This window comes from Hyla sarda, chromosome 10, assembly GCF_029499605.1.
Source record: "Hyla sarda isolate aHylSar1 chromosome 10, aHylSar1.hap1, whole genome shotgun sequence".
NCBI lineage: Eukaryota > Metazoa > Chordata > Amphibia > Anura > Hylidae > Hyla > Hyla sarda.
Window position 1 is genome coordinate 42,960,180 of NC_079198.1, and position 288,358 is coordinate 43,248,537.

At 43.3% G+C, this 288,358-nt stretch overlaps 2 protein-coding genes across 14 annotated transcripts in view; both read left to right on the top strand.

The window, feature by feature from the left end:
* Positions 1–34,063: 34,063 nt before the first annotated feature.
* On the top strand, positions 34,064–221,176 carry HINFP (histone H4 transcription factor). Of its 3 annotated transcripts, XM_056544845.1 has the most exons (9): positions 34,070–34,434; positions 34,951–35,177; positions 40,756–40,867; positions 40,970–41,122; positions 85,847–85,924; positions 140,641–140,761; positions 174,990–175,128; positions 213,408–213,532; positions 220,511–221,176. In XM_056544845.1, exons 1-9 carry the CDS (start codon positions 34,257–34,259, stop codon positions 220,728–220,730), a joined length of 1,353 nt encoding a protein of 450 aa, XP_056400820.1. In that variant the 5' UTR covers positions 34,070–34,256; the 3' UTR covers positions 220,731–221,176. The 3 variants fall into 3 exon arrangements, with proteins under 3 accessions (XP_056400822.1, XP_056400821.1, XP_056400820.1); XM_056544846.1 differs by lacking the exon at positions 85,847–85,924 and having other exon boundaries at positions 34,069–34,434; XM_056544847.1 differs by lacking the exons at positions 140,641–140,761; positions 174,990–175,128; positions 213,408–213,532; positions 220,511–221,176 and adding exons at positions 95,675–95,945; positions 98,048–98,132 and having other exon boundaries at positions 34,064–34,434.
* Positions 221,177–245,034: 23,858 nt separating this feature from the next.
* Positions 245,035–288,358, top strand: part of ABCG4 (ATP binding cassette subfamily G member 4) — a 522,357-nt gene continuing 479,033 nt past the window's right edge. For 8 of the 11 annotated variants that reach the window (XM_056543428.1, XM_056543421.1, XM_056543422.1 and 5 more), the window contains exons 1-2: positions 245,035–245,306; positions 282,526–282,795. In XM_056543428.1, the coding sequence (XP_056399403.1) occupies positions 282,570–282,795 (226 nt within the window). In that variant the 5' untranslated portion in view covers positions 245,035–245,306; positions 282,526–282,569. The remainder of the gene's footprint in view (positions 245,307–282,525; positions 282,796–288,358) is intronic. The other 3 variants (XM_056543418.1, XM_056543419.1, XM_056543425.1) reach the window with 3 other exon arrangements.

The following is a 288,358-nucleotide window of genomic DNA, read 5'->3' on the forward strand; positions in this document are numbered from 1 at the left end:
TCACAAGGGGTAATAGGAAAAAGCCCCCCAAAATTTGTAACCTTATTTCTTCTGAGTATATAAATACCCCATATGTGGATGTAAAGTGCTCTGCGGGCGAACTACAATGCTCAGAAGAGAAGGGGCGCCATTGGGCTGGAATTGAATCAATGTGTGTTTACAAAGCCCCCATGGTGCCAGAACATTGGACCCCCTCCACATGTGATCCCATTTTAGAAACTACACCCCTCACAGAATGTAACAAGGGGTGCAGTGAGCATTTATGCCCCACAGGTGTCTGACAGATTTTTTGAACAGTCGTCCGTAAAAATGAAAAATGTAATTTTTCATTTGCACAGCCCACTGTTCCAAAGATCTGCCAAATGCCAGTGGGGTGTAAATGCTCATGCACCCCTTATTAAATTCTGTGAGGGGTGTAGTTTCCAAAATAGTATGACATGTGGGTTGTTTTTTTTTTTTTTTACTGTTCTGGCATCATGGGGGCTTCCTAAATGCGACATGCCCCCAAAAACCATTTCAGCAAAATTCGCTCTCCAAAAGCCCATTGTCGCTCCTTCCCTTCTGAGCCATCTAGTGCACCCGCAGATCACTCTACATGCACATATGAGGTATTTCCCACAAAATTTGTAACCCCATTTCTCTCATTACTCCTTGTGAAAATGAAAAGTTTGGGGTAACACCCGCATTTTAGTGTTAAAAATCTAATTTTTCATTTTCACGTCCCACTTTAACGAAAGTTCGTCAATCACCTGTGGGGTGTTAAGGCTCACTGTACCCCTTGTTACGTTCCTTGAGGGGTGTAGTTTCCAAAATAGTAGGCCATGTGGTTTTTTTGTGCTGTTCTGGCACCATAGGGGCTTCCTAAATGCGACATGCCTCCCAAAAACCATTTCAGCAAAATTTCCCAAAGCCAAATGTGACTCCTTCTCTTCTGAGCATTGTAGTTCGCCTGCAGAGCATTTTACGCCTTAACATGGGGTATTTCCATACTCGGAATAGATGGGGTTACAATTTTTGGGGGGCATTTTCTCCCATTACTCTTTGTAAAAATGGTAAATTTGGGGGGAAAAACTGCACTTTAGTGAAAAATGTTTTTTTTTCCATTTACATGTCCTATTTTAATGAAAGGTCGTCAAACACCTGTGGGGTGTTTATGCTCACTGGATCCCTTGTTACGTGCCTTGAGGGGTGTAGTTTCCAAAATAGTATGCCACGTGTTTTTTTTTTTTTTTTTTTTTTTTTTTTGCTGTTCTGGCACCATAGGGGCTTCCTAAATGTAATATGCCCCTCAAAAACCATTTCAGAAAAAATCACTATCCAAAATCCCATTGTTGCTCCTTCCCTTCTCAGCCCTCTACTGCGCCTGCTGAGAGAAATTGGGTTACAAATTTTGGGGGGCTTTTTCTCCTATTACCCCTTGTAAAAAATGAAGATTTTCTCCTTCACTTTGCTGTTATTCCTAACACCTAAAGGGTTAACAAACTTTCTAAATGTCATTTTGAATACTTTGAGGGGCGCAGTTTTTATAAAGGTGTCATTTATGGGGTATTTCTAATATGAAGGTCCTTCAAATCCACTTCAAAACTGAACTGGTCCCTGAAAAATTCCGATTTTGAAAATTTTGTGAAAAATTGGAAAATAGCTGCTGAACTTTTAACCCCTCTGATGTTTTCCAAAAGTAAAAACATGTCAACTTTATGATGAAAATATAAAGTAGACATATTGTATTTGTGAATCAATATATAATTTATTTGGAATGTCTGTTTTCCTTACAAGCAGAGAGCTTCAAAGTTAGAAAAATGCAACATTTTAAATTTTTTCATCAAATTTTGGAATTTGTCACCAAGAAATGATGCAAGTATCGTATTGTATTTTTTCCTACTCTGGACACTTCTTAAAATGGACAGAGATGTCAACAGAGAGCACTGTGCTCGTGATGTCAGCAGAGAGCTCTGTGCTCCAAAAAGAAAACAATTTCCTCTGAAGTATTCAGCAGCTAATAAGTACTGTAAGGATAAAGATTTGTTTATAGAAGTAATTTACAAATCAGTTTAACTTTCTAGCACGTTGATTTAAAAAAAAAAAAAAAAAAAAATGTTTTCCACCGGAGTACCCCTTTAACCCCTTTGGGACTATTTTCACCTTAACCCCTTAAGGACGCAGGACGTACTCAAATGGCCCCTTTTCCGAGACCTTAAGGACTCAGGACGTTTGAGTACGTTCTGTCAAATCCCGGCTCCCCGCCGCTAGCTGGAGGGGAGCCGATGCCCGATGCCTGCTGAAATTGTTCAGCAGGCATTGCGGCATATAGCCAGGGGGGTCATGATGACCCCCCATGTCAACGATCGCAGCGCATCGCTCTTCAATTCAGACGAGCGATGGGCTGCGATTCCGTTCCCCGCCGCTCGCCGAGCGGGGATCGGAGCCGGATGTCAGCTGATTTCATTCAGCAGACATCCCGGCAGTGTGCGGGAGGAGGTCCGGAGGACCTCCTATACCGGCGATTGCTGCAGGGCGCCGGTAACTACTTACTGGCGTTCTGCAGCGGTTCCGGGTCATCAGGGTCACGTGTGACCCTGTGACCCGGATATAGATGATGAATGGTGGTGTAATATACACCACCAATCATCATCAGTGCTGTACTGGGGGCTGGCATTGTTGCCATCGCCCCCACTACAGTGTGATTGGGTGTCCAAAGTGGCCACACCAATCACAGTGTAATGGGAGGGGATGGTGGGGGCTAGGAGCATGTTGCTCCGTTCTGCCCGCCATTTCACAGTGATCTGGTGAGCAGGACGGAGCCCTGTGCTGCCCACCATCCCCTCAGTAAAAAAAAAGTGCCCCTTGCCCATTTTCTGTGGCCCCTTGGCACAGAAATCCCCAGGAATAGCTTTTGATTAGGTAGGGACAGGTTAGGGTTAAAAAATAAAGTGTTTTTTTTTTTCCCCCAGCATACCTCAGTCGGTGTCCGTGGGTCCGTAGCACCTTTAGCTGCGTGACCCCGACCCTGCTGGGTCGCTGCGGTCTGCCGCCAGCGTTTTTTTTTATTTGGGGCAGATCTTTTTTTTTCCCCCTAAGCGCGTGTGCGGGCCCTCTCAGTTATAAAATAGCGGTCCGCCACCGTTTGTTAAAGCCCACCCGCCACTGATCAGTCCCGTAGAACTGATCAGCATTTTTTTTTGTGGTACCGGCGCTTTTTTCGGGGTTTTCTAGCGCTTTTTTGCACCCATAGGCGGTCCGTGCCACCAGTAGCAGGCGTGTACTGTGTGGACGGACTGTACCTGTGTGTGCAGCGTGCCTCACCGCTGTCAGTGATTTATCACTGATCAGCGTTTTTTTTTTTTTGTGGTAAAGGAACTTTTTAGGTTAACGCGTTCTTTTTTTGCACCCATAGGCGGTCCATGCCACCAGTAGCAGGTGTGTACTGTGTGGATGGACCGTACCTGTGTGTGCAGCCTGTCCCACCGCTGTCAGTGATTTATCACTGATCAGCGTTTTTTTGGGTTTAGGTGGGTGCATTTTTTCGCGGTTAAGCGTTTTTTTATTTTATTTTTCGGGTTTTTTGTGTCTGGGTCTGTGTACAAGCCACCAGCCACTGTTCTGGGCTGAGTGTCCAGACCCCCCACTGACTTCTGCAACCCCTGCCGCCACAAGCACTAATCAGTGCGCACATCACTGATTAGATAAACACTTTTTTTGGGCGCAGGGCTTTTTTTGCGCTAGAAGTCCCCCTTTTTTTTTTTTAAAGTCCCCTTTTTATATATATATATTTTTTTTCTGTTAGGGCGGGTTAGTTTAGTTTAGTTAGGTTAGGTTAGGGCGGGTTAGGGAGGTAGTATTGCACCACACCACACGCAGCACATACACAAATAAAGTTTCCCGCCCCCCCCCACACACACACCCCCGTATCCACATTAGAATAGGGAAATGGCCCACAGAGAGTTTTCGGCGGGGGAGGCATATGCCATACTTGCCTCCAACTCTGAAAGCATCTCAAAGGACGATGAAGACCCCACCTTCCTTATTTCATCGTCCTCCTCATCATCTAGTTCAGATGATGAGCCACCAAGGCGGCAGAAACGGTGCCGCAAAACTCCTCTGCCCATGACCCTGTGCCCCATGCTAGTATGAGTCCCCCTGGCGCTCATACTAGTGAACCCCCCCCCCAGCCAAGTTCACTGGTACATCGTACTGGAGAACTTGTCTGGACTCAGCCAGCGGACCACAAGCCCGGGATTCCTGAGTTTGTTGGCAACTCAGGAATCAAAATTAACATTGTCGGGTTCACTGAAATTGACTTTTTCGGTCATTTTTTCAGTGACGACTTTGTTAATTTGATGGTTAAACAGACGAATCTGTATGCCAGACAGTTCGTCGCCACTAACCCGGGCTCATTTTTAGCTAGACCCCGCGGCTGGACTCCAGTCGATGCAGCCGAAATGAGGACCTTTTGGGGCCTCGTGCTGCATATGGGTCTAGTTAAAAAACCCAGTGTCAGGCAATATTGGAGTGGGGACCTCCTTTACCAGACACCCCTCTACAGTATGGCCATGACACGTCCCCGGTTCGAGGCCATTCGGAGATGTTTGCATTATGCTGATAATGCAGCATGTCCCCCCCGAACTGATCCTGCGTATCACCGCCTGTATAAAATCAGGCCGGTCATCAATCACTTCGGGGCCAGATTTTGGGAGGCCTATGTCCCTGGAAGGGAGGTCGCTATTGCTGAGTCTCTCATCAGCTTCAAGGGGAGACTCAGTTTCCGGCAATACATCCCTACCAAGCGAGCGCGGTATGGCGTGAAGATGTATAAACTTTGCGAGAGTACCTCCGGGTACACTTGCAAGTTTATAGTGTATGTGGGACGAGATTCCCGTTTTGAACCCCCAGAATGTCCCCCCATTCTGGGTGTTAGCGGGAAAATCGTTTGGGGCCTTTTGCACCCATTGCTAGATAAAGGTTACCACGTTTACGTGGATAACTTTTATACTAGTATCCCTCTCTTCACATCCCTCGCCGTCAGATCCACGGTCGCTTGTGGGACAGTCCGGAAGAATCTAAGAGGCCTTCCGCCCCATCTCCTACATGCTCCTATCCCCTGGGGTGAGTCCCGTGCCTTTTCCCATGAGAACCTGTTGTTGGTCCGGTATAAGGACAAGAGGGATGTCCTTATGCTCACCACTATTCATGGGAACGGCAGCACCCCTGTCCCTGGGCTGTCAAGCCCGATTGTATTCTGGACTACAATCGGTATATGGGGGGAGTTGATCTTTCTGATCAAGTCCTCAAGCCATATAATGCCATGCGGAAAACACGTGTATGGTATAAAAAGGTTGCGGTCTACATGGTACAGGTTGCCATGTAAAACTCTTTTATACTGGACAAGTACGCTGGCAACACAGGGACATACCTGCAGTTCCAAGAGGTAGTTCTAAGGGCCCTCGTCTTTGGTGACCGCCAAGGAGCGGGTCAGAGCACCTCTGGAACTTTAGGTCCCCGGATCGTCCCGGGCCAACACCTTCCTGGTGTGATCCCCAACACTAGAAGGTCGGGACGAACCCAGAAGAAATGCAGAGTGTGTCACAGGAAGGGGAGACGGAGGGACACCACCATTCAGTGTGACACTTGCCCAGATAATCCGGGACTCTGCATAGGCTGCTTCAGGGAGTATCCCACTTCCATGGAGTACTACATTTTCCATCCTTTGCCCTAATTTTCATTCTCCAGAATTCGGCTCCAATGTACCAGTCCAGGGTACATTGGGGGAGATTTATCAAAGGATTTAGACAGGTTTTTCCTGTCTAAATTTGTGGCACAGAAAGTCACAGTCTAAATATGTGCGACTTTTCTGTGACTTTTGCTGTAGAGGATTTTTAGAACATGATGCATGCTAGTCTATTTTAGAAGGAAATGCATTTGAAAATGCATTGGTGCTGAATTTATCAAGTGCGACTTTTGTGGGACAAGTCGCATCTGCCAAAAATACGCTGAAATGTCAGACCATGTTGGAGCAGGTCTAAATGCAGTTTAAGCTGTAGACCCTGAAGTCTGAGCACAGAATTTATCAAGGGCTGTGAGACCTTTGATAAATTAGGAGCACAATAGACAGGAGACTACCACATACGCTGGTCTATAAGCATACCCAGAATAGACTAGATTAGTAAATGTCCCCCATTGACTTCCAAATTTTATACCAAAATACCCTACCCCCCCCCCCCCCCCCCAAAATGATGATCCCAGAATGATGATTCAGAGTATAGGGTTTAGGGCGGGCATCATTTTTACTTTTGGCTGTACTCTGGGTCGTCATTCTGGGAAAATAGTTGGCATATCAGTAAAATTGCAATTTTCTTCCCCCCATAGTACACTTCATCCATTCCTGGAAAATAAATGAAGGGAACGGCCGTTGGTTCCAAATCTCCACTTCACCCTATACACCTTCCCTAGGGGGTGTACTGTTTGTAGTATTCTCACATGTGGGTGTTCCTCTCTTGTATTTTCCTCTGAATGTATGTAACTGTTAGGTCCATAACAAACATCCGCCTCAAATGCAAAGAGTTCTCGCTGAGCTCTGTCGTATTTCCAGGCAACAATTCGGAGTCACAAGTTAGTTGTTCCCAGAAAGATGAAGCAGAGCATAGGTTGAAAATTGCAATTTTCAAAAGCTACCCTTCATCCATTCCTGGAAAATAAATTTAGGAAACACCTGTGCGTTCAAAATGTCCTCTTTACCCCTATACCCATTCCTCAGGGTGGGTACTTTCTGTAATGGTGTCACATGTGGGTGTTTCATTTTTATATTTTCCTCGGAATGTATGTAACCGTCAGCTACTGATATGCCATAGGCCACAAATACAAACTGACCTCTATGACTTCTGAGCCTTGTTGTGCGCCCGCACAGCATGTTACCCCATATGTGGATGTATTTTTATAGTCAGGGGGAAAAGCCCTCAACATTTTGTAACCCAATATCTCATATTACCCCTTCTGAAAATGTAAAAAATTTGGGTAAACCCAGCATTTTAGTGTAAAAACATTTAATTTTTCAATTTATGGCCCATTTTTCAAAAAACCTGTGAGGTGTTATTTCCCACTGTACCCCTTGTTACGTTCATTGAGGGGTGTAGTTTCTAAAATGGTGTCACATGTGGTTTTTTTTTGGCTGTTATTGCACAATGGGGGCTTTATAAATGCACATGACCCCCGACTTCAATTTCAACAAAATTTCACTCCTTCTATTCTGAGCATTGTAGTACGTCCACAGAGCAATTTACAACCACATATGGGGTATTTTTTTTTCTCAGACGAAGTTGTTCTACAAATTTTGGGGGCCTTTTGCCCTATTACCCAATGTGAAAATGAAACATTTGGGGTAACACTATCAATATAGTGCAAAAAAATCTAATTTTTCACTTTTACGGCCCACTGTTCAAAAAACCTGTGAGGTGTAAGTACTCACTGTAACACTGTTACGTTCCTCGAGGGGTCTAGTTTCCAAAATGTAATGCCATGTGTTTTTTTTTTTTTTGCTGTCCTGGCACCATAGGGGCTTCCTAAATGCGGCATGCCCCCAGAGCAAAATTTGCTTCCAAAAAGCCAAATGTGACTACTCCTCTTCTGAGACCTTTAGTGTGCCAGCAGAGCACTTTTCCCCCCATATGGGGTGTTTTCTGAATCAGAAGAAATTGGGCTTCAAATTTTGGGGGGTATTTTCTGCTTTAACCCTTTGTAAAAATGTGAAATTTTGGGGAAACCAAGCATTTTAGGTAAAAATTATCATTATTTTTTTTACATATGCCAAAGTCGTGAAACCCCTGTCGGGTATTAAGGTTCACTTTACCCCTTGTTACGTTCCCCAAGGGGTCTAGTTTCCAAAATGGTATACCATGTTTTTTTTTTTTGCTGTCCTGGTACCATAAGGGCTTCCTAGATGCGGCATGCCCCCAGAGCAAAATTTGCTTCCAAAAAGCCAAATGTGACTCCTTCCCTTCTGAGACCTGTAGCGCGCCAGCAGAGCACTTTTCACCCCCATATGGGGTGCTTTCTGAATCGGGAGAAATTGGGCTTCATATTTTTGGGGGTATTTTCTGCTTTGACCCTTTGTAAAAATGTAAAATTTTTGGTAACATTTTTATTTATTTTTTTTGTTACATTTGCAAAAGTCATGAAACACCTGTGGGGTATTAAGGCTCACTTTATCCCATGTTACATTCCCCGAGGGGTCTAGTTTCCAAAATGGTATGCCATGTGTTTTTTTGCTGTTTTGACACCCTAGGGGCTTCCTAAAGGTGACATGCCCCCCAAAAACCATTTCAGAAAAATGTTCTCTCCACAATCCCCTTGTCGCTCCTTCCCTTCTGAGCCCTCTACTGCGCCCGCCGAACACTTTACATAGACATATGAGATATGTGCTTACTCAAGAGAAATTGTGCTACAAATACAAGTAACAATTTTCTCCTTTTACCACTTGCAAAAATTCTAAAATTGGGTCTACAAGAACATGCGAGTGTAAAAAATGAAGATTTGGAATTTTCTCTTTCACTTTGCTGCTATTCCAGTGAAACACCTAAAGGGTTAAAACACTGACTGAATGTCATTTTGAAGACTTTGGAGGGTTCAGTTTTTATAATGGGGTCATTTGTGGGGTATTTCTAATATGAAGACCCTTCAAATCCACTTCAAAACTGAACTGGTCCCTGAAAAATATTGAGTTTGAAAATTTGGAAAATTGCTGCTGAACTTTGAAGCCCTCTGGTGTCTTCCAAAAATAAAAACGTATACATTTTATGATGCAAACATAAAGTAGACATATTGTTTATGTGAACCAAAAAAAAATTATTTTGAATATCCATTTTCCTTACAAGCAGAGAGATTCAAAGTTAGAAAAATGCAAAATTTTTATTTTTTTCATCAAATTTTGGGATTTTTCACCAAGAAAGGATGCAAGTTAACATAACATTTTACCACTATTGTTACGCCGAGCGCTCCGGGTCCCCGTTCCTCCCCGGAGCGCTCACAGCGTTCTCCTATTCGCAGCGCCCCGGTAAGACCTGCCGACCGGGTGCGCTGCGATAATGTTCCCAGCCGGGATGCGATTCGCGATGTGTTACGCGCCTGCTCGCGATGCGCATCCCGACTCGCTTACCAGACCCGTTCCCCATCTGTCCTGTCCCGGCGCGTGCGCGCCGGGTCTTTGCGATTTAAAGGGCCGGTGCGCCACTGATTGACGCATGAGGTTTTAGTCAGTACCTTCACCTGTGCACTTCCCTACTTATACCTCACTTCCCCTGCACTCCCTTGCCGGATCTTGTTGCCATTGTGCCAGTGAAAGCGTTTCCTTGTGTGTTCCTAGCCTGTGTTCCAGACCTCCTGCCGTTGCCCCTGACTACGATCCTTGCTGCCTGCACTGACCTTCTGCTACGTCCGACCTTGCTCTTGTCTACTCCCTTGTACCGCGCTTATCTCAGCAGTCAGAGAGGTTGAGCCGCTGCCGGTGGATACGACCTGGTTGCTACCGCCGCTGCAAGACCATCCCGCTTTGCGGCGGGCTCTGGTGAATACCAGTAGCAACTTAGAACCGGTCCACCGACACGGTCCACGCCAATCCCTCTCTGGCACAGAGGATCCACCTCCAGCCAGCCGAATCGTGACAGTAGATCCGGCCATGGATCCCGCTGAGGTCCCGCTGCCAGTTGTCCCTGACCTCACCACGGTGGTCGCCCAGCAGTCGCAACAGATAGCGCAACAAGGCCACCAGCTGTCTCAACTGACCGTGATGCTACAGTAGCTACTACCACAGCTTCAACAATCATCTCCTTCGCCAGCTCCTGCACCTCCTCCGCAGCGAGTGGCCGCATCCAGCCTCCGTTTATCTTTGCCAGACAAATTTGATGGGGACTCTAAATTTTGCCGTGGTTTTCTTTCACAATGTTCCCTGCATTTGGAGATGATGTCGGACCAGTTTCCAACTGAAAGGTCAAAGGTGGCTTTTGTAGTCAGCCTTCTGTCTGGGAAAGCCCTGTCATGTGCCACACCGCTCTGGGACCGCAATGATCCTGTCACTGCCTCTGTACACTCTTTCTTCACGGAGATTCGAAGTGTCTTCGAGGAACCTGCCCGAGCCTCTTCTGCCGAGACTGCCCTGCTGAACCTGGTCCAGGGTAATTCTTCTGTTGGCAAGTACGCCATCCAATTCCGTACTCTCGCCTCCGAATTGTCCTGGAATAACGAGGCCCTCTGCGCGACCTTTAAAAAAGGCCTATCCAGTAACATCAAAGATGTGCTGGCCGCACGAGAAATCCCTGCTAACCTGCATGAACTTATTCATCTTGCCACCCGCATTGACATGCGTTTTTCCGAAAGGCGTCAGGAGCTCCGCCAGGATATGGACTTTGTTCGGACGAGGCGGTTTCTCTCCCCGGCTCCTCTCTCCTCTGGTCCACTGCAATCCGTTCCTTTGCCTTCCGCCGTGGAGGCTATGCAAGTTGACCGGTCTCGCTTGACATCTCAAGAGAGGACACGACGCCGCATGGAGAACTTTTGCCTGTACTGTGCCAGTACCGAACATTTCTTGAAGGATTGTCCTATCCGACCTCCATGTCAGGAAAGACGCACGCTGACTCCGCACAAAGGTGAGACAGCTCTTGATGTGAACTCTGCTTCTCCACGTCTTACTGTGCCTGTGCGGATTTCTTCTTCTACCTTCTCCTTCTCAGCTATGGCCTTCTTGGATTCCGGATCTGCAGGAAATTTTATTTTGGCCTCTTTCATCAACAGGTTCAACATCCCGGTGACCAGTCTCGCCAGACCCCTCTACATTGCCTCTGTTAATAATGAAAGATTGGACTGTACTATGCGTTACCGCACGGAACCGCTCTTAATGTGCATCGGACCCCATCACGAAAAAATTTAATTTCTGGTCCTCTCTAACTGCACTTCGGAAATTCTTCTTGGACTACCGTGGCTTCAACGCCATTCCCCAACCCTCGATTGGACCACCGGGGAAATCAAGAACTGGGGTACTTCTTGCCACAAGGACTGTCTTAAGCCTGCTCCCTGTACTGTCAGTCAAGACCCTGTGGTTCCTCCGATATCTGGTCTCCCCAAGGCCTATCTGGATTATGCTGATGTTTTTTGCAAAAAACAAGCAGAGACTTTGCCTCCTCACAGGCCTTATGACTGTCCTATTGACCTCCTCCCTGGTACTACTCCACCCCGGGGCAGAGTCTATCCTCTGTCTGCTCCGGAAACACAAGCCATGTCGGAGTACATCCAAGAGAATTTAAAAAAGGGGTTTATCCGCAAGTCTTCCTCCCCTGCCGGAGCTGGATTTTTTTTCGTTTCCAAAAAAGACGGCTCCTTACGCCCTTGCATTGATTACCGCGGACTTAATAAAATCACTGTATAAAAACGCTATCCCCTACCTCTTATCTCGGAACTCTTTGATCGCCTACGAGGCGCCCACATCTTTACCAAGCTGGACTTAAGAGGTGCATATAATCTCATCCGCATCAGGGAGGGGGACGAGTGGAAGACCGCATTTAACACCAGAGATGGACACTTTGAATATCTGGTTATGCCCTTTGGGCTCTGCAACGCCCCTGCCGTCTTCCAAGACTTTGTAAATGAAATTTTTCGTGATCTTTTATATACCTGTGTTGTGGTTTACCTAGACGATATTTAGATTTTTTCTGCTAATCTAGAAGAACACCGCCAGCATGTCCGCATGATTCTTCAGAGACTTCGGGACAATCAATTATATGCCAAAATTGAAAAATGTCTCTTTGAATGTCAATCTCTTCCCTTCCTAGGATACTTAGTTTCTGGCCAGGGACTATAAATGGACCCAGATAAACTATCAGCCATATTGGATTGGCCACGCCCCTCCGGACTCCGTGCTATCCAAAGTTTTTTGGGGTTTGCCAATTATTACAGTCAATTTAATCCGCACTTTTCCACTATTATGGCTCCTATCGTGGCCCTAACCAAGAAAAACGCCAACCCTAAGTCCTGGCCTCCTCAAGCGGAAGACGCGTTCAATCATCTCAAGACTGCCTTTTCTTCTGCTCCCGTACTCTCCAGACCTGATCCATCTAAGCCCTTCTCGCTGGAGGTAGACGCCTCTTCGGTGGGAGCTGGAGCAGTACTCCTATAAAAAAATTCTTCCGGACATGCTGTTACTTGTGGTTTCTTTTCTAGGACCTTCTCTCTGGCAGAGAAAAACTACTCCATTGGTGATCGAGAACTACTGGCCATAAAATTGTCGCTTGAGGAATGGAGGCACCTGCTGGAGGGATCCAAATATCCAGTTATTATATACACTGATCACAAGAATCTCTCTTATCTTCAGTCTGCCCAACGGCTGAACCCTCGCCATGCTAGGTGGTCGTTGTTCCTTGCCCGTTTTAACTTTGAAATTCATTTTCGCCCTGCTGACAAGAACATTAGGGCTGATGCCCTCTCTCGTTCATCGGATGCCTCTGAAGTGGAAGCTTCCCCGCAACACATTATTCCTCCGGACTGTCTGATCTCCACTTCTCCAGCTTCCATCAGACAAACTCCTCCAGGGAAGACCTTTGTCTCTCCACGCCAGCGCCTCAGGATTCTCAAGTGGGGACACTCCTCACACCTCGCAGGCCATGCTGGCATCAAAAAATCCATCCAGCTCATCTCTCGATTTTATTGGTGGCCTACCCTGGAAGCTGATGTTGTTGATTTCGTGCGGGCTTGTACAGTCTGTGCCCGGGACAAGACCCCTCGCCAGAAGCCTGCTGGTCTCCTCCATCCTCTGCCTGTTCCTGAACGACCATGGTCTCAGATTGGTATGGACTTTATTACTGACTTACCTTTATCCCATGGCAACACAGTTATTTGGGTGGTCGTTGATCGATTCTCCAAGATGGCACATTTTATCCCTCTTCCAGGTCTTCCTTCTGCGCCTCAGTTGGCGAAACAATTTTTTATACACATTTTTTGCCTTCACGGGCTGCCTACGCATATCGTCTCGGATAGAGGCGTTCAATTTGTGTCTAAATTCTGGAGGGCCCTCTGTAATCAGCTCAAAATCAAATTAAACTTCTCGTCTTCTTATCATCCCCAATCCAATGGGCAAGTAGAAAGAATTAATCAGGTTCTGGGTGACTATTTGCGACATTTTGTTTCCTCCCGCCAGGATGACTGGGCAGATCTTCTACCATGGGCCGAATTCTCGTTCAATTTCAGAGTCTCTGAATCTTCCGCTAAATCCCTATTTTATTTTATTTTTTTACTGAAACTTTTTATTGAGCATCGTTAATTACAACACAACGTGATCCACGTGCAGGTGGAATGGAGTAAATGCTCATCTTTTGTTTTGTAAACAGAGTAAAGATTTGTAATAAGAATTCAACATTACGACAGTGGGTCAGAATGTAATCAAAACAGTGAAACTCGGGGCGCCCCACTAGTCCATCACGAATCCATGTCCCTAAATGATGGGGGGGGAGGGGGAGATGGAAGGGCAGACTGCTGTAGGCGGATGTCTAGAACAAAGAGGAATAGGGAGTAGAGCTGAGGGGGGAGAAAGAAAATACCCCTCAAGCGGTGAATCAGAGAGAGTGATAGGGGGAAAGGGAGAATGGGAGAAGGAAGGATCCAGGAGAAGCAGGGAACTTGAGAGGGGGGGGGGGGGGGGCGCTAAATCCCTATTCTTCGTGGTGTACGGCCATCACCCTCTTCCCCCCCTTCCCACTCCCATGCCCTCTGGTTTGCCCGCTGTTGATGAGGTGACTCGGGACTTCTCCACCATATGGAAAGAGACTCAAAATTCTCTCTTACAGGCCTCATCCCGGATGAAAAAACATGCCGATAGGAAAAGAAGAATTCCCCCCATTTTTTCTCCCAGAGACAAAGTATGGCTCTCCGCCAAGTATGTCCGCTTTCGTGTCCCCAGTTATAAACTGGGACCACGTTATCTTGGTCCTTTCAAAATCAAGTGCCAAATCAACCCTGTCTCTTACAAACTCCTTCTTCCTCCTTCTCTCCGTATTCCCAATGCTTTCCATGTCTCTCTCCTTAAACCACTCATCCTTAACCGCTTCTTTCCCAAAGTTGTTTCTCCCACTCCAGTTTCCGGGTCCTCTGACGTTTTTTCGGTGAGGTAAAACATTTTTTGGGGTTGATTGGGAGAATTGCAGCCCAGAGGAGAGGTCATGGGAACCTGAGGACAACATCCTGGACAAGAATCTTATCCTCAAATTCTCAGGTTCCAAAAAGAGGGGGAGACCCAACGGGTGGGTACTGTTACGCCGAGCGCTCACAGCGTTCTTCTATTCGACCGGGTGCGCTGCGATAATGTTCCCAGCCGGGATGCGATTCGCGATGCGGGACGCGCCCGCTCGAAATGCGCATCCCGACTCGCTTACCAGACCCGTTCCCCGTCTGCGCTGTCCCGGCGCGCGCGGCCCTGCTCCTTAGGGCGCACGCGCGCCGGGTCTTTGCGATTTAAAGGGCCGGTGCGCCACTGATTGGCGCATGAGGTTTTAATCAGTACCTTCACCTGTGCACTTCCCTACTTATACCTCACTTCCCCTGCCCTCCCTTGCCGGATGTTGTTGCCATTGTGCCAGTGAAAGCGTTTCCTTGTGTTCCTAGCCTGTGTTCCAGACCTCCTGCCGTTGCCCCTGACTACGATCCTTGCTGCCTGCCCTGACCTTCTGCCTCTGGCCTCCTCCCGCATGAAATCCCAGGCAGACAAGAAAAGAAGATCTCCTCCATCCTTCTCTCCTCGTGATAAAATGTGGTTATCTTCTAAATATATTCGTTTCAAAATCCCAAGTTACAAAATTAGGTCCTCGTTTCATGGGTCGTTCGAGGTCTTACAAAAAATTAATCCTGTTTCATTCAAACTCCATTTACCCCCTTCTCTATGCATTCCTAACTCCTTTCATCTATCTCTCCTCATGCCTCTAGTTATCAATCGTTACTCTAAAAGAAGAAACACCTCTCCCACTTCTGTCTCCGGTTCCTCTGATATTTTTCAAGTTAAAGAGATCTTGGCCTAGAAAACGGAAATTTTTTTTGGGTCGATTGGCGAGTTCTTGGGAGCCTGAGGAAAACATCCTAGATCGTGGTCTCCTCAAATGTTTTCTCAGCCCCAAAAGGAGGGGGAGACCAAGGGGGGGGGGGGGGGGAACTGTGACATCGTGCGCTCAGGCCACACATCCTGGCCATGAGCGCACTGTTCCCTCTCCTTCTCTGGCCGGCGGGGCTGGGAATCACACTGCGGGACGCGCCCGCATGCGAATCCCAGCCCGTCACTCACCTCTGTTCCCTGCTGTTTCCTCACAGCTCCGGCGTGCGTGTCCCCGCCTCTTAGGGCGCACACGCGCCAGGGCTCTAAGTTTTAAAGGGCCAGTGCACCCGTAATTATGTTTGCACCTGCACATTCATTATACGTTTCTGCACCTCCCCCCACTCTCTGCCGGATCTTAGTTTGCCTTTGCACCTGAGAGAAAGCTGTATTCTGTGATTCCTTGCCGTGTACCAGACCTTGCATTCCGTGACCTGACCGTATTCGTAGCCACCTGCCTATTGACCTTCTGCTACCCTACTGACTACGCTACTGTGCCGCCTGACTTTGTCTTGTCTCATCCCTCCTGTTCCACGCTTCACCTCAGCCGCCTGTGAGGTCGAGTCGTGCCTGGGGTAGTGACCTGGGTGCCGCCTGCCGCATCAAGCCAATCCCGCTTTGCGGCGGACTCTGGTGAAAACCAGCGGCACCTTAGACTCCGCTCCCTGGTACGGCCCGAATCATCTGCCACACAGGTCCAGCGGATCCACTACGTCTCCAGCTCAAGACCACCTTGGTATGGCGGATCTACTACCTACTGAGTTCCAGTCGACTGCGGTGAGTCTAACAATAGTATAGAAAAGAGAATGTATGATGCAGACCATACAGCGAAAGAGATGGAGAGAATAGACATAATAAGAAGCTAATTTTGACTGTCAGACAAGCATACATAATGATGATCGAATTCTGCATGCCTCCGCGGCAGATCACATGGTCTGAAAAAGACAGTTATGAAATATCACAGCAACTATAATAGATGAATAATCTCATATTCCCTATTAAGTTCCCCGGAGTACTATGGTTTGAAGAGTGTGAATCCATTAAGCGCCTTTTTTTTTCTTTTTTTTTTTTTTTTTTTTTAGCTGTTTTCTACTATTCCTGCCCCTTCTGTATCTAGGGATGTGTTCCAATACATGAAAGCACAATTGTGATATACTATGATCGGCTTGTAGAAAGTAATGTGGAATCGGAAGTAAATTGTTCTTTCTTCTGAGTCACATGTAAAAAACTTTTAATGGGGTATGGTATGCTTCGGATTAATGGATGGTGTACTTAGTCTCCTTTGATAATGCTACTACATTGTATGCAATGTAAACAAGGATTTGTGCCTTTTTTCGGCGATACTGATTGTTAGGAACTTCCAATGTCTGCTTTGACTAATTTATCTCTGAGTTTTTGTGGTCTCTAGAAGCAGGGTAAGAATGTAAATTCTTTGACTTTTGGGTGGGCTTGTTGGAGTGGAGGCCAGTGTTTCACAATAATCCCATGGATTCTATAGGCCTACAGATGGAAAATTTGAACAAAAGGTATTCTATTCTGATAGGACCGTCTTGGTTTGGTGTTATCAGGTCTACTGCAATTAGAAAGAACATATTCAGGGTATCCCCTCTGTCTAAATTTGTCAGCCATCTCATTAAGGCATTGTTCCTAGTGTGAGTGATCCGTAACAATGTGTTTGACCCTATTGAACTGGATAATGAGTAGTGATCTCATTGTGGATTTTGGGTGATAACTGGAAAAATTGAGTAAATTGTTTTTGTCAGTGGGTTTGGTAAATAGCTCCGTAGTTAATGTGCTGTCTTTGTGAACTACAGTATCCAGGAAGCTAACAGAATCAGTGCTATAATGGATGGTATATTGCAATTCCGGCCAGATGATATAGATGTACAACTCAAGAAGGGAGTCCAAGATCCCCCCCCCCCCAAATGTGAAACAATTCATTAATATATCTTTTACAAATTTTTGTGTGACGGGAGAAGTTATTATTAGAATAGATGAAGCAGTCCTCAAATTCGGACATATGTGATCGCATATTGGAGGGAGGGGGGGGGGGGGAGGGCACATTGGACCCCTTGGCAGTACCCTATACTTGTAAGAAGAAGGTATCTTGAAACAGAAAATAATTACTGTATAGGACTACTTCAAGCAATGAACTACAGAATTCTATGCATGACTTCTCTAGACCAGATTTGTCAAGCAAACGTGTAACTGCATATATTCCCTTATCATGTTTAATGGATGTGTACAGGCTGTTTACATCAAATGTAAACAAGGAATGTATCAGAAGGAACTTCGTGTAGGGTCTTAATTCGGTCCAAAAAGGTACTGGTGTCAAGTAAAAAGGAAGTCGTATCTCTTATGAGGAGGGTGAGTTTTTTTCTCTGATGGGACAGATGGGACTTCATTTGGTCTCTACAATAGAATCTGGCAAGAATTACAATTTACCATCCATTATAGCACTGATTCTGTTTGCTTCCAGGACACCGTAGTTAACATAGAGAAAGGTGACACATTAACTATGGACCTATATGCCAAATCCACTGACCGAAACAATTTACTCCATTTTTCAAATGAGCACCCAAAATCCACAATGAGATCACCAATTCAATATGATTAAACGCATTGTTAAAGATCACGTACAACAGGAACAAGGCTTCAATGAGATGGCTGACAAATTAAGACAGAGGGGATACCTGATAATACCAAACTAAGAAGGTACGATCAGAATAGGATAACTTTTTTGTTCACACTTTCCATCCGTACGCCTATAGAATCCATAGGATTCTTAGGAAACACTGGCCTCTTCTTCAACAAGCCACCCTAATGTCAGAGAATTTTAAGAGCCATTCTTACCCTGCTTCAAAAGACCACAAAACCTCAGAGATAAATTAGTCAAAGCAGACATTGGAAGTTCCCAGCAGACACGCCAGATCTCATTCAGTACCCCTAAAAAGTTTTTAAAAAATCCTTGTATGCATTGCATACAATGTAATAGCATTATCAAAGGAGACAAAGTACACCATGCACTAAATGGAAGATCGTACCCCATTAAAAGCTTATTTTTTATTTATTTTTTTTTTTTACATGTGACTCCTCCTACATAGGTGCCCATGTAGCCTGGGATATCAGAAGGAAGAAAGATTTACTTCCGATTCCACATGACTTTCTACAAGCCGATCACAGCATATCACAATCATGCTTTCAGGTATTGGAACACATTCCTAGATACAGAAGGAGCAGAGCTGGAAGAAAACTGCTCAAAAAGAAAGAAGCTTACTGGATTCACACTCTTCAAACCCTAGAACCCCGGGGACTAAATAGAGAATATGAGATTATTCATCTATCATAGTTGCTGTGATATTTCATGACAATTTTTTAGTTTTTTTAGGCCATGTGATCTGCTGCAGAGGCAAGCAGAATTTGATCATCATTATGTATGTTTGTTTGACAGTCATTAGCTTATTTTGATGTCTTTTCTCTCAGTCTTTCTCTGTATGGTCTGCATATCCAGGGCCGTTTGAAGGAATTTCGGGGCCCCAAGTACAATGGACATGGAAGCCCCCCCCCCCCTTTATGTTCACGCATGTCACGCTCTAGGGCAGGCATCAGGACCTAGTAACGCCGGCCCTTGAATTCTGGGAGCACTTTAGGTGCAGCACAGTTCCCTCCATGTTAGGTGCAGCCAGTGGCGGATCCAGGGGGAGGCAACGGGGCAATTGCCCCCCCCCCCGAGATTGCTGCCCCCTAGAATGGTGGAGCCAAAGCTGTAAGCTTCCGCTCCACCATTCACTGTCACACGCTGTGAGCATTGGCGTTGTTAGGGGGGTGCTTGCAGCAAGGGAGCGATGTGTCCCTGCCCGGCGCTTCTCCTATCAGGCAGCACGATTAGCTGCCTGCATCATCTGCTCTGGCCAGGCCTGACTAGAAGAGGCCAGAGCAGCGGAGCAGTGCGGGACCTGGGACGGCGAGCCTAAGCTCTCAGGTAAAAATTTGTGTTCCCCCATCTGTGACTCTCCAGTTATTGCAGAACTACAGCTACCATCATGACCTTTTGTCTGTGCATGATGGGAGTTGTAGTTTTACAACAGATGGAGAGTTACAGTGGCAAAGTTCATATGGGGGCACAGTAGAATCATTAATTCTGGGGCACAGTGGCATCATTAATTCTGTGGGTACAGTTGCATCATTAATTATGTGGAACACAGTGGCATCCTTAATTCTGTGGGCACAGTGGCATCCTTAATTCTGTGGGCACAGTGGCATCCTTAATTATGTGGGCACAGTGGCATCCTTAATTCTGTGGGCACAGTGGCATCCTTAATTATGTGGTCACAGTGGCATCCTTAATTATGTTGATATAGTGGCATCCTTAATTATGTGGGCACAGTGGCATCATAAATTCTGTGGTCACAGTGGCATCCTTAATTCTGTAGGCACAGTGGCATCATTACTTCTGGAGGCACAGTGGCATCATCATTTCTGTGGGTACTATGGCATAATTAATTATGTGGTCACAGTGGCATCATTACTTCTGGAGGTACAGTGGCATCAATACTTCTGTGGGCACAATGGCATCATAAATTCTGTAGGCACAGTGGCATCATTAATTCTGGGGATACAGTTGTGTCATTAATTCTGTGGGTACAGTGGCATCATTAATTCTGTGGGTACAGTGGCATCATTAATTATATGGGTACAGTGGCATTACTTATTTGGTGGTCACAGTGGCATCACTTATTCTGTGGTCCCAGTGGCATCATTAATTCTGTGGTCACAGAGGCATCATTAATTCTATGGGCACAGTGGAATCCTTAATTATGTGGTCACAGTGGCATAATAAATTCTGTGGTCACAGTGGCATCCTTAATTATGTGGGCACAGTGGCATCATAAATTCTGTGGGCACAGTGGCATCATAAATTCTGTGGTCACAGTGGCATCCTTAATTTTGTGGGACACAGTGGCATCCTTAATTCTGTAGGCACAGTGGCATCATTACTTCAGTAGGCACAGTGGCATCATTACTTCTGGAGGTACAGTGGCATCAATACTTCTGTGGGCACAATGGCATCATAAATTCTGTGGGTACAGTGGCATCATTAATTCTGTGGGTACAGTGGCATCATTAATTATATGGGTACAGTGGCATTACTTATTCGGTGGTCCCAGTGGCATCATTAATTCTGTGGTCACAGAGGCATCATTAATTCTGTGGGCACAGTGGAATCCTTAATTATGTGGTCACAGTGGCATCATAAACTCTTTGGTCACAGTGGCATCATTAATTCTGTAGGCACAGTGGCATCATTAATTCTGGGGATACAGTTGTGTCATTATTTCTGTGGGACACAGTGGCATCATAAATTATGTGGTCACAGTGGCATCATTAATTCTGTGGGTACAGTGGCATAATTAATTCTGTGGTCACAGTGGCATCATTAATTCTGTGGGTACAGGGGCATCATTAATTCTGTGGGTACAGTGGCATCATTAATTCTGTGGTCACAGTGGCATCATTAATTCTGTGGTCACAGTGGCATCATTAATTCTGTGGTCACAGTGGCATCATTAATTCTGGGGTCACAGTGGCGTCATTCATTGTATAGGCACAGTGGCTTCATTTTATTGTTTTAAGAGACACAGAGGTGCAATTAGTCAGCGTTAGAGCATAGCATCTGCAAGTAATGTTGCAGGGGAATAGTGTGTGGCAGTAATATAACAGGGGCCCAGTGTGTGGCAGAATTATTTTCAGGGGCACAGTGAATGGCAGTATTATTTTAAGGGGCACAGTGGGTAGCAGTAATATACCAGGGGCACAGTGGGTGGCAGGTTTATATTCAGGGCAAAGTATGTGGTAGTATTATATTCAGGGATACAGTGTGTGGCAGTAGTATATTCAGGGGTACAGTGTGTGCCAGTATTATATTCGGGGGTACAGTGTGTGGCAGTATTATATTCAGGGGCCCAGTGTGTGGCAGTATTATATTCAGGGGCCCAGTGTGTGGCAGTATTATATTCAGGGGTACAGTGTGTGGCAGTATTATATTCAGGGGTACAGTGTGTGGCAGTAATATACCAGAGGCACAGTGTGTGGCAGTATTATATTCAGTGGCCCAGTGTGTGGCAGTATTATATTCAGGGGGTACAGTGTGTGGCAATATTATATTCAGGGGCACAGTGTGTGGCAGTATTATATTCAGGGGTACAGTGTGTAGCAGTATTATATTCAGGGGCCCAGTATGTGGCAGTAATATATTCAGGGGGTACAGTGTGTTGCAGTATTATATTCAGGGGGTGCAGTGTGTGGCAGTATTATATTCAGTGGGTACAGTGTGTGGCAGTAATATATCCAGTGGTTACAGTGTGCAGCAGTATTCAGGTTATACATCCTCCACACTTCAGTTGTTAGTTTGCTATTGCCTTCATGGCGCTGAGGCCGCTAGGTGTGCACCAAGCATTAGCATACAGCTTGGACCTTTACTGGATGGCAGACCTGGATAAGCGGACCCTCACTAAAAATACAGATAAGATGAAAACCAGCTCACCCCGCCTCGGACAGCAGAGTACGGATCCAGGTCTTGGACGGCACCAGCTAATCAGGAGAACAAAGAGAGATGGATCCAGCTCGTGCAGATAAAAAGATTTTAATCCATAAGACAAGTAGGATACAAGTAACGCGTTTCAAGCGCTGAATGAGCTCTTAGTCATACAATTTTTGCATAGTACATGCGGGTTTATATAGGTGGGGAGCAATTCCGGTCGATCACAGATCATGTGACCGGCAGGGATTAACCCCTTACACATAGATATAATATGGTATAGGCAAATAGGAAAAAATGCATAAATAAATGAAGCACAAAGTATAGCATATGATCCAGATGAGGAAAACATAGGAAAGAAGAACTTGAAATTACAATGGGAAAATAATAAGAAAACAAATGAGCAAAATTGCAAACATGTTCAGGAACCGGGGATGTCACAGGAGTAAACGGAAGATGTATCACATATGAATTAATACTTATATATGTAATCTACTATTCATAATCAATAAAAAAAAGAGAAAAAATTATGAAATATAAAGTGAACATATAAGAATAAATATGTCACTATTAATAGTTGTATGAAAAAAAGATTGAATATGAAGTAAATATACAAAAATTTGTTCAATAATGTAAGATAACATCTTGACGTTTATTCATGCCTAAAGGGACTCGAGTACATCATTTAAGAATCCAAAAAACTTCTCGATTGAGTAGCTTTTGTTTTAGATCGCCTCCTCTTTTAGGTAAATTGACACGTTCAATTGCGACACATTGTAGGGAGGAGTAGCTGCCATGATGTAATTCGGCACAATGCTTCGATACTGCTGAGGTGTTTCTAGAGTTAAAATGGGGGATGTCTGATAAATGTTTCCTCAGTCGAACTTTAAGAGGATTAGTTGTGCATCTGATGTATTGAACTCGACAAGTCATGCACGACACCAGATACACCACATGTGTGGTGTTACAATTGATGTACTGTTTAATAGTGTAGGTAGCATTGGTGACAAATGATGTAAAAGATCTGGTGACGTGCATGACAGAGCAACAGACACATCGGCTGTGTCCGCACCTGTAAGAACCAGGGTAGGACAACCAGGTAGGTGGAGTGGGTCTAAAGCTGGAAAAAAGACTGGAGGAAACAATTTAACCTATAGTAGGGGCTTTTTTAGGAATACATCGGTAACCTACATCTTTAATGCACCCATATAGTGGATCTGTTAGAATCATGGGCATATATGTATGAATAATTTTACAGATAGCGGGGAAATCAGTACTGTAGGACGTAGTAAAGGCAACCGGGGATGGACTGTTATTTTTCATTTTAGGTTTGCGGGAACTGGTCAAAAGTTCCTGTCTTTTGCGGTCAAAAGCAATTTTGATAGCTCTCTTAAGTGACCAATCTGGGTATCCACGTGCCTTTAAACGTGTTCGGATAGATTCAGCCTCTGCCAAAAACTCATCATCTGTAGTACAATTCCTGCGTGCCCAAATCATCTCACCCACCGGCAAGTTTTTAGTAACATGCGGTGGGTGACACGAGCGGGCACACAGGATGGAATTGACTGCTGTGCTTTTGCGGTAAGTGGTGGAGTGAATGTTGCTAGAAATGTGATCCCCCCCTTAAATTAACATCAAGAAATGGAATGGTGTGAGTGTGTTGTGTGACAGTGAAAGAGTTAAGGTATTGTGAAAATTCCGGCACGGTCGCCACTCCGGGACCCATATAAATATGAGATCGTCGATGTAGCGACCGTACCAGATGAGATGATCAGAGAAGGAATTAGTCGAAGAGAAAAGATAGATAGATTCCCACCAACACATAAAGATATTAGCAATAGAAGGGGAGAATTTAGCCCCCATAGAAGCACCAGTGATTTGAAGGAAGAAGCAGCCATCGAACATGAAAAAATTGTGTTCCAGAAAAAAAGACACAGCAAGACCCAGAAATTCCCGAAGATCAGCAGGAAAGGTTGAATAGGTGGCTAAGAACCAGTGAAGTGCAGTGAGGGCTAGGTGATGAGGTATGACTGAGTATAGGGATGTGACATCCGCTGATACCCATGAATATTGTGACAACCAGAATATGTGATCAAGGTTGAGGAGCAAGTGTTTAGTGTCCTGGATGTAAGCTATCCAAGCGCAAAGGTTCTCATTGAGAGAGCCTATGCCCGCAACAATAGGCCTACAAGGTGGAGGAAAACAGTGCTTCTGAATCTTAGGATGGGAGTGAAAAATAGGGATCACTGGGTGATCGGGGATAAGAAAATCTGCTTCACGGGAATTGAAGAAGCCCTTCTCTATCCCAAGACTCACAAGCTCTGTTAGCTGTTGTTTGAAGACACTGGTAGGGTCGGACCTAAGGACACGGTATGTGTGGGGGTCCGATAGCATGTCTGGGTTAATTTTCCGATAAAGACCCTTGTCTAAGATGACAACAGCACCCCCCTTGTCAGCCTGCCGGACGACCAAATCGTCGGCCTTGGACAGGCTGTCAAGGGCTTCCCTTTCCTGGCGAGTAAGATTGGAAACAGATTGTCTGCTAGTCTGTGCCAGGGTTGTGAGATCACGTTCGACTGCGTCCTGAAACAGGTCCAGAACAGATGTTCTGGACATGACAGGATAAAAATTGGGATTATGAATAACAATCCTAGGGACAGTGTCCAAAGCAGTAGAATTGTGATCACATAACTGGTCTAGGGCAGAGATAGACATCATGTCCTGGAAAGAAAAGTTAGTGGTTAACCTGCATACTGGATTAACTGGATTTGGTGAGAGCGATAATGCAAAATCGTGATTTTTAATGTCATCACAATCCGATACCATTGAATCATCTGTAACAGTGGTTGTAGAAAAATGTCTACGAATAGTAATACCCCTCACAAATCTATTGATATCAATCAATGTACGAAACAAGTCAAATCCAGTGGTTGGGGAAAAAGACAAACCCCGTGATAAAACAGAAACCTGAGAAGTAGTTAAAGTCTTAGCTGAAATGTTGTAAATGGGGACAGTCATTTCTTCTTGTCCTTGCGATTGCGAGGACTGCTAATATCTTTATGTGTTGGTGGGAATCTATCTATCTTTTCTCTTCGACTAATTCCTTCTCTGATCATCTCATCTGGTACGGTCACTACATCGACGATCTCATATTTATATGGGGTCCCGGTGTGGCGACCGTTCCGGAATTTTCACAATACCTTAACTCCAACACTGCAAACTTACATTTCACTGTCCCACAACACACTCACACCATTCCATTTCTTGATGTTAATTTAAGGGGGGGGATCACATTTCTGGCAACATTCACTCCACCACTTACCGCAAAAGCACAGCAGTCAATTCCATCCTGTGTGCCCGCTCGTGTCACCCACCGCATGTTACTAAAAACTTGCCGGTGGGTGAGATGATTTGGGCACGCAGGAATTGTACTACAGATGATGAGTTTTTGGCGGAGGCTGAATCTATCCGAACACGTTTAAAGGCACGTGGATATCCAGATTGGTCATTTAAGAGAGCTATCAAAATTGCTTTTGACCGCAACAGACAGGAATTTTGACCAGTTCCCGCAAACCTAAAATGAAAAATAACAGTCCATCCCCGGTTGCCTTTACTACGTCCTACAGTACTGATTTCCCCGCTATCTGTAAAATTATTCATACATATATGCCCATGATTCTAACAGATCCACTATATGGGTGCATTAAAGATGTAGGTTACCGATGTATTCCTAAAAAAGCCCCTACTATAGGCCAAATTGTTTCCCCCAGTCTTTTTTCCAGCTTTAGACCCACTCCACCTACCTGGTTGTCCTACCCTGGTTCTTACAGGTGCGGACACAGCCGATGTGTCTGTTGCTCTGTCATGCACGTCACCAGATCTTTTACATCATTTGTCACTAATGCTACCTACACTATTAAACAGTACATCAATTGTATCACCACACATGTGGTGTATCTGGTGTCGTGCATGACTTGTCGAGTTCAATACTTCAGATGAACAACTAATCCTCTTAAAGTTCGACTGAGGAAACATTTATCAGACATCTCCCATTTTAACTCTAGAAACACCTCAGCAGTATCGAAGCATTGTGCCGAATTACATCATGGCAGCTACTCCTCCCTACAATGTGTCGCAATTGAACGTGTCAATTTACCTAAAAGAGGAGGCGATCTAAAACAAAAGCTACTCAATCGAGAAGTTTTTTGGATTCTTAAATGATGTACTCGAGTCCCTTTAGGCATGAATAAACGTCAAGATGTTATCTTACATTATTGAACAAATTTTAGTATATTTACTTCATATTCAATCATCTTTTTTATACAACTATTAATAGTGACATATTTATTCTTATATGTTCACTTTATATTTCATCATTTTTTCCCTTTTTTTTTTATTGATTATGAATAGTAGATTACATATATAAGTATTAATTCATATGTGATACATCTTCCGTTTACTCCTGTGACATCCCCGGTTCCTGAACATGTTTGCAATTTTGCTCATTTGTTTTCTTATTATTTTCCCATTGTAATTTCAAGCTCTTCTTTCCTATGTTTTTCTCATCTGGATCATATGCTATACTTTGTGCTTCATTTATTTATGCATTTTTTCCTATTTGCCTATACCATATTATATCTATGTGTAAGGGGTTAATCCCTGCCGGTCACATGATCTGTGATCGACCGGAATTGCTCCCCACCTATATAAACCCGCATGTACTATGCAAAAATTGTATGACTAAGAGCGCATTCAGCTCTTGAAACGCGTTACTTGTATCCTCCTTGTCTTATGGATTAAAATCTTTTTATCTGCACGAGCTGGATCCATCTCTCTTTGTTCTCCTCACTAAAAATAGGTGAGAACCCCTGGTCTATATATATTCCCTATCTATCTATGTCAGTGTTTCCCAACCAGGGTGCCTCCAGCTGTTACAAAACTACAACTCCCAGCATGTTGGAGTGACACCATTTTCTACCGCAACGGGTGACACAAACCCTAGCACACAGCGTGTGAGCTGCGGGGTCGCGATCCACTGCAGGCCGGCGCGATGACGTCACATCATCGCGCCGGCGGCCGGAAATCCTGTCCCCGCGGCCAGCATACAGTAAGTACTAAGAGTATGCTCAGGGCCCAGGGGATTTGGGGGACAGAATATGTGCCACTGTTAAGGGCACTATATCGTACAGGAGGAGGGGGATTTAAAAACTTAGGGGAATTTTTAATGTGAGGGGCTGCAAGGCAAAGCGCTGGGGGCACTATATGTGAAGAGCACATGACAGGGAGGCCGCCTGTGCTGTGCCCCTCACATATAATGCCCCCTGTGCTGTTCCCACACATATAAATTATGTGTGTGGGGGGCACAGCACAGGTGGTATTATATGTGAGGGGCACAGCACAGGGGGCATTATATGTATGGGACACAGCACAGGGGGCATTATATGATATAAATCCCCCTGTGCTGTGCCCCACACATATAATGCCCCCTGTGCTGTGCCCCACACATATAATGCCCCCATCATGCGCCCCTCATATATAATGCCCCCATCCTGTGCCCTTCGTATATAATGTGCCATCATGCGCCCCTCAGATATAATGCCCCCTGTGCTGTGCCCCTCACATATAATGCTTCTGTCATGTGCCCCAAACATATAATGCCCCCTGTGCTGTGCCCCTCACATATAATGCCCCCTGAGGGGACAGGACAGGGGGCATTATATGTGAGGGGGTGCATGATGGGGGCATTATATGTGAGGGGCAAAGAACGGGGGCATTATATGTGAAGGGCACAGCACGGGGCATTATATGTGAGGGGCGCATGATGGGGGCATTATATGTGAGGGGTGCATGATGGGGGCATTATATGTGAGGGGTGCATGATGGGGGCATTATATATGAGGGGCACATGATAGGGGCATTATATGTAAGGGGCAAAGAACGGGGGCATTATATGTGAGGGGCAAAGAACGGGGGGCATTATATGTGTGGGGCATATAACAGGAGCATTATTTGTGAGGGGCACAGCACGGGGGGGCATTATATGTGAGGGGAACAGCAAAGGGGACATTATATGTGAGGGGCACAGCACGGGGGGCATTATATGTGAGGGGCATATGATGGGGGCATTATATGTGAGGGACGCATGATGGGGGCATTATATGTGAGGGGCAAAGAACGGGGGAATTATATGTGAAGGGCACAGCACAGGGGGCAATATATGTTAGGCGCACAGGACAGAGGGCATTATTATTATGTGGGGGGAACAGGACGAGTCATAATTATTATATGTAGGGGCACAAGATGGGGCATTATTACTATATGTGAAGGCACAGAGTGTTCTGCATTTCAGAAGTATATTGTAGATTATGAGGAATTTCTGGGGTGGTACGTTTTTTTATGGGCAACCATACATTTGGGTATTTTATTCAGAGGGTGCACTGCACATCAAGTTATATTCAGAGAGTGCAGTTTGTGGTAGTATTATATTCAGAGAGTGCAGTGTGTGGTAGTATTATATTCAGAGAGTGCAGTGTGTGATAGTATTATATTCAGAGAGTGCAGTGTTTGGTAGTATTAAATTCAGAGGGCACAGTGTGGTAGTATTATATTCAGAGGGCACAGTGTGGTAGTATTATATTCAGAGGGCACAGTGTGTGGTAGTATTATATTCAGAGGGCACAGTGTGTGGTAGTATTATATTCAGAGGGTGCAGTGTATGATAGTATTATATTCAGAGGGTACGGTGTGTCGCGGTTTATATTCAGAGGGTACAGTGTGTTGTTTATTCAGGGGATACAGTGTGTCAGAATTATATTCAGAAGGTATGTGCCAGTATTATTTTCGAAGAATACAGTATCTGGCAGGTTTATAATAATTATTGTTTTAATATAGAGGATCAGAATCGTAGTGAGGAGCTATCTGGGCGTCAAGTTCTGCAGAGAGAAGATTTAGCTGGAACAAGTCCCGGTGGTATGTACCATCTGAATTAGATAAGGAAAGACTATAGAGAAGACGTCACCTGTAGTCACTGATATCATTCTGTATCCTCCTGTGGGTGTCCCATCAGAGCTGGAGTCACTTGTTCTGCAGTAATGATGGGTAAAACAACAACTCACACCCCTACCCCTTAATTCCCTGGTTGAACTTGATGGACATATGTCTTTTTTCAACCGTACTAACTATGTATCTATGTAACTCCCAGCATCCCCTTACCACTACTTAGGTCATACTGGAAGCTGTAGTTTTAAATGGTAAAAACCTCTTTAGAACTTTCCCATTCTGTGGCAATTGGTGTATTTGATTATTATTCTGACATGTGAGCATGGCCAAAAAGTCTTAAACAAGGTTAGGACTGTATGATACATTTAATAATATTGTAAGTTCCGTAAGCAACATCTTATTTTCTGTCCGCCAACACAAAATACTCTAATAGTGCCCCTCCCGAGACTCGACTCTGGATCCGCCCCTGGGTGCAGCATAGCTCCCCCACATTAGGTGCAGTATAGTTCCCCCACATTAGGTGCAGTATATAGCTCCCCCACATTAGGTGCAGTATAGTTTCCCCACATTAGGTGCAGTATATATAGGTTCCCCACATTAGGTGCCGTATATATAGTTTCCCTACATTAGGTGCAGTATATAGTTTCCCCACATTAGGTGCAGTATATAGTCCCCCACATTATGTGCAGTATAGTTCCCCCACGTTAGGTGGAGTATAGTTCCCCACATTAGGTGCAGTATAGTTCCCCCACATTAGGTGCAGTACATAGTCCCCCACATTAGGTGAAGTACATAGTCTGCGGCTTTTGACACTGTGGATCACCAACTCCTCCTCAGTAGTCTCCGCTCCATCGGTCTCAAGGACTCTGCTTTCGCCTGGTTTTCCTCCTATCTCTCTGGCCGCTTCTTTAGCGTCTCGTTTTCTGGCTCTACTTCTTCTCCGCTTCCCCTTGCTGTCGGGGTTCCCCAGGGATCGGTCCTGGGTCCTCTACTCTTTTCACTCTACACATCCCCCATTGGAAAAACAATCAGTAGATTTGGTTTCCAGTACCACCTCTATGCTGATGACACCCAACTCTATACCTCTTCCTCCAACATCACCCCTGCACTCCTACAGAATACCAGTGACTGTCTCTCTGCTGTCTCAGACATCATGTCCTCTTTATATCTGAAACTAAATCTTTCTAAAACAGAACTTCTTGTCTTTTCTCCATCAACTGATACTGTACCTAACCCTGACATTTCCATCTCGGTATGTGGTACTACCATAACTCCCAGGCAGCAGGCTCGCTGTCTTGGAGTTATACTTGACTCTGATCAGTCTTTCACTCCCCATATTCAGTCTCTTTCATGTTCTTGTCACCTGCATCTCAAAAACATTTCAAGAATCCGCCCGTTTCTCACTACTGAATCTGCTAAAACTCTCATTATTGCTTTGATTCACTCCTGCCTCGACTACTGTAACTCTTTACAATAAGGCCTTCCTTTCTCCAAATTCTCTCCTCTCCAGTCCATCCTTAATGCCGCTGCCAGACTCATCTTCCTCTCCAGCCGCTACACCGATGCCTCCTCCCTGTGCCAGTCACTACACTGGTTACCAATTCAGTCCAGAATACAGTACAAAATCCTCAGTCTCACACACAAAGCTCTCCACAATGCTGCACCTCCCTACATCTCCTTTTTCATCTCCGTCTACCATCCTACACGTTCTTTCCGATCTGCTAATGATCTCACTAACATCTTCTATAATCCGAACTTCTCACTCCCGTCTCCAAGACTTCACTCGTGCTGCACCGGTTCTCTGGAATGCTTTCCCTCAATCCCTCAGACTCAACAACAGCATCCATAGTTTCAAACGTGGCCTAAAAACACATCTCTTCAGACAGGCCTACAACAGTCTCTAATTGGCCTCAACGTATCCCCAACGTATCCCCAACGTATCCCCAACGTATCCCCAACGTATCCCCAACGTATCCCCAACGTATCCCCAACGTGTCCCCAACATGTCCCCAACATGTCCCCAACATATCCTCAATATATCCCCACACCTCTTGTTTGAATAGTTATTGTGTAATTTTATGTCTGATACTTGTCTTTGTTTGTACCCCATAATTGTAAGCGCTGCGGAATCTGTAGGCGCTATATAAATAAATAAATAGTCCCCCACATTAAGTGAAGTATATAGTCCCCCACATTAGGGGCAGTATATAGTTTCCCCACATTAGGTGCAGTATATAGTTTCCCCACATTAGGTGCAGTATATAGTTTACCCACATTAGGTGCAGTATATAGTTTACCCACATTAGGTGCAGTATATAGTCCCCCACATTAGACGCAGTACATACTCCCCCACATTAGGTGAAGTACATAGTCCCCCACATTAGGTGAAGTATATAGTCCCCCACATTAGGTGCAGTATATAGTCCCCCACATTAGGTGCAGTATATAGTTCCCCCACATTAGGTCCACATTAGGTGCAGTACAGTTCCCCCACATTAGTTGCAGTATAGCTCCCCCACATTAGGTGCAGTATGTTCCCCCACATACAGCCTTCAGCCATATACAGTGTATGACTGGAGGCTGTATGCCTGTTTTACTGCCCCACTTCAGTATTCCGACCACCGCTCCGGGGTCACGATCTACTGCTATGGCCCATAGCCTATGTTCGTGACCCCGGAGCGGTGGTCGGAATACTGAAGATGACGTGCCACTGCCCGCTGGTCACTTACCTACCATGCGCGTGCGCGTCCTCCTCACTGCTCCGCTCTGTTGCCATGGGCGCACACACGGGACGTCCCTGCGTGCGCTACTTCCCGTCGGCCCCTGCATTTTTAAAGTTAACGCAGGGGCTGGCGGCTGCACAGAGGTAACCGGGGCATCCTTGTGTCCCGAAAAGATTTTTCCAGACACAGGGATGTCCTTAATAGTGATGGGGGGAAGTGCCCCGTCGCTACAGGACGGGCAATCACCGGCTCTGCTCGGGGCCCCCAATTGCCAAGCAATTGCTTGGTTTGCCTGTCCTGTAGCAACGGGCCTGTGCATATCTCCCTATTCTCTACTATCCTGTCCCCATCCAACTGTTCCTTTGGTTGTTCATTCCAATCTATAATTCTAATTTTTTATCTGGGCATTTCCTGAGATGCCAAACTTCTGAAGTGTAGCAAACATGAAGGGCCCCCCCCAGCCTATCGAAGGTCTTTTCAGCATCTAAGCTGAGCACCAGGGCCTGGTCCGACTGGAGATATCTATCGGGTCTATAACCCTTCTAGTGTTACCACCCCCTTGGCGACAGGGGATAAAATCCACTGTAACCCTGACACCCTACACCAACTTATTGCACCCACAGCAAACCAAAAATCTAGTTATGATTCTGCAGTGTATAGCAACCCTTTTAGTAAAACGTGGTAGCTTTTAAAGAACTGCCCTTAACCTTTTGGGGACAGAGGGCATACAGGTACGCTCTTTCGTCCAGGTACTTAAAGGGGTACTCCGGCCCTTAGACATCTTATCATGGGGGTCCCGCCACTGTGGACCCCACAATCTCTCATGCAGCACCCACCTGTCTCAGCTTCACGAAGCGATGATCACTTCTTGTCTGAAGCCTCACAACCACAGGGCCAGAGTATTGTGACGTCACGACTCCGCCAACTTGCGACATCACGCCCTTTCAATGCAAGCCTATGGGAGGACTTGCATTGAGGTCATATGTGGTACCAACACATGTGTAAATGTCTGAACTATTAAAATATAAGAGTAGTTTAACCACACGATCGATGGCATAAAAAAATATACAAAAGTCCAAAATTGTGCATTTTTGGTCATTTAATATAACATTAACCCCTTAAGGATGCAGGGTTTTTCCGTTTTTGCATTTTCATTTTTTCCTCATCACCTTCTAAAAATCATAACGCTTTCAATTTTGCACATAAAATTCCATATGATGGCTTATTTTTTGGGCCACCAATTCTACTTTGCAGTGACATTAGTCATTTTACAAAAAAATCCACGGCGAAACGTAAAAAAAATTAATTGTGCTACAAAATAGAAAAAAAATGTAATTTTGTAATTTTTGGGGGCTTCCATTTCTATGCAGTGCATTTTTCGGTAAAAATAACACCTTATCTTTATTCTGTAGATCCATACGGTTAAAATGATACCCTACTTATATAGGTTGGATATTGTCGTACTTCGTAAAAAAAATCATAACTACATGCAGGAAAATTCATAGGTTAAAAATTCTCATGTTCTAATTCCTATAACTTTTAAATTTTTCCGCGTACGGGCCTTTATGAGGACTCATTTTTTGCGCCGTGTTCTGATGTTTTTATTGGTACCATTTTTGTATTGATCAGACTTTTTGATTGCTGTTTATTCATTTTTTCATGATATAAAAAGTGACCAAAAATACACTATTTTGGACTTTAAATTTTTTTGGCGCATACGCCATCGACCATGCGGTTTGATTAACAATATATTTTATAGTTCGGACATTTCCGCACACGGCGATACCACATATATTTATTTTTATTTACACTTTTTTTTATAGGAAAAAGGGGTGATTCAAACTTTTATTAGGGAAGGGGTTAAATTACCTTTGTTAACTTTTCTTTTTCACTTTTTTTTTGCAGTGTTATAGCTCCCATAGGGGGCTATAACACTGCACACGCTGATCTTTTACCCTGATCCCCATAGCTTTGCATGGATCAGCGAGATAGGGGCTTGATTGCTCATGTAGGTGCAAAACTGAAAGAGTTATGATTATTAGGAGAGGAGAAAAAAAAACGAAAGTGTAAAAAACGAAAATTGGCCTCCTCCTTAGGCTGTTTCCACTTGGTATTTTTTTCTGGCAGTTTTTTTTCTGGCAGTTTTTGGAAAACTGCCACTATAGTTTTTGAGCCAAAGCCAGAAGTGGATTCAAAAGGAATAGGACATATAAAGTAAGGACATATAAAGTAAGGACATTTCCGCCGCTGAAAGTATTCCGTGCAAAGAAAGAACATGTTTATTCTTTGCGCGGATTCCGCGAGCACTGCATAGTCGTCAATGGTGACGGCTCAGTGCCCCGCAGCCCTAGCGCCGAACTAGCTTCGGCGGCGGCCGCCAGGCGGAGGCTCCGCTCGCAGAATTCATCCGCGAGAATTCCGACGTGTGAACGCACCCTTAGGCTCAAAAACTGCAGTGGCAGTTTTCCAAAAACTGCCAGAAAAAAAACCAAGTGAAAACTTAAGATTTTAAGGTCAAAATGGGCTTCATCCCCAATGGGTTAAAGACAACGCTCCAGAACAGCAGCCAGTTTTTGTATCCTGCTCTGTATTGAATATGAGACCATATTTTAGTATTCTTTACAGTTTAGACCCTGTTTCCGGGGGACTCTATATGAAGACACACCGCCTCCTTAGAGAAGGCGCGATACTTCCGTGTTGTGCTTGTTAAGGGTTCTCAGATTGGTTGAGCCCGTGTTGTGTCACGTGTCGTGCTGTTTTGACGGGTGCCGTGATTGGACATATTTGTGTAAATGCAAGTGTCCTATTGCTTTAGTGTTGTTATAAAAGCGGTGGTGGTATAAAGAGACGGTTCTTCGCCCTTCGGTGTCTTGTGTTGTCAGGAGTCATGGCTGACAGTATAATGACAGGCAGGGGAGTAAAACGCATCGTGAACGTCCTGCTGCAGTGTGAATGGGGCTCCTGCACCTATGTGTCTTCGAAGATGGAAGAATTCTGCGCTCATTTGTCTGATCATCTAGGAGCACAGCAGCTGCGGGCTGGAGAGGAGAACATGGACTGTGAGGGTGAGATCCTGCCCCATGATGCTGATTTCCATGATATTGTGCAGCATAAGTGACCTGAATTCTTTATATTAAAAACGTTTTGACCTCAAAGAAATAGAAGAAAATCTTAAATTGATATAGGACCTATGGTTGCTCTTTCCTTCTATTGGTGTTAAAAACAACTGTGCAGCTATTTTCTACCTGTCCAACCAATATGGCTGCCATTACAGCCCTTCCAGCCTTGTTGCATAACCAGCTAGGCTAAATCTGGAGAAACTGGTTGCTAATCCCTGTAAAGTATGGTAGGGTGGCCATGGTGTTTTTCATTCAGCTTATAACCTGTGAGCACTGTGAGGGGAGTGAGCCTAAAAGTTGGTCCCCTGCTATGTCTAAATAGGGGCGTCTGTTACCAGGCTCATCTCTTGGAGCAGGGTTGTGCATTGTAGCATCAGACATGAAATGTGATGGGAATTTTTTGTATTAAAGGTACTATATTTTTCTTTCATTCCGTGATAATCTCTCCACCTTCTCTTTCAGATGAGTTTTGTTGCTTGTGGCAAGACTGCGGCTTCTTCTCCCTGGATAGCCAAGTAGAACTGTTTCGCCATGTTTATTTCCACTGCTACCACACAAAACTTAAGCAACTGGGACTCCAGGCTTTACAGATTCAGACAGATCTCATTCCCTGCCAGCTAGACACGCAGAGCCGAAACATGATCCCAGAACTCCAGGAAAGCTTCATATGTATGTGGGAGCATTGTGAGGTGAGGTAGTAAACTTGCTGCAGTTAAGCTGTTCACCGTCCAGTCAAACTGACATGTTATCTTCATTCTTCAGGTCAGCAAAGTTACAACAATGCCCAACTTAGTTTCTGTTATGTTTTATGGTTAAAATTGCCCTGTTCTTACCACCTATAACTTTTTTAAATGTTTTTTTTTTATCCATATAGGTCTCTTTTTTGGGCTAATTTCTTGTGCCATGATCTGTAGTATATATCGGTACTAATTTTCAGTCACTTATATTCTATTTGTTACTCGGATGTGATATGGGCAAATTACCACAATTCTGGCATTTGATGATTTTCTTTTTCTGTTTAGGCCATTTACTGCGCAGCTTTAGTATTCTATTTGAATAGTTCAGACAATTCTGCACGTGGCAATTCCAAATATGTTTATTTTTATTTAGTTGGGTGATACAAACTTTTAGTATAGAAGGGGGCTAATTTATTAGGGGATAACTGTATATATTTTTTCTGTTTACACTATATTAGTCATCCTAGGGCAGCATTTTCCAAACAGTGTGTTTCCAGCTGTTGCCAAACTACAACTCCCAGCATGCCCAGACAGCAGAAGGTGACTTTTCTGATAGATGGCTCAAACACATCAATGCACAGCACCACACAAGACCAAGTAAGGTCTGTGGCTGCTGTAAGAATGGATCAGCCACCACACCCCCCCCTCCCCCCCTGCAATCGCTCTGTGGGGGTTATGATCCAAGCCACTGCACCACCAATGTTCATTTAAATGTCCCTTTAGACACTGCTGTCGGCTTTGACAGCGTCAATCTAAAGAGTTAATGGCCGCATGCCAACACTTGGCGGCAGCCTCTGGCTTCTGAAATCAGCTAGGAGCCACTACCTTCAGAGCAGGATCAAAACATGGATCGTCCCTATATGTCCTGGATGGGGACATGTTTTAATGGTTGTGTCATGATCAGAGTGAAATTAACCAATTATAAATTGTGATGTGGTGGCTGGTGACCCAAGGACAGGGTCATTAAGGTATGTGGGGAAAGAAGCACAAATAGCTGAAAAACTTCTGCTGGCTAAGATAGAAAAAGGTCAGAATACTCTGACTGCTGTGCATTGTAGCTTACTGTGTATTGAGTAGCTGTAGATTAGTCAAAATGCCAATGCTGACCCCTGTCTACTGACATAGGTACTTAACTCTTCCTGCCTTATGACTTGTATTTATGTCGCAGGCAGGAATATGTTACCTTTAATTGACGTAAATTAGGGCTGCACGATATGGAAAAAAACGTGTGATTGCAAATATAGACGTATATATTGTGATTTCAAAATGCGATTGTGATATAATTAACTATTGGTTAAATCACCCCATTTTATGTCAAATACCCTTATTTCATATAGCCTCCCCCCAAAAAAATTTCTTGTTTGACTGAACATAAAATAGAGGGGGCTGGATATGAATTGGGGAGAAATTAGCATAATTTCTCCTCCGCGTTTCATGTGCTTGGCCTGGCCTAGTATAGTCTCCACATTCACTGGCATTGTTGCGTTGCTCTTTGGTGCAGAGCAGCCGCATGGGATGGAGCATTGGGAGTAAGTGACTTCCCTTAAAGGGGTACTCCGGCGCTAAGACATCTTATCCCCTATCCAAAGGACATGTGTTTTGGGCATTTTTGGTTAGGCTTTAGTCAGCATGAAGTGAGCTCAGCTTCTAAGCTTGCTTCATACACCCACCGTACGGCTGCGCCATATATAAATGGTGGCCAACAGTGGTGGGGTTAAGTCACCACCTCTTAGCACTAGGCACTGCTGGGAGAAAAAACTGTGAGATTCACACCAGAGGGGCTAGGCCGTACTGCACAGAGGCTGAGCATACAGCCGCCGTTAGGATTGGAGCCAGGATCAGCGGATTCAGTGTTTCACCTGAAAGTCTGTTCCTGTGCTGCGCGTTTTTGCCCCTCCAGCGTGCGTCTCACTGTTTGCTATATCACAATCTGCAATTATCATGATTCGATTGCGATATATTCTGCAGCCCTAACGTAATTGTACGCCATACTGATCCTGTGAGCTCAGAAGCAGAGGGAACAGGATCTTTGGCAGGAGCCGGCTTCCAGACATGGCCACATCACAGCCTTCGGTTATGCCATATACCTATGAGGTCCAGCAGAGTTACTGCTGTAAACCTAACCATTGATTAGGCAATGGCAGCTTCAAGTCCTCTATGGGGACAAAAAAGTAAAAAAATTATAAAATGTTTTAGGAAAAAAAAAATATTGAAAATAAATTAAATCCAGATGATCCTGCACTCACCGCAATCCACTGCTCACTATAGAGGAAGCCGTCATGGAGGTATGGGACTAGCTCAGCCCCTGTGCAAGTCCCATACCACCATGACGGCTTCCTCTATAGTGAGCAGTGGATTGCGGTGAGTGCAGGAAAATCTGTTTTTTACATTTATTCTGTGTTCTATGCGTTTCTTATTCCTAGCACCACCTTACCACTCCAGTATACACATGGGAATGTGATCTCTATAGGACTGTTACATGATGAACAATATAAAAAATGAATGAATAAAAAAAAAAAAAACTAACTCACGCTGATTATATAGCAGGGAGTAAGCCGAGAATATTAGCGGTGCACAGCTAGATGTGGAGCCACAGTAGTAGTTTCAATTTGCCAAGCACCAACCAAAGGAATTAAAGCTAGCAGCACTAACTGATAGTAACACTTGTCCAATCTTTATTGCTTATTCATTAAAGCATGCCTGGGGATAGAGGGATGTGGTAAGCGGGAGGTTGACTGAGCAGGTTGTCCTTCTTTCTCATAGGAAAAAATGAATAAAAGGCAATCCGTGTCACATGTACCCCAAAATGGTACCAATGAAAACATCAATTTGTCTTGCGAAAATATTTTTTGGACCCAAAGGCCTCTGTATCTTTATATAATGCCTACAAAATATACCAAATAAAAGGAAGATCTACTACAAAAGTAGATGAAAATCTACCAGGGGTTCTTACATACAGGCTCTGCAAATCCATTTCAGAACTGAACTGGTCCCTAAAAATTTCTGATTTAAAAAATAAATAATAAATAAATAGCATTTTCATGTGTACCTGTCTTTAATGCTTTCTCTGCAGCTATTGCATGTGTTTCTTTGTGAGAAGACCAAATACAGGAAGTGAGGGCAGGACAAGCAGGGCTCTGAAGTCTCCTGACTTGTCAGCTGACTGTGTAAGCTGGGAGCATGTCACAGAGCCTCACTCCACAGAGCCCTGCTTGTCCTCGGTGCACAGAGCCCTGCTTGTCCACCCACACTTCCTCCTCAGAGACATGCATGTAATAGCTGCAGGGACAAAAATATAAAAACATTTTTAACCAATGTATATTACAAATATACATAACTTATTTTCTACATTATATAATTTTTTGCTAATGACAGGTACACTTTACATATTCCGTCAACAAAAAGTAGGCATATTGTAAATGTGAATTAATAACTAATTAATGTGGCATGATTATGATTTTTTTTATTATTTTTTTTTAACAATTAGTTAATCTGGAATTAAGAAAAATGCTAACATTTCAATTTTTTTTCAGAGGATTTTTTAGTTTTTCATACAAAAATACAGAATGTATGGACAGCCACTAACATTAGAGGGGTACTCCAGTGCAATTCAATTTTATTCAAATCAACTGGTGTCAGAAAGTTAAACAGATTTGTAATTGACTTTTATTTAAAAATCTTAATCCTTCCAGTACTTATTAGCTTCTGTATGCTACACAGGAAGTTCTTTTCTTTTTTTTTTTACTTTTCAGTATGACCACAGTGCGCTCTGCTGACACCTCTGTCCATGTCAGGTACTGTACACAGCAGGATAAATTTGCTATGGGGATTTTCTCCTGCGCTGGACAGTTCCTGACACGGACAGAGGTGTCAGCAGAGAGCACTATGGTCAGACAGAAAGGAAATTCAAAAAGAAAATAACTTCCTGTGGAGCATACAGCAGCTAAGTACTGGAAGGAGTAAGTGTTTTATATAGAAGTAATTTACAAATTTGTTTAACTTTCTGGCACCAGTTGATTTAAAAAAAAAAAAAAAATGTTTTCCACTGTAGTACCTCTTTTAAGTACAATATGTCATGAAAAAATAAGCTAAGACTCACTTGGATAGGTTAGAGGGTCCCAAATGGAAATTCAGAGTTCAAAAGTCAATCCACAGGCATCAGAGGACTCAGAGTGTGCAGAGAAAACATTCTCTTTAACATTACACCACCTCCTCCAGCCAGAACTGTTCTCACAAGCCAAATGCTGAGCATCCCATCAGAACTGAGGAACACAAATCCAGATTTATCTGATCATTGCTCAGTGATCTATTGTTCTGCTTTTTTGGCCATGGAAGTCTTCCTATTTTGTTTTTCTTATACATCAAACTGGTCATCTGCTGTTATAGTCTGTCTCTACTAAGCAGAGACTAGTTATGCATTCACACGTGATATTTTGAGCGCCCACGTTGTATTTAGCTGCAGTTTGCTTTACTGCATCGCCTGTTTGTCAGAATGATTCCTAACACTTTCATTGCTTTTATGTGCACATGAAACCCCCATTAAGAATAAATGCAGTACTGGCCTTGCATATGTTTTGCGTTACGTTCATTCTGGGGACATTTCTCCTCCATTCACATAATCTGTGAGGGTCCTAGAGGATCCCAAGCAGCTAGTTATCTAGCTATCTTGTAGATGGAGAATAACCGGCTGAAGTAGGAATACCACTGTAAATCACTACAAATCAAAAAAAGGAAAAAAATATTTAGGGAGCCCTGCAATCTGAATGACTAACAAAAAAATAAATTATTTTTAAAAATAATAAGGACTCACCCGGTGTGAGCAGTGAACCCTGTAAGGTTTAGGATTCACCGCAAACACCCCCAGGCCACGTTGGCTTAAAGGTAAGATAAGAGATGTTCCTCTAACTTGGTAGGTATCCAATCACGATTGGAGAGCGTCAGGGTGTAGATCCGCATGGACTTCAAGTGCATCCGTATAGTAGACAATGGTAAAAGAGAAATAACAAAACCAGCGCTCAGCGGAATATCAGTTAAATTTCAAGGTGCATTTATAAGCATGACTAGGACTTACTCCACATCGGGGAGATGTAAGTAAATTTTACATACCCCCCCTCCCCCCTCCAGGTTAGCGAGTATCCACTGGTTTTCGATAATCATGCAAAATCAGGGGGATGGATCTGTGGCATATCTTCATATACTTTTATTGTGACGCATTTCTGAGGCTATGTAAGGCTTCCGCCACCTCCTCCATCAGGCATAACAATTATAAAAATGTCTACAGTTTAAATACATAATAGATAATCACTTACCGGATATCGCGCTCCAACCGGCGTTCCCACATGTTTCCGGTGTGGTCACATGGTCCTTGCCCTTCTGACCATGTGATTTCGGGTAGGAGTCCGATCACCTGACTGTAAATCACTAAGAACCCCTGCAGGAAAACTGTTCTCCATGCTAGGCAAACTAGTTGGTCACCTTTTTGTGGCTGTGAAGCAATTAATGTAACACATTTTCTTTCCACCTACTATAGAGCTCATTTGACAATGCTGAATGGTACTACAGACATGTTGACTCTCATGGTCTCAGCGCAGAATATGAAGCAGCTGGTAAAGAGAACCGGGTCCTGCTTTGTGGCTGGAAAGGTAAGCTTAAAATTACTTCTCTTTTGACCTTTTCGTTGTGATTTTATGTCAATATATCTGGACCCTTTCAGTTTTTTTTTTTTTTCTCCCCTGACTTTACAGACTGTGACTGTTCTTGTAAAAGTCGATGCAAGCTACGTGAGCACCTACGAAGTCACACACAAGAGAAGGTTATATCCTGTCCAAACTGTGGTGGCATGTTTTCCAATAATACAAAATTCTACGATCACCTTAGACGGCAAACCTCTTTAGATCGTAAGTCTGTAATTTTATTTGCTAATAAACTGAGAAACAATTCTGTATCCTTCCAGAGAAAATCTCTACAGAACTGCTATCTTAACATTGGTAGTTTGTACAACTCACTGAAAAACTAGATTATCAAAAAATCCACTAGCCATATTAAAACCCTATCACTGACAATATCTCCTGACTAAAATATATACTTTTATTTAATTCATTAAAACCCAAGATCCTATATCATAATCTCAGATAAAGTGCTGACATATAACAAATAACCACACATCTAATAAAAGAGATATCATATAGGGCTACTGATTTTAAATTAACTTGCATATCTCACAGATGCATTCTTTTGCCGATCCACCAAGATGCTGTCTTGTGTATTTAACTTGTGACCCAATCTGTTCTTCTTGGATTGAAGTTCTTAAGAAAATTGAATAATCCCTAGTACCCTATCTCTTCGTAAGGGCGCGCTTCTTTCTAATCAAAAAGACTGTGTAAAAATGTCTTAGTATACAAGTAACCATCATGTGATTTGTCTGTGCAATGGGTCTAAATATATCTCCCGTTCCTAATTGTCAATAGTCTTGTTTACACAAACATTTGTAACAGGGTTGATGTTCCCGGAGGGATACGCCAAATGGGAAAAAATGTCGGTAACCTAGAAGAATGGTCAGAACCGAAAGCCAGTCCTAACCTCAGTATCTGAGGAAAAGGATTTAGGAGTCTATTTTTAGAAGATTTAAAGGTAGGCAGATAATGTCATAGAGCAGTGGGAAATGCTAGCAGAATGATTGGGTGTATAGGAAGAGGTAATAGCAGTAGCAAGAGGTAAGTGCTCATGTTGCTGTACAGAGCACTTGTGAGTACTCACATGGAGTATTGCAGTACTGGAGACTTTGTATAGCTAGTGGGAAAGAACCAACACTGTGTTCAGGACTCTTGGTCCAAGTGGGTGCTCAGCAACTGAGGGCAGGACTCAATACCCCATATTCAACAAATCCACTGGATAAAGAAGTGGCACTCCAAAGCAAGCGTGAAAGCAGCGTGGTTTTATTCACCCATCCAAGTTACAGTGCTATGTTTCGGTCTACACAATGAGACCTTTCTCAAGCCAATAAAACATATTACATCACTTCATTTCATCTGGTGCTAATCAGTGACATCAACAACATCAATTTACATAATATATTTATAAAACATTCACTATCTGTTTATATAATACACAGTGCAATCAATTTACTATATAACAAACATCAGTGACAAGTGATATGTTCCAACATACATGTACATGATCCCTGATCATCACCTACAGTTGCGCATCATATTATATTTACTAGGGATGCACCGAAAAGAAAATTTGGGGCCGCGCCGAAAATTTAAGCTGTACTTGGCCGAAAAATAAAACCGAAAATGCATTGCCCTGCCCACTTTTTTTTCGTATACGGGGATGTTTGAGGGCTTTATTGCGCCGTGATCTGTAGTTTTTATTGGTACCCTTATTTTTTGGTTTACGCCATTCACCGTGCAGGATCATCAATCCCTTAACGACCACAGATGTTTTCACAGATTGGCTGGGTCCCAATCTGTGAAACGCGCTCAGAAGCTGAGCCTGCTTTGTATCTGTGGGGTGATACCGGACATCACCGATCGGGCTGATGTCCGGTATTAACCCTTTAGACGCCATGCTCATAGTTGATTGCGGCATCTAAAACTGAAGAATATGCTGCTGGTTAGCTCAGCGGAGCTGTTCGGGACCGCTGCAACGTCCCGGACAGCGGGAGGCTCCCTGCCTGGCTCCAAGCTGTCCGATCGGCGTTTGATTGCTCCAAGCCTGAGATCCAGGCTTGAGCAATCAAGCGCAGATAACACTGTTCAATGCTATGCTATGGGGACTATAACATTGCAAAAAAATAAATAATTAAATGTGATTTAACCCCTTCCGTAGTAAAAGTTTGAATCACCCCCTTTTCCCATAAAAAAAACTGTAAAAAAATAAACATGTGGTATCGCCACGTGCGTAAATGTCTGAACTATAAAAATATATCGTTAATTAAACCGCACTGTCAATAGCATACGTGCAAAGAAATTCCAAAGTGCAAAATAGCATATTTTTGGTCACTTTTTATAACCTAAAAAATTCCGTTCAAACACGATGGTCAAAATGGTACCAATAAAAACTTCAGATCACGGCGCACAATATGGGCCCTCATACCGCCCGTATGTGGAAAAATAAATAAGTTATAGGGGTCAGAAAAAGACAATTTTAAAGGGTACCTCTCATCAAAAAAACTTTTGATATATTATAGATTAATGTATGCAGAATAACTTTACAATTGCATGTTATTAAAAAACATGCTTCTTTCTATTTAATTTTCCACTTTGAAGAAATGACCACTAGGGGTCTCCCTACCAGTCCTGGCAGCAAGCATTTCAGACTGCTGGAGTCCTAAACACTACGAGCTGCCAGTCTGCTTTGTTCACAAAGGAGAACACTCAGGCTGCCAGCCTGCTTTGTTCACAGCCTGTTTGGCTGTGAACAAAGCAGGCTGGAAGCACTGAGTGCTTAGGACTCCAGCATGAGTCAGAAATGCTTGCTGACGGTACTGATCGGGAAAAATACAATAGAAAGAAGCATATTTTTCATTAACCTGCTATTGGAAAGTTATTCAACATTCATTAATCTAAAATATATTAAAAGTTTATTTGATGAGAGGGGTACCCTTTAAACATATACATTTTTGTGCATGTAGTTATGATTTTTTCCAGAAGTACAACAAAATCAAACCTACATAAGTAGGATATCATTTTAATTGTATGGACCTGCAGAATAAAGATAAGGTGTCATTTTTACCGAAAAATGTACTGCGTAGAAATGGAAGCCCCCAAAAGCTACAAAATTGCGTTTTTTCTTAAATTTTATCGCACATTGATTTTTTATTTTTGTTTTGCCTTAGATTTTTGGGTAAAATGACTGATGTCATTACAAAGTAGAAATTGTGGTGCAAAAAAAGCCATCAAAAAAGCCATTATGATTTTTAAAAGGTAAGGAGGAAAAAAACTAAAGTGAAAAAACGCTTGGTCCTTTAACCCCTTAACGACGAAGGACGTAAATGTAAGTCCTGGTGAGGTGGTACTTAACGCACCGGGACATACATTTACGTCCTAAGCATAACCACGGGCATCGGAGCGATGCCCGGATCATGCGAGGCAGGTCCCGGCTGTTGATCGCAGCCAGCTACCCGCCGGTAATGGCGGACACCCGCGATCCCGCGGATGTCCGCCATTAAACCCTCAGATGCCGTGATCAATACAGATCACGGCATCTGCAGCATCGAGGTCACTTAAATGGATGATCGGATCGCCCGCGGCGCTGCCACAGCGATCCGATTATCCAGCACGGCAGTTGGAGGTCCCCTCACCTGCCTCCGCTGCCTTCCGGGAGTCTTCTGCTCTGATCTGCCTTCCTGCAGACCAGAGCAGAAGATGACCGATAACCCTGATCAGTGCTATGTCCTATACATAGCACTGAACAGGATTAGCAATCGAATGATTGCTATAAATAGTCCCCTATGGGGACTATTAACCCCTTAATGACGCAGGACGTATATTTACGTCCTGCGCCGCCTCCCGCGATATGAAGCGGGATCGCGCCGCGATCCTGCATCATATCGCGTCGGTCCCGGCGCTCATCAACTGCCGGGACCCGCGGCTAATACCACAAATCGCCGATCGCGGCGATGTGCGGTATTAACCCTTTAGAAGAGGCGGTCAAAGCTGGCCGCCGCTTCGAAAGTGAAAGTGACCCGGCTGCTCAGTCGGGCTGTGCGGGACCGCCGCGGTGTAATCGCGGCGTCCTGAACAGCTGACCGAACACCGGGAGGGCCCTTACCTGCCTCCTCGGTGTCCGATCGACGAATGACTGCTCCGTGCCTGAGATCCAGGCAGGAGCAGTCAAGCGCCGATAACACTGATCACAGGCGTGTTAATACACGCCTGTGATCAGGATGAGAGATCAGTGTGTGCAATGTTATAGGTCCCTATGGGACCTATAACACTGCAAAAAAAAATGTAAAAAAAAAGTGTTAATAAAGGTCATTTAACCCCTTCCCTGATATAAGTTTGAATCACCCCCCTTTTCCCATAAAAAAAAGAAAACCGTGTAAAAAAAAATAAAATAAATAAACATATGAGGTATCGCCACGTGCGTAAAGGTCCGAATTATAAAAATATATCATTAATTAAACCGCACGGTCAATGGCGTACGCGCAAAAAAATTCCAAAGTCCAAAAAAACGTATTTTGGTCACTTTTTATACCATTAAAAAATGAATAAAAAGTGATCAAAAAGTCCGATCAAAACAAAAATCATACCGATAAAAACTTCAGATCACGGCGCAAAAAATTAGTCATCATACCGCCCTGTACGTGGAAAAATAAAAAAGTTATAGGGGTTAGAAGATGACATTTTTAAACGTATAAATTTTCCTGCATGTAGTTGATTTTTTCCAGAAGTGTGACAAAATCAAACCTGGATCTACAGAATAATGTGTAATTTTTACCGAAATATGCAATAGAAACGGAAGCCCCCAAAAGTTACAAAATGGCGTTTTTTTTTCGATTATGTCGCACAATGATTTTTTTTTTCTGTTTCGCCGTGCATTTTGGGATAAAATGACTAATGTCACTGCAAAGTAGAATTGGCGACGCAAAAAATAAGCCATAATATGTAAAGTAAAAAAAATAAAGTTAAACAAATGTGAAAAATTGTCCCATTTTCCCGATTTCACCCCCAAAAAGTGGTAATAGCTGTTTTTTTTTATAACATTTTATTCCCAAAAAATTTATAAAAAATGTATTAAAAGTTTTATATAAGCAAATATGGTATCAATAAAAAGTACAGATCACGGCGCAAAAAATGAGCCCTCGTAACGCCGCTTATACGGAAAAATAAAAAAGTTTTATGGGTCTTCAAAATAGGGGGATTTTAAACGTACTAATTTGGTTAAAAAGTTTGTGATTTTTTTTTTTTTTTAAGCGCAACAGTAATAGAAAAGTATGCTTTCATGGGTATCATTTTAATCGTATTAACCCAGAGAATAAATAACACATGTCATTTTTACCGTAAATTGTACGGCGTGAAAACGAAACCTTCCAAAATTTGCAAAATTGCGGTTTTCTTTTTAATTTCCCCACACAAATAGTATTTTTTTGGTTGTGCCATACATTTTATGGTAGAGTGATGGCATTACAACGGACAACTGGTCGCGCAAAAAACAAGCCCTCATACTAGTCTGTGGATGAAAATAGAAGAGTTATGATTTTTTGAAGGCGAGGATGAAAAATCGAAAACGTAAGAATAAAATTGTCTGCGTCCTTAAGGCCCAAATGGGCTGCGTCCATAAGGGGTTAAGAGGTTAACATGATTTTTTTTATGAACAAAAAAATTAACGCACCCAGTGAAACCAAATATGATTTATTAAACATTTGTTAAACTTTTTTTTAACCCCTTAAGGATAAGGTTTTTGCATTTTAGTTTTTTCCTCCTTACCTTTAAAAAATCATAACTCTTTCAATTTTTCACCTAAAAATCCATATCATGGCTTATTTTTTGCGCCACCAATCCTACTTTGTAATGACGTCAGTCATTTTACCCAAAATTCTACGGCAAAATGAAATAAAAAATCCTTGTGAGACAAAATTGAATAAAAAAAAACGCAGTTTTGTAACTTTTGGGGGCTTCACTTCCTATACAGTACATTTAAGGGTGCATGTGTGTGCATGTGTATACCCCGATACACTTTCTGACCCCGCATAAGCCCCCAGGAAAGGCAGGGAGAGAGAGGCCGTCGCTGCCCGCTTCTCTCCCCCTGCCTTTCCTGGGGTCTAGAGCCCTGCTGCTGCCCCATTGCCTCCCCCTGGCTGTCGGCGCCGCTGCCCCATTGCCTCCCCCATCCCCGCTTTTATGATAACCTGTTGCCGGGCTCGGGTCCGCGCTGCGTCTGGCTCGGGTCCGCGCTGCGTCTGGCTCGGGTCCACGCTGCTTCTGGCTCGCCAGAAGCAGCGCGGACCAGACACTGGCAACAGGTTATCATAAAACCGGGGATGGGGGAGGCAATGGGGCAGTGGGGAGAGAAGCGGCGGCAGCAGGGCTCTAGGCCCCAGGAAAGGCAGGGGGAGAGAAGCGGGCAGTGACTGCCTCTCTCCCCCTGCCTTTCCTGGGGGCTTCTGCAGGGTCAGAAAAACAGGGGGGGATGGAGGAGGTAATGGGGCAGCGGCGCCGGCAGTCTCTGGACCCCAGGATAGGCAGGGGCAAAGAAACCGTCAGTGACGGCAGGTCTCTGGACCTGCAAAAGCCGCTGCAGTTCATTGATTTAAAGCGCCCGCTTTAAATCATTGAACTGCAGCGGCATATCGGCGTATAACACACAGATAGACTTTAGGCTAAAAATTTTAGGACTAATAATAAAGGACTAATGTAAAGTATATAAATGCAAATCCTCCAATATTGAAAACCTCCACACATACTTTGTTCAGATCACGTCAGGGAAGTATCTATAATATATCACAGCCCGTGATAAGCGTCCTGGTAGACATCAGAGGAGACACGCATTATGTGTAACTACAATGATGGACAATGTGTTGCAAGCACACAATTAGGTGTACTCTGGCCATACTGCCTCTCCTGTGTATACCATTACCAGCACTCTCCCATTTACCACATGTCTATGGAATGTTTATAACATCCCAGAGCCTGTGACACAAACTATATGCACACCTATTATTGGGGGACTTTAATGTATAAACACCTTATAGCACAATAATTGCAACTAAGGGGATATATTGGTCCATGATCCTCACGTTTTCCAACACCAATATCATATCAGGTGAACAGATAAATATACATGTAATACATTTTATTTAAGGAATGCACATATATATACCGTATATTTCAAATGAGTGTCCCCATTACAGTGTGAAAAAAATAAGAATATATACTAGGGATTGACCGATTTTGTTTTTATTTATTTATTTTTTTTAATTTTTTGTTAGATCCGATAACCTATGAACTTTCAGGCCGATAACTTATACCGATATTCCGTGCATTTTATTTTAATTACCCCCCCCCACCCAAATATCCTTGGTAAAATGAGGGGGGGGGGGTGTGCGCGGGTATACCTTGATAAACTGTTTCTGCGGGCGCTTTAAATCAATGAACTGCAGCGGCTTTTGCAGGGCCAAATACCGCTGCCGCCACCTGCTTCTCTCCCCCTGCCTGTCCTGGGGTCCTGAGTCCAACCACCGCCTCTGCTAGAGACCGCCGTCGGTGCCCCATTGCCTCCCCCATCCCCGGTTTTATAATTACATGTTCCCGGAGTCCGTGCTACTTCCGGCTCCTGCGCCGTCCTGCGCTGTTGCTGTGCGATGTGCAATGACGTGTGACATCCTCAATGCGACGTAACCGTCAGTGGCCTTGTGCAAAGTGACAGCTCAGGACACCGTCGGAGCCAGAATTAGCGCGGACCCCGGAAACAGGTAATTCTAAACCGGGGATGGGGGAGGCAACGTGGCACCAGCGGCAGTCTCTGGCAGCAGCGGTGGTGGGACTCAGGACCCCAGGACAGGCAGAGGGAAGAGAAGTGGGCGGCGGCGGCGGTCTCTGGCCCCGCAAAAGCCGCTGCAATTCATTGATTTAAAGCAACCGCATTATCGGCAAGGTAATTGATGATACCGATAACTTCGAGAATCGATAATATTGGCCAAACCGATAATCGATTGATCCCTAATATATACAATCTACATACAGATGAATCAATGTTGCCATGATTCAAAAGGGACCTTATCATAGGGCTTGGCAATTAATAAATATATATATATATATATATATATATATATATATATATATATATATACACATATACACACACACAGTGGGGATCAAAAGTTTGGGCACCCCAGGTAATGATTTGTATTAATGTGCATAAAGAAGCCAAGGAAAGATGGAAAAATCTCCAAAAGGCATCAAATTACAGATTTGACATTCTTATAATATGTCAACAAAAGTTAGGTTTTATTTCCATCATTTACACTTTCAAAATAACAGAAAACAAATAAATGGCGTCTGCAAAAGTTTGGGCACCCTGCAGAGTTAATATCTTGTACTGCCCCATTTGGCAAGTATCACAGTTGGTAAATGGTTTTTGTAGCCAGCCAAGAGCCTTTCAATTCTTGTTTGAGGTATCTTTGCCCATTCATCCTTACAAAAGTCTTCCAGTTCTTTGAGATTTTTGGGCTGTCTGTCACGGACTGCTATTTTAAGGTCTATCCATAGATTTTCAATTATGTTGTGGCCAGGAGATTGTGAAGGCCATGGCAAAACCTTCAGTTTACGCCTCTTTATGTAATCCTCCATGGATCCTCATCCATTTGTAGAAGCCATCCTCTCTTTAACTTCAGCTTTTTCACAGATGGCATCAAGTTAGCATCCAAAATTTGCTGAAATGTTATTCAATCCATTTTCCTTCTACTCCTGAGATGTTCCCTGTGCCACTGGCTGCAATACAATCCCAAAGCATGATTGATCCCCCCCCCCCATGCTTAACAGTTGGACAGAGGTTATTTTCATTAAACATTAGACAACTGCTTAGAAGAACTCATGGTGCTGATTGTTGGGGCAAGGTCAGATGAGTCTGGGCATTTAAAACCTTTGGGATTGACATCACCTGGTCTCCCAGATGATGATTGAGAACAATCCATGACACTGGCAGGTCTCAGCTTTGCAAAGCTTTGCAAATGTCTAATCTTTAATTTGATGCCTTTTGGAGATTTTTCCATCTTTCTTTGGCTTCTTTATGCACATCAATACAAATTTTTACCTGGTGTGACCAAACTTTTGATCCCCACTGTGTGTGTGTATGTATGTATAATATAAAATATATATATATATATATACAAACAATTTATTTATTTATTTTTTCTATGAAAAATCAATGTTCAGATGATCAGCCCCTCTGGTTGTAGGGACCGCAACTAATCTATCCAGATAAATTCACGTTTTTTCCAAAGTCTTCTCTATCGCCGTCCCTTTTAGGTCGAGGTATGTTATCAATAATCATAAATCTTAACTGGTCCAATCTATGTTTAGACTCAGGTAAAAATGCACTTCTGGTCCCCAGACATTTTATTGTCTGAATCAAAGACTTATGATTTATTGAGTCTGATCCTACATTCAGTAGTTGTCTCTCCCACGTAAATCATTGGGCATGGAGAGATCAATACATGTATAACATGGTCTGCTTTACAAGTTTTTGTATCCAATGTCGGTTGTTCTGCCCCATGTCCCTCAGTCTTTCTTCCATTTTAACCTGGTCCTCAACAATCCTCTTTATCCTTAAAAACTGACTGTACGGTAGCAACTTTACCTTCCCCCTAGGATGAGCACTGTCAAAACGTAACAGATTGTTTCTGTTCATCGGTTTGGTGAACAAAATCAGTTATAAGTTTACCATCTTCTACATAAACCAAGGTATCCAAAAATTGTATTCCTGTCCTGGATGACACCAATTTCATTCAATTTTCCAAAGAAGCTCGTTAACCCGTCATCTGTACCCATCCAGATCACGAAGATGTCACCTATATAATGCCACTACTTTATATACACGCCACACCACTTTGGTAGAGTACAAAGGCGACTCCTCCATGTCAGCCATAATAATATTGGCTTAAGTGGGCGCCATATTTGACCCCATTTCCGAACCCTTTAATTGTATGTAATAGCTGTTTTCAAAAAGAAAATAATTACACGTCAATATGATTTCAACTAGACCCAATATAAATTCGTTACATTCAACATAATGTGTGCTCTTCCGTAGCACCTTTTGGTGATGCTCTGTATTCCTCTTTCATGATTGATAGAGATATGCAGGCTCACCACGTCAAAGTAACAAAGGATTAAAATCATCTGGAAGTACCACCTCCTTAAGTTTTACTAAAAAATCGGTATCCCTAATATAACATTTTGTGTTTACTGCATATTACCAGAGAAATGTATCTACATAAATGGCAGCTGGACTAAGTATCGAGTCTCTGCCCGACACTATAGTTTTTACCGGCTGATTTTGTAAACTTTTATGGATTTTCGGCAACATGTATATCATAGGGGTCTTAGGGTACTTTGGTAACAGAAAGCTATGTAGATCTTCATCTATCACATCAATGGCTAGTGAATGATCAGTATAAACATACATTGGACCGGTTGAGATTTATGATTATTGATTACCTACCTCGACCCAGAAGGGGGGGTGGTAGATAGAATACTGAAAAAAACGTGAACTTATCTCGATAGATAGTTACGGTCCCTACAATCGAAGGGGCGAACATTTATTTTTCATTGAAACTAATATATATGTTTTGTAAGTGTCATGCCCTATGAAAAGATCCTTATTGAATAATGCCAACGTTGATTTATCTGTATATAGATTGTATATACTCTTTATTTTTTTTAATTTTTCACAGTGTGATGGGGGGGCACATATGGACGGCATACGTGTTATGTGGTGTTTTCTGTACTGTTGAGGCCCGTCCTATTTTATAAAAGCTCAACCAAAAATATGTGCATTTATTTATTTTTACAAATTTAATTTTATGGTTCCTTTTCACATCAACTACAATAAGTTTTACATCATCATATAATTACAACCCATATCTCACATATAATTAACCCCCCCCCCACTTTACACTCCTCAAATTTAGGCCTAGTGCCCTGTCCGACCCTGTATCACCCACAACCCTACATTGTGTATATATAATCCCCCTTTCTTTAACTTACAGCTTTACACTTTATTTCTAATTCCCCCCCCAAAAAAATGTATTAAATATAAACGGAAGAATTTTTTTTTTTTTTTATCTGTTCACCTGATAATGTCTGGTGGTGGGACACGTGAGCATCATGGACCAATATATACCCTTAGTTGTAATTATTGTTCCATAAGGTATTAATACATTTGAGTACCCCAATATTAGGTGTGCGTATAGTTTGTGTCACAGGCTCTGGGATGTTATAAACATTCCATAGACGTGTGGTAATGGTATACACAGATGATGCAGTATGGCCGGAGTACACCTAATTGTGTGCTTGCGACACATTGTCCATCATTGTAGTTAAACATAATGCACGTCTCCTCTGTTGTCCACCAGGAAGCTTACCACGGGTTGTGCTATATTATAGATGCTTCACTGACGTGATTTGAACAAAGTGTGTGGATGTTTTCAATATTGGAGGATTCCCATTTATATACTTTTTTAGTCCTTTTTATATATACATATTACCTTGGTGAATCTCATGGGGGTATTAACTGTATTGTACAATGATGCCCTGTTACTGCACTATTGAATTTTTTTAATTTTTCAGGTGCACAGGTTTATGTTTGCCATGAAGAACACACTTAGGCTTTGACCTTAATGTGCTTTTTCTATATGTGGCCTTTGATATATAGTAGAGATGAGCGAACTTACAGTAAATTCGATTCATCACGAACTTCTCGGCTCGGCGGTTGCTGACTTTTCCTGCATAAGTTAGTTCAGCTTTCCGGTGCTCCAGTGGGCTGGAAAAGGTGGATACAGTCCTAGGAGACTCTTTCCTAGGACTGTATCCACCTTTTCCAGCCCACGGGAGCACCTGAAAGCCGAACTAATTTATGCAGGAAAAGTCATCAACTGCCGAGCCGAGAAGTTTGTGACGAATCAAATTTACTGTTAGTTCGCTCATCTCTAATATATAGTATATTGACAATTCCCTTATCCAAAATGGCCGCCCAAGCAGGGAGATGCATACAGCGCATGCGCTGAAGATGGACATTAATATGTGAACTCCGGAGGCCAGTCCTTTGAATTTGGGAATGCAGTGGTGCACATGCACGAGCTTTCTGACGTCGGCTGGTCCCCTGCACTTCAGAATAACATTGTGAGAGTCCGGTATATTCAGCTGTAGTTCCGGTCCTGCGCTTTCCTGTTGTTTACAAGCGGTGGCAGTGTGATGTGGGGAAGATGGGGGTCTGTTTAACTGTCAGATGTCAGGTGAGGTTACAGCCCACTTACATAGTAACATAGGGGGACATGTATCATTATTTGTGTATGGTAGAAGCATTTTACCCCTTTTCCCGAATTCTAAATTATGTGCAGAAGAGATAAATTTATCAATCAAGTGCAATGAGCTTCATAAATTGCGGGTAAATATAGTAATCTCCTAAATCCACTCTTTGGAAAATAGAATCAATGATTTAGAGCATCTTGCTACGTTAAGTCCAAGATGGCTTATATTTGCGCAAAAAAAAACAGCTCTTGCGGCAAAATTTTTGGTGTAAAAAAAAAAAAAAAAAAAAAAGTACGCAGTTAATAAATCCATGTGTACTATAGATGTCACTCCAAGGTACCCTGATTCAGCCACATCTGGAGGACATGCTCTACCAAAACGTGCGCAAAAAAAGGGCTTGCGCAAAATTTTGCGCAAAAAAATGCACACAAAACAGGGGTAAAATCTTTGATACATGTCCCCCATAGTTCATAAGGTTGAAATAAGACTAGAGTCCACCAAGTTTAACCTATATCTCTAATGAGTCCCTACTGAGTTGATCAAGAGGAAGGCAAAAAACCCTGATACTAGAGGTAAAAATTCCTTCCCGAATAAATCCCTGGATCAACTTTCTGTCCCTATAAATCTAGTATGCATAACCAGCAATGTTAGTACACTTCAAAAATGCATCCAGGCCCCTTTTTAACTCTTTTACAGAGTTCACCATGACCACCTCCTCAGGCAGAGAATTCCACAGTCTCACTGCTCCTACAGTAAAGAACCCCCCCCCCCGTCTGTGCTGGTGTAGAAACCTTCTTTCCTCAAGACGTAGAGGATGCCCCCTTGTTATTGATACAGTCCTGGATATAAATAGATCACGGGAGAGATCTCTGTACAGTCTCCTGATATATTTCTGCATAGTTATTAGGTCGCCCTAAGCCTTCTTTTTTCTAAACTAAATAACCCCAATTCTGATAATCTGGGTACTGTAGTTCTCCCATTCCCCGTATTACCCTAGTTGCCTATCTTTGAACCCTCTCCAGCTCCACTATATCTTTCTTGTACACTGGTGCCCAGTACTGTACACAGTATTCGATGTGTGGTCTGACTAGTGATTTGTACAGCGGTAGAATTATTTCCTTGTCGTGGTCATCTATGCACCTATTGATGCACCCCATGATTTTATTTGCCTTGGCAGCAGCTGCCCGACACTGGTCACTACAGCAAAATTTACTGTTAACTAAGACTCCTAAGTCCTTTTCCATGTCAGTCGTCCCATGTGTTCTCCCATTTAATACATAATCCCAACCCGGATTTTTACTCCCTATGTGCATTACCTTACATTTATCAGTGTTGAACCTCATCTGCAACTTCCCAGCCCAGACCTCCAACCTATCCAGATCCATTTTGTAACAGTTCACTGTCTTCTATTGTGTTGACCACTTTACGGAGTTTAGTATCCTCTGCAAAGATTGCTACTTAAAGGGGTATTCCAGACCCAAACTTTTTTTTATATATCAACTGGCTCCGGAAAGTTAATAGAAATTCCACATCCCTGTTAAACAGATTTGTAAATTACTTCTATCGCCCGACGCCCGGGACTAGCAGTTTTGGGCGCCGGGCAGGTGAATTTGTCCGGCCCTTAGCCCTGCTTCGGGCAAGCAGGGCCGAACCTGACAAGTGCGGCGGATCTGCAGTCTGTATGGAGCGGGCTCCTGACTCCTGCCCGCTCCATACTCTGCAGCCTGTGTCCTCCGAAGCAGAGCAGGGGAGATGAGAAGCTGTGTATTTGTCTTCTCTCCCCTGCTCTGCAGACGTGCGGGGGGAGATGAGGGGGCGTGGTTTATTTCTCCCCGTGCAGACCTGCGTCCTCTGCCTTAGCTCCCCGCACGTCTGCACGGGGAGACTGTATGCGGCGCTCACAGGGGAGTATGGAGCGGGCTCGGGACTCCTGCCCGCTCCATACTCTGCAGCCCCCGGCTGTCCTCAGTAGCCCGGGGGCGCCGCTAATAGCCAGCATGCGGCGATCGCCGCGGCTGGCTATTAACCCTTTAGATCGCCGCTGTCAAAGCTGACAGCGGCGTCTAAAGGGAGATGTGAACGCTCCCTGGTGGGCTAGTGGGGTGGATCGTCCCCCTGCAGCGTGCTCGCAGGGGGGCGATCCATTATGGAGGTAGCCGGAGGACTTACCTCTGCTTCCTCCTGTCCCGGCTCTGTCATTGATAGAGCCAGGCTGGACCAGGCTCTATCAATGGATTACAGAGCACACAGATTAATAGAGTTCAATAGAACTCTATTCATCTGTCTGAGGAATCGAATGATTCCTCATAAGTCTAATAAAGTGTAAAAAAAAAAAGTAATAATAAATAAAAGTTTTAATAAAAGTTTGAAAGACACACATTAACCCAGTGGTCTTCAAACTGTGCCCCTCCAGATGTTACAAAACTACAATTCCCAGCATGCCAGGACAGCCGTTGGCTGTCCGGGCATGCTGGGAGTTGTAGTTTTGCAACATCTGCATTAACCCCTTCCATGTTAAAAATTCAAATCACCCCCTTTTCCTATATAAAAACATGCAAAAATAATAAAAAAGAAACCTATTTGGTATTGCTTCGTGCGTAATTGTACAACCTATTAAAATATAACATTATGTATCCTGTATGGTAAATGTAAAAAAAATACCAAACCACAGATTTGAAATTTTTATAATATCCCAGAAAAAAAAAAAGTTAAAAAGCGATTAAAAAGTCAGATCAATACCAAAATGGTACCAATACAAAAAACAGATTATGGCGCAAAAAATGAGCCCTCATACAGCCCTGTATGCGGAAAAAAAATAAAGCTACAGGGGTAGCAATTAAAAAAAATTAGAAAAAGTCCAGAATTAGTAAAACATGACGTAAACGATATAAATCTGGTATTACTGTAATTAAGCGCCTAAAGTATAAAACTAACATGTTATCTCAACCACAAGGTAAATGGCGCAGAAAAGAAAAACCACCAAATCTGCAAAATTATCTTTTACTATTTCAATTTCACTTCCCTTTAATATATATTTATATATTTTTTTGGTTCAGAGAATATGTTATTGAAAAATTAAAAGGTATCCTTATAGTAGGTAGTTATGGCTATTATAGGGCGAGGAGGAAAAAACGAGAGTGTAAAAGCGAAAATTGGCCCGGACAAGTGGATCGTCATGAGGGACAAGTAAATTTTGCTCCATTTTAGTCCCGTGGACAAGTAGTTTTTTATAAAATTTCCACACCCCTGATTAAAAAATCTTAATCCTTCCAATAGTTATTAGCTTCTGAAGTTGAGTTGTTGTTTTCTGTCTAACTGCTCTCTGATGACTCGCGTCCCGGGAGCTGTGCAGTTCCTATGGGGATATTTTCCCATCATGCACAGCTCCCGGGACGTGACCTCATCATTGAGCAGTTAGACAGAAAACTTCAGAAGCCAATAACTATTGGAAGGATTAAGATTTTTTAATAGAAGTAATTTACAAATCATATATAAAGATAAAAAGGGGGGGGGGGGGGGGGGTACCAAATGCCTCTAGACTAATACCATAAAATGGTACATGATGATGAAATTACAGAAAAAATAAAATAAATCGGACTGTGCTTCACTTTAAATGATGTACAAATTTAATATAAATTAATATAAAATATTAAAAATTAGACATAAAATAAATAATGCAAATCTAATGCATAAATGCCTCCTACCACAGGGCCCTTGTGGGGAGGTATGATATTTGAATACAAAGCATATATTAAAAGATGTTAAAAAATAGAATGTAAACTATATTCTACCGCTATCCCAATATAATGCAAACCGACATAGTGTACTTTTGTACGGTACACTCCATTCTCATGTGATTTAGAACAGTTCACAAAGTGATATAGTTACCAACTCCTAAAGGTAGTTTTGGCTGGATGTCCGAGAGATGGATGTGTAGAGGCTGTGTCCAGCGCTAGCATGTGCTTACGGTGACTGGCCCGGATGTCACAGGCCAAAGAAAAGATCACCGGTCACGGAATAAATGCAGGCTCGATGACAGATGTAGTGGAGGCTGTGTCCAGCGCTGGCATGCGCTTGCGGTGACGGGCGCATGCCAGCGCTGGACACAGCCTCCACTACATCTGTCATCGAGCCTGCATTTATTCCGTGACCGGTGATCTATTCTTTGGCCTGTGGCATCCGGGCCCGTCACCGTAAGCGCATGCCGTAAGCGCATCCGAGCCTCTACACATCCATCTCTCGGACGTCCAGCCAAAACTACCTTTAGGAGTTGGTAACTATATCACTTTGTGAACTGTTCTAAATCACATGAGAACGGAGTGTACCGTACAAAAGTACACTGTCGGTTTGCATTATATTGGGATAGCGGTAGAATATAATTTACATGCTATTTTTTAACATCTTTTAATATATGCTTCGTATTCAAATATCGTACCTCCCCACAAGGGCCCTGTGGTAGGAGGCATTTATGTATTAGATTTGCATTATTTATTTTATGTCTCATTTGTAATATTTTATATTAATTTATATTAAATTTGTACATCATTTAAAGTGAAGCACAGTCCGATTTATTTTATTTTTTCTGTAATTTCATCATCATGTACCATTTTATGGTATTAGTCTAGAGGCATTTGGTACCCCCCCTTTTTATCTTTATATATTATTTTGTACTAGTATTTTTTTGGTGTAAATACTTTCCATTTAGCCTCGACTAATTTATATTGTGAGCTGCACATACCTCAATTTCTTTCTAATTTACAAATCTGTTTAACTTTCCGGAGCCAGTTGATATATATTAAAAAAGGTTTTGCCTGGATAACCCCTTTAACTATTCAACCCCTCTACAAGGTCATTAATGAATATATTAAATAGAATAGGACCCAAGACTGACCTCTTGGTGACTATTAACAGTCACCAAATCAGAATAAGTACCATAAATAACCACCCTCTGTTTCCTATCACTGAGCCAGTTACTTACCCACTTGCACACATTCTCCCCCAGCCTAATCCTTCTCATTTTATGCACCAACCTTTTATGTGGCACCGTATCAAATGCTTTGGAAAAATCCAGATATGACATGCAGCGATTCCCCCTGGTCCAGTTTGGAGCTCACCTCATAAAAGCTGATCAGGTTAGTTTGACAGGACCAATCCCTCATAAACGCATGCTTATATGGGGTCATACATATATTTTTATCAAGATACTCCAAAATAGCATCTCTTAGAAAATCCTCAAACAATTTACATACAACGGAGGTTAAACTAACAGGCCTATAATTCCCAGGGTCACCTTTTGACCCCTTTTTATATTTTGGCACCACAGTTGCCATGCGCCAGACCTAGGGAACCTTCTTTGAATATTAAAAATAGGGGTCTGTCTATTAAATTACTTAATTCCTTTAGAACACGTGGGTGAATTCCATCTTGACCTGGAGATTTGTCTATTTAGATTTTTTGTATGCAGATCTGTACTTCTTCCTGGGTTAGACAGGGGGCCTGTACTGGGGAGTTTACCTTTATATCGCTATATTTCACCTGGCATTTAATTTTCCTCGGTGAATACAGCGGAGAAGAATTTATTTAATATATTTGCTTTTTCCTGATCCCCCGTCTATAATTTGTTCCTTTATAATTTTTTAAAGGACCTACACTTTTTTGTCTTTTTGCTATTTAAATAGTTAAAGGGGTTCTTCACTGCCCTGTCTTCCGGAGCTCCGCTTGACCGCTGTCACGCCCCTTCCCATAGACTTTCGTTGAGGGAGCGGGCGTGACGTCACGATGGGGCGGCCTTGAACACGGAAGCCCGCACACAGCGTCCGGAGTAATAAACTTCCGGACACTGCGAGCGGAGCTCCAGAACACAGGGCAGTGGAGAACCCCTTTAAAGAACATTTTGGGGCTAGTTTTACTCTTTTTGGCATCGAGTCTTTCTGTCTCTATTTTTGCTGCTTTTTATCTTTTTTTTTTTTTTTTACATAATTAAAACTTTTCTCTATAGCTTTTTAATGCTTAACATTTTTATTCATCCACATTGGTTTCCTTTTATTCCCATAAGGTATATACCTCTTACAGTGAGAATTTAAAATATTCTTAAGTCTCCCATTTAGTGTCAATATTCTTGTTTTTGAGGACATTATCCCATTTTATATTGTTAAGGGCTTCTCTGAGTTGATCAAACTTTGCCTTCCTAAAGTTCATTGTTTTTGTGGCCCCTTGCGAGATTCCCTCATTGCAGAACAAGTTATAATTTATTATATTATGATCACTTTTCCCTAGGTATCCTTCCACCTGCACATTAGTTACCCTATCAGAATTTTTTTATTTTCATCTCCATATATTTCTACCCATAATGCTTCCACATTATCATTTCCCTCCAGCAGTGCGGCCTTCAGGCTGGACTTTACATAAACTCCTCCCCCTTTCCCTTTTGTCCGATCCTTCCTGAATAGACTATAACCCTTATGTTGACCGCCCATTCATAGCTATCGTCCAACCAAGTCTCTGTTATACCCACTATGGCATAATTCAGACATTATCAACTCCAGTTCCTCTTTTTTGTTGGTCAGACTTCTGGCATTAGTCAACATGCAATTCAATGGTGTATGTTTTATTTTATTTTTTTTCCTGTGAAGCCAACCCCTATTAACTATTCTAACCCCTCCCTTGGTTGGTATGTAAATACAATATGATGCGCAACTGTAGGTGGTGATCGGTGATCATGTACGTGTATTTTGGAACATATCACTTGCCAATGATGTTTGTCGTATAGAAAATTGATTGCACTGTGTATTATATAAACAGATATTGTGAATGTTTATATGAATATATTATGTAAATTGATGTTGCTGATGCCACTAATTAGCACCAGATAAAAGGAAGTGATGTAATATGTGTAACTGGCTTGAGAAAGGTCTCATTGTGTAGACTGAAATGTAGCACTGTAACTTGTATGCGTGAATAAAGCCATGCTGGTTTCATGCTTACTTTGGAGTGCCACTTCTTTATCCAGTGGCTACGCAGTACTGGAGACTGTGGGGGAGATTTATCAAAACCTGTCCAGAGGAAAAGTTGCTGAGTTGCCCATAGCAACCAATCAGATTGCTTGTTTCATTTTGCAGAGGCCTTGTTAAAAATGAAAGAAGCGATCTGATTGGTTGCAATGGGCAACTCAGCAAATTTTCCTCTGGATGGGTTTTGATCTCCCTCTGTATCTCCAGAAGGATATAAATACCTTTTGTTTAGAGTTCATAAAAGAGCTACTAAACTAGTACATGGATAGCGGGATAAGACTAACAAGGAAAGCTTAAAGGATCTCAAGGGATTATCCAGGAATAGAAAACACAGCTACTTTCTTTCAAAAACAGCCATCTTTCTCCAGTTTGGGTGTGGTTCTGCAGCTCAGTTCCATTGAAGTGAATGGAGCCAAGTTGTAAAACCACACCCAGCCTGGAGATGGACAAGGTGCTGTTTTTAAAAGAAAATGGCTGTGTTTTTCTATTCCTGTATAACCCCTTTAACATGTATAGCTTAGAAGAACGATGAGAGAGGGAATATGATAGATTTCCTTTATGTATTTAAAAGTTTCTATCTATCTATATATATATATAATATATATATATATATAATTTTTATTTTATTTTAATGAGGAGAGTATATTTAGAAGGAAAAACTACCACAAGGGGACATAGTTTTTAATTTAGAGGGGCAAAGGCTTAAAAGGAATATCAGCAAGTATTACTTTACTGAGGCAGTACTCGATGCATGGAATAGCCTTCCAGCAGGGTAGCTGCAGATACAGTGAAGGAAGTTAAACATGCATGGAATATGCTTAAATCTATACTTTACATAATACAGGGCCTGAGACTATTGATAGTATTCAGAAAATTTGGCAGACTAGATTGGCCAAAGGGTTGTTATCTGCCGATATATTCTATGTTTCTATGTTGTTGTCTCAACGCATTTCCCCCGTAAATGCCAAGGGTTCATCAAGAGACAAATACACTTATAAAAAGATAAGGAGTGGACATTGGACATGTCACCCTATACCCCCACAGTAGCTTGATACAGTTCCTAAGATGAGTAGCTTGATACAGGTCCGAAGATGAGAAACGCAGCTAACAGTTACAGGCTCAATACTACTCCTACAATAACAAAGTAACAAGAAAAAAGCAAAGTTGGGCCGTTGGTGGTGCTGGTCCTGATGTAAAGCAGCTCTGTAGACCCTTCTCAGTGTCTAAACGTGGTTTTATTAGCACAGAAAGCAATGCGTTTCTGGTCCGAACTGGACCCTTCGTCTGGCAATGTGCACACAACATAGTGAACAGATGCGGTTAAAATACATTCCTTACGCAACCTTAAAGGTTACGTTCATTTGGCAATTCACAAACATGGTTTACGCAAGTAGCGTGGGTAAGTAGAACATCTGTAGCTGGAACCCGATGCCGTACGAGTGCATTCCTGTATCTGCACTAGACGGCCGGGAAGTCAGCAGCTTGCAAGGGAATGTGAGGTAAGGGCAATCTGATGCAGGTATGTGCAGGGATTGCCTTACTGGGAAACAATATCGGCCGGAGAGTGATATCCTCTTTGTTACTGCAGCCGAGGGAAAACAAGGCTGATTGGGTAAGTGGAGCTGGAGATGCTCCTGATAGGTCAGGGGGCGGAGACCTATATTCCGTGCGTATCACTCTGACTACGGAGCTATCAGATCCCTTAGCGCTATGGAGCGGTGGCAGAGTTGAGAAGGGGCGGACCTACAAAGGTATTGTACCAATGCGGGTGGGTCTGCTATCGCACAGCGGGGCGATATGCAGCAGTGGCAAAGTTGAAAGGGGGCGGACCTCTGTTGGAAGCGGGCGATATGCAGCGGGCCGATATGCAGCTGTATTAGAAGCGGGGCGATATGCGGCGGTGGCAGAGTTGAAAAGGGCGGACCTATATTAGAAGAACTGACACAGAAAAAGGGGGCGGACCTGTATTAGAAGAACTGACACAGATTTGGGTAGGAGGGTAGTGTGACCGGCTAGATGTGCTGTGAGGCACCTTGCTAGGTGGACAAGGGGTAAAGTAACATATAAGGAGCTATAACCGAATATACTGTGTAGGGTATACAGCAGCCGTATGAAGTGTGTGGTGTGGTAGAGATGGGGACAATTTGTTCCTATTGGGAAGAAATCTAATTGTCCCCATCTCTACCACACCACACACTTCATACGGCTGCTGTATACCCTACACAGTATATTCGGTTATAGCTCCTTATATGTTACTTTACCCCTTGTCCACCTAGCAAGGTGCCTCACAGCACATCTAGCCGGTCACACTACCCTCCTACCCAAATCTGTGTCAGTTCTTCTAATACAGGTCCGCCCCCTTTTTCTGTGTCAGTTCTTCTAATATAGGTCCGCCCTTTTCAACTCTGCCACCGCCGCATATCGCCCCGCTTCTAATACAGCTGCATATCGGCACCGCTGCATATCGCCCGCTTCCAACACAGGTCCGCACCCTTTCAACTTTGCCACTGCTGCATATCGCCCCGCTGTGCGATAGCAGACCCACCCGCATTGGTACAATACCTTTGTAGGTCCGCCCCTTCTCAACTCTGCCACCGCTCCATAGCGCTAAGGGATCTGACAGCTCCGTAGTCAGTGATACGCACGGAACATAGGTCTCCGCCCCCTGACCTATCAGGAGCATCTCCAGCTCCACTTACCCAATCAGCCTTGTTTTCCCTCGGCTGCAGTAACAAAGAGGATATCACTCTCCGGCCGATATTGTTTCCCAGTAAGGCAATCCCTGCACATACCTGCATCAGATTGCCCTTACCTCACATTCCCTTGCAAGCTGCTGACTTCCCGGCCGTCTAGTGCAGATACAGGAATGCACTCGTACGGCATCGGGTTCCAGCTACAGATGTTCTACTTACCCACGCTACTTGCGTAAACAGGTTTGTGAATTGCCAAATGAACGTAACCTTTAAGGTTGCGTAAGGAATGTATTTTAACCGCATCTGTTCACTATGTTGTATGCACACTGCCAGACGAAGGGTCCAGTTCGGACCAGAAACGCGTTGCTTTCTGTGCTAATAAAACCACGTTTAGACACTGAGAAGGGTCTACAGAGCTTTCTTTACATCAGGACCAGCGCCACCAACGGCCCAACTTTGCTTTTTTCTTGTTACTTACACTGCTGGGACATCACCTTTGCTCCAGAGGACCGTGGCTGCAGACCTGAGATATCACCTAAGGCTATCACAGATGTTGTGCTCTCAGCACAACGAAAATAGGTGAGTGTTACAACTTAACCTGCTTTCATCTCACCTATAAACATCCTTCACTAGGGGTGCATATCCCTGTTTTTTTCTTCTATCTTTCCTACAATAACAAAAACATGGGAAGAAGAAACCTATAATAGGTCCCTATTCCTAATTCATGTAGTCCAATGTGACTGAACAGAATGCAAATATAACACCTTACTTATACGGGACATCAATCATGTTGCGTTTGTAGACCAGAGTCTGCTCACATTCACTGACACTTTATCATATCATCTGTGCTCTTGCACTGCTGGCTAGTCTGCAGATGTAATTTCCACTTACTGCGTCACATCCTGTTTGCCTCTCCGATGCTATCGGTGGTTTGTTTATGTATGGTCTTTTTACCAGACCCCTCAGGTCTTATCAAACTGCTTCTGTTTCTTTTTAGACTTCCCAATTTTGTATCTTATATTGTTTGTAATTTTCATTAACCCTTTCCACCAAGTGCACCTATTTTCCAAAACTTTGACCAATTTGTTCAAACCATTCTCTCAGAATCACTTGCTTTGCTTGCAAAAATGGCTGGATTAATAACAGATTGAAGTCTCCGAATTTCGTCACGTCCACAGTACGGCTATTCTGGCCGACCAATTCAACTTAATCCAAAGTTTCCCTTCAATGGTAACAACAAGCTTTGACCAAATTTTTCCCAATTTCCCACATCCCCGTATAATATGTGTTTAAATTTGCATCTATCTGCCGACATTTTGGGCACATTGAGTCCTCCCTACAGTTCACTTTCCATAGAAACTTTGGAGAGTAATATAAATGGTAAATTACTTTCAATTGTAAATTTTTTTTTTTTTTTTTTTTTTTTTATTATTGCTAGAGGATAGAAGGTCCTTTTTAATTATAGTTCCAAAAAACACCCGTCAATCACGCCCATGTCCCTTTCCCATTTCTGCCGACTTTATGGTTGAATTCAAAAAAGGTTTTATTTGACACAGAAACAAACATGAGTATAAAAGATACAGGCAATCAGATGGGCCCAATGACCAGGTAAGGCCAGGAGAACAACGGGGCCAACAAGAAATTTAAAAAAGCTGTTTAAGACATGAAAAACCTATGAAACAGTACCGCTTTATGTACAAAGAGAATAGTGAGGAGTGGTGCTCAACAAAAAAGTAATCACACATTAGGATCACCACAGGAGGCTTCCTGCAATAGCACCGCACCACTATCAGGAGAGCAGGAATGAACCATATGTGAAAATCGAGGATAAGTAGGGAGGGAAAGAGAAGCAACAAGATAGGAGAAGCAAGGGAGAGGAGGGGAGGGAAAATGAAGGGAACCCAAAGATAGTACAGATACCGGAAGAGAACTGTTGAGGCGAAGAACTAGTGGACCACCGGCCTCTGCAGAGAAAGAAACTTGCAGGAATGCGAAGGGACAACACACTGCAACCAAGCACCGCCCGACCCTAGAGAGTGGTATCTCTGAGAGGAGCAAAACTTCGACCAGGGAAGCCAGGTGTCACCGCATGGAGCCACATCCACAGGGAGAACAGACTTGAGTTTCTCCATGTGTTGAATGTTTGCAATGTCTGTAAACCAGAAGGTGGGGGGAGTCTGGTGATCATACATAGATGGCCATACATAGACGTTCAGACTGTGTCAAACTGCGGTGTAAATTAAGCTGACCCAAGAGAGAAGAATAAAATTGTGGAAATATGCAAAAGGGGCATGCCGAGTTGATGGCCGGTCCGTTAGCTGGTGGTGTGCTTAAGCCCCTGGATGTTTTGCTAAGGCTTAAAATGGCTTGGATAGCGAGGATCTGAAGAATCTACCACCCGAGGAGGAACCCGGTTCAAATAGCGGATGGTGCGTGATTGGGAGGAGGGGGCCCCGTATGGTCAATCAAGCAACTGACTGTATGTAAAGGAGCTAGTGTATGACGTGTACAATTGGAGGTGGGGAGCTGTCTTGCGTGGCCGGGGACAAGGTCCACGGGAGAGTGGAAAGGGCCTTGGGGCAAATGTCTTGCACCAAGCTGACCCACAACTTGGTCTCAGCATTGTGAAACAAATCCAGGATGCGGGCATGAACGCAGGCCAAATGGTGGAACGATTACATTGGGAGCAGGCCGAGGAGGGGAAATTCAAGGACAACAGCAGAGAAAGGTCAAATGGTAATGTGATCCCCCAAAAGGGACAGGTAAACGAAAAGGCAGAGAGCAGAGTACACACAGTATGTCCAGGCAAAGAAGCATTAAGGGTCTTCGACCTGGATAGGTTTATCTTAAAATTTTAACACTCGCTAAAGTCAGCCAGACGTGCCATTAGACATGGCTGAGAGACTACAGTGTTGGTGAGAGAGACCAATAGATCGTTTGCAAAAGCGGAAAATTTGTATTCCCAGTCTCCGACAACCAAGCCATGGATGTCAGTGTCCACTCTAAAGCTAAGTTTTTACTTGTGTTTTTTTTTTGTCCTGCGTTTTTTGGTTTGAAGAAAAAAACGAAAGAAAAAACGGCAGTGCAATTTCCTGCGTCTGCCGATTTTTCATTTGTGGGGAAACTGCATTTTTGGCACCTTTTTTGCGTGTGTTTTTTTTTTTTTGGTACCCAAAATTTGTTGGGTACCAAAAAAAAAAGATGCAGTAGTGATAGAAAAAAGTTTTACAAAATTTACATCTTTTATAACTAAATTTTCATTAATTTTTAATAGTGTGTGTTTCACTTTTTTTTTTCTCTATTATTTTACGGACTGTTCCATGATGGGAGTTGTAGTACGTGTACTAATGGACATATCGCCCCGGGTGTCAGTCAGGACACCCGATTCGATCGTCCATAATATAGCAGAGATCAAGACTCTGTACTCCGGCCAGTGATGCGAATAGAACATCACTCATTCATATTTCCCTCAGAGAGCTGTGATTCATATTTTCCGCCCAGAGTGGGGATTGGCCGGATGGTTGCAGCCAATCACAGCTCTCTGAGGGAAATATGAATGAGCGATGTTCTATTCACATCACTGGCCGGAGTATAGTGCAGAGAAATGAGCGCTGTATAGAGCCGCTCTTCATCTCTGCTATGGACAGGACGATCACAGCGGATGTCAGGAGTGATACCCGCTGTGATCTGTCCTTAATTGCAGGTACTACTTCTCCCAACATGGAGCACACTCTGCTCCATGCTGGGAGCTGTAATGCCTGCATTAATAGACAGATCGCAGCAAGTTTAATTTCTGACACCTGTTGCGATCTGTCTATTAATGCAGTTACTACAGCTCCCAGCATGGAGCAGAGTGTGCTCCATGTTGGGAGTAGTAGTACCTGCAGTTAAGGAAAGATCACAGTGGATGTCACTCCTGACACCCGCTGTGATCCTCCTGTATAATGTATAGATGTGGCTGGCCGCTCTTCTATGGTCCCCTGCACTGACGTGTGTGTGTGTGTGTGTGTGTGTGTGTATATATAAACACATATTCCTATTTCCCACAGAGAGCTGTGATTGGCTGGAACCATCTGGCCAATCACAGCTCTCTGCGGGAAATATGAATAGGTGTATATACGTCAGTGCAGGGGACCATAGAAGAGTGGCTGGCCGCATCTATACATTATACAGGAGGATCGCAACGCATCTGTCATTTACTACAGGTACTACTACTCCCATCATGGAACAGTCTGTTCCATGCTGGGAGTAGTAGTATTACCTAAAAAAAAAAAATGTAAAAAGTAAGGAAAAAAGTGAAAAACATACACACACTACCTTTTTATTATTGTCCGCTACGTTTTTAGGTCCCCGCCCGCCCACATAAATTGATCCCGGTTTAAAAAATTAATAAAAATGTTGTTATAAAAAAGATACATTTCATTAGATACAATATTTTTCCTTCACTACTGTATCTTTTTCATTAATTTTTTTTAATAGTACCCTACGAAATTTTATTAAAAAAAGGTATCTCCATCACTTTTTTGGATCGCTAAAGTCCAAAAGAGGAATAAAAAACGCCTGAAAAACGCCAAAAACCCACATATCGTTTTACTTAGCATTTTTTCACTCCCATGGACTTCTATATGACAAAAAAAACACTATTTTGACAAAAAATCGCCAGTGACTCAACATGCTGCGTTTTTGGAAAACCGCTAAGGAGCTGAAAAACGCCAAAAAAGAGTGAAAAAAACAGCTAAAGGATAAAAAAAAAAAAAAAAAAAAACAAAGTGAAAAACGCCAAGTGGAATAAGAATTTAGTGATTTCTCATTGATTTACAGCTAACATCTGTCCTCAGCGTTTTTTGGCCGAAAAAGCGCCATGCGGCAGAATTGGCGTTTTTCTTGGTGTTTTACCCCAAAAAAAAAAAAATTAATAGTAGAAACTTAACCTTATGGTAGCCAGAAGATGTTCCATCACAAAAACAAACATACAGGAGCCGGGAAGTGGTAAAGTGCAAGTATTTTGACAATAAAAACGGGACCAGGAGATACGATCAAAAGCCTTCTCGGCATCAAGAGAAAATAATCAAGGGTACCTTACGGGACTGAGCATAATGTCCAACATTTTAAGAGTGTTATCCCTAGCTTCCCTCTCCGGCACAAACCCCGCCTGGTCCAGGAGAACCAGGGTAGGAAGGATGGTATTCAGGCAATTGGCCAGTAATTTGGAGTAGATTTTAAGATAAACATTCAACAGGGAAATGGGGCGATAGCTGCCACAGGAACTTGGATCCTTCTTAGGTTTGGGGAGAACGACTACGTGTGCCATGGTGGAAATGGAGGGTATAGGCTTGGAGAGGGAGCTCAAGGCCCTTAACATGAGTGGAGACAAGGGGGGAGATTTATCAAAACCTCTGCAGAGGAAAAGTTGCCCATAGCAACCAATCAGCTTGCTGCTTTCATTTTTATGAAGGCCTGTGAAAAATGAAAGAAGCAGTCTGATTGGTTGCTATGGGCAACTGGGCAAGTTTTCCTCTGCACAGGTTTTGATAAATCTCCCCCAAGGAGTCTAGAAGGGATTTGTAGAATCTTGCTTTATAGCCATCAGGGCCAGGGCTCTTTCCACCAGGGAGCCTCTTGATGACAATGGGGAAAAAGTCAAAAAGAAAGAAGGGAAGGTTGACATGATAGCCTTTGTAGTGTCGACCATGGACCCTGACTTCGAGCGGATGCTAGGAATGTGTGTGTTTGGGCTAGACTGCTTTTTCTGGAAAGCATACGGCCGCTCTTGTTGCTGTACTCATAGAATTTACTTTAGCCCAATTGAAGCCCTCTGATGTCTTGCAAAAGTAAAAACATGTCAATTTTATGATGCAAACGTTTTCATCAAATAAAGAAATTTTTGTAAAAATTTTGGAATTTTTCACCAAGAAATGATGCAAGTATCGACAAAAATTTACAACTGACACACAAAGTAGAATATGTAACGGAAAAACAGTCTCTGAAACAGAATGAAAAGTAAAAGCATTCCAGAATTTTTCTAATCCCCCTCCCATCTGTCCATGACACGAACTACCTCTATCTCTGTATTTATTTTTCATCTGAAGCCTGGCCAGCCGTCTTCCGCCCGTCTTCCTGCGCTGAGAAAAAGGAGATGCAGGAGCGGGGATATTTAAATTACACGTGCCGTGAGCACACGAGCACTGTGCACGCTCTGTCTGTTTTATATACAGCAGAGAGTGAGCGGAGGATGCACATTTCATACCATGCTGCCCGGCCAGCAGTGGTCCGATCGTGCCCGACGTGAGAGGGGGGGGGGGGGGGGAGGAGAGTGATTCCTGGACACCTAGTGGTGAGGATTTCAAATGTAAAATAAAGTGTGAAAGAGATTTTTTTTTTTTCTTTTATGACATATTTTAGAAAGATTTTTATTTAGGCATAATTTGTTGAATTAAAAAAATTATTTTTAATGAGAGTACCCATTTAAGGTGTAAATGGGCTGGGTCTTTAAGGGTTAAAAGGAGTAGTCTCATAGAATAAAACTTATCCCCTATCCGCAGGGTCATAAATTGTTTTTCGTCACACTACCCCTTTTAAAGGTATTTTTCCACAAAAGACTCATCAACACAAAAAAATGGAATAGAGCTACAGCGCACAGATCAAACAGCAGCTAACTTCAACTAGGAACACACAGGATCCCTTTATTAGTGGCAGTCCTAGCAGTTTGATCCCAACCAATCAGATTCTTATCACTTATCCTTCATATAGGTAATGAGTTTTGTTTGTTGGTACATTTGAATGGGTGTATTTCTTTTCAAACTCGCTGCTGATAAATAAATATAAAGTGCTGCACTATATGTCATGCTGACCTGATTGTCATGCAAAAGATAAATGCACACAATGTACTACCATAAATAAATATATTTAACCATATCCTAATGCCTGATTAACTAGGTACACCATATACTGATACAAAGCACCAGAAGTTTGCTTATGTAAACACTTTTACGAATGACAGACTAAATACATACCCATTAACTAAGAATACAACTGGGACCCTGGGATGACACCACCCCTACGCACGTTTTGGTGCGCAACAAATAAGCTTTCTCTTACAGTTCAGATGATTTCTTTGGTTTATTTATTTTTTACATTGTAGAATACAACATTTTTGTACATGACATTGCTGCAGCTAAAGGTGCAACAAACCCATCTCATTCTCAGTCTGGACGCAATGTTTCGGTGGGGAACCTCCCCCTTACTCATGCATACTAGACTGTGTAGATAGAAAACTTAAAGGGGTTATCCACCAAAAGGTGATTTTAGTACGTACCTGCCAGACATTAATGGACATGCTTAGGAAGGGTCTGTGCTTGTCTTGGGGCTAAATGGCTTTGTTGATTTACCATAACGCTTTGGCTATCTTTTTGTGAACTTAGTATTTCCTGTTGGATTTGTTCTGTCCAACTACACATCCCATAGTTACTTGTTCATACGTATGAGGTCATTTTCCTCCGTCACACACATCAGTCACTCCACCCATTGAAACACAAATGAGTTGCATTCCATTCACAAGACCAGTGTTTTTTAACCATGGTGCCTACAGCAAAATTATTTCTCTCCCACCCAGCGGTCACTCCACCCATTGAAGCAGGACAGACTTCCTTTGCACACCTGATTAGTGATGTCTCGTCTCGGCCGCACTGCAACCTGGGAAAATCGGAGTTATGAGTAATTTTGTATGCTGTTAAAAATAAATATTGGGACAAAAATCACAGAATTGCAAGACCACTGTCACACACAGGTGGAGGCACTTTATGATCAACTACTCTAACTTTAGAGCCACTGTAGTCAATAAAAAAAAATATATATAAATTATGGAATACCCTTTTAAGTACACTGCGGTATAGTTACCTTTTATAGTTAGTTACCTTATATTTAAATAGCAGACCAGATCAAGCTCTGGCCAAGATGACTTGTTTGGTTTAAAATATTGAGCACACATCTATTTACAAGTTGAAATGATCTATAGTGTGCTGTAGTGAAAGATGTCTTTTAGTGATCTAGGTCACTTGACTGAAAACAAACCAGAAGTGTTTTTTTATTCATGGACAATGATAGTTCAAGTATGTTTACCCAAGCTACAATAGTTGGCCTCTAAAGATCAAATGGATCATATTGAAATTTGAAGTACTGACATAAAAAAAGATCAGTTTATCGTTTTTATTCCTTTACATTAATGGAATATCTTAACCCCTTGTCGCAAATGGACGTTCATTAATGTCCATCTGCGGCTCCCGAGGTATGATGCGCACTCAGCAGGTGAGCGCGCATCATACCCGGTGGGTCCTGGTTGCTATAGGCAACCAGGACCCTCGGCTAATGCCACACATCGCCGATCGGGCTGATGTCCGGCATTAACCCTTTAGAATCGGCAATCAAACTTGATCGCCACGTCTAAAATGAAAGTAAACGTTGCCAGTTAGTTCAGTGGTGCTGTTCGAACAGGCAGGTAGGCTGCTCCATGCCTGAGATCCAGGCAGGAGCAGTCGAGCGGCGACATCGCTGATCAATGCCATGCTATTGCATGGCAGTGATCAGTGTAGGAAATCAGTGTGTGCAATATTATAGTCTTCTATGGGGTGTTAATAAATGTGATTTAACCCCTTCCCTAATAAAAGTTTGAATCACCCCCCTTTTCCCATAAAAAAAAAATTAACTGTATAAATACAAATAAACCTATGTGGTATCGACGTGTGTGTGTAAATGTCCGAACTATAAAAATATATCATTAATTAAACTGCACGGTCAATGGCGAACATCCAAAAAAATTCCAACGTCCAAATCAACGTATTTTTGGTCACTTTTTATACCATAAGAAAATGAATAAAAAGCTATCAAAATGTCAGATCAAAACAAAGATGGTACCAATAAAAACTTGAGATCACGGCGCAAAAAATTAGCCCTCACACCACCCCTTATACGTAAAAATAAAAAAGTTATAGGGGTCAGAAGAGGACTTTTTTCAATGTATTAATTTTGGTGCATGTAGTTATAATTTTTGTAGTAAAATAAAATCAAGCCTATATAATTTGGGTATCCTTGCGATCGTATGGACCTACAGAATAAATATAAGGTACAATTTTTACCGAAAAGTGCACTGCGTAGAAACGAAAGCTGCTAAAAATTACAAAATGGCTTTTTAAAAAAAAAAAAAATTCAATTTGCCCCACAAATAAAAATGTTTTCTGGTTTCGCCGTAGATTTTGTAGTGAAATTATTAATGGTATTACAAAGTAAAATTGTTGGCGCAAAGAACAAGCCCAGATATGAAAATTTAGGTGGAAAATTGAAAGTGTTATAATTTTTAGAAGGTGAGGAGGAAAAAAACAAGTACAAAAATGAAAAATCACCAAAGAGGGAAGGGGTTAAACTCCAGAGAATACTGAGAGGGTTAAGATGCAAGCTAGCACCCACCCTGCAACTGGACAACTGCCTAAACCACCAGTGCTGATATGCTATAAAAGATACTAGGGCTGCAACGATTATTCGATTTTATCTATAATATTCGATGTCGTCGTCGGTGAATCCTGTTATCGAATAATCGGCCGAATGTGTGGGGGCGCCGGCAGTCATGAGGCTGCTGCAGGCGGATGTGGGCGGTCAGGCGCTGTGTCTGCAGGTCCTGCAAATCCCACACCGCCGCAGCCTCTCTAAATTAACAGTACCTGACCTCTGACCCCCAGTCCCACCCTCTAAGCTCACCAATCAGGAGCGCTGTAGACTTCTCCCTCCACCACTTTGCTCACTGCTGTACAAATGAGGGTATGTGCAGAGCATTTCACCCTAGAGTGCTCTGCAGACACTAGGGTGCAATGTCTTCAGACATGGAGGGGTAGGTGCAGAGCATTGCACACTAGTGTCTTCTGCAGACACTAGGCTGCAATGCTCTGCTCATATTCTCATGTGTATAGCAGTGTGTGTGTGTGTGTGTGTGTGTGTGTGTGTGTGTGTGTGCTACTACACAAAAAAAGCAAAACAAATTTAGTCCCCCTTTGCTTATTGAATACAAAAAGGCAAAAAAACAACAACAAAAAAACATTAAAAGAAATTACAAAATTGCCTAGAAACTGTTTTAATGTGGCCATTGTACATCATTTTTCAAGTTAAATCCCTTTAACCCTTTGGGGACGGAGGGTTTTTCCATTTTTGCAATTTTTAATTTTTCCTCATAATTGAAAGGATCATAACCCTTTTCAATTTTGCACCTAAAAATCCATATGATGGCTTATTTTTTTGCGACACCAATTCTACTTTGTGATGAAATCAGTCATTTTACCCAAAAATCTACAGTGAAACGAAAAAACGTTTAAAATTGTCATCTTCTGACCCCTATATCTTTTTTTTATTTTTCCACGTACGGGGCTCATTTTTTGCACCGTGATCTGAAGTTTTTGGCGGTATCATTTATGTATTGATAGGAGTTTATTCATTTTTTAATTATATAAAAAGTGACCAAAAAATATGCTGTTTTTATGATTCGGACATTTCCGCATGCGGCGATATCACGTTTGTTTTCATTTACACTGTTTGTGTTTTTTTTTTTTTTTTTTTTTTTTTTTTATGGGAAAAGGGGGGGTGATTCAAACTTTTATTAGTGAAGGATTTAATGATCTTTATTCAAATTTTTTTTTTTCATTTTTATTTTGTAGTGTTATAGCTCCCATAGGGGGCTATAACACTGCACACACTGATCTTTTACATTGATCAATAGTTTCCTATGAGAAACCATGGATCAATGATTCTGCCGCTTGACTGCTCATGCCTGGATCTCAGGCACTGAGCAGTCATTTGGAGATTGGACAGCGAGGAGGAAGGTAGGGGACCTACCTGTTGTCCTACAGCTGTTTGGGATGCCGCGATTTTGCTGCGGTGATCCCGAACAGCCTACTGAATTAACCAGGAGCAGTTTACTTTCATTTTAGATGCAGCGTTCAACTTTGAACACCGTGTCTAAAGGGTTAATAGCGCACCGCAGTTAGTGCCGCTGGCTACTAGCCACGGGTCCCGGTTGTAGCTAGAGGCCGGGCCCGACCCGACATGCTGTGGCCCTGCGTTATAGAAAGGGAGTGGGTGGAGGGCGTCCAGGTACGCCCTCCGTCCCCAACAGGTTCAACCCTTTTTGGGGGCATTTTAGCCTTTTTTTTTTTTTTTTTTTTTTTTTTTACGATCGATGAAATAGACAACAAATCGATTATTAAATTAATCGTTAGCTGCAGCCCTAATAAAGACTCATTGGACTGAATTCTCACTGTTCAACATTTAAAAATTGCTTTGGAACCTGTTCACAAAGGGAGAAAAAAATCTGACAGACCTAATAAAACCATTGAGAAAACTCCTGAGAATAAATTTGATAGAGATATTGGTGATTACCTGCATACCCTTGTATATACCGTATAAACTCGAGTATAAGCCGAGTTTTTCAGCACGATTTTTCGGCTGTCCAGGCTTGCTGGGAGTTGTAGTTTTGAAACCTCTGGAGGTCCGCAGGTTGAAGACCACTGCGGCCTTCGACATCATCCAGCCCCCTCTCACCCCCTTTAGTTCTGTACTCAACTCCGCTCGGCGCTGGTCCGGTGCTGCAGGACTGTCCGGTGGGGAGGTCGTCCGGTGGGATAGTGGTTCCGGGCTGCTATCTTCACCGGGGCGCCTCTTCTCTGCGCTTCGGGCCCGGCCCCAGAATAGTCACGTTGCCTTGACGACGACGCAGAGGTATGTTCATTACCAACGTCCTTCTGCGTCATCGTCAAGGCAACACCTTTATTCCGGGCCCGACGTGCGGAGAAGAGGCGCCCCCGGTGAAGATGGCGGCCCGGAACTACTATCCCACCGGACGACCTCCCCACCGGACAGTCCTGCAGCACTGGACCAGCGCCGAGCGGAGGTGAGTACAGAACTAAAGGGGGTGATAGGGGGCTCAAAACTATAACCGATGGCTGCCCGGGCTTGCTGGGAGTTGTAGTTTTGAAACCTCTGGAGGTCCGCAGGTTGAAGACCACTGAGGGCGGAGAGTTCACTCGAGTATAAGCCGAGGGGGGTGTTTTCAGCACGAAAAATCGTGCTGAAAAACTCGGCTTATACTCGAGTATATACAGTATATACACGGGTATGCAGGTAATCACCAATATCTCTATCAAATTTATTCTCAGTAGTTTTCCAGTAGGACCAGTGCCGAGCGGAGGTGAGTACAGAACTAAAGTGGGTGAGAGGGGGCTGGATGATGTCGAAGGCCGCAGTGGTCTTCAACCTGCGGACCTCCAGAGGTTTCAAAACTACAACTCCCAGCAAGCCCGGGCAGCCATCGGCTGGGAGTTGTAGTTTTGAAACATCTGGAGGTCCGCAGGTTGAAGACCACTGAGGGCGGATAGTTCACAAGAGGATGATGACAAGGGGATGATGAAGGGGGGTGTGGGATGATGACAGGCGGTGATGATGAAGGGGGGGATGATGACAGGGTGATGATGATGAGGGTCTGGATGATGACAGGGGGGGATGATGTATTTCCCACCCTAGGCTTATACTTGAGTTAATAACTTTTCCTGGGATTTTGGGGTGAAATTAAGGGTCTCGGCTTATATTCTGGTCGGCTTATACTCGAGTATATACGGTAAGTGGGCTGAGGAAAGCAAACAAGACCACATTAGACAGGTTCAGACGCAGGAAATTCAAATCATGAAATAACTATGGGCTTTGAGAAAAAAAGAATAGATGCATCCTATAAAAGGTCACATGACCTGAAACGCGTCATGCCGAGAGTTTTATCTCTCTACCGATGTTCCTGAGACCATTTCATGTCGATGTTTTAATTTGGATGAAATAAAGAGTGAATGGATGCATATTGAACTACCTCACAGAAGCCTGCGCCTCGGTTGATGTCCCATTTTCAAGGTTGTTGACCTGCTTCTCTCTATCCATTCCACACCGGATTTCCCAGAAATTTCGGAGGGGCCAGGAGGCTGCAACTTTATGCTATATGCAATCACAGATGTTATGCTCTCAGCATAACTCTTCCAGGTCAGGTCCATCTTGTTGGCCCGTGATCATCGTTCATATTGCTTTTCCTATAATCCTGGGTTTACTTGCACGAGGTGGGCACCAGTCTTTTTCTTTTTTCATTTTCTACTTGAGAAAAAAGAAGGAAATATAGCAAACATAAAAAGGCATCATATACAGTGGAGACTGATAATGCAACATCTTCACAAAAGGAAAGAGAAGAGGAAACTAAAGAAAAACAAGGACAAACAAATACCCCAACTAGATAGTTTAGAGGCCAGTTTTATTTTAGCATTTTTGTTTTTTCCTCCTCGCCTTTTAAAAATCACAATGCTTTCATATTTTCATCCACAGACCCATAGGAAGGCTTCTTTTTTGCGTGACCAATTGTCCTTCATAATTACATCAATCATTTTACCTTAAAATGTATGGCGCAACCAAAAAAAAAAATATTTGTGTGGGGAAATTGAAAAGAAAACTGCAATTTTGCAAGTATTGGAAGGTTTTGTTTTTACTCTGTACACTTTTTGGTATAAAAAAACAAACACATTTTCTTTATTTGTGGGTCAATGAGATTAAAATGATACCCAATTATTACATACTTTTCTATTATTGTACGGCTTTAAAAAAGCTCTCCAAACTTTTTAAATAAAATTAGTATGTCTAAAATCACTCTATTTTGACCACCTATATTTTTTTTAATTTTCTGTATACGGAGCTGTATTAGGGCAAATTTTTTGTGCCGTGGTCTGTACATTTTTATCGTTAACACTTTTGTATATACCTAACTTTTTTATTGCTTTTTATGAAGTTTTTTTTGGAATGCGATGTCGCAAAAATGCAGCACTTTTTTTTTTCTTTCTTCTAATGTTTTATGTTGTTCACCGTACAGGATAATTAACATTATATTTTCAAGAGTATATCCAGCTCGCCCCTAGTGAGTTGCCACTCACGCGCTACCGACACAGCCCAGACTAGGCTGTACAATAAGTAGCAAAGAAAAGGATGTCCAGCGCAGCGAAAGCTCAAATGCTAATTTTCTTTATTCTGACACGGCAGCACAGGTAAAATGTACAGCAGTGACTCGTTTCGACCGCCTAGGCGATCTTAGTCATACTGGCACAGGATTCATATTGTTGGATATCCTATATAGGGGTGGTGCTCAAGACCACAGGTGTTATTCATCTCACCTTGATGGAGAACACCTCCCTCTGCACAGGAGACTCCATTACAACTACAAGTAAAACATCAGAGTAAAAATGTTCCATTTACATATATCTGATTAGACCTAAAGAAAGAAGAAAAACAATACATACACCATATGTGAAATACATAAAAACTTGTAGGAGAAAACGGAGGAATAGCCTGACTCAGTGTGCAACAACTGTATAAATAAATTTTAATAATCTGCTACATCACTGTGTCATATCCATCTATATCATGGTACTATATATCATGCACAGTTGCACTGTGCGAAAGGCACCCACTCCCAATCATAACTCTTATGAGGGCAAACAATAATAACAGTGTGAAAGAAAAAACATACATTTACGATGGGGGAACCAAAAGTGTTACAAATTATTGATCCATTCTGCATGTATTCAGTAGTGCAGTATCACGTCTTGTCTTTTGTTTAACCCCTTCGGGTATCTACTATCCAAGCACGTGATCCAATAAACTTCTCTATCAAGAAGCTTTTGCCTATGGTTCCCACCTCTTGTAGGTGTGGCCACTCTCTCTATGTCTTGAAGAGAAAGTGTATCAAAGTTACCATTTTGTTTTTCAGCACAATGCTGGCTTATCATGGACTCATTCTAGGAGTTGAAGTGCTTGATATCAGAAAGATGTTTCCTAATCCTTGTCTTAAGGGGGCAGGTAGTGCACCCCACATACTGTAAACTGCACTCCTGACATGTGACCAGATAGTACATAAATTTCAACACAAGCTATGTTGTCTGATGGTATGGACCTCATTCCTACTGGTAGAGCGAAATTCTTTTGATGGACACCTAATATTGCAGCACAAGCACCTCTGATGACCACATTTGTAGGATCCAAAGTTAGTTAGCCATGTAGGTGATCTCGTGGTTTCAGTTTTAAAGAGACTAGGGGAGACCAATTGTCCTATTGTTGGTGCTCACCTCGGTACCCATCTGTATCCCATTTGCAGTTCGGATCTATAGGTCGGATCACCCATAATAATTGGCATATATTTATTTATGATTTTTGTGATAGACCCATAGTCCGCACTATATTGGGTAACAAATGTGACCGGTTGTTGGATGGCATCTTATATTTTCTGTTGTAGTTTTCCCCAAATATTAAGTCTGACCTGTTTTTGGTTCTTGCTATGTAGGCCACTTGGTTTATTAACCCTTTTTGGTATCCTCTATTTGATAGACTCTCCCCAATTTTTGTCACCTCCTCTTCAAAATCACTGTCCTGCGAACAATTTCGACGTGCGCGTATCATCTCCCCCACAGGTAAATTTGAGCTTGGCTTGCGGAAAGAGCGTGTAACGATTTTGTTCGTAACTGGACAACCACAAAGGGTTAAGTCTAAAAATGTAACCTCATCCGCAGCCAAGGTCACAGTAAAATTGAGATTGGCCGCATTGTCATTCAAATACGTGGAGAAAGTATTTACGGCCGCTACTTCGGACCCCCAAATAAACAGGAGGTCATCGATGTAGCGGCCGGGGATGCAAAGGGGTTATGGGGAGAAAATTGTCCCACCAACACATATAAATGATGGCGAAAGAGGGGGAGAACTTAGCCCCCATCGATGCTTCGGTGGTCTGCAAGAGAAAATCGCCGTCAAACATAAAGAAATTATGAGTGAGCAAAAAATCCACCACCTCAGTGATAAATTCGCGCAGACCACTGAAGTACCCCGAATATGTCTCTAAGAACAAAGACAATGCGACCAAGGCCTGGTTGTGGGGTATCACCGCATAAAGTGATGTGACATCGGCGGTAACCCACGTCCAGCCCTGTTGCCAGTTCATCTGATCAAAGATAGAAAGAAGGTGACCGGTATCCTTAATGTGGCCCGGCATCTCCGCTATAAATGGTTTAAGCATGGCATCAACCCACGCACAAAGACGTTCATTGAAAGAGGAGATGCCAGCGACAATCGGGCGCATAGTTGGGGGAAAGACATTCTTGTGGACTTTTGGGAGTGAGGGAAAAATAGGTGTCACTGGGTGTTGAATAAATATAAATTCTGCCTCGTGGACTTGGGAGTTGAGGGTGGCTTTTTCTCTATGAAGGAGGCAGAATTTAAATACTAAATACTTTCTCCACGTATTTGAATGACAATGCGGCCAATCTCAATTTTACTGTGACCTTGGCTGCGGATGAGGTTACATTTTTGGACTTAACCCTTTGTGGTTGTCCGGTTATGAACAAAATCATTACACGCTCTTTCCGCAAGCCAATCTCAGCTAATACCATCCTCCACGCTGCTTCCTGCCACCCCCCCCCCCCATGTTGCAAAAAATTACCCGTGGGGGAGATGATACGCGCACGTTGCAATTGTTCGCAGGACAGTGATTTTGAAGAAGAGGTGACAAAAATTGGGGAGCGTCTATCAAATAGAGGATACCAAAAAGGGCTAATAAATCAAGCAGCCTACATAGCAAGAACCAAAAGCAGGTCAGACTTAATATTTGGGAAAAAAACAACAGAAAAAACAAGATGCCATCCAACAACCGGTCACATATGTTACCCAATATAGTGCGGACTATGGGTCCATCACGAAAATCATAAATAAATATATGCCAATTATTATGGGTGATCCGCACTGCAAATGGGATACAGATGTGTATCGAGGAGAGCACCAACAATAGGACAATTGGTCTCCCCTAGTCTCTTTAAAACTGAAACCACGAGACCACCTCTTGCTTGTGCTGCAATATTGTGCTGCAATATTATGTGTCAATCAAAAGAATTTCGCTCTACCAGTAGAAATGACATCCATACCATCAGACAGACAGCATAGCTTGTGTTGCAATTTATGTACTATCTGGTCACATGTCGGGAGTGCAGTTTACAGTATGTGGGGTGCACTACCTGCGCCCTTAAGACAAGGATTAGGAAACATTTTTCTGATATCAAGCACTTCAACTCCCGGCATGTGTCCATGATAAGCCAGCATTGTGCTGAAAAACAAAATGGTAACTTTGATACACTTATTCTTCAAGGCATAGAGAGAGTGGCCACACTTACGAGAGGTGGGAACCATAGGAAAAAGCTTCTTGATAGAGAAGTTTATTGGATCACGTGCTTGGATAGTAGATACCCGAAGGGGTTAAACAAAAGACAAGACTTGATACTGCACTACTGAATACATGCAGTATGGATCAATAATTTGTAACACTTTTGGTTCCCCCATCGTAAATGTATGTTTTTTCTTTCACACTGTTATTATTGTTTGCCCTCATAAGAGTTATGATTGGGAGTGGGTGCCTTTCGCACTGTGCAACTGCATGATATATAGTACCATGATATAAATGGATATGACACAGTGATGTAACAGATTATTAACATTTATTTATACAGTTGTTGCACAATGCGTCAGGCTAATCCTCCTGTTTTCTCCTACAAGTTTTTATGTATTTCACATATGGTGTATGTATTATGTTTTTCTTCTTTGTTTATGTCTAATCAGATATATGTAAATTAAAATTTTTACTCTGAGGTTTTACTTGTAGTTGTAATGGAGTCTCCTGTGCAGAGGGAGGTGCTCTCCATCAAGGTGAGATGAATAACACCTGTGGTCTTGAGCGCCTTCCCTATATAGGATATCCAACAATATGAATCCTGTGCCAGTATGACTAAGACCGAAACGCGTCACTGCTGTTCAGTTTACCTGTGCTTTCGTGTCAGAATAAAGAAAATTTGCATTTGAGCTTTCGCTGCGCTGGACATTATTTTCTTTGCTAATTATATTTTGATAGTTCGGACATTTATGCATGTGGCGATGCCAAATATGTTTATTTTTATTTTACACTTTTTGGGATAAAATGTGTAAATTTTTAATTTTACATTTTTAAACATTTTTAAATCTTTATTCTGTAGGTCTATACGGTTAAAATGATACCCTATGGAAAAAAAAATCATAACTACATGCAAGAAAATGTATACATTTAAAATTGTCATCTTCTGACCCCTATAACTTTTTTTTTCTGCATATGGCCCGTTATGAGGGCTAATTTTTTGCGCCGTGAAATGAAGTTTTTATCAGTACCATTTTTATATTGATCTGACTTTTTGATCGCTTTTTTATTCATTTTTTCATGATATAAAAAGTGACCAAAAATATGCTATTTTGGACTTTGGAATTTTTTTGCGCATATGCCATTGACCTATCGGTTTAATTAATGATATATTTTTTATAGCTCAGACATTTCTGCACGTGGCGATACCACGTATGTTTATTTTTATTTTTTTTTTAAATGGGAAAAGGGGGGTGATTCTTACTTTTTATTATGGAAGGGGTTAATGATCTTTAACTTTTTTTTTTTTTACACTTTTTTTTTTTTTTTTTGCATTGTTATAGCCCATCCCCCCCTAGTGGCTATTGCACTGCACATACCGATCTCAAACACAGATCATTGCCGTGCATTGACAAGGCAAAGATCAGTGTTATTAGGGGTTGATTGCTCAAGCCTGGATTTCAGGCTTGGAGCAATCAATCGCTCACGTTCTAGCTGATCGGGACATCGCGATTTCACCACAATGGTCCCAATCAGCCCGACTGAGCTCCCGTGAAGAGTTTACTTTCATTTTCGACGCAGCGATCAACTTTGAACGCCGCATCTAAAGGGTTAATAGCGCGCGGCACAGCGATCTGTGCTGCACGCTATTAGTCCAGGGTCCCGGCTGTCATTAGCCGCCGGGACCGACCTGATATGATGCTGGGTCACAGCGCGACCCCGTGTTATATACAGGGCGTACAGGTACAGGTCATTAAGAGGTTACATTTTTATTGGGGGGAGGAGCTTTTTAACTTTTTTATTTTTTTGTGTGTCCCCATAGGGGACTATTCATAGCAATCAATAGATTGCAAATACTGAACAGTGCTATGCATAGGCATAGCACTGATCAGTATTATCAGCGATCTTCTTCTCTGGTCTGCTCGATGTCAGACCAGAGGAGAAAACTCCGGAATGACGGTCTGAGCAGGTAAAGGCTCAGACCAGATATACTCTCATCCACGCAGACCATTTGTGTGTGTGTGAGTTCACACAACCGCCTTCGGTAAGGGTTTTTTACCTCTTTAAATTGGACCCTGGAGTGGCGGTTTTACGCTATGAAGCGCTCTTCTTTCTTGTTTTAGTTCAGCAGGTAAAGGGACCACCGGCCGCCATGTTGGATGATTGGATCCGATCATCCATTGAAATGACTGCATTGCCACAGATGCCGTGATCTGTATTGATCACAGCATCTGAGGGGATAATGGCGAACATCAGATATAGCTGATATCTGTCATTACCGGCAGGTCACTGGCTGCTGATGACCTGCCATGCATGATGCGAGCAGCGGTCAGTTACAGGGTGTAAATGTACAGGACTTAAATGTACATTCTGGTGCGTTAAGTACCAGGACGTACATTTATGTCCTGTCATTAAGGGGTTAATATTTCAGATCATCAACTTTGTACCCGTGTTTGCCTTTAAAGTAGAATTTTATAAATTTTGTAGATCTATTGGAATGAAAATGTTTCTGATCGATATTAAGCGTACAAGAAATGAGGAAAGGATATGATGACAAGAAATCCCTGACACACTGAAACAAAGTTCCACATTTGATCCGGACATTAATACTAATAATTTGGAGACATTTATGCACGTGGATATGCATGAAGTAGAGGATAATTGGACTTATGTTTCTAAATTTTAAATCTAATTTTTCAAGAAGCGTGAATGCTGCATTGAAAACACTGACCAATGACTCCTCCCTTGTGCTCAAAAGGGCCGACAAGGGAGGAACCATCGTACTTTAGAGTCTTAAATGGGCACTGCCAGTTTCAAAAACTTTTTATATCCTGTACATCTTGGCAAAACATTAACCTTTCTAATATACTTCCTAAGAAAATGTTATTCCTTTTTTTATAGAAATCACTGCTTATAAAATCATGACTTTGTCCAAGCTGAAGCACAGGCATGGACAAAGTCCAGAAAGTGAGGATGGGCTAGCACTCCTCCGTGCTCTTTTCTTTCTGAGGAGTGCCTCTGGATCAACACAGTATGGTTTTAGGTTGAACTCTATGGACTACCTCTATGTTACTAGAATATAAAATTATTCATTTTCTGCGTGTAAGAACAACTTAAAATTAATACCACCATCACCACTCTTTTTACAAAGCCTACAGGATGAAATAATGTTACATTGGAGCAGTTTTCATTCCCCTACTGTCTTTAAAGGGGTATTCCAGGATTTTTTTTTTACTATGCTACAGGGGCTGTAAAGTTAGTGTAGCTCATAATATTGTGTCTGTACCTATGTGTGACGGTTTACTCACAATTCTTCTGTGATCATCGCCCCAATATTTATTTTTAACAGCATACAAAATTACTCATGTTTCGGGATTTCCCAGGTGATCACGTCAGGTAATCAGGAGTCTGTCCTGCTTCAATGGGTGTTCTTTTTTTTTTTTTTTTTTTTTTTTTCAATGGGAGTTCATTTTGCAACAGCTTTAGGCACACTGGTGTATAGTATTGAAGGGATCACCGGTGTGTTTCAATGGGTTGGGTGGCTGACATGTGGGAGATAGGAAAGTGACCTCATACTTACAAGCATGGAACTATGGGATGTGTAGTTTAGAGAACGAAATTTAAAGGAAATATCCAGTTCTGGCAGGCATGTACTACTAAAATCACCTTATGGTGGATAAACCCTTTTAATGGTCTTCCTAAATGTTAATTCATACGGTCTCATAGATTTGCAGGTAATAATAATGAATGTGAAATTAACAAAAATAATAAAATAAATTAACAGAGGAAATTCAAGATAAAATATGGAAGAAATAGGATATCAAGTAGGAGAATTAGAACGTACTGCAATAAGACATATTAAACAAAAGAAACTAAAAGATAATAGTGATTTTTTTCCAGTGTCTTAGATAGATCTACACCACTAATTTAAATGCATTGTGAATATATTTTGGAATCTAATTAAAACTGTCCCTAAATATAGTAATGCATTTAGGGACTCTTATAGGTTTGTCCAGAAAAGAGGCAACACAATAGGTGATATATTAATTAGATGTTATGGCTAAGAGAAGAAAAAAGCTCTGCCAAACTTTTTTTGCTGCACGTGTAATGTTCACATTGCTGTGGAATTATAAAAGGTGATATTATAAGACATCCAAAAAAGGGTGTAAAATCCCCATTAGTTTTTTTTGACTGTGCAGAAAGTACACAGCAAATTAAGGCACGTGTGACCCTTTTCTAAATATTTATAACTATCTATGTTTGGTCACTATTAATATTTAGCGTGTGAACATGTGGGAACTGAGTTCCTTCACTTTTTTTCACAGCAGGAACACTTCCCATTAATAGGACCAGCCCTTGCGTTGAAATCTTGGGTGAGTTCCCTCACTTTTTTCCCCAGGACTTGACTTCTGGGTACTCCGCTGAAAACATGTTATACCCTATCCAAAGGACACCCGCGGTTAGACATCTTGTTCTCTATCCTTTGGATAGGGGATAAGATTTTTTTCAGCGGAGTACCCCTTAAGTTTTCTATCCACATAGTCTAGTACTCATGAGTAAGGGGAGGATCCCCTGAAACGTCTCATTGGCCTTGTCTGTTACACCTTCAGCTGCGACAATGTCATTTTATAAAAAAAAAAATTGTATTCTGCAATGTAAAGTCATGTAAGCCACTTTATTGGCACACATTTTGTTGTAAAATATTTGTAATAGCAATTGTCTGCCAGTATTGGGGTGGAAACAATATTTGGGGTTTTGCATTTTAACATGCCTAGTTTTTTGTTGAAACAGGAGAAAGTACTGCCAGAGAGAGATGCTATATCTGCCTCTCCTTATGTCAGCAGAAAAGTGGAGCTCCAACACTTAGGCAGTGTTCATATGCTGCCGTCGAACTGCATTAATATAAACAGATTTTTGTATAAATAATTACCGTAATAGCAATTACCTATTTATTCTCTTCAAATCTTTCCATCTTAATCAGGTGGCAAGATCCAAGACTTGATACAGACAGGTGCTCCCACAATTATGATTTCACAGAACCTCTGCATACTGCTGGATATACAGCAGGTGATAAAAGTATTGAACAGGCTACTATTTTTCTCACTAAATATATTTCCAGACCCTTGTCAGTGCAAAATAATATCAGCTAGTTCAGTCCCAACTGTTTTCCTACAAAAAGGTCTGATTGCAAGGTGTCACACAAGACACATCTCATGATGGGTGAAAGCAAAATGTTGTTTGAAGACCTTTACAATCTAATTGTTGCAAAACATAATAATGAAGGGTTACAGGTGTATTTCTAAGCTTCTGAATGTCATTTCAATATAAATTTGCCTCAGCCATACGCTCCTTGCAAGATTTCTGAGGTGTGAAAAGAATAATCAGATGAGTTGTGCAGCAGCCATGGACCACTTGTGGAGAGCTTCAAAAAGACCTGGAACTAGCAGGTATTGTTGTCTCAAGGAAACCGTATTTAGTGAGAAAAATGGTGACGTCTTCAATACTTATTTCACCCGCTGTATACAGTTAGGGAAAGCTGTGCACATGTATATGTAATATGAAGACCGCAATTATTGTCCCTTTTTAGTTGCAGGCAATTATGTAGTTAGCTTTTTATTATATCATTGCATTCACAACTGCTGCCGATGTATGATATACTTTTTGTTTTCATGTAAACTTTTTGTACCTGTAGAACATAGGTTCCAGTGCACACATTGCTCCAAGAGGTTTGCAACAGAACGCCTGCTGCGAGACCACATGCGAAACCATGGTAAATTATAGAATATATTTTGATGTATTAGCAATACTTGTAGATTTTAAAAATGCAGAACTGTGATATTACAGGGGTTATTTAGCAATTTTTTTTTAAAGGAACCAAGCATTAGATTTTACAATATAGAACGCATGATAACATGTTATCTATGGTAAAATCTTCATCCTCACCATCCCTGAGGGACGTTCACTGCCCACAGTGTTGATGACGATCTGAAGATTTAATGTCTCTACCGCTGCCTCAGTAAGTACAGTGGTCCCTCAACATACGATGGTAATCTGTTCCAAACGGACCATCGTTTGTTGAAACCATCGTACGTTGAGGGATCCGTGCAATGTAAAGTATAGGACAGTGGTCTACAACCTGCGGACCTCCAGATGTTGCAAAACTACAACACCCAGCATGCCCGGACACCCATTGGCTGTCCGGGCATGCTGGGAGTTGTAGTTTTGCAACATCTGGAGGTCCGCAGGTTGAAGACCACTGGTATAGGAAGTTGGACTCGAGTGTCCCCGCCGCTCCGGACGGTCATCGCTCGTCACCGCTGCGCTGGATGTCGCCGCGTCCCGGGGTGTCCCCGACGCTCCGGCAAGGCCTCTGCTTCCCCGGCATCCTCGCTCTCCGGCACCGCCATCACGCCGCTACGCACGCCGCTCCTATTGGATGACGTGACAGCGTGCGCAGCGACGTGATGACGACGATGGAGAGCGCCGACGATGGAGGGGATCCCGAAGAGGACGCACCGGAGCCCCGAGGACAGGTAAGTGATCGTCAGCGGACCACACGGGGCACCGTAAACAGCTATCCGATGGCAGCTGAAGCAGTCTGCGCTGCTGGATAGCTGTTTATGCGATGGCCCCGACATACAAAAGCATCGTATGTTGATGCTGCCTTCAACATACGATGGCCTCTGAGAGGCCATTGCATGTTGAAATTATAGTATGTCGGGGCCATTGTAGGTCGGGGGGGTCACTGTAGTTCTTTGGGCAGGGTCAATACTTATCTAATCCTGTCGGCTGCGCTGAAATCACTCCCTCTCCGCATGATTGACAGTCCGCTTCATTGCTCTTTAAGCAGACTGAGCAGAGCAGTGATGAGGGCATGATTACAGCACTGCTGCATGGACTAGGTTAGTATAGCTATACCCCCAGGGGATTACTTACTTGGGTAGGCCGGTGAGGGAGACTTTGAAACTTCAGATTCTCACCATCCCTGAAGGTAGTAACATTCCCTGCGATGGGGAGGATGAAGATTTCACCATATATAACGCATATCATTATATATGATAAATTATGATCCTTTTAACTAATGTGCCCAGGATGGTTTTTAAATAAAAATAAATGCCTCAACTTGCCTACCTTGAACCCCTATTGCCCCCCCCCCTTCCCCCTTAGCCTCTGGTATCGCTGCGCTGCCACTGAATGCCACTTTGCCACTCAGCCAATCACTGACGTCTGTAGGTCTGTCTGTTGCTCATCAAAGCTAAGTGCGTCGGGAGGGGGTGGGCATCGCTAATAACCACTTTACTTTAACAATCACATTCAGGGAAGGAGTAGAAACATCAAAGATCAAGATACACTACCAATGTTGTAATGGTGTGTAGGGATGATGCTACCCTAATTCACGTTTCAACTAATCCTTTGTCTTGATATTGGCATCCTCCCAACAGATTAAGGCTGCATTCACATCACGTTTTTGCTATAATGTTTGCTATCCGTTTTTTTTTTTTGTAAAAACATATTCCTCCAAACTGGATCAAACCGTATGCAACCGTGTGTTCAAAAACAAAACTGTATACTGTTTTAAACCGTATGCGGTTTGAAAATAGATTAATTTTCAATATGGTTGCATACATTTTTTGATAAACAAAAAAAAAACATACGGTTGTAACTTTGTCTTCACATTTTAATAACGTTCCACTTGTTCCATTGAAATTCCAAGGAAAAGTGAGAGAGCTTGCATTGCGCATGTTCAAAGTCCAAAAACCCGCATAGCGCAAACCATATTAAACCATAGAGACTTACGGTTCTAATTGATTCCCATGTTATAATAACCATATAAGTTTTTTCACCCTTACTCAACACCGTGGTAAACTCTGGACACAACCGTATAGTCAGTCGGGCATACAGTTTTCAATTGATTGTCAATGAATACGGTTTGACATACGGTTTTCTAACTGAAACTGGATACGGGAACCGTACATCAAAAACATGATGCGAACTAATTAGCAGGGGGAACAGAGGTTAACTGCCTAATATGTATTAGAACAGATAAGGAAAATCAAAGGGTTCAGATTCTCTCTGATTGGGATATCTGCTAACTGTAGGTATAAGTGGGAAGGGTAGCCAGAAAATTAAGTTATATATAGATATAGAAAGGGAAAAAGGGATGGGTGAAGTAACAGAAAAACAGTGAGTATAAAGTAGTAGAGGTCAGTGAGCGTGTCAAGAGATCGAATAAGATTAGACCATTAGATTACAGTGAAATGTGTATTCATCAGAAAATAACTAGCACCAGGAAAGGTGTTTCACAGGGCCCTTGCGACCACCTTCCTTTCAGAAGGTTTGTAATAAAATAGTAAAATATTATAATAAATAACAATAAAAAGTCACAATATATGATTCCCCTTAAAAATGCAGTTATATTATATTAAATTAGGAATATATGGCCAAAGCTTTCAGTAAAATAACACATTGGTGGAGATTTATAAAAATCTGTGTAGAGGGAAAACTGACCAGTTGCCCATAGCAACCAATCAGATTGGTTGTTTCATTTTTCAGAGGCCTTTTAAAAATTAAAAACACAATCTGGTTGCTATGGACAACTTTACCACTTTTCCTCTACACAGGTCTTGATGAATTTCCCCCAACAGTCTTAACCTCTTGGGGACGAAGGGCTTACAGGTACGCCCTTGTTCCCTGGTACTTAAGGACCAAGAGCGTACCTGTACGCCCGTGGGAATTTCGGTCCGCAAATGCCTGGGGGGGCCCTGAGACCCCCCATGTGGGCAATCCCCGCAAATCGCCGATCAATTCAGATGGGCAACTTGCGGCTATTGCGGGCTGATCGGGTCTCTGATGACCCGATAGCCTGGAAAATAGGGATGATCGGAGCTGTCGGAGACAGCCCCGATCATCCTAGAGGATAGGAGCGAGGTGGCAGTGTGCCACCTCCTCCTATCCCCTGCGATTAGCCGATCGGCAGACTGATCGGCAAATCGAAGGGCAGGGGCGGGGTGGAACGTTAATTTCCCCTGCTCTGCCCTCCCCTGGATGTTGGGGCAGAGCGGGGAAAGATGGCAGCGAGGTGCAGGGGCCGTGGATGTGACGGGGACCAGTGGCCGTTACCTGAGGACCGGCGGCAGTCACGCGGGGACCAGGACCAGCGGAAGGCAAGTGGTGCGGCGGCGGTGTCAGATGCTGCATTGAAGATCACTTTGATCTTCACTGCAGCTTCTAGGAGTTTCAGAACTACAACTCCCAGCATGCACAGACAGCCTTTGGCTGTCCGGGCATGCTGGGAGTTGTAGTTTTGCAACATCTGGAGGCCCACACTTTGGAGACCACTGTGCAGTGGTCTCCAAACTGTGTCCTTCCAGATGTTGCAAAACTGCAACTCTCAGCATGCCCCGACAGTCCAGGCATGCTGGGAGTTGTAGTTCTGTAACATCTGGCCCTTAAGATGTTGCAAAACTACAACTCCCAGCATACCTGGACAGTCTCAGCATGCTGGGAGTTGTAGTTTTGCAACATCAGGAAGGGCACAGTTTGGAGACCACTATAGAGTGGTGTCCAAACTGTAGCGCTTCAGATGTCAATTCAAAGCATGCCGAGACTGTCCAGGCATGCTGGGATTTGTAGTTCAACAACATCTGGCCCTTCAGATGTTGCCGAACTACAGCTTCCAGCATGCCTGGGCAGTCTGGGCATGCTTGGAGTTGAAGTTTTGCAACATCTGGAGGGCTACAGTCTGGAGACCACTACACAGTGGTCTATAAACTGGTCTCCTCCAGTTGTTACATAACTACAACTCCCAACATGTCCTTCGGCTGTCTGGGCGTGCTGGGAGTTGTGGTATTGCAACAACTGGAGGCACACTGGTTGGGAAACATTGTATTTTTCTTAACTCAGTGTTTCCCAACCTGTGTGCCTCCTGCTGTTACAAAAGTACAACTCCCAGCATGCACTGACAGACCATGCACGCTGGGAGATGTAGTTTACAACAGCTGGAGGCACACTGGTTGGGAAACATTGTATTTTTCTTAACTCAGTGTTTCCCAACCTGTGTGCCTCCTGCTGTTACAAAAGTACAACTCCCAGCATGCACTGACAGACCATGCACGCTGGGAGATGTAGTTTACAACAGCTGGAGGCACACTGGTTGGGAAACACTGAGTTAGGAAACAGACAGTGATGCGGAAACACTGCGGTAGTCTGTTATCTAACTGTGTTTCCAAATCCCAACCAGTGTGCCTCCAGTTGTTGCATAACAACAACTCCCAGCATGCACGGTCTGTCAGTGAATGCTGCGAGTTGTAGTTTTCCCCTCACCACCTCCCCCACGTGAATGTACAGAGTATATTCACACGTGCGGGGGTTTACAGCAAGTTTCCCGCTTCAAGTTTGAGATGCGGCAAATTTTCCGCTGCAGCGGGAAACACACTGTAAACCTCCGCCCATGTGAATGTACCCTAAAAACACTACACTAACCCTAAATAAAGAGTAAAACGCTACATATACACTACACCACCCTTACACTGTGGGCCCCCCCAATAAATATAAAAAACGTCTTGTACGTCAGTTTTTCCAAAACGGAGCCTCCAGCTGTTGCAAAATAACAATTCCCAGTATTGCAGGACAGCCATTAACTGTCCAGGCATATTTTTGCAGCAGCGGGAGGCACCCTGTTTGGGGAAAACTGACACACAGTATTTTTGGTGGCGGAGGTAAGTGTAACTCTTGCATCCGGGTCCACCCCTATGAAAATCCCTATTTTAGGCCTCAAATACGCATGGTGCTCTCACTTCAGAGCCCTGTCGTATTTCAAGGCAACAGTTTAGGGCGACATACGGGGTATCTCCGTACTCGGGAGAAATTGCGCTACAAATTTTGGGTGGCTTTTTTCCCCTTTTACCCCTTATGAAAATGTAAAGTTGGGGTATACACCAGCATGTTAGTTAAAAAAAAAAATTTTATACCAACATGCTGGTGTTGCCCCATACTTTTCATTTTTATAAGAGGTAAATGGGGAAAAAAAGACCCCAAAATTTATAACACACTTTCTCCCAAGTACGGCCTAAACTGGTGATTTGCACAGGGGTGGCTGCTGGTTAAAGCGGTTCTGACATAAAAGTAATAAAATAAAGACACACATGTGACCCCATTTTGGAAACTACACCCCTCATGGAATGTAATAAGGGGTGCAGTGAGCATTTACACCACACAGGTGTCTGACAGATTTTTGAAACAGTGGTCTGTGAAAATGACGAATGTAATTTTTCATTTGGACAGCCCACTGTTACAAAGATCTGTCAAACGCCAGTTGGGTGTGAATTCTCACTGTACTCCTTATGTTCCTTGAGGGGTGTAGTTTCCCAAATAGTGTGCCATGTGGGGTGTTTTTTGCTGTTCTGGCACCATAGGGGCTTCCTAAATGACATGCCCCGCGAAAACCATTTCAGCAAAATTCGCTTTCCAAAAACCCAATGTCGCTTCTTCACTTCTGAGCCCTCTAGTCCACCTGCAGATCACTTTATATCCACATATGAGGTATTTCCTTACTCGAGAGAAACGGGGTTTCACATTTTGGGGGGACATTTTCACCTATTACCCCTTGTAAAAATGAAAAATTTGGGGTAAAATTTTAGGGAAAAAAAACATTTTCATTTTCATGTCCAACTTTATTGAAAATTTGTCAAACACCTGTGTGGTGTTAAGGCTCACTGTACCCCTTGTTACTTTCCTAGAGGGGTGTAGTTTCCAAAATAGTCTGCCATGTGGTGTGTGTTTTGCTGTTCTGGCACCATGGGGGCTTCCTAAATGCGACCTGCCCCCCAAAAACCATTTCAGCATAATTCACTCTTTTTAAAATCCCATTGTCGCTCTTTCCCTTCTGAGCCCTCTAGTGCACCCACATATGAGGTATTTCCTTGCTCGAGAGAAATTGAGTTACAAATTTCGAGGGGCTTTTTCTCCTTTTACCCCTTGTAAAAATAAAAAATATGGTTCTACAAGAACATGTTAGTGAAAAAAAATTCATATTTAGATTTTTCTCCTCCAATTTGCTGCTATTCTTGTTAAACACCTAAAGGGTTGACAAACTTTCTGAATGTCATTTTGAATACTTTGAGGGGTGTAGTTTCTATAATGGGGTCATTTATGGGGTATTTCTCACAGAAAGGCCCCTCAAATCCACTTCAAACTTAACTGGTCTCTGAAAAAATGTGATTTTGAAATTTTCGTGAAAATGACGTACTTTTGGCGTACTTTCAGCCGATGCGACTTGTCGCTGAAAAGTCGCTTTTGATAAATTCAGCACCAATGCATTTTCCAATGCATTTCCATCTAAAATAGACTAGCATGCATCATGTTCTAAAAATCCTCTAGAGCAAAAGTCGCAGAAAAGTCACACCTATTTAGACTGTGACTTTCTGTGCGACAAATTTAGACAGGAAAAAAAACTGTCTAAATCCTTTGATAAATATCCCCCATTGTATTTGTGAATCAATATATAATTTATTTGGAATATCCATTTTCCTTACAAGCAGAGAGTTTCAAAATTAGAAAAATGCTACATAAATGCTACATCAAAATTTTCATGAAATTTAGGGATCTTTCACCAAAAAAGGATGTAAATAATGACGGAATTTTACCACTATGTTAAAGTAGAATATGTCACGAAAAAACAATCTTGGAATAAGAATGATAGGTTAAAGAATCCCAGAGTTATTAATGCTTAAAGTGACAGTGGTCAGTATTACAAAAAATGCTCTGGTCCTTAGGGTCAACATGGGCTTGGTCCCCAAGGGGTTAAAGGGATATTCCAGGAAAAAACTTTTTTTTTTTTTTTTTTTATCAACCGGCTCCAGGAAGTTAAACGGGTTTGTAAATTAAAAGAAAACTGATGTGTGCAGCTCACAACCCATGTCCGAGGTATATGTGGTTAAAAAGATGAGTCCCCACTGATCAACAATAATAAAATAGTAATAATGTATTAACCACACCTCAAGGACGATACACAGTGAACAAAAATTAGACAGTTTAATTGATAGAAATGCAAAACAATTTATTATACAATGTTGTTCACAATATAAAATCAGTTTAAAAATTAAATTAATAAAACATCACTAGACTGATAGTGTATATGATATTTTACCATTGGGCCCTAATGGTATATATAGGTAAGAATGGCACTGCTGTTGTTAAGTTGTTGATAGGTTATCGGCCGGTTATCCGGCATAAACTGTTAGTCCGGCAATAATGTGAAACAGTCTTTGGTTAACAGACTAAGCTGTTCAAGAGTATGAAGGGATTAGTTGTCTCTCACCCTGTCTGCTGGTCTCCGTACTTCGATGGGCCAAAGATGGTAAAGTTGATGTGGTAGACGTTGATTGAAATTCGTCTAGCCGCGGGGCTCTGGCAAGGAGCTCCCACGACGGAGGTCCGTAGCGGCGGCGGCGTGCGGCTGTGTTGGTATCGGACCTCTGTTTGATCAGCCAGATCAGGATCCTTGTGCAGATAGTAGCGTGTGAGGCAAGTCTGTGTGGCAGGTAGGTGAGACTCCCAGCTGATGCAGTCGATGGATAAGTAGCTTGTTTCAATAGGTGTGCCGGCTTCTGGAGAAGCAGTGCGTGTTTCTAATGCTCTAGTTCAGACAGTGTCTAAACCTAGGTTTGTAAATTTCTTCCTTCCAATAATTATCAGCTGCTGAAGTTGAGTTGTTCTTTTCTGTCTAGCAACAGTGCTCTCTTCTGACATCTCTGCTTGTCTCGGGAACTGCACAGAGTAGAAGTGGTTTTCTATCTGGATTTGCTTCTACTCTGGACAGTTCCAGAGACACGTGTCATCAGAGAGCACTTAGGCAGAAAAGAACAACTCAACTTCAGCAGCTCATAAGTACTGAAAGGGTTGAGATTTTTTAATAGAAGTAATTTACAAATCCGTTTAACTTTCTGGAGCCAGTTGAGAGAGAGAGAGAGAGAGAGAGAGATATATATCTCTAAGTTTTTTTCCTGGATAACCCCTTTAAGCTACTGTGTAGCTGAAATCAATACAATAATGGACCTCACTAAGGCTGGGTTCACACCACGTTATGTTAAATACGGCTCCCGTATACGGTTGGGAGGAGGGGGGGCGGGGCTTAATGGTGGTGCCCGCACTCAGCCGTATTCGGGAACCGTATTTAATGTATGTCTATGAGCCGACCGGAGTGAACCGCAGCCTCCGGTCGGCTTCGTTTTCGGCCGTATGTGGTTTCCCGACCGCAGGCAAGAACGTGGTCGACCACGTTTTTGCCTGCGGTCGGGAAACCGCATACGGCCGAAAACGAAGCCGACCGGAGGCTGCGGTTCACTCCGGTCGGCTCATAGACATACATTAAATACGGTTCCCGAATACGGCTGCCGCGATTAAGCCCCGCCCCCCCTCCTCCCAACCGTATACGGGAGCCGTATTTTACAAAACGTGGTGTGAACCCAGCCTTAAGGCTTTTCCGAGTAGATTTTGTAGGGTTTTTGTATTGCATGTTTCAAACGCTAGAATTTGTGACCAAAAAAATAAATCCAAAAGACCCTACGAACTCTCCACTTTTCTCAGAAAACCTGAAAAAGTGGTGCAGCTTCCGATAAAATGGGAGTGTCTCTGGAAAAGAGGCATGGTCCTGACATTTGTGGAAAAAAAATTACAAATTTACTTATGTTTTCACATAAAATGTGGTGGTTTGAGCACTGAAAAAACACAGCTTGTATGAATGTGTGAAAAAAGCAAAAACAAAGAAATCTACACTCCATTCTTAGTAAATGAGGCCCATGTAGCTATGGTTGTCTCCTGTGGAAAGAATAACATAGTCTAGTGCTGCTATGTAGCTTATGGTAAGTACTAGCGATCTCCTATGAAAGTCTAATGCTACTATGTGCCCTTCCATGGTGTCCTGTAAAACAGTCAGTACTGCAATGCAGTTTGAGGCAATTTCCAGCACTGTAGTGGTATCCTTTTAAAAGAAGTCGCTACTGCTGTGCAGTTTATCACAACCTAAAGAAAATGCAGAGCTGTGCACAAAAATGCAGGCTATGCCCTTTCTAGTCCAATGCAAATGATTGTTCCTGTAGAAAGAAAGTACAAGTGTCTAATTTGATCCCTTGTGCTGTTCTCCTGCTCTATCTTCTACAGCACAACAAGTTGTGCCCAGTCGGCCGTCGGGATGACGGGCCGTCTATCACAGCAAGCCATGCACGGGCTCTTTGTTGCTGGACGGGCCTGCGTGCCAGTAATATATGTTTGTGGCAAAGATGTTATTTTTTTAATAGTTGTTGCATACAATAAATCCTGGGGAAATTAAAGGGGTTATCTACCATAAGGTGATTTTAGCACTTACCTGCTAGACAGTAATGGACATGTTTAGAAATAATCCGCGCTTATCTTTGGGTTAAATGTTGTGAGATTACCATAAAGCTGCGGCTTTCTTTTTGTTAACTGAGTATTTCCTGTTATATCTTTTACTTCAAATCCCATAATTCCACTTTTCTCCTAGCCACCCTACCCATTGAACCACAAACGAGCTTAAATCCATGCAAAAGACCAGTGCTTTTCAATCAGGGTGCCTCCAGCTGTTGCCAATTTCCAGTGTTCTCTACACCCATTGAAACAGAAAAGGCTCCCTTTCATCACCTGACTAGTGAGGTAGTGTCTCGGCCATACTGCATCCTGGGAATACTGGAGACAGGAGTCATTTCCTATGCAGTTAAAAATGAACATCCAGAGCAAAGATCACATAAGAATGCGAGACCAGCCATCAGAGACAGGTACAGACACAAAAAAAAAATCTGGAATACCCCTTTTAAGGGTACCTTCCCACGTACAGGATCCTGTGCAGATTTGATGCGCAGGATTTGTAACTGCAGATTAGAACCTGTGCTCAGTCATTTAGTTTACATTTGAAATGTGCAGCAGAAAATCCTGCACGTCAAATCTGCGTACGTGTGAACGTACCCTAAGACAAATGCATTTCTGGAAGCTTCTGCTTTATTCCCGCTTTCCAACCCCGTGTGTGGTAAAGATGTTCTTAATAACTGTTGCATACAATCAATCCTGGGGCTGATATCTGGAGGAATCAAGCCAGACGTGTTTCAGAAGGCTCCTACTTTCTTCAGATGTTGTTTTTTAAAAGTCTGAAACGCATCTGGCTTGTTTCCCCCATGTATAAGCCCCAGGATTGATTGTATGCAACAGCTATTTAAGGAAAACTGTCACATGTTCACTCCCGCCCTAACCACAGGTACTGACTGATAGTGCGGGGGACGCTGATTCATATGATCCCTACCTTGCCCGGATCCGTCCAGCTGTTTGCCCTCCATCTTAGTTTTTCTATATATGCAAATGTGGCTGTAACTGGCACGGCGGGGTTTTCAGGAGCCTAGTGGCACTGTGATGTCTGTGCCGCCCACTTAAGAATATTCATCTCTCCTCCCTCTGGCTCTGCCTCTCTCGCCACTCCTAACTGGTCTTCACTGCGCATTTGCTGCTTCCTGACATGTGCAGTGAAGACCAGTTAGGAGCGGTGGGGAGAGCTGGAGGGAGGGGTGGATGAATATTCATAAGTGGGCGGCGCTGCAGATGGGCATTGCTGATGTCGCAGTATCACTAGGCTTCTGAAAACCCCGCCCGTGCCTTTTACAGCCACATTTGCATATATAGAAAAACTAAGATTGAGGGCGAATAGCTGGACAGATCCGGGCAAGGTAGGGATCATATGAATCAGTGTCCCCCGCACTATACGTCCGTACCTGTGGTTAGTGCGGGAGTGAACATGTTACAGTTTTCCTTTAAGAAATAACTATCTTTGCCATTACAATCACATGGGCATTACTGGCTGGAATTCAAACTGAGCGCCTTTTCTCCAGAAGCATACTTTCCCCAGCATGTGATCCTGTGGGGTGAGCAGGACACAGTCCCTTGTTATTTCTTCCAACAGGAACAATCATTTGCATCGGGCTAGAGGGGGCATAGCCTGGATTTTTTTTCTTTAGGATACCACTACAGCGCTGAGGATTGTGATAGACTATAGAGCAGTAGTGACTAGGTTTTACAGGATACTGCTACAGCGCTAAGAATTGCCCCTCTCTGCATGGTAGTACTGACTTTATTTTTACAGGACACTATGAAAGCTCACAGTTCCCATCAATAGCAACATAGTAGCATCAGACTTGAACATGAGCTTTCCATAGCAAATTGGCATTTATCAAAATTTGTATCCAAGAAAAGCAACCACTGAATAAATAACGCACACCACCAATATGCAATTAATACACATGATTTTTATTAGAGAACAATAACATAGATCTCACACATTTAAAAACATTTAAAATGCTCACCAAGAGCCACAACACAACCTCAGGGTAGGGCCATAAAGCCCCACTCCTGAGAAAGACCCTGTCCTGCAATAAATTTAACCATTTATCAAAACCTGTGCAGAGGAAGAGTAGTGCTTCTTTCATTTTTAAGGAAGCATGTAAAAATGAAAGAATCAATCTGGTTGCTATGGGCAACTTCACCACTATTCATGTACACAAGTTTTAATTAATTTTCCCCATAGTGCTTACCATTCTTTACATATTAGCAGTAGACTTTTATTCTTTACACAGGAGATCACAATAGCTACATAGTAGCAACAAACAATCTTATCATATTGATTTCAGCTATGTAGTAGCTAAAGACTGTTGATACCTTTTTTAGACTTTTTATTTTTTTCTGCAGTATGTGTGGTCTTCTTATTGCAGAGACTATGGCCCTGATTTATCAAAGTTTGTAGAGCTTATTTTCCCGTATATTTGGAGTAACTCAGCTTATTTGCGACTTTTTTTTTTGTTTACTTCCCTCCGCTCATTTTGACATCTTGCTCAAGAAGAAGTTTTTTAACTTTCCAGTGCACCCTGATCTATCAACTGCGACTGTCGCAGATCTGCGCATCTGATTAAAAAGCTCCAGGAATCTACACCAGCTTGAACCTTGCTTATGTTTCTGCTTTTCTGACTACCTGATCCCGGATCACACTGATTTACATCCCCACCTTGTTTCACACCAGCCTGTGCTGCACCTTTCCCATCTGTCTGCTACCTGTTGCAAGACTACAACTCCCAGCATGCCCTTACAGTGAGAGCATGCTGGGAGTTGTAGTCTGGTAGCGGGCGAGAGATGTGCGGGCGGGTAGGAGACAAGGGGGGGGGGGGGGGGCGATGTAAATCAGTGCCCGCATCATTAAGTGAGAGTACCGGGGATAGAATCAGATGGAGCCCTGGCGACTGAAGAGTGATGCCAGCCCGGGCTCCTTTTTACATACATCGGCGCCGCAGGGTTTTTGGAGTCCCTAATGTAATTTCACATTCCCTGCTGGGTCCCGTGATTGGCCAGGACCAACCAGCCAATCACGGGACCCGCGGGAAATTTGATCTTACAGTAGGGACTAAAACTCCGTTATATGTTAAAAGGAGCCCGGGCTTGCATCACTCTGGAGCCGCCCGGGACTCCTGCAGACGGGCTGGAAGATGTGCAGGAGCCGTCCCTGCCATCCCTCAGTGCTGCGGTACACGCTGAAGGATGGCAGAGACTGCTGCGGGAGTCCCGGGTGGCTGCAGTGTTATGACAACCCGGGCTCCCTTTTCTATGGCGCAGCGGAGTTTACTGTCATTTCAAATTTCTCGCCAGGTCCCGGCGGAAAATATGAAATTACAGTGATTTTCTGATCACTGGTGGTCAGTAAGCGGAGCACATTACCGCCCACTTCCCTGGCTTGCACGATTACAACTCCCAGCGTGTCCTTACAGTAAGGACAAGCTGGGAGTTGTAGTTGTGGGGCGGGTGGCAAGCTTGTCACCTGCCCTCTGCTGCACAAATACAATTCCCAGCATGCCCTTACTGTAAGTGTAAAGGCATGTTGGGAGTTGTAGTTGTGGGGCGGGCGAGTTGCAGCGGAAGGGGGGTAGGTGACAAGCTTGTCACTCCACGGCACATCTACCGCACCACATGACTACAACTCCCAGCATGTCCTTACTGTAAGGGCATGCTGGGAGTTGTAGTAGTGCGGCACTGGAGATGCGGGTGACAAATGTATTAACCTATTTATTTTTATTTTTTCTCACTTCAGAGCCGTGTATCCTGTAGACTACTTCGGATTCGGTGGACTGCGTCGATCAGCGTTTTTTTTTTTTCTTTTTGTTTAATGTTAATAAAATGGTTAACGTGGGCTTGTGGGGGAGTGTTTTTTGGAATACATTTTTTTTTAAACGTGTTGTTTTTTTAAAATTTATTTACTTGACAGGCTTAGTAGTGGAAGCTGTCTTATAGACGGAGTCCCCAATTACAGCAAGCGCTAACCCCCAATTATTACCCCGGTACAAACAGGCCCGGAGCGTCAAAAATGGTGCTCCTGGGCCTAGGTGGTAACAGGCTGGCCTTATTTAGGCTTGGGAGGGCTAGTAACAATGGTCCTCGCCCACCCTGGTAACGTCAGGCTGTTGCTGCTTGGTTGGTATTTGGCAGAAAATAAAAATATGGTGGACCCTATGCATTTTTTTTCTTTTATATTGTTTATGCAAAAGAAAAAGCATAAGGGTCCCCCTATTTTTATTCTCACAAATGCCAACGAAGCAGTAACAGCTTGAAGTTACCAGGGTGGGCAAGGACCATTGTTACTGGCCCTCCACAGCCTAAATAACACCAGCCTGTTACCGCCAAGCCCAGGAGCGCCATTTTTGACGCTCCGGGCCTGTTGGTACTAGCTTTTCCCGGCACTCCTGTGGCTGTGGTTACCGGGGTAATAATTGGGGTTAGCGCTAGCTGTTTCTGTGGCTAACACTAAGCCCGGCTTAGTAATGGACTCACTCTATAAGACTGCTTCCACTACTAAGCCTGTAAAGTAAGTAAAAATAAAAAATAAACTTTTATTCCAAAAAACCACTCCCTCAAAAGCCCTCATTAACCATTTTATTAACATTAAACAAAAAAAAACAAAAAAACACTGGTCACCGTGGTCCTCCGAATCTAAAGTAATCCACAGGATACACAGATCTGAAATGAGGAAAAAAAAAGTTAGTGCATTTAGGGGAAAAAAGTGGTAAAAAAATGTAATAAACAAACATATATATATATATATATATATATATATATATAAAATTCAAAGCTGCAAATTGGTGTTCGGAAGTCATTTATTGGTTTTTGCTTATGTGTGCTAAAATAATGGTATTCAAAAGTGATTTATTGGTTTTTGCTTATGTAAGCCAAATTTATCAACCCCCCTGTGATAGTATGATGAATGTGCCATACATAAGCAAAACAAAATGCCTACAGAACTTGCTTACCAAAGCAACGAAGATAAATATCCCTCTATATTCCTAATTTAATATAACTGCATTTTTTAAGTGGGAATCATTTATATTTTATTATGATCTAATTATCTAATTCGATCTCTTGACGCTCTTACTGTCCTCTACCACTTATACTCTCACAGTTGTTTTTTTTTTTTTTAACAGTGGTGTCTGTACTCGGAGGGTGGGGCCGTGGTCGGGAGCCCCGCGGGATCCCAATCCCGATGCAGGGCTCTACTCCACACAGCATGTAGAAGTGACCCACTATTCACAGCTAAAACAGCTATCAGATGGAGAGACCCCAATACAATGCAGTTTAACAGGAGTATAGTAGAGGCATAGAATGAGATGAGACTGAATAAGCATATCCCAAGCACTAATCACTGACTAGTAATGGGTCAGTTCAACCTCTCTCCACCGAAAGATTCTGCACATCCTCTACACATTTCAAATAAGCCAAAGAGAAGGGATTAGGTCCCACAGACTGAAGTAATGCATAGGCTTGGGTAAGCTGGAGATACCGGAAATGGGAACTCCGAGGGACATTAAAGCGGGTCTGCATATAAGAAAATTTGTGAAATGAAGCTTTCTCTCCGAACAAGTGCATGACAAATTTGACTCCATGGAAGCTCCAAAAGCCAGCCTCCAACTCCTGAAGGTGCATAAATGTGGATTGCCCCACAGGGGTGCTCTAGGAGAAACACTGACCAAACCACTGCCACCATTTTAATGGCACCCAATAAAGAAGAAGGTAAAGAGTACCCGTATAGCGCATTAGTCAAGGACTAATACGAACTGATGAGGGAGCCCGCCAGAGCCGTTGTCACATAAGAGAGATCCAGGTCGATCTACCATTCCGCGGATGCTAGCTGAGAAGCAAGGAAATAATCATGCATATTCAGAGCTGCTAGGCCTCCATGCTGCTTTGGTGCCTGAAGAGGCCTACCCTGCCGGTAAAAGGCTCTCAGAATGCCATTCAATTGTTTGAAAAACCGTTTTGGAGGGATAACTGGTGAAAGAGATACAGAAACTTAGGAAGATAAATGATCTTCTGTCCGCGTAAAGAGGGCCATGCCTGTAACCTAGCTGCAGTGCTAGACAAGAGAGGCATAAGATTACCTCTACCCCCAAATAATAAAACCTATCCACCACCTGGAGGATATTGGGAAGAGAAGGCGGAAGAACCACACTCCCAGAGAGTGGCATCAAGGATGATCTGGCCCAATTGATACGCAGGCCCGAAAAAGAGCCAAAGAGGTCAAGGAGGTCTAACAAAGCCAGTAAGGAGACTTCCACATCCGCCAGGTAAACCAGAGTATCATCGGCTTATATAGAAACCTTTTCCTCCAAGGGCCCCCTACGCAACCCATGAATAGACTGGGCGGTGCGTATCGCCGCCAATGGTTCCACCGCTAAGCCAAACAAAAAGGAACAAAGGGCAGCCCTGCCTTGTACCCCTGCCCAGAAGAAACGAGTCAGACACCTCAAGATTCATACGAATGCGAGCCCTAGACCTGTCATAAAGCAACCGAACCCAGGTCCGAAATTGAGGTCCAAATTGGAGGGTACGCAACCATCACCAAAGATTGTGCCACTCTATCCTGTCAAAAGTCTTGTAAACATCCAAACTGGCGACAAAGCCTGCAGAAGCAGCACCCTCTGATGCGGAAATATTAAGCTGGAGCCTCTCAACATCAGTGGATCTACCCGGCATAAAGCCGTTTAGTCAGGGTGAACGAGGGAAGTGATGACCCCCTAAACCCCCTTAAGGAAACAATCGTGCTGATGTCCACCAGTAACCCCTCAGATGCTGTGATCAGTACAGATCACAGCATCTGCGGAAGTGCAGCACTTTTAATTGCTGATCTGATCGCCCGCGGCACTGCCGTGGGGATCAGATCAGCCAAGATGGCGGACGGAGGTCCCCTCACCTGCCTCTGCCTCTTTCCCAGGGTCTCCTGCTCTGATCTGCCTTCCAGCAGACCAGAGCAGAAGATCAGCCATAATACTGATCATTGCTATGCCTATGCATAGCACTGCTGAACAGTATTAGCAATCTGATGATTGCTATAAATAGTCCTCCATGGGGACTTAAAAAAAGTATAAAATAAATGTAAAAAAAAGTGAAAAAGATTTTAAATCACCCCCATTTTAATAAAGTGTTATAAATAATAAACATATTTGGTATTGCTGCATGCATAAATGTCTGAACTATAAAAATATAAAGTTAATCCCCGACTTAAAGGGGTACTCCGCTGGAAAACATATTTTTTAAAGGACAAGTATCACGAACAAAAACTTATCCCCTAGCCGAAGGGGACCGAGCACTGGGGCCCCCCGTGATCTCCTGTTTGGGGCCCTGGGTCTCCACTACAGGAGCACGTCATGACCCCTGCCTGAAGCGGAGGCTGCCATGCCCCTCCATATAGCTCTATGGGAGAGCAGAAGATTGCCAAACAGCTCTCCCATATAGCTTTATGGAGGGGGCATGGCGGCCCCCTTAAAGGGGTACTCCGGTGGAAAAACAATTTTTTTTTTCTTTTTAAAATCAACTGGTGCCAGAAAGTTAAACATTAAAACAAAGTTAAATTACTTCGATTAAAAAATCTTAATCCTTCCTGTACTTATGAGCTGCTGAATGCTACAGAGGAAATTCCTTTCTTTTTGGAACACTGATGACATCACGACCACAGTGCTCTCTGCTGACATCTCTGTCCATTTTAGCAACCGTGCATAGCAGATGTATGCTAAGGGCAGCATGGTGGCTTAGTGGTTAGCACTGCTGCCTTGCAGTGCTGGGTCCTTGGGTTCAAATCCCACTAAGGACAACAATAAATAAAGACTTATTATTATTATAATAAAGTCAGCAGAGAGCAGTGTGTTCGTGATGTCATCAGAGAGCATTCCATAAAGAAAATAATTTCCTCTGTAGTATTCAGCAGCTAATAAATACAGGAAGGATTAAGATTTTTTTAATAGAAGTAATTTACAAATATGTTTAACTTTCTGGCACCAGTTGATTTAAAAAAAGAAAAAAAAATCGTTTTTCCACTGGAGTACCCCTTTAAGGACCGAGCATATTTTAACCTTAAGGACCAGGCCAATTTTATTTCCATCTTCAGACCCATATAAGGGCTTGTTTTTTTGCGTGACCAATTCTATTTTGTAATGAAACCTCTAATTTTACCATAAAATGTACGGTGAATTCCCCCCCCCAAAAAAAAAAAAATATTTTAGGGAGGAAATTTAAACGAAAACCACAATTTTGCACATTTTGGAGGGTTTTGTTTTCACACTGTACACTTTACGGTAAAAATGACGTCTTCTTCATTTTGTGGGTCAATACGATTAAAATGATACCCATGGCTAGATACTTTATTTATTACATGGCTAGATAGATTTTTGTACCGCTTAAAAAAAAAATCTATAAAACTTTTTGTACAAAATCAGTAATCTAAAATTGCCCTATTTTGACCACCTATAACTTTTTCATTTTTCCGTATATAGGGGGGATGAGGGCTAATTTTTTGCGCCGTCATCTGTACTTTTTTTATCGATACCACATTTGCATGTATAAAATTTAATTAATTTTATAAAAATTTTTTTGAATAAAATGTCACAAAAAAGCTGCATTTTTTTACTTTTTATTTAAATTTTTTACGTTTACGCCATTCACCATACAGGATCATTAACATTATATTTTGATAGTTCGGACATTTACACAAGCGGCAATAACAAATATGGTTATAAAAAAAAATTAAGCTTTTTTGGGGTAAAATGGGAAAAACGGACCATTTTTATTGGGGAAGGGGATTTTCACTTTTTTTTTTTTTTTTTTTTACTTTTTATTTTACATTTTTTCAAATTTTTTTTTACACTTTTTATGTCCCCATAGGGGACTATCTATAGCAATCATTTGATTGCTAATACTGTTCAGTACTATGCATAGGACATTGCAGCGATCACTATTATTGGTGATCTTCTGCTCTGGTCTTCTCGATCTCAGACCAGAGCAGAAGACCCCAGGAGACGGCCGGAGCCAGGTGAGGGGACCTCCGGCCGCCGTGCTGGATGATTGGATCGCCGTGGCAGCGCTGCGGGCGTTCCGATCATCCATTCAAAGTACCGCACTGCCGCAGATGCCGTGATCTGTAGTGATCACGGCATCTGAGGGGTTAATGGGGGCCCTTACGGCGGGTCCCCCGGAACCTGCCGTGTATGACTCGAGCACCGATGCTTGCGGTCATACACAGGACGTAAATGTACGTCCTGGTGCGCGAAGTCCCGCCAAACCAGGACGTACATTTACGTCCTTGGTCGTTAAGGGGTTGAAGAGAACCACAATTAAAGCCTCCCTCATGGAATCCGGGAGCACCCCCAACTCAGAGGCCCACTATAGAGATTCATTAAAATAGGGACCAGCTTTTTCTTGTTCAGCCCATACCAAGCACCCACAGTGACATCCAAGCCTGGAATTTTCCCCTGGGGCAGATCCTGAATGGCAGAGGCACCTCTGCCGTAAAGGGAGCCTCTAGGGCTGAGGATTGAGAGGGAGTAAGAGGGGTAAGGGGCAGAGTTGCCAAAAAAAGAAAAAAGTCATCCGGAACACCCGAGGAATGTGAAGAATATAAATCGCTATTGAAGTCCATAAATATCCTGTTAATAGCCACTGGGCCATGGACCAGGTCCCCATTGAAATCCAGGATGCAGGGGATAGAAGCCACCGGACGACTTTCCTTTGCTAAGTAAGCCAACAACCTCCCATTTTTATCCCTGAACACAAACAGGGCTGCCTCCCGATCCACCAATTTCAACTGGACCCGGTTCTTCTGCAAAATTAACAGAGCCTACTGTGCTTTGGCCCAAGCTTGTTCTTCCATGGGAGAAGGATCCCTAATCACAGCCCCCTTCAAACCCCTTAATCTCCGTCTGCAGCGGTGAACTATGCTTTTTAAATATCATTAGGTACCTCATCAGGCCCAGGGAATTTGGAGAGCTTAAGCACTTGAATGGCTGCGAGCACCTTGTCACTAGTAATACCCTGCGACAGAGAATCTTGTTGGTCAGTAGTAAGGGTAGGGAGATTTATAGGAGTTAAAGAATAGGAAATGGAAGCAATGGTGGGTTGAGGGGTATCTTCATCGTCCCTGAAATTGTAAAGTTGACTATAGTACCAGGCAAAACAGTTGGCTATGCCTGCAGGATCAAAGACCTTGCAACTATCTTGGGTGGGCAAGTAAGGAAGCAGGATTTAGCTTGTATTTTTTTTTTTAAGATGTTTGGCAAATAAGGATCCCGCTCTATTACCCTGCCTGTAACATGTCATTTTAAAGCATCTTAGAGCAAGGTCATGTTTCCGAAAATCTAGTTTGTGCAGCTGCTCTGTTATTTTGGAGATTTCAACACCTAATGAAGGTAAATATATGCCTCCTTATTTCTCCTGTGTAGGTCAATCAGAGTCTGTTGTAAGGTAAGATAGGTGTGGGGCCTAGTTTTCCTGTCATGAGCTGTTTGGCTAATAAAATGGCCACGAAGAATGGCCTTAAAGGCATACTCCGGTGCAAACATTTTTCAAATCAACTGGTTCCAGAAAGTTAAACAGATTTTGTAAATTTCTTCAATTTAAATCTTAATCCTTCCCGTTCTTATCAGCTGCTGTATGCTCCACAGGAAGTTCTTTTCTTTTTTTTTATTTATTTTCTGTCTGACCACAGTGCTCTTCTGCCACCTTTGTCTATGTCAGGAACTGTCCAGAGCAGGAGCAAATCCCCATAGAAAACCTATCCTGCTCTTGACAGTTCCTGACATGGATAGAGGTGTCAGCAGAGAGCACTGTGGTTAGACAGAAAATAAATTAAAACATTGGTTTAAAAATAAGTAAATTACAGATCTGTTTAACTTTGTGGCACCAGTTGATTTTAAATCTAGGGGAGTACCCCTTTAAAGGCGCAACACAACGTGGGGTCTGAAAATGCGCCATTGTCATTTTCTTAGAAAAAGTTTTTCATTCTAAGGGCCATGGCATCAGAGTAAAGTGGGTTCTGGAGAACCATAGTATTGAGACGCCAAACTGAAACCAGATGCTGTGGGTAAGTTTCTCGGAGAGTGAGACTAATTGGTGCATAGTCTTAAAAAAAAAAAAAAAAAAATGTTTTAAAGTATTTATTCATAACTTTAATGATTTAGCAACACAATATGAAAAATATTACAAAAAGAAAACAACATACAGCCAGAGAGAGACCCGACCACCTTCAAAAAACAGGAGTAAATTAGTAGCATATCGCCACCCTCTAAGCAGACAATGAGATCTACCCCCGGCTGACACCAAGACACTTAACAAAGACACAGACAGCACACACACACACACACACACACTCCTTCCCGGAGTATCCCTCCCTTCCTTGCCCGAGATAGGAACAACTAACCTACCTAGGGGAACCAACTCTTTCCGGAGGGACAATCGACTCTCCTATAAGGAGCCAGGGCATCCAAATTTTATCACATTTCTTGGGGCACTTGCGACTAATGAACAGCATCCTGTACAACAGAACATATTTGTTAAACAAGTTGAACCATCGTGCAATCGGGGGAGGGGAAGTATCCTTCCAGGCCATAATCAAAACCTTCCTAGCACAAAACAATAGGAATTGGATAAGTAGGCGCCTATAGGAGCCTGTGGCCAAGTCATCAATAACACCCAACAGACACATAACAGGGGAAAATACATAAGGAAACTCCAAGTGGTCCCCCAAGAACTGTCGCGCCTCCCTCCAGAAGGGTTCCACACCAGGACAACTCCACATAGCATGCAGAAGAGAGCCTACATCCTCCTGACACTTAAAACAGACATTGGATGGGTCTGGACCAGCCTACTGCAATAATTCATAAGCCTGAATCAAAGGTTTAGTGAGGTCGGCAGTACCCAGAAGCAATTCTACATCCGAAAAGGGCAGGGTCACATCAAGGGAGCCAAACTGCGCCACCACCGCGTGTACCAACTGGAAGTACCTAAACTGGGAACTCCGAGGAAGATGGAAGCCGTCACACATCTCTTGGAATTAAGGGAAAGCAGGAAACTCCCCAAACAAGTGCATGGCGAATTTGACTCCGTGAGTGCTCAGGAACCCGGCAGCCTCCAACTCCTGCAGGTGCTCAAAATGAGGATTTCCCCACAGTGGTGCCCTGGGAGACACTACCGGTAATGGAAAGCGCCTAGATCCCACCGACCACACCTCGGTCACAGTCCTAATAGGGGGCAATAACCTAGAAGCAGAGGTATACCTGTATTAGTCACTGATTCATACGAACCCATTAGAGCTCCCGCCAGAGCAGTGGAAGCGTTCGCCACGTCCAAGTCGATCCAGCATACACCAGTTGAGATGCTAGAAAATAATTGTGCATATTAGGAGCAGATAGGCCACCTCTCAGCTTGGGCGCCTGAAGCAGCGCCTCACCCAGCCTCTGATGTTTGTCCTGCCACTAAAAGGATCTCAAAGCGCCACTCGGCCCCATAAAAATATTTTAGGTGGGATCACTGGGGAAAGATGAAACAAATATAAAAACTTAGGCAGGAAAATCATTTTAAATATGTTGATCCGGCCAGCCAGAGATAGGGGTAGAGGGGACCAGACCTGTAATTTAGCTTTCACAGATGACAACACAGGATCTATATTTAACTTTACATAGTCCTTCACAGATGCAGAAACCTCCACTCCCAAATATTTAAAGTGACTACCTGCAACCCATGGGGAAACGAGGTAACATGTCCGTCCGCCACAAACAACGGCATCAAGGAAGACTTTGCTCAGTTAACTCTGAGACCGGACAAGGAACCAAAGTCCTCAAGTAGAGCGAATAATGGCCCTAGAGAATCATTGACATCTGCTAGGTAAACCAAAGTATCATCAGCATACATGGACACTTTTTCCTCCAAGGAACCCCTACACACCCCACGAATGCAAGGAGATGCATAGAGTCAGGGAGTCTCCTAGTCTCCAGGGCCACACTGAAAAGATTCTGTAGAGTAGGGATAAGCCGCTCCTCATTCACCCTGTACCAGTCACTGATCATACCATCCAGCCCGGGGGTCTTCCCGGATGGAAGAGAAGCAATAGCCATCGAGAGTTCATCACCAGAGAAGGGGGCATCCAGGGCCACAGCCTGAGCTGCATTTAAAGGCGTCAGAGGCAAACCTTACAAAAAAAGACACCAAACCAGACGGAACAGTTGGAGAGTGAGAAGTATAGAGACCACTATAGAATTCCCGAAATACCTCATTAATACCAATAGGGTCAGTTACAAGCATCCCAGTACCCCCTAATACAAGGTATAGCCGCGACAGGTCTACTTTCCCTAGCCAAGTAGTCAGTCTACCATTTTTATCCCCGAATTCAAATAAAGTAGCCTCTCTATCCACCATTGTCTTTTGAATCTTCTCCTTCTGAAGGATCAACAGAGCCCTTTTGAGCATTCAACCATTTACTTTCATTAGCAGGGGAAGGGTTCCTCACTACCTCCGCTTCCAAAGCCCCAATCTCCACCTGTAACGCTCTCTAGCGGAGTACTACCTTCTCTGCCCTGCGACCCCTGCCATAAAGGCCCCCCCCCCCCTGCCTTATAAGCATCCCTTTGAACTAGTTTATCAGGGTGAGAGCTATTGTGCTCCCAGAAACAATTATGGGCTTCCAGCAATGATGCCATCACCACCTCCTCCTGTAGCCAGCCAGGATGCATCCGCCAGACCTTGGAGGATTGACGAGGGCCCAAACCCAAGGACAATACGAGAGCTGAGTGGTCAGAGACCCCCTAGTGGTGTAACAAACATCGCTTACCAGAGGAAGAGGATCAGAGGAGGCATAAGCCAGATCTATCCTGGAGAATGATTTATGCACCGCTGAGTAATAAGAGAAGAGCTGGTCAGAGGGCCACTTCCAGCACCAAACTTCAGTAAGTGACATCGCCATACTCCAGTTGTTGAGACTATGAGAACCAGAGTCTGCTGCACCAGTGTGATCGACCCTAGGATCCGGGACCGCATTAAAGTCACCTATAATAAGAACAGGCAGAGAAGGAAATGTTAATAGTTTGGACGTGATACAATCTAGGACCTCGACATGGAACGGAGGAGGGACATACACAGACACCAACAGGAAACAATAGTAACATAGTTCATAAGGTTGAAAAAAGACCAGAGTCCATCAAGTTCAACCTATAACCCTAATAAGTCCCTATTGAGTTGAGTTGATCCAGAGGAAGGCAAAAAACCCTCATACTAGAGGTAAAAATTCCTTCCCGACTCCAAATATGGCAGTCAGAATAAATCCCTGGACCAACCTTCTGTCCCTCTAAATCTAGTATACATAACCAGCAATGTTATTACTCTCCAAAAATGCATCCAGCCCCTTTTTGAACTCTTTTACAGAGTTCACCATGACCACCTCCTCCGGGAGAGCATTCCACAGTCTCCCTGCTCTTACAATAAAGAACCCCCGTCTGTGCTGGTGTAGAAACCTTCTTTCCTCTAGATGTAGAGGATGCCCCCTTGTTATTGATACAGTCCTGGGTATAAATAGATCATGGGAGAGATCTCTGTTCTGTCCCCTGATATATTTATACATAGTTATTAGGTCTCCCCTAAGCCTCCTTTTTTCTAAACTAAATAACCCTAATTCTGATAATCTTTCTGGGTACTGTAGTCCTCCCATTCCCCGTATTACTCTGGTTGCCCGTCTTTGAACCCTCTCCAGCTCCACTATATCTTTCTTGTACACTGGTGCCCAGTACTGTACACAGTATTCTATGTGTGGTCTAACTAGTGATTTGTACAGCTGTAGAATAATTTCCTTGTCGTGGGCCTCTATGCCCCTATTGATGCACCCCATGATTTTATTAGCCTTGGCAGCAGCTGCCCGACACTGGTCACTACAGCTAAATTTACTGTTAACGAAGACTCCTAAGTCCTTTTCCTTGTCAGTCATCCCAAGTGTTCTCCCATTTAATACATAATCCCAGCCTGGATTTTTCTTCCCCAGTGGAGTGAAGGGAACACTGGACAATCACAAACCTACCGAAATGATCGCAATCCACTTGATCAATAACTAGGGGAAGGGATTTAGTTACTAAAACAGAGACCCCCCTAGCAGAAGACGAATAAGTGGAATGATAACCCCTCGCTATCCAGGCCCTCTTTAGGGCAAGAATTTTCTGCCCCGTTTATATATTTTTCTTGTAAGCAAATCAGGTCAGGGGACTGCTTTTTAACAGTCCAAACAGAGCGCCTGCTTGAACTTGGAATTAAGGCCCCTGACATTCCAGCTCAAGATTCTAAGTGACCCCATTTTTCACAGCTAAAAGGGCTATTCGCAGTAAAGAATACAACTGACTGGGAACCCCCGCCCCCCCCTACGGAAGGGAAACTGAGGCAAGGACTTACCTGAGATATAACACCGCTGCTCGAGTGACTTCGGGAACCCACACCTCACATACCAGAAAATGGACAACACTGACGGACAAACCATGAAACACACAAAAACAAATGCGAAATGCAACCAATACATGCCAACAATACCCTGTCTGACACTAGACCTAGACCCTGTAACTCTAGCCTAACGGAGGTAGCAAAAGTCCTAGAGACCTAAACAGTTCCGCAGACTTCCACCCACCCGACCCCAGCGAACAACATAAAAATAACTAGGGCCAACTCACTAAGGGACCCCCATGAAAGCTGGAAAGTCCAGGGGGAAGTCCAAAATCAAAACTCAAGTATGGGAATGGAAGAGAACAACCTAATTCCATACGCTCACTAACTAGCACAGTAAGGTAAGACCAAGGAGTTGCTGAACAGGTCAGTCCGGAGGAGCCACAGCAGGAGCCGCATCCACCCACTGCAAAGCCTCGGCCGGGGATGTGAAGAATCTAGTAGTTGACCCATCCACCACACGAAGACGGGCCGGAAACAACATAGCATAACGGTATCCCCTGGCTAGCGTCTCTGTCCCTATAATGCAGCAGCTTTGCCAGGAATGGCCAAGGAGGAGCCCCCGGAGGGAGAGGCCGAGCAGGAACCCGATGAGCCCTCTCCACAGTAAAGTAAGGTGAGTTGTTTTCAGACTGCAGCAATTGTTTAAGCCAGGATTCCAGAAAGTTCACAGGATCCGAACCTTCAGCTTTTTCGGGGAGGCCCACCAGGCGTATATTATTGCGCCTCAGTCTATTCTCCATTTCATCCGCCCGGTCCAGAACAGACTTAATCTGTTGCTGCATGGTCATCAGTTGTGCTGGGATAGGTGACAGAGTGTCCTCAATGGTGGAAACCCTCTGCTCGACCTCGCCAGTGCGTTCATGGAGCTTTTGAGTCTCGTGTCGAAGGATCACAAAGTCTTGACGGAGTTCATCCACCTTGGAAACCATCAGTGTTTAGCAGGATGTGAAGGCTGCTAAAAGTTGTGTAAATTTCTGATCCACCGAATCAGCAGGACAGGCAGAGTGGAGAGAGGAGCAGCACACCCGGAGTCAGGGGAACCAGGGAACACAGGGGGAGAGGGAGCAGGAGACAAGCCCCCCGCCATCACCGCAGGCCTTGTAAACTGCAGAGAGCTCTTGCAGCGTTAGCAGAAACCGTAGAGACCAGAGGAGAAGGAGCACAAGAGTCATGTCCGGCATGCTCACCGGTGGGCGGAGGACCCTCATCAGAGGAGATTTAATCTCCAGAAGACTGTCTGGCTGCCTCAGCCGCTTGTTTGTTCCTTTTTAGGCCGGCTCCTCGGACCCCCCATGTCCACCACAAACAAGAGCACCACAAAGTCCCAAGAAAAGTCACAACCGTAGATGGAGTTAGTCGTTTTTTTCAATTCTGGTGCAAATTCTGGCGCAGACAGTATTTCTGGCGCAATGCGACAGAATCTGGCGCACATCCCGACAAATCATATCAGGATTGCAATAGTAAATGAGGGCCTCTGTCTGTGATGACGGTGAAACCTTCTTTCCTCTAGACGGAGAGGATACCCCCCTTGTCATAATTACCGGCCTAGGTATGAAAAGATCACTAGAAACAAATTGCCAACAAAGATAAGGTGACCTTAAGCATTTCATTTGACTTTAGACAACAAATATTTTACATACTGGTTTTGACAATGGTGGGGGGCATAAAGCGTAGTAAGGGTACACATATGGTTGTTCATAGAACACACCATGTTAATATAATGGCCTCCAGCATCCACCTCCAGATGTGTCTAGGAGAAGGCAACCACATCTTTTATGGCAATAGCTACCCCACCTTTCTTATGTGGTGCTGGTGCATGGACTATAATAGGGTAACGCTTCTCAGACAAGCGGAAAGTATCCAGGTCTTAGTTTCTTTCCACCCCAGAGATCTCCTAAATAGGGAGTTAAACTGGCTAAGAGCAGCTGCAGCTTTAGCAGAAAAATACATGTTAGTCGTAGAAGGCAATCCAACCATACTTATAACCCAAATCCGTAACTTTGCGGCTGTGACCGCTGACAGCCTGAAAGAACCCCCTAATTGCTTGGGACTAACCCTATCAGAACCTAAATGCTACCTAACATGTGCCACACCTGAGGAAGTAATTAACATTCTGCCCCCGTGGTAGTCCCCTGAACCAATACTTATCAGTACCCTCAACCAACAGTGATTATTAGCTTGTAGAAGAGTCTCAGTAGTGCAATACTACTGATACATGAATTATAGAACTGCTACCCCACAGTAAGAATCATACTGCTAATACCTATGAATTGTGGCTAAAGGGCTGCATTGTGTACCTCACATGAATCGTGCCAGACATCATAGTATACAACAAGATGACTTGGTTGAAAGGAGTGTCCAGAACATTGACTGCCCCAAATTCTAGCTGAGGGTTCAACAGACTTGCAGATATGCAATCCTGATAAAACGATGATTCTCTGAATACATGACAGGAGGGAGGGGCTGAAATACATTGGCACCAAGGGCAAAGTAAGAGGTTGGTGGAGTGTCCTTAAAAAGAATTTCAGTGACTTAGGCAGCAAGCTTAAGTCAGGGAATTCCAAGGCAGCGGGAGATTAGGGAGCAAAACAAGTGACTTAGAAACTGGTGTAGGAAGGAGTTTCGGGTTTATGAAGAGCTGGACCTACTTCTCTGTGGGATACAGGCTATATTATAGGGACAGGCTGCACCTCAATGGAGAAGGTGCAGCTGTGCTCGGGGAGAAGATGGCCAGTGTTTAACCTATTAAGGAATCAGTGTTTTTTCATTTCTGAATGTTTTTCCTCCTCACTTTATCTAATCATAACGCTTTCAACTTTCTATAGACCCATATGAGGGCTAGTTTTTTTGCACCACTAATTGCACTTTAATTACCTCAATCACTTCACCCCAAAATCTACAGCAAAATTTAAAAAAATATTATTTGTGTGGCTAATATATATATATATATATATATATATATATATATATATATATATATATATATATATATGAAAAAGCTGAGTTGGAGGCACTCAATCTGCTTAGTATGTATTGTCCGAGATCTCTATCCTGGTGGAATCCTCAGACCACCTTGAAATTAAAGGAAAAGTAGTGATGATAGTGGATGAGATCTCAAGGACTAGGGAATAAAGGGTGTGAAGTGGCTGGAATAAAAGATGATACAGGGAGTTGAATGAATGAGTGGATACAAAGTGATGGATGCGAATATAGATAGTGCGGATTAGAGAATGACTCAGAGGATGTGTGATGCTTATTCGATGCAAGGCTGGTGATTAAGTATGGAACGATAGAGAGGTATATGTATAGTGTATATGCAAATGAATAGTGACTGTTGTGTGTATGTCTACTATGTTGCAAAATGTATCAGGTGTTGCTGAACTAACTACTGCAATAGTAGTGGATAAAATTGATGTACTAAATGTCCAGGGTACAACACATTTATTAATCAAATAAAAACCAAATAATTGTTAAGTCAATTTAAACAGTTAGGTAGAAATGTGGAGTAAGAGTGCAGGGCCCTTGCACTCTTTCCCACCTGTTATAATTAAAAGGTACAGATGAATATATAAAAAGATGTGAAATAAAACACACAGTATATGTGATTAGATGACAACACACTCTCAGTTTGAAAGTTCAGTGGTGGTTAGAGGCAGATCCACTTATGTGTACTTGCAACCTCTGGAGACCCCCAGTCTGGGGCCCACCGTTGCAGGAAAAGCAGAGGTACGGCTCGGCCGTTTTTAAATAAAGTACAGTGGTGGGGATAAATAACAAGTCACTTAATCCGTAGGTTCAGGGGTATAGATAACAATGTCTCTACTGAAGGTATAGTTAGATGGTTCCTGCATTCACAGCGCGGCGGCCATGCAATAGTGCAAATTAATTGGCGGCTCGGCGGCCATAAAAATAAAGTCTTTGGTACTGTGTACCGCTTACCCGTCCTGTGGGTAGGTGGAGCGAGGCTCTGCGAGATGGGGTCCCGATGTCCGTGGCGCTGGGATGTCCTGGCGGTGCAGTCTGTCTGCCGATAGGCCGGTCGCCCAGTCCGTGCGCTGGATTTGTCAGTCTCTGTCTCTGAGGGGGTCTCAGTCTTTGTGATAATGCTGGTAATGCTCGGTGCTTCTTGGTGATAGCCGTGGAGCACTCTGCGATAGCTGTAGGTGGTGACTTGAGATTGTGAACGTGGGGTATCTGGTGGTAGTCTCTAGAGAGGTGTGTCAGGCAGTGTGAGAGTAATCAGACGCATTTCAGACTATCGCAGTCCTTCCTCAGTGATCCTCATTGTTTTTATTTTTTTTATACGAAAATTTGTATATTGACATTTTTTATGATATATGAAATGACCAAAAAAACGCAATTCTAGATTTTGGTATTCTTTTACTAATATGCCATTGACCATGCGCTTTAATAAACAGATTTTATTAGTTTGAAAATGTACACACACGTTGATGCCGCTTGTTTATATTTGTTATTATATACATAATTTTTAAAAATGGGAAAAGAGGGGTGATTCAAACTTTTATTGGGGAAGGGGGTTAACATTTATTTTAACCATCTTTTTCCCTTTTTTTTTTTAAATCTAAAGATTGCATACACTGATCAATGCTATTCTATGAAGCAGCATTGAACAGTGTCATGGGTGCTCCATTGCTCCAGGCTGTTGAGGGTTCCTGGAGCATTGGAGGCGTAGAGGCAGGTAAGGGCCCTTCCGCTGTCCTCTCAGATGATCCAGGACCTTGGGAATTCACCCCGTGTATCCCAATCAGCCCAACTGAGCTGCCAGGATAAGTTTTTATATACATATTTTTTTTTTACATTTTTAATGCTGCAAACAAATTTGATCGCAGAGTTAATGCCGGGCATTACCCTGATTGGTTATGTCCAGCATTAGCCCACTCCAGGATGCGCGCTTAGTTCCTGAGCGCACGTCATGGAGTGGGCACAAGGTGTACAGTTACACCCTGCATCCTAAAGGGGTTAAAGATGGGACCGGGGGGTACTACTATATGCAAGCAGAAGACAGTGTAGATAGAGAGCTTGGGGATAGGTTTTATATCCGGGGGTGGAGCAGGGTGAGAGGTTAAATCAGACATTACTGAAAAGGGAAATGGAAATGCCAGAAGCCTCAATAATAAGATTGAGGAACTGAACTATTATTGTTGGAAAAAGACTATGACATAGTGGGGATAAGTGTGACATGGCTGCATGTGAGCTATGACTGGGCTCTTAATTTGCAGGGTTATAGTCTGTTTAAAAATTACCGTAAAAAGGAGTAGGGGTTTGCTTATAAGTAAAATGCTGCCCTAGGCCCATTCTGCATGAAGACATAGGTGAGGAAAATAATAATTTGGAATAATGGAAGCAGCAGAAAACCTATTAAGACAAATAGTTGGGGCAACAAAGAAGGGTGAAGTTATCATTATGGGGGGACTTTAACTACCCTAATATAGACTGGGAAGCTGAAACCAGCAAAGGAAACAGGTTTTTGGCAATAATGAAGAACAATTACTTTTCCCTACTAGTGCAGGACCCATCAAGAAAGCGGGGGGGTCACTTCTTGATTTTATGCTTAACAATAAACCAGACATAGTATCTGAAGTAGAAGTAGGGGATCATCTTGGTAATCATGACCACGACATAAGTTTTTATCTATCGTGTAAGAGGATGTCTACTAGTGGGGCTACAAAAACATTAAAGAGTACCTATTATCAACTAAACTTTCCCTAATCCCCCCCCCCCCCCTCCCCATCTGTCCCTGTCTCTAACTCTATCCTAGCGTTTATTTTAATTCTAAACTACATAAAAATAAATTTTTATGTTCATCTTCGGTAGCTCAGATAGGAGTGTCTGACAAGGGAGGAAGTGGGCGGGGCCTGGCAGGTGCAACATCATCTGAAGCCTTGCCCTTCTTCCGCTTCTTCGCTTCCGCTCTTCTTCCTGTATGCCAGACCCAGAGTCAAATACAATGAAAATATCTTCTCTCTTGGAGAGCTGCGCTCAACTTACTCTGGGCCAGCACGCACCGGCTCTCCTGGTCAGCGGGAGGCCTGAGACTCCACTGGCCGGCAGAGTCAGGAGCGTGCCTGGCAGGGATGCGCTCACGGTGCCTGATTGACAGGCGGGAGCTGCGCTGGGTATCAGATTTTGGACTCAGCCGCCAGGCAGGCGTGAGTCCGAAATCACCAAAAAAGGGAATCCTAGGGAGACCCTTAGTGGCCGAAAGTTTAAACACCAAAAACACATAGAAGAATACATTTTTTTTAATAGAACCCTATTAAAGTGTTCTATATATTATAAACTATGAAATATAAAAAAAATTTTGACAGGTACTCTTTAAGAAAGACCAATTTGCACCATTCACTAACTAATAAAGGACCTCATTGTCATAGCGTGGGACTTTGTCCTAAGTAATAAAATTAAACAAGCTAAATGGGACATTTTTATGAACACCCCAAAGAGATCTTGTGAATGACATATACCCTACTGGAATAAACATGTTAAAAATAGGCCAATTGGGTAAAAGGGGTATTCCAGGATTTTTTTTTATTTGACTATGCTACAGGGGCTGTAAAGTTAGTGTAGTTCATAATATAGTGTCTGTACCTGTGTGTGACGGTTTTCTCACAATTCTGTGAATTTTCACCCCAATGTTTATTTTTAACAGCATACAAAATGACTTGTCTCAGATTTTTCCCAACTTGCAATGCAGCCAAGACCTGACTCACTAGTCAGCTGATGACAGGGAGCCTGTCTGCTTCAATGGGTGGAGCGATCGCCTGGTGGGAGAGAGATGAATCTGCAACTAATGCAACAGCTGTAGGCACCCTGATTGAACACCATACATCTTTTGAATGGATGCAGCTATTTATGTTTCAGTGGGTAGGGTGGCTGATATGTGGGAGGGAGGAAAATAGAATTATGGGATTTGTAGTAAAAAAAAGAAAAATCAAACCAGAAATACAAGTTCACAAAAAGCTAGCCACAGTGTTATGGTGGACTCAGAACATTGCCATTGAGCCCCAAGACAAGTTCAGATCCTTCCTAAGCATGTCCATTACTACCTGCCAGGTATGTACTAAAATTGCCTTAAAAATCACTTTAAAGAGTACCTGTCATCAACTAAACTTTCCCTAATCCCCCCTCCATCTGTCCCTGACACTCACTCACACTATCCCTGTCCTTATTTCTACTTAAAAATTATAATAAATACCTTTTTCACCCTCACTATGGCTGCTCAGACCTTCTGCTGTGTGCAAGGGAGGATAGGGGAGTGGCCCCGTAGGCACAACTTCATCTGAAGCCTGGCCGGGCTCACTTCCACCCTTCTTCCTCTATATATACAGTATTGGCCGTAAATGTTGACACCCCTCAAGAAAATGAAGTATTTATCACAGAAAAGGATTGCAGTAACACTTGTTTTGCTATACAGTGGTCCCTCAAGTTACAATATTAATTGGTTCCAGGACAACCATTGTATGTTGAAACCATTGTATGTTGAGACCATAACTCTATGGAAACCTGGTTATTGGTTCTGAAACCACCAAAATGTTATCCAAAAATAGGAAAAAGTGAGGATTAAAGATAAATAAGTAAATAACTAATACAGATAAAGCAAATCCTTACACATAAAAGTAAGAAAGATCTGCTGGGAGCTGTAAATCACTGTCTATTTCAGTGTTTCCCAACCAAGGTGCCTCCAGTCAAAGGCTGTCCGGGCATAATGGGAGTTGTAGTTTTGCAACAGCTGGAGGCAACCTCTTTGGGAAACACTGGTCTGTGCAAAGGACAGAAGCTTCTTCAGGGTCCTGTACAGAACACGCAGTGTCCTAAAAAAAGGAAAATGGAGCCACCCTCACCTGATGCACAAAGGAGCAGCTAACCCTGGCACAGGTAAAGAGTACAGAACATGTAATACTTCCCTGTACTGTAGGGGGCGCTACCAGACACCAGTCAGTGCATGCACTTTAGGAATACACAGGTTTTACCATTGCAATATCCATTCTGATTGGTGAGTTCTTCCAGCCATTGACACGTTTCGCAGATTCCATAGCATTGTATGTTGAGTCTGGTTTCAAGTTACAATTGGCCAGAAAAGACCATTGTATGTTGAGGCCATTGTAAGTTGAGGGATCACTGTACACATGTTTATTCCCTTTGTCTGTATTGGAACTAAACCAAAAAAGGGAGGAAAAAAAGCTAATTGGGCATAATGTCACACCAAACTCCAAAAATGGTCTGGACAAAATTATTGGCACCCTTAACTTAATATTTGGTTGCACACCCTTTGGAAAAAATAACTGAAATCAGTCGCTTCCTATAAGCATCAATAAGCTTCTTACACCTCTCAGCTGGAATGTTGGACAACTCTTCCTTTGCAAACTTCTCCAGGTCTCTCTTATTGGAAGGGTGAAGATAGGCAATATGAAAAGGAAGCAGAGATACAAGGCGCAGCAATGTGCCGTTACCCTTGGCAACAACAACTAGTAGATAAATATATGGCGATTCTGCTCACCTTGTAGTGTTGCACTGTGAGTACAACACCATGAAGCACTTTCCGCCAAGGCAGTAGGCAAATATCCACGTGTGGGGACCCAGGAGTGCTGCTGGCACCACTCCATCCCAGGGAGACTCCTGGACGGTTCGGGCAGTAGAAAGCAAAATACAGCAGCCTGCGGTTTCAAAATGCGGTGTAGCCGGCGCTCTTTCTCGGTCACTTGGTTATTCCACTTAGTCACAGAGGAAGGGAGTCCAAAGTGTATTTGAAAAAACACTTATTTATTCCGTAAAACAGCACAGACAGATGACAGGTACCAGAGGATGATGCGTTTCGAGGGGCGGACCCCCTCTTCTTCAGATCAGATGATTGGTTTACAGGTAAATTGCATTTATACACAGAAAAAAGCCGCAAACGGCAGACACTTAAGGTGTCAATCAAACAACAAAAATGCTTAAAATGTAAATATACAAATACGTTTTCAATAGTTTAAACGGTTAAAATAGTATCATATAATTCTGAATAGAAAAGACAGTATTGACACTTTGATGGTATGAATCCTATTGTAACTTAGCCTGGTGCTGGCTGAATGGAACTGACGAAAGTCTATCAGGTAACTTGACTGTCCAAAGAAAGGTCGGGCCAATATGATCGGGTAAACAAGCTTTAATCCGGCACCTGGCTATATGGGAGACCATCTATTTTGAATCCGTGCGGTCCGTGATAGGGCCGCACATTCGGAGCCCCAGAGATAGGTAAATTATTTTCCCCCTTTTTTGGGAATTGTTTGCTAATAGCAAGATAAAGCTACGTGGTCCAGAGCGTAGATAAGTATAATATAAAATATATACAGGTGTATAGTACCTTCAGATGCCGTAGGATACATGGAGTACAAATACATAAAATCATGGCGGGCATCACATAACATCGTAGTTTTACATCCTAGTTTCAGATCCTAGTTGCAGAGGATCTGAAACAGATTCCTGACAGAATCCCTACACGATCAAAAGAAGGGCAACTGAATAAAAATGAATAACAAGCACTCAAATCTTTAAGAAATAACAAAAATATAGACATCAGCTCTGAGGATAAGGGAGGTGGAATTGTGATCCAAGATTATGAGGATTACAACGAAGAAGCATGGAAAATCCTCGGAGATTCCACCTACTACCGTCAAGTAACAGTTGATCCTTTCCCAGCACTGAAACGTGAAATCTTCGCCACAATAAACGAGGGTTTGGCACAAAATATAATTATAAAAAAAGAAAAGTCCTTTTTGTGTATTCCAAACCCGTCTATTCCTTTTTATTATCACCTCCCCAAGGTCCACAAAGACACAAAATGTCCCCCTTCAGACCAATTATGTCAGGGATCAACCGCGCAACAAGCAATATCTCTCAATAATTGGATCTAATCTTGCAAAAATATGTCCAGAATTTACCCAGTTTAAAAAAAAACTCTGACCAATTAATACAAATATTAAAAGAATATAAATGGGAAGATGACATGATGTTTCTAACTATGGACGTGTCAGCATTGTACACTAATATTAAACATAATCTTGGTCTGGCAAGCACCTTATCTTTTTTTAGAAACCGACCCAGAAGTTCCATCACAACAAACGGCATTTTTAATCAATTTTCTTAAACTAATTTTAGAAAACAATTTTTTTACCTACAATGAGGTGACCTTCCAACAAATAAGGGGAACGGCCAAGGGGACAAGAGTGGCACCCTCTTACACTAAGTTATTTATGGGGTGTTTTGAAAACAAATTTATTAATAAAAACCACATCTTCCAAAAAAATGCAATCGTCTATAAGAGATATATAGACAACTTGTTTGTCCTCTGGAAAGGAAACTCAAACGAAATCCAAAAGGTGGTAAACAAAATTAACTCTAATGATTGGGGGATAACTTTGATCCCCAATATATCAAAAAATAAAATCGAGTTTCTGGATCTACAAATTTCCCACAATGAGGATGAAATCGCCACTTCTACTTTTTTGTAAACGGTAGATTCAAACAGTTATATACTGTTCCTGAGTGGCCACTTCCACAAATGGAGGGAGAATATACCCTATGGCCAGTTCAGGAGAATAAGGAAAAATTGTACGGATTCGAATATGTTCTCCCAGCAAGCTAAAATTCTCAAAAATTTATTTATATCTAAAGGATACCCTAAAACATTGATTAAAAATGCATATGAAAAGGTTAAAAAACTCACCCAGGAAGACTGTCTTGCATCGGGTTCAAATACACCGCTGGAGCTCACTACCGGGGAAACAGGAACATCTACTGAGGATAAAGAATTAAAAGAGTTAAACATCTTTTCACATTTTAACACTAATTTCATCACTACCTACTCTACAGAGCACCAGCTGATAAAAGCAAATTTAAATAAACACTGGGGTCTTTTGAAATGTGATCCATATCTGAAAGATATGGTTCCCATGAAACCCCAAATGACATTCAGGAGGGCACCTACGATTAAAAATATGATTGCACCGAGCAGAATAAGAAGGCAAACTTTGGAGAACAGTAAAACAGTGGAAACCTCCAAAATCAAAGGTGTTTCCAAATGCAATAAAAAAACGGTGCCTTTGCTGCACAATAATAGAAGCTGACAATCTCATTTTCGAGCACTTATACAGGAGAAACGTTTCCGATTAAATTTCATATGGATTGCCAGTCCGAATTCATAATCTACCTCATCACCTGTACTTGCAAAAAACAGTATGTCGGCCGTACCACGCAAAAACTACATCAAAGGCTAAATCAACATAGATGCAATATTAAGAAAGGATACATGTGCCATAGCCTGTCACGACACACTGCTATACAACATAAGGGTGAAGATAATCCAATATCTATCATACCCATTGATTTTATCCCAGAGCACTTACTGAAGCGGTTTGAAACATTAGCCAAGAGGGAAATGTTCTGGATATACCGTTTACATTTTACCGTTTACGCTCCAGCCATATGGTTTAAATGAGGCAACCGAAGTCATCAGCTAACACATGTAACATAGACCAACCCTTGTTCATCAAAATAACTAACAAGAAATTAAATTCCCCAAATTATTATCAAAAAGAAAAAACAAACAAAAGAGCAATAGATAACTAATAGGACCATGTCGGGGTCTGCCTCTATGAAATTTGTGTCATTTGTTGCTATAACAAGGTCTTTGTTAATCTATGTTTGTACAAGGAAAAATGTATATTTTTGAAGAAAAAATCTATACTGCACTTAGTATGCAATGTAACATTGGGAAAAAAATTTGGTCATTCATGAAGGATTTATATCTGCGCAGTTTTTAGTTGGTCTCAGCGAGGTATTAGCTTTTTATATATAAATTTTACATGTTTCTTACATACAATGTTTTTATATTTTTAAAAAATGTGTATTTTAATGCCATTTCTATATACACTTATATATCTATCAAAATACGATGTTCTGTGTTGCCCGCCATGATTTTATGTATTTGTACTCCATGTATCCTACGGCATCTGACGGTACCATACACCTGTATATATTTTATATTATACGTATCTACGCTCTGGACCACGTAGCTTTATCTTGCTGTTAGCAAACGATTCCCAAAAAAGGGGGAAAATAATTTACCTATCTTTGGGGCTCCGAATGTGCAACCCTATCACGGACCGCACGGATTCAAAATAGATGGTCTCCCATATAGTCAGGTGCCGGATTAAAGCTTGTTGACCCGATCATATTGGCCCGACCTTTCTTTGGACAGTCAAGTTACCTGATAAACTTTCGTCAGTTCCATTCAGCCAGCACCAGGCTAAGTTACAATAGGATTCATACCATCAAAGTGTCAATACTGTCTTTTCTATTCAGAATTATATGATACTATATTAACCGTTTAAACTATTGGAAACTTGTTTGTATATTTACATTTTAAGCATTTTTTTTTTGACACCTTAAGTGTCTGCCGTTCGCAGCTTTTTTCTGTATATAAATGCAATTTACCTGTAAACCAATCATCTGATCTGACTAAGAGGGGGCCCGCCCCTCGAAACGCGTCACCCTCTGGTACCTGTCATTATCTGTCTGTGCTGTTTTACGGAATAAATACATGTTTTTTCAAATACACTTTGGACTCCTTTCCTCTGTGACTAAGAGGAATAACCAAGTGACCGAGAAAGAGCGCCGGCTACACCGCATTTTGAAACTGCAGGCTGTGGTATTTTGTTTTTTATTGGAAAGGTGCCTCTTCCCAACAGCAATTTTAAGATCTCTCCACAGGTGTTCAATGGGATTTAGATCTGCACTCATTGTGGCCACTTCAGAACTCTCCAGCACTTTGTTGCCATCCATTTCTGGGTGGTTTTTGACGTATGTTTGGGGTCCTGCTGGAAGACCCAAGATCTTCGGCGCAAACCCAGCTTTCTGACACTGGGCTGTACAGTGCGACCCAAAATCCATTCGTAATACTCAGATTTCATGATGCCTTGCACATTTAAGGCACCCAGTGCCAGAGGCAGAAAAACAACCCCAAAACATAATTGAACCTACACCATATTTCACTGTAGGTACTGTGTTCTTTTCTTTGTAGGCTGTTTAGGCCGTTTTCGGTAAACAGTAGAATGATATGCTTTACCAAAAAGCTCTATCTTGGTCTCATCTGTCCACAAGATATTTTCCCAGAAGGATTTTGGCTTACTCAAGCTGCTTTTTTCTGTCTCTGTTTCAGCAATGGGGTCTTCCTGGGTCTCCTGCCATAGCGTTTCATTTCATTTAAATGTCGATGGATAGTTTGCGCTGACACTGATGCTCCTTTAGCCTGCAGGACAGCTTGAATATCTTTGGAACTTGTTTGGGGCTGCTTATCCACCATTCGGACTATCCTGCGGTGACTCCTTTCATCAATTTTTCTCTTCCGTCCACACCCAGGGAGATTAGCTACAGTGCCATGGGTTGAAGACTTCTTGATAATGTTGCACACTGTGGATATAGGCAGATGTAGATCTTTGAAGCTGGACTTGTAACCTTGAGATTGTTGATAAATTTCCACAATTAGGGTTCCCAAGTCCTCAGACAGTTCTCTTCTCCTCCTCAGACACACAATGCATAGACTAAGTAAACTTTCTCTGCTTTCAGATGGGATTTTTATATAGCCCACACCTGTTACTTGCCCCAGGTGAGTTTAAAGGAGCACCACATGCTCGAAACAATCTTATTGATCCACAATTTTGAAAGGGTGCCAATAATTTTGTCCAGCCCATTTTTGGAGTTTGGTGTGACATTATGTCCAATTTACTTTTTTTCCTCCCTTTTTTAGTTTAGTTCCAATACACACAAGGGAATAAACATGTGTATAGCAAAACGTGTTGCTGCAATCCGTTTCTGTGAGAAATACTTAATTTCTTGAAAAATGTCAGGGGTGCCAACATTTACGGCCATGACTGTGTATGTGTGTGTGTGTGTGTGTGCGTATATATATATATATATATATATATATATATATATATTTCAGTGTTTCACAACCATGGTGCCTCCAGCTGTTGCAAAACTACTACTAGCAGCTGGAGGTACCCTATTTGTTAAACCCTAATGTCCAAACTTATATGCCCATGGGAACATTAGCTCTCACTTACTGTAATTGTTTCCACAAATACAACTACATTGTTCTGTGTGACTAAAAACAACAAAACACGCGTTTGACAGGGTGGAGTGGGAGTTCCTATGGGGAGTACTGGAAAAATATGGGTTTCAGAAGTATCATATAGAAATGATCAAGATGCTATATAATGGAGCGGAAGCTAGAATAAATAGAGAAGGGAAAAGATCAGAGAGTTTCTCAGGTACAAGGCAGGGATGCCCCTTATCTCCTCTACTTTTTGCGCTAGTGGTTGAACCTTTGGCGGTTAAAATCAGAGAAGATCAGCAAATAAAAGGATTTGGAGTGGAGGGGGATGGGGATAAAATATCACTATACGCAGACGACATATTATTATATTTGGAAAAGCCAGAAAACTCCATAGAGAAGGTTATTGAAGTGATTGGGGAATATGGGAACTATGCAGGTTTGTTACAAACTGGGAGAATCTTATGAGAGCAGAGAGGATAGTCTTAATTAAAACAGTGATTCTACCAAAACCATTATACATCTTTGGAGCGGCCCCTATCTGGTGCGAGAAAGGAATTTTTAGAAGGATAATAGCTATGCTACACACCCTAGTATGGGGAAGGAAAAGAATGAGGATAAAAATAGAATACTTTAGTAAAGGAAGAGAGAAGGGAGGACTGAAACTTCTTGATATACAGGGATATTTTTTTAGCAAGTCAGATGTACTATGTGGTGGAGTGGAGGAGATTTGGAATCTTTAAATATATCATGGAAAAAACAAAAGGGAAATACGAAAATATTTATCAGGTTCTTGAGTCAGGCCAGTTAAAAGAAGGGAGATGGAAGGAAAATGCTATAATAGTAGGGGTTTGTAAAACCTGGGAAAACTTTAAAAAAGAAATGAAAATAACGGGAATATTAGAGAGAGCGCCAATTTGGCACAATGTAAACTTGAAAGAGGTAGCTAAGATGGAAACTAACAACTTGCAAAGTAGTAGATGTAAAATTTTGAGAGACGTGTGGAGAAAAGGAGAGTTAAGAAAGTGGAGAGAGGTGCAGGAAGAATTTAAATTAGGAAAAGTTATGTGGTTGGAATTTCAGGGTTTAAAAAGTGCCATATACGGTCACTAAAAGACAGTGGTAATCGGATAGTGGAAGTAACTGAAACTATAAGAAAAATGGAGGAGGGAAAAATAGTAAAGAAAGTTATGGCAGTAATTTATACCGAAATAATGAAAAATAAAGAAAATAACTTAAAACATAAATGCTTCCAGCAATGGGACGAAGAGTTAGGTGAGGGAAACAAATGCGGTTGGATGAATGTATTCAAGAATATAAAAAGAATTTCCCCAAGTTTAGACCATCAACTGATACAATGGAACATAGTATATAGAATTTATTATACACCAAAATTCCTCTTCAGGATTGGCAGGAGGGAAAATGGCAACTGTCCAAGATGTAAAATGGAAAATGCGGGATTCCTGCATATTATATGGGAATGTGAAAAAATACAAGAATATTGGGTGTCAATTATTGATATCGAGAGAAAAATAAAATATGAGATAAAAGATGATATAGCTTTGATTATCTTGGGTGATGATAGAAAAGTAAATAAAACAACAAAAGAAAGAGAGGAACTACTGATGATGCTCTTTTATGCTAGATTATTAAACATCAGGAGATAGCTGGCCCCAACTAAACCAGAGGTATGGGAGTGAAGGGAGGTGACAGGAAGGTTATTTGGTTAAAAGAACGAAATTAGGTCCTTTTTTTTTGTGTTTAAAAAAAAAATGTTTTTTCATTATTATTATCTGAGGGGGACGGAAATCAGGGGGACACAAGAATAAAGGTGGGTAGAAATTATTGGGAAGATACCAAAGATCTAAAATGGGGGGGGGGGAGGAAAGAAAAGAGAGAGAGAGAGAGAAAGGGAAGGGAAATGAAAGAGAAAAGAAAATGAATTGATATAGTATAATGGGAATAGTAATAGAATGGGAAGGTGTTGTCCCTCCTGCCCACCCAGTAAGGGGAGATATGTCATGGGGGAGAAAGGTGAGGGCAGGGGAGGGGGGTGGTAAAAAAGATAAAATGTTGAAATTCAATGTATAAAATTTTATTTATTCAAATGTAAATGATACTTTTTTTCAATAAAGAAATGTTGATAATTAAAAAAAACAACAAAACACATGAAGCAAATGCAAAAGAAAGAGAAAAAGAAAAAAAAGGTTAAACTTTCATTAATAATGTAATATATTAAATTAGTCCTGTTATTGAGACCATATGGCTGTATGCTGTTTAAAAGATATGTCCACATTGTCTCCTTACTCTGGAGATATTGCACAAGATCACCACCCCTTTTATATAGTGTTATTCTCTCAATCCCTCAAAATTTCAAAGAGATGTTTCCCTGTTGTTGAACAAAAAAATGTTTAGAGACATTAGACATACTGCTGGTAAGTGAACCAGCAGCATGTCTAATGTGTTCTTGTATGCGCTTCTTTAGTTTCCTTTTGGCACTTCCTATGTAATTCATACGACATATAGTACAGGTGATTTTGTACACTACGGGGGAGATTTATCAAAACCTGTGCAAAGGAAAAGTTGCCTAGTTACCCATAGCAACCAATCAGATCGCTTCTTTCATTTTTAACAAGGCCTCTGCAAAATGAAGAAGCCAGATGATTAGTTGCTATGGGCAACTGGGCAACTTTTCCTCTGGACAGGTTTTGATAAATCTCCCCCTACATGTTCACTGTTATAATTAATAAACGTTTTAACTGGATGTTTAGTGTTGTCCACTTTACCTTCCACACTTAAAAAATTTTCAGCAAATTTGCAAACGACACACCTCAACATTTATGGAAACCTTTTGGTGGATAACCAGGATTCCCTTGGTTTCACTTCATTAACTAGACAGGGTAAAAGCATGGAAGATGGGGGGCGCATGCGCGCAGCTCACGCGAGAGGACGCATGTAGTGTGAGCTCCGTGCTGACCGCGACTATACAGCCTCTCTAAGCGCCCATATCGGGCTCCTCTGAGTTAGAACTTACCCTGCCGGTGGGGGAATATGCCGCGATCCCAGAAGGGCACAAAAAGGCAGAATTTGCAACGGCTCTCGCAGTCTATACCTGATATCTTCAGAACAAGCCGGCGCTCCAAGATGGCGGAGCCACGCTGCAGCTCTCCAGCGGAGCATTCAGAGGAGGAGTCGCAAGGCCCTACAGACTTGTCGCCTAACTCGATGTTCCGGAACATAAAGCTCCTCAAACTGAACTGTCTAAGGCGGTGGCAGACCTATCCTCCCAGCTGAAAGACTTGGGGCAGAGAGTGGCTGACTCTGAAGCGCGGATTGACGACCTGGCTGACGCCATTGAAACTGATCGCCATGACCTGGAGGATCACACTGCGCAACTACAGGCCCTCAAGCTGAAACTTGAGGACTTGGAGAACCGTTCAGGCCGCGCTAACTTACGGATCCGTGGTCTCCCGGAGGAGGTGACTGACTTTACTCAGGCGATCTCTTCCCTCTTTTACGCATTGGCCCCGCAGCTGGAACCAGAACTATTGCGCTTTGACCGCATTCAGAGAGCCCTGACCAGGCCCAAGAGCCCCGACTATCCGAGGGACATAATACTTAAACTGCATTATCCTGAGGTGAGAGACACCATCCTGCAGGCGGCCAGGAACATCCCAGCGTTACCTGGGGTCCCTCCATCTGTGCGCATTTTTTCGGATCTGGCCCCCTCCACCCAAGCTAGGCGCAGGGAATTCCGCACCATTACCCTTAAATTGCAAAAAGAAGGCATACGCTACCGGTGGGCGTTCCCTTTTTCCTTAATATTCCAGGCTAGTGGTCGCACGCACAATGTCCATACTGTGCTGGAAGCCAAAGAAATTCTTTCAAATGCCCGCATAACTTTGGTGGATAGTCTACCTCTACCTCAAAGGCCTGGACGGGTGAACCGAGTATGGTCTACTGTGGGGAGAGAGAAGCGTAGACCCCCTGACCCTTTGCGAGAGGACCCTGCTACTTGATTGTCATGGATTCTCCATTTTTTATACAGTTGTTTGCTTAATGGACGCTAAGCTGTTGCCTCTCTACACTTTGTGAGCCGGGACTTTTGTTCTCCTTCTACACCCTCCTTCCCCGCTGTTATTGATTTCTACAATTTCTCTATGGCGAGGCTAGATCGTGGTTCAGACTACTGCACCCCATCATCCCTTCGTGGGACATAGGAAGAATGCTGGGCGACTTGATAAGGCCTCCCGCCTTTCCTGTGATATGGGCGTTTTTTTGTTTTCCTTTCTATTTTTTTTTCTTTTATGTTTGTTTATTTTTTGTTTTCTGTTCCTATAGGTACGATGCACTTCTGTTTTTTGACGGCAAGCAGCCGCAATTGGTGCTGATGGCTGGTCTCCCTATCCATCTCTGGGTACTGATTATTGGGTTTGGTATGTATGATGGCATGTCTCCTCTGGATTGGTGTTATGGCTAAGGTACTCTCACATAACGTGCGGGGCTTCAACGCCCCAGGTAAACGTAGTAAGGCCTTTATAGATTACGTAAAATTACACCATGACATATTGTGTATCCAGGAAACCCATTTTACGCTCGCCTCTAAACCGTCACACCTACACAGATTGTATTCTAGACATCATTGTTCGTCTTTCACGACTAAATGCAGAGGAGTCATGACCTTGTTTCATAACTCTTTCCCCTTCACGGTACGGAGGGAGTTGGTGGATGGTGAGGAAAGATACCTAATACTGTTGGGTACATTGTATGACAAATCCTTATGTATTGTTAACTCTTACGCTCCAACGGACTCCCCTCTTATGTTTTTTTCCCGTTTATGTTCACTTCTTGAGACACTGTCCTACGGTAGGCTGATTTGGGCCGGAGATTTTAACATGATAGTTAATGGTAAACTGGATATATCAAATTCAGCCCCTTTTCGTAGGTCGGGGTCTCAACATCGCCTTCTGCAGCAATTGTTTGTATCCCATGACTTAGCAGATAGTTGGAGAGAACATAACGGGGTATCTAGGGGTTACTCATATTACTCGCCTGCACATGGTCACTATACCAGGATAGACTGGATATTGGTCCTTACCCGCATGTTACCTCAGATGTTGTATGCACGTCATGTTCCCTCGGTGTGGTCAGATCATGATATGGTGTTAGCTGTTTTTAACTTGATGCCCTCCTTTACATACCCGTTTAGATGGCGCCTGAATGAAGCGTTGCTGACCATGCCAGGGTACACCAACAACTAGATACTGACCTGAAACATTTTTTTGATACCAACACAATCCCCGAGTCTTCCCCAGTATGGGTGTGGTTAACCCATAAATCTTATATGAGAGGCCGTATCATATCCCTAGCTAGTGGACTGAAACGAGACCGTACTGCTTCCCAAATAGCTTTGGAATGTAGTTTACAGAGACTGACGTATGCTCATCAACAGGACCCATCTCTTTACCTTTATCATACCATTAAGGAGACCTGCTTGCAGCTGGATGCACTTCTATCTACCAAGGTTGAGAAAGCTGTCCGTTGGACAAAAGCGACCTATTACAGGTTAGCTAACAAACCCGACAAATTACTGGCGGCAATGCTCAAAAAAACCTCCTCTTTTAATAGAGTACATAGCTTGCAGCTCCGACCGTGTCTCCAAACTTCTCACCCCGATAAGATTTACACAGCCTTCCATACCTATTACTCTACTCTATATGCAGCGCCTTCTTCTTCCCCTGCTCTTTCCTCCTCCCTTACTGACTTCTTCTCTTTAATTACTTTACCGTCCTTGACACCAGACGCCAGGGAGTCTTTAAAAGCTCCTTTTACAGTAGAGGAAACCGCGGACGCCATTTCCTGATTGAAGTCTGGTAAGGCCCCTGGGCCTGATGGCCTGACGGCAGCATACTTTAAAAAATTTGCACCATTGCTACTCCCTCATCTACTCACATTTTTCAATTCGCTTCGCATACAGACTACTATTCCATCTGAATTTCTAGATGCACTCATTACAGTTATCCCTAAACCGAACCGAGATAATTTAAGTACTGCCAATTATCGCTCAATATCGTTGTTAAATGTTGATGCAAAGGTCCTGACATCTTTGTTAGCAAAAAGATTAAATGCCCATCTTCCTACCCTGGTACATCAAGACCAGGTAGGATTTATCCCTGGCCGCCAAGCACCAGATAATGTTCGGAAAGTCATTGACCAAATACAGTGGGCGGGGACTACCACAACCCCTCTCATTGTAGTCGCCTTGGATATAGAGAAGGCTTTTGATTGCGTATCGTGGCCTTTTTTGTTTGCCACTTTACACAAGTTTGGCTTTGCTGGCCCATTTGTTTCTCTTCTACACCTTCTGAACTCCACCCCGACTGCATATCTAAAGTTGCCATCTACCTCTCCCTGTCCGATTTCTATAGGTCGGGGTACTCGTCAGGAAGGGCTGCCCCCTGTCCCCAGCCCTTTTTGCATTAATTATGGAATCACTGGCACAAATGATTAGAGATCATCCTGATATTTCAGGTACCACTATCGTATCTTCAGAATATAAAGTGAACTTGTTCGCTGACGATTTATTGCTAACCCTTACAAACCCCCTCATTTCCCTCCCCAACCTTTTTAAGGTGCTGGACTCCTTTGCTCTGCAGTCGGGGTTGAGGGTCAACGTTACTAAATCTGAAATTATGTATTGTAATATATCGGAATCCTTGCAACACACCATTGAACGTACATTTCACTTTAAAAACGCTAATGCGGGTTTGCCCTATGTGGGCGTGAAACTTACCCCATCCATTTCATCATTGTATAGCACTAACTTTGTTCCTCTTTATAAATCTATTAGATCTGATCTGGCCAAGTGGAATTATATTTACATTTCTTGGTTGGGTAGGGTGAACGTGATAAAAATGGTAGTTTTACCTAAGTTGTTGTATTTGTTTAGAACACTACCTATACCTGTAGCAAAGCGTGATTTGCTTGCTTTGCAAAGAGACTCTTTAATTATATCTGGTCGAACAAACGACTGCGTATTTACAGGCGAATCATGCATTATAATAGGAAGTCGGGTGGCTTGTCGGTGCCTGATTTTCTTAAGTACTATTATGCTGCACGATTGGCTCAACTGGCACTGGTGAATGCTCTGGATAGAGCACCTCGCTGGACGAGACTGGAGGACTCCTTGTTGTCCCCTTATTCCTATGCATCCTTGATGTGGACCTCGAGCCCTATAGCTACGCTGGTCCCTACGTCGGCACAGATTGCCCTTTACACAGTCTCTCTGGCGTCTGGTTCGCTTCAAATTTTGCTTGCAATCCTTCACTTCTCCTCTGACTCCTTTTCTTTGCAACCCTCTCTTTTTACCTGGTCTTACTCCCTCCCTTTTCCACTGGTGGATTGATAATAAACTGCTACGACTCTATGACTTTTTTGACCATTGTTTGATGTACACATTAATGTCTCTCAAACGAAGATATGACATGCCTGATGGGGAATCCTTTAGAGCCCACCAGATATTTTCCTATTATCGCACTGTTATGGGTAACACGAGTACACTACATCCTACTATGTATGAAGCTTTCATTCTCTATAGACCCATGGATGTCGGGCTCCTCTCCCTAGTGTATGCTCATCTTAATGATCCCTCTCCTGATCAGAAACTGCCCTTCATGTTAGCGTGGGAAGCGGACCTGCACCACACCTTGTCTTTGCCCCAATGGAGGGAGGGTTGTGTGGTTTTGGGGAAGGGGAGTTGGCAAGTGACATTGATGGAGACAGCGTTGAAGGTTCTGCACCGTGTATACATGGTTCCCTCGCGACTTCACTCGATTTACCCCGATGTTTCCCCATTATGTTTCCGTGGGTGTGGTCAAAGGGGAACCATGTATCATATACGGTGGGGTTGTCCGGTGGTGGTGGGCCTTTGGACGACTGTATTAGATCTTTTAGGCTCTCTTTTGGGTACTTATGTGTCTCGTACCCCGGCTTTTTGCTTGCTTGGTACTAAGCCACAGAGAATGACCTTTGGTCACTTTCGTCTAGCTCAATTTATCTTGATGGCTACTAGAATTTATATAGCAATGCAATGGAAAAAAACCCTCCTTAGATTTTGAGAAGGTAGTGGATAGAGTTAACCTCATTATGCTTAATGAAAAGTTATCTGCTATTAGAGATGATGCTGTGTCCTCCTTTGATCGTTTGTGGGAACCGTGGTTATCTTCAGCCCATTGTCCTAATGTCCGCTGCAGTTTTTCGCTTTATTGATCTCCGTGTTGAGGGGTGGAAGGGACTCTATTGTTCATTGTCGGGGATGACCAGCCGTCAAACACCTTATACCTTTTTTCTACCACTATGATTTTGTGCTGCTTATCATTGTGTTGTTAATGTCTAATGCATCACTTGTACCCATTGTTACTTTGTTCAAGGCCTAACTGGGCCGTTGGTTCCTTTTCATTATTTCCATGCTTGTCCTTACATGTTATCTGTAAGCCTGTCAATAAAGCATCTTTGTTTGACTCTTAAAAGCATGGAAGATAAAGTAGGTGCCCTGCGACTTGAAAAATGCACCCCCTTCGTGTAACACTCTAGATCAGGATCACATGATAACATGGGTGAATAGCGTCTAATAATATTTCTAATCTGAATTCACAACTGTAAGTGGTTACAAATGTCATAGATCTATCTTGCTTTTGTTCCTTTCGTACCTTATCAAGTAGTTTGTAGCGATCCATAGGATCCACTCTTCTCCGTGCTTTCTTCAATATCCACCACGGATAACCTCTGAGTTTGAGTCTATTGCACACTTTATCTGCTTCCCCCAGGTACAAATCATTATTGGAGCTGTTCCGCTTAGTACCTATAAGTTCCCTCCACAGGTATGCTTTCAATGGTATGCCTGGGATGGCAGGAATCGGCTCTTAATGTGGTGTTGCCTGAGATCAGTTTGCGGTAAGGGTTAAATTCTACTGTATTATTTCTCGCCTTCAAAATGACATTCAAAAATGGAACAGAACTTTTATGCCAGGAATAAGTAAATCTAAGATTACAAGAATTGTTATTTATATAGTCCATGAATTTTTGGGCATTGTCCTCATCTGATCTCCAGGCAACAACCACCTCATCTATGTATGAGACAAACAGGTTCGCTAGGGCTGGGGATTTAGCCCCCATAGACGCTCCCATCTTTTGGAGGTAAAAAAACATTGTTAAACATAAAGTAGTTGTGTTTTTACACATAGGTTAGTACATCCAATATGTAGCTTTTAAATTCACAACTGTAATTGTTGTACATTTCCATAATTTCTTGTACGGCCCTAATCGCTAAATGGTGGGGGATAGAGGAATGTAAAGATTCAATATAGCATGTGAGCCATGAAAAAGAATCGCACCATGTGAACTTGTGCATGATCTTTAAAAGATGTTTAGAATCCTTAATGTGGCTTGGACATTTATAAACCAGGGGCTGAGTCCAACCATTTACATAACCTTTCATTAAGCCACAGTGGGACGCATCGGTGGCGGGAATCGGCTCTTATGTATTTTCAGTAGCGTGTGGAAAATAGACCACAGGTTGTACTACATACATGTATTCCATTTCCTGTTTGGAAATAATGGACAATCGTACAACTTCCATAAGCAGATCTTTACGTTTCTCCTGGAAACCACGTGTAGGATCTGTATTTATTCACAAGTATGTGTCCCGATCTGATAACATATCTTCACTTAATTTTAAATATAAACCCGTATTCATGTAGACAACCGAACCGCCCTTGTCAGCGGCTCGAATAGTTAAATCCCTGTTTTCTCTTGAAGAATCTAATGCCTCTATTTCCTTTTTAGTTAAATTGTCCCTTCTATTTTTAGTTTGTTTTTTAAGGGCAATCAGATCCTTCATAATGAGATCTTGAAATCGATCTAAAATAGAAGGTCTTTTATTTATGGGGTAACAATCCAATCAGAATTTGTATCCCATAAATAGCAGACCTTCTATTTTAGATCGATTTCAAGATCTCATTATGAAGGATCTGATTGCCCTTAAATTGTCTCTTCTATTTTTACTTTGTTTTTATAAGTGTGGAAGGTACAGTGGACAACACTAACATCCAGTGAAAATGTTGATTAATTGTAACAGTGAATACGTAGTGTATAAAATCACCTATACTGAATGTCGTATGAATTACATAGAAACTACCAAAAGGAAACTAAAGAAGCACATACAAGAATAACACATTAGACATGCTGCTGGTCCACTTACCAGCAGTATGTCTAATGTCTCTAAAAATGTTTTGTTCACCATCAGGGAAACGTCTCTTTTCAGGGATTGAAAGGATAACCCATCTAAAAGGGGTGGTGATCTAGTGCAATATCTCCGGAATAAGGAGAAAATGGGAATATATCTTTTAAACAGCATACAGCCATGTGGTCTCAATAACAGGACTGATTTAATATTACATTATTAATGAAAGTTTTACTTTTTTCTTTTAATCTTTCTTCATTTGCCTTTGCTTCATGTGTTTTGTTGTTTTTAGTCACACCGAACAATGTAGTTGTATCTGTGGATTGTGCATCTGGGGGCCCCCTCCGCCCCCCCGCTCCCTGTGTGGGCAGGGTGGAGTTGCAGGTACTCTGGTTAGTACAAATAGCGAGACTAATGTGCAAGCACTCATGCCATGACTAAAGGCCATCGAGCCTGAAATATGTCTGTTATGAAGTAATTCTTCAAGTTATTGTCTGGACTTCATTGTTCCTTGTTCCCTCACTGCTGTCCATATGGATTTTTAAAGATTACAATAAATCTCAAGTTTTAATAGTTGCTGGCTGTTGTTCTACTTGTATGGTACCTATTAGAAAGTTGTTCTATATACAATCAGCTATAACATATCAAAAATAATTTTGATGAAAGGTACTCTTTAATCAAAATCAGTTGGGTATGCAATAAATAAGGAAAGCACTTTAGACTACTTAAAGAAAAAGGTAGTGGAGATGTGTAAAAAAATTAAGATGAACAAATTCTGTAAAAAAAATAAATAAAATAAGCAAAAATTGCAGCAGGGAGAACGATTGCCATAGAAAATAAAAAGAACCCAAATTATTCTTCACTTAATTAAATAATAAGAAACTTAAAACTGAAAATGTTGGCCCCCTAAGAAATGATCTGTGTGTAATGGTGGAGGAGGATAAGGAAAGACCAATCTACTAAATGCCTTCTTCTCTACTGTATTTACACAGAAAAAAAAGAGTAGGGATCAGTAGGGATTCTCCAGCAAATCGGAACTGTTTAACCTAGCAATAATTGTGATGCTGCTGTATTAACATTAAATCACAGGTCCCAGGTGCCATTTATTCCAGAATTTGGCAAAAATAAAGTACAATGGTAGACAGATCTTTTTCCTTAGATTTAAAGACTTTATAATGACAGGGATTGTTCTACAGGACAAGCGCTTAGCAAATTGGATCAAAATGGGATCTTGAAAACTATAGGCCTGTAAATTTAACATCTGTTATTGGTAAGATTTTGAGGGTTTTCTGAGAAATGCTATTCTTAATGAAAATAACCTTCTAACACAGCACCAACATGGGTTTATGCAGGCTCTGTCCTGTATAAATCCACGGGACATTACGACTAATCTGATCCGCTTATATGAGGAGGTCCGTAATAGATTGGAGTGGGGTGAAGCTGTGAATGTTGCATACCTGGACTTTTCAAAGACCTTTAATACTGTGCCATGTAAAAGGTTAGTACATAAAATGATGTTGGGACTAGGGAAAGATATATGTAAATGGGTTAGCAACTGGCTCAGTGATAGTAAGTAGAGGGTGTGAATTAGTGGAACTAGTGGAATTAGTTACAAGTGGGGTACCGCAGGGGTCAGTACATTGTTTATTAATGACCTTGTAGAGAGATTACATAGTAGAATTTCAATATTTGCAGATTACACTAAACTGGGTAAGGTAATCCCCACAGAGGAGGATAATATAATATCACAAGGATCTGGGGAAGTTTGAGGCTTGGGCACACACGGCAAATTAAGTTTAATGTGGAGAAATGTAAGGTTATGCACTTGGGCAGTAAAAACTTGTACAATTCTGTGCTAAGTAATAAAACATTAGATAAATATTCTGCCAGAAAAGGACTTGGAGGTACTGGTGGACAGTAAATGTTATCAGTACCAGGCAGCTGCTGCCAAGGCTAAGAAAGTAATGGGATATATTAAGAGAGGCAAAGAGGCTAGTGAGAGATGCATAGTTTTGTGTTTGTACATCATTAGTCAGACCAGATATGAAGCATTGTGTCCAATTTTGGGCACCTGTATAGATGAAGGACATGGCTAAACTGTAGAGGGTGCAGAGGATGACGACAAATTTAATTAATGGTATGGGGGGGATTACAGTACCAAGACAAGTATCAAAGCCTCCCTCAGAACAGTAGGGTTCTAGGTTGAACTTGACAGACTTGAACTTACAAACTATGTAACTATATGAAGACATGTCAGGAACAATAACGGATAGTAGCATTTCCCAACTGAAGACATTTCAGATATCTCTGGTATACAGCACCTATGTGTTGTGATATTAATGCTCTGAAAGTGTCAGAAACTATAAACGTGAGTAGTGTATCTCACCTGAAGGCAGTGGCGTCGCTAGGGGGGGGATGCAGACCGTACCGCTTGACACATCCAGTGAGGTGACACCGCCTGGTCACTATGACGCCCTTACATCCATCACCACAGGAAAAAATGATAACCACTGGGCTCAGGAGGGCTGAGGATTAACATATCGGCCACATTGAATGTCACTGGTTCATGAGATTGGTTGGCGGAGTTGTGCTGAGGCTGGCATCCATCTCTACAAGTAAGACACAGCAGTGCCAGCACCAGCAAGGCCTCAAGGAGAACCTTGCTGAGTAAGGTGTTGCATCCCATTCAGAGGTGGGTGGGGGTGTCGCTGGACAGGCATGAGGCAGAGTAATTGAAGGATGTATAAGCTAGCAGCAATGTTTCCGTTACCAGAGAACATGCAACGCAACAAACGCCAGCTTCGAGGTACTGAGGGCGTTATATATTCCCACGCTTAACCCGCAAATAGAGCCATCCGGCCTTATACTAATTATGGATAAATTCAGTATCCCCCACACTCCAATACAACATTGGTGCTGTATCTTAATCTTGGATGTTTCTACGCCATCCCTAAATGTGATTGTTAGCCTGTGAGGCCTTATGTGGCAGTTCTAAGGGGAGTGGAGGGAGTGTGCTACTATATTTCTCTATCATTAGTTTTAATGTTGACCTATGGGGTGTCTTTCTTTTCCCCCCTTAGTGGGGTTCCCACTTTTGTTTATGTATTTTAATGTGATTAATGCAAATCATATAATACAGAAATTTGTTGTTGTTTAATAATGGCAAATCATAGAATGTTGTTGACTCTTGTTATACCTCTTTTATTGGACTAACAGTATTTTGTAGAGACAAGCTTTTGGGAATTCTCCTTTTATCAAGTCAAAAACATTTGTAACCTCATAAGCAGATGACACACAGGTATTGTTTCATAAATATGCAGGGGTTAAAACAACAGATGTGGAGAATTCACACTAAGTTGTGCCATAAATTTTCCAGCTATAAGACCATAGACTATATAGATAAGGATGACAAATGGGCTTAATAAAACATAATTTTAAATATTTTTAAATAATTATTTTTCTCGTGTGTACTATCAGCAGAATAGTGTTTCCCAACCTGTGGCTCTTCAGTAAAGTTAAAATTCCAAGCATGCCCTGACAGCCAAAGACAGGGTATGCTGGGAATTGTAGTTTTGCAATAGCTGGAGAGCCACAGGTTAGCCTATGATTACATGCTGTTAATGGATGTAATATTGCTTAAATGGGGTATTCCCGGATTTTTATTATTTTTTTTATTTTTTTTATACTATGTTACAGGGGCTGTAACGTTCGTGTGGTACATAATATAGTGTCTGTACCTGTGTTTGATAGCTGGTGTCGCAATGCTTATGTGATCTTTGCCCCAAAGTTTGTTTAGCAGAATACAATGTGTTGTCTGGCTTTTCCCAGGTTGGAGTGTGGCCTGAGACATTTCATCAATAGTCAGGTGTTGAAAGGGAGCTTGTTTATGCTTCAATGCGCAGAGCGACTGTTGGGTGGGAGGGAGGTTATTCTCCACAGAGCTGCAGGGAATTGTAGTTTCAAGCACAGCATGCTTGGAAGGAAGCTCAGCTGTGCTAGAATGGGTGGAGTGACTAATGTGTGGGAGGGAGAAAAGTGACCTCACACTTACAAACAAGGGATCCTTGGAATTGTAGTTGGAGGAAGGAAACTCCACCCCAAAAAGCCATTTCACAAATGAAAGCAGCAGTGTTATTGTGGACTCACGACACAGCCATTTAGCTCCAGGACAAGCACAGATCCTTCCTAAGCATGTACATTACTGTCTGGCAGGTAAGTACTAAAGTCACCTTATGGTGGCTAACCCCTGAAAATAGAATACCCGCAGGGGCTGTTGCTTTTATCCAATGGCATAATGCTACATTGGGAAAACTTTTTTTTTTCTTAGAATTGGCAGTCATGTGATAGCACCAGCAAGGAAGATGAGGGAAAATTTAAATGTATTATCAGAATTGCATATCTGATAATCACCTATGAATTGCTAGAAATGCAGTCATTAGTAAAATCCCTGAACATGACTGAGATGCAACTGGCAGGCTTAAAGGCCATCTGCGGCTGAAAACAACTTATCCCCTATCCGCAGGATAGGGGATAAGTGTTTGATCGCGGGGGGTCCAAATGCTGCCCCCCCCATCTCCTGCACGGGGCTGTGGCTCTCCCATGCAGGTGGCATGCTGGCCGCAGTATGACATTGCGGCCGACACTCCTCCTCCATGTAGTTCTATGAGAGAGGCGGGGAGGCAGCGTTCGTGCCTCCCCACCTCTCCCATAGAACTGTATGGGGAGGGGGCGTGACCGTCGACCTCTCTATGTCGATGGTACGCACATTAGCGCTCACACTGATCGCTAATGCGGGCGCTCCATGCAGGAGATTGCGGGGGGGGGGGGGGGTCCCAGCGGTTAGGGGATAGGTTTTATTTCCGCTGCGGTTGTCCATTAATACTAATGTATTGTGGCCCGCACTGTCTGACTTGATCTTCTTGACGTGGCATTAAACCAAGGCTCTTTTTAAGTGGCTGAGAGTAACTTCTTTTACATTCATCACAACCTTGTCATTGAAGGGGTTCTACACAAAGCATTTTTGTTGGAAAACTGCCACTGCACTGATACAAATTTGAGCCGAGGCCATAAGCATTTCTAACATTTATAGAGAATAGAAAGTATAAAAGAAGGAATTATACTTCTGCTTCATACTGGATCCCCTTCTGGTTTTGGTTGAAAAAACGGCATCAAAAACTACAGTGGCATCCTAGCAAAAAAAAAAAAAAAAATGTGTATTTGAAGCTGACTCTTGATGTCAGTGCTGTAAACTGAAACATGAAACATTTGTTAGTACATGTCATAACATTAACTCAACCCTGTTTTGCAGTGAATCATTATAAGTGCCCCTTGTGTGATATGACCTGTCCTCTTCCTTCTACTTTACGGACCCACATTCGATTCAGACACAGCGATGAGCGGCCATATAAATGTCAGCATTGTGATTACAGGTGAGCTATCCATTGCAGTAATAATTATTACATATCTGACTTAGGGTAACATGCCTTCATGCAGTTGCATTATGAAGAATGAGTATCTTCCTTTATTAGCAGTATGCTGTATGAGTGTATGGTGCACAGGAGAAAAGATTGGAGGAGACACAGTTTCCAGCAGTCTGTGAATCTGAAAGGCTGCCTGGACCACGATCAGGGCGCACCCTGACTCCACTGCCCAGAATTGATGGATTTCTCTCTGTTTGGCTATAAAGATATCAGGGAGGGAGAAGCCACTGGGGTCGGCCCTGATAACTGGTGGTTCAGGCAGCATAAAAGTGATGACAGGTTTCCTTAAATGTTATGTTATAAGAGAGCCAATATTTTTCAGGGTGCTGCATCATAAACTCTATGAGCTTTAGGGTTCATTCTCACAGTGAAATGTACTGGGTAAAAATCCGGTGCCACAGCCTCCCATTGTTTTTTAATGTGTTTCTGCGGAACTGTGAACATGGCAGAATTTCCGCAGTGTCAAATTCTGTAGCGGTAATTCACATTCTGGACTCCGCTAAAAGAATGAACATGTCACTACTTTCAGCAAGTTCTGCTTAAACATTCATTGTAGTCAATGAAAACTGTCCTAGCAGTTTTAGCACGTATAGAATGTCTTTCTGGGCGGATAATCCACTGTCTGCATGGACCCTTAGATGGACAGTGTAAGAACCTATTGAAAAAGGCAGCAATTGGTCAAACAGGAGATGAGTGAGAGAAGGGAACATTATTAGTGTAGCTTTTTACATTTTTCCCCATAAATAAGTAGTACACTTCAGTTATGAGGACCCCTTTCTTCTTCACTGATCACAAATTCAGTAATTTACTGATAAATTCAGTTTTTGCAGGGGCAGACACTGATACTAGTTATGTTTCACTGAGAGATCAGTTAAAGCTGCTGCCCCAAAGAAGGGAATTGGATGGGGTATGGAAAAGCTGCTATGATAGAGAAAGAGGAAGAGATGCTTTTGCTAGTGTGCTACTGTTTTACCCCAATGATGGATTTATAGCTACATTGTTCATTACTACAGTATAATGTACCACATGTTACTGCCTTTGGTGTGTGCTACCAAAAGATAGGTAAGCAGGATCTCATATTTTGTCTTTTTGTGCTTTGTATGAAAGACATTCTAGCAGCTAGTCTTCACCTGTTCCAGCCAAGATGAGTACATATTGACAATGAGAGATGAAGCCTGCAGAGGGAAAAATCGTAAAAATACATTACATGGTCAGAAAAAAACCCAATAGATAACTAAATGTATCTAACAACGCTAAGGGGATGTGCCTAAAATGTAACTTTTTTTATTTTGGTTGAAAAAAAAAATCACTTCAAATAATATGTTGTAATCCAAAGATCCAAACTCAAATATAGCTAAATAGTAACACAAAGTTCAAGATAGATTATTACAACTAGGTCAAGCTGAGATAAATAGAGTAATCATACAGTTAATCAACTGAAGGCTCCATGTGCTACTTAGAGCATAATTCCAATAATTAGTATGAAATGATGATCTTAAAATCCAATAAGGACCACAGCTCTCTAAACCTAGTAATACCTCAACCTGAAAGGAAAAAAGTACAGTCCCCTATCAGAGCTGTATCCCGGGTCCTTGGTGTAAAACATATAGGAGGAAAGAGCTGGTGCTGTGTCAGCAAATCCCAGCACTCTTAATGTCCCAATAGATCAGGGTTAAATTCATATATACTGTACAGTGATCCCTCAACTTACAATGGCCAATAGTTTCAACATACAATGGTCTTTTCTGGACCATTGTAACCATTGAAACCAGACTCAACATACAATGCTACGGACTGTCCAGATCTACGAAACATGTCAATGGCTGGAAGAACTGACCAACCAGAATTGGCATTCACTGGTAAAACCCCTGTATTCCTAAAGTGCATGAACTGACTGGCTGTCTGGTAGTGTCCCCTACAGTAACAGGGAGGTATTACATGTTCTTTACTACTTTTTACCCATGCAAGGGATAGCTGCTCCAGGTGGGGGCAGCTCCATTTTACTTTTTTTTGGGACACTGTGTGTGCTCTAAAGGACCCTGAAGAAGTTCCCGTCCTCGACATAGACAGTGATTTACAGCTTCTAGCAGCTCTTTCTTACTTTTATGTAAGGATTTGCTTTATCTGTATTAGTTATCTACTTATTTTTCTTCAATCCTCACTTTTCCCTATTTTTGGATGACATTTTTGTGGCTTCAGAACCAATTACCAGGTTTCCATAGCGTTAAGGTCTCAACATACAATGGTCATCCTGGAACCAATTCATATTGTAACTTCAGGGACCACTGTATATACATTTTAAGATCAGCTGATTTAAAAAAATACAGAAGTAACCGATCAGCAGATGTATACTGCCTGTTTCAAACACAGTTGATTCTAAAGCATGCTGTATATTTGTCACATTATAGGTAATATTCAAACCACTGGTACACATCAAGGTGTCAATGATATACTAGTAACCAGTGTGTAAACCAGATACTCAATTTCTATGCCATCAAATTGTGAATAAGAGGTGATGCTCATAGTAGGGCTAATCACAGATGAACTAACACGTGGTCAGTGTAAGGTTGAGATGATTAAAACTAGGTCATGCTTTATGGGCTTGATGTCCTTGAGTATATGATACAATGAACTGAGACAAAAAGTATAAAAACACTGGTACTGCAACCAACACTAATGGATATAAAAAAGGAGAAGGGAACACATAAGGGATGTCTAGTTGGATCATGGGTCATGATATTGGGTACCTATCATGATTGTGACAAGGAGATATCATGTATCTAAGGATATGATCTTGCCTCATCCATCTATCCATCTATCAAGTGGTCCTATTGCTAGGCAGAGTGTAACTCCCTAAAACAAGTGGCGCTGGTCTGTAACCTCCTATTGTACCCTGTTTGTCCCTCTACCTAATGTGGTGACCCCTAACTCCAGAGTACCTACTAAGGTCTCCACTAAATACCCGCTGCCTTTTTTTTTTTTTTTTTTTTATACATATAGAATATGCAAGTTACATTTCAAAATGCAGTTCTTATATAATATACAAATATGTTCTTTAAACAAAATATATCACATTTAATTTTCCCCCTTTTGCTGCTACCCCCAACCCCAGTGCAACAATTGTAAGGTTTGTATCTGTCTAACCAATGAGACCATATCAATCTATATCTATCTATAGTCCGACCTAAGTAAATAGTTTTTGCCATTATAACAATATATTAGTTCTGTTAATAAATTGTGCAGTGTAAGTGGTTTAAATTTTTTCCATTCTCAAGCTATTACCTTACTTGCAGTGTATAATAAACAAGATACCACTATTTTAAGATTCTTATCCGAAAAGAGATCTTTAGTATATCCTAATATACAGATTTTGGGATCATAGGGGATATCTACTTTAACAGCCTGTTCAATAGCTAAAATAACATAAGTTCCAACATGTATATTAATATTACGGTGGTTCCAAAGCATATGTAAGAGATTGGCCTCCTCATTTACACATCTGGGACAAGCAGAATATGATCTCTTGTCCTATTCTATGTATTAGAGCGGGGGGGGGGGGGGGGGGGTTGATGAGTTCTTTACAAAATATAGAGTTGAGATAGTCTCCCACTCTCTCTCACATAGACTGCTCAGGTATGGCCTTCAGGATATGCTCTAATTGATCTTCTTCATTTATGTCTACTTCCCTCTGCCATCTAATGAAGGCAGGAAATGTATGTCTTTTTTTTTAATTTAATCAACATTTTATACAATTGAAAACAAATTAACATATAACAATTAAATCCAAAGCAATATTACTTCCTATCTGTAATGTTAAGGATTTAAATTCAGCTCCTACAGCATGCCTCAATTGTAAGTACTGATAAAAATACTGTGTCTGCATATTATATTCCTCTTGAAGTTCATTAAATGACTTCAAGGCCCCTTATAAATAAGGTCTTTCAAGCCATCGAATCCCCACTCTTTCCCAACATCCAAAATTGGATAGTTTCTCAATCTCTTTCAGTGCAGGATTATCCCAAAGAGGATTGTAAACAGTAAATCTATCCACCTCCCTAATCTGTTTGACTTTATTCCACACTTTATACATCAATTCATAGGCGTGCGCACAGGGTGTGCCGGGTGTGCCCAGGCACACCCTAATCACCGCGGCCGTGGAGCAAAAGGGGCAGCTGCCCCGGGCCCTGTAATTCCTGGGGGCCCAAAAGCAGTTCGCCGCTTTTGCCCCATGGGCCCGTATTGCGCCGCACGCTACCTTTTTATGTTCGCCGCCGTTGTCGTCACTCATCCCCAGGCAGCCAGCACCGCAATGGCTGTCTGGGAGATGGTCACGTGACGTGACGTACGACGTCACGGGCGGCATCATAGAGAGGAGCGGAGCAGAGAGAGTCTCCCGCTCCTCTCAGTCCCCACACGGCTGCTTCCAGGATCCAGGTCGCATTAGGGGACCCACCGCCGGATATGTGAGTATGTATAATATGTGTGTGTGGGGGGTATTTATTATATAGTGTGTGTGTGTGTGTGTGGGGTGGGTGGGGGGGATTTATTATATAATGTGAGGGGGGATTTATTATATAGTGTGGGATGGGGGGGGATTTATTATATAATGTGAGGGGGGATTTATTATATAATGTGAGGGGGGATTTATTATATAATGTGAGGGGGGATTTATTATATAATGTGAGGAGGGGTTTATTATATAATGTGAGGAGGGATTTATTATATAGTGTGGGGTGGGGGGGATTTATTATATAATGTGAGGATGGATTTATTATATAATGTGAGGAGGGATTTATTATATAGTGTGGGGTGGGGGGGATTTATTATATAATGTGAGGGGGGATTTATTATATAATGTGGGGTGGGGGGATTTATTATACAATGTGAGGGGGGATTTAATATATAGTGTGGGGGGGATTTATTATATAATGTGAGGGGGGATTTAATATATAATGTGGGGTGGGGGGGATTTAATATATAATGTGGGGTGGGGGGATTTATTATATAATGTGGGGGGGGATTTATTATATAATGTGAGGAGGGATTTATTATATAGTGTGGGGTGGGGGGGATTTATTATATAATGTGAGGGGGGATTTATTATATAGTGTGGGGTGGGGGGGATTTATTATATAATGTGAGGGGGGATTTAATATATAGTGTGGGGGGGGATTTATTATATAATTTGAGGGGGGATTTAATATATAATGTGGGGTGGGGGGGATTTATTATATAATGTGAGGGGGGGTTTATTATATAGTGTGGGGTGGGGGGATTTATTATATAATGTGAGGGGGGATTTAATATATAGTGTGGAGGGGGGATTTATTATATAATGTGAGGGGGGATTTAATATATAATGTGGGGTGGGGGGGATTTATTATATAATGTGAGGGGGGATTTATTATATAATATGGGGGGGATTTATTATATAATGTGGGGGGATTTATTATATAGTGTGGGGTGGGGGGGATTTATTATATAATGTGAGGGGGGATTTATTATATAGTGTGGGGTGGGGGCGATTTATTATATAATGTGAGGGGGGATTTAATATATAGTGTGGGGGGGGGATTTATTATATAATGTGAGGAGGGATTTATTATATAATGTGAGGGGGGATTTAATATATAATGTGGGGTGGGGGGGATTTATTATATAATGTGAGGGGGGATTCATTATATAATGTGAGGAGGGATTTATTATATAGTGTGGGGTGGGGGGGATTTATTATATAATGTGAGGGGGAATTTATTATATAGTGTGGTGTGGGGGGATTTATTATATAATGTGAGGGGGGATTTAATATATAGTTTGGGGGGGATTTATTATATAATGTGAGGGGGGATTTAATATATAATGTGGGGTGGGGGGGATTTATTATATAATGTGAGGGGGGATTTATTATATAGTGTGGGGGTGGGGGGATTTATTATATAATGTGAGGGGGGATTTATTATATAGTGTGGGATGGGGGGGGGATTTATTATATAATGTGAGGGGGGATTTATTATATAGTGTGGGGTGGGGGGGATTTATTATATAATGTGAGGGGGGATTTAATATATAGTGTGGGAGGGGATTTATTATATAATGTGAGGAGGGATTTATTATATAATGTGAGGGGGGATTTAATATATAATGTGGGGTGGGGGGGATTTATTATATAATGTGAGGGGGGATTTATTATATAGTGTGGGGGGGATTTATTATATAGTGTGGGGGTGGGGGGATTTATTATATAGTGTGAGGGGGGATTTATTATATAATGTGAGGGAGGATTTATTATATAGTGTGGGGTGGGGGGGATTTATCATATAATGTGAGGGGGATTTAATATATAGTGTGGGGGGGATTTATTATATAGTGTGGGGTGGGGGGGATTTATTATATAATGTGAGGGGGGATTTAATATATAATTTGAGGGGGGATTTAATATATAATGTGGGGTGGGGGGGATTTATTATATAATGTGAGGGGGGATTTATTATATAATGTGAGGGGGGATTTATTATATAGTGTGGGGGGGATTTATTATATAATGTGAGGGGGGATTTATTATATAGTGTGGGGGGGGATTTATTATATAGTGTGGGGGGGGATTTATTATATAGTGTGGGGGTGGGGGGATTTATTATATAATGTGAGGGGGGATTTATTATATAGTGTGGGGGTGGGGGGGATTTATTATATAATGTGAGGGGGAATTTATTATATAGTGTGGCGGGGATTTATTATATAATGTGAGGGGGGATTTATTATATAGTGTTTGGGGGATTTATTATATAATGTGAGGGGGGATTTATTATATAATGTGAGAAGGGAGGAAATTATACATGTGAGGGGTAGGATAATAATGATTATTATAATCCTCCCCTCACATATATGTAACATCTCCCCCTCACATGTATAATCTGATAATCCCCTCCTCACATTGATTATCCCTTCACATATAATCTAATTATGATATTATATGTGAGGGGATTATCAATGTGAGGAGGGGGTTATCAGATTATACATGTGAGGGGGAGATGTTACATATATGTGAGGGGAGGATTATAATAATCATTTTTATCCTCCCCTCACATGCATAATCTGATAATCCCCTTCCCCGTACGTATCCTGTACTGATCCTGAGTTATATCCTGTATTATACTCCAGAGCTGCACTCACTATTCTGCTGATGAGGTCACTGTGTACATATATTACATTACTTATCCTGTACTGATCTTGAGTTATATTCTGTATTATACTCCAGAGCTGTGCTCACTATGCTGCTGGTGAGGTCACTGTGTACATACATTACTTGTCCTGTAGTGATCCTGAGATATATCCTGTAGATCTTTTATTAAAAAATATAAAACATTACAAAAAGAACGAACATCACCATAACAATAATACAAACAACATACACCTGTATAATATATACAATAATGAGTCCATATTAGTCCAAAAATGTCCAACCAAGTATCTTCTGGTCCAGCCTCATTCTCACCAAACACACCGCTATAATAACAACCACTACTAAACACTCTACAATAATAATAATACTTACAGTAATAATAATAACAACAATAATAACTAAAAACTGGTCCGGTTGCATTTCACCACCCAAAATAATAAATATGTGTCAAACCACCAACAAACACCGCAAACAGAAAAACAGAATATACAAATTTTTTATTTTTTTTTTGGCCCTGAGCTGGTCCCGCATCCCATGCCCCCAGTACATGATAACAGACGTCCATGAACCAGTCCAGGATTTTACTTTATTTATTTTTTTAAATAAAAAGTCCCACACAGAATCCCCCCTCCCCCCATCTACCCACCACCCAACCTAACACTAAACCCCAACACAACACAACCCCTAGAAAAAAAAATACAATATATATACATATATACACATATACATAAATGTACAAACAAAACAAATATATACAAAATAATACAAACTATATCACACAAACCCCTAAAGCTCAAGTTCAGTGCCTGCAAGCCCTATATCACCATATATCTACAGCACAAAACAAAAAGACTCATGTGCCAGCATCAGCCCACCACCAGGGGGAGACGACAGGCTAAGGCACTTTAAAGGCAGAGCCCCTCCACAGACGAGAGGCCCTGCCAGCACCCAGCCTCTCGTACTCCAGAGAACGCACCTTCACCAGGTCACCAAGAATGTTCCTAACCACCTCACCCACAGGGAGGATTTTACGCTGCGTCGACACTAAACACCGTGCGTTCCACGTGTAATACCTGACCACTGAGCTGACTAGGAATAAAGTGCACCGGTCCCAGCCTCCAAGGTTTCTGAATGCCCCATAGGCCCATTCCGCATAGGAGAGACTGGTCAGCCGAGGCCAACCAATGGAAGCTCCCACCCTGTTATAAACCTCTGTGTTAAAGGGACAATGAAGCAGAAAATGCTCCATGCTTTCCAGCATGCCTCCACACTCCTCGCGGGGACATCCCCGGTCATCAGAGCTCCTGCACTTCAGATTGTCCCTCACACACAGTTTCCCATGGAAGCAGCGCCAAGTCAAGTCCCAAAACTTCAAGGGGATCCTGATAGAATTCAAAAGCTCTAAACCCACCTCCAGATCCCGACTTGGGCAGTCCTTGAGCGCCAATGGCCTCTGGAAATGAGAAGACAGGACCCTCTTGTCAAGGAATTTCCTCGACAGAGTCCTAATCTCCCACATCCCCAGACCCCACCGACGAATAACCTTCAGAACCGGGGTAGCGTAAGCCGGGAGATGCCCGTGTGGTGTGCGAAGATCCTTCACTTGCCCTCCTGTCTCCCATTCCTGGAAGAAAGGCCGAAACCATCCCCTACAGGAGGATACCCACGGAGGAGCCCTCTCTGACCAGAGGTTTGCTATATTGGCCTTAAGAAAGGTATTCACTAGGAATACCACGGGGTTGACCATACACAACCCCCCTAGTCTCCTTGTACGGTAAGTAACCTCCCTCTTCACTAGGTTCAGTCTATTCCCCCATAACATTTGGAAGAACACACTGTAGACCCGGGTCCAAAGAGGTTCTGGCAACATGCATACACTGCCCAGATATATCAGCAAAGGGAGCAGGAAAGTTTTCATCAGGTTAACCCTTTCCCGGAGGGTCAAAGACCAACCCTTCCACTGATCCACCTTCTGAGCGGCGATCTTAAGCCTGCTGTCCCAGTTTTGTTTGGGGTAATCCCCGTGACCAAATTCGATGCCGAGGACTTTTGCGGATTCCTGGGGCTCTGGAAGGGTGTCCGGGAGGTTAAAATCAGGATCTCCCCCTCCCAGCCAGAGACTCTCACACTTATCCTGATTGATCTTGGACCCGGATACCTCCGAGTAGCGGTCCACCTCTGACATCACCCATCTGCCCTCCTCTTGTGAGGAGACAAACACGGTGATATCATCAGCGTACGCTACCGTCCTCAGAGCCGAATCCGGCACCGCCAGGTCCATTCTCACCCCCGCCAACGGTCCACAATCAATCCTTCTAAGGAAAGGATCGATTGCAAACACGTACAGCAAAGGGCTCAAAGGACAACCCTGACGGACACCAGACCCAACCTCAAAAGAGCGGCCAATCCAACCATTCACAAGCGGGAAACTCTCTGCCCCTACATACAAGGTCTTAAGCCAATCAACAAAACCCCCTGGCAGGCCATATCTCAGAAGGACAGACCAGAGGTACTCATGGTTAACCCGATCAAACGCTTTTGCCTGATCCAAGGACAGCAAGTACCCCTTCCAGTGGCCAGCCCTACCCTGCTCCACAGCCTCTCGGACACTGAGCACAGCACTAAATGTACTGCGGCCCGGAACAGAGCAATGCTGAGCCCCCGAAAGGAGCCGGGGTGCAAACTCCACCAGCCGGTTAAACAGCACTTTTGCCAGAATCTTTCTGTCCGCATTGAGAAGAGCTATGGGACGCCAATTCTCAATGTGGGACGGGTCTTTACCCTTTGACAGGATGATCAGCGCTGACCTCCTCATTGACTTTGGCAAAGTGCCCGAGGATAGACACTCATTAAAAACCGCAGTCAAGAGGGGAACCAAAGGGTCCTTAAAGGTCTTATAGAACTCAGATGTTAAGCCATCCGGACCGGGTGACTTCTTGAGGGCAAGCCCATCAATAGCCATCCTGACTTCCTCTTCCCGGATCATCTCTGTCAAAACGTCAAGAGAGGGGTCTACTCCTGGTTCAGGGATGGTTTCAGCCAAGAAAGCTGATACCTTATCTCGATCTAGATCCTTCCTTCCCAAGAGGTGCGAGTAGAAGGATCTGACGACCTCCAGGATCCCTGATCTGGACCTCTTCAAGGATCCCGTACTATCAATCAGTCCTGAGACCACTTTACTACTCACTGACATCTTGCAGTTTCTGTAAGGGTCGGGCGAGCGGTACTTCCCGTAATCCCTCTCAAAAACCAAAGATGCGTGCCTATCGTACTGGCACTTCATCAACAAGGACTTCACTCTGGAGATATCCTCTCGGCTACCTCCAGTTGAGAAAAGGTTCTCAAGTTTCTTCCTCAGGCCCTGGTACAAGCGGTACCTGTTTAGGCTTCTGAGGCCCGAGAGCTGGCGGAAGAATCTCGCAACCCTTTCCTTGAAGATCTCCCACCACTCTGACTTACTGTTACAAAGGCCCAGCAATGGTACCTGGCTCTGAAGAAAATCCTCAAAGGACTGTCTTATCTCCGCTTCTTCCAAGAGAGACGAATTCAGCTTCCAATAGCCTCTGCCCATCCGGGGGGTCTCTGTGACATTCAGAGAAAACAAAATTAAACAGTGATCGGAGAACTCCACCTCAACAACAGACACTGCTGAAGAGATGGCTTCCTCCTTTAAATAAAACCTGTCTATCCTAGACCTACAACTACCCCTATGATAGGTGAATCCCGCGTGGCCTGGGGTGTGCCGGATGTGGACATCCACCAGGCGAGCCTCACTCGCTATGCTATTAAGGGCGACGCTATCATAAGTCAACTTGTCTCTGGAACCTCCCCTATCTTGGGGCCTCGTGACAGCATTGAAGTCCCCTCCAAAGACCACCTGCCGACTTGTAAAAAGATAGGGCTTGATCCTCATAAAGAGGCACTTCCGGTCCCACTTAGACTGTGGGCCGTAGATGTTAATAAGGCGAAGTTCTTGTCCCCTCATGAGGACATCTAAGATCAGGCACCTCCCCATTTCTAACTCGATAACCCGTCGGCATTCTACCGCTGCGGTAAAAAGGACCGCCACTCCGCTATACGGCTCGGCCCCAAGAGACCAGTAGGAGGGCCCATTCCTCCACTCTCTTTTAGCCTTGTAGATAGATGACATATCTGTAAGCCTGGTCTCCTGCAAAAATAAAATATCAGCATTAATATGGGCAAAAAAATCATAGGCAGCAAAACGAGCTGTATCTGACTTAATGCTGGCGACATTAATGGACGCCAGCGTCAACGGAGAGGGTGCCGCCATCAAGGGTGATTGAGTTAAACAGCTTTCTTTTTCCCACTCCCCTTCTCACCCTCCACATCAGAAGAACTCTTCACCCTCTTTAGAGAAATGGAAGTGTCCATCTCACCAGACGTCGTTTTACTTTCCTCGTCTCCGGATTCTAGGCCAGTCCCTTCCCCCGAGGACATAACCTCCCCAGGGGAAGAGGACTCAGCGCCCCCTGGAAGCCCCTCTGCCACCTCCCCCTCATCCTCCCCTTCCGAAGAAGAGGAGGAGATGTCCCTGAGGGGTCGGAATCGATTGGAAAGGCCAACCAGAGGGGAGTCAGTTTTGCCTTCCTTTGGCACCTGGACCAGGGTGGGAGAAGATCTTAAATCTACCTTTTTTTTTTTACTTGTACCCCGCTTTCGTGTGTCCTTCTGCCATCCCTCATCATCCTCCTCCACGCTATCTGAGGAGATGGCACCTTCCTCATTCTGGATCCTCCTGACCTCCTCATTCAGCTCGCCATCCCTCAGGGTCTCAGCAGCAAGGTTGGCCTCTGGGACAGAATGAGAGGTCGTCCCAGTAACCCGGGCTTTCCCCATCACCCTATCCCTTTGGCGTTTATCAAGACGTCTTAGTTGGGCTGGTGTCTTTCTCTTGCTGTTCCTCACTGACCCCTCAGTTCCTCCACCCCTGCTAGTCCCCTCCCCAGCAGATTCCGGCTCGTGATCTTCACCCGCTGGGGACAAGACTGCATTAGCGAAAGAACGAGGACAACGACTGAATGGGTGACCTAAGTCACCACACAGGTGACACCTAATCTCCGCACAAGATGCGGCAAGATGGCCTACACCCCCACACAAGGCACATTTCTGCACCGTACAGTTTGCACTGAAGTGTGTGGGGTCACCACATCTGTGACAGAGCTTCGGCTGACCCCGGTAGAAAATCTGGATACGATCCCTGCCGAGAAAGGCAGAGGATGGAATATGGGTAACTGTATTTCCTGAACGTTTAAGTTTTACCAGAAACGTCCAGGCTCCTGACCAGATGCCAAACTCGTCCCTGTTCTTCTGCGGGACCCCCATTACCTCGCCATACCGTCCTAACCAGGTGATGATGTCAACACAATAGAGTGATTCGTTACGGGTCAAAACGGTCACTCTCTTGATTTCGTTTTGACGAGACAATGCCTGTACGGCAAAGTCTCGCCAGCCGGGCTCATTCTTTACCAATTCATAATTCGACCAGAAAAGCTCAAGCCCCTCTGGCTGAACAAAACTGATATCGAATTCAGGAGCACCGTAGGGATGTATCAAGGCAAAGATATCAACTGCCTTGAAGCCCATCTTTAGCAAGAGCTCAACCACTTTGGTCCTTGAAGGACACATATCTTCGCCCTGCCACCGAAGACGGACCACATTCCTATGGTTACTACCTGCCCCGGCTGTTGGGAGGGACCACACAGTATCACCCCCTCTTTCCTCTCGGAAGGCAGAGAGACCGTGTCTCTCTATCCAGAAGGACAGATCAACTGCTCTACCCTCTACATTAATCGACCTTTCCCCCTTTTTCAGAGCCTCCAGGAGACGTCGCTGCAATAAACCGTCCCTAGAGTCAGGAGACGAGGAAAGTATTCTACTTCCCCCAGCAGTGACATTGGCATAACTCCTATGATCTGTCACCACTGGGGGGGGCAACCGGACCAGACTCTACACCTACACCACTTCTAATGACAACATCCCCACCACCCCCAATAACAACATTAGCACTTCCCCCAACAACATTGTTTCCAATAACATCATCTGTAGTCCCATCACCACCCCTAATTTCAGCAACAGCAAAATCACCTTCTCCAATAATATTAACCTCCATCCGCTCCCCAGTCATACACCCCGTACCCCCATTTACCTTCTCATTCACACTGGCTGGACCAGAAACAGATAATCCGGCCTCAGCATCACGGGGCACTAGGGCTGGGACAACCTCCGCTGGCCCTTTAAGGGACCGGGCAGCATGCTTGCCCGATCTAGAGGAGGCCCCAGCCCTGTTCTTATTAGTGCCCTCCGCCTCATCAGCATCATCTCCAGTCTTTTCATGGCGCCGCTGATCAATGGGATCAGCGGCACCAATACAAAACAAACGTTTTTCTTCACTTTTGGGAGTGTCCGTTATGCCCTTTGCTACCTCCGGCACTGAGTCACCCCCCTCTCCCACAGGGGAGCGAACTACAGCACCGGAGTCTGCCTCTCTGCCCACCGCTGGGCCGCCCTCACTGTACGGCCAATGCCTTCTCTGCTCCATCCCTGCTACTGCAAACAGGCATGGAGCTCTGCGCCCTTTTAGTATCTGTACTCTCCCCGCACCTTTGCACCGAGTCCACCACAGAACACGGGCTGGGCTGGGTAACGGGGCTTGCACAATGAGCTGACCCTGCGGCCGACTCAGGGTATACAGGGAGGGGGGTGTAGATGTAACTCACCACTTCTTGCTGCTTTGGCTTGGTCTTCTTTTTCTTCTTACCCCCAGGTGCCTCATTTGGGAGCTCATCTCCAAACATCAGGTTCTGAGGACACACTGGGGATTCCAGCATGCGGATCTGGGCCATTAGCGCCCCTCCCTGGTAGCTGCTGTCACTGTCCTCCCCTGAGTCGGCAGGTGATACTGCTGGTTGCTGTGCAGGGGGCCCACTGTACGGGGCCTGCTGCTGTTGCCGCAGGCCACCAGGTGGATCTGGCTGTTGTTCTTCCTCCATCTCCTCCACATCATCCACCTGGCTCTCAGGTTGCAGCCCCATCAACCTTTTATTTTTATCTTCTTCTTTCACCCTGAAGCGCTCCTCATTTTCCAGTTTCTCTTTAAATGGACCACTCTTCTCCAATAATTCGGCTCTCCTCTCCTCCAAAACTTGTATTTCAGACATTAGTGTCTTTATCTGCCCCTGGATCTCTGTCTTTTTCCTTTTTGGAGTAATCTTGGCCTTGGCCCGGGCACAGCGCAGTTCCTCTCGGAGCCTCCTGATGGCCTTACAGGCGTCTTCATACTCACGGAGGTGACTTTTTACCTGGGAGGTATAGGTGGAAATAGACTCCCGGGTCCTCAGCACTCCCCAGCCTTCCTCACTGAGGTCGGCTTCACCTCCGTGAGCACTCTGCCTTCTTCCTGATGAACCCAGCTTTCCGCTGGAAGCACCCAGCTTTCCCGAGGTGGATCCAGCCTTGGAGCTTCTCGCCTCTGTGGGGGGAGTTGGAGCAGCATTGCTGCGACTCCTGGTGGAACGCCTCACCCCCAAATCCTCCGATGTTCCGGCCGCTTGCTGGCTTCTACTGCTCCCCTGCGGCCTATTCCGAGGAGCAGAAGCCTGGGCCTCGCCTCCCTCACTCATGCCTGGAAACCCACTCCCTCCCTGGGGAGGAGGAAGCAGGCCCCAGGTGGAACAGATGGTAATTCCCTGGAGCTCAGGAGACACAGCAGACACACACAGCACAGCTGAAGCACGACCACACCCGCAACTAATTGGTCAGCACTCCAGAGCTGTACTCACTATTCTGCTGGTGGGGTCACTGTTTACATACATTACATTACTTATCCTGTACTGATCCTGAGTTATATCCTGTATTATACTCCAGAGCTGCACTCACTATTCTGCTGGTGAGGTCACTGTGTACATACATTACTTATCCTGTACTGATCCTGAGTTATATCCTGTAGATCTTTTATTAAAATTTCAAACATAACAATAAAAAATTACGAAACAAAAACATACCATATCCGACAGAACATATCAATATAGCGAATCATAAAACCAAACACCATAGCATAAAATACAACACCGGTCCACCCCACACTCATTCCTGCACACAAACAAATATATACAATATTTACAAAAGACAGATTCCTATAATACCCATAATACCCATACCATACTAATAAACTATATACACTAATACTAAATGTGAATTTCCTGGCCCAGTTGCAATACCAAAAACCCAATACCAATAATATACCAAAAAGAATAACAACAACAACAATAATAATATATACAAAATAATAAAAAAAAACAACACAAACAAAATAACACCACTTTTTTTTTTTTTTTTTTGGCCCTGAGCTGGTCCCGCATCCCATGCCCCCAGTACATGTTACCAGACGTCCATGAACCAGTCCAGGATTTTCTGTATATATAAAAGTCCCATACAAACCCCCTCCCCCCTTTTAACCCACCACCCAACCTAAACTAAACCCAAACCCCAGGTGGCATCACACAATATATACAATATATACATTACATAAAATATACACAGACTAACAATATATACAATACATAAGTATACAAATAGACTACAACAATAAATACAATAACAAATACATATAACACTATAAGCCAAACAACAAACCCCTAAAGCTCAAGTTCAGCGCCTGCAAGCCCTATATTACCATAAACCGACTTCTCAAAACAAAAAGACTAATGTGCCGGCATCAGCCCACCACCTCGGGGAGACAACGGGCTAAGGCACTTTAAAGGCAGAGCCCCTCCACAGACGAGAGGCCCTGCCAGCACCCAGCCTCTCGTACTCCAGAGAACGCACCTTCACCAGGTCACCGAGAATGTTCCTAACCACCACATCCACAGGGAGGATTTTACGCTGCGTCGACACTAAACACCGTGCATTCCACGTGTAGTACCTGATCACTGAGCTGACTAGGAATAAAATGCACCGGTCCCAGCCTCCAAGGTTTCTGAATGCCCCATAGGCCCATTCCGCATAGGAGAGACTGGCCAGCCGAGGCCAACACATGGAAGCGCCCACCCTGGTGTAAACCTCTGTGTTAAAGGGACAATGAAGCAGAAAATGCTCCATGCTTTCCAGCATGCCTCCACACTTTTCGCGGGGACATCCCCGGTCATCAGAGCTCCTGCACTTCAGATTGTCCCTCACACACAGTTTCCCATGGAAGCAGCGCCAAGTCAAGTCCCAAAACTTCAAGGGGATCCTGATAGAATTCAAAAGCTCTAAACCCACCTCCAGATCCCAACTTGGGCAGTCCTTGAGCGCCAATGGCCTCTGGAAATGAGAAGACAGGACCCCCTTGTCAAGGAATTTCCTCGACAGAGTCCTAATCTCCCCCATCCCCAGACCCCACCGACGAATAACCTTCAGAACCGGGGTAGCATAAGCCGGGAGATGCCCGTGTGGTGTGCGAAGATCCTTCACTTGCCCTCCTGTCTCCCATTCCTGGAAGAAAGGCCGAAACCATCCCCTACAGGAGGATACCCACGGAGGAGCCCTCTCTGACCAGAGGTTTGTACGGTAAGTAACCTCCCTCTTCACTAGGTTCAGTCTATTCCCCCATAACATTTGGAAGAACACACTGTAGACCCGGGTCCAGAGAGGTTCTGGCAACATACTGTGACGATCCGTCTTGGGGATTAGCTCTGGGATCGTCCTGGACCACGCTACAGGATGCGTTTCTTCTCAATAAACCAGCAAACAAACACTTATAATGCAAATCTGGCACCTTGCCAGTTTTATTAGACAGGTTGCAGGGAAAGAAATAAACAAAAAACAGGAACAAAACAAAATCCTAGACCGTCTGGTCACTGACTAAACAGATCAGCTTGTCCTGACTAACAACCGCTGAGCTTCCCTCAGCCGGTTAAACATATGTCCCCTGCAACCTTCTACTCACAATGTCACTCTCTTTGAGCCCCTCATAGCTCGGGCTGTGTACTCCTCAGCAGGCTCTGTCTCTTCCCTACAGCCCACATGCTGTCTCCTAGGAAGAGCCCCCATTACACTGAGTCTCCATCTCATATACACCTCCCTTCCCTCCTGCCTCATTACTTAAGAAGCAGGTGAGAGCTTCTGCAGGGTGAGCCAAGGAAATACACCCTTTCCTTGCCACACTGCCACAATACATACACTGCCCAGATATATCAACAAAGGGAGCAGGAATGTTTTGATCAGGTTAACCCTTTCCCGGAGGGTCAAAGACCAACCCTTCCACTGATCCACCTTCTGAGCGGCGATCTTAAGCCTGCTGTCCCAGTTTTGTTTGGGGTAATCCCCTTGGCCAAATTCAATGCCGAGAACTTTTGCAGATTCCTGGGGCTCTGGAAGGGCGTCCGGGAGATCAAAACTAGGATCTCCCCCTCCCAGCCAGAGACTCTCACACTTATCCTGGTTGATCTTGGACCCGGATGCCTCCGAGTAGCGGTCCACCTCTGACATCACCCATCTGACCTCCTCTTGTGAGGAGACAAACACAGTGACATCATCAGCATGTGCTACCGCCCTCAGAGCCGAATCCGGCACCGCCAGGTCCATTCTCACCCCCGCCAACGGTCCACAATCAATCCTCCTAAAGAAAGGATCAATTGCAAACACGTACAGCAAAGGGCTTAAAGGACAACCCTGACGGACACCAGACCCAACCTCAAAGGAGCGACCAATCCAACCATTCACAAGGGGGAAACTCTCTGCCCCTGCATACAAGGTCTTAAGCCAATCAACAAACCCCCCCGGCAGGCCATATCTCAGAAGAACAGACCAGAGGTACTCATGTTTAACCCAATCAAACGCTTTTGCCTGATCCAAGGACAGCAAGTACCCCTTCCAGTGGGCAGCCCTACCCTGCTCCACAGCCTCCCGGACACTGAGCACAGCACTAAATGTACTGCGGCCCGGAACAGAGCAATGCTGAGCCCCCGAAAGGAGCCGGGGTGCAAACTCCACCAGCCGGTTAAACAGTACTTTTGCCAGAATCTTTCTGTCCGCATTGAGAAGAGCTATGGGACGCCAATTCTCAATGTGGGACGGGTCTTTACCCTTTGACAAGATGATCAGCGCTGACCTCCTCATTGTCTTTGGCAGAGTGCCCGAGGATAGACACTCATTAAAAACCGCAGTCAAGAGGGGAACCAAAGTGTCCTTAAAGGTCTTGTAGAACTCAGATGTTAAGCCATCCGGACCGGGAGACTTCTTGAGGGCAAGCCCATCAATCGCCATCCTGACTTCCTCTTCCCGGATCATATCTGTCAAAACGTCGAGAGAGGGGTCTACTCCTGGTTCAGGGATGGATTCAGCCAAGAAAGCTGATACCTTATCTCGATCTAGATCCTTCCTTCCCAAGAGGTGCGAGTAGAAGGATCTGACGACCTCCAGGATCCCTGATCTGGACCTTTTCAAGGATCCCGTACTATCAATCAGTCCTGAGACTATTTTACTATTCACTGACATCTTGCAGTTTCTGTAAGGGTCGGGCGAGCGGTACTTCCCGTAATCCCTCTCAAAAACCAAAGATGCGTGTCTGTCGTACTGGCACTTCATCAGCAAGGACTTCACTCTGGAGATATCATCACGACTACCTCCAGTCGAGACAAGGTGCTCAAGTTTCTTCCTCAGGCCCTGGTACAAACGGTACTTGTTTAGGCTTCTGAGGCCCCAGAGCTGGCGGAAGAATCTCGCAACCCTTTTCTTGAAGATCTCCCACCACTCTGACTTACTGCTACAAAGGCCCAGCAATGGTACCTGGCTCTGAAGAAAATCCTCAAAGGACTGTCTTATCTCCGCTTCTTCCAAGAGAGACGAATTCAGCTTCCAATAGCCTCTGCCCAGGCACCTCCCCATTTCTAACTCGATAACCCGTCGGCATTCTACCGCTGCGGTAAAAAGGACCGCCACTCCGCTATACGGCTCGGCCCCAAGAGACCAGTAGGAGGGCCCATTCCTCCACTTTCTTTTAGCCTTGTAGATAGATGACATATCTGTTAGCCTGGTCTCCTGCAAAAATAAAATATCAGCATTAATATGGGCAAAAAAATCATAGGCCGCAAATCGAGCTGTATCTGACTTAATGCTGGCAACATTAATGGATGCCAGAGTCAACGGAGAGGGTGCCGCCATCGAGGGTGATTGAGTTAGACAGCTTTCTTTTTCCCACCATCCTTCCCATCCACCCCACCACCCTCCTCATCAGATGATGGTTTACCCCTTTTTAGTGAGATGGATGTGTCCATTTTCCCATTATATACATTTTCCTCGTCCCCTGACTCTGGGCCAGTCTCCCCCCCTGAAGACATAGATTCCCCAGGGAGAGAGGACTCAGCGTCTCCTGTGAGCCCCCCCCCCCGCAACATCCGGAACCTCACCCCCCGCCTCCTCCCCCTCCGAAGAGGAAATGTCGCAGAGGGCTCGGAACCGGTTGGAGAGACCAATCAGAGGGAGGTCAGTTGTACCTTCCTTTGGCATCTGGCGGGTGGGAGAAGATATTACATCTCCCCTTTTTTTTTTTATTCCTCCGAGTACCCCGCTTTGTTTCTGCCCACCCCCCACTGTCCTCATCCGCGTTCTCACCATGGGAGGACAGTGAGGAGACAGCATCCCCCTCTTTGTGGATCCTCCCAATCTCCTCATCCAGTTCACTATCCCCCAGGGCCTCAGCAGTAAGACTGGCCGCAGGGACAGGATCAGGAGTCACCCCAGTTGGTTGATGCTCCTGTGAGTCCTGAATCTCCCTATCCCTTTGGCGCTTCTTGAGACGCCTCAGTTGGGCAGGCGTCTTCTGCTTACTTTTCTTCCCTGGCCCCTGCACCCCTTCATCCCCGACGGCCATCGCCCCAGCAGAATCCACCTCAAGGCTTACTCCCACTGGGGCAACAACCGCGTTGACAAAGGAACGAGGGCAGCGACTGAATGGGTGACCTAAGTCACCACACAGGTGACACCTAATCTCCGCACAAGATGCAGCGAGATGACCTATTTCCCCACACAGAGTGCACTTCTGCACAGTCCAATTGGCACTAAAATGTGTGGGGTCACCACATCTGTGACAGAGCTTCGGCTGACCCTGGTAGAAGATCTGGATACGATCTCTTCCGAGGAAGGTCGCAGATGGTATATGGGTAACTGTGTTTCCTGAACGCCTCAGTTTCCCCATAAACGTCCAGGCCCCTGACCAGATGCCATATTCATCCCTGTTCTTTTTTGGGACCTCCACCACTTCTCCATACCGACCTAACCACGTCATGATGTCAATACAAGAGAGTGATTCGTTACGGGTTAAAACGGTCACTTTCTTGACATTATTTTGGCGAGACACCGCCTGAATGGCAAAGTCTCGCCAACCGGGTTCGTTCTTTACCAGCTCATAATTCGACCAGAAGAGCTCAAGCCCCTCCGGCCGAACAAAGCTGATATCAAACTCAGGGGTACCATAAGGATGTATTAAGGCGTAGATGTCAGCTGCCTTAAAGCCCAACTTCAGCAGATGCTCAACAACTTTAGATCTTGGAGGACATGTATCACTGCCTCTCCACCTCAGCCGGACCACATTCCTATGGAGACCACCTGGCCCGGCTGTAGGGAGGGACCACACATTATCCCCCCCTCTTTCCTCTCGGAAGGCTGAAAGACCATGTCTCTCTATCCAGAAGGATAGATCAACCTCCCTACCCTCTACATTGATCGATCTCTCCCCTCTCCTTAAGGCCCCCAGGAGACGCTGCTGCAAACTGCTCTCCCCAGAGCCAGAGGACGAGGAAGGTGCCCCTATCCCCCCAGCGGTGACATTTGCGTAGCTGCGTACCGGTGCTGCCACCGCTGGGGGTGCAACTGGACCAGGCCCTACATCCCCACCACTAATCTGCGCCCCTTCACCACCCTCCTCCACATAATCCATACCCAAACCATTGTCACATGTTTTAGCTAATGTGCCCCCCATACCTCCACCCGTGCTACAGCCCAAACCACCATTCAAAGCCCCAGACAGATTATTAACAGATACATTCACTCCTTCATTCACTCTTACATTAACTTTCTCACTCATACTGGTTGGACCGGTGCGTTCTGGTGCAGATTTTGTACCATCAGCATCACTGGGTACCAGAGCTGGAGCCACCACCACAGGAGAGGTCACCGGTCCCTTATACAAGGACCGGGAAGCCTGCCTAGCCTGCTTATTAGCGGCCCCAGCCCTGTTTTTATTGGTACCCTCCGCCTCATCAGTACTGGAGTTTCCTGCTCCTGGGCGCCGCTGATCTGGATCAGCGGCGCCAATACAAAATAGGGGTTTAAGTCCAGTCTTTCTGGGAGGCGAAGACATCTTAGCCCCGGCAGCTCCTCCACGACGACACCGCTGCTCCAAAGGAACAGCAGTGCCAATGCTCAGAGCCACCGGAGCTCCTGCAGCCGACTCTGGCACAAAATCGCCCCCCCCTCCCGTTAGGGAGCAACCAATGTGCCAGAGCCTTTACTGCCCATCGCTGGGCACTGTCTGCTCCACCACTGTTACTGCAAACAGCTATGGAGCTCACCGCCACACTAGACTCCATACTCTCCCCACTCTCCTGCACTGAGTCCACTGCAGAATTCAGGCTGGGCTGAGAAATGGGGTTCACACAGTGAGCTGACCCTGCGGCCAGTCCGGGGGGCTCAGGGAGGGGGGTATATACAAATGTTACCTGCTCCTGGAGCTTGGTCTTCTTTGACTTCTTCTTTTTCCTTCCCCCAGGTGCCTCCTCTGGTAACTCATGTCCAAACGTGAAGTCCTGGAGGCGACCTGGGGACTCCAGGAGCTGGACCTGGGCCATCAGCGCCCCTCCCTGGTGACTGGTGCTACTCTCATCCCCCGAACCGCCAGGGCCGCAGCCAGATGACATTGCCACTTGCCCTGCAGGGAGCCCACTGTATGGGGTGAGATGTTGCAGACCCCCGGGTGGATTTGGCTCAACATTATCGGCCTCCGCAACGTCTCCTTCCTCCTCCACCCGTGGCTGAAGCCCCCTCAGCTTTCTTTGCTTCTCCCTCTCCTTTTCTGCAAAGCAATCTTCATTCTGAAGCTTTTCTTTAAATGGCCCGCTGTTCTCCAAAATAAAAGTTTTCCTTTTCTTTAGATTGCTGATGCTGGTTTTAAGCTGTTTAATGCTTGCTGACAGCTCAGCCTTCTGGCGTTTTGACGCAGTTTCCATTAAGGCTTTTGCCTCCTGTACCTCCTCCTGGAGCCTATACAAGCTGCTCCTTGCTTCTTTATATCCCTGAAGTATCTCTGCAACACGGGATCCATAGGTGGTTCCAGGCTCCTGGGCCCTGGGCATTGCCCAATCCTCCTCCACACCTCCATGGGTATTTGGCTTTGCTCCAGGAGGAGTATCACAGTCCATAGTACCTGTAGTACCTTTTGTTGGAGCAGCCTTGCGGCTACTCTTCGTCTCCATGGGCTCAGGAGGTGCTGGAGATACATCGCTGCATCTCCTGGCAGAGCGCCTTAACCCAGAGACATCTGGTGCAGTTCCTGATGCTGGTCCCTCTGCAACTGGTCGCTGGCTCCCCCTGCCCCCCACGGACCTACTTCGGGGGGCAGGTGTTGGGGTTCTCCGCTCCTCGCTCATACCAGGAAACGAACCCTCCTTCTGGGGAAAGGAAGGTTGCTCCTGGGAGAGAGGTGGATCACTCTCAAGGTCGAGCACACCAAACGCTCACAGGAAGCCCAAACAGGAAGATGCTCCCTCTAGTGGCCAGACTCCAGAGCTGTGCTCACTATTCTGCTGGTGAGGTCACTGTTTACATACATTACATTACTGATCCTGTACTGATCCCGAGTGTGTGTGGGATGGGGGTGGGGGACCAAAAAAAATAGATTGCCCAGGGTCCAATCAAAATTAAAGAAGGCCCTGTCCATTATACATGCACTGTACAGCAATCATACATCCATTATACATACACTGTACAGCAATCATACCTCCATTATACATACACTGTACAGCAATCATACATCCATTATACATACACTGTACAGAAATCATACATCCATTATACATACACTGTACAGCAATCATACATCCATTATACATACACTGTACAGCAATCATACCACCATTATACATACACTGTACAGCAAGCATACCACCATTATACATACACTGTACAGCAAGCATACCACCATTATACATACACTGTACAGCAATCATACCTGCATTATACATACACTGTACAGCAATCATACCGCCATTATACATACACTGTACAGCAATCATACATCCATTATACATACACTGTACAGCAATCATACCTCCATTATACATACACTGTACAGCAATCATACCTCCATTATACATACACTGTACAGCAATCATACCTCCATTATACATACACTGTACAGCAATCATACCTCCATTATACATACACTGTACAGCAATCATACCTCCATTATACATACACTGTACAGCAATCATACCGCCATTATACATACACTGTACAGCAATCATACATCCATTATACATACACTGTACAGAAATCATACCGCCATTATACATACACTGTACAGCAATCATACCGCCATTATACATACACTGTACAGCAATCATACCTCCATTATACATACACTGTACAGCAATCATACCGCCATTATACATACACTGTACAGCAAGCATACATCCATTATACATACACTGTACAGCAATCATACCTCCATTATACATACACTGTACAGCAATCATACCTCCATTATACATACACTGTACAGCAAGCATACCACCATTATACATACACTGTACAGCAATCATACCTGCATTATACATACACTGTACAGCAATCATACCGCCATTATACATACACTGTACAGCAATCATACATCCATTATACATACACTGTACAGCAATCATACCTCCATTATACATACACTGTACAGCAATCATACCTCCATTATACATACACTGTACAGCAATCATACCTCCATTATACATACACTGTACAGCAATCATACCTCCATTATACATACACTGTACAGCAATCATACCTCCATTATACATACACTGTACAGCAATCATACCGCCATTATACATACACTGTACAGCAATCATACATCCATTATACATACACTGTACAGAAATCATACCGCCATTATACATACACTGTACAGCAATCATACCGCCATTATACATACACTGTACAGCAATCATACCTCCATTATACATACACTGTACAGCAATCATACCGCCATTATACATACACTGTACAGCAAGCATACATCCATTATACATACACTGTACAGCAATCATACCTCCATTATACATACACTGTACAGCAATCATACCTCCATTATACATACACTGTACAGCAATCATACCTCCATTATACATACACTGTCTGTGACTGTACAGCAATCATACATCCAATCCATTATTAATGGATTGGATGTATGATTGCTGTACAGTCATGGTGTATGTATAATGGAGGTATGATTGCTGTACAGTGTATGTATAATGGAGCCTCCAATCCCAAAAAAAGTTTTAATAAAGTTTTTCATTTTGTTTGTATTGATATTTATGAGTGTAGGTATGTTTATGTATGTGTGCATGCAAGCAAGAGTGTGTATGTGTGTATATATATCACACACACGCATGCGCTGCGTGAGTTTGTGCTTTAGGGTGCACACCCTAATGCAATAGGCTGCGCACGCCTATGCATCAATTTCATAGTTGGAAAGTATGGCTTCCTTACAAAGTGTACACTTTACCGCGGTATGATGTCTTTGACAAGATAAATTATTCTGAATAGTTTTGTCTGCTGTAGTATTCAGTTTACACCCCCTCCCAATTTAACAGGTGTTGTGATTGGGATGCCAGGAAATATAACCAGAAATTGGCTAATGCCAGTCCACCCTTATTTTTTCGCAGGGTAGAGAAAATCAAATTTTGGCTTTGGTTTTCGTCCATTCAATATGAAAGCTCTAAATTTAGCGTTAATTCTTTTGAGGCATATAAATAATTTTTAATGAGGTAAAAGGGGTACGCCGGTGGAAAACTTTTATTTTTAAATCAACTGGTGCCAGAAAGTTAAACAGTTAAAGGTAAGTTAGTTAAAATCTTAATCCTTCCAGTACTTATTAGCTGCTGAATACTACATCATGACCACGGTGCTCTCTGCTCTGTCCATTTTAGGAACTGTCCAGAGCAGGATATGTTTGCTATGGGGATTTTCTCCTACTCTGGACAGCTCTTAAAATGGACAGAGATGTCAGCTGAGAGCACTGTGGTCATGATGTAAGCAGAGAGCTCTGTGTTCCAAAAAGAAAACCATTTCCTCTGTAGTATTCAGCAGCTAGGAAGGATAAAGATTTTTTAATAGAAGTAATTTACAAATCTGGAAAAGAAAGAGTTATGTGTGCGTGCAGCTCACAACCAAAAAGTCTGAGGTAAATGTGGTTAAAAGGGTCGATCCCCACTGACCAAGTATAGGAAAAATAAAATAAATTGTAATAACCACACCTCAAGGACCTCACCATACCATGTGGTACACAATGACGATAGTTGGATACAGTTTATATGAGACAAATGAATAAAATTTATTATACAATCATAAAACAATTGATCATAAAATAAAACATTTAATATGGAATAAAAATGGTTAGAATGTTGCACTACTTGACTAATGTTTTACCATTGGGCCCTAATGGTAAAAATAAAACCCTGCTAATGATGGTTAAATCACTTTTGCAATGGTGGTGTTATCTGTTAATCCGGCAATTCTGATTAACCGGCACTTTGGAATACTCCGGCAAAAATAAATAGTTCAGCATATATTGTTGAACGATGGATATGTATTAGATACTGGTCAGTCTCTCAGATGACTATAATTAGCCAGCTAAAGTGTATTATGTTGTTATATCTCACCGGATCTCCGGCCGCTGGTCCCGTGCTGCGACGGACCGAGAATGAAGTCCTGCGGCTGTTGGAATGGTACAGATGCTGAAGTCCTCTAGGTGTCTGCGGTAGCAGGCTCTGTATGGAATGGTAACTCACGAGCTGTCTCCGGGTTTGAGCTCCGGCAGGAGACTCCAGAAGGTGGAACTCGTGGCCTGATGTTTCAGTACTCCCAAATACAGACAAACAGTTGATGTACAAGGATCTCGTGGCTCAAACAGACCAGCAGTTAGCGCGTCTAATACATGGAACGGAGACCCAGGTGTGGTAGGCGGATGACTTCAGTTGATTTAAGCCGGCTTTATTGTAGATTGTGATCAAATATCAGTGCATCTTTTTTGGTGCTATATTCAGATTACCCAAGACACGTTTCAGGGTACTTAATCCGACCCCTTCCTCAGTAGACAATCCGACCCCTTCCTCAGCAGACAACTTGTCTACTGAAGAAGGGGTCAGATTAAGTACCCTGAAATGCGTCTAGAGCCTTGTGTAATCTGAAAGGGTAGCTCCAACCATCATGGTTTTTTTTCTGTCCCTGCCTATTGCCCTTCTATCCCTAGCACCCTCCCTGCCTTTATTTATTTTTTTACTATTTTAAAAATGGCATTTAGTCTGCCTGGCAGTGTGCTCACTACCAGGCAGACTTCCCCAGCAGGCACCACGTCACTGATGCCTGCTGGGGCCGACACTTCCGCCCTTAGTTCTCCTAACAGGGTGCCTCCAGCTGTTTCACCACTACAACTCCCAGCATGCCCTGACATACCTTGCAGCAGTGCCCCCCATCCCCCCCCCCCAGCACCTTGCAGCAGCGCCCCCCATCCCCCCCGTACCTTGCAGCAGCACCCCCCCCCCCCGCGCCCCCCATACCTTGCGGGAGCAGCCAACCCCCTGCGCTCCCCATACCTTGCAGGAGCAGCACCCCCGCACCTTGCAGCAGGGCTGTTGGCGAGTGCGGGAAGCCGATGCGCAGCCCTGGCTGTTACTTTGCCTGCGCAAAATTTCGACTGATGCCCTGCCGGAATCAGTCGGAATTTTGCAGTGACATCACACCGCACTGCATTCGGCCACTAGGAGGGCGCCCCCTAGTGGCCGAATTTCAAATTGCTTTTAAAATGTTTTAAAAGCATTTTTTTAAATAAAAGTATATTAGAGATATGTTGTAGTACTTAAGTACTACAACATATAAAAAAAAACATTTCATGACAGTGCCCAATGAATATAGCACCAAAAAAGACGCACTGCTATTTGATCGCAATCTACATTAACCCCTCAAAGTAAATGTACGGCACTGCTAAGAAGTACTTAGCGCACAGCGCCGTACATTTACGGTGCAGCTTTCCTTGCAAAATAACTCCCGGTATTGCCGGATAGCCATTGACTGTTCAGGCATGCTGGGAGTTTTGCAACAGCTGGAGGCACCCTGTTTGGGGAAGAATATTTCAAGGAGCAATCCACCACTAAAGAAAAAAATCAACAAAAATGATCTTACCATTCAACAATCAACATAACAAAGTGGAACAGATTATTAAAGGGATACTCCGTTGGAAAACTTTTTTTTTTTTTTAATGAACTGGTGCCAGAAAGTTAAACAGATTTGTAAATTAAAGGAATATGGATACCGCTCTCACCAGCGCCGGACACCTCTCACTCTGACTTCTTCCTTCAGACCAGGGGAGCCTCAATGGGGGCGAAATATTCGCCCTCATTTGCTAATATATATATGTTCTTTTGGGAGCAGAAATTTATATTCAATCCCGATAGCCCCTTTTTTGGAGAAATCCACTGGATAGGAAGATTTATCGACGACTTGCTGATTATTTGGAAGGGCACTGAAGAACGGTTTTGCGAATTTGTGCAGTACATTAGTGATAACAATTTAAATCTCAGATTTACCTCCCATTTCAGCAAGTCATCGGTGAATTTTTTAGATATAACACTAACCAGCAAGGAGGGTAAAATAGAAGTATACCCCTTTAGAAAGGATACCGCAACAAATTCGGTATTGTTGGAATCTTCATGCCATCCAAGGCATGTGATCAACAATATTCCTTTGGGGAACTTTGTCGGACCAAAAGGAACTGTTCGGACAAGATGAGGTTCGAACAGGTGAAAAAGGAAACAGTGGATAGATTCAAGGAGAGGGGTTATAATGATAAAGTGCTCCTAGACTCAATGGAAAGAATTGATAAGTTGGACCGAGAGGTGTTAACAACATATTCAAATAGAGAAGATAGAAGAATTTTATCTAAAAACAGAGATGATGGTACAAGAAAACCTTATTGTGTTACGCCCTATAGTGTACAATTCAATCAAATAAGAAGCATAATTAATAAATATGTCCCGGTACTAGAAATAGATCCCATTTTGAAAAATATAGTACAAGATGGTATTACATCAGTATCCCGTAGAGGCCCCACTTTGGGATCTTTATTGTCACCTAGTTTGTTTACAAGCCAATCTAACCCCAAGAAAAATAGGGGAACTTGGCTGGAAACAACAGGGTGTTGGAGGTGTGGACACACTAGATGCATTACCTGTAACTTTATACAACAAACAAACAAAATAATATCATGTTGTACAGGGAAAGAATATAAAATTAAAGATTACATTAATTGTAATTCAAAATCGATTGTATATGTGGCCACATGTACTGCCTGTAAGATTCAATATACAGGCTGTACAGGCAACACTTTAAAAACAAGATTCCGCAAACATATGGCCGACATTAAAAACAATGTATCTAGTGTGTCCATGCTTTCCAAACACTTTAGAGAAGTGCACGCAGGGGACGACAGCTTTCTGAGGGTTACAGGAGTGGAAAAAATACAATTAGGAGTCAGGGGAGGAGACCTAAGGAGACTGCTATATAATCGGGAAACATTTTGGATGTTTCTATTAGCAACCAGGCATCCGCAAGGTCTGAATAAGAGACTAGATTTGATAATCACTTGTCCGTGAAACTTACTGCTCCATCTATCAAATTGGCTATATATGTAAAAAATTGGTTTGCATTTGTTTTAGTATTGCCGTTTATAATAAAATGAAATAAAATAATAATACGTAACTAAGCAAAACTTATGAACAATGCTATCTATTAAGTAATATAAAAGGAAGAATATTGTTATAATAATTATATAAAAAAAGGAAAAAACTGTAACAATAGAAGTAAAATAAAATAGTATAGATAATTGGCAACAAAAGATAATTATTATAGCAGATGATAAATAGTGATATACTAAAAATAAGAATGAAATAATATTAAATAATAATTAAAATAAAAACAAAAATACTAATAGAGAAAGTAATATATATAATAAGAAATTTAGGAAATATATTAGTAACTATAGAATTATAAACATATATTGTCATAGCCAATATTATGATAAAAATCTAGTATCCCCCGATTGATAAACACTCACATATAAGAAATAATAAAATAAAATAATATGTGCTGAGCACTACTTATATTTATCCATATTATTATTATGTATGATGAATATATGCAGAACCTATTACTATTAATAAAATCACTATAGGTTCTAATATCTAGAATAATAGAAAATAAGAGTAAATGTGGCACTATCTCAAACATACCTTATAGCCGTTAAATTAGATCTCAAATAAGATAGTATTAGTTATTTTGGTGTTTCTAATATTTTATAATTAATATGGATTTATACATGGCCCTTCCGTTTCATACTAGTTTGTATTTAATATTAGGGATTATCAAATGAATTAGGTTTACAGCTAAATCCGCATAACTTTAGGATAAAATTTGAACACAGAAATAACGGCTAAATAGGAAGGTGTGAACTAGCGTGTAGACAATCAACTCAGGCTTTTCCAATAGAGTGTGATCCATGTGTTATCCAGGTATCCAGTTCTTCCATGTAATTTTAATGTGATGATGCGGTAGGTCATGTGACCGGACCGCTCAGTATTTTAATCGTGTTTGTTATGAGATGTATTAGTCTTCGATTAAGCCCTGTAAAGGGCGAAACGCGTCAGACATCTTTATCTGTATGTATCCTGCAGTGGAATAAATAAAGACAAGCGGTTTTTTACCCCATACCTTGGTGCCGGACGGAGTTCTTTCTAGATTTGTAAATTACTTCTATTTAAAAATCTCAATCCTTTCAGTACATATTAACAGCTGGATGCTACAGAGGAAATTATTTTCTTTTTGAATTTCTTTTTTGTCTTGTCCACAGTGCTCTCTGCTGACACCTGATGCCCGTATCAGGAACTGTCCAGAGCAGCATATGTTTGCTATGGGGATTTTGCTCCTGCTCTGGACAGTTCCTGATACGGGCATCAGGTGTCAGCAGAGAGCACTGTGGACAAGACAAAAAAGAAATTAAAAAAGAAAATTATTTCTTCTGTAGCATACAGCCGCTAATAATACTGAAAGGGTAAAGATTTTTAAAATAGAATTAATTTACAAATCTGTTTTTAACTTTCTGGCACCAGTTGATTTAAACAAAAATGTTTTCCACCGGAGTACCCCTTTAATAAATATTGGCCGATATTACAGCAAGATAAGACACTAGCCCCAGTCCTTACTAACAAAGAATGAATTGTATATACCAAGCTACCTAACGTTGGATTAAAACTGTCACAAACTACAAAACAACCTATGCTGGAAAATCAGGTAAAACAGGAAACATGGTTATCCTTGAAAGGTTTCTACAAATGCGGAAAGTGCAATAATTGCAAAGTGACAAACTTCCCAAAAAAAGACCTTTACCATTTTTCCTAATAACAATACCTACCGACACAATATCACAGAGTTCCTAATATGCACTAGCACATCTGTAATCTACATGATTACATGCCATTGTAAGAAGCAGTATATTGGAAGAACAAAAAGAAGTTTGAAAAAAGGAGTAAGCGAACATATGTATAACATAAAAACAGGCTTTGAAAAACACTCTCTATCCATGCACTTTAAAGATTCTCACGACTGTGTCCATCTGGAATGTCATTTGTAGCCCTAAAAACAGTAACAAAAGGCTGGAGAGGAGGCAAACATGTTCCCAAGATGTCTAGAGAAGAAAGCAAAATGATATATAAATTCAATACTTTGGCACCTTCTAGACTTAAAGGGGCGGAAAACTTTTATATGTATTTTTTTTAATCAACTGGTGCCAGAAAGTTAAAAAGATTTGTAAATGACCTCTATAAAAATATAAAAAAAATCTTAATCCTTCCAGTACTTATTAGTGGCTGTATAATAATAATAAAAATTATTATTATTATTTTTTTTCCCTCTTACGAACACAGTGCTCTCTGCTGACACCTCTGTCCATTTAAGGAACTGTCCAGAGCAGCATATGTTTGCTATGGGGATTTTCTCCTGCTCTGGACAGTTCCTGACATGGCAGAGGTGGCAGCAGAGAGCACTGTGGTCGTGACAGAAAATACATCCAAAATAATTTGGAGTATACAGCTGCTAATAGGTATTGGAAGGATTAAAAAATTTTAATAGAAGTAATTTACAAATCTGTTTTTAACTTTCTGGCATCAGTTGATTTAAAAAGAAATAGTTTCCACTTTAATGCAGATTTGGAAATATTTGGCTTCTTAACTTAATACAAATCACACTATTTTTTAATAATTCCATAACCAATTGTAACATGTAAAATGTAAAATGTAACACATTTTTAACCAAAAAATAAATAAAATTATTTTAATTTTTATGCATGTTATTAGTAACATGAACATATTGAGAACCTCTATCCCCAATATTGATTTAATTTGTGATGCTAAATAGCTATTCTTCTGCTTTCATTTTTTTCCCCATTCTTTTTTTTTTTTTCTCCTTTCCTATTCACTCCCATTCCAATCATCCAATCTAATTGTTTTCATACAACCACCAAAAGTGTGCGCATGCAGTGATCCATTACGGGTTTCTCTAAATACTTAAATTGAGAGCCCTATAAATAATATCCAGGTTCACTCAAGTTCTTACATCACTGAAGAATAAAATGTTCTTACATCACTGAAGAATAAAATGATAGTTTTTATTGCATTTTTGAAGTGGTTCCATTTTCTCAGTTGGCAGATATAATAGGTTCTAATAAACTGATCACTCACCCAACCTCAAGGAATTGTCTAGGGAGGGGGAAGTCATCCAAAGCTCCAGGGTCCGTGTTGATTTTGATGGCACTTGAGCTTGTGTGGTGATGTCTGCCTTGTAACAGACAAGCCACACTAGCAACCGTGTCTGCTGTACAGGATATCAGATGCTGTAGGTCCTTGTGGAGGGGCGTGCGCTCCGATGATGTGGTGTGGAACTTTTGCTGACTTTCTAAAGCAACTTGTTAAGATGATAGATGTCCTTATGATCTTTATGATAGTGGCTTAACTGGTCATCAGACGCGTTTCAAGCTAGCTTAGCCCTTCTTCAGTGATGTAAGAACTTGAGTGAACCTGGATATTATTTATATGCTCTCAATTTAAGTATTTAGAGAAACCCGTAATGGATCACTGCATGCGCACACTTTTGGTGGCTGTATGAAAAAAATGAGACTGGATGATTGCAACGGGAGTGAATAGGAAAGGAGAAGAAAAATGAATGGGGAAATAAAATGAAAGAGCAGAGGAATAGCTATTTAGCATCACGAATGAAATCAATATTGGGGATAGAGGTTCTCAATATGTTAATGTTAATAATAACATCCATAAAATTTGGGATAAAAATGTGTTACAATAAATATATAATAAATGCTATAAAAGTACTAAAAAGTGGTTATGGAATTATTAAATAATAGTGTGATTTATATTAAGTTAAGAAGCCAAATATTTCCAAATCTGCATTAAAGGGGTACTCCAGTGGAAAACTTTTTTTTAAATCAACTGATGCCAGAAAGTTAAACAGATTTGTAAATTGCTTCTATTAAATTTTTTTAATCCTTCCAGTACTTTTTTTTTATTTTTTTCTGTCACGACCACAGTGCTCTCTGCTGACACCTCTGTCCATGTCAGGAACTGTCATGGAGAAAATCCCCATAATAAACATATGCTGCTCTGGAAAGTTCCTAAAATGGACAGAGGTGTCAGTAGAGAACACTGTGTTCGTAACAGAAAAATCCAAAAAGAAAAGAAATTAGTAGCTGTATAATACAGAGGAAAAAGTACTGGAAGGATTAAGAATTTTTTTTATAGAAGTAATTTACAAATCTGTTTAACTTTCTGGCACCAGTTGATTTAAAAACAAAAAAGTTTTCCATCGGAGTACCCCTTTAATTAGCATTTTCTCTGCTTAAGCCTCCAGCTTCCCTGGATCTCTCTGTAGTGTGATATCATCCCCCTCTGTGGTGATTGTGAGGGATAAAAGGGGCACCGGAAGTACATTAGTGTATATTCTGGGGTAATAGTTGATCTGGAGCATTGCACCTCTCGTAGAAAAACATTTCCAAAGCCTCTGTCTAAGGCTGCATTTACATCACGTTTTCAGCCTATGGCTGCTGGATCCGGCTGGGGAATGAGAAAACCGGGCACTCCCGTATCCCAGCCCAGGACTGGCGCTGAAACCCATCAACTTTAATGAGCCTCATTTTTGCTCCATATCTGGTTTTGTGTCTGGACCTAAAACCGTAGTGTGTGTGTGTGTGTGTGTATATATATATATATATATATATATGTGTGTGCGTGTGTATGTCTGACTCCGGTCAGCTCATTAAAGTGAATGCGTCTTTGCGCCGGTCCGGCTTGGGTATGGGAGCATCTGTTTTTCTCATCCCCCAGCCGGATCGAGCAGCCGTAGGCTGCAAACGAGATGTGAATGCAGCGTAAGGGAGTTGTTTGTAAACTAACACAAGATCAAATCAAATACTTTCTCAGCATTGATGCTCTAAATCATTGTGGGGTTTTTGCCCCTGGAGAGGCAAAAAGTTTTGTAGTCTATTATGGACGATCCTTCCTGTTGTTATTGGTGTCTTGGGTTATTAAAGTACACACTTTTCATTCTTATTTTTTGATCAGTGCCATGTATCTTTTTTCAACCTTATATCTAAAATTTGCTTTTTTTTCACAGCTGCAAGAATTTGGTTGATCTTAGAAAGCATTTAGATACACATAGCAAGTTGCCTGCATATTGTTGTGAATATGGAGACTGCAGCTTCAGTGCCCGTTCCTTATGCTCAGTCAAAGCGCATTACAGAAAAGTCCATGAGGTAACGTTTTATCATTGTATAGATAAAATCAATTACATAGCACAGAACATGTTCCTTCCTGTTTGTAATATTTATTTGTAAATTAACTTTATTGACAGAAGCATACAGAGGTGTACATACAGTGCATTACATAATAACTGTTACGATTCGGCAGGCTTGATGTGGATCCTCTGTGTCAGCGAGGGATTGGCATGGACCGTGTCGGTGGACCGGTTCTAAGTTGCTACTGGTTTTCACCAGAGCCCGCCGCAAAGCGGGATGGTCTTGCTGCGGCAGTAGAAACCAGGTCGTATCCACCGGCAACGGCTCAACCTCGCTGACTGCTGAGAAGGCGTGGGACAGAAGGACTAGACAGAGGCAAGGTCAGACGTAGCAGAAGGTCGGGGCAGGCGGCAAGGTTCGTAGTCAATGTGGATAGCAGAAGGTCTGGAACACAGGCTTTGGACAACACTAAACGCTTTCACTGGCACAAGGCAACAAGATCCGGCAAGGAAGTGCAGGGGAAGTGAGGTAATATAGAGAGGGAGCAGGTGGAAGCTAATTAGGCTGATTGGGCCAGGCACCAATCATTGGTGCACTGGCCCTTTAAATCTTAGAGAGCTGGCGCGTGCGCGCCCTAGAGAGCGGAGCCGCGCGCGCCAGAACATGACAGCCGGGGACCGGGACGGGTAAGTGACTTGGGATGCGATTCGCGAGCGGGCGCGTCCCGCTATGCGAATCGCATCCCCGCCGGCAATGTCAGTGCAGCGCTCCCGGTCAGCGGGTCTGACCGGGGCGCTGCAGAGAGAGAGACAGACGCCGCGAGCGCTCCGGGGAGGAGCAGGGACCCGGAGCGCTCGGCGTAACAATAACACTAGAACAATTACATTGTGATGACAGTGTTAAATACAGTACACACTAAATACCATCAGACAGACACACCCTCCTGAAATTTGAAAATACTGGGTGGGGATCAAGAGTCTATTGGTCGACTGATGGTCAAACGTTTGCCGTGAGGAGGCCCAGTCCATACACACATGACCTCTCCAGTTTCATTAAAGTAAAAGAAACAAAATAGATTAAAAGCATAACCAAAGTAACCAAAATACTTTAATGGGAAATCCATTTTACATTTCAGTTTAAGGACATCATAAAATCATGGGGCCTATAAGGAGGTCATGTGGACCCTCGTAGCAGAAGCTATAAGCTACAGACTATAAACTTAGGAGGTGCATTGGAAGGAGAAAGGACTGTTTTGTGGCCAGGGGAGTACAGAGTTGATTAGGGTATCTCAGCCATTAGGGAAGGGCTTGAGAAAGGGCACATTTCTATGAGTTCCATGCATATGTAGCAATTTTAGGGGGGGGGGGGGTTGGGATTATGTAGACTCTAAGAATGTATTAGGAAGCTGTGTTTGTCATGCTCATTTACTTTTTGTATCACTTTGTGGGATATTTCAATTTCTAAAGATGACCTACTGCTTTACCAAACATACAACATATTTCTCCTTGGTCATAGGGCTCTTAAGTGGTCATTGTCATTTCATCAAACTATGCATAAATTTACAAGCAAATTTGAAATTCTTTGTAATATATGTTAACAGATTAACATGCCTCTTTCTCCGATTTTCAGTTTCTCTCCTACACTCCCCTTCTCTATCCTTTCCAAGCTCTTTATTCAGTGTAAAGAAACAGCTCATTTTTGTTTTGGAAGAAGAGATTGACTTTCAGCTCACTGAGGGTTGCATGCTATGGAAAGAGGATTGGTAAAGAGTAAGAGGAAAAATTTGTGGCTGAAGCAGTCAGAGAGACTGCAGAGAGTCTACACAAACTTATGAATTAGTATTAGATTTCACCCCAGTACTTAATTCACAGCTTAGATTTAGTACAGCACTATCCACCCTGTTCCACATTATGCAAATTCTATTTAAGTGTCACAAAGATTAAATATTTCGTTTTTCAATTTAACTCCTGGATGGCATTATGTCTCAATGCTATTTTGACCACTGAAAACAATCTCGGACCCCTGTGATAATTAGATTGCCAGGTGAGCCCAATTTAAGGAAAAACTACTAATGGTGGGTGTTTCACATTATTAATCAGAGCACCATTTTCAAGCAATATGGGGAAGAAAAAGGATCTCCCTGCTGCCGAAAAGAGTGAAATAGTTCAATGCCTTGGATGAGGTATGAAAACATAAGATATTTCACAAAAACTTAATAGTGCGATTATCACGCTTAAGAGATTTGTGGCTGATTCAGAGCACAGACGGGTTTGTGCAGATAAGGGCCCATTGAGGAAGATTTCTGCCAGATCCATGCATCGGATCAAAAGAGCAGCTGCTAAAATACCATTGCATAGCAGCAAACAGATATTTGAAGCTGCTGGTGCCTCTTGAGTCCTACGGACATCAAGGTGTAGAGTCCTCCAGAGTCTAGCAACTGTGCATAAACCTTCTATTCAGCCACCACTAACCAATGCTCACAAGCAGAAACAGCTGCATTGGGCAGAAAAATACATGAAAACTAATTTTCAAACAGTCATGTTAACTGATGAGTGCCGTGCAACCAAAGATGATCCAGATGGATGGAGTAGTGGATGTTTGGTGAACGGCCACCCTTTTCCAACAAGGCTGTGACGTCAGCAAGGCAGTGGAGGAGTCATGTTTGGGGCCGGAATCATGAAAAGAGAGCTGGTCAGCCCCTTTAGGGTCCTCGACGGTGTGACGATGACCTCTGCTTTGTCAGAAACTCCACATACTTTGCACTTTCCGTAATAAAATCATCTTCATGCATGACAATGCACCATCTCATGCTGCAAAGAATACCACTGCATCAATGGCTGCTATGGGGATAAAAGGAGAGAAAGTCATGGTGTGGCCTCCATCCTCCCCTGACTTCAGTCCTATTGATTTCCTAATAGCTTTTTATTTTATTTTTTTTATTTTTATTTTTTAGTAAATATGCTGCAAACACAACAAATGACAATTTTCTGTTTTTTACAACCTGTAAAGTGTTTTGAAACTTACTGTGTGTAATAATTTAAAACAGTGCCTTGTAAGTTTAGGGTTAAAAAAATACTGTTATCATTAGGAGGTTTGTTCAATAAAATTTGAATTGAACTCTTAATAGTTGATAACATGAATTATGCTGACTGTAATTTACATAAATTATTTAGGTAAATGAGAAAAATATAATTTGCATAATAATTAGAGATAGGGTATAATGTCCTACTGCTGCATCTGGTGTTATACATAAGCAGTTACCCTTTTTTGTGTTTAGTGTATGGTAGCGTCAAGGATGGCTCGAGGAGAGGCTCTCAAGTGTGATTGACTGTGCTGTTGGTATAAACTCTTTCTCAGCATACTCGCAGCTGCCCCAAAGGAGTTCTATTTAATCCAAGAAGTACATTTATTTTTTTTACATTTGACAAAGAAGGAGGTTTAGTTATTACGTCAAAATCAGCATGCTACATTTTGATTGGTTGTTTGATTATTGCGTCCGTATACATTAGCATCTCTAGTGTCCATTCATTTCTTGGAAGTTCCTCTACAGGGAAATTCCAGAGTTCTCTGTCTGTCAGATATTTTGTCTTTCACTTCTTATCTCGGCTGTGCCAGCGTCATGGCAAGGCCTCCATCGTAGTCACGAGCAGATTGCAAGCTGGTTAAGGGGTAGGTAACAAATATATTTTTCCATCAGCAATGACATATTAGTATTAAAGGGGTTATCCAGGAAAAAAAACTTTTTTTTATATATCAACTGGCTGCAGAAAGTTAAACAGATTTGTAAATTACTTCTACTAAAAAATCTTAATCCTTTCAGTACTTATGGGCTTCTGAAGTTTAGGTTGTTCTTTTCTGTCTAAGTAATCTCTGATGACACGTGTCTCGGGAACTGCCCAGTTTAGAAGAGGTTTGCTATGGGAATTTGCTTCTAAACTGGGCGTTTCCCGAGACACGTGTCATCAGAAATTACTTAGACAGATAAGAACAACCTTAACTTCAGAAGCTCATAAGTACTGAAAGGATTAAGATTTTTTAATAGAAGTAATTTACAAATCTGTTTAACTTTCTGGAACCAGTTGATATATAAAAAAAAAATTTTTTCCCTGGAATACCCCTTTAATATATTGATCAGTCGTCAGAAACATAAGGGTCATCCCTATCAATTCCCCGCTAAAAGATATTTATTAACGTACACATCTTTCCCTAGATTATATTGTGCCTAATAGTCTCAGGTTCAGGTGTGAAAAAGAAAAAAACGGGTATGGTATGCTTCACTGGTTTGAGACGAGCGGCTCATTGTGAACCACCCCCCTTTGTACCCAGACTGATCCTTCACCTGAGACTCCTATATTAGCCATACTCTGTTGGGTTTGCATTTGCACCATTGGCTTACAAGATGGTTGTTCTCATGGGGGAATTCTCTCAGTCATGCTTGGGTCTGATGTACCAATTAGGTTCAGATAAGCTGAAATAGTAGGTTCAATATCCACATACATTGCCCCCGTTGGAATTGCGGCCTCTATGGTGGAGTCGGATTGAGTTGCTTTGTTTGCACCCCACTTATACGAAAAAAGATATGTATCAGGAGCATGGTGTAGGAACCCTCTTGCAGTGTGAGGCGTGTATCCATGTTGATTTTGGCTTCCAGTTTCACCGAATTCAGAGTTGTCAGTAGAACCTGATAAGGACCTTCAAATCTAGGTTCCAGCGGCCCCCTCACGTGTCTTTTCATGAGGACAAACTTTCCTGGCTGCAGATTGTGACTTTCTGGTTCAGCGTCTGGATCTGGAATGGAAGAGTAAACTGCAACATGTGTTACTCTCAGGTCATTACACAGTGATAACAAACTTTACCAAACTATCATTTCCTGTACTGAGGGTAGTAACATCCTAGCTTAGGGAACCCCCCGGTCCAAGAATTGTCTCATATGGGGTCAGGCCTGTTGGCTGTCGGGGTGTGTTTCTTACAGAGTTCAAAGCTATAGGCAGCACTTCTGGCCATGGAAGGGACAGTTCTTTACTGGCTTTTAGGATTTTGTTCTTTAGGGTGCTATTTAGTCTTTCAACTTTCCCACTGCTCTGGGATGATATGGGGTATGGAGTCCGAGGTCTGCTCCACCATTTTTCAAAGTTCTCTTGTAATATCCGCAATGAAAGACGGTCCTTGGTCGTTTTCAATTTCTTCAGGGACTCCAAATCTGCATACCAGCTCTGTTAGCAGTTTCTTTACAGTAGTCTTTGCTGTAATGTTAGTGACTGGGTAGGCTTCTAGCCATCCTGAGAACATGTCCACTGCTACTAGCACGTACTTAAACTTTCCACTTTTGGGCAATTGCATGTGGTCAATCTGGATCCTCTGAAATGGATAGCAAAGTTTGCCCAAGTGTTTCTTCGGAGTAACTTCTGTTCTTCCAGGGTTGCAGGTGTTGCAAATGTCACATCCCTTGACATATTGTTCAACTGGTGTTGTTATTCCTAGTGCAAGGTAGATTTTATTGATTGAAGTGATCATTTGGTTTTTTCCTCTGTGGGTGACTCCATGAGCCCATGGAGTCACCCCTGGGTAAAGAGCTTGGTGAAGACAAATCTTGTTTGCTTTTCTCCATTTTCTCCCATATACTCTTTTCCTTGTCCAAGGCTTGAGTCTGGAACTGTTTCAGTGTCTCGAGGGGTTTTCCTTTTCCTCTTCTGGTTCTTCTGATCCTTTCTTCTGCCTTCTTATCACCATGTATACCCCTGCCTCCTCTCGAGTGAAGGGCTGTATTGTAGCTTCTTTAGCTGTCTGGTCTGCCAAGAAATTTCGTTTTGCTTCTTCAGAGTCCAATCTTCCGTGCGCTTTGACTTTGATGATTGACACTTGGTCAGGCAATTTTAAGGCTTCAATCGGGGTCCTGACAGCTTCAAAGTTCTTTATAGGGGTTTCACCTGCAGTCATGTACCCACTCAAGGCCCATTTCAATCCAAAGTCCAGCACCACTCCATGCCCATAAGCAGATGTGCTCAGGATCACCAAGGTCTCCATCATTTTTTTCAATTTGTTTTTCTTCCTCATCCCCCCCCCCCCCCCTCAAGAGAGGAAGCAGGGTAGCTGGATTGAGGATTGTGCATCTCTGAAAGGTGAAATTATCCGGGAGTAAGCGAGAGTATTGAAGTCTCACTTGTATCTGTAGAGAAAGTGGATTTCTTTGGCATTGAGATAGAATAGCTTTCAGATCATGCAGAGCGAGGAGAACAATGGAATGTCCAAGAATGATGTCTGAGGTCTTGTCCAAGAGGTTCTTAGCAGCTAACACAGCTCGAAGGCAGGTTGGTGCAGTTTGTGCAACAGGATCTAGTCTGCAAGAGTAGTATCCCAAAAGTCTCAATTTCTCTCTGTTTTTTGTGCAAGGACTCCAGAGGCATAAGGCATGGGAAAAGTGATTAGGGGAGTTCTGAGCTCCTTGTGGCAAGCAGGTCCAGGTGTACTGCCCACCTTGGTGAGTAAAGGCAAAAAGATATTGGCAGTCTGGATGCAATGGAACACTGAAGAAAGCATTGGCCGAGTCCAGAACAGTAAAGAACTTGGCCTCTGGTTGTATAGAGCTAAGCAGAGTATGCGGATTGGGAGCAATGGGAGTATCTAGAATTGTGGCAGCATTAATGGCATGAAGATCATGTACCATGCAGAACTTCTCGGGTTTTCCTTTTGTGGGTCTTTTTCTTTACTGGAAACAAAGGGGCGTTTGCTGGTGAAACACATTTAATTAACGCTCCATTTTTGAGAAGACTTGTAATTTGTTCAGATGGAGAAGCTTCTTGATTGGCTCTTAGAGAATATTGGGGTACTTTTGTAATCTTGGCACCAGGTTTCAAAAAGACCTTAACATGTAAAACAGGCAAGTGTCCACTATCATCTGGGCCTTTGGACCAGACATGGTAAGGAATTTGTTGCAGGTAGACATCGGGTATAGTCTATGTTGGGATGTTCATGACCATCAGTGGAGAGGCTTGCAGGACACAAAGTTCTTCAGGTGTGAGTGGTTGGGCTAATTCAAGGTGCATCCCATCATCCTCATATTTATTGGTGGCTTTGAGTTTTAGGAGTAAATCTCAGATCCAGATTTTCGATAATTTCTATATGAGACATGATTAGCTGGATTCTCTTGAGTCATTCTGTTGTCGGGTCTTCATTGTTGATTCATCCTGGAGTGGTTTGGGTGTCCAGAGAGAGGTCCAGATTGTTGTTAGTCCATATTATGGCTGTTTTATAACATCATTTTCCTTGCAGTGGCCAAATCCATTCGGTAGTTGGAAGGAGGAAGTCTGGTTCTGCAGTTTCGCGTGACATGTCCGTCAGGCAGATCATCGTTCTGACAGGTGGTCTTCGAGGGGCATAATTGAGAGCATGGTACCGAGCAGGAATGGTTCGGAACTGAGGGACATAATTCTCCATCGGGTATTGTGCTGTAGCATTAAGTATCCTCAGTGCATCTTGACAGATTGACACATCTGAGCTCTTCTAGTAGGTGCCACTCCAGTTTGTTTTTTAATAGCTTTGACAATGAGTAAAAGCTGTTTTGGTTCAAGTGCCACATATTCAGGCCTAGTGTCCGTAAGCCTTTTCTTGGTAGCATCATGGAGGCCAGTAACAAAGGTGCTAATGAAAAGTGTCTTATGGAATTTGCTTCCTAGGTCATAACCTTGATCCTGGAACAGATTAAGTAGTAAACTTTTCAGCTGATTCCGTAGGTTCCTGAGAGGCATCAAAGAAATTGGTGGAGGTTAAAGCTAGTCTGTCTCTGGCCCAGGCTTGTATTTGTCGGCAGAATTCTATTCCAGAAGAGTATGTCTCCTCATCCTCAATAGGAGAACTATCAAGACTGGTGGAAATGATAGGCCAGAAGGCGTCTCCAGTTTTGATAGACTAGATTATATAAATCCTTCCATACTGATGAATAGGTTTGTTGAATTTGCTTGATTCTTCTGTCAAAAGGCATTGGCTGTTTCTCTGGGTCAGGGAGTTGGGTTACAAGATTATTTATTTGCATCAGGCTAAGCGGATAAGAGTTTCTGAAAGAGGTTTTTCAGACCCTTTATTTCCACCACTATGAGTAAGTGGTATTGGCATAGTTTGCAGTGGACTGGATTCACCGAAACTATGCAGGATATCTCTGGAATCATCAGGCTGTGATTGTGATTGGTTGCTAGGGGCAACTGATTGACTTTTTCTCAGCACAGGTCTTAAAGAATCTCCTCATTTTTGCTAATGACACGTACAATTTAATATGTATGGATTTGGTTAGCAGGCAAGAGAAACACTTATGTAATGGTCTTGCAACTATGATTACTCACATTTAATCATCTTGATACAAGTCAAGGGTCCTTATACAAGTCAGATGAAATCAGCTAATGAGTAGGGAGGAAAAATAATACATCTTATTTATAATAATATAACCTCTATAATAACTGTATGCCTTCTGCTGCACTAAACTATATACATACAAAACTTCATCCTTTTATTTCTAGAATGTTACCACCTAGTTGTACTTGAAAAAAAAGTCTGAGTATTATTCTAGTATCTCAAACAAACACTGCCTGCTTAGGCATCATTATCAGACCTAATTCATCCAGATTGTTATGTCGCCACAAAAGATTTATTAAAGCAGTATATTCCAGCTCACTCCTGCAGGTGCGCCCGAACTGGACTTGGACACATCTACATAACATGCAAAGGTAGAGAATGTCCAGCGCTGACTCGTGAACGGAACTTCTTTATTGAAACATTATAGTTGCCATAGGAAACGACAGGGATTCAAGTAAAGTGACGCGTTTCGGCATGTATGGCCTTAATCATAAAAATTTTACAAGTACTTGGATCATTTATATATGCAGAGGGAGAGTGACAGAAACAAGAAGTGATGTCACTAAACCACCTGCACACATAATTACATGGCCTCGTTGAAACATCATATGTTAAATAGTGCAAATAAAATTCAAAGGCACAAACAAAAAACTAAATACCATGTAAAACCTTTCCTTGTTCGATTGATGTTCAAAAATATCATGATAATATGTATAGATTTTAGCATATAACGTATGTACATAAAAATATAGAACATCGGGGGAAAAAGAGAGGGGGTACAGAATAGGAGAAACTAGAGAAATATACTGACGGTTTGCTTAAATTGGACCACACATGAAGCCGCAATATAAAGAGGAATAAATTATATGCACAATAGAAAAAAGCAGAAAAAACAGAGCACATGGTAAATAAAATAATAATAATAATAATATATATATTCAGTAAATGCATAAAGATATTAGTAACAGATCAATAATGTAAAATGGTATCAAGTCTCCTGTTCAGACCTTGCAGTCAAACCCCCCTTTGAGCTTGCAGGACTTACGGAATTTCTAATGATTTAATTAACACCACCCTTTAGTATATAAGGGCCTTCCTCCCTACACTTATTGAGTATTTTTCATCCTGAAAGCAGGAGTTTGTATTACCTTCCTCCCTTAAGTGTTTGACATGCAGAGTGGGATGTAGGTGTTCGGCAGAGTGGCGTTTATTTTCCACCCCGCTTGTCTTACCAGCCAAAGCAGCACTGCAAGACAGATGCAGGGTAGAACTCCTGTGTAGCCGACGTACAAGACTGCCGAATGGAACATCTGTGCAACAGTAGCACTGCTATTAGAAGTGTGGGCCTGCATCTCTGTGAGATATAGAGCCGGGCGCCACAAATCATGTGGACGTCCGCGGGGGTGGGGGGAGGACATGGCCTAGCTGTTCAGAAGCTTCCTGCTACATTTACCTATGGAGTATCCTTTTGAATATTTAGCTCTGCTGCTGGTTGGTAACACTACAGTAGCAGGAGCAGAAACTGTATAATCTATTTTATATATTAAGATTTGGTATGTAATGGAGTGGGGTGACTAGCTTTAGTTGGCACCACATACCGCATTTAATCCTACAGCTAGGAGTAGGTCTCTTTGAGACTGCTCCAATCGGTTTCTGGTTGTTGCATAATAGTTATTGTGCGTATTGCTGTCCTTCTACCTGCTCCAAGAGGTAAGGCTTTTATCCCTCACCCCTCCCTCTCTCTCTCTTTTGGTGGGCAATAATTAAAATCAGACACATATTAAAGGGGTACTCCACGCCCCCTCCCATAGACTTGCATTGAGGGGGTGGGTGTGACGTCACTCGGGGGCGGAGTAAGGATGTCACAATCTTACATCCCCGTGGTCGGGATGGTATTAGCCTGAGGGCCTCCAGCGGTTCCGGAAGCCGTTACAGGTGGGTGCCGCATGGTAGAATGCGAGTGTCCCCAGCGGCGGGACCCCCGCGATCAGACATCTTTGGATAAGGGATAAGATATCTAGGGGTGGAGTACCCCTTTAAGAATGTTTATAGATGTTGTCAGGGGTTCTGGGGTAAAGACTCTGTGGGAAAGTCTACACAAAAAAGGAGACACCTGACATGTAGAGAATGTCAAACTCCTCTACCTAAAGGCTATCCTTATAGGACAGGCATAGGCAACCTTCGGCACTGCAGATGTTTTGGACTACATCTCCCATGATGCTTTGGCAGCATTTTGGCTGAAAGAGCATCAGGGGAGATGAAGTCCAAAACATCTGCAGTGCTGAAGGTTGCCTATGCCTGTTATAGAACATGTGAATCATGTTGTCCACTCCTTCCGGAGTCTTAGGAGTCCACTATCCAGGATGTGTAAACAAAGTTAAATCTTCTCCACAGTAGTTGCCTTTTTCTGAGAACAGTTTTGTGGGCTACGCGAAGCTTGATGTGAACTTATTTATAACCTTCCAGAGAAGCAACAGAGAGAAGTCTGATTCCAAGGTGACAATTTCTAGATGGATCTCTGACTGCATTAGAATAATCTATTTAACACAGGATCTGGAGCCACCTGATTTGACAAATACTCATGCAACCAGGGCTATGGCAACGTCATGGGCAGAGAGAAGTGCTGTCCCTTTAGAACGTTTCTAACATAAAGGGAGAAGAAAAAAAGAAAGAGGGAAATTGCACCCCTAGTGAAGAACGTTTAAAAATTTAGTTTACACGTATTCAAGGTTAAACTCACCGGAGGGCGTTGCGCTCAGGGCACAACACCTAAAGAGCGTGGTATGGTAACAATTCCCAGGTCCGCAGCCTCAGTCCTCTGGTAGCAGGCACGCTGTCCCAGTGTAACCTAATAGCAGGTATTGGAAGAAAATGTGGACATATTTTGGCGCTGGAACTCTGGATATTAAGAAAATCAGGAACACATCCGCATTCCTTTCAGAGGCTTTATTGTGAATACATAAGCTACGCGTTTCTGGTCTGAACCGGACCCTTCGTCAGGCAAGGTATATGTGACAGGATAGCACAGTGCAGTTTAAATACACTCAGTACTTGGTTGTAAAGGTCACATTAATTAAGACATTCTGCAATACTCAACGTGACCACCGTAATCAGACCGGCTCTCCAGCTGTTTCACCTGAACCAGTATTGATAGGTCAAAAAATAAAAAACACGCTTATTTACATTCAAATAGAAGAGAAATATAAGAGGACAACTATGAACTAGAAAATTAGATAAAAACAAATTGAAATGAAAACTTCCTATTTATGCGCACTGTGTTAGATACAGAGTATTATGTGCACTGTTGTAAATGCAATGTAGACACTGTTTCCAGTATAGCCAGAACCCTAGTCTGCAACATTGTATCAAAGATTAACGTGATGTAAGCTATTTTTTACATAGCTAATCGCACCCCTATGGACTGCTACACAGAGCACTATACAGGGTAACAATGTCAGAATGGAGCAGAGCTGTATCACAGACTCAGTTCTTTTTTGTAGCTGAGGGCTGTTGGAATCGCTATACAGTGGTAGCGGTGTTTAGTTGGGGCGGAGCTTGTTCAGAGAACGCAGTCCCTCTTTATCGGAGCTTCTCACTGTGTCAGATTGGAGGTTTTGCTTGGAGCGCTACATAGCCGTAGCGGTGTTTGATGTGAGCTAGCAGTGTTAGCCCACAATCTGACAGTAGCGTCGTATGAAGTCAGCAGAATGACGTACTCAATGGATATCACAGTGACGATATTCGAAGTGGTCGGGGCTAATATCTAAGCCCGTTCCCTATGAGGTGCTCTTTTGACAGTAGTGGTGTTTGAGGTGCGCAAAAAAAAACACATGCTGACTGCAACTAAGTCGCTACATCACAGCTGCGATGTTGAAAATGGGCTGGACTAGTAGCTGAGATCACTCCCTTCGAAGTGCTCATTTACTACGATGGGGTTTGGGATTTTTTGCTAGATCCTTTGCTTCAAAGGCGCTACACAATAGTAGCAATGCTTAGAGTAGGCAGAGCTGATCTTTAGGTCCTCTGCATCAGGGGCGCTACATAACAGAGTGGGCGGAGCTAATTCTTAAGCTCTCTGCATCTGGGGTGCTACATGATAGTAGCGGTGTTTAAACTAGGCGGAGCTATTTTGTTGCCCCACAGGTGTTCCTGCCCCAAGGTCCGTGGGAAATTTTGAAGTTGAGGAGATATAAAGGTAAGGCATCCATACCATAGGCTAAAGAGGGGTTGAGGCCCAGTGGTTAGAGAACAATACGCTACCCACCTAGTAGCGGAATTTGCATGAGGCAGATCTTTGTTCTGCACATGGATCCTGTTCCAAGGGAACAAAGAGGTAGACAAAGAAACAGAAGGAGATCATATATATATACACACACACTATGGTGATATGTATAGTGAGTTGTCACTCTTGACTAGTGACATTATAGGAGAGGGAAGTATTCATTTATAGTGGATTGTGACATTTTTTATCTTTTATTTTGGTTGCTGTTTACACCAAAATGGTTTCTGAGACCTCGTTAAGTCCTGAGGGCTGGAGTGAGTTGCATTTGAATATCCAGAACACCTCCAGTCTTTTCAAGATTTCAAATCTGTTAGATCTATGTTTAGGAACATGATCTATTGGTAGTACCTTAAATGGTTTTTCTACCCCTTTATGGGTGATGGCACAATGCTTGGATAGGCCATGTAGCAAAAAAAATGGTTTTAATGTTGAATCTATGTTTATTAATCCTGTTGCGGAGTTTTTGAGTGGTCCTCCCAATATATTGCATACCACTGCAACATTGGATGAGGTAGATCACATGGTCTGTCTCGCAGGTGAGGTGATATTTAATCTGAAATGTTTCTCCTGTAACTTTAGATTGAAATGTTTGACATTTATGCATGATTTCTGTGCAGCATAAACACCGTTTTTTTCCACAACGGAAACTTCCAGTGGGGCCATGTTTCAGATTTTTCTCTTGTTGTTGTTTTAGTTGACTTGGGGCAAGTAGATTTTTGGCTCTTCCCGGAACCCCTGTGGTGGTGGGTACCGGGGTAATAATTGAGCATTAGCGCTAGATTTTTGGGGGGCTAACTCTAAGCCCCAGTTTAGTAATGGACTCAATAAGACCGGCTTACACTACTAAGTCTGAAAATTCAATTATAAAAAACATAACACATTGGAAAAAATTTTATTTAAAAAAACACTCCCCCACAGCCCTAATTAACCCTTTTATAGACATTTCTTTAAAAAAACGCTGTTCATCGTCGCAATTCACCAAATCTGACACAGTCCTCCGCTTTCACGTATCTAAATTTCGAAGAAAAAAAACAACAAAAAGTTTAGTACATTTTTTCCACAAAGCAGCAAAAACGCAAGAAAAAAACGCAAAAAAAAAAAAAACGGAGAAAACGCAGGAAAAAGCTGGGACAGTTTTTCTGTTGTTTTTGTTGATGGACAAAAAACCTCAATGTAATCCTGGCCTCAAAGCAATAGAACAAAATCCCTGTTTGGGGTCAAATTTTAGAAAGCGGTTATGGAAGACTGAGTATAAATCAGAAATTGACCATCTCTGGGGTTCACTACCGATAAGGTCATCCAAGATGTGGGTCGGGTCTTCCTTCGTCAGATCCCACAATCTAGAGGAGCAAAAGGCATGAACCTGATTGGCATATAGTGCGGGACAGGGGAAGGTCAAATGTACGGAGCATCTCTCCCGGTGTGAGCCACCTACGGTCATCACTATGAATCAGTCGCCCCACCGTCCGAACCCCTTTAAAAAGCCACAAACGCAACCATGGAGAAGATCTACCCTGCGGGAATTTTGGATGGTCATGCAAGGGCATCCTTTTAGATAGAAGAAACGGGAGGCCAAAGACCTTCCGCACTTCCTTCCAAGCCACTATGGTATCACGCAGTAGCGCTGAGCCCTTAATCCCTGCCGGGAGTTTAGCATTAGAGATGTGGAGTAGTGCTGGCAAAGACCATGGGGCAGCAAGCCCTGCTTCCACTGCTAGATTGGAGAAGTAATTGGAGGCATGCACCCAATCAAGCGCATGGCGAAACAAGCAAGCTAAATTATAGCCCCTGACATTTGGGAAATTACCCCCCTGCCTTGCAAAGCATGAGTTTCTGCAGAGCTATGCGTGGGCGCTTGCCCTACCATAGGAAGCGTAGAAAGGCATCTAACATCGGCACTCCTAAGTAGGAGCGGGAGCGTTTGTAGGGGATACAATAAGCGAGGGAAGCTAATCATTTTAACGAGATGGCATCTACCCAGGAAGGACAGAGGCAAGGTCTCTCCAGCCAATATACGCTGGAAGAGCAGTGCTTAGTTGAGTGATTAAAGCGTATCAGGAGACTTCCCAATTCAAATGCCCAAATACATTATGAAAGAAGGGGCCATTGTTAGGCCCAACAAATTTGCATCAGTATGTCATCTGGGAGGAGTCACACCTAAAGGCAATAGCATACTCTTGGCAGCATTGACTCTGTAGCTGGTAAATCTCCCCATATACAGTCATGGCCGTAAATGCTGACACCCCTGAAATTTTTCTAGAAAATTAACTATTTCTCACAGAAAAGCATTGCAGTAACACAGGTTTTGCTATACACATGTTTATTCCCTTTGTGTGTATTGGAACCAAACCAAAAAACGGAGGAAAAAAAGCTAATTGGGCATAATGTCACACCAAACTTCAAAAATGGGCTGGACAAAATTATTGCCACCCTTTCAAAATTATGGAAAAATAAGATTGTTTCAAGCATGTGATGCTCCTTTAAACTCACCTGGGGCAAGTAACAGGGCAATATAAAAATCACACCTGAAAGCAGATAAAAAGGAGAGGTTTACTTAGTCTTTACATTGTGTGTCTGTGTGTGCCACACTAAGCATGGACAACAGAAAGAGGAGAAGAGAACTGTCTGGTGACTTGAGAACTAACATTGTGGAAAAATATCAACAATCTCAAGGTTACAAGTCCATCTCCAGAGATCTAGATTTGCCTTTGTCCACAGTGCGCAACATTATCAAAAAGTTTGCAACCCACGGCACTGTAGCGAATCTCCCAGGGTGTGGACGGAAGAGAAAACTTCATTAAAAGGTGTCAACGCAGGATAGTCCGGATGGTTGATAAGCAGCCCCAAACAAGTTCCAAAGATATTCAAGCTGTCCTGCAGGCTCAGGGATCATCAGTGTCAGCGCAAACTATCCGTCGACATTTAAATGAAATGAAACACTATGGCAGGAGACCCAGGAGGACCCCACTTCTGACCCAGACATAAAAAAGCAAGACTACATTTTGCCAAAATGAAATTGAGTAAGCCAAAATCCTTCTGGGAAAATGTCTTGTGGACAGATGAGACCAAGATAGAGCTTTTTGGTAAAGTACATCATTCTACTGTTTGCCAAAAACTGAATGAGGCCTTAAAAGTACACAGTACCTACAGTGAAATATGGTGGAGGTTCAATGATGATTTGGGTTTGTTTTGCAACCTCTGGCACTGGGTGCCTTGAATGTGTGCAAGGCATCATGAAATCTGAGGATTACCAACAGATTTTGGGTCACACTGTACAGCCCAGTGCCAGAAATCTGGGTTTGCATCCGAGATCTTGGGTCTTCCAGCAGGACAATGACCCCAAACATACGTCAAAGAGCACCCAGAAATGGATGGAAACAAAGCGCTGGAGAGTTCTGAAATGGCCAGCAATGAGTCCAGATCTAAATCCCAATGAACACCTGTGGAGAGATCTTAAAATTGCTGTTGAGAAAAGGTGCCCTTCTAGTAAGAGAGACCTGGAGCAGTTAGCAAAGGAAGAGTGGTCCAACATTCTGGCTGAGAGGTGTAAGAAGCTTATTGATGGTTATAGGAAGCGACTGATTTCAGTAATTTTTTTCAAAGGGTGTGCAACCAAATATTAAGTTAAGGATGACAATAATTTTGTCCAACCCATTTTTGGAGTTTGGTGTGACATTATGTCCAATTTGCTTTTTTTCCCCCTCCCTTTTTTATGATTTAGTTCCAATACACACAAAGGGAATAAACATGTGTATAGCAAAACATGTGTTACTGCAATCCTTTTCTGTGAGAAATACTTCATTTTCTTGAAAAATTTCAGGGGTGCCAACATTTACGGCCATGACTGTAGGAATGAAAATTGAGAATTTTAGGGACCACCTCTCTGGGATTGTTAAGGTAAAGAAGTACTTCGTCGGCAAACATGGACAATTTGATCTCCTGGGTGCCCACTCCTATACCCCTGTAGACCTCAGAAGAGATCAAATAGCAGGCCAGAGGCTCAATCGCCAGATCGAACAACAAAGGCGACAAGGGGCAACCCTGGTGTGTGCCTTTCGCTAACATAAGAGGGGTGGATAAGATATCCTGCGTATGCACCTAGCCGTAAGACAATTATAGAGGCCGTCTATAAACGAGCTAAAGCGATCTACAATCCCAAACTTGACAGGACCATTCCCAAGGTACATTATGAAAAGCTTTCTCAGCATCCAAGGTGAATAACGCAGGTTGGGTTGCTGCTCGGGACTGGCTCCAAACACTATCAATTACCGCCAATACCTTCCTAATGTTCGTGACCACTAAGCGGGTCTTCTCGAACCCCACCTGGTGGTCACCAACAGGGGAGGGCAAAAACGTGGCCAGACTATCAGCCAGGATCTTAGATAACAATTTCACATCCTGGTTGATCAGGGAGATGGAGTGATAGGAACCAGTCTCTAAGGGGTCCTTGCCAGGTTTGGGGAATACTGTAATATAAGCTAGAGTATGCCGATGCGTAATATGTTGTTAAAATATGCCGTCAAGGGGGGTACTTTCCCATTTGTCAGGGTGCGGATACCAGCCGATATCTCCTCTGTTGTAACATTTGCATTGAGCTCCTGGCGCTGCTTATCAGATGGTAGGGTCAGTCCCTCCAGAAATCGCGCTCCCTCATCAGTTGGAGCAGATGGAGAAGAATATAGAGCAGCATAGTAGGAGCCCAAGACATCATTAATTGAGTGTGGTTCGTGCGTTATGTGCCCCGTCGAGTCACGCAACGCTAGAACATGCACAGGCGCATAGGATCCCTTCGCTATACGTGCAAGTAAGCGTCCCGCCTTATTGCCCTGCCTAAAGAAATCTGCCTCAAAGTGAGAACTGTAGATCCTCTTTCCTATCTAACCACAGTTCATATGTGGATTTTGCTTCCTGCCATTGGAGTTTATGATCTGTGGTGGGGGACTCCAGGAAGTCTCCACCAAGGCTGCACTTGCCGTTGCATGACCCTCCTGGGTTTTACGTTTCACCATGTTACTATAAGACCTAATCTTACCCCAAAGCACTACTTTTGCAGTTTCCCAATAAGGGGCGGGGGGGGGGGGGGGGTTAAATTGAGATACGTTGTCCGTCTGGAGTTCTAGCCACCACCTCTTGAGAAGATTCAGAAAGGATTCATCTTTCATTAGATAAGTTGGAAACAGCCACAAGAAATCAGAACCCTCTGGGCATGATGGCAGGAGCTCCAGAACCACTGGTGCAGGGTCCGAAATGACCAGGTCCTGTATGTCTACTGCCCCCAAGCAGGAGCACAGTAACGGACTGACCAGGAAATGGTAAATGCGAGACCATGAACTGTGTACGTGTGAGAAGTGAGTGTATTCACGACCGTCCAGGTATAGATGTCAACAAGAATCTAGCAGTTCCGTTTGCATCAAGAAACAGGGGAGAACCCTGTCACTCTGACGTGGGGCAGTAGATGTAAGGACTGAGCATCTACATTCCATTAGCAGATGGACCACCGTATTCAAGTCCCCTCCCAGGATGGTCAGCAGTCCAGTAGAACCATTAACCGTATCTGCTAGAGATTTAAAGAAGGAAGAGTTATCACCATTAGGAGCATAAACATTATAAATATGATAAGTAGTGCCATTATGGACTAGTTGTAAATTAGAGAAGCGCCCCTCATCATCCCTGTCATGTGAGAGGATGTGGTGCAAAAAAGACTTATTAACCCCTTAAGGACTAAGCCCATTTTCACCTTAAGGACCTGAGCATTTTTTGCACATCTGACCACTGTCAAGTTAAGCATTAATATCTCTGGAATGCTTTTACTTATTAATTTAATTCCGAGAGAGTTTTTTTTGTGAAAAATTCCAACATTCTATGAAAACTTTTTTTCTAACTTTGAAGCTCTCTGCTTGTAAGGAAAATAGACATACCAAATAAATTATATACTGATTCACATATTCAATGGGAGAGATTTATAACTGAATATAGACTTTTTTTTTCGTCTATCCTTGGCGCTGTTAAGGCGCAGTACTTTCAATGGGGGAGATTTATAATTGAATATAGACTTTTTTTCCGTCTCTCCTTGGCGCTGTTAAGGCGCAGTACTAGTTTATTAGCAACTTTTGTGTGACTTTTAAAGTAGACATTTGTTAAGTTTTTGACTTGCAGTGCCACATTTCACATTTAGACATGCAGTGCACCCTTATTTATCATATGCGAAAAGTCGCAAAAAAATGCGCTATCGTCCATTTCTAGACGTGAACGTACACCACCCTGAAGTACGTTTACAAATTTCCTCTACCCTACCCTAAAGCAGCGTTAAATAGAAAAAATGGCAATACCAACTCTCAATTGGTCCTGCCACCCTTTTCTGCATGAGGGGTGTTTCTTTTCGACCTCCATACGTTGATGGCCATTGTGAAGAAACTGGCATGTCGGACCCGGTAAAGTTAAAAACTAACAATAGCCGAATGTGAACTGAGCTCCTGAGGTCAGGGCTTTCAGACCCTTTCTATTGCTGGCCACTGTTATGGGTTATAATTATGTTTGGGATGTTATGATTATGGATTTCTGTAAGAGGTTAGGCTAACTGTTCTTGATACAGCTAGTGGTTAATGACATTGGTAAGGGCTTGGGAATAGGGATATTAGGATCCCACCCACAGAGCGTACTGCATGGTAAATGAAACAGAGAGCCACACACCCAGGCTCTCTCTCCCACCTCCACAGAAGGATGCAAAGGAAGCCATGGAAAGAGAGGGTGGGTAGACTTCTATATGACACTACTTGGCTGCACCCCAGGAGCTGACACTCATTCGTGTGTCCCCATTTTCGTTGGGCCGGGAGGCTGACAGATGCTTCACTAGTCATATAGTAACATAGTTCATAAGGTTGAAAAAAGATCAAAATTTATCAATTTCAACCTATATCCCTAATGAGTCCCTACAGAGTAGAGATGAGCGAACTTACAGTAAATTCGATTCGTCACGAACTTCTCGGCTCGGCAGTTGATGCCTTATCCTGCGTAAATTAGTTCAGCCTTCAGGTGCTCCGGTGGGCTGGAAAAGGTGGCTACATTCCTAGGAAAGAGTCTCCTAGGACTGTATCCACCTTTTCCAGCCCACCGGAGCACCTGAAGGCTGAACTAATTTATGCAGGAAAAGTCATCAACTGCCGAGCCGAGAAGTTCGTGATGAATCGCATTTACTATAAGTTCGCTCATCTCTACTACAGAGTTTATCCAGAGGAAGGCAAAAAATCCTCATACTACAGGTTCCTTCCCAACTCCAAATATGGCAGTCAGAATAAATCCCTGGATCAACGTTCTGTCCCTATAAATCTAATATAAATAACCAGCAATGTTCTTACTCTCCAAAAATACATCCAGACCCCTTTAAAATTCTTTTACTGAGTTCACCATGACCACCTCCTCCGGGAGAGAATTCCACAGTCTCACTGCTCTTACAGTAAAGAACCCCCGTCTGTGCTGGTGTAGAAACCTTCTTTCTTCTACATGTAGAGGATGCCCCCTTGTTATAGATGCAGTCCTGAGTATAAATAGATCATGGGAAAGATCTCTGTACTGTCCCCTGATATATTTATACATAGTTATTAGGTCTCCCCTAAGCCTTCTTTTTTCTAAACTAAATAACCCTAATTCTGATAATCTTTCTGGGTACTGTAGTCCTCCCAGTCTTTGAACCCTCTCCAGCTCCACTATATCTTTCTTGTACACTGGTGCCCAGTACTGTACACAGTATTCTATGTGTGGTCTGACTAGTGATTTGTACAGCAGTATAATTATTTCCTTATCGTAGGCATCTATGCCCCTATTGATGCACCCCATGATTTTATTTGCCTTGGCAGCAGCTGCCTGACCCTGGTCACTACAGCTAAATTTACTGTTAACTAAACTAAAACTCCCAAGTACTTTTTCACATCAGTCGTCCCAAGTGTGCTCCCATTTAATACATAATCCCAGCCCAGATTTTTCCTCCCCATGTGCATTACCTTACATTTATCAGTGTTGAACCTTATCTGCCACTTCCCAGCCCAAGCCTCCAACCTATCCAGATCCATTTGTACATTTCCCTGTCCTCTATTGTGTTTATTTATTGTGTCTCCTCATTCACTTCAGGGTCCGTGATAACCTCTTGGGTTAACCTGCTTAGGTGGAGGGTCAGGCCTTTTTTCTTAACCTGCCAGAGTCTGTCATGTCTCCTGCACACCACCAGACAGGAGGACTGAAGGATTTCCAGAATATGCTAACGTAATGAGGTAAACAGTGCGAGAAGATTTCAAGCTGCAGGACCGTCTACAATCTTTGTAACCTACACCTTTTCCTGCCCATGCAAATCTCCGGCGAATTGATGAATTTGACGCTGCCACGTAAAAACTTACATGTAAATTAAGGTGTAAAATAGGGTGTGCGGTACACTTTCAATAATAAATGTCCCCCAATATGTCTACTTTATTTTTGCATAATAAAGTTGACATTTTTTTTCTTTTGGAAGACATCAGGGGGCTTCAAAGTTCAGCAGCAATTTTCCAGTTTTTCACAATTTTCAAAATCAGAATTTTTCAGGGACCAGTTCAGTTTTGAAGTGGATTTGACGGGCCTTCATATTAGAAATACCCCATAAATGACCCCATTATAAAACTGCACGTCTCAAAGTATACAAAATGACATTCAGAAAGTTTAACCCTTTTAGGTGTTTCACAGGAATAGCAGCAAAGTGAAGGAGAAAATTCAAAATCTCCATTTTTTTACACTAACATTTTCTTTAGACCCACTTTTTGAATTTTTACAAGGGGTAAATGGAGAAAAAGCCCCCTAAAATGTGTAACCCAATTTTTCTTGAGTAAGGAAATACCTCATATGTGAATGTAAAGTGCTCCTTACAGCGTACAGTGACCCTTTACTCACAGGTGTTTGACAAATTTCTGCTAAAGTTGGACATGAAAATGAAAAATTCTATTTTTTTCACTAAAATGCTGGTGTTACCGCAAATTTTTTATTTTCAAAAGGGGTAAAAGGAGAAAAAGAATCCCAACATTTTTAACCCCATGGAAATACCCCGTATGTGTATGTAAAGTGCTCTGCGGGTGAACTACAATGCTCAGAAGAGGAGCACCATTGGGCTTTTGGAGAGAGAAATTTGTTTTGAATGGAAGTCGGGGACCATGTGCGTTTACAAAGCCCCCATGCCACCAGAACAGTGGACCCCCCACATGTGACCCCATTTCGGAAACTACACCCATCATGGAATGTAATAAGGGTTGCAGTGAGCATTTACACCCCACTGGTGTTTGACAGATCTTTGGAACAGTGGGCTGTGCAAATGAAAAATTCTGAGCCCTGTTTTTTGCCCACAGAGCACTTTATGTCCACACATGAGGTATTTATATACTCATAAGAAATGGGGTTACAAATGATGGGGGGCTTTTTCCTATTTCCCCTTGTTAAAATGAAAGATTTGGGATAACACCAACATTTTACTGAAAAAATAAAAAATTTCATTTTTGCATCCAACTTTAACGAAAATTCTTCAAACATTTGTGGGGTGTTAAGGCTCACTGTACCCCTTGTTACATTCTGTTAGGGGTGTTGTTTCCAAAATGGGGTCACATGTGGGTGCCAAAATCATAAAGGGGGAAAAAATCCCAAGGGAAGTGCTCTAAAATATAACTTGTAACCCCTTAACGACGCAGGACTTATATTTACGTCTTGCGCCGGCTCCCGCGATATGAAGCGGGATCGTGCCGCGATACCGCATTATATCGCGTCGGTCCCGGCGCTCATCAACGGCCGGGATCCGCGGCTAATACCACACATCGCCGATCGCGGCGATGTGCGGTATTAACCCTTTAGAAGCGGCGGTCAAAGCTGACCGCCGCTTCTAAAGCGAAAGTGACCCGGCTCAGTCGGGCTGTTCGGGACCACCGCTGTGAAATCGCGGCGTCCCGAACAGCTGACCGGACACCGGGAGGGCCCTTACCTGCCTCCTCGGTGTCCGATCGGCGAATGACTGCTCCGTGCCTGAGATCCAGGCAGGAGCAGTCAAGCGCCGATAACACTGATCACAGGCGTGTTAATACACGCCTGTGATTTGTGTAAAAGATCAGTGTGGTGTGCAGTGTTATAGGTCCCTATGGGACCTATAACACTGCAAAAAAAAAAAAAAAAAAGTGTTAATAAAGGTCATTTAACCCCTTCTTTAATAAAAGTTTGAATCACCCCCCTTTTCCCATAAAAAAAATAAAACAGTGTAAAAAAAAAAATAAATAAACATATGTGGTATCGCCGCGTGCGTAAATGTCCGAACTATAAAAATATATAATTAATTAAACCGCACGGTCAATGGCGTACGCGCAAAAAAATTCCAAAGTCCAAAAAAGCGTATTTTGGTCACTTTTTATACCATTAAAAAATGAATAAAAAGTGATCAAAAAGTCCGATCAAAACAAAAACCATACCGATAAAAACTTCAGATCATGGTGCAAAAAATTAGTCCTCATACCGCCCTGTACGTGGAAAAATAAAAAAGTTATAGGGGTCAGAAGATGACATTTTTAAACGTATAAATTTTCCTGCATGTAGTTATGATTTTTTCCAGAAGTGCGACAAAATCAAACCTATATAAGTAGGGTATCATTTTAACCGTATGGACCTACAGAATAATAAGGCGTAATTTTTACCGAAATATGCACTGCGTAGAAACGGAAGCCCCCAAAAGTTACAAAATGGCATTTTTTCTTCGATTTTGTCGCACAATGATTTTCCTTTTCGCCATGCATTTTTGGGTAAAATGACTAATGTCACTGCAAAGTAGAATTGGCGACGCAAAAAATAAGCCATAATATGGATTTTTAGGTGGAAAATTGAAAGGGTTATGATTTTTAAAAGGTAAGGAGGAAAAAACGAAAGTGCAAAAACGGTAAAACCCTGAGTCCTTAATCCTTAAGGGGTTAATGATACATGATAAAACTACACCAATATCAATATGTTAAACCGAAAGTTAATCCCCCCGCCCCCGATCTGCTATTGGTCGTCGCTTCTGGCGACCAATAGCAGGGATAGGAGGGGTGGCACCCCTGCCACCTCACTCCTATCCCTTCAGGGGGATTGTGGGTGTCATGGACAACCGCGATCCCCCTTATATTCCGGGTCACCATAGACCTGTATGACCCGGAATCGGCGGAAATCAAAAGTGTGAATTCACTTGCGAATTGCGCCGATCGCCAACATGGTGGGGCTTGATGACCCCCCTGGGCATTTGCGCAGGGTGCCTGCTGATTGACGTATGCGTATGTCCTTGGTCCTTAAGAGGTTAAAAAAAGATGAGAGAGGCCTGTAATTTTCATCACATTTTCTGATTTTTAAAGAATTTTATTTGCAAATTATGGTGGAAAATAAGTATTTGGTCAATTAACAAAAGTCCATCTCAGTATTTTGTTCTATACCCTTTGTTGGCAATGACAGTGGTCAAACATATTCTGTAAGTCTTCACAAGGTTTTCACACACTGTTGCTGGTATTTTGGCCCATTCCTCCATGAAGATCTCCTCTAGAGCAGTGATGTTTTGGGGCTGTCACTGGGCAACACGGACTTTCAACTCCCTCCAAAGGTTTTCTATGGGGTGGAGATCTGGAGACTGGCTATGCCACTCCAGGACCTTGAAATGCTTCTACCGAAGCTACTCATTTGTTTCCCGGGCGGTGTGTTTGGAATCATTGTCATGCTGAAAGACCCATCCACTTTTCATCTTCAATGCCTTTGCTGATGTGAGATTTTGAGTGAAACCCTCCTAATACATGGCCCCATTCATTCTTTCCTTTACATGGATCAGTCATCCTGGTCCCTTTGCTGAAAAACAGCCCCAAAGCATATTTCCACCCCCACAGTAGGTATGGTGTTCTTTGGATGCAATCGGCATTCTTTCTCCTCCAAACACGACGAGTTGAGTTTTTACCAAAAAGTTCTACTTTGGTTTCATCTGACCATATGACATTCTCCCAATCCTCTTCTGGATCATCCAAATGCTCTCTAGCAAACTTCAGAGAAGCCCGGACATTTACTGGCTTAAGCAGGGGGACACGTCTGGCACTTCATGATTTGAGACCCCTGCGGCGTAGTGTGTTACTGATGGTAGCCTTTGTTACTTTGGTCCCAGCTTTCTGCAGGTCATTCACTAGGCCCCCCAGTGTCGTTCTGGGATTTTTGCTCACCGTTCTGGTGATCATTTTGACACCACGTGGTGAGATCTTGCGTGGAGCCCCAGATCGACGTAGATTATCAGTGGTCTTGTATGTTTTCCATTTTCTAAAAATTGCTCCCACAGTTGATTTCTTCACCTATTTTACCAAGTAATTTACCAATTCATTAGAAATCCTACAATTGATTTCCTGTATCTCCCCCCCCCCCCAATTCTGTCACTCATGGTTGAAGTGTACCTATGATGAAAGGCCTCCCACCATCTTTTGGTGGCTGACTAAATACTTTTTTCCCCCACTGGACTTTTTGAAGACATGTCCTGTGGTCTGATGAAACTAAAATGTAACTGTTTGGCCATAATGACCATCATTACATTTGGAGGAAAAAGGGAGAAGCTTGAAAGCCTAAGAACAGCATCCCAACTGTGAAACACAAGGGTGGCAGCATCATGTTGTGGGGTTGTTTTGCTGCATGAGGGACTCGTGCACTTCACAAAATAGATGGCATTATGAGAAAAGATTATGTGGCAATACTGAAGCAACATCACCAAACTGGTTACAAAGTGGCTTAAGGATAACAAAGTCAATGTTTTAGAGTTGCCATCACAAAGCCCTGATCTCAATCCTATTGAAAATTTATGGGCAAAGCTGAAAAGGCAGGTGCCAGCAAAGCGACCTACAAAGATGGCTCAGTTACACCAGTACTGTCAGGAGGAATGGGCCAAAATTCCTACCTACTATTATGAGAAGCTTGTGGAAGGATATACAAAATGATTGACCTAAGTCAAACAGTTTAACCCCTTAAGGACCACAGTTTTTTTTCATTTTTGCACTTCATTTTCCACCTTACCTTGTAAAAATCAGAACGCTTTCAATTTTGCACCTACAGACCCATATGAGGGCTTGTTTTTTTCACCACCAATTGTACTTTGTAATGACATCAATCATTTCACCACTTAATTTAGGGTGAAACCAAAAAAAAAAATTTGTGGGGTAAAATTGGAAGAAAAAAAATCTATTTTGTAACTTTTGGGGGCTTCCGATTCTCTGCAGTGCACTTTTTCGATAAAAATGACACCATGTGGGAGATTTATCGTTGCTTTTAGAGCATTTTTGTCTGTGTTTTGGCGCAGCTCATACGCAAGCAGCATATTTATCAACTTTTGTGGGTCTTTTGATATAGACAGTTTCACTTTTTGCCTACCTGTAGAACTTTTTCTTTTTGACCATGCAGTGGTCACATATTTATCATTTGCGACTTTTGTCAAATGTCGCTATTTTGTGCGCAAAGGTACTTTTTTGGCGCAAAGCTACACCACCTACCAGTAGACATGAGAGTCACTTCTACCTTCTGCAATTCAACCTTTTAACCTCTTGTGGACAACAGCGTCCCACTCCCCTTCTTTGACACATGCTCAGGAGCTGGGTCATAGCTGGGTGGTCCTGGCGGCTATCTGCCACCAGGACCCATCTCTAATGCCAGACATCACCAATCACGATGATGCTGGCTTTAACCCCTTAGACACCGCAATCAAATTTAATTGTACCGTCTAAAATGAAAGTAAAAATGTCCCGGCAGCTCTGTGAAATTAAGGAAAAACCTAACCTTCCTAATTCAGGACTCGGGAAACTGTCTACTTCCCTCCCTCACAAGCATCTAGAAAAAGCACATGTGTATGTGGTAGAGCTTTTCCCACCACAGCAGAGCCGTGCAGAATTAATCATCCTGCTGCACCTTCTTGATAAATAAGTAAGATGCACGCTAGTAAAACCCACCACCCAAATAAACGTGGGAAAATAGCTTTACAGTAGGCATTCTTTGATAAATCTGGGCCCATATCTTTATTCTGTAGTTCCATATGGTTACAAGGATACCCAAATATACTCATAGGGTATACAAAGTAACCACAAATATGCAATTTTGGACTTTTTGGGAATTTTTTTTACGTGTACACCATTGACCATTCAGTTTAGTTAACATTATATTTTTGTAGTTCGGACATTTACGCACGCAGCGATACCACATATGTTTATTTTTGTTTACATATTTTTTTTCTTTTTTAAATGGGAAAAGGGGGTGATTTTAAACTTTTATTACTGAAGGGGTTAAATCATATTAATAAATTTTTTTTTTAAACTTTTTTTTTGTCCCCATAGGGGACTGTTTACATGCCATGCTTAGATTGCATACACTGAACAATGCTATGCCATAGCATAACATAGCATAGATCAGTGTTATCTGTGCTCGATTGCTCAGGCCTAGGTCTCAGGCTTGGCGCAATGGAGCGACGATCGGACAGTGGGAAGGAAGGTAAGCACCCTCCCGCTGTCCTCTCAGGTGTTCAGGACACCCCGGTGAAATTTCACCGCGGCGGTCCCGAACAGCTCCTCCTTTTCCAGTTCAGCCCCCACAGGGCTCATGTGGCCGTGAGATGTAGGCGCCACGTCTCCAGTGCCCTGACTAGCCATTGTTTCCACCATCTGTTGTAGGAAATGAAGCAGTGGAGTGACGTTGTTCATCCCGTAATCCTGGCATCTGACAAATAATGTGGCTTCCTCAAAGGGCCTGAGCAAACGACAGGGGTCACATATGAGCTGCAAAGCCATGATTTTATTTCTTGATAAATCACTTTGAGCAGTTCCTCCCCTGTGTGACTCCTTTCGCCAAGGCAAACATGGTGAAGAGCAGTGTGACACCGCTGTTCCCTGCACACTTGGTATGCTGGAGGGGCACTGTGATTTGTCTGTGTAGTGGAGGCTGAGGACATGGCAGAGGATGAGAAGGCAGAGTCGGACATTGTCGCAGGACCAATGGCGTAAAAGCATGGAGGCTGAATCGGCGAGACCTGGACAAAATTGCTGGTGTGGCTGTGCAGGAACCACATTTACCCAGTGGGCCGTGAAGAACATGTATTGTCCCTGACCGTAGTTAGAGCTCCACATGTTGGCGCTGCCGTGCACTTTGGTACCCACTGACTGCTGTCTCTTGGAAATTGCTTCGGTGATGGATTGCTGCCGGAATGACTGATGAGAAGTTGGAGGAGCAGGAGCATCTGGACCAAAAGAAGGAGGGTATGACAGCTCCCTTCGGCTGAGGTGGTGGAGCCTTGGCTGGCTGAAACAGGGAGCGACGTGCCACTGGGTGATGCATCGGTTGCTGCAGCAGGCTGGACTATCACATCGGAGTCACGGTTCTCCCAGGACGCTTTATGGTGACACTGCATATGTTGACGCAGTACCGTGGTGCCAACATTGGGACCCTGGCCATGCTTCACCTTCAACTGACATATCTTACATGTGGACATGTCAACCTCCTCCGGATGCTTGACAAAAAAAACTGCCACACCGCCGAGTAGCTGATTTTAACACCAACAGTCCGCACTGACTGACTGCTACTGCCGCGGACTCTGGGAACCCCTGCTCCACTGCCTCCCAGGTAGGTAGCCTGCCGCGAAGCAGGTGGTCTGCCCTGGGCACGTTTGGCTCTCACAGCTGTCACCCTGCTGACTTCCAACCATGCTACCACCTTGCTGGCTCAGCTGCTGCCTCATGGGCAACCTGCCACCCTCTTCTCCTGATGATGATGAAGCCCCTTCTGCACCAGGCTCCCAAGTGAGATAGGCTTCATCACCATAGAGTTGTTTCCTCAAGTTCCTTAACAGTGTCTGTTTCAGGAGCCTGAACGCCCGCAACACCACCTCCCACGCCACTCTTCTCATCACTACTTGCCCGCCTAGCGGAGGAAATGGCGGACGTCTCCTCCACATCTTGGCTGGGCAGTAGATGCTGACAGTCCTCTAGTTGATCATCCTCACTGTATAGTGGAGCTGAGCCCACAGCATACAATACTTCTCTGCATGAGGGAACAGCATAGGATAGAGTCAGTTGGAGGACAGGGACTGCTCCCGGGCCATGCCAACTGAGGGTTATGAGGAACCCACCAACTGTTGATTGGGTGTGTCTGATGTCGCTTGGGATGAAGTGGATGACGAGTTAACCAATTAATGATGGCTGCTGGGTTGCTGGTTGAGACACAACCTCTAGCTGACATCGGGAGCTCAGACCTCTCGCTGCGACTCCTGCTGCCACGCGCCCCTACTCTGCTGCGACCTCTGTCTGCGCCTGATAAATTTAGGCCTCTTCCAGTCCTCTGTGCACAGTCTGGCACTTCTTTGCCTGACATACTTGTAGAACAGTGGTGTACGTATATATTTTACTTTTTAAAGAGCAATACGCCCCTGTATAGCTGCAACAGAAACTTGCGGAACACTCAGTGTGTAAATAGATTCCTGCTTTTACACTAATAGGCCACTATACGCTTGAAACAGAAAACACATAGAACAGCGGAGTGCATATCCTATATTTTACATTTTATAGAGAAATTCGCCCCCATGGAGCTGCAACAGAAGCTTGCGGAACACTGAATGTGTGTGTATATATCCATGATTTTACATGAACAGGCCACTATGCGCTTGAAACAGAAAACACGTACAACAGCGGAGTGGGTATATATTTCACTTTTTTTTTGAGTAATACACCCCAGTACGGCTGCAATAGAAAAAAGCGTACTGTCTCTCTCTGAACTGTCCCTGCCTGCAGTATGGTTGCTTGCAGTCTTTGAACAGTCTTGCAGTGCTTCCTGTGATGATCTCATTTGGCGGACTATGAAAAGACTTCTAAAATCGGCCTACCTGCAGTGATGCGGGCTTGAGGTCAATGGATTTCCCCTTTGCTGATCTGTATTGTCAGTAATGCTGATTGGTGACCACACAGTGTCTTCTCTCTCTATAGCCAGAAAGAATGCGGGCTTGAGGTTAAATGATTCGCCGCTGTAAAGATCTGTATTGCCAGTAACGCTGATTAGCACGCACATACAGTCTCTGCTCTCTCAGCAAAATGTGGAGAAATGCCCAGCTTCGGCAATGGCTGTGGGTTATAGGGCTGTGACATCACAGGGCTGACTGGCTGCTGAAAGGCTGCATGCTGCCATGTGATTCAGACTTCTTTGCCCCATGTCCTCACACGTGTAGCCACCATTTTAGCCCCCGGCCCACACAAAATGTAGTGAATAAAGCGAACCACGAAGCGCAAGGAAATTCGGATTCATTCAGAATATAATTTTTCGTGAAATTCGGAACAAATTTGACTTCGTCAGCTTCGATTCAACTATCTCTACCTGTCGGGTATGAAGCTGAGCATGGCAAATATTGACAAATATAAATAATTTTGGTAATCCTAATTAACCTATAACTGGTAAGGTTTATTCTGATTTTCATGTCAGATAGTGAAAAAAAGATGCATTTTTAAAACAATCACAGTGTGGTAATTATCTAGAGGAATAACGCTGTAGTAACAAAGGTTGGCTGTCGCCAGCTCAGTAATTATGTATTGAGAAGTTATATAGGACCCTTCTGCAGCTGAGGCCCCACAATGTATTGCAATTGCTCACACTATGTATATTAAAAGCATTGCACAGCTCCCACCTTCAATGTTTCACCATGTCCGTGGCTTTATCAAGAGGCTGCAGGGCTACAATGTGCAAAGAAGCCGACAAGAGGTTTTATAACCTCCCTCTATTACATCATCAGATATGTAAGCCAATAAACACTGATGTAAACATTAGAACATGTCTAATGCTCCTATCCGGAGCTGCTTTACAAATAGCCAATATACTTGCACCACGTACTAGTTTGCAATAGGAGCGCCGACTAGACATCACCTTACGTGTACCTATCTGCTGCGCAGACCAAGCTGTGCAAACTTTGTGTGAAAAAGGATAGTTGTCGGGCACATGCTCATACTGCCATGCACAGTCTAAGCTGCACAAACACTTAATCTGTGAACCTAGTTACTGGTGCATGCGCATCCAGCCATGTGCAAATTAGGATGCACAAACACTTGCGACTATGTAAATAAAATTATATTTGTATGTGATAAATTTGGGAGTTATATTTTAATAAGAACAAGAGACAATATATATTGCTAATCGTGATAGATGTCCATATTTACATAAAATATTGAGAATAATAATATGCTATTTATATTAGGTTATAGGGGGGGCGCATGCGCTGGACTCACTGAAATGGTCACACTTCATGTGAGCTCTGTGCCTGTCGTCTGCTATCAGCCTCTTTTAGCACTGTGTACGCTCCTCAGCAGCAGATTTAATCCCTCACGACCCCCTGACATGTCTGGCAGGGACAAAAAGAAGCCCGGAGGGTACTCTCGTTATCTCCGGACTATTCCGGAGATGTTTCAAATGGGCCAGCAATTCAACATGGCAGATGGGTACCTGGGGCAACGAATCTCGGATCTCGAGTTTAAACATGACAAACTGGTGGATGACATAGAGCAGGACAAATTACTGCTTACTGATCATGCTAAAAAAAATGGTAGCCCTAGAGCTCAAAATTGAGGACCATGAGAATAGGTCCCAAAGGGCCAATCTCTGCATTAGAGGTCTGCCTGAGACTGTAGCTGATTTAACCCCTGCAATGACCAAGCTCTTTACCGCCCTGCTTCCTCAAGTTGATGTGTCACAGTTTCGTATGGAAAGGATTCACAGAGTCTTAGCATGAGATAAGAACCCGGAAATTCCTAGGGATATTATCCTGAAACTACATTACCCTGAAATGAGGGATTGTATTCTTCAGGCTGCTCTCAACTTGTCCCCCCTCCCAGACATGCCTGCATCTGTCCACAAGAATGCTGACTTGGCTCCCTCCACACTTGAGAGATGCTGCACCATGCGACCTGTCATTCTGTTGTTACAAAAGCTACATCAAATATCACTGGGGTTCCCATTTAGTTTACAATTCCAAATCTATTTCCATGATTACCTGGTACGCACATTCTCCAAGGCTCAATATTCCCTTCACCGTGAGCAGATATCCTATGCTGAAATCTCACCTCTCCCTCCTCGCCCGCAAAAATCTATGTGGGTCTGGCATCGCACTGGCTCCAGTCAGAAGAGACGGAGATCTCTTCCTTCATTTTCTGATTGACTGCTGGGCACCTACTGAAATTCTTCCTCTCCTCCTCTACCCAGCCTGATGTCATGGACTTGCCCCACTCTCTGCTGTTACCGAACTCTGCCCATCTACCTCTGCACCTATTGGACTGGTGGACTTCTTGTTGCTCAAAAACAGTTTTTTTTCTTCCTTTGCTTCCCCTTCATGTATCTTGCCTCCCTCTCTTTCCCACTCCATCTTTACCTCTTCTCCCCCCATTATCCTCCCCCTCTTACCCCCTCCCCCCCCCCCTCATACTCTCTCCTTTCTTCTTTGGTACTGAGGATTTTTGGCTGCCTGGACTGTCATCTTGCCGCCTGGTTGTATGTCGTGACCCTCTCCTATGATTCCTTTTTTGTTTTGTGGTTCTGGTTGTTCTTTGTTTTCCCATTCCTTCGTAGTTTTGGTGATCTTGTCTCCTCTTTTTCTTCCTTGATACTGGTCTCTATCTTTTTGTCTGTGTTTTCTTTTGTGTCTTCTGCGCATTTTGGGTCTTTAGTGTTTTTTTTTTTTTGTTCATCTTACCATGTGTAGAGTTTTATCACATAATGTTCGGGGTTTCAATCCACCCACCAAACGTAGAAAGGCCTTACTGGATTATCCCACAAACCTGATTTCTTGTGTTTCCAGGAGTCCCATTTTACTCCTACCTCCTTTCCGGCTTACCTCCACCCCAATTACACGAGGTCATTTAGGGCCTCTTATGTCTCTAAATCCAGGGGGGTTGTCACCCTCCTACATAACTCATTCCCTTTTTCTGTTACTGCTACACTGGAGGATCCTGAAGGTCGATATTTATTCCGGAATTGCTTTTATCGTGATACCCCTATATTTATTGTTAATACCTATGCTCCTACTGAAGACCCATTGTCCTTTTTTGTTACTATGTGTCAGCGATTGCAGTCTCTCCATTATGGGGCTTGATTTAATGTGGAGACTTCAATATGGTGTATAATGGTGTGCTGGGCAGGTTCCACACTACAGCCTTTAGGCGTTCGGGGATGCAGCAGCAGCTTCTTCTGGAATCCTTTTGTGATGCGTCGCTGATGCCTGGCGTGAACATAACCTAGCCCAGAGGGCTATCCTTATTTTTCCCCAGCCCACAAATTGTACACTCTCATTGATTGGGTTGGTGAACACGTCCTCTATCCCTGAACTACTGTATGCTTGTCATGTCCCCTGTGTCTGGTCAGACTATGATATGGTTTTTGCCATTTTCCATTTTCACCCTAAGGATGCTACTCCTTATTCCTGGAGGCTGAACAAGTCGCTGCTGTGCCGCCCTCACCTTAGAGAGGAAATTGCCTCGGCCTTATGTGAATATTTTGCAACTAATGCCACACCGGAGGCATCTCACTCTGGCGCTCCTATGCCCTCCGACTTTCTCCAAGCTTCTATAGTTGTGATCCATAAACCTGAAAAGGACCTCTCTTACCTTCTAATTATCATCCTATCTCTTAATTAATCTTGACACTAAACTCTTCACTTCTATTCCCGCCAGCCGTTCAAACTCCTGGGTTTGATTCATAATGATCAAGTTGGTTTCATCCCCGGCAGACAAGCTCCAGACAACATCCGGAAGGCCATTGATGTTATTCACTGGGCCGAGGTAACATCCACTCCTCTTACCCTGCTGGCGCTTGACATTGCGAAGGCCTTTGACTCTGTCTCGTGGACGTACCTTTTTGTGGATTCTCTCCGGGCTATCTACTTGTCTTTGAGGTCATTTCTAAAACTTCCTTCCCCCAATCCTCTCCCTATCACTTTTGGATGAGTTGTCCGCTCTCCCCAGCGCTATTTGCCTTGGTGATGGAACCCTTGGCAATCCTTATTTAGGAACACCAAGAGCTCAGGGGGGTTCAGATAGCTGGCTCTTTTAATAAAACTAACCTCTTTGCTGACGACTTGTTACTTACCGTTACCTCTCCCCTCACTTTCCTCCCTAATCTTTTCTCTGTCTCTTGGGCCATTTTTCTGTGGTTTCTGGCCTGAAGGTTAACTGGTCTAAGACAGACGTTCTTTACTGTCAAACTTCTTCTCTCACGAAAAAACTTGTTTCCCTCAACTTTGATCTTCCTTCCTCTTCTTCTTTTATTCCCTACTTAGGTATCTCTCTTTCTTCTTCTCTCTCCTCCTCCTTTATAAACTGAATTATCCTCCTCTTTTCAAGGCGCTACAGGAGGACTTTGCTAGGTGGGATCTCCCTCACATTTCTTAGATGGGTTGTATTCATTTTATAAAAATCGTTCTCCTGTCACGCCTTCTATACTTCTTACACACTACTCCTGTATCTTTCTTTTTACCCTCCACTGCTCTCCTCCCTCGTTACTTTCTTCTTTTGTGGTGATCTGTCCTGTTTAAGCTTCCCTTGCAATCTCAGATCTCTCCAGCTTTTCCTCTTTTCTTTAATCCCGCTTTTCCTCCCAGCCTGCATCCTGTGAGCCTTGCTTGGTGGTCTTCCCAGAAATTTTGTTTGAAAGATTTTTTTTACTAGGGAAGAAAGTCATATCTATCTATATTTCTCCCTCCATTACAGGAGTCGTTTTGATTTACTCAGGTCTTCTCCTGTTTTACACTATCTCGCTGGATCTGCTTCTAATGTGACCACCATCCAGTTTGAAGGGCTGGCTCTATATACTCGGTTACTCCTTGGCTCCCTCTCCCTACTCTTCTTTTAACTGCCCTTCCCAAGATGTTAAGCTTCCCTTCATGGCCCAATGGGAACCTGACCTTGGTTTTACACTTCCCTTACCTTGTTGGCAAGCTTGTTGCCAGCAAATGGCTAAAGGTAGCAGTTGTTGTTGGCAATAGATGGCTTTAAGCTCCTCCACCTTTCTTATTATGTCCCTATTCGCCTGCACTCATATTCATCCTACTGTTTCCCCGGAGTGTTTTAGGGGGTGTAATGTTCCCGGTTCGATGGGTCATATTTGGTGGCAATGCCCTGTTGTTAACACTCTGGAGGCAAATTGTGGACCTTATTTCCTCTGTCCAGGGTATGCGCTGCCCGATGCACCCTTCTGTTTTTCTCCTAGGTGATAGACCTTTAACCATGAGGTTTGCTCCCTTTGAACTGGCTCAATTTACTTTCCTGGCGACCAGGATCCACATTGCCTCCAGATGGTGGTCCTCTCTTTTGTCTTTTTCGGTGGTGGTTGAGAGGGTCAATAAGATTATGCTTTCCGAGAAGATGTCTGCAATACGGAAAGATACGTTGGCTTTGTTCCATACAGTGTGGCAACCGTGGCTTTATTCTCCACACAAATCGGACGTCTTTCTACTTAGGGCTTTGTGTTTTATGATCTGTACTACCCCTACCTTTTACTGTTTTTCCCTTTTATTTGCTTACATTTTGCCCACCCTCCCCCCCCCCAACCTCCATTTTTTTATTGTTGTGCCTAGACTATTGGGATTCTTCAGTCCCTGTGTTTTTGTTTCTTGCTTGTAATTGCCGCACCCTGATTTTGGGATGCTCAGTTTGCCTAATTCTGTTTTATTTCAATAAACTATTCTGTTTGACACTAAATTAGGTTATAATTAATTTGTATATTATTATTGTTAAATCATGATTAGGATGAATTACTATATTTATTGTCCAGTACATTAGATCATCTATTTAAACCAGAAAAATAACTAAAATAAATGTTATCCAAATTATAACTAAATAAATAATATTTATTTATTTATTTATTTTATGTATTTTAAGTAATTATATTTTTGTCTTAATTTAGTTTTTGCTATTTTTATTATTTAATTATTTTTTAAACTAATAATCAATAAAGGCAACTTATCATTAATTAATAGGATCCTGTCATTTTTACATAAACGAAGAAGGTACTACCCCTAAAGATAAGAATCTATTACCAGGCACAAGTCAGACAATAGGAATTGTGTTATTTTTACGATAACAAGACATATCAGAAATGCTGTTCACAAGACTATATTAACTGGTATAATCAGTGTTCTATTAAGTTCATAAAAGTGACATAGCTTTATTACAAATATCACATATCAAACAAGAGGAAGTACAATGAAAACAATTGATGGCTCTGTAATGTGTTTACATAAGACCTGAAAGAATAATACAGCATCATACTAACTAAAATGAAGAGGATAAGGTTACGGCAAGAATTACACAGGAGAGGTCATAAAAATGCTGAAAATGTAAAGCCTTCATTCAGTCCTTTAGGATTAAGACTTTGTAGTTTCTTAATCCATTTGGCCTCCGTTTTTAGTAATTTATTGTCAAGATCACCCTTCCTTGGGCCTAATCTAGGTTTGGTGAACCCCCAAAATTGCAGTTGAGTCAGATTGCCATTGTGAAATTCTCACATATGTCTAGCCAGAGGATTATCAACTCTGGAATTGATGGTGTTTGGATATCCTCCTACGGAGTTGTTGCACCGTCTTTCCAATTTAAAGTTTAGGGAATCCACATCTGGCCACATATACCACTCCTGTTGTTTGACAATTAATGAAGTCTCTGATGTCATCATTTGAACCATCAACAGGGTTTGTGAATTGTTTAATTTGTAGCATAAATTTACAAAGGTACACATTCCACATGGGAATTAACCAATTACTGGAGACTTCATCCAGTTAGTCGGTACTTTCTTAACAAAGTGGATATTAACCAAATGCTCTCTAAGGTTTTTGCCCCTCAGATAGGTTACCGATGGATGCTTGGTGATCACTTCTCGGTAATTTCTGGATCTAGTGATTTCCGCATCCGCTAACAGAATAGGCCAATACTCGTCTTGTATTCTGGTCACATGATAATTGCCAATTTAAGGGATAATCTTGTGTACTGATCAATGGGTTTTGTCTAACAATAAATCAGATCTCGGAGTCACCCTAGCCCTGTCATATTATGTGTAATACTTTTTTAGGGTAACCCCTCTCAGATAATTTGTGAAAGAGTACACCAGATTCCTGCTATAAAGTTTCTTCAGTCAACTAATTTCGACAAGCTTGAAGGTGTTGTCTAACAGGTGTTCCTTTTTTGAGAGAAGTAGGATGAAAACTAATCCATTCTAAAATACTGTTGGTGGAAGTTGGTTTGCGATAGATGTCTATCTGGACACCGCCACTAGAGTCCAAGGAAATCTTTAAATCGAGAAAATTCTATGCAGAAGAGTGTATGAATCACATCCCCTTCAAACTACATCACTTCCCCTTCATCCAACCATTCCCCTTCCCTTCCATTCCTTGGTTGAACTTAATGGACGTATGTCTTTTTTCGACTATACTAACTATGTAACTATGTATGTATTTCTGAAGTGAATTTCATACCTATCGTGTTATCATTGAGAACTGAAACCAATTCCTGAAAACCTGTGACAGTGTCATCCAAAAAATCTAAATATCGTCAATATAACTACCCCAACACACAATGTGGCTTGTGAAGGGAGTAAGATTTTCACAAAATAACAAGTGTGTCTTCCCACCACCCTAGAAAAAGGTTTGCGTAATATGGTGCACGTGCCATGCCCATAGCGGTTCCTCTCTTTTGAAAGTAAAAGTGACGATCAAAAAGAAAATAATTGTATGTAAGGAGGACTCGTAGAAGTGAAAGGACAAATTCGTTGTGATCCATATATTGTGTACCCTTTGTTTGTCTCTCTCTCTCTCTCTCTTCTTCCCCCTCTCCCTCTCTCATATGTATTTATATAGAGGAAAGAAGTGGCTGCAGCACACCGGAGTACATACTCCAGTGTGCTGCAGCCATTTCTTTCCTCTACAAATTTTGGACCCAGGACCAGGGTCCCTGAGACCACTTGCACACGCATACTTACTTTTTACTCTGAGTGTGCTGCTTCACCTTTATATATATATATATATATATATATATATATATATATGTGTGTGTGTGTGTGTAATAAGGCTAATACATTAGCCTGAATACATTAGCCTGAATTCGTGGGAGGGGCGGGGATTCCCTATAAGAACCCGTGGCCATACCTGATCCTCACGCCACAGGTTCTTCACGTCCCACCCAACCTTCCCTCTGTTTCATTTTTACTCCATGATTATCATTATACATCAGGGTATGCCCTCTATTTTCTCAGGTGTACTCGTACTCGACAGTACATGCCACAACACTAACTGCCTTAATAGGTTACAGGGTTTGGTAGGGAACAGGAGTTAGTAGGAGGTTTAGTAACCTAGGCTCGCTATACTAATGAGCACCGACCACAAATATATATGTGTGTGTATATATATATATATATATATATATATATATATATATATATATCTCACTCAGTTGACCCATGTGTATGTTGGGGTTGGGCTGGACAGTTGTCAACTAAACAAGCCTCAGGCCTATAATTACAATCACAATTAACATAAAGGATATTGGATCCATTAGATATTCAGTTATATCTGCTTTTGGGGAATCTGTATGCTCACAAGCTTATTTTTTTCTTTTTCCTTCTTTTATTTTTTTTTGTGTCACCATAGGGGGATTCAGCTCCTAGATACAAGTGCCATGTTTGTGAGAAATGCTTCACAAGAGGTAACAACCTTACTGTGCACTTGCGTAAGAAGCATCATTTTAAGTGGCCATCTGGACACCCTCGATTCAGGTATCGTTTAGTGTGATATTATTAGTCAACACTGTATTGTACTACCATTTCACATCTCCACGATAACTCTTTATTCACACATCATTCACATGATGTATTATTTCCTGTCATTTTTTTTTTTTTTTTTATCTGTCATATGACTTTCTATATTTAAGAGGACTCTCTTCCTTAGGACCTTTGTACATGGAGGCATTTCCTAGTGGAATCCAGCTTACAAATTTGAAAAGTCTGTTAGGAAATCCTGCTACATGAAGTTAACTTTGTGGTAAATGGGATTTCCACTGTCCCATACACACAGCAGATGTTCCATAGCCGAATTTCTACCGCAGAAATTCTGCAATCTGGATTCCGAAAAAAGACGAACATGTCAATTATTTTAGCAGAATGGGCTTAGAAATGCATAGTAAAACAAAGGAAAAAAGGGGATCCAGCTCCTGGGTGTGCAGAAAATCCAGTAAAACTTAACTTTTAATCATGCATGATAAACAAGGAAAATCTACCACATAATGGCAAGTGACATGTCACTGGTAAAAGAGTGGTGAAACGCCGACGTCATGGTGTCGACACCTTGTCACACTGGGATTTAAATAAGTATTGGCATATAGTCAGGTGCCACCGTGAATCAAATTCTCCGCCCCCGTCAAACAGGATGTGATGTGGCGTGCAAGGAGTAATCAGGTAAAGATTGACCAGGTGGATCCTGATCGGAATGATGAATGAGGAAAATTTAACCCATTACGAAACTCCAGTATAAGGCTGGAAAACATCATTATCATTATGGTCTATCACACATAGGCTATATGTTTCATATAATCACATCACGGCATACAAAAAAAAAAATATATATATACCAAAGTATGATGAAAAATATATATAGCATGATGCAGGTAAACTGTACTAATAACTTGGAGATATATAACTCGGTGGTATTGATAAACGCATGATGATATTTTTTTGGTTTTTGGATTTTACACATTTCAATATTGTGATATATGTCATAGCATGCAATTTCCTGGTGTGTGCATGTTTTGCTCTCTTAAGCATATATGCAGATGCCATACGCCATAGTCATATATGTTGATTAGCTAAGCCTCTGTTTGTATGTTATTGACTGTCCATTTACTGGTGGGTGTTCTCATCATGTGTTTATCAATACCACTGAGTTATATATCTCCAAGTTATTTGTACGGTTTACCCGCATCATGCTATATATATTTTTCATCATATATACTGTGGTATATATATATATATATATATATATATATATATATGTATATATATATATATATATATATTTTTTTTATTTTTTTTATTTTTTTTGTATACCGTGATGTGATTATATGAAACATATAGCCTATGTGTGATAGACCATAATGATATTCTCCAACCTTATACTGGAGTTTCGTAATGGGTTAAACTTTCCTCATTCATCATTCTGATCAGGATCCACCTGGTCAATTTTTACCTGGTTACTCCTTGCACGCCACATCACATCCTGTTTGACGGGGGCGGGGAATTTGATTCACGGTGGCACCTGACTATATGCCACTAGGTATTTAAACCCCCGTGTGACAAGGTGTCGACACCATGACTAAGAGCGATAGCTTGAAACGCGTCGGCGTTTCACTCCTTTTTTACCAGTGACATGTCACTTGCCACTATGTGGTAGATTTTCCTTGTTTTATCATGCATGATTAAAAGTTAAGTTTTACTGGATTTTCTGCACACCCAGGAGCTGGATCCCCTTTTTTCCTTTGTTTCACTGTTCTACGGGGAGTGGCGGCTCCCTGCATCCGTGCTCCGGGACTATTACCAGATTCCTACATGAATCTTATGGTGAGCTGATCAAACTCTCTGTGTTTTAGAAATGCATACCTGTCAATAGAGAAGGCACATGTCTAAGCAGTCTTAGTGCTTACGGATGTTGGCAGTTGACGCTGCGTGCAGAACTCTCTAGCTTAATTTTTCAACTGGATTACACTGGAAATTCTGCAAGTGAAAGGACCCTTAGAAGTCAACAACTGAACTTCTCCAGTCTGTTTCCTATGTCCATGTGGCTGCTGTAAAGCTTACCTCTGAATACCATTAACCCCTTTCCACTGTAGGGCGTATGGGAATGTCCAAGGAAGAGGTAACCAGCATCGGAGCAGGATTGGGATGTCATCCTGCTCTGTACCTTGCGGCCTCTGACTGGAGTTTTCTCTGGCCTGCAGCGGCAATCTTTACTGATAGGCTATAACCCTTTAGATTCCGCGACTAAAGCCATTATTGTACAGCTGGTTTTGTAAGCTGATCGGGACCACAGAAAGGCAATCACGGGGTCCCCATCAGCTTACATGATGGCCGGAGGGTCCCTACCTGCTTCCATGCCTCCTGACCTTTTCTCTGCTGCTCCAGCCTGCTTTTGCAGGCTAGAGCAGCAGAGAACACATAACACTTATCAATGCTGTGCAAGAGCAAAGTGTAAAAAGAAAAAATAATAATAATGGACATAAATCCCCCTCAAATAACATAGTAACATAGTTCATAAGGTTGAAAAAAGGCCAGAGTCCATCAAGTTCAACCTATAACCCTAATGTGTCCCTACTGAATTTATCCAGAAGAAGGCAAAAAACCCTCATACTCTAAGTAAAAATTCCTTCCCGAATCCTAATATACCATAATAGATCCCTTGATACCCCTTCTGTCCCTATAGATCTAGAATCCATAACCTGTAGTGGTATTATTCTCCAAAAATGCATCCAGACACCTTTTAAATTCTTTTACAGAGTTAACAATGACCACCTCCTCTGGCACAGAATTCCACAGTATCACAGCTCTTCCAGTAAAGGACCTCTGTCTGTGCTGGTGTAGAAACCTTCTTTCCTCTAAAAGTAGAGGATGCCCCCTTGTTATAGCTACAGTCCTTGGTATAAATAGATCATGGGAGAGATCTCTGTAAGGTCCCTTGATATATTTATACATAGTTATTAGGTCTCCCCTAAGCTTTCTTTTTTCTAAACTAAATAACCCTAATTCTGATAATCTTTCTGGGTACTGTAGTCCTCCCATTCAACGTATTACTCTGGTTGCCCGTCTTTGAACCCTCTCCAGCGCCACTATATCTTTCTTGTACACTGGTGCCCAGTACTGTACACAGTATTCTATGTGTGGTCTGACTAGTGATTTGTACAGCGGTAGAATTATTTCCTTGTCGTGGGCCTCTCTGCCCCCTATTGATGCACCCCATGATTTTATTTGCCTTGGCAGCAGCTGCCTGACACTGGTCACTACTGCTAAATTTACTATTAACTAAGACTCCCAAGTTCTTTTCCACATCAGTCGGGCCAAGTGTGCCAATTAAATACATAATCCCAGCCAGGATTTTTCCTCCCCATGTGCATTACCTTACATTTATCAGTGTTGAACCTCATGTGCCACTTCTCAACTTCTCAGCCCAAACCTCCAAACTATCCAGATCCATTTGTAATAGTGCACTGTCCTCTATAGTGTTTACCACTTTACATAGTTTAGTATCATCTGCAAAAGATTGCTACTTTTCTATTCAACTCCTCTACAAGGTCTTTAATAAATATATTAAATAGAACTCTGTTTCCTATCACTAAGATAGTTACTTACCCACTTGCACACATTTTTCCCCAGTCCAAGCATTCTCATTTTATGCACCAACTTTTTATGTGGCACAGTATCAAATGCTTTGGAAAAATCCAGATATACAACATCCAGCGATTGCCCCTGGTCCAGTCTGGAGCTCACCTCCTCATAAAAGCTGATCAGGTTAGTTTGACAAGACCAATCCCTTATAAAGCCATGCTGATATGGAGTCATATACTTATTTTTATCAAGATACTCCAAAATCGCATCCCTTAGAAAACCTTCAAACAATTTACATACAATGGAGGTTAAACTAACAGGCCTATAGTTCCCGGGGTCACCTTTTGATCCCTTTTTAAATATTGGCACCACATTTGCCATGCGCTAGTCCTGGGGAACAGTCCCTGTTACTATAGAGTACATTAAAAATAGGGGTTTGTCTATTACATTACTTAATTCCTTTAGAACATGGGGGTGAATGCCATCTGAACCTGGAGATTTGCCTATTTCGATTTTTTGTAGGTTGCACTGTACTTCTTCCTGGGTTAGACAGGTGACCTGTACTGGGGAGTTTATCTTATCTCACTGTATTTCACCTGGCATTTCATTTTCCTCGGTGAATACAGTGGAGAAGAATTTGTTTAATATATTAGCTTTTTTCTTGATCCCCATTTATAATTTCTTCCTAATCAATTTTTAAAGGGCCTACACTTTCATTTTTAACCCTTCTGCTATTTATATAGTTAAAGAACATGTTGGGGTTAGTTATACTCTCTTTGGCAATGAGTCTTTCTGCCTCTATTTTTGCGGCTTTTATCTGTTTTTTACATATTTTACATTGCTTCAATGCTATCATTTTTTAGTAGTTTAAATGCTTTATTTTTGTCATTTGTTGCCCCCTTAACATTTTTATTCATTCATATTGGTTTTCTTTTATTTCTGAACCTTTTATTCCATTAAGGTATATACATCTTAGAGTGAGAATTTAAGATATTTTAAAAGTCTCCCATTTAGTGTCAGTATTCTTGTTTTTGAGGACATTTTTCCCTTTTTATATTGTTAAGGGCTTCTCTTAGTTGATCAAACTTTGCCTTCCTAAAGTTCATTGTTTTTTGGCCCCTCGAGAGATTCCCTTATTGAAGAACAAGTTATAATTTATTATATTATGATCACTATTTGCTGGGTGTCCTTCTACTTGCACATTAGCTACTCTGTCAGGTCTGTTGGTTAATATTAAATCCAGTAGAGCGCCCCCTCTGGTCGGGCATTACACCATTTGGGACAGATAATTGTCTTTAGCCTGTTTCCTTTATGAGATTCACAGCTCTCAGTCTCACCGTTTATATCAGGATAGTTAAAGTCCCCCATTATTATCACCTCATTCTGATTTGTTGCCTTGTTTATTTGCCTCAGTAATTGTTCTTCTGCCTCTTCCATTATGTTTTGCGGCTTATAGCAAACCCCTATCAGAATTTTTTTATTTTCATCTCCATATATTTCTACCCATAATACTCCACATTATCATTTCCCTCCCATATATCCTCCCGCAGTGTGACCTTCAGACTTGATTTCACATAAAGACAAACTCCTCCCCCTTTCCGTATAGTCCGATCCTTCCTTAGTAGACTATAACCCTGTATGTTGACCACCCAGTCACAGCTATCGTCCAACCTAGTTTTTGTTATACCCACTTTGTCATAATTTTCCTCAGACCTCAACCACTCCAGTTCTTCTGTTTTATTGGACAGGCTTCTGGCATTAGTCAACATGCAATTCAAAGATGTATGTTTTTTTCTTCCTATGAAGCCTATCCCTATTAACTATTATAACCCCTCCCTCCCACCCCCAGGTACATTAATAAGTCCCCCTCTCTATCTACACTATCTTCACCCTCTACGTTGTATGTTCCCTCCCCAAGCACAGATGCACCCTCCCCATTGAGGTGCAGCCCGTCCCTACGGTAGAGCCGGTATCCGACAGCAAAGTCTGCCCAGTTCTCCATGAACCCAAACCCCTCCTTCCTACTCGAGCTTCTGAGCCACTTGTGAGCTTCTGAGCCCTAATCTCCCACTTCCTCTCTGGTGTGGCACGTGGTACAGGTAATATTTCAGAAAATATTACCTTGGAGGTCCTTGCCTTAAGCTTGTGGCCTAAGTCCCTGAAATCATTTTTAAGGACGCTCCACCTACCTCTTACTTTGTCATTGGTGCCAATATGTACTATGACTGCTGGGTCTTCTCCAACCCCACCCAGCAACCTGTCAACCCGATCCGCGATGTGCCCATTCGAGCGCCAGGTAGACAACACACTGTTCGGCGTTCCTGGTCTTTTGTGACATATCGCCCTGTATGTCCCCTTAATAATTGAGTCCCCTACTACCAGTACCTGTCTGTCTGGAGCAGACACCCTCCTGGCAGTCAAAGGCAGAGTCATGCTGCAATACTGCTAGCTCTGAAATGGCATCCCCCCTCATCTGCCAACCGGGCAAACTTGTTGGGTGTGCCAGTTCAGGATAAGCCTCCCTGACACTGTTCCCTCTACCCCGTTTTCTAACTGTAACCCAGCTAGCTGCCTGACTGTGCTGCATCTCCGTCCTACTATCCTCCCCCATTTCAACCCCAGAGAGTACTTGCTCAGTGAGCAGGAGACTCCTCTCCAAGTTGTCAATGGATCTAAGTGTTGCCACTTGCTCCTCTAGATCCAGGATCTGGGCTTCCGAATGAACAACTCGCACACATCTCACACAGCAATATGCACCCTCAAACTGCTGTTCAAGGATTGCATACGTTGTGCAAGATGCACACTGGACTGCCTTTCCCAACATGGAGGCTATGCTAGATTTGGAGAAATAAAAGTTTAAATCAAGAAACGAAGTGCCAAAAATATAACCTTAATTAAATCTCACGGTGAATGGCATGCTCGTTAAAAAAAGTCAAGAATTGCGAGTTTTATTTTGTCACTTATACCCAAAAAATGAATAAAAAGCAATCAAAAAGTCCCATCAAAAACAGCACCTCTCCTGGTTGTGTTTGGCATTGCAGCTCAGCTTCAGTAAAGTGAATGGAACTGAACTGCAGTACTATACTCAACCTGTGTACAGTGGCGCTGTCAAAGAAGAAGCAGATTTTTTTAAATCTTGGACAACCCTAAATATTTTTGTTATTTGTTAACTTTAGTGTACTTCCAAATGGACCTGTAAAATGTTGTATATGGTTCTCTGTACTGTGGGGACTCATGATGAATAAATCTACTTCTACAGTAGACTATAACTATGACATATAAAGAACTTAAATGCAATATATGTGTTTTCAGCTTTTATGTACACATACAGTATATTTCTATTTATAAGGATGAAGCTTTTATTATATACTTTTTACTTGACAGGTATAAGGAACATGATGATGGATTTCTACGTTTGCAGCTGGTTAGATATGAAAGTGTGGAACTGACAGAACAACTAATGAAAGAACGTGAGAAGCAGGGAGTATCCCCGGATGACGCCCCTGCCTGTCTGGTTTTAAGTCAAGGAGCAAGCACAGGTTCTGATGGAGTAGATTACGAGAGAACTGCAGTAGAAAAGGACTACAGATTACTGTCAGAATAACAAATTACTTAGTAAAGACATTTTTTCTAAACAAAGGACATCAAGAGGCCTGTATCTCAGATTGAAAATATTCCGTAACATTTCTAAACGGAGATCCTTAAGAACCTCATGTGCTTCCACCAGATTTTGCCTCAATTTAGTATCACAGACTGAATACACAACTTCATTTCGCTGAATCTTTTTTTATCAAAGGTAAAATGTCTCAGAGAGGACTGTGGTCAAACAGAAAAGAACTATACAACCTCAGCGAGTCCAAAAAGCAGAGTTAAAAATGTGGTATCCAGCTGCATTTAATAAATTAAACAACTGATCAGAACCAATAAAATAAACAACTCATCTGAACCAATTACTATCTTACTATAACTCATGGCTTACTGGACCCTTCACACTGACCTCTGGCTGGCTATTTGTAGAAATGCCAATTAATAAAAAAGTTGTCTAAATTACCCGGAGTTATTTCAGACTGGACAGTGGCTCAAATTATAAATTTTTTTTTTTTGGTTGACATCTATCATTTGCCGTTCATTTTGTGTAATAACATTTTTTTTTTGTCGTAGTGAATTTGAGATGTATGCACTGACAGCATTGTCATTTATTGGATCCTATGTAGTTTCCAAGATTATGTAAGTTTTTCTTATCTAAAGAATATCTGAAGAATATATCTGCAACCTTTAGAAAAGAAATCTTACTGTCCATGATGCTCCAGTCAGACCTCTGTGTATTTGCCCTATATCTCTATCAGCATAGGGTAATAGTGCAGCACTCCAAAATAGATATGTGATGCAGGTAGACTAGGACCTTCATTGGGGTCCACTCACATGTGTCTTCAGAAAAGATCACAGTTCTGAAGTGAATTTTGAGGGGTCTGTATGCTAGAAACTCATCTAAATTCCATTTTAAATGCACACCTCAAATTAATCAGTATTATATTTATGACGTTTATTAACCTTTTAGGTGGTTCACAAGAATTAAAGCAAAGTTAGGGTGAAATTAAATTTAGTCATGACATTTTTATTTCATTTTTTGTTTGCAAATTTTTGATTAACTTTTCTGTAATGTAGCAGGTATTACCAGTAAAATTTTAATCAATATTTATTTCTCCAGCTCTTCAGTTTTTAAAAATATCCCTTTTGTCACCATAGTATACTACCTGACTCACACAGCATTACCCCATATTTGGTCATAAGCAGCTGTGTGGGGCTCAGAAGGGAAAGAACACCTTTTTCCATTTTGCAGAATCAGTTTTTTGTTTTTTTTTAACATAATTTACCTTACCAGTGTTCACCATCCACCGGAAATTTGTGCATTAGATTATGAAAATAAAATTAAAGATATTTACGTATAAATTGCACTATTTGTACACATTTTCTTACTTTCACAAGGAACGCAAGGGATAACAGCACACCAAACTTTGTTACACAATCTGTCCTGACCACGCCAGTACCCCATATGTGGCATGTTATCTGCTGATTGGGCAAATAGGGCTCAGGAGAGACTTATAACCAAGCAAAATTTTTAGACTTACTTTGGTCACATTTACTTTAGTGTGCTTTCATTACAGAGACTTAGAGGTGTAAAAATAGTGGAAACCCCAAAGAAGTGACCCCATTTTAAAATCTGCTCCCCTCAAGGAATTCATATAGGAGGTAGTAAGCATTTTGACACAACAGATGTTTTCCAAAAAGTGACAATTGAGATTTTACCACAAATATGCCATTTTAGTGCCTAATGTATTATGCCCAGCTTGCGTCACTGGAGACATACACGCCTAGAATTGTTAAAGTATATCACATAAGTGAGTACACATTATCTATGTGCTATCTTTCATGTGACACCACTGAAGAAATGGCACTCTGCTACAATGTAAAGTAGGGAGAGCACAGTCTGTATAACAGTGTTTAATTTTGCTGTCCCCTCAAAGTGTATATATTAAGAGAGAGAGAGAGGGGAAATATATATATTTCCTCTTGTCCTATAGCAGCACAGAAGGGATCTTCAGGTCCCTCTTACCCCCCTCTGTGTGTCTCTCTCTGTGTCTTTCTATATCTTTGTATCTATCTATCTACCTATATCTATATTTCCTTTTCATCCTATCAGCAGCACAGAAGGGATCTTCAGGTCCCTCTGACCCCCCAGTAGGACCGCCCACCTAGATAATTAAAACAATTAAACAAGACAATACCGATTGACTACCAGGCTAACATGTCCTTATAAAGGAACAAGATCCCTCCAATCCCTCGTGTTTTTTTTTATTTTTTTATTTCAGGCTGAGTCTGATCGAGCAAGCAGTCTCCATTATGCTTGTATGTTGTTTTCAGGTACCGGTGTGTGTCCTTACTTGCCGTGCATGTTGTTTCAAGCTACTTTTTTAACATTTGTGCCGTGGTCAGCGTGACGCTTCTGGAGATGTCTGTAGGTCTTACTACACAGGACGTTTACTTCCAGGTCAGGTCAGCAACGCGAAGAGCACAAGGTTTCCAGTGCGCAGGTCATGTAGTTGGCCCTGGCGAATGTTTAAAGAAACTGTAGCGTCCAAGGTGGCAGGTCCCTGACATGCAAGGCAGCTGGACTCTTTGTCTCTTAAAGGTACAGGTGTCATATTTTTTCCCAGTTTCAGAAAGCTTCAGGTACTTACCTATTATCTTTCTTTAGATGTCTAGTTGCTCTACTTCTGGAAAGCACAAGTCAAAACACAGGGACTGCAGAAGTTGTCGCTAGCCCATTCCAGATGACTTACCTGGAGATACATGTATGGTTTGCTCAGCACCTAAAACATCTGCCACAATGCAGGAAGCATCCTCTGCTTGGTGCATTAGTTGCGTGGTTTTGGTTCTGCACGCACGTGGAGCAGAGAGAAGTTGACAAGGTGAAACACCAGAAAAAAGAATGAGTATTCTTCTACTGAGTTCTCTAATTCATCTTCAGACTCGTCCGACTCTGAAGGGTTGCAGAAGTGGGAAATTTGTTCTTACCTGAAATTTCCATTTTCTGGAGTCCGTAGGCAGCACACAGTGGGTTAAAGATTCTTCTGACCCGGAAATAGAAGAACCACCTAGCAGTGTTATATAATGCAGATAGCAAGGTTTATCAATTAACAATTAAATGAATGGTCCCAGCTGTTCCCTACAACATATAATCCCCGAAAACCGGAGTACACTTGTATGCAGCAATAAGGAATTTATTAGGGTGGGATAAAGATGTGCCGCCAACGGACTCCAGGAAATGGAAATTTCAGGTAAGAACAAATTTCCCACTTCCTGATCATCCTACGGCAGCACACAATGGGATTTGCAAAGCAATGCCCAAAAAAATTATTGATCACCATCTCCTCAAATTACACTTGCGCCAAAGGCCGATCGCTCAGTGGTAGAGATGTCTAACCAATAGTGTTTTCTGAAGGTTGTAGGTGAGGACCAGGTTGCTGCCCAGCAAATCTGATCTATCGGCACATGGGATTTCTCTGCCCATGATGCTGCTGTTGAGCGTGTAGAATGAGCCCTGAGGCATAGTGGAAAAGTTGAACCTTCCAATTCATAACAGTAGCGGATGGTGTATTTGATCCATCTTGCTAAGGAAGCTTTGCTCGCTTTTCTCCCTTTCCTTGTACCTTGGAAGAGAATGAAGAAGGCTTCTGTCATTCTGAGAGATGTTGTCCTCTCAAGGTTTGATATTACCGCTATTTTGACATCCAACATATGTAGATTCCCTTGTCCTTCCGAAAGAACTGGCAAGACTAGTTCCTGATTCTGAGCCTATGGCACCTTGGGAAGAAATCCTGGCATTGTCCTGAAGATGACAACATTGAGCAATATTCTCAGATATGGTTCTCTGCAGGATAACGCCTGTAATTCCCCGATGTGTCTAGCTGACGTAATCGCAATTAGAGAAAGCCACTTCAATTATGTTGATTCCAAATGTTCGAAGGGTTCTCCGCACAACTTCCTCAAAACTAGTGGAAGGCCCCATGAAGGCAATGGAGGGCAGTAAGGGGGACGAAGCTTCTTTAGAGCTCTAAAGAACCTGGTCACAAGAGCAGAACATGAAAAAAGACCATTCAGATGGGCATTAATGGCTGTCACCTGAACTTTTAGAGTGTTGGGTTTGAGACCTTTTTTGAACTCTTCCTGGAGGAAGAGTAGTAGTGCAGCCGTCTCTGATGGATTTAAGTCTTCAAGCACCAACTTGAATAAAGGTGCCAAACTCTGGCATATACTCTCATAGTTGCTGGTTTTCTGGAGGCTAAGAGGGTGTTGATTACTTTATCAGCCAATCCTTGATTGTTTAACTTCTGCCGTTCAAGTTCAATGCAGCCAGGCTCAGACTGCCATGGTCTGGATGAAGAAGGACCCTTTGTAGAAGAAGGTCTTCTACCACCGGAAGTTTGAAGTATTCTCCTTTCGATATCCCCCACACGAGTTGAAACCACGCCCATCGTGGGCAGAATGGAAGAATTACAGTTGCTCAGATCTTTTCGTCCATGATCTTCCTGAGCATTCGAATCAATGGAAGAGGAGGAAAGGCGTAGACGAACATCCCCTTCCATGAAATCGATAGCCCGTCCACCACCATAGGATGTGAGGGAGAGAGAAAGCAAAGCGCTCCAATGTGTAGAACAATGAAATGGAGAGCCCCCCCACAAAGTGAAAACTCACCAGATAGTGTTGTACAAAACGTAGAGGCACAGCACTCGTAGATGCATTCTCCTTGCGGAGGAGTAGTGATCGTGGACTGCAGCTTATCCCACCCAGGCTGTGCAGCCAACAAACGGAATTCCAGGGTGTCACACCACTAAAGGTGCGGGCAGAAACAGGATATTTTTGCAGCGCTGTCCACGAGCCAAGGTAAGGGTAAAATTAATTTAATAACTAATGAATACATGTAACGCGTTTCAAGGACACTCCGTCCATTTCATCAGACATTCTTGATGTGGATACAATCGAAGAATATATACCACCATAGGATGTCCTGCTCGGTACAGAGAGCAGAATATCGGCAGTTTCTTGTTCTCCTGGGTTGCAAAGGCGTCCAGGGTCGGCAGCCCCCACTTCTTCACAATCAACCAGAAGATCCTCGGATTGAGGCTCCATTCCCCCGGCATAATTCTTTTTCTGCTCAAGAGGTCCGCCGTGGTATTCAGAGAGCGCCGATTGTGTATCGCTGAGATCGAGAGAAGGTTCTTCTCTGCCCAAGACATTATGTTGATACACAAGTCCTGAAGACTCTTGCTCCTCGTGCCTCCCTGTTTGTTTACATAGTAAACCGAAGGGAGATTGATTGAATTTGAACATAGTGACCTCGAAGCTTTCTCTTGAAATGCTTTAATGCAAGACTGATGGCCTTCAATTCCCTGAAATTGGATGACTTGGTTGCTATGTTCCTTGGACCCACAAGCCCCCTACATGTGCACCCCAACCGGAGCCTGATGCATCCGAGAGAGAAAATTCTTGCCTTGAACAAAACGAATTGGCTCCAACCACCATGTCAAGTTCTTCAGTTCCCTTGGCAGAGGAATGACTGAATCTAGATTATTCTGGGACTTGTTCCAAAGACAAAGAATGTGGGACTGGAGCTTCCTGATGTTTGATTTTGCCCACAAAACTGCTTCTATCGAAGATGTTGAGACCCCAAATTTTCATGGCGAAACGTATAGTGCATGACCCGAGACTCAGAAAGAAGTGAAGATTCTGACAGATGTTTGCAATTCTTTCTTCTGAAAGAAACATCTTCATTTGCATGGAGTCTATGACCAACCCCAGGTAAGTAATCCTTCTTGTAAGTGTCAGGTGGGATTTTTTTAGGTTTATAAGAAAACCATGGTTCCTCAGAACTTCCATCGTGATCTGAAGATGAAGTCTCGACCGTGCCTTGAAGATCCAGTCATCCAAGTACGTTGTCAGGTGGATGCCCAATAGTCTGAGGTGAGCGACCAGGACTACTACCACCTTGGTGGAAACTATCGGGGCTGCTGTTATGCCAAAAGGAATGCACGTGAATTGGAGGTGACGAACTTGACCTTGAGACTTTACTGCTATCCGAAGAAATCTCCGATGGGATGGCCGGACTGGTATATGCAGATATGCATCCTGAAGATCCAGTGATGCCATGTAATCTCCATGCTTGATGTCTAGGACCACTGATTTTATGGATTCCATCTTGAATCTTCTAGTAGAGACAAATCTATGACTAGCCTCCAATCCCCACCAGACTTTAGTACGGCGAAGATGGGAGAGTAAAATCCTGTTCCTCTCTCCTGTTTTGGCACCTCTTCCAATGCTCTTTTGAGTAGGAACTGATGGATCAGGTTGGCAACCACTGAGGATGCTCGGTTTGCCATACACCTGTTTGGAGGCATACTTTGTAGCTCTAGGGAGTAAAAATTTTTTATTGTATCTGATACCCAGGCATCCAAGGAGGTCTGGGACCAGATATCTGCAAAGAATTGGAGTCTGGCTCCCACCGGATGTTCCTGGGTTTTGGTGTCATTGTTCTTTATCTTTGCAGGTTAATGGTTTCTTCTTTGTGTTGGAGAAATCCTGTTTTTTTGAATATTGTCGCCCTTGACCAGATTGGCGAAAATCCCCCCCGTCTTCTAAAGGGTCTAGAGTACTTTCCCCTTTTGCTGTTTCCTCCATATCTTGCTCCTGTTTTTTTCCATTCATAAGAAAAGTGTTCCTCCTTGTCCTTCCGTAAGGATTTCAAAATGCCTTTTAGTTGAGGTCCAAACATCGAAGAGGGATGGAATGGTAGGTTAACAAAGTGATTCTTTGAAGAAATATCTCTGCTCCAATTTTTTTTTATCCACAATGCCCTTCTTGTCGCGTGTGACAATGCTAAGGTTCTTGATGAGAACTTCATAGCATCTAAGGGCGCATCACATAGAAATTCTGAAGCCGACTTTATGAGAGAAAGATTCTTTAGTAGATATTTCCGAGAAACTCCTTCACTGATATCTCTGGATAATTCAGATAGCCAGATCTGCAAAGCCCTTGCCACCAGGAGAGAAGCAGATGAGACTTTAGCTGCTGATGAAGAATAAGTCTTCTTGCATAATTAATCCGCCTTTCTTTCCATAGGGTCTGATAATAATGAGGACTCCTCGGATGGGAAAATGTCTTTCTTCGACAAGCGGGCTGTCGCTATATGCACTTTGGAGAGATTCTCCAAATCCTCATAGGCTGCGGGAGATAACCTATAGGTAGAACGCATTCTGGCACCCGGATCCGTCTTCTTTTCTGGCTTGGACCAGTTCTTGCGGAACCAATCTCTCAATAGAGGGTGTGCTAGCAGTAATCTATCTCTAGACCGAGGGAAGTAGTATAATTGGTCCCTCTGTAATTTCGTGGAAACATCTTCCTCAGTTTCCAACGCATCCTTTACTGCCAGCATATGGCTATGCACCTTATCGTTATCCAGCAGGTAAAGATCCTCTGAAATTTCCCCTTCCCCTATTTCTTTAAATTCAAAACCGCTGGATTCTTTGCAGGAACTGGAAGATGAAGATGATGAAGGGGATATCTGCTTATGTGATATATTGCGCTTATTCCCCCCCCCCCCCCCCCCCAAAGGAAGCCTTCACTTCTGTGAAAGTGGAGCACAGTTCTTTTTTTTAGCAATCCCAGAAAGGCACTTGGCTCCATATGAGTAGACGTCTGGGGTAGTGATTGACACAAGGAGCAGATGTCTTCCTCCCAGTCATCTGGCACTGGCTGATGGCACAGAATGAGACATCTAGGGAAAGAATATATATATATATATATATATATATATATTTATATATGCTTTATTTCACATTCTACACATGTATATGTCAGGGTAACTGTCTTGACCTCTGTAGGATGTCTTAACGTACCTCTGCCAACTGAGAATCTGCTGCCCAGGCTGAGCGCAGCTTTCCAGTGGCAGTGCTGGCTATTTATGATTTGTCAGTAATTTGCACATGTGCAGCACTTTCGCGCCGAACAGCGCCGCTGCGCTCCACTCTCTCTGTATAACTACAGCGGGCCGGAGCTCACACTTGTGCCTGCCGTTCGTGCGCATGCGCACGAATGTTCGCGCTGAACACCTTAGCTGCGCATCCCCACTCGCATACACATATGCCTGGCTGGAGCTCACGCTTGCCGCGTGTACTGCTCCCATCTAGATCACTCCTACCTCTGACCTTGTCTTACCGGCGTATCACTCCAGGAGGCCCGATGGCCGGCCCAACACCAGGGGAGCCCCAGGTAACTGGAACAAGAGTGAGGGAATAGCCAAGGGACCAAGGAAGCCCCTAGTATACTGCGTAAATTTTCACCCCAGGGACCCCAGAAGCCTGAGGTTTGGGGCCCTTGCTTCTGCTAAGTTCTTCCTTCCTTAGAAGAAATAAAATACAAGTGTACTCTGGTTTTTGGGGATTATATGTTGTAGGGAACAGCTGGGACCATTAAGTTAATTGTTTAATTGTTAATTGATAACCTTGCTATCTGCATTATATAACACTGCTAGGTGGTTCTTCTATTTTCGGGTCAGAAGAATCTTTAACCCATTGTGTGCTGCCGTAGCACGATCAGGAAGATTATTATTTGTTTCACCAAGAATCTGCTTATCAGACAAGTGAAAAAGAACATTGAGGCGAAGAAAGATGAACATCTGATGCTGGACAAAGAATGTCTTTTTTTATTTTCCAATAAATAGATCTACAGTTTTCCCCAAACATCAAATTCTAAAGTCCATTATGGACTGACAAGAGACTGGACTTAGGTTCCAGATTTAGGTTGGATCCAGAGGAATCTTATAATTGGGAACTTCTGGGAGAAAGTTGTGCCTGATGCAGGGGCCGGAGGATCGTGATGTCACGGTCCCACCCCCTCGTGATGTCACGCTCCACCCCCTTAATGCAAGTCTATGGGAGGGGGCGTGGCGGCCGTCACGCCCCCTCCCATAGACTTGCGTTAAGGGGGCTGGACATGACATGGCAATTCATTCCAAACGAGCCATCGTTTGTCGAATCCATCGTATGTTGAAGGATTCGTGCAATGTAAAGTATAGGAAGCTGTACTCACCTGTCCCCGCCGCTCGCGATGGTGTCCCCGCCGCTCCCGATGGTGACCCCGGGCCTCCGCTGGGCTCTCCTGGTCATCTCCGGTCCTCCGCTGTCTTCTCCGGTCCTCTGCGGTCTTCTCCGGTCCTCTGCTGTCTTCTCCGGTCCTCCGCTGTCTTCCGCAAGGCCTTACTGGGCCTGCGTAGCGACGTCATTACGCCGCTGCGTACGCCATTCCTATTGGATGGCGTGCGCAGCAGCGTATTGACGTCATCGGAGAGGGCCGAGAAGATACCGGAAAACCAGCGCTGGACCCGGAGGGCACCCCGGAGCATCGTGGAGGGGTAAGTAATACTTACCGCACCACACGGGAAACATTAAGCTGCTATCCGGCAGCAGCTTAAGCATTTTGCGCTGCCGGATAGCACTTAATGCGATGGCCCCGACATAAAAAAGCATTGTATGCTGATGCTGACATCGACATGCGATGGCCTCTGAGAGGCCATCGTATGTCGATTTGATGTCGGGGCCATCGTAGGTCGGGGGGTCACTGTATTAGACCAGGTGGTCAATATATTGAATCCAAATCAGGACAATGGAGCAGATGATAATTTTAAACTTTGATTAATGTGCAGAATTTACAATAAAGATTGCACTTTTAATTAGGGTGTATGGGAAAACAAGGGTTTTTGTTGGGTTACTGTAACCTATAAATTAGTGGATTAACGGTCTTTCTCACGGCTATAGTTGATATGTCATGTTTAATCTCACTATAGCTGAGGCCGTGCATTAAAAAGTACCTGTCTCCAAATAAACTTTTCTAAACTAACTCAGGCTATGTTCCTTAACTACTCCTAACACTTCTCCCACCCTTAAAAAAAATTTCAGAGCTTTAAAAAACTCTGTATCATACCTTTATTCTTGCTCACATAGTGCAATCTCCCAGCAGGAGAAAGTGGGTGTTTCCTAGCAGGCATGACATCACTGAAACTTGCTGTGGGACCACTTCTGCCATCACATGGTTGCAGTGCTGTGATGAATAGAAGACCTCAAGCTTTGTGCATCTTCAGTGAGGCTCTATGCAGCTGTCAATCAAGCTCAGTGCAGAGAAGCACTTCCTGAGTTTGGTCTCCTACCAGGTCTAGATGAGACCAAACTCATTGTGGCAGAGAACAGAACAGAGCCACCTAGTGGCCATTTTTCTATTACATTTTGAACATATTTTTATGCTGATGATTTTAAAAGCAAGTAAATGGGAAAGTGTCTGCTAATTACACAAGGAACACTATATTAACCCATACAGGACGTATGGATACGCCTTCTGTACCTGGGTCTTAAGGACCCAGGGCGTAACTGTACGCCCGTGGGAATTCCAGTCCCCGCCAAGCGGGGATCGGACCCGGGGTGACTGTTGATATCGAACAGCAGGCACCCCGCGCAAATGCCCAGGGGGGTCATCAGACCCCCCCATGTCGGCGTTCGGCGCAAATCGCAAGTGAATTCACAATTGCGATTTGCGCCTATACCGGGTCATACGGGTCTATGGTGACCCAGAATATAAGGGGGATCGCAGTTGTCCATGACACCTACGAGCCTCCTGAAGGGAAAAGAGTGAGGTAGCAGGGGTGCCACCCCTCCTATCCCAGCTATTGGACGTCAAAAGCAACGACCAATAGCAGATCGGGGGTGGGGGGGTTAACTTTTGTTTTCCCCGTCCTGCTCACCCACAATAGGCGGGGCAGAGCGGGGAAAGCTAAGGGGACCGGGCGCCGAAGGTTACTTAACCATCGGTGGAGGCTGCGGGACGGGATCGGCTGCAGTGATCGGCGCGGGCGGCGATGTCGTGCGGCAGAAGAGGACGGCTCCCTGAATCCTACGGAAGCTGATGAGTTGCCTAGCAACATCTGGAGGGCTACAATTTGAGACCACTATACAGTGGTCTCAAACTGTAGCCCTCCAGATGTTGCAAAACTACAACTCCCAGCATGTCCAGACAGCTGTTTGGGCATGCTGGGATTTGTAGTTCAGCAACAAACTGCGGACCTCCAGATGTTGCAAAACTACAAATCCCAGCATGCCCAGACAGCAAACAGCTGTGTGGGCAAACTGCGGACCTCCAGATGTTGCAAAACTACAAATCCCAGCATGCCCAGACAGCAAACAGCTGTGTGGGCAGGCAAGGAGTTATAGTTTTGCAATATCTGGAGGGATACAGTTTAGAGACCACTGTAACAGCCCTCCAGCTGTTACATAGTTAGTATGGTTTTTCAACCATACTAACTATGTAACAGCTGGAGGGCTACAGTTTGAGACCACTATACAGTGGTCTCTAAACTGTATCCCTCCAGATATTGCAAAACTACAACTCCTTGCCTGCCCACACAGCTGTTTGCTGTCTGGGCATGCTGGTATTTGTAGTTTTGCAACATCTGGAGGTCCGCAGTTTGGAGATCATTGTGCAGTGGTCTCTAACTGTAGCCCTCCAGATGTTGCAAAACTGCAAATCCCAGCATGCCCAAACAGCTGTCTCGCCATGCTGGGATTTGTAGTTGCGTACCTCCAGCTGTTGCATAACTACATCTCCCAGCATCAGTACATGATGGGAGTTGTAGTTTTGCAACAGCTATAGGTACACAGGTTCTGTTACCTAACTCAGTATTTTCCAACCAAACTTAAGGTTTTCAATCCAGTGTGCCTCCAGCTGTTGCAAAACTACAACTTCCATCATGCACGGTCTGTCAGTACAAGCTAGGAGTTGTAGTTTTGAGACAGCTGGAGGTTTGCCCCCCCCCCCCATGTGAATTTACAGGGTACATTCACACAGGCAGGTTTACAGTAACTTTCCTGCTTCAAGTGTGAGCTGCGGCAAATTTTTCGCCGCAGCGCAAATTTCTAGCGGGAAGCTCATTGTAAACCTCTGCCAGTCCGTACGTACCCTAAAAATACTACACTACACTAACACATAATAAAGGGTAAAACGCTACATATACACCCCCTTACACTGTCCTCCCCCCCCCAAAAAAAAATGAAAAACGCATTGTACGGCATTGTTTCCAAAACGGAGCCTCCAGCTGTTGCAAAACAACAACTCTCAGCATTTCAGGACAGCTACTGACTGTCCAGGCATGCTGGGAGTTTAGCAACAGCTGGGGCACCCTGTTTGGGGATCACTGGCATAGAATATCCCTATATCCATCCCTATGCAATCCCTAATTTAGTGCTCAAATGCGCATGGGGCTCTCTCACTTCGGAGCCCTGTCATATTTCAAGGAAACAGTTTAGGGCCACATATGGGGTTTTTCCGTACTCGGGTGAAATTGCACTACAAATTTTGGGGGGCTTTTTCTCCTTTTACCCCTTATGAAAAGAAAAAGTTGGGGGCTACTCCAGCCTGTTAGTGTAAAAAAATTAAAAATTTTACACTAACACGCTGGTGTTAAAAGGAAAAAAAAGACTCCCAAAATTTACACCCCATAGGTGGGTGTAAAATGCTCTGCGGGCGCACAACAAGGCTCAGGAGTGAGAGCGCACTATGTACATTTGAGGCCTAAATTTTTTTTTCACCCAAAATTTTTAACCCCATTTCTTCTGAGTAAGAACATACCCCATATGTGGTTGTAAAGTGCTCTGCTGGCGCACTACAATGCTCAGAAGAGAAGGAGCACCATTGGGATTTTGAAGAGAAAATTTGTCCGGAATTGAAGGCCGCATGTGTTTCCAAAGCCTCCATAGTGCCAGAACAATGGACCCCCCCCCCACATGTGACCCCATTTTGGAAACTACACCCCTCACGTAATGTAATAAGGGGTACAGTGAGCATTTACGCCCCACAGGTGTCTGACAGATTTTTGGAACAGTGGTCCGTGAAAATGAAAAATGTAATTTTTCATTTGCACAGCCCACTGCTCCAAAAATCTGTCAGACACCTGTGGGGTGTAAATACTCACTGCCCCCTTATTAAATGCTGTGAGGCATGTAGTTTCCAAAATAGGGTCACATGTGGGGGGGGTCCACTGTTCTGGAACCACGGGGGACTTTGTAAACGCACATGGGCCCCGACTTCTATTCCAACCAAACTCTGTCTCCAAAAGCTCAATGGCGCTCCTCCTCTTCTGAGCATTGTAGTTCGCCCGCAGAGCACTTGATGTCCACACATTGGGTATTTCCATACTCAGAAGAAATGGGGTTACAAATTTTGGGGGTCATTTTCTCCCATTATTCCTTGTAAAAATGTAAAATTTCGGGAAAAATCAGCATTTTAGTGAAAAAAAATTTTTTTTTTCATTTACACATCCGACTTTAACAAAAAGTCATCAAACACCTGTGTGGTGTTAAGGCTCACTGTACGTTGTGTTCCTTGAGGGGTGCAGTTTCCAAAGTATTATGCCGTTAGAGATCAGCAAAACGAAGTTAACGAACCCGAATTTGCAACGAATACGAATATCGCTGCGATTCTATCGCACAAATCGCTTCATTAAACTCCATTTTACAGCGTTCCAGGCTATTGTAGAGCTAAGAAGGCGGATCCACATGTGAGTACATAGGGCAGGGGATTATGGGAGGGCGGGAAACAGCGGCAGGAATGAAGGTAGGCGGGCTGTCCCTGAACCACATGTGAGATGCAGCCTATCAGTGTTCACTGACCCCTGTGGTGTCACAGCCCCTTTATAATCGGCGACCATCTTGCCTTTCTTCATTTCATCTATGCACTCAGATGGAGAGGACGGGACTGCGTGTGTGTGACTAGCTCATACCACAGCGTTACACTGCAACTGCTAGTCACATCAGCATTAGGGAAAGACAGGAGTGCAGAGTGCTTTGCTGTTACACTGAGAAGGATCATTGATAGCTAAACCTCCTATTCACGTTATTGAGCATTGCAGCAGAGATGGCCAGATAGCTGTTAGCTGCCTCATACAGATCTCCAAGCTGCCTGAACTTTCTGAAGAATCTTATCTCCTCATTTTTCAGCTCTATTGAGTTTTTTTTTGCTCCACAAATATTATGCTGCTCAGAATTGTGTGACAGAGTGCAATTTAGGGTTTAATCCCTGGATTTTTTTTTTGGTGGTGCTGCACTTATACCACACGTTATACACCTGCCGGTGTATTAAAGAATTTTTTTTTTTTGCCTGAGTACAAATACGCTTTTTCAGTGGCCTTATCATTGCAAAGGGCCTACATACAAGCAAATAGCGTACCATATACCACCTTTTTTCTGTCTCTGTGCTAAATTAAGTGTAATACCACACGTTATACACCTGCCGGTGTATTAAAGAGAAAATAAAGGTTTTCCTGCGTAAAAATACGCTTAACAGTGGCCTTATCATTGCAAAGGGCCTAAATACAAGCAAATAGCGTACCATATGCCACCTTTTTTTCTGTCTCTGTGCTAAATTCAGTGTTATACCACACATTATACACCTGCCAGTGTATTAAAGAATTTTTTTTTTCCTGCGTAAAAATACGCTTAACAGTGGCCTTATCATTTCAAAGGGCCTAAATACAAGCAAATAGCGTACCATATACTACCTTTTTTTCTGTCTCTGTGCTAAATTAAGTGTTATACCACACGTTATACACCTGCCAGTTTATAAAAAAAAAAAGGTTTTCTTGAGTACAAATACGCTTAACAGTGACCTTATCATTGCAAAGGGCCTAAATTCAAGCACATAGCATACCATATACTACCTTTTTTTCTTTCTCTGTGCTAAATTAAGTGTTATACCACACATTATACACCTGCCGGTGTATTAAAGGAAAAAAGTTTTTCCTGCGTACAAATATGCTTTTTCAGTGGCCTTATCATTGCAAAGGGCCTAAATTAAAGCAAATAGTGTACCATATACCACCTTTTTTTCTGTCTCTGTGCTAAATTAAGTGTTATACCACACGTTATACACCTGCCGATGTATTAAAGAAAAAAAAAGGTTTTCCTGCGTACAAATACGCTTAACAGTGCGCTCATCATTACAAAGGGCATACATACAACCAAGTAGTGTACTATTTCGTACCTGTATTTCTGTTTTGGTGCTAAATTCAGTGCTATTCCACACATTAGTATACACTGGCTGGTGTATACAACGAAAAAATAGTTTTTTCCTGCGTATAAATACGCTTAACAGTGTGCTCATCATTGCAAAGGGCATACATACAACAAAGGAGTGTGCTATTTAGTAACTGTTATTCTGTCTAGGGCCTATATTCTTTGAAAGGACAGCCGTAAGTAATCGCCTGCTGCTGTTCTATACCCTCATAAACGCACTAAGTATGTCAGGCAGGGAAGTGCCAGGACGTGCACAGAGAAGGGGCAGAGGCCTACATACGTCAGGCAGAGTTGGCAGCAGACTTGGGGCGAGTGGCAGCAGGAGTCGCAGCAATTGGCCTGAGCTCCCGTTAACACCCAGCGGTCGTGTCGTTGACCCATCTCTCCTCGTCAATTGGTTTGCACACTCCCCATCATCACAAGCGATATCTGACAACCCCAGTCAAGAGTCGGTGGGTTCCTCAGACACAACCCTCAGTTGGCATGTCCCGGGAGCAGTCCCCATAATCCCATTGCCTTTGTCCTATGCTGTTCCCTCGCCCAAAGAAGTATCTCATGCTTTGGGTTCAGCTCCACTATTTAACGAGGACGATGTAATAGAGGACTGTCAGCATCTAATAGGCAGCCAAGAATGTGAGGAGACATGCATCCCTTGCTCCGCAAGGCGGCCAAGTAGTGATGCGGAGAGTGACGTGGGAGGCAGTGTTTCAATTGTTCAGGGTCCTGAGGCAGACAGTGTTGTGGAACACGAGGAGGACATCAGTGACTTGCACACATCTTTTGATGATGATGAAGCCGATCGCAATTGGGAGCCGGGTGTAGAAGTCGGGGCTTCATCATCATCAGGAGAAGAGATTTGCTCTTTGTCTATGAGGTAGCAAGGCGGTAGCACGGTGGCAATCAGCGAGGTGGTGGCAGTAGTGGAAATTCAGGAGCCAAACGTGCCAGGGGGAGACCACCTGCTTCGCGGCAAGCTACCATTCATGGATGTAGTAGAACAGGGGTTCCTGGAGAAGGTGCCAATAGCAGTGAAATAGTGCGAACTGCGGGTGGGAAAATCAGCTACTCTGCGGTGTGGTCGTTCTTCATAAAAAATCCAGAGGACCTTAGCGTTGTCACATGCAAAATCTGTGGGCAGAAAGTGAAGCGTGGCCAGGGTCCCAATCTCGGCACCACGGCCCTGCGTCAACACATGATTCGCCACCATAAAGCGGCCTGGGATAACCGTGGCTCTGAGGTAGTGGTCCAGCCTGCCGCATCACCCAGTGGCCATCCGCTCCCTCCGTCATCCAGCCAAGGCTCCACCACCTCAGTCGAAGGGAGCATTGTGTCAAACCCTCCTTCTTGCGCTCCTGCTTCCTCCGCTCGTAGTCAGCCATTCTGCCAACAATCGATCGGCGAAGCCATGTCCAAGAGACAACAGTATGCGCCCACTCATCCAACGGCGCAGAAGTTGAATGTGCTCCTCTCCAAGTTGCTGGTGTTGCAGTCCCTCCCTTTCCAACTGGTGGACTCTGCAGCTTTCAGGGAATTGATGGCTTGTGCCGAGCCGAGGTGGAGAGTCCCAAGCCGTCATTTCTTTGCGAAGAAGACAGTACCAGCCCTGCATAAGTTTGTACAAGAGAAGTTGGGCCAGTCCTTGAGCCTGTCGGTGTGTTCAAAAGTGCACGGCACTGTACTGTGTGGAGCTGTAACTACGGGCAGTGACAATACATGTCTTTTACGGTCCACTGGGTAAATGTTGTTCCTGCACAGCCACAACAGCAACTTGGACAGGTCACACCGCTTCCTCCTTCACGCTCTCTCTCCCAGGCAGTTGGTCCTTTTACAGTGTGCGCCTCCTCCTCCTTCCCCGTGTCCTCGGCCTCCACTGCACATCCAAATCTCGGTGGTCCTTCATCGTACCACGTGTGTAGGACACAGCGGTGTCAAGCCGTCCTTCACATGGTTTGCCTTGGTGAACGGAGTCACACAGGGGAGGAACTGCTGAAGTTACATAGTTACATAGTTAGTATGGTTGAAAAAAGACATACGTCCATCAAGTCCAACCAGGGAATTGAAGTGAAGGGTGTAAGGGGATAAGGGGAAGGGATGTAGTTTTACAATTCTGCATAAGCATTAATGATATTTTGTTCCAGGAATGTATCTAACCCTGTTTTAGAGCTGTTAATTGTTCCTGCTGTGACCAGTTCCTGAGGTAGACCGTTCCATAAATTCACAGTCCTCACGGTAAAGAAGGCGTGTCGCCCCTTTAGACTAAACCTTTTCTTCTCCAGACGGAGGGAGTGCCCCCTCGTCCTTTGGGGGGGTTTATCCTGGAACAGTTTTTCTCCATATTTTTTGTATGGGCCATTTATATACTTATAAATATACTTATACTTAAGTATATACTTATATACTTAAGTTCATTAGGGAAGAAATCCGAGTATGGCTTACTCCACGAAATCTGGAAATGGGAACCATGGTGACCGACAATGGGAAGAACATTGTGGCCGCGCTGCGACAAGGAAGTGTGAACCATTCGCCCTGCATGGCACACGTGTTGAATCTGGTTGTCAAGAAGTTTATCAAGTCTTCACCCCATTTGCAAGACGTCCTGACAATGCCAAGGAAACTGTGCATGCACTTCAGCCACTCGTACACTGCCAAGCACACTTTGCTTGAGCTGCAGCGTCAGAACGGTATCCCACAACATAGTCTCATTTGTGACGTTGCCACACATTGGAATTCCACCCTCCATATGTTGGACAGACCATACGAACAAAGAAAAGCCATCACAGATTTTTTGATGATACAAGCAGATAGGAGTACTACCCTGTGTAACTTCAATGTGAACGAGTGGCAGCTCATACGTGACACCTGCCATTTGCTGAGGCCCTTTGAGGAAGCCACATTTTTTGTTAGTCACTCGAATTACGCCATGAACGACGTAATTCCACTCCTACATTTACTCCAAAAAATGATTGAAAACATGGCTGGTCACGGCAATGGAGATGTTGCGCCTACAGCAGAAGGCTACATGAGTCCTGTGGGGGATGAACTGGAGGAGGATGATGAGGGGCAGAGCGGAGCACAGTTTAAGGTGGATGAGATGGCCGGTGTTTCTGGTCATTGGACAGGAGAGGAGGAGCAGGAGCAGCCAGAGGAGCTGGAGGGTTATTACGAGGGAGGCGAGACAGAGGACCCAGACACACCGTGGCAGTATGCAGTGGAAATGGAGGCAGGTAGTCCCAGCGAGTCATTGTCACAAATGGCACGATGCATGCTGAGTTGCTTGCGTAGTGTCCCCCGAATTGTCAAAATTCGTCAGCGCGATGACTTCTGGATCTCCACCTTATTAGACCCTCGCTACCGGCCCAGAATGGGGGCCTTTTTTACACCCACTGAGAGGGAGGACAAACTGACCTACTTCAGGGAGCTTCTACGTAGTCGGTTTGCCGATGCCTATCGGCCATATGGTCCATCCACTCGCAGGTCTGACTCGGAAGCCCTCTGCGCTCACCTTCCACTGCCGCGGCTGCTGGGGAGGGGAGAGGTGGCAGGAGCAGTACCGGCTCAATCAGCAGCAGCCTGAGTCTACAGTGGCTGATGAGTAGCTTCCTTCAGCCGCATAGTGAAGCTACTCATCAGCAGCAGGTGGACATGGAGCAGGACCTGAACCAGCAGGTGGTGGCTTACCTCGACATGACCCTGCCAACAACCGTTGAAGATCCGCTGGACTTCTGGGCAGCCAAACTCGATTTATGGCCGCAACTAGCGGAGTTTGCCCTGGAAAAGCTGTCCTGCCCGGCCAATAGTGTGCCATCAGAGCGGGTGTTTAGTGCGGCCGGGGCCATAGTCACCCCAAGGCGAACTCGTCTGTCCACTAAAAATGTGGAGAGACTGACATTTGTCAAGATGAATCAGGAATGGATCAGCCAGGATTTCCAGCCACCAATGACAGATGGGTTTGAGTAGATTGACCATGCTCCTACAACAAAATTTTCTCTATTGTGGTTGGTTATGAAACCCTCTGGGGCAAACCTGGGGATTGTACGGCCCTCTTGACACATACGGCCCTTTGATTGGCTCTGACCGGCCCGCGCTGATTGGGGGACAACTATGCTGCCTAATCTGGGGGACATCTATGCTGCCTAATCTGGGGGACAAGTATGCTCCTAATCTGAGGGACATCTATGCTGCCTAATCTGGGTGACATCTATGCTACCTACTCTGGGGGACAAATATGCTCCTAATCTGGGTGACATCTATGCTGCCTAATCTGGGGGACAAGTATGCTCCTAATCTGGGGGACATCTATGCTGCCTAATCTGGGGGACAAGTATGCTCCTACTCTGGGGGACATCTATGCTGCCTAATCTGGGTGACATCTATACTGCCTAATCTGGGTGACATCTATGCTGCCTAATCTGGGGGACAAGTATGCTCCTAATCTGGGGGACATCTATGCTGCCTAATCTGGGGGACAACTATGCTCCTATTCTGGGGGACATCTATGCTGCCTAATCTGGGGGACAAGTTTGCTCCTAATCTGGGGGACATCTATGCTGCCTAATTTGGGGGACAAGTTTGCTCCTAATCTGGGGGACATCTATGCTGCCTAATCTGGGTGACATCTATGCTGCCTAATCTTGGTGACATCTATGCTGCCTACTCTGGGGGACAAGTATGCTCCTAATCTGGGGGACATCTATGCTGCCTAATCTGGGTGACATCTATGCTGCCTAATCTGGGGGACAACTATGCTCCTAATCTGGGGGACAAGTATGCTCCTAATCTGGGGGACATCTATGCTGCCTAATCTGGGTGACATCTATGCTGCCTACTCTGGGGGACAAGTATGCTCCAATCTGGGTGACATTTATGCTGCCTAATCTGGGGGACAACTATTCTCCTAATCTGGGTGACATCTATGCTGCCTAATCTGGGGGACAACTATGGTCCTAATCTGGGGGACATCTATGCTGCCTAATCTGGGGGACAACTATGCTCCTAATATGGGGAAAACTGAAGCTTCTGGCCTTGGGCCTATAATTTTTTGAAGTTTAGTAGTAGCTAAATACATGCTTAATGCAAATGTCAACATTGATCTTTAAATGTAAGGGGTTATGAAACCCTCTTGGGTACTGCGAATGACTGCTCCAGACTCATTCTGTGTCTTTCACAAACTACTTGCCTCCCTGGTACCTTAGGCCTTGGGCCTATAAATTTTTGAAGTTTAGCAGTAGCTAAATACATGCTTAATGCAAATTTCAACAATGATCGTTAAATTCTCGGCGCTCTGCCAGGGCCTTCTCCTACCCCGCCTGGGCCGATCCGAGGACCTCACTAACCAACTCACTAACTAATCCAATCGCTTATAGCGACGGGCGGTGTGTACAAAGGGCAGGGACTTAATAAATGCCAGCTTATGACCCTCACTTACTGGTAATTCCTCGTTTTAAGATTAAATAATTGCAATCACAGATCCCTATCACAAACTGGTTTCAGCATGCAACACGCACCTGTCCATGAAAGATAGAGACGCGCTAATCCGTTCAGTGGAGCGCTAGTGCGGCCCAGGACATCTGAGGCCATAACACACCTGTTATTGCTCGATCTCGCAATTGATCGGGCAAGTTAAGGGGTTATTAAAGCCTCTTGGGTACTGCTGAGGCCTACTCCTGACTGCTCCTGGTGCAATGTATGGGGTAATTAAACACTCTTGGGTAGTGTTATTGTTAAATTTACTGGTAATTTTATCAGTAATAAAATTGAATTTTGCAGAATGCTAACTGTTACACAACGGAACGCTTGTTGCGTGTGATTTTTTCATGAAAAAAAAATAGAGGGATTAACTCTGCTTAATCATTTTTGGCGATTACAATCCTTTTGCCATCTGATTTTTTGGAGACAGATGCACTTACACACATGTAGTAATTTTTTTAACCAAATTTCAAACATTGTGTGGTTTATTACTTTTGAGAAGAATGTCTTTGGGTGGTCCACCATCCTGCATTATAGAGTCTTCTGAACTGCTGCGTATATGCGCTTGTTTTAACAAAAAGGTATTTTGTCAGACAATTTCGAAAAACAAATTTGCGTTTTTTTGGAGTGGATTGTGAAGCCCGGGTGACGGGTGTGTAGTGTGTACTCGTGCATCAGTCAAGTCCAGTCTGTGTCCGTTAGGCAATATATGGGTTACTGATGCAGCAGAGGTGGGGCCTTGGTCTTGGAATTTCAATTATTTAAAAAAATTGAACATATTGCGTGGTTTATTATATTATAGAAGGATGTCTTTGGGTGTTCCACCGTCCTGCATTATAGAGTCTTCTGAACTGCTGTATATGCGCTTGTTTTAACAAAAAGGTATTTTGTCAGACAATTTCGATAAAATTTTGCGTTTTTTTGGGGTGGATTGTGAAGTCCGGGTGTATACTCATGCATCAGCCAACTCCAGGCTGTGTCTTTCAGGCAATCTATGGGTTACTGATGCAGCTGAGGTGGGGCCTGGGTCTAGGAATTTCAATTTAAAAAAAAAATTCAACAATTGTGTGGTTCATTATTTTTGAGAAGAAAGTCTTTGGGTGTTCCACCGTCCTGCCTTATTCATTCTTCTGAAATGTTGGATATGCGCTTGTGCTTACACAAAGTTGTAAATAAAAAAAAAAATTTATACAATTTTGTTGATTTTGGGGCGGATTGTGAAGCCCTGTGTGTACTGGAGCATCAGCCAACTCCAGGCTGTGTCCTTCAGACAATAAATGGGTTCCTGATGCCGCAGAGGTGGGGCCTGGGTCTGGGAATTTAAAATTTTTGAATTGCGGGTGCTACAAAAAAAGATGGACACACCCTAATCCATTCAGTGGAGCGCGCCTGCGGCCCCGGACATCTGAGAGCATAACACACCTGTTATTGCTCGATCTCAGGAGAAGGGGGTTCATTATCGGGAGAAGAGAGTTGCAGGTTGCCCTTGAGTCAGCAAGGCGGTAGCACAGTTGCCAGTCAGCGTGGTGTGGCAGTAGTGGAAATTCTGGAGCCAAACATGCCCGGGGGAGACCACCTGCTTCGCGGCAGCTTATCGGGAGTTAGCGGGTTACCAGCACCGGTTGATGAAAGATAGAGACACGCTAATCTGTTCAGTGGAGCGCGCCTGCGGCCCCGGAAATCAGAGGGCATAATACACCTGGTATTGCTCGATCTCGCAATTGATCGTGCAAAGGTAGGGGGTTATTAAAGCCTCTTGGGTACTGCTGAGGCCTACTCTTGACTGCTCCTGGTGAAATGTATGGGGTAATTAAACACTCTTGGTAGTGTTTTTTTTTTAAATTTACTGATAATTTTATCAGTAATAAAATGGAATTTTCCAGAATGCTAATCGTTACACAACGGAACGCTTGTTGCGTGTGATTTTTTAATGAAAAAAATAAAAATAAAATACGGACAGGGATTAACTCTGCTTCATCATTTTGGGCAAAAAAAGTCCTTTGGTGATCTGATTTTTTGGAGACAGATGCGCTTACACACATATTGAATTAGTTTTTGTAAAAAAAATTCAAACATTGTGTGGTTTATTATTTTTGAGAAGAATGTCTTTGGGTGGTCCACCGTCCTGCATTATAGAGTCTTGTGAACTGTTGGATATGCGCTTGTTCTTACACAAAGGTATTTCTTTAAAAAATTTCTAAAATGTTGTTGTTTTTTGGAGGGGATTGTGAAGCCCGGGTGTGTACTGGTGCATCAGCCAACTCCAGGCTGTGTCCTTCATGCAATATATGGGTTCCTGATGCCGCAGAGGTGGGGCCTGGGTCTGGAAATTTCTAATTTTTGGATAGCGGGTGCTACCAATGAGAAATCTTTGACAAAAATGTCATACATTGTGTTGGTTTTTTGGGGGGGATTGTGAAGCCCTGGTGTGTACTCTTGCATCAGCCAACTCCAGGCTGTGTCATGCAGGCAATATATGGGTTATTGATGCCGCAGGGGGGGGGCCTGGTTCTGGAAATTTCAAATTTTTGGATAGCGGGTGCTGCCAATTAGAAATATTTGACAAAAATGTCATATATTGTGTTGTTGTTTTTTTTTTTTGGGGGGGTGGGGGGGATTGTGAAGCCCTGGTGTGTACTCTTGCATCAGCCAACTCCAGGCTGTGTCATGCAGGCAATATATGGGTTACTGATGCCACAGGGGTGGGACCTGGTTCTGGAAATTTCAAATTTTTGGATAGCGGGTGCTACCACTGAGAAATCTTTGACAAAAATTTCTCATTATGTTGATTTTGGAGGGGGGATTGTGAAGCCCTGGTGTGTACTGGTGCATTAGCCAACTCCAGGCTGTGTCCTACAGACAATATATGGGTTACTGATGCCGCAGAGGTGGGGCCTGGGAATTTCACATCTTTGGATAGCGGGTGCTACCACTGAGAAATCTTTGTCAAAAATGTCATATATTGTGTTGTTTTTTTGGGGTGGATTGTGAAGCCCTGGTGTGTAGTGTACTAGTGCATCAGCCAACTCCACGCTGTGCCATTCAGCCACTAAATGGTCTCCTCTTGCTGCCAACATGTCCACGCTATGTCATTCAGCCACTAAATGGTCTCCTCTTACCACGCTATGTCCACGCTATGTCATTCAGTCACTATATGGTCTCCTGACACTGATGCCACCACCAGGCTCTGTCATTGTGATGCTGTGCAGCAGTGATTCTAAGAGCGATGCCAGTAATCTGCATGCTATTCTGAATAACAGTATTATTTCACTACCCCAGCACACTCCATATGAGTTTTAGGACACAGCAAAGTGTTCTATACCCCTATAGAGGCTGTATGTAAGCTAGAAATAGCCTTTTTTAACATCGATTCACCGCGAATAAATTCGGATCGAAACAAACTTTTCGGGAAAATTCGCCGAATCGGCCGAATCGAATTTTTGAAAAGTTCGCTCATCTCTAGCAAAAATAACACCTACAAAATTGGCAAATAATCACATGGCTGATAATGGTCAAAATAACTACGCTTTCACTTTAGTAGTTATAAGAGTTCAAAATTTTTGGACAAACAAAGCTATTCTGTAGTACAGTTTAGGCTACATACTTTAGATACGTTGTAAAAAAATAAAAATAATTAAATGTTTAGCCACATTCAATATATTCATTCAGCACTAGTACAAACACTTAGCAAGCATGGTGCTTGCTTGTACAGCTGTACTGTATCTTTAAGAAGGGTTGTGTAGAAGCCCAGCCTCTATGCTGCCTGCCAGATGATGGATCTGCATCAAAACCAACCTACAGAGCATGTCTGAGGTCTGAAGATCAGCATCAGCAAAAACAAGGAGTGGGACACCTATGTATTTTCCTTTAATAAATATGGGTGGGCAAATGGTTATGCAAGGTTATGACTTCAAGCTGCTTTCTCCTTGCTATTTTGTATCTTCATTCTTCCCTTCCTCCTAATTCCCACAGGGTGGGTGCTAACTCTAATTGCAGCTGGAGGAGAAAGATACAGGGGATTCGCTGACCTCTTCCCAAATCTGAAGGTGAGGCCCTTTTTATTGATATCAATCGTTTTGTCTGTGCGTGTTTGTGATTTGCATAGTGGGACCTTGTCAGGGCTGCTGCTGCTGCTGTCGTTAATAGAGGAGGGGAGAGGGGATTGCAATCCATTAAGAGTGAAGGGTCTTAGGTGAAGTGATGCTAGAGAAACATGGCCTGAATAGAAAAGGAATTTGGTGCTTTTTATTACTGCCATTCGGAACATGTAACATGGGTGGGACCTGAGGGAGGTGTGCACTTAGAAGCTAAGAATCAAATGCTGGAGATGAAGAGCTGCTGAAAATAAATGCAGACAAACTGATCTGTAAGGAATATAGAAAAAATGCAATATAGGTAACTGTGTTCACTAAAGGACATGGAAAATTAATTTATATGAAATGTGTTGAGACACATCATGATAAAAACCTAGTGATTAGGGTGACATAATAATTTACTACTCAACAACTGCAGGTGTTCACAAAACCTGGTTCCATGTGTTTACACTGAAAATACTGATTCAGCTTTTATATATAATTATTTGTTTTTCTTTGGATATTTACAAATTTTTTATGTATATTTGTTTTACGTATGCTTTATATTGTAATATATATGTGACACTGCAAGCTTTCTCCTGGTAAAATCAATATATTTTTTGTAGTATATCTAAGGATGCGTTCACACATGCATATTTTCTGCTGCAGATCTGCTTCAGATTTCGCTGCCCATTGACTTTAACGCCTTAATGACGCAGGACATAAATGTACGTCCTGGCGAGCTGGTACTGAACGCACCAGGATGTGCATTTAAGTCCTATGCATAACCACAAGCATTAGAGCGATGCTCGTGTCATGAGCAGCAGGTCCTGGCTGCTGATAGCAGCCAGGGACCCGCCCGTAATGGAGGACATCCGCGATCACGCGGATGTCTGCCATTAACCCCTTAGATACCATGATCAATACAGATCACGGCATCTGCAGCATCGCGGTACTTTGAATGGATGATCGGATCGCCCGCAGCGCTGCTGCAGCGATCCGATCATCCGGCATGGCAGCCGGAGGTCCCCTGACCTGCCTCCACTGCCTTCCATGGGTCTTCTGCTCTGGTCTGCAATCGAACAGACCAGAGCAGAAGATGACCGATAATACTGATCAGTGCTATGTCCTATGCATAGCACTGAACAGCATTAGCAATCAAATGATTGCTATAAATAGTCCCCTATGGGGACTAATAAAGTGTAAAAAAAAATAATAAAAATAAAAAAAAATTGAAAAACCCCCTCCCCCAATAAAAATGTAAATTGTCCCATTTTCCATATTTCACCCCCAAAAAGTGTAAAAAAATATTTTATATACATATTTGGTATGCGTAAATATCCCAACTATTAAAATAAAATGTTAATGATACCGTACAGTGAACGGCGTGAACTTAAAAAAAAAGTCCAAAATAGCTGCTTTTTTTATAACATTTTATTCAAAAAATTTTTTATAAAAAAAAGTATTAAAAGTTTTATATAAGCAAATATTGTATCAATAAAAAGGACCGATCACGGCGCAAAAATTGAGCCCTCATACGGCCGCTTATACGGAAAAATGAAAAAGTTATAGGTCTTCAGAATAGGGGGATTTTAAATGTATTAATTTGGTTAAACAGTTTGCGATCTTTTTTAAGCGCAACAGTAATAGAAGAGTATGTAATTATGGGTATCATTTTAATCGTATTGACGCAAAGAATAAAGAACACGTAATTTTTACTGTAAATTGTATGGCGTGAAAACGAAACCTTCCAAAATTAGCAAAATTGCGGTTTTCTTTTTAATTTCCCCATACAAATAGTATTTTTTTGGTTGTGCCATACATTTTATGGTAAAGTGAGTGATGGCATTACAACGGACAACTGGTCGCGCAAAAAACAAGCCCTCATACTAGTCTGTGGATGAAAATATAAAAGAGTTAAGATTTTTTGAAGGCGAGGAGGAAAAAACGAAAACGTAAAAATAAAAGAGTCCTTAAGGTCCAAATGGGCTGAGTCCTTAAGGGGTTAATAGGCAGCTAAAACAGCAAATCTGAGCAGAAAATATGCATGTGTAAACGTTCCCTTAGATAAATTTAAAGGCAAATAATGTGAGAACTGGACATAGACATTAAAGGGGTACTCCGACGCTAAGACATCTTAGGGTATAGGGGATAAGATGCCTGATCGTGGGGGTCCTACTGCTGGGGACCCCCGTGATCTTCCACGCCGCACCCCGTTAGAATCAGCCCCCGGAGCATGTTCGCTCCGGGTCTGATTACTGGCGATCACGGGGATGGAGCATAGTGATGTCACGGCTCCGCCCCCTTGTGACATCACACTCCGCCCCCTCCATGCAAGCCTATGGGAGGGGGCTGATTCTAACGGGGTGCGGCGTGGAAGATCACGGGGGTCCCCAGCGGCGGGACCCCCACGATCAGGCATCTTATACCCTATCCTTTGGATAGGGGATAAGATGTCTTAGCGCCGGAGTAACCCTTTAAAGAAAAGTTGTTTGCCTAGAGGATGCTGGATTCAGCTGATTCTTTTAAAAACATGAGCCACAGATGAATCACATATACAGTAATTACTATAATGCTAGAACAGGAAGTAGCACAGTAAATGATCTATGTAAAACATCACTGATGTTTGCAGACCAGTTTACTTCTTACCACTATAGATATTTTCATACAGAGTATAACATCGCCAGCAAAGACGTTAAAATGTTAAAGGACAACTGCAACGTTATCCACAGGATAGGAAATAAGTGTTTGATCGCGGTGGGTCCAACTGCTGGGACCCCCTGTGATCTGCTGAACAGGGCCCCCACATTAGACGGTTACACCCCCTCCCTATACAGTTCTATGGGATATAGAACTACACGGAGGAGGCATGTTGGCCGCAGCATCATGCTGCGGCCGGCACGCCTCCTGCACGGGAGAGCTGCAGCAGAGCCGTGGCCTGTGCAGGAGATCGCTGTGGGTCCGAATGCTGCGGATAGGGGATAAGGTGTTTTCGGCCACAGATGGCCTTTAAGAGATTTTGTGCTTGTTTTTGGTTGTTTGCATCAAAGACTCTGGCCAATGAATAGGTGAAAGTCACTGGAAAACAGTAGAAATAAGCTTTTCATCTTGTATTTATCTTATATCTATGGTCAGTTTAAAACACATATATGTTAGCCACTGTAAAATTGTAAAAGCTATTTACTGTTTAAGCTGCCTTTTCGCAAAGTGTAGGATATCCACTTTCTCATGCACAGATAATGAGAATATTTCCAAAATGGAGAATGAAGGCAGTTCTGTAGTTGGTTATTAACTGTGATTAGTAAACACAATAAATTTCATCATGTCCTGCAGCAGCAGCAGCATCAATGGCAAAGATTCAATTTTTCTTCAATGATGGGATAGATGGTAGGGTTTTTCCATTTTTGCACTTTCGTTTTTTCCTCCTTACATTCAAAAATCATAACTCTTTCAATTTCACCTTATCTTTATTCTGTAGGTCCATACGGTTAAAATGATACCCTACTTATATAGGTTTGATTTTGTTTTACCTCCAGAAAAAAATCATAACTAGAAAATTAATATGTTTAAAATTGTCATCTTCTGACCCCTATAACTTTTTTATTTTTCTGCGTATGGGCCGGTATGAAGGCTCATTTTTTGCGACGTGATCTGAAGTTTTTATCGGTACAATTTTTTTGTGTGTACGCCATTGACCATGCGGTTTAATTAACAATATATTTTTATAGTTTGGACATTTCCGCATGCGGCAATACCACATATGTTTATTTAAATTTTTATTTACACAGTGTTTTATTTTAAATGGGAAAAGGAGGTGATTGTTACTTTTATTACTGAAGGGGTTAATTCATCATTAGTAACTTTTTTTTCCCCACAATTTTTTTGCTAAGTTATAGCCCCCTCTAGGGGCTATAACATGCATTACATTGATTCCTAACACGCAGCATCGCGTTAATAGTGCACGGCACAACGATCGGCACAACTGCTTTCATTAGCCCCTATAACGTTTAAACCCCGGTTATAGATCGGGGCCGGGCGCAGGGCCTACATGTAGGCCCTGCGTCCTTAAGAGGTTAAATGGTCACTCTCATTAAAACTAATTTTTACTATTACACTCCTTATGGTAAATAAAAAATCTTTCTAATGTACTTTGTTTTAAAACAAATGAAGTTTTCTATGTTTTATTTGTGTTTAAAAAAAGCTACCACTAATCTCTCCCTACTTGTCCAGAGCACATTTTCCCCATAAACAAACAACTTACCTAGCTACACACCAACACACATATACTAAACTATACAAAAAAATAAAATCTTTCTCTCTTTTTTTTCCCCTCTCCTTTCCCTAATGTTTTAATATATGAACCACACTACCCCCCAAACACACAACTTACCTAGCTAGCTTTTTTTCCCCCTAGCATAAATAATAGAAATATAGCTTACTTCACTATGACAGAAATAAATCTCGACTTGGACAGATGTTATTTACAATTTATTTTCCTCCATCCACTTTCCCTTCTCTCGATACCAGCTTAAACTGGTCCAACTGACAAAGTGTTTTACATATATAACTATACCCCCATTAAGATTATATATACAATATATACAATTTGCACACAATCTATATATATATATAAAACTCAACGTGTGTATGTGTGTGTGTGTGTGTGTGTATGTTCCAGCATCACGTCCAAACGGCTAAAGATGTTAACATGAAACTTGGCACACATGTTGCTTATGTCAACAACAAACATAGGATAGGTGGTTTAACCCTTACTCACCCCCATTTGCCAGGGGCGGGGTTTATGTTTACAGTCCCATATAAGTCAATGGGAAATATATGTTACTGCATAACTTCCAAATGGCTGGAGATATTTCGATAATACTTGGTCACGTTACTTATACGTCCACTTAAAATATAGGATAGTTAATTTTACCCTTAACTACCCCCATTTGTGAGTGTCAGTCCCATGCAAATCAATGGGAAATGTATGTTCCCACATAACTTCCGTGCGGCTGGAAATATTTCAATACCTGATACACATATTATGGGTCGGGATAGGAGGTCAGAATATGAGGACGGGATAGGAGGTCGGGATAGAAGGACGGGATAGGAGGACCAGGATAGGAGGTCGGGATAGGAGGTCAGGATAGGAGGCCGAGATAGGACGGCATAGGAGGACAGCATATGAGGATGGGATAGGAGGACGGGATAGGAGGACGGGCTAGGAGGTCGAGATAGGAGGTTGGGATAGATGGACTGGATAGGAGGACGGGATAGGAGGTCGGGAAAGGAGGTCGAGATAGGAGGTCGAGATAGGAGGTCGAGATAGGAGGACGGGATAGGAGGACGGGATAGGAGGTCGTGATAGGAGGTCGTGATAGGAGGACGGGATAGGAGGACGGGATAGGAGGTCGAGATATGAGGACTGGATATGAGGTCGGGATATGAGGACGGGATATGGGGTTGGGATATGACAACAATATATGAGGACGGGATATGAAGTCAAAAGCTTTCTCCTTTGTTTATTTTCCTCCCCAACAAGGATTAGGAAGGAAAAACCGGGCAATGCCGGGTATTAAGCTAGTATATACAATATACATACACACAATAAAATAATTAGTGACAATAACCTAATACACTAAATTAATTCTAACTATACCCATCACCTACTATACAGAAATTTGGGTGCACTACTGTGATAGATGTATACAATGACATTGGCTAATCCCTCAACACTGATGTTAAAATTGAGACATTCGCCAGTGTATCCTTATATTAAGGACACACCAGAGCCCGCACACCAACGCCAAGGTTTCTCAGATGGCACGGGACCTAACGCTAATCTACCTGTGCGTAAAAAGCAAAAACCAGGGGCCAGTGGGCAATTACAGCAGCACTAGGTCGACATGCAGCCTGCTCCCAGTTCCCTCCAGCGTGACTACGCACACATACAATGGAAGGGGGGAGAGGGGCTACAAGCCACACCCAAGTTGGCTGATATAGGTGCATGGCCTCACAGGTGCAACCCTAATGCTGCCTGGAAAATGTTCAAGGCGCATTAACATATGGAGTTTACACACCTCCAAGTATAAATTTTTAAACAACAACAAAAAACGTGGTCTCAAATGGCTGGAGGTGCTCAACCCCAAATGCAGTTGTGCATATATACTGGGGGAGCAGATCCTGCCCTTGTAGTCCATTGCTAGGGGCGATCCCCAGCATAAAAATGCATACAATGGAGGATGCCTGCAGCGGACTACAAGTGCCACAATAGAATCCTACACCAGATAAACGGTGTGGATGTGTAACAATTAGAATAATACAATACAGAAATTTGGGTGCACTACTGTGGTAGATGTATACAATGACATTGGCTAATCCCTCAACACTGAGGTTAAAATTGAGACATTCGCCAGTGTATCCTTATATTAAGGACACACCAGAGCCCGCACACCAACGCCAAGGTTTCTCAGATGGCACGGGACCTAACTCTAACCTACCTGTGCGTAAAAAGCAAAAACCAGGGGCCAGTGGGCAATTACAGCAGCACTAGGTCGACATGCAGCCTGCTCCCAGTTCCCTCCAGCGTGACTAAGCACACATACAATGTGACCACCCCACCTGGACGCGAGGGTCAGAGTCCAAACAGTACCGTCTTATCCTATAACTGATCCATTCCAGGCCACCCAAAAAGAACATGATGTCAACACATGAGTCCTTTCTTGCTCCACCCAAATCCCCCATCCAACCTAACTAAAACCCCATCACCTACCTATACAGAACAACATAACGAATCACATAAAAATTATACAAACAATACAAACCTTTATAGGCCAAGTTCAGTGCCTGTAAGCCCCTTATCAACATTCACCTTCTAAAAACAAAACAAAAAGCTAGGGTGTCCATGCATAAGCCCACCACCAGGATCGAAGGATGGCAATCCTGATATAAATTAAATTTGAACTCTCTCCCTAACTCTACCCTACCTCTCACTCTATCCTTTCATTAAACTAATCCTACACTTTCCCTATCCCTATATCGCTGCCCCTAACCAAAATAAGGGTACTCGGCCCAAAAGGCATAATACCTAGAGCACATCAAAAGAAAACCCATCTCCATAGGAGAGAGGCCCTACTGGTACCATACTCCAAAGACCTGATCTTCCCAAGGTCACCGGTGATATTCCTACAGACCTCCACCTCAGAGAGGATTTTCTGTTGGGTCGACACTAAACACTGTGCATTCCATGTGTAGTACCTAACAACTAAACTAACTAAGAATAAAGTGCCCTGGTCTCGGCCACCCAGGGTCCTGAATGCCCCATAAGCCCACGCCGGATAGGTAAGGCCGGCAAGTTGACTCCAGTCGATGGAAGCACCCACCCTGTTGTAAACCCATATATTAAAAGGGACAATGAAACAAAACCCTAGTCTCCTCGTGCGGTACGTAACCTCCCTCTTGACTAGGTTCATCCTGTTCACCCTAACAGTTGGAAAAACAGGCTGTAGATCCTAGTGTAGTAGGCCTCTGGCAAGATACATACACTGCCCAGATAGATAAATAATTGGAGCAGGTATGATTTGATCAGGTGTACCCTTTCCCTGAGGGTCAAAGACCAACCCTTCCACTGGTTCACCCTCTGAGTGGCATCCTGGAGCTTACCATCCCAGTTTTTGATGGGATAATCATCCTGGCCGAATGTCATGCCCCAAAAGGGTGTCCGGGAGATCAAACATGGGATCCCCCCTCCCAGCCAGAGACTCTCACACTTATCCCTGTTGATCTTAGATCCGGATGCCTCCGAGTAGCGGTCCACCTCTGACATCACCACATCGACCTCCTCTCTTGAGGAGACGAAAATAGTGACATCGTCAGCGTGCGCCATCCGGCTCCGCTAGACTCATCCCAACTCCCGCCAATGGTCCGTGACTCACCCTCCTAAGGAAGGGATCGATCGCGAACACATATAAAAGCGGGCTCAAAGGACAACCCTGACGGACTCCGGACCCCACCTCAAAAGAGTGGCCAGAGCACCCATTCACCAGTGGGAAACTCTCTGCCCCTGCATACCTACATATCTTAAGCCAATTAACAAAAGTACTCGGTAAGCTATATTTCAGGAGGACGGACCAGAGGTACTCGTGGTTCACCCGATCAAATTATTTGGCCTGATCCAAGGACAGCAAGTACCCCATCCAGAGACCTGCACTACTCCTCCTTCCTGACACTAAGGACAGCACTTAAGGTGCTTTGGCCTGGAACAGTGCAGTGCTGGGCACCTGAAAGGAGCCGGGGCACAAACTTCACCATCCGATTAAACAGCATCTTAGCCAGAAGCTTCCTGTCCGTATTGAGAAGAACTATGGGCCTCCAATTTTCAATACGACTGGGATCTTTACCCTTTTGAGAGAAAAATCAGGGCTGACCTCCTCATTGAGTTTGGCAGAGTGCCAGAGGAGAGACACTTATTGAATACCTCAGTCAAGAGGGGAGCTAAAAACTCCTTAAGGTCTTGTACCCCTCGGATTTTAAGCCATCCGGAACTGGCGACTTCTTAGGGGCAAGTCCCGCGATCTCCAGTGTCACTTCCTCTTCCCTGATCTGTTCTGCCAAAAGGCCAAGAGAGGGGTCTACCCCTGGCTCAGGAATGGCTTCAGCCAGGAAACACGACATCACATCCCTATCCAGATCCTTCCATCCTAATAGGTGCGAGTAGAAGGATCTGACGACCTCCAAGATCCCTGATCTGGACCGATTCAGAGATCAATCAGTCCTGAAATGACTTTACTACTCACTGACATCTTGCTGTTTCTGTAAGGGTCGGGCGAGCGGTACCTCCCTTAATCCCTCTCAAAAACCAAAGATGTGTGCCTATCGTACTGACACCTCATCAGCAAGGATTTCACTCTGGAGATATCCTCTCGGCTACCTCCAGTCGAGACAAGAAGTTCGATTTTCCTCCTCAGACTCTGATACAGGCGATACCTGTTCAGGGACCTGAGGCTCGAGAGCTGGCGGAAGAACCCCACAACCTGCTTCTTGAATATCTCCCACCACTATGACTTACTACTATCTAGGCCCAGTAAAGGTACCTGACTCTGAAGAAAATCCTCTCCACCCTCACTTCAGCCTCTCCGACAACCTCTGACTGCTCCTCCACTTCCTCCTCAGGGGCAGTAAACTGTGAGGATTATAAAATTTAACAAGATCATGACAGGTGCTCCTTAATTCCACAGCCTATAGAACATTTACGACTCATAACCTAGCTGTGTTATTTCTGTTCTGCGGTGGGACGGGTAGTATCTTGGAAAGGGTTACTTTATTCACTTTCCCTTTTTGTCTCAGAGGCTATGTTCACAGGTCAGAATTTCCGTGCAGAATTCTGCATTGGAATTCCGCACAGAGAGTCTGCCGCGGGAGAGTACCAATGATTTCATTGATGGCAATTAATAGCAAAACTGATTCTTCCCAAAGAATGAACTTGATTGTTTTTTCAGACGAGTCTAGAATTTAAATGAAAACTAATTTTTGCTATTACACTTCTTATGGTAAACCAAAAAAATTTCTTTAAAAAAAAAAATTACGTTTTCTCTGTTTTATTTGTGTTTAAAAAAGCTGCCACTAGATGTCTCCCTACTTGTCCAGAGCACTTTTCCCTGCATCTCATGCACAGACTTAGGACTCCTGCTGGCCTGACAGAAGTCCAAAATCAGGAAATACTTTCTGGAGTGCTGAGAGGTGTGTGTGTGTGTGTGTGTGTATGTGTGCATGTGTGTGCAGCCTTAGCTAATCATAGCTCACCTCACACTGGACTGCTCTGGGCTGTGTGTAGCAGAATGAGGGAGGAAGTTCTCCCCTTTGTATGGCTTCAGATGATGTCACACCCTTCCCAGTCTGTGAATCTGACTAAGCAGAAAATACAGAGTATTATCAAGGTAGAAAACAAAAAGATTATAAAAAATAAAGGTTGGGGGGGGGGGGGGGGTTACCGTGATGGGGGCAGTGAACTGGGAGGATTATAAAATTGAACAAGATCATGACTTTTTAAATGTTCACAGCAAAATTGTCCTCAGCAGAAATACAAGGTGCAGCAGAACACCATTGTAAACAATGGTAAGCTGCTGCACCAGAATTTTTGAGCATAATTTGTTAGCTTAGAAATTCTGTAATGTAAACCTAGCCTTAACCTTTTTTTCCTGGCAGAGATGCTTCTTGTTGTTATGTGGTGTATTTTTAGATTGCAGTTTGCATTAGTGGTAGTTAGGCTGATACGCTGAGATTTGTAGTTGTATCATAGAGCTGTTCGTTTATGCTGGGGTATAACTTAGTATTTTACTGTAGCTAGAGAGGTCCTTGGTTCAGATCTGTGTGCACCCTTTACTCTATAGGTCTACTACCATTACACCTTGTGTGAGCACTATGCTGTCAGACTTTAGAAGTTAAGGAGGCATAGCCTGGTTAGTCCCTGAATTGGAGACTACATTGTATCCAGGCTATATACTTAAAAAAAATATACCAGCCTAATGTTTTTTTTTTCTTTTTGGGGCAGAGTTACTTTTTCAATGTAGAGGTTTTTTTTTTGGGACAAGAAAGGTATGCCTCAGCCTTAAGTAAAGCAACATATGTTCTAACAGTCAGAAGAGTGAAAAAGGCTCATCCACAGGGTGTCTTTTCTCCCAGAGATCAGTTGGTCAGTGCCAAAGAGGATGTAGCCAGGGCCTGAATAACATAGGGGCTGATGGAGCTGCAGCTCCAAGCCCCTACATTAAAATAGGCCCACGGAGTCTTTGAAAATAAATGATTATTATTTTTTATCTTCTACCCTCACTTGTTCGCTAATGCGGAACAGAGGACACCTGTCCTGGACCTACAGGCGAGCAAGCACCGCTTTCAACTGTATGCACCTGTGCACTTAAAGTTGAAAGCTGCCTGTCAATCAAGCAGGCCATGAACTCTGCCCTGACGTCATTAATTGGTGCCTGCAGTGCAGAGGAAAGAGGATGCAGCCAAGCAGAAGAGGGAGGACACATTCAGGCTGGACTGCTCAGGACAAGGTAAGTATGTGACTTAATTATTTTTTATTGAATCTGGCACAAAGGGGGTGGAGACCTGGCTACCTACCTTCCAGGCTGTCTATCTAGGGGGCTACCTACCTACCTTCCCACCTGGCTGTCTACCTACATACTTACTCATCTGGCTTCCTATCTACCTAACTGGCTCCCTACCTACCTGCATAGCTGACTGTCTACCTACCTACCGACTTGGCTGCCTACCTAACAACCTACTTACTTAGCTGTCCACCTACCTAGCTACCTACCTACCTGTCTATCTAGCTACCTGTACCTGTTTTTCTACCTACCTAGCTAACTTCCTGCCTGTCTACCTATCTACCTACCTAAGCACCCACCCACATACCTACCTGGTGGTCTGTCTTCTTAACTAGCTAGCTAGCTACCTACCTGGTTACTTAACTTGCTCTCTATCTAGCTGAATAACAACCTACTTAGATGAGATGGCTACCTTCCTGGCTGTCTATCTACCCACCTGGCTGTCTACCTATCTAGCTAGCTACCCACCCACCCAAAAAGCCCCACAAAATTTGTAACCCAATATCTCCCGAGATTTATCAAAACCTGTATAGAGGAAGCGTGGTACAGTTGCCCATGGCAACCAATCAGGTTGCTTCTTAAATTTTTCACAGGTTTCTTTATTAATTAAAGAAGCAAGCTGGTTGCCATGGGCAACTGCACCACTCTTCCTATGCAAAGGTTTTGATAAATCTCCCCCTAAGTGCTCTGCCGCAACACGGCAGGGCTCATAAGGGAAGAAGCACCATTTGGCTTTTGGAAAGAGAACTTGCCTGGAATAAATTTTGGGGGCCTTGTGGCATTTACAAAGCCCCCATGATGCCAGGACAGTAAAAAACAAAAACAAAACTCATTTGTTATGGAAACTACACTACTCAAGGAATGTTATAAGGAGTGCAGCGAGCATAAGGTGTAAACGACAACAAAGACGTGGTCTCAAATGGCAGGAGGTGCTCAATCCCAAATGCAGTTGTGCATTTATGCTGGGGGAGCAGATCCTGCCCTTGTGGTCTGTTGCTAGGGGCAATCCCCAGCATAAAAATGCATACAATGGAGGATGCCTGCAGCAGACTACAAGTGCCACAATGGCATCCTACACCAAATAAAAGGTGTGGATGTGTAACAATTATAATAATACAATACAAGAATTTAGGTGCACTACTGTGATAGATGTAAACAATGACATTGGCTAACCCTCAAAACTGATGTTAAAATTAAGACATTAGCAAGTATATCCTTATATGAAGGACATACCTTAGCCCGCACACCAACACCAACGTTTCTCAAGTGACACAGGACCTAACACTAACTTACCTGTGCATGATAAGCAAAACCAGGGGCCAGTGGGTAATTATGGCGGTATTAGGTCTGACTCACAGCCTGCTCCCAGGTTACCTCCCATACAATGGGAGGAGGGAGGCAGACTATAAGCCCCACCCAAGTTGGCTGATATGTTGCCGGCCTCACAGGTGGACCTTAATGCTGCCTTAATAGTGATCAAGGCGCTTGAGAAACCTTGGCATTGGTGTGCAGGCTCAGGTATGTCCTTCATATAAGAATATACTGGCTAATGTCTCAATTTTAACATCACTTTTGAGGGTTAGCCAATGTCATTGTTTACATCTACCACAGTAGTGCACCTAAATCCTTGTATTGAGCATAAAGTGTCCAACTAATTTTTGGCAAAGAAGACCATAAAAATTAAATATTTTAATTTTGTACACTAACATGTTGGTGTAGCCCCAAACTTTTAATGTTTACAAGGGGTAAAATGAGAATAAGCACCCCAAAATGTGTAACCCAATTTCTCCCGAGCACGTAAATACCCCATATGTGGACATAAAATGCTCTGCGGGGATACGACAAGGCTGAGAAGTGAAGGTGCACCTTTGAGCTTTTGGAGAGTACATTTGGCTGGAATAGATGTTGGGGGCCAAGCTGCATTTATAAACCCCCATGGTTCTAGAACAGCAGTTCTGACATAAATGCTAAAAGAAACACACTCACATGTGACACTATTTAAAAAACTACACCCCTCAAGGAAGGTAAAAAGGGGTGCAGTGAGCATTTACACCCCACAGACATTTGACAGATTTTTGGAACAATGGATCGTGAATTAAAAAAAATATTTTTTTTTATGTTTACAGACCACTGCTCCAAACATCTGTCAGACACCTGTGGGGTGTAAATGCTCACTGCATCCCTTGTTAGATTCCTTGAGGGGTGTAGTTTCCAAAATAGGGTCACATGTGGGTGTTTTTTTTCCCCATTTATGTCAGAACTGCTGCAATTGTCAGCCGTTCCAATGCAAATCACCAATTTAGGCCTCAAATGTACATGGCACTCTCTCACTCCTGAGCAATGTAGTCCACCTGCAGAGTACTTTACGTCCACATATGGGGTATTTACATACATGGGATAAATTGTGTTAACATTTTTTTTGCTCTTTTTCTACTTTATCCTCTTGTGAAAATAGAAAATATTGGGCAACACATGCATGTCAGTGTAATAAATATGTGTGAAGGCTAATTATAAGCCTGTATTTGTGGGAGGGGCGGGGATTCCCTATAAGAACCTGCGGCAGTTCCTGCGTCTGATGCCTCGGGTTCTTCACGTGACATGGATCAGCTGACGCGTGGTGTCAGCTGACCGGTAACCCCCCCCACTCTCCCTGTTACTGGGCTGGGTGAGCGTGCTGCCCTCGGACTGGCGGTCTTCCGGGCCATGTGGAAGGGAGGTTAGATGTACCCGATCCATACTTGTCTCTGTGATGATTGCTATGTTTCAGGGGTGTTATGCTATGACAGGCTGGCTCACATGGGTCTAGTGTCATGTGGCACTCGTTATCAGTAGGATAACTCACATGATTTCAGGTGGTTTCTGTTCAATAAAAAAATATATACACATTCCTATAAATTTGCTCTATATGTACGCTCATATAGTTATTTCATGCACACATTCCTTCCACGTACAGGGTCATATAGTTGTGCCGAGCACACCCTTCATTTTGCTACACATACAGGCTCCTATAATTTATTCCACATACATGGTCATATAGTTGGTCTGTGCATATAGTTGTTCTACGCTTGTTGGATTTATACGGTACACACGCTTGTAAAATGTATGCTGTACACACGCGTGTCGGGTTTATGCTGTACACACGCTTGTAGGATTTATGCTGTACACACGCTTGTAGGATTTATGCTGTGCACACGCTTGTAGGATTTATGCTGCCGTAGGATTTATACTGTACCCACGCTTGCACACGCTTGTAGGATTTATACTGTATACACGCTTGTAGCATTCATACTGTACACTCGCTCGTAGGATTCATACTGTACACACCCTTGTACATGCTTGTAGGATTCATACTGTACACACGCTTGTAGCATTTTTCGTAGGATATATACTGTACACACGCTCACACACGCTTGTAGGATTTTTACTGTACACACGCTCTTAGTAATTATACTATACACACGCTCGTAGGAATCATACTGTACACACGCTTGTACACGCTTGTAGCATTCATACTGTACACACCCTTGTAGGATTACACTGCACACGCGCTTGTAGGATTTATTCTGTACACACGCTCGTTGGATTCATACTGTACACACGCTTGTACACGCTTGTAGGATTCATACTGTACACACCCTTGTAGGATTACACTGCACACGCGCTTGTAGGATTTATTCTGTACACACGCTCGTTGGATTCATACCGTACACACTCTTGTACACGCTTGTAGGGTTTATACTGTACACACACTTGCAGGATTTAATCTGTACACGTGCTCATATGGATTCATACTGTACACACTCATAGGAATTATGCTGTACACGTGCTTGTAGGGTTTGTACTGTACACGCTCGTAGGATTATACTGTGCACTCGCTCGTAGGATATATGCTGTGAACTCTCTCGTAGGGTTTTTGCTGCACACACGCTCGTGGGAGATGTACTGTACACACGCTCGTAGGATTTATGCTGTACGCACGCTCATAGGATTTATGCTGTACACATGCTCGTAGGGTTTGTACTGTACACGCTCGTAGGATTTATACAGTATACACACTCGTAGGATATATACTGTGCACTCGCTCGTAGGATTTATACAGTATACACACTCGTAGGATATATACTGTGCACTCGCTCGTAGGATTTATGCTGTACACATGCTCGTATGAATTATATTGTACACGCTCGTAGGATTTATACTGTACACATGCTCGTAGGATTTATGCTGTACACACGCTTAGAGGATTTATGCTGCACACATGCTCGTAGGATTTATACTGTACATGCGCTCGTAGGATTTGTGCTGCACACTCGCTCGTAGGCATTGTACTGTACACACGCTCGTAGGATTTATACTGTGCACGCTTGCAGGGTTGTATTGTACATGTGCTCGTGGGAACCATGCTGTGCGTGTGCTCGTGGCATGTGTGCTGTACATGCATTTGCAGTGTTTGTGCGGTTCACGCGCTTGTGCCGCACACATGCTCGCACAGCGCATGGAGTGTTGTCCTGTGCGTTGGTATGTGGTCATATAATTACTACATGCATGCATATTGTTTGTTATTGGTTGTTGTTGGCCATAAGCGCATGCACTTTGGTTGTGCATGTGCGCATATAGTTAGCCTGAGTATAGGTTCTTCTAGTTTGTTGGTACAGTCACTCATAGCTGTTGTGCGGCATGGTTTCTATACATATGCAAATAGTCATTCTGTACATATCTGTATAAAGTGGCACCGGGCTTACGTGCATACAGTTAGTTCTGGACATTCGCTCATATATTTATTTGTGTATACGCACACAGTTCATTCGGTCTATACGCTTATGGTTTCAGTGCATACTCTCATATAGTTTGTCCTGTGCATATGTTTATCCAGTTGGTTTGGACAGTCGCCTAGTTTGTTAGACGCCATATAGTTTGGTGCATAAGCTCAGATAACTTGTTCTGGGTGTTCGCTTTCGTAGTTTGTTCTGTGCATACAGTTTGTTTGTGCACACCCGCATACACGTCATTCGGTGTATATGTGCACAGTGGTTCGGGCATACATCCATATAGTTCATTCTTTGCATACGCGCATATAATTTGATTGGTGCACACGCTCACATAATTATTAGGTTTTCATATAGTGTGTTCCGTACTTACCAGCATATAGTTTGTTCCCTGCATGTTCACATAGTTCGTTTGTCCATATGCCCGTATAGCTTGTTCTGTATATACGGTCATAGAATATGTGTATTGCACACATAGTTTGTTCTCCGTATATGCTCACTTAGTTCTATGCATACGCGTATAGTTGTTTTCGGCATACGCTTACTTAGTTAGTCCTATGCAGACGCACACATAGTTTTTTCTGGCATACGTTCACTTAGGAAGTCCGATGTATACGCGCATATAGTTGGTTCTGTGTATACGCTTATATAGTTGTCAAGTGCACATGCTCATAAAGTCCTGTGCATACACTCACTTAGTCTGTTCTATGGATATGCTCTTGTAATTGATTTAAGTCGTTCAGTGCATGTGCTCGCTCATGCAATTCATTCCAGCCTCATGTTCATATAGTTTGTTCGGTGCATGCGCCTTGTTCTGTACATACGCCCATATAGTTGGTTCATGCAATCATATAATTGGTACTGGGCATATGCATGGATAAGTTGTTCGGTGCATCTGCTCATAGTTTGCTCGCTCATGCAATTCATGCTAGCCATACGTTCATACAGTTTGTTCTGTGCGTGCACTCAAAGTTTGTTCCGTACATACGCCCTTATTGTTGGTCTGTGTACACGGTCGGGGGTTGTTTTGAGCATACGTTCGTAGTGTTAGTGAGGTGCATATGATCTTAATAATTTTGCCGGACCCACGTTCATATTGTCATGTGCTGCATATGTGTCAAGGAGTCATACTAGGCATACTGTAGCGCAGAGCGCTCCGGGTCCCGCGGCTTCCCCGGAGCGCTCGCAGCGTTCTGCTAACAGCAGCGCTCTGGTCTCTGTCTCTGACTGCGAGCGCTGCTGTGTTCGTGCCGGCGGGGACGCGATCCGCGTGGCGGGTCAGGCCCGCTCGCGGATCGCGCCCCGTTCTACTCACCCTCCTCCTCCGGTGTCTGTCTCGTCCCAGCGCGGGCGGCCCCTCTCCCTAGGGCGCGCGCATGCTGGCTTTCTAAGATTTAAAGGGCCAGCGCACCGCTAATTGGTGCCTGGTCCAATCAGTTCAATCACCTCCCTACACTATATAAACCCACTTCTCCTTCCTGTCCCTGCCGGATCTTGTTGCCTTGTGCCCTGAGAAAGCATTATAGTGTGTTCCCTAGCCTGTGTACACAGACCTTCTGCTGTTGCCCCTGACTACGAACCTCGCTGCCTGCCCTGACCTTCTTCTACGTCTGACCTCGCCTCTGTCTAGTCCTTGTGTACCACGCCTGTCTCAGCTGCCAGAGAGGTCGAGTCGCTACTGGGGAACACGACCTGGTAGTTACCGCCGCAGCAAGTCCATCCCGCTTTGCGGCAGGCTCTGGTGAACACCAGTAACTGCTTAGAACCGATTCCCCAGTACGACCCGCATCATCACCTCTCTGGCACAGAGGATCCACCTCCAGTGTCCTCACCAGCCGCTAGTCCGGACCCTGACAGTAGATCCGGATATGGATCCCGCTGAGATGCCGAGTGTTGCTGATCTGACTACCGTTGTTGCCCAGCAGTCCCAGCAGATCGCCCAACAAGGACAACAGCTGACACAGTTGACCGCCATGCTCTAGCAGCTTCTGCCTGCCCAGTGTCAACCATCTTCTCCGCCAGCTCCAGCTTCTCCTCCACTACGAGTTACTGCAACTACCCCTAGAGTCCACTTGTCTCTTCCAGAGAAATTTGATGAGGAATCTAAGATGTGCCGGGGATTCCTGTCCCAATGTTCCCTGCACCTTGAACTGATGTCGGACCAGTTCCCCACAGAACGGTCGAAGGTGGCTTTTGTGGTCAGTTTGTTATCTGGAAAGGCCTTGTCCTGGGCCACACCGCTGTGGGACCGCAACGATCCTGCCACTGCTTCAGTCCAGTCCTTCTTTTCCGAAGTACGCAGCGTCTTTGACGAGCCAGCCCGAGCTTCCTCTGCCGAGACGGCTCTTCTGAGCTCTTCAGTGGGCGAATATACTATCCAGTTTCGCACCCTCGCCTCTGAGCTAGCTTGGAACAATGAGGCCCTCTGCGCGACCTTCAAGAAAGTTTTATCCAGCCACATCAAAGATGTTCTGGCCGCACGAGAAATTCCTGCTACCTTGCCTGAACTCATCCAGTTGGCCACCCGCATAGATATGCGTTTCACGGAGAGACGCATGGAGCTCCGCCAAGAAAAGGATCTTGTTCACACCCGACAGTTTCCTCGCTTGGGACCTCTCTTCCAGAGTCCTCTGCAACCTACCCCTGTGCCTCCTGCCGAGGAGGCTATGCAAGTGGACCGGTCTCGCCTGACCCAAGAAGAGAGGACTCGCCGCAGAAATGGAAACCTGTGCTTGTACTGTGCCAGTACTGAACATTTCCTTATAGACTGTCTTATTCGTCCTCCGCGTCAGTGGAAACGCATGCACCTAGTTAACGTGGGAGAGGCGTTACTAGGTGTGAATTCCTCCTCTCCACGCCTGACGGATTTGTGGATTTCTCCATCCTCCTGGATTTCTCCATTTCTCCAGTGCGGATTTCTCCATCCGCTAACTCCTCCTTCTCTGCGGTGGCCTTCCTGGACTCTGGTTCTGCAGGTAACTTTATTGAAGCCTCATTCATCAACAGATTTAATATTCCAGTTACCCGTCTCTTCAAACCCTTCTTCATCTCTTCTGTAAAAGGAGAGAATCTGGACTGCACCGTGCGTTACCGCACAGAACCCTTACTCATGACTGTTGTCCTATTGACTTGCTCCCTGGTACTACACCACCCCGTGACATAATTTATCCTCTCTCCGCTCCAGAGACCAAGGCCATGTCTGAATACATCCAGGAAAATCTTGAGAGAGGTTTCATTAGGAATTCTTCTTCACCTGCCGGAGCGGGGTTCTTCTTCGTGGCTAAGAAGGATGGCTCACTACGCCCCTGCATAGACTATCGTGGCCTCAATAAAATGACAGTAAAGAACCTTTACCCTCTGCCTCTCATCTCTGAGCTCTTCGACAGACTGCGCGGAGCAAAAGTGTTTACAAAGCTTGACCTCAGGGGTGCCTATAACCTCATTAGAATTTGTGAAGGAAATGAGTGGAAAACCGCTTTTAACACCAGAGATGGCCACTTCGAATATCTCGTCATGCCATTTGGACTTTGCAATGCCCCTGCAGTTTTTCAAGATTTTGTCAACAAAATCTTTCGGGACTTACTGTACACCTGCGTAGTGGTCTATCTTGATGACATACTAATCTTCTCCTCCAACCTAGAGGAACACCGCCTCCATGTTTGTCAAGTGCTCCAGCACCTCCGTGTTAACCATCTCTACGCCAAAATTGAAAAATGCATCTTTGAACGTAGCTGTCTTCCTTTCCTGGGATGCCTGTTCTCAGGACAAGGTCTTCAAATGGACCCCGACAAGCTCTCCGCGGTCTTGGATTGGCCACGCCCCTCGGGACCTCGCTCTATCCAGCGCTTCCTCGGATTCGCTAATTACTACCGTCAGTTCATCCCTCACTTCTCCACTATCGTGGCTCCTATTGTGGCATTGACAAAGAAAATGCGAATCCGAGATCCTGGTCTCCCCAAGCGGAAGAAGCTTTTACTCGCCTTAAGGCCGCCTTCGCCTCCGCCCCAGTCTTGACTAAGCCCGATCCTCTGAAACCATTCTTCCTTGAGGTAGACATCTCTTCGGTAGGAGCCGGGGCGGTTCTTCTTCAAAAAAAGGCTAAAGGAAAAAACATCACTTGCGTTTTTTTCTCTAAAATTTTTTCTCCTCCTGAAAGGAACTACGCTATTGGTGACCGTGAATTGCTGGCCATTAAGTTGGCACTAGAGGAGTGGAGACATATCCTGGAAGGATCCCTTCACCCTATCACCATCTACACTGACCACAAAAATCTGTCCTACCTACAGTCTGCCCAGCGCTTAAATCTTCGCCAGGCCAGGTGGTCGTTGTTTTTTGCCCGCTTCAATTTCCAGATCCATTATCGTCCTGCAGACAAGAATGTCAGGGCGGATGCCCTATCATGTTCCACCGATGCCACGGAAGCTGAAGTCTCTCCCCAACACATCATCCCTCCTGAGTGTCTGATCTCTGCTGCTCCTGCTTCTCTGGTGCCAGTTCCTCCAGGAAAAACTTATGTCCCTCCACGTCTTCGCCTCCGCACTCTCAAATGGGGTCATTCCTCCCACTTGGCGGGTCACGCTGGAATGAAGAAATCCATTCAGTTGATTGCCAGACACTATTGGTGGCCTGCCTTTGAAAAAGATGTGACTGAGTTCGTACGGTCCTGTACTGTCTGTGCATGTGACAAGACTCCTCACCAGAGGCCTGCGGGTCTTCTCCTTCCTCTGCCGGTGCCCGAACAGCCTTGGTCACACATAGCGATGGACTTCGTCACTGACCTTCCTGTATCCCATGGCAACACTGTCATTTGGGTGGTCGTTGATCGATTCTCCAAAACGGCTCATTTTTGTCCCGCTTCCTGGTCTCCCTTCTGCGCTACAGTTGGCGAAGCAATTCTTTTTGCATATTTTTCGTCTCCACAGACTGCCTACGCATATCGTCTCTGATAGAGGCATTCAATTCATCTAAAAAATCTGGAGAGCACTCTGCACCCAATTGAAGTTTAAATTGAATTTTTCCTCCGCCTACCACCCACAGTCCAATGGACAAGTGGAGAGAGTGAACCAGATACTTTGTGACTACCTGCGACATTTTGTCTCCTCCCGCCAAGACGATTGGGTCGACCTGTTACCCTGGGCTGAATTCTCGTACAATTTCAAAAACTCTGAGTCATCCGCCAAGTCTCCATTCTTTGGGGTGTACGGCCATCACCCGCTTCCCCCCCTCCCGATTCCCACTTCATCTGGAGTTCCTGCCGTAGATGAATTGACCCGGGACTTTTCTTCGATTTGGAAAGAGACTCAAAAGTCGCTCTCACTGGCCTCTTCTCGAATGAAGAAACATGCTGATAAGAAGAGAAGAACTCCTCCTGTCTTTGCCCCTGGTGACCAAGTGTGGCTCTCTGCTAAATATATTCGGTTTCGTGTCCCTAGCTACAAGCTGGGTCCACGTTACCTCGGTCCATTTATAGTCAAAAGTCAAATCAACTCTGTCTCCTACAAGCTCCATCTTCCTCCTTCTCTTCGCATTCCTAACTCCTTTCATGTTTCCCTTCTTAAACCTCTCATTCTTAACCGCTTTTCCCCCAAGGTAACCGTTCCTGCTCCTGTCTCTGGCTCCTCTGACGTCTTCTCGGTAAAAGAAATCCTTGCCTCCAAGGTTGACAGGGAGAATTGTGGCCCCGAAGAGAGGTCTTGGGAGCCCGAGGACAATATCCTCGACAAGGAGCTCATCCATAGGTTCCTGGGCTCCAAAAAGGGGAGACCTAAGGGGGCTACTGTAACGCCGAGCGCTCCGGGTCCCGCGGCTTCCCCGGAGCACTCGCAGCGTTCTGCTAACAGCAGCGCTCCGTTCTCTGTCTCTGACCGTGAGTGCTGCTGTGTTCGTGCCGGCCGGGACGCAATCCGCGTGGTGGGTCAGGCCCGCTCGCGGATCGCGCCCCGTTCTACTCACCCTCCTCCTCCGGTGTCTGTCTCTTCCCGGCGCGCGCGGCCCCCCTCCCTATGGCGCGCGTGCCGGCTTTCTAAGGTTTAAAGGGCCAGCGCACCGTTAATTGGTGCCTGGACCAATCAGTGCAATCACCTCCCTACACTATATAAACCCACTTGCCCTTCCTGTCCCTGCCGGATCTAGTTGTCTTGTGCCCTGAGAAAGCGTTATTGTGTGTTCCCTAGCCTGTGTACCCAGACTTTCTACTGTTGCCCCTGACTACGAACCTCGCTGCCTGCCCTGACCTTCTGCTACGTTTGACCTAGCCTCTGTCTAGTCCTTGTGTATCGCACCTGTCTCAGCTGCCAGAGAGGTCGAGTCGCTAATGGGGAACACGACCTGGTAGTTACCGCCGCAGCAAGTCCATCCCGCTTTGCGGCGGGCTGCTTAGAACCGATTCCCCAGTAAGACCCGCGTCATCGCCTCTCATGCACAGAGGATCCACCTCCAGTGTCCTCACCAGCCGCTAGTCTGGACACTGACACATACATTTATGGTGTTCATATTCGGTATACATTCATAGGTTCATTAGGTTCATGTTTCTTGATGTTTGCTGTGCTATGTCATGGTGTTTAGACCATTCGCCCATGTCCTTGACACTGCACAGGTTTTATGGCATTGTGCGAATCGGGCACGGATAATTCGGTGGGTCACCATGTTTTATTAACATTTGGGTCGTGCATACAAGGGTATAGCTTGGTTTCGGTTTATTATTTGCCACGTAGATACTAGTAGCTACATATTGGTTGAGGCTTTTATTCGGCTAGACCAGTCACGTCTACAGGTCAGTCCGGATACAACCTGACACGTCTTTAGGTTGGCGACAATGTCATTATATACATTGTGTTTGTTCAGCATATTTTCCATTGAGAACTGCCAATTTTATTAACAATCATGGTTACAACCTGTCTTGGCTTCAGGTGACGGTCATACTATTAGGTACATATTTGGTTGAGTCTTTCATTTTTCGTCCTGTCACGTCTACACGTCTACTGTATAGTGGTCTCCAAACTGTAGCCCTCCAGATGTTGCTAGGCAACAACTCGCCTGCTTCTGTAGTCTGCATGGGAGAGCCGCACCAGGGAGACGCACCTCATCGCCGCCCACCGCCGCTAGATGCCGCCGATCGCCGCTGATAAGTGACCGCCGGTCACATCACAGTTCCCCCATTCTGCCCGGATTACCGTGGGATGACAGAACAGGGGTACCGAACTTTAACCCCCCCCCCGCCCCTGATCTGATATTGGTCGTTCACTTCTGACCGACCAAAAGCAGGTATATGAGAGGTGGCACCCCTGCCACCTCACTCCTATCCCTCCAGGGGGATCGTGGGTGTCTTGGACAACCCTGATCTCCTTTATTTTCTGGGTCTCCAGGTCACCGGAGAGCCTTATGACCCAGAATCGCCGAAGATCGCCGGTCTGAATTGACCAGCGATTTGCATCGATCACCGACATGGGGGGGGGGGGGGTATGGGTGCTGAATGATTTCAGCAGGCATCCCGGCCCGGTCCCTGCCCGGTGTGCGACGGGGACCGGAATTCCCACGGGCATACAAGTATGCCCTGGGTCCTTAAGTACAAGTGGTTAAAGGGGTACTCTGCCCCTAAACATCAGCGATTGTGGGGGGTCCCAGCAGCTGGATCCCCGTGATCAGACATCTTATCCCCTATCCTTTGAATAGGGGATAAGATGTCTGATCACGGGGATCCGGCCGCTGGGACCCCCCGCAATCTCCAGTGTGAATAGGTTATAAGATGTTTAGGGGCGAAGTACCCCTTTAATTTCCTGTGTAAACCGGTTGGACAAAGTTCGACAATTTTAAACTGAGACAAATCCTGCAACAAATTAACAAATAGGCTGAAACATCCCCTTAATCTGAGGTACCCAAATGCTGTATGTCCGGCTCTCCCGGCCACCGCTGTCATGAGGGGATCAACACGTCTTCTTTCTGGGGACTTCTAGGGTCCTGTGCAGGAGATCGGGGGAGTTTCAGTGGTCGTACCCCTACAATCTAAAACTTATCCCCTATCTTTTTGCTAGGAGGTAAGTTTTACTGCTCTGGAGTACTCCTTTAACCCACTTTTTAAATCCCTCAAAAATGTAAATCCTTTGATAATTGGCCCCTTCCCCCTTTACACCACCATGTGATTGCTCCATCCTGTTGAGCATGCATCAGTCACTTTCTAATTACATAACAGGGTAAGTGACTATTCTAGGAAAATACTTCCCATAAAGCAGTTTCTTATCTCTCTGAAAACAATTATTAGTGTCCAGAGTGGCCGAATCACAGTCCCAATTCTGCAGACTTTCTTGCGGTAAAGCAGACATGTGCCATCTTGCCCACTTGAAAGCATTGATGGTCAATGCCATGTGACAAAGCATCTTCATATTTTGACAAAGATAGTAGCTTGGATTCTGAGACCTCTGACTGTGTACAATGCCTTCTGTTGTTTTTATGGTGGAAGAGACACGGACATAGGGGGAAATAATCAATGTAGGTGTAGGTGAAGCATTTAAATTTTTTTGCCACATTTATTTTGTGTCTGCTGATGTGTAGGTGAACCATATTTATAAAATGATTGCAGGGCATTTGATACATTTTGTGCAGGTACACATTTCCTGGAATTTCGATTATTCGTTGCACAAAATTTAGCAATTTGTTATATCCGGCTGAACAAAAAATTGCAATTTTTCTACACATACACCAAAAAGCTAAGCTAAATCTGGGCTGGTGTATTTTTGTGACTTTTGCTAAGGCTGCTTTCACACTATAAAAAGTACCCGTTATATAATGCCCGTTACAAAATCACGGGTGATCGTGGGGTTAAATGGCCATTAACGGACGTTAGAAAATCCCATTATAGTCTATGGGCTCTCTCTAATAGCCGTTTTGACCGTTTATCCATAACGGATGTTATTTTATGATGGGCAATAGTAATGGGAGAAATAGTGCATGCACTATTTCTTCAGTTCAATTGCCCGTCACAAAATAACGTCCGTTATGAATAACGGGCAATAAAGGGTTAAAACGGCTATTAGAAAAATCCCATAGACTATAATGGGATTTTCTAACATCCGTTAATGGCCATTTAATCCCGCGATTGCCCGCGATTTTATAACGGGCATTATATAACGGGTACTTTTCATAGTGTGAAAGCAGTCTAAGGTGTTTACGCCAACATTTTTGACAGTCTCAGTTGATTAATGTAATACTACTGTAAAGAATTCCCTTTACCAAAAAAAAAAAAAAAGTTGTATAAAAGAGCCCAAGACGACACACAGCATCAACTGTGAGAGAAATACACACACAGAAAACAGCTCTAAAGACGATGATAAACTCTTCCCTGCTGGGGGACCACTTCCGCCCTCACAGGGTTGCAGTGTTGTGATGAATAGAAGACCTCAAACTCTGTGCATGTTTCAGTCTGTGTTGCTATCAGTGAGGCTCTCCTGCAGGTTTTCAGTCTGTGAAGCTTTCTATCAGAATCTGTGGAACTTTCATTTTCTGTGCAGCTGTCAATCAAGCGCAGTGCAGAGAAGCACTTCCTAAGTTTGGACTCCTGCCAGGTCGAAAGGAGACCAAACTCACTGTATTAATTGTGGCAGGGAACAGAACAGCGCCACATGTTGATAATTTTAAAAGCAAGTGAATGTGAAAGTGTCTGCCATTTACAGGACACTATACTAAAAGTCTAATTTTGTGACAGGTACTCTTTAACCCCTTAGTGACCAAGCCCATTTTCACCTTAAAGGGGTACTCCGGTGCTTACACATCTTATCCCCTATCCAAAGGATAGGGGATAAGATGCCTGATCGTGGGAGTCCTGCAGCTGGGGAAGCCCGGGATCATGCACGGGGCACCCCGTTTGTAATCAGTCCCCGGAGTGTGTTCGCTCCGGGTCTGATTACGGTCAACCGCAGGGTCGGCAGCGTGTGACGTCACGCCTCCACCCCTGTGTGACTTCCCGCTCCGCCCCTCAATGCAAGCTTATGGGAGGGGGTGTGATAGCTATCATGCCCCCTCCCGTAGGCTTGCATAGAGGGGCGGAGCGTGACGTCACACGCCGCCGGCCCTGTGGTCGCCGGTAATCAGACCCGGAGCGAACACGCTCCTGGGACTGATTACAAACGGGGTGCCCCGAGCATGATCCCGGGCGTCCCCAGCTGCAGGACACCCGGGATCAGGCATCTTATTACCTATCCTTTGGATAGGGGATAAGATGTGTAAGCACCGGAGTACCCCTTTAAGGACCAGGGCAATTTTTTCGTTTTTTCCTCCTCGTCTTCTAAAATCCATAACTCTTTTATATTTCCATCTACAGACCCATATAAGGGCTTTTTTTTGCGTGACCAATTGTACTTTGTAATTAAACCTCTCATTTTACCATAAAATGTACGGCAAACCCAAATAAAAAATTTTTGTGAGGAAATTTAAATGAAAACCAAAATTTTGCACATTTCAGAGGGTTTTGTTTTCAAACTGTACACTTTACGGTAAAAATGACATTTGTTCTTTATTCTGTGGATTAAAATGATACCCATGGCTAGATACTTTTATATTTTTGTACCGCTTAAAAAAAATCTAAAACTTTTTGTACAAAATCAGTAATCTAAAATCGCCCTATTCTGACCACCTATATCTTTTTCATTTTTCCATATATAGGGCGGTATGAGGGCTATTTTTTTTGCGCTGTCATCTGAACTTTTTTTAGATACCACATTTGCATATATAAAACTTTTAGATCATTTTTTATAAATTTTTTTTTATAAAATGTGACAAAAAAGCTGCATTTTTGGACTTTTTAAATTTTTTTACGTTTACGCCATTCACCGTACGGGATCATTAACATTATCTTTTGATAGTTCGGATATTTACGCAAGCGGTGATACCAAATATGTTTATAAAAAAAAAATGTTTACGCTTTTTGGGGGTAAAATGGGAAAAACGGACAATTTTAATTTTTATTGGGGGAGGGGATTTTTCATTTTTTTTACTTTTTATTTTTTACTTTTTACATTTTTCAACTTTTTTCTTTTACACTTTTTATGCCCCCATAGGGGACTATCTATAGCAATCCTTTGATTGCTAATACTGTGCAGTGCTATGCATAGGACCGATCACAGACCAGAGCAGAAGACCCAGGGAAACGGCCGGAGCTAGGTAAGGGGACCTCCAGCTGTCATGCTGGATGATCGGATCCTCGAGGCAGCGCTGTGGGCGATCCGATCATCCAATCAAAGTGCCGCAATGCCGCAGATGCCGTGATCTGTATTGATCACGGCATCGGAGGGGTTATTGGCGGACATCCGCGCGATCACGGATGTCGGCCATTACGGGCGGGTCCCCGGCTGCTGCTAGCAGCCGGAACCTGCCGTGTATGACGCGAGCACCCTTCCGATGCTCGCGGTCATACACAGGACGTAAATGTACATCCTGGTGCGAGAAGTCCCGCAAACCAGGACGTGAATTTACGTCCGTGGTCGTTAAGGGGTTAAAGGTGTATTCCAGGATTTTTTTTATTTGACTATGCTACAGAGGCTGTAAAGTTAGTGTAGTTCATAATATAGTGCCTGTACCTGTGTGTGACGGTTTTCTCACAATTCTTCTGTGATTTTCACTCCAATATCTGGCATACTGGAACGATGGTGGAGGCCCAGTCATAATGGCCAGGGGGGAGCTGGGTTGGTAGCCAGCTACTTATGGGAGTCCCTAGCAAAAGGGACACGCCACTGTGGCAAAAGAATCCCCCAAGCACACAAGGCTCCCTTACGACCCCCCCAGATATCGCAACTTCACGGCGAGCGGGCAGGACACAATTTCTTCTTCCAAATGGCTCCTCCCCTTCCTGCTCCTATTCTTCCTGTGCCTGTTCAGATGTTGCTCCTCCTGTTTATCAACCCCTTACCTCCCCTCACTCTAATTCCATATTATTAACCCCTATCCTATCATGTGCCCCCTCCTCTCCCATGCTGTACACTCCGGGGGCTTTCTTAAGTAAGGGTAAAACACCATATATACACCCCCTTACACTGCCCCCCCCCAATAAAAATGAAAAACGTATCGTATGGTTGTGTTTCCAAAACGGAGCCTCCAGCTATTGCAAAACAACAACTTCCAGCATTTCTTTACAGCCACTGACTGTCCTGGCATGCTGGGAGTTTAGCAACAGCTGGAGGCACCCTGTTTTGGAGTCACTGCTGTAGAATACACCACCTATGCAATCCCTAATTTTGTCCTCAAATGCACATGGCGCTCTCTCACTTCAGAGCCCTGTGGTATTTCAAGGAAACTGTTTAGGGCCACATATGGGGTATTTCAGTACTCAGAGAAATTGCATTACAAATTTTTTTTTTCTCTCCTTTTACCCCTTATGAAAAGGAAAAGTTGGGGTCTTCACCAGCCTGTTAGTGTAAAAAAATTTAAATTTTTCATTAATATGCTGGTGTAGCCCCAAACTTTTTTTTTTCACAAGAGGTAAAAGGAAAAAGAAAACACAATATCTCCTGAGTAGGGAAATACCCCATATGTGGGCATAAAATGCTCTACGGGCGCACAACATGGCTCAGGAGAGAGCGCACTATGTACATTTGAGGCCTAAATTGGTGATTTGCATAGGTGTGGCTGATTTTACTGTGGTTCTGACATTAAACACAAAAAAATAAATACCCACATGTGACCCCATTTTGGAATCTACACCCCTCAAGGAACGTAACAAGTGGTATAGTGAGCCTTAACACCCCACAGGTGTTTGAAAAATTTTCTTAAAAGTTGGATGGGAAAATGAAAAATTTTTTTTTTTTTAACTAAAATGCTGTTACCCTAAATGTTTTATTTTCACAAGGGAAAATAGGAAAAAAGCCCTCCCAAAATTTTTAACCGCATTTCTTCTGAGTAAGAGCATACCCCATATGTGGATGTAAAGTGCTCTGCGGGTGAACTACAATGCTCAGAAGAGTATTTGAGGAATTGAAGGCCATGTGCGTTTACAAAGCCCCCATAGTGCCAGAACAATGGACCCCCCATATGTGACCACCATTTTGAAAACTACACCCCTCACATAAATACCACAGTTCTAGTTTATTGCAAAATTATCTCCCTTGTGTCATATTGACACCCATAAGGGAGTGCAGTAAAAATCCTGTCATCAACAAGGGAACTCAATAATATTATTAAACACCATAGAAAAAAAGAGTTCAAACAGCACCCATGTAAAAAGTATATACATCTTTATTAACCCCTTAAGGACTCAGGACCTTTGAGTACGTCCTGTCAAATCCCAGCCCCCCGCCGCTAGCCGGAGGGGAGCCAGTGCCCGATGCCTGCTGAAATCGTTCAGCAGGCATCGCAGCATATCGCCCAGGGGGGTCATGATGACCCCCCATGTCGGCGATGGCCGCCGATCGCTGGACAATTCAGTCCAGCGATCTGCGGCAGATTCCGGGTCAATCGGGTCTCCAGTGACCCGGAATTACAGGCAGTTCGAACAGCCATAGCCAGCAGGGGTGAGGTGGCACTGGTGCCACCTCACGATCACCCTGATTCGTCAGGGCACCTGCTGCGGGTGTCACTCCCGCAACCCGCTCCGCCCCTCTTCTGCAGCACGTGAGCGGGTGCGGGACGTGGACCCCGGGAGCTGGGGACCCCGATCCCCGGCATCAATGTTGGGATCGGGGCCCCAGGAGCGGCGGGACTGACCTCTGCCCGGAGCAGCAGCAGGAGGTGAGTGACAGCCTCCTGCTGTTGCTTAGCAACAGCTCCCAGCATGCAAAAAGCTGGGAGCTGTAGTTATGCAACAGCAGGAGGCAGACCACCACAACTCCCAGCATTCCCTTATGGGCATGCTGGGAATTATAGTTTTGCAACAGCTGGAGGCACATTTTTTCTATGGAAAAGTGTACCTTCAGCTGTTGTATTACTACAACTCCCAGCTTGCACAATCAGCTAAAGTGCATGCTGGGAGTTGTAGTGGTGCATCTGCTGTAGAGTTGTAGTGGTGCATCTGCTGAAACAAGTAGCAAACCAATGTGTCTCCAGCTGTTGCATAACTACAATCCCCAGCATCCCCAGCCAAAGTAGTATGCCTCCAGCTGTTGCATAACTACAAGACCCAGCATGCCCTTCCGCTGTCCGTACATGCTGGGGGTTGTAGCTTTTGCAACAGCTGAAGGCACACTGGTTGCAAAACACTGAGTTTGTTACCAAACTCGGTGTTTCACAACCAGTGTGCCTCCAGCTGTTGCAAAACTACAACTCCCAGCATGCACTGATAGACCGTACATGCTGGGAGTTGTAGTTTTGCAACAGCTGGATGTTTCTCCCCCCCCAATGTGAATGTACAGGGTACACTCACATGGGCGGAGGTTTACAGTAAGTATCCGGCTGCAAATTTGAGCTGCGGCAAATTTTCTGCCGCAGCTCAAACTGCCAGCGAGAAACTACTGTGAACCCCCGCCCGTGCGACTGTACCCTAAAAACACTACACTACACTAACACACAATAAAATAAAAAGTAATAAACACTACATATACACATACCCCTACACAGCCCCCCCTCCCCAATAAAAATGAAAAACGTCTGGTACGCCACGGTTTCCAAAACAACTACTCCCAGTATTACCAGACAGCCACTGACTGTCCAGACATGCTGGGAGTTATACAACAGCTGGAGGCACCCTGTTTGGGAATCACTGGCGTAGAATACCCCTATGTCCACCCCTATGCAATCCCTAATTTAGGCCTCAAATGCGCATGGCGCTCTCACTTTGGAGCCCTGTTGTATTTCAAGGCAACAGTTTAGGGTCACATATGGGGTATCGCCGTACTCGGGAGAAATTGTATTACAAATTTTGGGGGGTATTTTCTGCTTTGACCCTTTTTAAAAATGTAACATTTTTGGGAAAAGAAGCATTTTAGGTAAAAATGTTTTTTATTTTTTTTTACATATGCAAAAGTCGTGAAACACCTGTGGGGTATTAAGGTTCACTTAACCCCTTGTTACGTTCCCCAAGGGGTCTAGTTTCCAAAATAGTATGCCATGTGTTTTTTTTTTTTTTGCTGTCGAGGCACCATAGGGGATTCCTAAATGCGGCATGCCCCCAGAGCAAAATTTGCTTTCAAAAAGCCAAATCTGACTCCTTCTCTTCTGAGACCTGTAGTGCGCCAGCAGAGCACTTTTCACCCCCAAATGGGGTGTTTTCTGAATCGGGAGAAATAGGGCTTCAAATTTTGGGGGGTATTTTCTGCTATTACCCTTTTTTAAAATGTAAAACTTTTGGGAAACCAAGCATTTTAGGAATTTTTTTTTTTTTTTTACATATGCAAAAGTCGTGAATCACCAGTGGGGTATTAAGGTTCACTTTACCCCTTGTTATGTTCCCTGAGGGGTCTAGTTTCCAAAATGGTATGCCATGTGTTTTTGTTTTGCTGTTCTGGCACCATAGGGGCTTCCTAAAGGTGACATGTCCCCCAAAAACCATTTGTCGCTCCTTCCCTTCTGAGCCCTCTACTGCGCCCGCCGAACAATTAACATAGACATATGATGTATGTGCTTACTCGAGAAAAATTGGGTTTCAAATACAAGTAACAATTTTCTCCTTTTATCCCTTGCAAAAATTCAAAAATTGGGTCTACAAGAACATGCGAGTTTAAAAAATGAAGATTGCGAATTTTCTCCTTCACTTTGCTGCTATTCCTGTGAAACACCTAAAGGGTTAAAACGCTGACTGAATGTCATTTTGAATACTTTGGGGGGTGCAGTTTTTATAATGGGGTAATTTGTTGGGTATTTCTAATATGAAGACCCTTCAAATCCACTTCAAACCTGAACTGGTCCCTGAAAAAAAGCGTGTTTCAAAATTTTGTGAAAAATTGGAAAATTGCTGCTGAACTTTGAAGCCCTCTGGTGTCTTCCAAAAGTAAAAACACATCAATTTTATGATGCAAACATAAAGTAGACAAATTGGAAATGTGAATAAAAAATATTATTTGGAATATCCATTTTCCTTACAAGCAGAGAGCTTCAAAGTTAGAAAAATGCTAAATTTTCAAGTTTTTCATCAAATTTTGGGATTTTTCACCAAGAAAGGATGCAAGTTACCACAAAATTTTACCACTATGTTAAAGTAGAATATGTCACGAAAAAACTATCTCGGAATCAGAATGATAACTAAAAGCATTCCAGAGTTATTAATGTTTAAAGTGACAGTGCTCAGAATTGCAAAAAAGTCCTTAAGGTGAAAAAGTGCTCAGTCCTTAAGGGGTTAAACACATATTATCATGCAGCAATGGAGAAGTGACAAGGATGGGTATCAAAAACAACAAAAGGGGCAATAGGTTGCTCAGAAAAATATATTATTGTAACCGCTCATGGTCCAACTAAAAAATGAATAACATGTATGAACATGCAGAATCTCAAGTACAACAAAGGTATTTCCTTTATAATATACATACATTAAATATGGGCTTATGTCAGTATAGTATATCTATGGGGATAACCATTAGTTATTCCCACCCAGAGCTCAAAGTATATTTAACCATAAAGTGCAAATGCATCACATATATAAGATAGGTATTGGGTAAATGCAGACATAGTCCATACGGAACAAAATGAGCGATCACATCAGCGTACTGAAATAACCTTACCCATGTGGGAGAGCAGCCACCGACCCCTACGATCGTTTCGGTTTCCCTTTCTCAAGAGCCTCTATAAAATATGAAAATATGGGGAACCCTATACGTTTAAATTTTTTTTTATTTAAATAAATAAAAATAAAATGCATAGGGTTCCCCATATTTTCATTCTCAGCACAATACCAACCAAACAGCAACAGCCTGACGTTACCAGGGTGGGCGAGGACCATTGTTACTGGCCCTCCCCAGCCTAAATAACGCCAGCCTGTTACCACCTAGGCCCAGGAGCGCTATTTTTGACACTCCGGGCCTGTTGGTACCGGCTCTTCCCAGCACCCCTGTGGGGAGGGTACCGGGGTAATAATTGGGGGTTAGCGCTAGCTGTTTTTGGGGCTAGCACTAAGCTCTGGCTTAGTTATGGATTCAGTCAATAAGACAGCTTCCACTACTAAGCCTGAAAATGTAATAAAAAAAAAAAAAACACAACACATTGGAAAAATGATTTTATTTAAAAAAAACACTCCCCCCACAGCCCTCATTATCCATTTTATTAAAAGAAAAAAAAATGAATCTGCTGTAATCCATTGAATCCACAGTAATCCTCTGCATACACGGATCTGAAACGAGAAGAAAAAAAAAACACAAAAAATTGGTTATGACATTTTTGGCGCTGTCTGCTGGGGAGAGCACCCATGATGCAATGTCTACCCAAACAGGGAACCACCAATTGGTGCAAAACTACAACTCCCAGCATGCCCAGACAGCCTTTGGCTGTCTGGGCATGCTGGGAGTTGTAGTTTAGCAACAGCTGGAGTCTCCCTGTCTGGGTAGACACTGCCAGAAGGGTCTGTTCACATTATACAAAACGGACAATGTGAACAGAGCTTCAGATTAACTAGCCTAGTTCCCTTCTTTAGCTCCGCCCCCTAATTACATCATCACTAGGGGTGAAGCTACACGGACCTGGCCGGGACTCGAGGGAAGTAAGCGGACTTCGTCTTCTGTATACACTATATACAGCTATCTATAGATATCTGTATATAGTGTATACCGCCCAAAGGGTTAACCTACACTGTCCAGCAGTGTAAGTTAACTCTTTCCTTGGTGGGCTTGCGCATAGCCCACAGCTCAGCAAGGGGTTAAATGAGCCAGCAATGTGTATACTGTATACACATTGCAGGCTCACTGTAAGTTCTTGCTGAGTAGTAGATATACGATGTATACCTACGGCCCAGCGTCAGCTGTTCTCCCGGCTCTGTAGCCTTGAGAACAGCTGATCCGACATTCACATAAGGACGATCGCAGCGGGTGTCAGGAGGAGTGACATCCGCTGGGATCTGTCTCTTACTGCAGCTACTAATACTCACAAGCACACTCTGCTCCATGCTGGGAGCTGTAGTACCTGCATTAATAGACGTATCGCAGCGAGTGTAACTTCTGACACCCACTGCGATCTGTCTATTAATGCAGGTACTACAGCTCCCAGCATGGAGCAGAGTGTACTCCATGTTGGGAGCAGTAGTACTTGTAGTAAAGGAAAGATCACTGCGGGTATCACTCCTGACACCCGTTGTGATGCTTCTGTATAATGTATGGACGCGGCGGTCGCTCTCCTATGGTCCCCTGCACGGCCGTATATATACACATATTCCTATTTCTCACAGAGAGCTGGGATTGGCTGGAACCATCTGGCCAATCACAGCTCTGAAGGGAAATATGAATATGTGTATATATACGTGAGTGCAGGGGACCATAGAAGAGCGGCCAGCCGCATCTATACATTATACAAGAGGATCGCAAGGGACCCCGAGGATCTGTCAATTAGTACAGGTAACTACTACTCCCATCATGGAACAGTGTGTTCCATGCTGGGAGTAGTAGTACTACCTAAAAAATGTATTAAAAAAAAGTGAAAAGTGTCGGCTACATTTTTAGTGCTTTCACATAAATTGATCCCTGTTTAAAAATTAATAAACATTTCATAATAAATAGGTACATTTCGTTAGATACAATTTTTTCCATCACTACTGTATCTTTTTTTATTATTTTTTTGCTATTAGAATTAATTCTGTACGTTTGTTTACGGATAACGAATGCATTCGTAATTTACTGCATGCTTTCGGTAAATAATGAATGCATTCTTTATTTTGCTATTCATATTATCGTGGCTATTCGGGAATGTTCAAAATATGTTTTCGTGCATTTGGATCGGTCCGAATGCCCGAAAACGGTAAAATTCGGTAAATTACACATTCGTGCCGAAACCGAATTGCACATGTCTACCTTACATTTTTGGATGTTTGGCACGAGATAAATACATGCTGAATAGAAATTTCAACATTGACCATTCAATGTAAAGGGGTTAGGAAACCCTCTTGGGTACTGCTGATGCCTGCTCCTGACTGTGTGTTTCAGGAACTACTTTGCTTATTGATGCTTCTAGGCTTGGGCCTTAAATTTTTGGATGTTTAGCACAAGCTAAATACATGCTTAATAGAAATTTCAACATTGATCTTTCAATGTAAAGGGGTTATGAGACCCTCTTGGGTACTGCTTATGCCTGCTCCTTACTACTCCTGTGTCTTTCAAGAACTACTTGGCTTACTGTTGCTTCAGGGCTTGGGCCTTAAATTTTTGGATGTTGTGCACTAGCTTACATAAATGTTAATTGAGATTTCAACATTGATCTTTCAATCTTAGGGGTTATGAAATCCTCTTGTGTACTGCTGATGCCTTTTCCTGACACTGTCTTTCAGGAACTACTTGGCTTACTGATGATTGTGGGCTTAAACTTTTTGGATGGTAGCACTAACTAACATGCATCTTCAATAGAGATTTCAACATTCACCTTTTAATTTTAGGGGTTGTGAATCCCTCTTGTGTACTCATGCTGCTTCCTGCTCCACTCTGTCAGCCCTTTAGTCCTGAGACAGTGTATGACTCTGCCTCCTCATCCTCCTTCGTGTCCTCAGTCTTCACTGCCCGGACAAGTCTCAGTGGCCCTTCAGCATACCATGTGTGCAGGGCACGGCGGTGTCACGCTGTTCTTCACATGGTTTGCCTTGGCGAAAAAACTTTGGAAATAATGGCTGGTCAGGGCAATGGAGACATTGCGCCTACATCTCACTGTCACATGAGCCCTGTGGGGGCTTGTTAGATTTGACCCTTTGTACCCACACGCCGGGGTGTCCAGGACACTAAAACTTAGAATTTTAAAGTTAAATTTCAAAATCTTAAATTTAAATTAAAAAATCATACATTTCAATGGTCTCCTCATGCTTTAGCCAACTCCAGGCTGTGTAATTATATTCAATATATGGTTTACTGATACCGCTGCTGGGCCTGGGTCTGGGAATAAAAATTATGTTATGGTAGGTAGCACTAGCTAGCCAAAATCTTCGGTTTAAATTTCTGAATTCATCTTTTAATCTTAGGGATTGTGAAGGCCTAATGTCTACTCATGCTGCTGCCAACTCCTGGCTGTGCCATTCAGCCACTATATTGTCTCCTCATGCTGCCGACACCTCCACGCTGTGTCATTCAGCCACAATATGGTTTCCTCATGCTGCCAACACCTCCACGCTGGGTCAGTCACTATATGGTCTCCTCATGTTGCCAACACCTTCACGCTGTGTCATTCAGCCACTATATGTTCTCCTCATACTGATGTCACCTCCAGGCTCTGTCATTGTGCCATTCTGCGGCAGTGATTCTAAAAATGATGCCGGTAACCTGCATGTTATTCTGAATAACAGTATTATTTCACTACCCCCAGCACACTCCATATGTGTGTTAGAACACAGCAATGTGTTCCATACCCCTATTGAGGCTCTCTGTAGGCCAGAAATAGCCGTTTTAAATATAAATATAAATAATTTTTTTTCGGATGAATCGAATTTTTAAAAGTGCGCTCATCTCTAATACAGTCCTCTGTATAAATAGATCATGGGAGAGATTGATAGTTAACTATATAATCCCTCTACAAGGTCATTAATAAATATGTTAAAAAGAATAGGACCCAAAACTGTCCCCTGTGGTACCCCACTAGTAACAGTCACCTAATCAGAGTATGTGCCATTAATAACTACCCTCTGTTTCCTATCACTGAACCAGTTACTTACTTACTTACACATATTTTCCCCCAACCCAAGACCAGGACAATGTACCGCCTACCTGCAATCAAAGACAGTTAAGACGACCATTTAGATGCCGCTGTCACTTTTGACAGCAGCCTCCAAAGATTTAAAAGCCAGCAGCGGATGGTATTTGTGATGGCTTCTACTACTGAAAACAGCCGGTAAGGAGCTGGCTTGATTCCTGAGCCGGCTTCATAAATAGTTAATGGTGCCATGACTGATCAGATCCATCATGGGGTCGTGAAGGGGTAATGCTTATTGTGGGTATTGCTATGCTTTGTCTTAAAAGTGCAGCAAAATAAATATATATTAATATAAACTAGAGGCTTATGTATACACTGAACATTTTTGAACAGCGCTTCACTACAACGCTAAGTATTGCATAAAAAAAAATAATAACCTAGACTTGATGTTGAGTATCTGGAAACTGATGAGTATACTGCACTTTCGGGCCACAATGCACTGTGTAGAGATGTGCAGTGTTTGTGCAATCCAATGCAATCTTTATGCGTTAAACAAATGACTTTATATAAAAACCAATCAATTTGCTTTAATTATTTTAGGACTGAAATTGTGGGAATCAATTTGAAAGCCATCCTGCTTACATATGGCAGAGAAGGTATCTACTACAGTTAAGGACTCGGATACAACTGAGGATGACACCTGCCAGCACCTACAGGACACAACTCTTCTTGCCACCCACCTAAAAAAGGTGGAAAATCACATTACAGATGCACGGCGCTTCTGCCATCTTCCAAAACGGTCATCAGTTGATATTGAGTTCAAAGATTTATCTTATTCTGTAAGAGAAGGGCCATGTTGGAGGAAGAGAGGTGAGTAAAGTGGTCAATGAAAGAAGTGCTAAATGATAAAAAAAAAAACAACAAAAAAAAAAACACACACACACATTTTCATACCCAGAACAAAATATATTAATACATTTAGGTGAATAATATGGACTGGCTGAGATCCCCTGCATAGCCAGAGTGCTGCTGGCAGGGCTGTGTTTACAGACCATGCTGTCCTAGGCAGCAGAATTGTTTTCATACAGATCTGACAAATATGCAGCAAAAACCATGTGTTACAAGCAGACTTTGCTGCTAATCATTGAGGATCACACCCCTATACACAACAAGTGGTGAAACATAACTCTGCAGATACATTTTGCAACAGTTCTGACCCATGTAAATTCAACTAAAGGGGCAGCTACATCAAAAGAATTTATCTATTTTTTACATTTTTTTAAACAGACTGAAGTGCTGCCCTAGGCAAATGCCTTCTGGAGCCTAGTGGCAAATACAGCCCTGTAGATGGGGTATTTAACCTCTTTAACAATAATAAAATATTGGCCCTCATTTACTTTGCTGAAACCCACTAGTTTTTGTGCATAGTGTCTGAGACATGTCGGAGACATGTCTCAGACAGTGTGCGACAGCGCGCATCAGGAAAATCCAACTAACCTGACGTTGCATTGTGAAAAGCCGAAAAATGGTGTGGTCTGCCGTAAAGGGGACATGGCCAGCCCAAAAGGGGCGTTGTTTCACAACCCAAACTATTTACTAAAGAATTCACTGAAAATCCTGTGAATAAATGGCTGGAAATTTACACCTAGAAAATCTGGTCAGAAATTTTTCCTGACTTGTAAATCTGTGATCCCAATAGTAAATAGAGTGGAATCCTTCAAGTCTGAAACAACATTTCACACATGTAAAACATCCTAAACTCTTAGTAAATGAGGCCCAATGTTGTGATTCAGATATACTGGAAGAGAAATATAGACATACACATAAATTTTCATATTTGCCTGCACCTTTATCCAGCAAAAAAAGAAATTCTGTAAATACAGGTTTTGGTCAGAAAAAGGTAACATCGATATTAAATCATATTTCTATTGAGCATTGTTTTCTAGTTTCTGATTTCTCTCAGGATGGAGTCATCACTGTCAGCAATGAATTTTTTGGATTCCATTGAGAACCCAAAAATTATACACAATTGATAAAATTGATAAATCATATTCATTAAAGCATTAATGTTCTTTATATAAACTTTTGACATATTGCCCAGACATGGCAAAAGTTTAGATCACATAGAACGGGTTCCAGAATGATCATGATTTGTTATGTCAAATTCCCCCAACAGGATGCCATTCACCCGGACACAAGCTGATGGACAGGGATCCACCCAAGGAAATTGTTGTGTTTACCCATCATCTTCAGGGTTTGTTCCATATAGATCCAATTTACCGAGTCAAAGGCCTTCTCTGCATCGTTTGATAACATTAATTGAATCTTCCTTGGCCGGGCAAAGTGGATCAAGTTTATTGTTCTTGTTGTATTGTCCCGTGGCTCTCTCCCTGCCATAAAGCCTACCTGTTACGGGTGAATGATATCCTCAAGGACCGCAGATAAACTGTTAGCTAGAATTTTGGAGAACAGTTTTAGGTCATTATTTGAAAGCAAAATGGGCCAATAATTAGCACATTGGGAAGTGTCTTTCCCTTCTTTTGTGATAACTGTAATGTATGCAGGAGTAGAAAGTTGCCAAAAAGTGAGGAGACAGAATTTTTTCAAATGTTTTATAATATTTTAGTGACAGCACATCAGGGCCGAGGGCTTTCGCCTCCTGGGAGTGCCTGATAGCCAGTTTTAATTCTTCCTCTGTCAGGGGTCACTTTAATAGTTCTACCTCTTCCCTTTTCAGTTTGGAAGCCCAGAGTCAGTAATATATTTCTTAATTCTGTTTCTGAATTTTACACAAGTGCTGGGTTATGCCGATCTACATTACTTAGATCCGTATATAGATCCCTAAAGGCACCTGCTATTTCGCTGGGTCGATGCACTAGTGTTTGTTCCCACGTTTGTATGCAAGGAATATTTGAGTTCCCCTCCTTTGTTTTTAATGCCCAGGCTAGTGTTTTTCTCCTGTGTCATCATTCTCATAAAAATGTCTCCTACATTTTGCTATATATATTTTTTTTGCATTATCAGCCAGCATCTGTCTTAATTCTTCCTGTTTTTATTATATAATGTAATCTTATGTTTGCTTTCTAACATTAACCAGTTTTAGATTTAAAGAATTAGTATTCAGTTCCTGGATAAGAACCTCCAAATCATTCCTGGATCCTTTCCAAATAAAAATAATGCCATCGATATACCACCGCTGGCGCACGAGATCCGCCCCAATCCTGGGAGACATAATTTGATTCTCCCAGGCTGCCATAAAAAGGTTGGCATAACTTGGCACGAATCTCGTGCCCATAGTGGTACCGGTTAACTGTAGCTAAAAGTCATCCTCAAAATTAAAATTGTTGTGTGTTAAAATGAAATAGATAGATTGTAGGATAAAATCTATTTGTTCTGGTAAAATGTCTTCTTTAATTAAAAGTTGTCTGACCGCCTCTAGGCCGGTTTCATGTTTAATTATTGTATATAAGGAGCTTATGTCTAGAGAGGCCAGTATATAGTCTGACTCCCATACAGCACTTTAGAAAATTGGGATGGCTTGAGTAATGTCTTTTACATAAAAAGTGGTATCTTGTACAAATGGTTGGAGGGACCAGTCTATAAACTGTGAAAGATTGGAAGTTAATGAGTGAATACCAGATTCAATTGAAAGGCCAGGGGGGGGATAATGCAATCTTTATGTATCTTGGGAAGGCAGTAGAAGACAGGAAGTCTTCCCTGCGTTCCCAAGATAAAATCATGTTCTTTACTGTTAATAACTTCCGAAGGGAGTGCATCCTCACAAAGTGTCTTCAATTCTTTGCTGTATTCAGCTGTGGGATCCAACCTCAGTTTCATGTAGGTTTTTGTGTCAGATAATTTTCTGAAACATTCTTGATTATATTTGGAAGTGTCCAAAAGAATGATACCACCCCCTTTATCTGCAGGGCGGATGGTGAAACCTTCGTTCTCTTGTAATTCAGTTTTTCTTTGTAAGTAATATTATTTTTTGAAGTAGGTTTAATTTTCCTGAGGTCGGCTTCCACATCCTTTTTAAAAGCAAGTATATCAGGACCGGCCAACTGTTTTGGATAAAAACTAGATTTTAAAGTGTATGTGGTATGTTTGCATCTGCTGGGTTGTGTGGTCGGTATGGTAATTGGTGGTTTGAGAAAATATTTTTTAAGACAAAGTCTTCGGACATATTTTTCTAACCCAATATGTGTCAAATTTACTAATGGGTTGGCTCGGAGAAAACTTTAATCCTTTGTTGAGTAAAGATTTTTGGGGATCGGTTAAGGAACATTTGTTGAATATGATATCTGAGTTGGCTAATTGGTGTAATACTCACGTTTCTGAAGACAGGAACTACGGTGTATGTGGATCTGCTGGACCTGTGTGGCGGATGACTTGGACCGTACCAAGGAGCAGAGTCTAAGGCGCCGCTGGTCTTCACCAGAGCCCGCCACAAATCAGGGTGGGCTTGCAGCTGCAGGCGACACCCAGGTCGCTACCCCTGGCACGGCTTGACCACACAGGCGGCAGAGGAGGTACAGGAGGGATGAGACAACTCGTAGTCTGGATAGCAGTAGGTCAGGACAGGCGGCACAGTAGCGTAGTTAGGACGTAGCAAGAGTTCAGTAGGCAAGCGGCAGAGGACCAAGGAAAAGTCACAAGAGCAGGAGATCTGGTACACGGCATGGCAATACAATGGAACGCTTTCTCTAGGGCACTTGGCAACAAATATCTGGCAGAGAACTGAGGAGGGTGGAGGAATTTATAAATAAGCCACAGCTGGTTACACTAATGAGTGTACTGGCCCTTTAAATCTTAAAGCTCTGGGCGTTACACTAATGAGTTTACTGGCCCTTGAAATCTTAAAGCAGAGGCAGAGAGGCGGAGGCAGAGACAGGAGAAACACCCGGAGAGTGACGGACTGGGGCTCGCATGCGGGCGCATCCCGCGATGCGAGTCCCAGCCCCGTCGGCAGCAGAAGTTAAGGGGACCATACGCTCACGGCCAGTGTGTGAGGCCGGAGCGCATAGCGTAACAATTGGTCTTTCCTACTTTTAGCAGGGGGTTGTGTTTCTTTATGTATCTTGTTTATATCGTCGTCATCTCCTCTTTTTCTGGGAGTGTTTGTGCAGGGCATTGGTTGAGTAAGAGGAATGTGGTGGATGTCTGTTTGGATGGTGTGTGTTTTGTACTGGTTGTGTATTACATTTAGTGATTATTTTTGAAACAGTTGAGTTGGTGAACTTGGTGGATAATATTGGTGTTGGATACTTGCGTCTGGGATACTGACGTTATCTGTAAGGACGTGGTTGTGGTGATTGGTGACATGGAAAGTAATAGTTGTGGTTGTGTCTTGAAGGGGGGTTGTAGAAATTGTGATAAAAAGGTCTGTGTGGTGTCCCGGTACAGTATTGCATACCGTACCTAGTGTAGAGGTCCCCAAAGTCAGAGTAACTATGTTCAGGTATGGTTCCTAAGGTGGGACAGCCCCTAGTCGCCTCTCCTCAAATTTATCTATAATGCTAATATATGTAGATGTTTAATAAATATATATATTAATGTATAGTACTTACCTTGTTCAGCGTTGCAGGACCTTCGGTCATGTGACCATTCTAATAACAGCTATGGTATGTTATAGGACCTTAGAAGGTCCTTGGGTCACGTGTTACCCACAAATCTCTGTAATGGGGATTGACATCAGTATGGACCAATTAGCGTTAGTCCAGCCCCTGCCCATATAAGGGAGCTGCGTCCAATTATCGCTCTCTTTGGTTGCTTCTCTCGTGGGTGTCGGACTAACAGGACGGTGCTACGCAACTTTCAAAGACACGCTAGGCGAAAAACCTGCTGGCCTCAGCTGAACCAAAACCGTGAGTTTAAATCTAATTCCCCTCTAAAGCTAACGTGACTACTGGATAGCAACTAATTCCCCTAAATCCAGTGGAACAACGCACAGTACTAAAAAACTCTAAATGCTAAACTCCCAACCATTGTCAATCTCGAAGGAAAACCATTGTTATGCTTAGAGACTGTTATGTTATTGAAGCTTGCAGAAAAACTTCAGTAAACGTTAATACTGTTTCAGAAAACTCTCCAGTTGTGGACAATCTATTCTTATTATCTACCTCCCTATCGCTCTTGGGAAGGGTGACGGTAGGAAAAGCATTATTGAGAAGCCCGCACCCTGGCATCACGAATAGCAAGGGTTAACAAGCACCCTTTAATAACCGCACAGATACACTCCCCACTACCCTACATCCCCCAGGCTATCACATCTGTGTCTGCTGTGAGGAGATTTGCTGGCACTTCTCACAGTGTTGCCTCTCCCAAAAAAATTAGTGTTCATCTTAGCTGCCACGATAATTGTTTGGATTTTTTCTGGGTGATCTCTTTCTCAAGATTGTAGGCTCTTCAAATTATTTTTTTATTCATCATTGAT

Coding starts and splice junctions, on each gene's coding strand:
- HINFP (XM_056544845.1), top strand. CDS start 34,257: ATGGCTGACAGTATAATGACAGGCAGGGGAGTAAAACGCATCGTGAAC. Junction 35,178..40,755: donor GTATGTGGGAGCATTGTGAG/GTGAGGTAGTAA, acceptor CACCTACTATAG/AGCTCATTTGACAATGCTGA. Junction 175,129..213,407: donor ATTACAGAAAAGTCCATGAG/GTAACGTTTTAT, acceptor GTGTCACCATAG/GGGGATTCAGCTCCTAGATA.